General features: G+C 38.2%; 1 protein-coding gene across 1 annotated transcript; it reads left to right on the top strand.

Moving 5' to 3' along the window:
- The first annotated feature begins 81,350 nt into the window (after positions 1-81,350).
- Positions 81,351-215,813, top strand: cdh2 (cadherin 2). The gene is given in 16 exon segments (NM_001127418.1): positions 81,351-81,850; positions 94,331-94,442; positions 179,058-179,284; positions 189,055-189,195; positions 189,573-189,728; positions 190,108-190,252; positions 190,943-191,115; positions 194,385-194,522; positions 204,124-204,309; positions 204,439-204,692; positions 205,486-205,628; positions 206,906-207,139; positions 208,785-209,015; positions 209,670-209,809; positions 211,732-211,896; positions 215,414-215,813. Coding segments are annotated over 16 exon segments (2,721 nt in total). The 5' UTR covers positions 81,351-81,781; the 3' UTR covers positions 215,621-215,813.
- The last annotated feature ends 64,187 nt before the right edge of the window (positions 215,814-280,000 follow it).

Genomic DNA, 280,000 nt, shown 5'->3' with positions numbered 1-280,000 from the left:
CAGTATACTAAAATTTGTCACAGAAAAAACATAAAAATGGAAATTTCAAAACATCACTAAAGTTATTCTATATCCAAATAGATATTCTCATAACCAGTTGTTATAAAAAATGTATTTTCCAGACAAAAAATGTTGTGACTTTTTACTCTATATTGTAAGAGAATGCTTGAAAACTCACTCATATTTATTAAATATTGGAATCAGGACTATTGGAAAATTCCCATGATTTTGTTGTTTTTGCCATTTATTAAATATTTCCTGACAGCAGAATGTAAATGATAAGCTTTGAGCAGTCAGTGATTGCTACAGCAGAGCATTATCACTTGTCTGTGATATAGACGGAGCGCCGCTACCATGAGGCGAGTTGAGAAACTCACCAGTGCCGGATTTCTGATTGGGACGCCCTGAGGCCGCCCCCTATGGCCGCCCGCCCACCTCAACCCCCCCATGCACTTGCTGCCCCTAAATTTCTGCCACTCTAGTCCCAGGCTTTTGTGGCCTCACCACAAATCCAGGCCTAAAACTCGCCTGAGGCAGCAGTGCCCCCAAAGTTACCAGGGGCCGTAAAAAGCCGCTCCTGGTAGCGTTACGAGCCGAATTTCCAGTTTTTAAAACAGAAATTCAGCTCTGCTAGTGCCGCGTTGCGGCCCCCCCTGGACCCCCTCCGATGCTGTAACGGGGGACAGCATCAGAGGAGCCGCCTTGGGTGGCTCAGGGGCCAAAAACGCCCCTGGCGGATAGCGGTGCATATACTGTATGTTTCCATGCTGAAATTAATTGTTCCAGTGTGTATTTGTTATATCTAAAATACTATCTAAACTTTTACCTATTCATAATTACACTATTACCAAGCAATGGAAATCAGACCTTATGTGGGATAATGCTTTAGCAAATTTTATATCAATTTCAGGAAAAAAATAAAAAAATAAAAAAATTGGCCTTATAATGAAAGACACTCTACCCCCAAGGCCTTTTATTACATAACTCTTTAAATTCGTGGACTATTATGCTCTACAAAAAAACATTGTGACCGCTGTTGTTCGTTAAACTTTTTTTTTTAATATTATTCATTATCTTATTAATGATTCATAAATCCTATATGATGAAATTGTTCATTCATTTTTATTGTGGATTTGTGCTTTTGTTTGCTCAAAAAAATCCCATCATTGTGTTGTAAGATGCACAATGCAAATTGTGTAATATCATCAAACATATATAAATACTGAACATCTTTGTATGTATACATACAGTATATTTGCACTTGGATATGCTACTATTACCATTTTGCTACTGCTATATTAACACATGCTTCAATGCGACTACTACTTTACTATTAAAACCTAAAATAAGAAAGGCTTCTGATGTACTTTTCATTATAAGATTTGCAACTAAGCCCTTGCTTTGCAAAGAGACGAGCAATATGAAATAAAACTGGTTCGCTAATGGATTTTTTTTCTTGCTTTTTCATTGTGTTCCTTTTAGTTTTTTACATACAGTGGTCACGGTCATTACCACTGGTGTCAGAATGGAACATTACACATGCACACAAATTATAATTATAAATTATACAATAGCATAGGGAGCTGCACATGAGATCATCTTGTAAAGGAGGGGATACCAAAGAGCATTACTGTTACTGCAATCTCTTGAGCTACATCTGTAACATCCCTTCTGCATGTTCAAGTAATTCTGTAAAAGATGCCGAAAACCAATGTTAGTATAGAAGAACAACATTATATAACAAGTATCAAAATACAAATGAGATTACTCTGATTTTATTGCACAAAACAGGACTGGTCCAAAGTGCAACTGCATTTTTCAAGACTAAATTATGAGGTAGGTAATTGGCTTGTGGGATGCCTATTAATAGTTACAGTATTAACACCACCAGCTGGATTTATGGGTATTTTTAGTTCATCATCTGCTAAATTCAATCTTTTGGGCCATTCATAGGTAAATGGGAAATTGATCTTAGCTATATTCCCTTTTATTTAGTTGAAAAAGCCTGCATTACAATAATTATCTCCATCATTTGGTTTTAACGACAAGAATTAATATGCTAATTGTGAGATTGCATCACTCTCAGTAGCAGCATTGTTTGATGTTGTAATGCATCTGTCAACTTCTAAATGCCCATCTTCCAAGCATAAAATGAAAGCTTTATAATTGAGCATATTATGAAATCTTGTCTTTTGAAACGATCGCAATACTCGAGAGGACTTATTATTTTCTGTTTGGCTTAAACTAATTTTCTTTCACCAGTTATATCTTGCAGGGAGTAATTAACATGCAGTGATTACACGATACCTGTGAAACAAACGCCTTCTGTGAACGTGTTATCAGAAATAAATATATTACTAATTAGTAAAGTCAATTATGCTATTTTATATTTGATTATTACAATAATATCAGCTGTTCTGGATTTTTCTGTGCACCCCATTTAAAATCTTTGTCTTGTTAAGGAGAGAATATATATGTATACGTGCAATTATATAGCATGGGTTTAGAGAAATTGCAGCATCTTCATTTATTCAAGTAAATTAAGAAGCAAAGCAATTAGTGTGCTGAACAAGCAAAGCACAAAGTTATTTGTAACACTGCACCTGTTTGTCTTATATATATTACATAAAAGTCATGTTTAGCCTCTATATTTAATCTTATAAATGGTGTGTTGTGATGTCATCATTCATAAAATATGCAATGCTTTGTGCTTCCCATGAGTACTTAAAAGTAATATATCCCCTAAGGATATTTGCCATTACATTAGCATTACTTTTTATTTATAAAAGACGCAAGGGCTCATTTAGGACTGATAGATAGATAGATAGATAGATGATAGATAGATAGATAGATAGATGACAGATAGATAGATAGATAGATAGATAGATAGATGACAGATAGATAGATAGATGATAGATAGATGATACTTTCACATTGTTGCATTTACAGTAATTAAAAAATAAACTGACTGCATGAATCTGTCCGTATCGATTGGTTCGGTAATATTTGTTTAATCCATATATCTGCATCAATGTATAACAGAACTGTGATAACTAGAAAAAAAAGCAACAAGCATAAAAACATAAGAAAACATAGATAAACATTGTTTTGGGAGTAACCCACTGGTGCATTGGTGCACTACCACAACCAATTTACCTACGGAATAAAGAAAGACCATTGCTCATGAATGTGAATGGGAAAATTGTGCAAATACACAATAAATTCAAGTATTCAAGGTTTTATCAGCTGTCCTTTTAAATGCACAATAACTAATGGCAACTCACTTGACCTTAGCCCCCAACAAGGGAATTATTGCAAAGGATTTTTCAGATTCTTAATACAACTGGCAGGTTCTTACTCTTAACCAACATTAATGGATGTCCTTTCACTCAAGTATCCATTTAATTTACAGCTATTCCTTGAAGGTGAATGAGAAAACTGAAGTGTTGCAGTGACTTATTTTACTTATGATTTATAAAAGGACATATGTCCTATGTCACACCAAAATCTGCGTAAATGATGCGGTAAGGGTTAATGAAGTGGCGGTGATATATCTATTAAACGTGAATATGCAAAGCATGCGTTTTATACAATATTTCATTTAGAGGCCGTTTGATAAAAAAAAAAGGTAACATTTCTTGACATTTTTATATTTTCATTTCAGGGGAAATACTCATTTGTCTTTCCAACATCTTTTTTCTTTTTCCATGTTTTTTCACAAGGTGACTTTTATATACTTTTACTGGAAATTATTATAATTATATTAATTATTTCCCACTCGAAAATGCTCAAGCATGAATTTCCCACAAGCACGCTAGCATATATTGTGGGACTTTATCATGTGCAAGTCAAGATTTTTTTTGCTTTTTGTCCAGGGGTTATAGGTAAGAATGAATTCTACCTTCAATTAATTCATTGAAGTAAAAACAATACTATTGGGGGTTTATGTTTAAATGAACACTTACATTTAAAAGTACATTTAAAGTATGGTGATCCACATTTCAGAAAGATGCCTTATCCTCTATGGACTTAACCATTTCTGCTCCAAAAATGCTCACAGATTAATCCATTCTCTTTAGTTCTTAGGCCCATTGTAATATATTCTCTTCTCACATAAAACAAAATACTCATATTGCTTGTGTATTCCTTTTATAATGTGGAAAAGCTGTAATAAAACCCACTTATTAAGTTTTTATGAATTTGTATTAAAATGACAGGTATTTATAAGGTGTTGTCAGGTGATTAATTTAGTTGTCAGATGTGTTAATGCACACTCCTTGAAAATGTTGTTAAGTTCTGTCTTATCATGCAAGAAGAACTAAATTAAAATCTCAATGAAGAGATCTAAAAATCTTACCATTTATTAGCAGTGACTGTTGCTACCAATGAAATAAGGTCAGATTTAATTTATGTCATGGTTTTGTTTCTTTCATCTTAAAAGTTGTACACAAAAGAGTTCTAAATTCTTAAAGGAAATCTGTTGTGATTTTTATGATGTTCTTTTACATAGCAAATAATTAATTCTACCATTTTAAATGGTTCTTGAACCAATAAATGTTTTTTTTTTTTTGCATGTAATTTTGGTGTGTAGGCAGCCATCTTAGTACACTGTGCCTGAGTCTGAGTTTTCAGAAAGAGCCAGCGCTACACATTAGAACTGCTTTCAGATAAGTAGTGGTGAGTGAATCTGTGTCCAATTCTGTCCAAAAAAATTGCAAAATGTGGCTACTGCACAATTTTTTGACACACATGACTTTCTTGATGAAAATATCTTTTTGCCTCGTCCATGACTTTTTCTCATTCACCAAATTTTTCTGCATTGAATTTTTTTGGTAGTTTTGTGAAACAATTCGCCAATGGCAAAATGCGGAAATTTGCACTATGCCTGGCGAAAAAATTCAAATACCCCTACATAATAGCAAAACAGGGTTTCTCCTGCTTGGGTGTGATTTTCATGCCTACCACTAGGTGGGCCACATTTACCAATGCAAATGATTTCTGAATTCATTTGATGTCTACAATGCTGAAATCTTCTCCAGCCTTCAGGAAACCTGCTTTTTGGGATGAGTAAGGTTCTGGGGTGTCAGAAATCTTTGTATTTGGGGTTAATGTTCTCACTGCTTCTCGCTGTATTTATTGTATTTGTGGTGCCACTACCTAGGGCAGATTTACTAATCCACGAAGGCGTCCGAATGCGTTTTTTCATAATGATCCGTATTTTTGCAACTTTTTTTCGGATTCGTGGATTAGTAAATCTGCCCCCTAATGTCTCTTTCTTTAATGTATTTTGGGTGCCACTACTTCTGCCCCTCATTGTATAATGCAGGGAGTTATTGTTCATAAAAGTCAGTGTACCATTGTGCATACCATATGTATATATCTATATCTCTTTTACTGTACAAGCTAACAGGCTAATGGTACATGGGGCAGTTTTTCCACAGTGTATTTTAACTGGCATAGAAATGGCCAAAGTCACTCTAAATTATTGGGAGGCAGAATAGGAGATTTTGCCTGTTTACCCACTTGCTAAAATCCAGGACAGTACCAGCAGTGCTATCGGTTCAGGCAGCTAAATGCTTCAGCAGAGGTGTCAGGGAACTGTTATCATGTTGACTACACATGGGGCAAATTTATTAACATTGGAGACAAACATCACCGGTGATATTGCCAATAGCAACCAATCAGGTCTTTACTTTTGTTTCCTAACTTGTAGGTTATCATTTAAATCTAATTGCTGATTGGTTGCTATAGGCAAAAACATCATGGGTATTAATAAATACATGCACAGTAAAGGAGAAGAGAGAGAACAGCTTGGACTCTGTGTGATGATCGTTGGTCACTTTGATGAATTTATGATTTTTTATGAATAAGGTCCCTAGTTTACATTTAAAGATTCCCTGCTAAAATATTGCAATCCTGAGCAGCACAACTCACAGATATCTATACAGACACATTAAGCATTTCTCTAAAAAAAAGGTGTAGTGCTGCATTCAGTGCTCCACAATCATTCCTGTTCCAAATAACCAATTTAAATAAATAGTTATGATTAAAGTTCATCATCCACTCTATTTTCATGGCAATAGTAGAAGTTTAAATAGGTAGAGCCAACAACATACATTATTATATATGTATAATATGTATATATGTATAGTCTATATACACGTCCTAACTAAGCTATATGGTTATTAACTGATTATTTATTTTGTTGTTTTTAGCACTTTTTCTTTTTGTTTATGTTTGTGTATGGTTGCCTAGCAACAATATTGGCGCCTTTTTGGGTTTAAAAATGTGTGTGCTTCACTGTGGTGTTTGAGTCCCTGATGAAAGTTCCAGTGGGAATTGAAACGTCGGACCAATAAATCTTCCGTTTATTTTTCTAAAAACTTTGACTTCTGAGTGAAAATTCCTGATGAGTGCCGTCACCTCCTGTATATATTATTATATATGTATATATGGTAAAAAATGTGTAATCCAATGATTTCCTAACTTCCTGATGAGAATATACAAATTCATATTTTATAACATTAACAGCTTAAAGATTATTTCATAGGTTTAACATAATTATTTATTTTGCATTATTTTTATATAATAATGACTATATATATATATACAGTATATATCTTCTCATGTTTTTGTATATGAAAAATGCATCTGCTAAAATAACAATATGCTGTTACACAGCACAAACATTTCATCTACCTCTTGATCCTTCAAGGTTGTACAAATTTGTAGAAACTAACACTAATTATTTTGAAGGGTGAATACTATAAATATTCACACAAACCTTGGCCCCTGATTGTTATGTGTGCTTCATTACACCTATTATTAAGTACTTTCAATCTTCTCTTACGAAAAGATTGAAATGTTGGTTTTCCTCATGCTTCCTAATTTCCATGGATATCTGACTCGCAACATACCATAAGATTAATGTCTGCGTTTAAAAAGTCACTTTGTGAAATATAGACTTGTTTGTTGGGTAAATGGGTCTGAGTTCCATTATTGCAGAGTAAATGTCCTTCATTCACTCATTCTGTACCCGACACTTTGTCTGGAAAACAAATGCCTTTCATGTTTCTGTAAGAATTTATTTTGGTAGATGACATGGAATGATATTTGCTTGACAATAATTAAACAATTAGAGAAGCAATTATTTGTTTAATTGCTACAAAACCGAAATCTTGTAGAAGAAATGTTAAGTAGGCACATATACTGTAGTTTGTGAAACATTAGAAAAGAGTTATTCACACATAAAAAGCAAGTAATTACCAACAGAATTAGTAGCAAGGAAACAATAATTAGCCAAATGTCTTTATGCATTCTCATAATGGAATTCCAGGTTGTTTTCCCCGTTTAAGTGAAGTGAAAATGGGCTTCTATGGACTTTGTTAAAATTATTTAGATTTCTAAAGCAAATGTAGTGTTTACAATGCAATACGACCGTATTTGAGGAACAGGTTTGTACACACCGGGGTGTATATACAGTATATACTTACATTAAAGAGGGGACTGATTAATACACATTCCCTGGTCTCATGTTTTATTAGTAGTTTAGTCTGTGCAAGTGCATATATTCTACAGCAGCTATCAATAGCAACTGTTATGACTATCATATGGGGTTTACCTTGACATAATCCCTCTTTTTACTGAATGTTTGAAGCAAATCAGCTCAGTCACACTTTCCTTAGACCAGTGATCCCCAACCAGTGGCTCAGGGGCAACATGTCGCTCCCCAACCCTTGGATGTTGCTCTCAGTGCCCCCAAACCAGGGAGTTTTTTTTGAATTACTGACTTGGTGACTTTCCTACCAAATAAAGCCCCCTGTAAGCTGATAGTGTGCATAGAGGCTCCCTAATAGTCACTCTTATCTCTTATTTGGCACCTCCATGAACTTTTATGGTGCTTGTGTTGTTCCCCAAATCTTTTTACATTTGACTGAGCCTCACTAGTAAGAAAGGCTGGGGACCCCGCCTTGGAGTTTACTTGTACTTTAACGGCCTTTACTTGTACTTTAACCATTCCCAGAACCCAACTGTACTATGAGATCATGATAAGGTAGTTTCTCAGTAAGAGGGCTCATTTACGAAAGCAGCACTTGCAAAGTGCAATTTTTGGACTCAACTTGCCCTGTTTTACACTCATAATGCAGCATGAGTGCATTAATAGTATTGTAGGGCCTGCCACAACTTTTGCGCAATGCACCAATAAGGATGCAAATTGGCCCCATCAGTAACTGTACTAGTGTCCCATTCATTTACTATAAGTCAGTTATAAATATTTCCCAATCCGTCACAAAATGAACAATTGTTTGTTTGAATGGATAACTGGTTTGCGGATATTAGATGCCATACCTATAATTTGTCTATAGGTTGCTGTAAAAGTAAGCAAGTAGCATATTCCACATCTACATTTACTGAACCCAGTACAGAAGGAAAACAGTTTATAAACACTTAAAAGGCACCTGTTGCACTAAAATAGTTTCCTCCAAAGGAGGGGCGGGCTAATAGAAAAACCCCTGTGAGCGATGGGCAGCCCCTAGCGGAAGGAACTCTCAGTGCGGATAGCCATGTTAACAAGTACACATGCACGTAATGAATGGCGCTCTCATTAGGGTGGGGGGCGCTGGGACATGGGCAGGAGGGGATAATGAGCGGCACTGCTGGGACTAGGGGTAGGCAGACAAGAGGTACATGCCTTGTGCCTAGTTTTGGCTCTGGATAAAAGTAATTAAAATGGTGCAAGGTAATGGACTACATTGTTGATTAACAGTGACAAAATCCTCAGATGAAATTAAAGAACCATTTGTGGATTTACAGGGAGTTGCTTGCTAAATAAACAATGGCATTCTTGCCTTCTTCAAACCAAGGTCTTGTTTCATTACTGTAGACTTTACCAGCAGATGTCACTGTTACATTAGAGTTTTTGGAGAAAGTAACCTATATTGAGCAATGGCTGTATTGAAAGGAAAGTCTAAAGGCAATAGAAACACTCTGATCAGCTCTGGATAGCCAATACAACCACCATGTACAAGAAACAGAACAAATCTTTTTTTTACCAGCACCATTGGTTAGCAATGCTGCCCTGTAGAGCTGGGGTACTAGGTGCGATTCCAGACAGTGTTCACCCCATGAATGTCTGAGTTTTATATGGTACAGGAAGCCCTGAAGCTATAAACGCAGGGGCTGCAGGACAAGGGATCTGAATGACTATCAGCCAGATTGCACTGGTTTATGTTTAAAGATTGGCAGAATCAGATGCAGCTGTGATTGGGTGAGAAGCAATAATTCAAGGAGGGGGAAAGCTGGGCCGGGGGAGAAGGATAGGGATGTGATGTCACAAGAGAAGCAGTTCACTTCCTATCTTCTGAACAGGTAGAAACATGAGGTAGTGATGGGCGAAATGTGTCGCCAGGCATGGATTCGCAGCAAATTTCCGTGTTTCACCATTGGCGGATTGTTTTGCGAAACGGATGAAAAAATTCACCACTGAAAAATTTGCCACTGAAAAATTCGCTGTGCGTCCAAAAATTGTCGTGGGCGACGAAATAATAGCCGCGGGTGACGAAATAATAGCCGTGTGCCTAAATAATAGCCGCGTGCGACAATTTTTTTGATGCGCGACATTTTCGCCGTTTCGCGAATCTTTTGAAAGATTCGCGAATTTTTCAGCGAAATGGGACAGATTCGCTCATCACTACTCTCTGTAATATAATGTTATTAGCTGCATTATATACACACTAACTCCGCACTATACTGCTGGCTTTGGGGGTAGAACTATTTGGGCAGGCTGCTTTTTAGGCTCTTACTGTTTGTTTGCAGTTTTACAGCAGTTAATCTCACTGTAGTCACTCAGGCAGCATGGAAGTCAGCCTGGGCCCAAAAATGTACCTTCTCTATTATATAGGAATCCAGGCTGTGACACTGAACTGCAGCTACTGCAACTCATTACAGTATACAGAGAGCTGTAGTTGGAGTATACAGAGAGAGCTGCTGAACTTCTCTCATGGAGGGAGATGCAGCTCCTGCTGGTAGCAGAGTTTGGGGCCATCCTCTCTGTAGGTAGAGGCAGCCTAATACTCAGTGGTGGATATAATGACATAGTGCTGATCTCAAGTCTTCAGTAAGGAACAGCAGAGCATACTAGCGATCTCTTATGGAATTCTGGCTTTGAATATTTCCTTGAGGTGAGGCCATTTCTGGCTCCTGGTGTTTCATTAAGGTATGTAACAATGGGGTTCAGAGGGATGGTCGAAAGAAAGGGCAATTGAGGAGTCCCCTTGTCATGGAGTTTTCTCCAACACTTCATACAGACAGGTTAATTGTCTTCTGATAAAATTGTCCTTCAATTGTAAACTCCACTCAAGAACTACACTGTATTTGCAAAGGCCAATGTGCTCCTAAATTAAGTTATGATCATCCAAACGAGATTTAAGTCAATCTAAAAACTTGTTTTGATGTGTCTTAATTGAGAGACGATTAATATTAATATTAACAATGAAATAATATAAACTTACACAAAGCAAGAGATTGGCATGCTTGCAATTGATGTAATTCAAGTCATTAAGATTGACACTTGCCAGATTACTTACAAATAATGATATGAAAATTACACTGTAATTGTCACTATCATGTTTATTACTGATGGCTGATTTGAAGGGATAGCTTTGCATGCATAGCATTCTTCTTTCAGTAATGAACAGATATTGTAGTCTATTACCTTATCAACACCTTATTAAAAAATGGGACAGGACTGGTACATATTCCTTAACCAATATATGTCTGAAAAGACATATAATCTCTCCCTCCCCCCTTTTCCCCCACTCTCTTCCCCCCCACAGCCAATTGGGCCACATGTAAAACCTAGACCAACGCTGTTTTCGGTAACTAATCTTTATTCTATCTGTTAAGCAAATGAGCAAATGTAACATGCAATTATAAGACTTCTAAGAAAGTTGAAAGTAATTGAAAAAAAAATAAAGTAAAAAAAAATATATATGTGGTGCACATATATGTATGATGAGCCAGGTGGACTTCACAAGGCTTGACAGATAAGCAGCGGCAATAAATTCTCCTTGTACTGAACATACTTTTTGCCTTTTGTTTTAATTAGGCATATACTGTCCCTTTAAATAGGATATCTACAATCTTACAGTAGCTGTGCAACAGCGTTATACAACAAATTTTATTTGTTGTTGATCTATAAATAATTTTGAATTGTATAAAAATGTTATAGGTATAGGACCTGTTATTCAGAATGCTTGGGACCTGGGGTTTTCTGGATATACGGTCTTTCTGTAATTTGGATCACCTTACCTTACCATAACCCAATAGCATCATATCTGTATTTATCTTTACATTCTAAAAAAGACCACTGTTGAAAGAAGCTGCCAAATCTCAGTAAACTTAAAGGAAATTGAAACCCACCCTCCAAAAGCTCCAAACCTGCCCCTATCTCTGTACCTAGTACATTGCATAAAAACGCAGAGTTGCGCAATGTGACTGTCAGGCACAGCTGAAGTCAGCAAAGTCGAAGTTGAAGTCAACTGTGCATGCTCCTACTGGCGGCTTTGACAGGAAAGGATCCACATATAGCACTTTATTGCACTAAAAACATTATAATTTCACTTCTAAACAATATGGAAGGTTTCTAGGGTTGTCACCTACCTTGTTTTTAGATGGACACCCCGGTTTATAGAAGGGCTGTCTGGGTGAAAACTGCCCATTAGGAAGCTTGGACAGGACTATGAAATCAATGGTGTGGCAGTCAGCTTATTGCTGATCTCCTTGTCATAACCCCACCTTCTGACATCACAAACTTACCCTGAAACTTCACCAGCCCTATCCCACGTCATCCATTCACCCCTGATGTCATTCACCCCGCACTCTGCCCAGGCTTCCCCACCACACCACTTAAGTGCCTAGGATATACCTAGTATTAGTGATGAGCGAATCTGTCCCATTTTGCTTCTCTGAAAAAGATGCAAAACGGCACCTTTTTTAACGCAGCCTCGCCTTTTTGACTCGAGCTTGCCTTTTCTTACGCAAGTGTTCCTTTTTCTGCAAAATTTTGCTGCAGTTTTGAGAAAAAATTAACCATTGGTGAATTGCGGAATTTCACTGCGGATCGATGTCTGGTGAAAAAATTCACTCAACACTACTACATATCCCTGGAAGCCACACATCTTCCCAATGTAAACAATGCCACCTGCTACAATCACCCACCAAGAGCCTTGGCCAGAGTCTTTTTCATGTAAAACTTTGTCTGGTTGCTTAAATGACCATAACCTGAAGATTGTTCTGCATTTATAGTTTCTATCTGCTCATCCAGTACTTACAAATAACAAATGTTCTATTGTATGAGAAAGGTTTTCATTCTATAGGACTGTAGAGAGCCATGAATCACATATGACCCATGTTTTTCTTCCTGTGTATGAACTAAATCCTTTGTATTGTACACAGCTCATCTGATCTGTAAATGGATGGCCTTGTGTTCAACTTGAATGGCTGCCCCCATGGTTACACAGCAGCATAGTTATATATATTTCAGAAAGGAAACATTCAGTTTTACCAGGACATGGTAAACATGCTTACATGCGCAAAGGATCAGTAATACTGTACGTAAAGGTGCAGTTTATATTTTAGAATTTTTTCTTTACATCCTACCCAAATATGTTAGCGTGTTAATCGTTTTTGTTTTTGCTCTATTTTTATTATAAATGGCTTTGAAGAGCACATCTACTAGCCTGCCAGTCATCTCACCTGTGTTCCCACCTTTTGTGAGAATAAGACAACCAAGCTTAGAAAACATTACAAAATGGCATCTGTGCAATGGTAGAAGCTTTCTGGTTGTCACTGAGCACGTGGGTTAGAGAAACAGGTTTCTTGCTGAAGCCACTGGAAGGTTGAAGCAATACAAATGTATTGGGTTGGCTCTGGGCGTGCCACCAACTCATTACAACCCAGACTTAACCTGATAGGTTTATAGCACTTCAGTCTGCAAATGACAAATGCGCACTGACCATTGCACAGATGCTGATTTACAATCGATCGGTACGAAAATTTCGGATCGCCAATACGATATTATCATGACTAATACGATTTTTTCGTAAGTATTTTCGTGATGTTACAATTTGCCAAGGACAACCTCCAATGACTTTTACATTGCAGCTTTTATATGGCGTATTTTTGCTTTCGGGTTTTGATGGATAATAAATGGTGAAAAAAATTGTTGTTTTGCTTTTAAAAAAATGTAGAGTTTTAGCGCAACAAAAAATATGAATCCTGACAAAAAGGAAATTCAAACATTAGTAAACGCCCCCCCTTAACTTTCAAAGGTTGGAAAATGTCACAAAAGGGGCACACACAGGGGCAGATTTACAAAAACTAGAACTTTTCTGGCCTTGAAACTCCTATAAACTCGACTTTTTTTTTTTTCCCGAATAAAACACAATCATTCTTGCACTTATTAAGGGGCACATTCATGAAATCACGAGTTCGAATCCCGAATGGGAAAAATTCGGATTGGATACGATAATTTCTGAAGATCGCAAATATCACGGAAAAATCGTATTAGTCACGATTATATTGTATTAGTGATCCAAAATTTTTGTACCGAACGATTGTAAACAGCAGGAAAACCTTTCTGACTTTGATGTGCATGATTTTGGAAGCCTTCCATAGGAATCAATGGCACTCTGCAGCTCCAACCCGGCCCAAGGAAAGTCTCCCATAGGGCTCAATGGCACTCTGCAGCTCCAACCTAGCCCAAGGAAAGTCTCCCATAGGGCTCAATGGCACTCTGCAGCTCCAACCCGGCCCAAGGAAAGCCTCCCATAGGGCTCAATGACACTCTGCAGCTCCAACCCGGCCCAAGGAAAGTCTCCCATAGGGCTCAATGGCACTCTGCAGCTCCAACCTGGCCCAAGGAAAGTCTCCCATAGGGCTCAATGGCACTCTGCAGCTCCATCCCGGCCCAAGGAAAGTCTCCCATAGGGCTCAATGGCACTCTGCAGCTCCAACCTGGCCCAAGGAAAGTCTCCCATAGAGCTCAATGGCACTCTGCAGCTCCAACCTGGCCCAAGGAAAGTCTCCCATAGGGCTCAATGGCACTCTGCAGCTCCAACCTGGCCCAAGGAAAGTCTCCCATAGGGCTCAATGGCACTCTGCAGCTCCAACCCGGCCCAAGGAAAGTCTCCCATAGGGCTCAATGGCACTCTGCAGCTCCAACCCGGCCCAAGGAAAGTCTCCCATAGGGCTCAATGGCACTCTGCAGCTCCAACCTGGCCCAAGGAAAGTCTCCCATAGGGCTCAATGGCACTCTGCAGCTCCAACCCGGCCCAAGGAAAGTCTCCCATAGGGCTCAATGGCACTCTGCAGCTCCATCCCGGCCCAAGGAAAGTCTCCCATAGGGCTCAATGGCACTCTGCAGCTCCAACCTGGCCCAAGGAAAGTCTCCCATAGGGCTCAATGGCACTCTGCAGCTCCAACTTGGCCCAAGAAAAGTCATGATACGGAAGCTTGAATGAATCCGAGACTTTCGTACTCGGCGCGACAATCTGATTTTGTCGCACAAATTTTGTTGCAAAGTAAGAAAAAGTTGCGCAAGGTGCGAAAAAGTCGCCAAAAATATGCACGGAACATTCGTGGATTAATAAATGTCCCCCTAAAAGTTAGTAGGGCTGAACAAAAATATTGAATTTATTGTCTGCAAATCACAAAAAGTCTCGAATTCTTCAAGAAAATACTCTCGAATTATCTTGAATTTTTCAAGGTATGGGACCCGTTATGCAGAATGCTTGGGACCTGGGGTTTTCTGGATAAGGGGTCTTTCTGTAATTTGGATTGCCATAACTTAAGTCTACTAAAAATCATTTAAATATTGAATAAACCCAATAGGCCTGTTTTGCCTCCAATAAGGATTAATTACAGTATATCTTAGTTGGAATCAAGTACAAGGTACTGTTTTATTATTACTGAGAAAAAGGAAATCATTTTTAAAAATTAGAATTATTTGCTTATAATGGTGTCTATGGGAGATTGCCTTTCCGTAATTCTGAACTTTCTGGATGATGGGTTTCCGGATAAGGGAATCCCATACCTGTACAAGGTTCTGTTTAATTATTACAGAGGAAAAGGAAATCATTTTTAAAAATTATAATTATTTGCTTATAATGGAGCCTATGGAAGATGGTCTTTCTGTAATTCGGAACTTTCTGGATAGCGGGTTTTCGCATAAGGGATCCCATACTTGTACTGCCAAAAAACACATCTAAATCAGGAAAAAAAACGAAACATAAAAAAACTAACTTTCTCAGAAAACCTTAGTATATCGGCCCTATAATGTCACTGGAATTCTGGAAAAAAATGCTTACTAATGGGAAAACAACATGGCGATTGAGCTTGAAATTGCACTTGTAAATGACCCCATATAAAGGTGAAGCATTCATTTACATTTGGTGTTATTGATCATTTTAACATGTAAACTTTGTTGTGCTCCAACTGAAGATATCAAGGTGTTTTTTAATTAATAATACATTTATAGCAAAAAAAAAAAAAGCAAGAAAGAGCCAGTCCCACACATTAATCACATAGGGATTCAATAATGGGTGATGATGACTCCGACAATGTATTTCTATAGGATTATATGAGATTCCAACTCAAAATAAAAAAGACAGTAAATGCAATTTTTGTGCCTGGGATTTAACGCTGCATTTTAAAGTTCAGTTCCAAGATAGCAGACGGAGCCTACATTGTCTGCTTGTCTGATTACTCTTGCACCATATCTGTGACATTTGTTGGAATGCCACTTTTAAGTTAATCAGGTCATTAGTCCCTCATGAATAAAAAATATATCATATCAGGCACCCCATGATACTCTGGCGCTGTGTTTGAGTATCTCATTAGCAATTACACTATTACAAGTCATGGTATTACCCTTCAAGTTCCATTTTACATTTCCAACCCATTTATTCTCCAAAAATCTTCTGAAAAGGGAAAGTTTGTTGAGAAGTTATTATACTGCTCAGCTTGTGACTTTTCTGATGTTGCTATAATAAGATTCATTTTCCAACCTTGCCTGTCAGATACATTTAGTGGCTTGTAAGCCACTGCGCTTTTACAGAAGTATGAAAGCACTTTTTTTTAATAGAATAAGCAACCCAAAATACTGTATTTTCTTCTTCCAGATTTTCTGAACTTTAATGGTGCAGCAATGTTGAAAGGCAGATTTTAGGAAAAATAAAATAAACAGATACAGTATGTAGTGTGGTATGTGTTTTCTCCGGGTGTTTCCTTCCTTTGAATAGCTAATACTTTATACTTTATGCTATTCACTTATTTTAGATGCAATAGTATCATGCTGCGTGTAACTGTATGTTACTGTAACTGTATGTTTGCCTAACAACATGAAAAAAATAACGAGATGGCAAAAAATATGAGTAATGCAGCTACTGCATGGCTTTCCTGATGCGCACAACTTTTTTTTTTTACATGGGTGAAACTTTTGTGACTTATTTGACGAGACCACAGGTTATTTGATGCTTTCCTCACTCACTGAATTTTTGCTGTGTGAATTTTTGAGGCAGTTTCACGAAAACAATTGCCAATGGTGAAATGTGTAATTTTTGCTATAATGTAGACTTAGGCAATATTCAACCAGGCTTCATTTTGTATTTCTTGTGGCTTTTAGTATTTAGTAGCTCTCCAGTTAGTAACTGCAGCCATTATCTGGGTGCTATTTAATCTAGCAACTAGGCAATAGTTTAATTGACAGACTGGAATATAAAGAGGAGGGGCCTGAATCAAAAGATGAGTAACATTACCAATAACGCTATAGCCACATAGCACCACAGAATTTGGGATTCAGTATCTCCCTGCAAACAGACAGCTTTTAAAACTAAAAGCTGGAAAGAGACACAGTTGAGGGAACTTTTTAAAAAACTATAAAAAAAATATAAAATCAAACTAAAAGTTGAACTACTCCTTGTCACACAGGTAATGTCATATAACAAAGCAGTGTCCCACTAGATGACCGTGAGTCTCCATCTACACAAATGTAACGGGGCTATCCAGCTCAGGTAACCTGCAGTCCCAGGGAAGGGGGCTGTTACATACAAATAAAATAAGCACTTCTATCAGGATCCTAATATGTCATATGAAAATACACTAGCAGAGTGCCATTATCCATCAACTGTTTGCCTCTCCTTTCACACTGCTCCCCCTTTTCTCTATTGTGTCCACATACGGTGCACAAGCTTTTCCCAGCTGTCTCATTACAGCCCATAGGTTCCCTACTAACCTGCTCCTGAGCGCTCGAACCCTAACTGGAGCACAATCAACTAAGGTACTTACCCTAATCACTACTACTATGCAACCCCTACACCCAATTTAGCATCATCTGTAAAAAAGTTAAGGGCTGTTTGGTTTATAGGGAGTGGCAGGAGGGAAGAGTCCCAATACTTACTAATCTACACAATGGCATTAGTGCCTAATGGTGTTAATTAGTACAGGTATAGGAACCGTTATACAGAATCCTTGGGACCAAGGGTATTCCGGATAAGAAGTCTTTGCGTAATTTGGATCTACTAAAAAAACAATAAAATATTAATTAAAACCAATAGGATTGTTTTGCATCCAATAAGAATTAATTATATCTTAGTTGGGATCAAATACAAGGTACAGTTTTATTTTTACAAAGAAAAAGGAAATCAATTTTAAAAATCTGAATTACTTGATTAAAATGGAGTCTATGGGAGACATGCTTTCCGTAATTCGGAGCTTTCTGGATAATGGGTTTCCGGATAAGGGGTCCGACACTTGCAATACTAATATTTTCTTAAGGACAGTACAGACATATGGACAATGATTTCAATTAAATTTGATGGATTCAAGCAGTGTGTTAAAAATAATAGTTAATTAAATGGATCTCCACTCACTTATTGTATTACCCTAAAGTTACATTTCATTTTCAAGTCCATTTATTCTCCAAAATATACTGAATAGAAAGAGTTTTGAGAAGTTATTATACTGCTCAGCGTGTGACTTTTCTGATGTTACTATAATAAGATTCATTTTCCAACCTTGCCTGTCAGATACATTTAGTGGCTTGTAAGCCACTGCGGTTATACAGGAGCATGAAAACATTATATTTTATATGATAAGCAACCTAAAAAATGTAACTGTGTTTTAATTGTATCTGTTTTATCTAATGGGTATTCTGGGCTTTAAAGTAGCAATAATCTGTCAAACTCAAGTTCTAGAAAAAAATGTTCAAATGACTATATTGTTCAGAGCCAGGTCAAGCCTTGCCACCTCGTCCCCCTGCCCTGTGCGTGAATAAGTGTCACAAGCGGTGATGACATGGAGGGGGGGTTGTAAAGTGTCGCCCCACCATTGTGCCCTAGGCACATGCCTCATCTGCTTCTCCTAGTTCTGCCCATGATTTTGCTCATTTTCAGGTTTTTTTTTATATCAAAATAAAAAACATCTGTTACAGGTTTAATCACCTATAACAGCTAATGAGCAATTATCATTTACTGGTTACCTGTATAAGAGCAAACAGCCACAATGAAAACAAACCACCAGTCCACCTAGCTGCTCTCTATATAAACAAACCCCTGCCTTCTCTCAGCTGCAGCTGTTAGACTTTCAGAAAAGGGGCATCACGTTATACAAAGAGCCCACATTGACATAACATAATTGATACGCTGTGCAGAATACATTCGTTTTTATGTCTTACAGAGGAAGATATAAAAGGAGTAAAATGCCCTTCATGGGTAGTAACAGAATGCCATTTATTTTCTATAAATTATGACATAACATCAAGCTATAGGTTATAAATATGTATCTTTACCGTAAGCTGTAAGCCTAGCTAGTCCAAATATGCATGTGCACGTAATGTAAAAAGTCATTTGCATAGGGTATAGACATCTCTATAACATATATGATTTAAAACAGTTAAAATATATAAATATATATACATGCATGCATGAGTGTGCCTACAATGCTAACTACGGCAATACACAATATTATGTGCATTTAGAGACATTGCATAAGGTTCAAAAACTGAAAAACTGCTGTGTATAAAATGGCCTACAGTGAAAAGTACTGTGTGTTTCCAGGATGAAATAATTGGCTTAACTGGGAGAGAAATTGGGTGCAGTATTACTGTTGTCTGCCCTTATTTCTCTCTATACCATTCCCATCATTCTCAGGGTACTTAAAAGAACACCAATCTGGGATTCTGTACCGCCTACATGCCTCTACTAAACCAATTATTTCAACTTCAGAACACAAAGTAATTGCACAGCAGTGAGCTCCAATGCAGCAGTTTTCCAATTTTCAGATTTTCTTTTTTTTTCCAGAGTCCAAAATGAGAAAAAACACTGACAAGCATTTGCCATCAGTTTTTCCATTCATGCTTTCTCTCCTAATGATATATCTCAGGACTAGTCTTTTGCATTGCATATTTCTAACTTAAAGGGAGAAAACGTTTATTTCATGTGGCCCATTACAGATAAATCAAATAAACCACATGGGAAAAAACTGCATTCTAGGGCACTGTGAACAAACATAATATAGACTTTTGCTGAGAAACAAACCTTATCTGGAAGCTATTTTGAGATAAATGTTAATGTTCTGAAATCACTGCCAACATTTTTAGAAAAGATTTTTGGCGTAAGAAGATTTGAGAAAGATGCCCATTGACTTTAATGCAATTAATGCACTTTAATGTACTTTAATGTACTGTATTTAGAGTGAGATAAAACTCCCACTGACTTCAATACATTTAGCATGAGAAAAACTATAGGAACAAAATGCCCATAGAGATCAATGAGTTTTGCAAATGTTTTTCATGAATTTTTGAATTTTTTTAGAGAGGTAGAATAAGACTTGATTTGCTCATTGTTTTCTATAACTAAAGAACCACAGGCCCCATCTTAAGTCTGTTCTTAGGCTACCTCCTTGCTGCCCTAAATTATCTTTTCACCAATCATTACTATTTTCCTTCATATCCTTCAATATCTGAATGTTAGGCACCGCTAGGCAAAGGCAATTATGTGCCCCTATCCACCCTGAATCCTGCTTTCTGATGCTGCCCCCCCCCCCCAATTTCCCACCATTTAGAACATCGGCCCCAGTCGAGGGGGGTTGCCTTCTGAGGCGGATTTCTCAATTCAGCTCATGACAGCAGTACCCCGGCCGCCGGTTTGGCACTGGCAGGATATTTCCCATCAATGTTCCCTCTAAGCCATGCGCTCGTGCGCACCCACACATATTTTGAGACCAATAAATTGTGGCGCCTACAAAGAATTTTTTTTGAAAAAACATGTACATGTGATTTTGTACTGTGCACACCAGTTTTTTAAGTGCACACATGCACAGCTAAAAAGAAATTGGAGGGAACATTGTTTCCCATATATTTCTATGGTAATAAGTGGCAAGCAGTTAGTGATCACTAAAGAGCAGAACAAAAATAAAACCAGTCAAAAGGAAGCACAAGAGGAAGGTGCAGAATAAAACAGACAGAGGAAAACTGGTAATAAGGGCTGATATAACAGAGGCCAGGTCAGAATAAGTAGAAATAGGTCAGAAATAGTGATGAGCGAATCTGTCCTGTTTCCCTTCGCCGAAAAATTTGTGAATCATTTAAAAGATTGCGAAATGGCAAAAAAGTCATGCGGCAAAAAAGAAAAATTGTCATGTACGTCATTTTTTCATGCACTTGACAATTCGCCTGCTGAATTATTTCACCCATCACTAGTCAGAGAGTAGAATAGAGGAACAGTCAAAAGATGGAAGATGGAGAAGGAAAACAACAGGTATAGAAATAGAAAAGAACAGAAGTGAAAAACAGGGCACAAAGTGATAGTACAAGAGAAAAGAAAAGAGAAAAGGTAATTTGAAGACAAGATATCCAAAAACCTACAAAGTGAACAAGAGTTAATGGTTTTCCAGATATTAAAGGAACAGTTCAGTGTAAAAATGAAGCTAGGTACCTGTAAATAGATAGACCTTTCAAAATAAAAAATGTTTTCAATATAGTTACTTAGTTAAAAAATGTAATCTAATAAGGTTAGAGTATACAGATGTAATAGCCAGAACACTACTTCCTCCTTTGCAGCTTTCTAACCTGATACCAGTCAATAACTAATCAGTGACTTGAGGGGGGAGGTGCCATATGGGAAAAAAACTGTTTGCTTTTGAATCTGACCTGCATGCTCAGGATCAAAAGCTAACTAACTGAGCAGTTATGTCCCATGTGCCCCCCGCCCCCAACTTCGCTGACTAACTAAAAGGTTAGAGAGCTACAAAGGACTTCACTCCAGCCTTTATAGATTACATTTTTGGCTAAATAACTATATTAAAAGCCAGGTCTGGCTTGGGACTCCTCCAGTTACGTGGGAGTAGGAGAAACAATAGGTTACCTGAAAGCAGTTCTAATGTGTAGTGCTGGTTCCTTTTGAAAGCTCAGACTCGGGCACAATGCACTGAGATGGCGCCTACACACCAATATTACAACTAAAAAATACATTCATTGGTTCAAGAATAAAATTTTAAATGGTAGAGTGAATTATTTGCTATGTAAACAGTGTAATTTAGATATAAATGTATACCATAAAAATCATGACAGTCTCTCTTTAAACAGATCTTTAAAAATGTGGGCAATTTGTGAGTTAGCATTTTAGAATATTTATTTCAGATGTTTCTCATTTAAAGGAAAAAAAAAGTCAAAGTCACTTGGGGGTGCCAAAATGTTAGGCACCCCCAAGTGACTTTGACCACCTACCTTTTACCCCAGGCTGGTGCCCCTGTGAGGAGGGAACAGCACCAGCCCGGGGTAGCTGCCGGAGCTTCCTTCTCCCTGATTCGCTGCGCAACCATGTGCAGTAGAGTGAAAAGCCGAACTTAAACATTAAAGTCTGCTATTCACTCTACTGCGCATGCGCCCACCGCTGGCATTTCAGCAACGGAAGCCGGAAGAAGGAAGCGATCCGCTCCAGGTACCCCGGGCTGGTGCTGTTTTCTCCTAACAGGGGCACCAGCCTGGGGTACGAGGTAAGCGGTTAAAGTCACTTGGGGGTGCCTAACATTTTGGCACCCCCAAGTGATTTTGCCTTTCGTTTTCCTTTAAGTATTTCAGATCTTCTGGATATCAGCTGACCATTCTCCGCTGATCCTCTTCTGTTTGCATTTTGTTATTGCAAGAATTACCTCCCTAAGGTTAAATTATGCAGGAGACTAGATACAAGATAATTGCATAGTTAACTGGAAAGTAAATCAGTACTAATAACTCGCTCTATTTGAGTCCAGAGCACATGACCTTCACAGGAGGAGCTGATGCTTCAGTAACAGGTAAGTGGGAAATTTCCATGTCTCAAGCTGATAGGTAATAGTAATATTCACTCTTACATTGCAGGTATGGCCTCCTGGGAAATGGTAGCAGAGAGCAGAGAAGTTGCCTGCATATCAGAGTAGAGCTGCTTCATTGTATTCAGTTATGTCTGGAAGGTTGACACCTGCAGGCACAATTTTGCAAACAGGTATACTAGCAGATTCTGTAATACAATAATATGCTGCTATACTGTTATAAGTTAGTGGTTTACATTATCTGGTAAATAAATATTTTTGACTATTTATACCCAGCGAAAACAATTGTTAACAAACATCAGCATCTCATTATAAGCAATAATATGTGAATACTATTCATGAGCATTGAGATAAAGAAAGGCTGCTATAAATGGACAACCTGATCTCTGTATATGCATATACAGCTGAGAATTATAAATAAGCTTAGATAAAGGGCCTCTTAACTCTCAAAGTTTCCTACAAGCTATATGTCATATCATATCTTAGACTGTTAGGCCAAGGGCACACAGACACAGATTAAACTGCTCTTAGTCTGCTCCCTTCTGCATCTCCGTGTATCACCACTGATAAGTATACTCCGTGTATCACCACTGATAAGTATACTCTGTGTATCACCACTGTTAAGTATACTCCGTGTATCACCACTGATAAGTATACTCCGTGTATCACCACTGATAAGTATACTCCGTGTATCACCCCTGACAAGTACCACCGCTTCCTCTTGAGTGCAGGTTCATGGAGCGGAGTGGAAGTCGGCCTGAAAATGGCTGCTCATTGACTGAAAGGAGCAGAGCCACTTCTTTCACTGGCTACTGGCAGCAGAGCCCTTGGCCTTTGGATATGCTAGCTGCTTGAAATTTATACACAATATAAGGCAAACTGAGTCTAACAAAAGATTGTGAAAACAAAGAAAAAGGAAACTATATGTACACACTCTATCGTAATTTCCATTTTTCATATTAAGACTTTTTTGCAAGACAACATTTCAGTTCTGCTCAGTGAATCTTCCTCAAGACAAACCAAGAGTGACCCAACCTCAGTGGTAAATCTGGCTCTGTTGGGCCTAAACGTCCTGGCACTATAGGTGGCCCCATTTCCTTACATACTGCTACCTACAATAAGGTACACAGAGTAATTATAGTTGCCCTGGTGTGCAGTAACATAACCAAGGAGAAGACTTAAGCTGGGCATACACGCACCGATACTATCGTACGAAACCTTGTTTCGTACGATATTCGGTGCGTGTATGGCATGTCGGTGAGTCGACCGATATCGCAGGAAGCTGCCGTCAGGGCTGAATTGGCAGAAGGAGGTAGAAATCCTATTGTTTCTACCTCCTTATCTGCTGTTTCAGCCCTGACTGTGTGTGGCAGATCTGACGATGTTTCGTGCGACCGATGGTCACACAAAACATTGTTACATCGCCACGTGTATGGCCAGCTTAAGAGAGAAGGAATAGAAAAAAAGAGCAGTAAAACAGAAAGAAACATAGCCATTAGGTAGTGCATGTGTGGTAGATGGAAGCTAAAATGACAGTGTAATTGGACTGGCTACAAATCATTTCACAAAAATAAACAACAGCATATGCTCAGTGCTCTTACATGTGTTTCGCTCTATACACAGTGTTAGGGCACCAGGCAAGCAGTCCATTTGCACTCCATTTGCACTGGCCCAAGTGCTAGTTAATGCTGCTGGCTCCTATGCTACACCAATAGTCGCTCAAGAATGCACACAGACTGACACAATCACTACTAATTACTTTTATGTTTTACTATGCTGGCCCTCACACCAATATTGACACAGCTATATTCTCTCACACATTTCAGGTTGCACTTTTGAGCCCATTTTCTTTATTGTTTCTGTGCTTTTTATCTCTTCTTTTTACTGGCCTGGTATAGATCATTTTATTACAATGTTTTTTTATGCACAACGTGCAACTTTTTCTCTTTCAAAATACAATAATGTCAATGGCCATTTTTTTCTTCCACGTGCAACTTTTTTCTCACTCCAAATACAATGGGCATTTTTTTCTTGGCAAATATTTTGTTACAGCAAATTTTTGCTGCTGTTTAATGAAAAAATTTGCCAATGCCAAAATGCAGAATTCTGCCGCAAATCTATGCCTGCCAAAAAATTTGCTATTCCCTAATTATAAAATATATTCTCTTTCAATATTGTGTGGCCACTTAATTACTTTTTTCAAAATCTTCTACAAGCTTCTCTTCATTTATAACAGCCTTGCTGCCTATTGTGAGCAATTCTGTTATTCCTTTGTATCTTCCCCCGCTATAGCAGTCATGCAATTTTGTATAGACAACGTTTCATTGCTTCAGAACAGATAAAAAGAACAATCGACCAAAAATTATAAAAATATATCTGACTGCAAGTCCAAAAAAAAAGTTATCGGGTGAATTATTCCTTATCCAAATCACTGGAGTTTCACAGGCATAAGAATTTAAGATTACAAAAGAACAAGAGGCTAATTATATTTCTTCCCAGAATAAGTTTTCCAACTGTCGATTAGGAAAATATTACGTGCATGAACTAGGCATTTTAAGTGTCACAATACATCAGGTACCAGGCCTTATCTGGCTACATTCCTAGCAGTACAGTATACACTGATCATTTTAGTGCCTAACAGCTTCTTCCCATTTGCAAAGGAATTCTGAGAATTTTATCTCTCACTTAAAAGTGAACGTCAGTTTTCAAATCTACAGTAGACTATTGGCATTTAGTGGCAGCATAGGCCTTTAACAAAATCATTTATTTAAATGTAATTAAAAATCTGCATGCTAGAACGCTAAGGAGAAGATGAACTTTCTTTGCTTTGGACATAATATAACATAAAACGAGAGTGTCGGAATCTGATGCACACAAAAGTAGAGATCACTAAGCCAAGCTCTGGATAGCATCTCTGCTTGTGCAGTGTACCATATTCTGAGCCAAGTATGTATTGTAGATAAAATTGTCACCAAAAATCATAGATTTCCCAGAGAGTGAATGAGGAATATAAATAGGTAGGAAGCAGGGTTCTTGTTAAGTGCAGTTTGTGCCAAAAACATGTTCTGCCAAGTAATAAACACGTTACAGAAGAGTTTCTGCCTGCTGCCTACTTCCTACTTACTTATATATTTCTACAAGTTGTGTACACTGTAGATTCACAAGGATACAGCCAGGATATCCCATAGGGCAGAGATCCCCAACCAGTGGCTCAGGAGCAACATGTTACTCACCAACCCCTCTGATGTTGCTCCCAGTGGCCTCAAAGTAGGTGCCCATATTTAAATCTCTGGCTTGGAGGCAAGTTTTGGAAGCACAGAGACACAGTTTTACTCCAAGCAGACCCTCCTGCAGGCTAGCAGTCCACATGGGGATACCAAATAGCCAATCACAGCCGTTATTTGGCATGTGGCTCATGAGTAAAAAATGTTGGGGATCTCTGCCTTAGGGGGTTATTTTTTTTCTTCTGTTTTTTCAATAAATAAGGTAACATGCTTTTTTTTTGAAAAATGATTAAAAATGTATTATTTGAATTAGTTAAAAATAAGAAAATTACACAAATGTGAATTTTGATAAATCAGCCTCTATGGGGCCGATATACTAAAACTCTTTTTATTTTTAAAAATTTGAATATACTCACTTTCATGAATGTCTTACATTTACTAAAAAGTCTCAAAAAGTCCATGCGGGAAAAAGGCGCAGAATAGTAAAAAAAATTTGAGTTTTCTCACATTTTTGCATTGAAACCTCTACTTTCTAAAATATTTGCACAAAAAACTGTGTCAAAAAGCAAAGGAAGGATCTTCCAGGGAAGGGACATCTGCCATTGACTTCTACATGATCTCAGCAAGTTTTAGCAAGATTTAGGATTCAGATTTTTTTTTTTACGTCATAATCTATTGATCAAATAGCATATATTGCATGTGCATCTGTTATTACACATCATATTCGGATTTTTAGCTGTTCTGGTGCATAGTAAAGCTCAAAAAAAAAATTGGACTTTTTTTTATGATTTCTCCGAAAATAACAAAGACCCCTCACTAAGGAGGCCATTTACAAAAGGGCAGATTTTTTTTTAGTTTTAAAAAAAAGCCTAGAATTTTTTACTAAATTTACTATGCATCAAATAAGCTAAAAATCTGAATCTGTTAGATTAAGAAATATACTGAAATGTGTTGCTTTCTGATATATTACAGAAGCTATAATGTGTTGTCTGGTGGAAAAAGGCTTACAGTTGGACATGCATGACTTATTTGATTGGGTAGTTTGCCCATTTTTACTATACTGGCCAATCATCTGGTCATATATTCACAATTAATTATTATTTGGGGATTATTGGGCGTGACAAAAAAGTTCCGTTGGACAGCAAAAAGGAAGTAAAAAGGAGACATGTCTCGGCATCTCCGCTTCACTTTCTTCCATTCTAATTATTCAACTAGAAGAAATGGAACAATGCAAAGGTGTCCATGCACTTCTACAGCCACAGTAATTTAACCCACAAACCATGGAGTGCAGCCTGATTTCTGTCCTGTCTAGGTGGAAGAGAGAATCGTCTAGAGCACATGTGTCAAACACAAGGCCTGTGGGCCAAATATGACCCTTCTGGCTGTTTTATGTGGCCCCTGGTGATTGTGCCTGACCATGCAGCACCAATCGCCTGACTGCACAGTGACTGTGCCTGACCGTACAGCATCTTAATAAAAAATTTGGCCAGCGACTAAGCCTGTGTTTTAGATTTCAGCCCCCTTATGTGATTGAGTTTGTGATATGAACTGTAAGTTACACGGTAATAACCTTGTGGTGCTCCAGTGTCTGTGAGGAGGCCCCAGCTTATGATCTCAGAGGAGAGACACAACTAAAATGTTCAACCAAGTCTTATTAAAATTACTTTAATCTTGAATAAAATTTAATCAGTAAAACTGATGGTTTAGACCTGCTCAAAGTGATCTCAGGCTGGCCACAAACTGACCAGTGTCAGGCCTTTATATTGTAAAGTGTATCCCAAAGGTTGTTGTAGGTTATTAAACTCCTAGCATACTCATTTACCATTTAGTAGATTTATTAAACAGATGTACTCCAGGTACAATCCAACACCAAAGATACATGTAAGCAGTTTCATATTTAATTGAAAACATTGCCACCTAGTGCCCTCAACAGACAGAACACCTGCACACAAAATGTAACTTGGTGAGATGGGGACAAATATTGTGGCATGAAGTTGTTGCATCTCCCTGTAATTAAGCAAGTTTAAACATTTGTGGTAATGACAAAGGTATCTTCTGCTTGGTATAATATTGTACAACTGTCTGTGAGAAACTATGAGACTGCATCTTCCTTTTCTTTGCTTTAAAAAGTGCCCTCCTTAAGGCTGTGGCACCCGGGGAGATTAGTCGCCCGCGACTCGGGCGACTAATCTCCCCTGATTGCCATCCCACCGGCGAAAATGTAAATCGCCGGTGGGATGGCATACGCTGCGGCGTGGTTTCACTGAAATCAGGGGAGATTAGTCGTCCGCGAACAGGGAGTTTTGTCGCGGGTGACTAATCTCCCCGTGTGCCAGAGCCCTTTAAACACATGAAATCAGAAAATGTTTATATGCCGTCCTCTACTTAATACTGTAACAATTTATATCCTAGCTAGTCGTTAAATAATGAACTGCCAGTCATAAAATCTTATCTCTGCTATTGGGTCATATACCATTTATTTTGTGAAAACCGTATATACTGTTTATATATCACTGATGGCAGCTGCCTATCATAGTTTACCATAAAATGCAATGAATTTAATAAACTTTTCTATAAAAAGGCACTGTCTCATTTGCATCATTGCAAGCTCAGCATAGCCAAGTCTAAAACCCACACAGCTAATAATAAGATTATTATGCTTCTGTACAAGAATGTATATGGAGAAAATCCCATGCGCAAGCAGACTTCATTCATTATATATTTTTCCTTTCATGCCCCAATTCTGCCCTGTCAGAGGCCAAGCAAGACTACTACAATACTCTCATAAACAATAACCAATCTACCCTTGTTTTCTATATTCACCTTGAAATGTATATACCCAATCTATGTATGCAATAAACCACACTGACACCATTAATTAAGTGCAGAGAGGCCACAGCCGATCTTTAATGTTATATTGCATTTATATATTACTCCATTTAATTCAATGCTAATAACTTGTAACCAACAATATTACATATAAGAACCACTGTTGTGCTCTGTATAATTATAGAGCCCACCATTTCATTCAAGATTAAGTTCCTTCATAAACTTGGGCAGAACCCATATTAGTCTTTAACATCTGCCTTACCACTTTATATTCTTATTAGTAAAGGCATGGGCTATGACTTCTTTTTTTAATAACCTTTATTTATTTAATATAAACTTAAGGTGGGAGGGTGGGGGCCTTGCACTGAAGTAATCTCAAACTGCGCTGACAGGAGGCATAGGTACCCGTGGGCTATTTATAACTTATGGTCCAAGAGGTCTAGCTCGGGAAGGATTGGCCAATCAGTGCTAACCCTTACTAGTGAAATGTTAAGAAAATGTTAGGCACCCCAAAGTGACTTTAATCGCTTACCTTGTACCCCGGGCTGGTGCCCCTGTTAGGAGAAAACAGCACCAGCCCGGGGTACCTGTAGCGAGTGTTTCCTTCTTCCTTCTGTTGTCAAAATCCCTGGGCCGGCGCATGCGCAGTAGGGTGAATAGCAGACTTTTCCATTAAAATTCGGCTTTTCACTCTACTGCGCATGCGCAAGCGCGAAAAGAAGGAAGAGGAGACACTCGCAGGTACCCCGTGCTGGTGCTGTTTTCTCCTAACAGGGGCACCAGCCCGGGGTACAAGGTAAGTGATTAAAGTCACTTGGGGGTGCCTAACATTTTGGCACCTCCAAGTGACTAAGCCTTTCCTTCTCCTTTAAATAACCTCAACATTTTAAATGCAAATGTTACCTTATTTACTAATAAATCTTAGGGTCCAGAGGACCTCTAGTCTTTGCCTGTCTATACATACATACAGTACATACATACAGTACATACATACATACATACACTTATTAATTTTTATAAGTAACCTTTATAAAACTGTTGTGATTGTCGTATTTCCCTGTATATTTTAGCATTCATAATATCAAAGAAGAAGTCAAGGCAAATTAAATGGGGTTGGCAATGTGTGTCCTGTTTGTGCACCAAACCAGAGTACTATCCTTTTTAGAGCTACACTGCCATCTCTACAGCTCTAGCTCTCACCCCGACGATGTCAGGGGAGATACAGGAGACAAGTGCAGAATTGCTTAAAGAACTGGTTAAGGAATGGATTTCTTCCACACGTCCCTCCTACCCAGTCCGACCCAATAACTATAGACTCACTCACTTCTCTTTTTCATTTTCTCTTCAGCTCTCCCAGTTGCACCAGCTTTTCCTTATTTCCTGGACAGAGAGGTCCCTTCTATTCCCACTTCTTTATCCTAGTTAATGACTAGTTAGTTCCAACACCTGTACTGGCTTTTCAACCCAAGAAAAACACATCACTTGTTATTCCATTTCTGTCTCATTGGGAATAATGGTAGAAACATACCTCCCCTTTTTACAGTTACTTTGCCTCTACTTATGCTGAGAAACAGAGCTTGTCTAGTATCCCCGTACAAGCAAACTATTAAATTGTAGGTTATATGGTGGTGGTAATCTATATACTGTACAGTTCTGTTGCAGCGATGATATACATGTCGGTTGGACAGACTACAGTTCTAGAAACACACAGCCATGGAGCTGAATGCATTTATGCATCTGGTAAACATGATGTATATAATTCATTTCACTGAGAAATGAGGGGTGATTCGTGTGCCAGATACAGATTGATCAAGCCTGTTCTATCAATACTTTAACCATATTCAACCTACAGCAGGGGGCTCAAACTCAATTTACCTGGGGGCCGCAGGAGGCAAAGTCAGGATGAGGCTGGGCCGCATAAGGGATTTCACAAAAAATTGGCTTTCAAGGGATAATGCAAGGCACGGCGGGCGGGAGCTGCTGATTGCGGAAATGACGTTATGCCATCATAACAGTTATTATGGGAAGACGTTCTGTGTGCACAATTAGCTCCTTAGCAGCTAATTGTGCACACAGAACGTCTTCCCATAATAACTGTTATGATGGCATAACGTCATTTCCACAATCAGCAGCTCCCGCCCGTCGTGCCTTGCATTATCCCTTGAATCGCAATAAAAATCGCGATCCATTCATTGCTTTTGAGAAGGCGTTGGTGCGGGCCACAAAATATTGTACCGAGGGCCGCAAATGGCCCGCGGGCCGCGAGTTTGAGACCCCTGACCTACAGGTTTCCAGTTTAATCTCACATTTTGTTTAATTCTGTATTCCCCATTCCTACCTACCCGGCATCATAAAGTAATTGAAGTCTCTGTGGAGGGTTGTTTCAGAGCTATTCTATTCTACAGTAAACACTGTTCTTCTATCAGACTGTCATTGTTATCAAAATGTTGCCAATTCTCCAGGGCTAGATAAAACTGTGTGAGCAATGCAAATAAATTGAAAAAGAAAAAAACTTTGGAGCTCTGAAAGTGCATAAACATAATCTCGGGAAAACCAAGCTGTTTTCACAGTTGATGACACAAGGCATAAATTTAACTATATGTAAATGATACAGTAAATGCAATAAAATACCAATTGAGTTTAAAATAGGTCATGGGAAATGAAGAAGGAGACACGGGGTTTTGTTTAAACCACAACTGTTTTACTTCACTTTTGCAGAAGTGAATATAGCAGTTTTCGCTGGTTTAGGATTTATGACCACGCAGCGCCACAAAGGAGTATTATGCGCATATGGGTAACTCAACCAGATTTTATTATGTAATTTGTTTACAAAAGAGTGAAAATAATGACAGCTAGGGATGCATAAATTGATCTGCCTCTGTAAGAGAGTTCATTAGAATATACAGAACATCTTTCTGGTTATTAAAATGGTGCAATAGTTGAAAATTATGCATGATGGGTAAACTAATTAAGACAGTAAGAATTAAATTATTTTGAAATAATTTTCTCGAGCATTTGACAGTTTAGTATGTGAACAACTTCTTATGCACTGACGTACGTAGTCTCAAGTCAGTACTTCCAGTACAATTAAAAAGTAAAGGTTTTACCATGATTAAGCACAATATGTACTTTTATACTGTAGGAAAATGGTTTTCTGCATATTTCATTTTGGTAGTCTGCTGTTTCTTTACCATTTATAATGTGTATATATTTTTATTTTAAGACAGATGTGCTGCCGTCTAAACTAGTCAGTAAACTAGTCCGATAAACTAGTGGAATACGGGTAAGGTAAGCCTGAAATCAAATTAGGGTGAAATTTGATTTTAAAAATGGGTTTGCTTTCTTAGATATTGCTAGACCGGCCCGGACTGGCAATCTGTGGATTCTAGTAAATGCCAGAGGGGCTGCTGTAAGATGCCATAGATAGTGATCATTTAGTGGGCTGGTGGGGGGCTTTATCAAAGGTAAATTACAAGCTTTGGTTTGAGAATTGATTTGCTGCTCTGAATTCTCCTGAAACACTGCAATATGAATAATACATATAGGTAGATGAATATACTACATACCTGCAAACCTAGCATGAGGTATGGGGGCTCTGACTTTAAAACTGCATCTGACCCCCCCAAAAAAATTGAAAACAACTAGGGTATTTTTACTCTAAATATTCCTATATCATAGATCCCATTCATTTTTACATTTTAAAAGGTGAAATAAAAATGTAAAGAAAAAAAATCATGACCCAGCCATACAAAGCTGTTTTTAGATATAATTCACCTGATGATGAGGTAAGCCACATGTTTTCAGTACCTGAGTAAAGAGCCCTAGAAGCTCCCTTCATTTGTTAAGATAGCAGCTGCCATTTTAGCTTGGTATTCATAGCTTCCTGCTGCAGCTCTAGCCATTGGTAGCTCAGATCACACATTCCCATTGGAGGGTGGAGTAAGAGAGGGGAGAGATGTGTGCAGACTCCAGCCGCAGATAAGTCAGATACCGAAGAACTTGTTTGCAAAAAAGGAGACAAGAAATCCTGTGTTTCTTTTGATAGAAGAGCTTTTCTGTGAGTGCTTATGGCTGTATTTACATAGACCTTTCCCATAAAGCTTACTTAGTTTTTACCTTTCCTTCTCCTTTAAGTTGCTCATAAACAGGTAAATACAAAGTGTTAGTTTAGCCTTAATATGGAGGGTTAGTTTAGCCTTTCTTAACCAAACATGAAACCCTTGGGCCTGTCTACTGGTCCAACCATTACTTTTCCCCAGTTAATCTCTGCTTAGGCTTGTTGAGGTATTAATCAGACAAGGAATAAAACCAAATTGTACTCACCCTTTGTGATCCAATTGATGTTCCAAGAGCCAGCAACTGAGCACCCCAACATTAATGTTGGACAAACGAATTAACTAATTATGCCCTCATTAGCTGACCTGGGTGTACAGTTGGATTTTTCCCATATATATACATATATTTCACCTTTATGGGTTAATTCAATTAGTAAACTATTAACTTTGCTCAACATTCAGTTTGACAATTTGAAAGCTTCAACCAAAATAAAAATATGATAAGACATTATATAAATAATAATGTTACATGTGTAATTGATTTGCAGATAAATAATCAGAATCCCTCTTTGCAACGGAAACCACAGAAAGGCTTATTTGGCAGTTTTTGTTCCGGAAAGGTTATTTGCAATCTCTTTTGCATGCTATGAGTACTATAGGGAATAAACAGACCCAATAGCTAGAAAAATAACACAGCAGGAAACTGGGACACATAAGTGGAGGTATTTGAAGTAGAGAGAGGGTGTTTTTCACCTTGCACATCTATAATTAGATAACTTGGGTGTATTTCTTGAACAGAATTCACAATTCACCAAAAAAATGCTCCCCGAATTATTTTAAAAATGTCCATGGGAATCCATGTTTGCATATTTTTTTTAATATGTCAAAAGTGTCATCTTACACATTGATAAATATGTATGCCAGCATAATGTGCTAAGTCTAAAGGGCACATGTCAAGAAGGAAATCAGCACATTCCACTGAAAGATAGGCCATGAAAATGATTAAGAATAACATATATTAACATAGACTCACATCACATACAATAATATATTTTGCATGGCGGAATGGAGGCAGCATGGGAGTATGATTAAAACATTTAAACATATAAAGCATCACATCAAATGTAGGATGGGAAAATGTTTCAGAAAAAGCATAAAAAATGAATACAGCCTAATGCCCTAAAGCTCAGAAGTAATAGGAATCTCGGAAGTAATGTCAGGGAGAACAGAAGTACCATTTCAGTGAAGGGTGGGGGCTGCTAGAAACTATCATTAATAAAGGTGGTTGAGGCAAAAATGTGAGTCAGTTAAAGTATGTTTGATATGTTCTTGATTTATATTCACAAAGTTGTTTGAAGAACCAAAGGAAGGAAATGTGCTGCTTACAAAATAAATAACTGAATGGGTGTTGGTTTGTGCTGATATAACTACATTACCCGTCAATCATGCCAAATCTAACAACCAGGGATTGAATCAATTCCTATGAATCTAGATTAGTAAAAATGTTGATTTTCTAATCAGAGAAAATAATCCAATCAGTAAATAGATTTTTTTATTACAAAATAAAACTGTAAATCATTCAGAAAAGTGTTAAAAACCAAAACAGGTTGCCTTTAGGAAACATTAAACAGAATAATAACTGACTTTCTAACTTTAAATAAATATGTATATTCTAAAAATGGATCGCCGGCAGGAAGGTTTAATGAAATATCTGGGGGTTCCTTACCCTACCCCATGTCTGGTGGGATAGTGTCGAAGTGGACACTCATCCTCTAACTACAAAAACATTCTTTCACTTTTTCTACTGACCACTCCAGCATTTCCATAGTAGGTGTATTTATTTCTGATCAGTGGCACTCAGTTATTATCTCCCCTTGAAAAGACTGGGCTAAACTGAATTATCCATTTAGATTGTATTACTGTTAAACTTAAGATAGAAGAGAGGAAAAATGCAAGAGGCATCCCCCTGAGATGGGGACATGGGAAGAACACAGACTCTATCATGATCTACACATACAAAGACACACACATACACACACACACATAGAGATGTAGCAAACTGTTCACCGGCGAACTAATTCGCGCGAACATCGGGTGTTCGCAAGTTCACGAACTTTTAGTGATGTTCGCAATTTTGGGTTTGCCTTAGCTGGAGCCAAATTTTGACCTCTCACCCCAGAGCCAGCAGATACATGGCAGCCAATCAGGCAGCTCTCCCTCCTGGACCCCCCCCCCCCCCAGACCACTCCCTTCCATATATAAAAGCAGCCATTTTACATTCTGCCTGTGTGTGCTTGAAGAGTTAGCGTAGAGAGAGAGCTGTGCAGGGGTTTGAGGGACAGTTTAGGTAGCTTTGATGACTAGTAATCTACTTTCTACTGCTCTGTATTAGCATAGGGAGAGAGCTGTGCAGGGGTTTGAGGGACAGTTTAGGTAGCTTTGCTGACTAGTAATCTACTTTCTACTGCTCTGTATGTAGCTGCTGTGGGCAGCTGTCCTGCTGATCTCATCTGCTGTAACCCAATAGTCCTTTATTTTCTGATTACTGTTACTCTTCTTTTCATTGTGTACTGCAGCTCCGTCTGTGTGTGTTGGAGACAGGTGTGCTGCTCATAGTAGTGCACTAGCACCGACCACACATTCACATAATTTTTTTTTATTTGTGTTTTTTTACTTTGCTACTGTAATTTATAAAGCCCAGTGCTATTAGTCTAGCTGTGTTGGGGACTGGTGTGCTGCTCCTAGTAGTTCACCACCAGCACCAACCAGAGATTACTTTTTTTTTTATTATTATTATTATTTATTTTTTTTTATTTATTTATCTTACTGTTCTTTAACGTGCCCAGTGCTGTTTGCTGTTGTGCATAGTAGTGCACCAAACACGTTACACATAGTAGTGACATTGCATTGCAATAAAATCACAAAAATTACATTTTTCCACCAGCAATAATATATTCCGTATCCACTACTGTATACGTTGCCATGTCAGGCCTTGTTGCCCAGTGTCTTCAACCAAGTGCCACCTAGCTGTGTGTGCTTTTTCACATTCCATCTAAAAATAACAATAATAATTCCGTGTCCAGAAACATCACCCAAGTTGTTGTTGTTGTTGATTTGTAAAAATAAAAAAAATGTCAGACAGAGGCAGGCCGCCACTCAGAGGCACTAGGGGCCGTGCTGCTATGATATCCTGTGGCCCTAGGAAATCGCCCAGTGTTCCGAAGGCACGTACTCTGAACTCCAAAAATGCTGGAGAGGTAGTTGACTGGCTTACACAGCACACCCCGTCCTGGAGGTGACAAGCAACTAGTAAAAACTATTATTCGCTCACTTGACGGTATCATTAAAGCTCTTTGCGTTTTTTTGCGTTGCAGTAAACGCGGCGTTTTGTGTGTGAACCAGCTGTAACCTTTACACGACTTGATTGGCATTTAGTCGCTGGACGTTTTAAAGCAGTTTATTACACAAGTTTAGAAATGTAGTGTGATTTCTGCCCTTTACAGCACAAAACACAACGCTGTGTCAACAACGTATTTTTCAGAGAAATTTTTGCCCTTGATGCCCCTCCGGCATGCCACTGTCCAGGTCGTGGCACCCTTTAAACAACTTTAAAATCAGTTTTCTGGCCAGAAATGGCTTTTCTAGGTTTTAAAGTTCGCCTTCTCTTTGAAGTCTATGGGGTTCGCAAAAGTTCGCAATTTTTTTTTGGCAGAAGTTCGCGAACGGGTTCGAAAACTTTTTTTGTGAGGTTCGCTACATCAGGTGATACTCGTAGTGGCCCATAAAAAGAGCAAACATTTGGAGGTTTTAAGCTTGTAAAGCAAATTTAATGCGACCGCAGCTTTTTTTGACACATGACAAATTTTGCTGCAATGAATTTTCGCGAAATAATTCAGTCCTTGGTCCTTTGATTTTTAACTTGTTTATTAATGACCTGGAGGTGGGCATAGACAGTACTGTTTCTATTTTTGCTGATGACACAAAATTGTGCAAAACTATAAGTTCCATGCAGGATGCTGCCGCTTTGCAGAGCGATTTGACAAAATTAGATAACTGGGCAGCAAACTGGAAAATGAGGTTCAATGTTGATAAGTGCAAAGTTATGAACTTTGGTAGAAATAATATAAACGCGAACTATCTACTGAATGGTAGTGTGTTGGGGGTATCCTTAATGGAGAAGGATCTGGGGTTTTTGTTGATAACAAGTTGTCTAATTCCAGGCAGTGTCATTCTGTGGCAAATAAAGTGCTGTCTTGTATAAAAAAGGGCATTGACTCAAGGGATGAGAACATAATTTTGCCCCTTTATAGGTCCCTGGTAAGGCCTCACCTTGAGTATGCAGTGCAGTTTTGGGCTCCAGTCCTTAAGAAGGATATTAATGAGCTGGAGAGAGTGCAGAGACGTGCAACTAAACTGGTTAAGGGGATGGAAGATTTAAACTATGAGGTGAGACTGTCGAGGTTGGGGTTGTTTTCTCTGGAAAAGAGGCGCTTGCGAGGGGACATGATTACTCTGTACAAGTACATTAGAGGGGATTATAGGCAGATGGGGGATGTTCTTTTTTCCCATAAAAACAATCAGTGCACCAGAGGTCACCCCTTTAGATTAGAGGAACGGAGCTTCCATTTGAAGCAGCGTAGGTTGTGGAATGCCCTTCCTAGTGATGTGGTAATGGCAGATTCTGTTAATGCCTATAAGAGGGGCCTGGATGAGTTCTTGATCAATCAGAATATCCAAGGCTATTGTGATACTAATATCTACAGTTAGTACTAGTGATTGTATTTATAGTTTATGTATGTGAGTGTATAGATTGGTAGGTGTGGGTTAGGTGTGCTGGGTTTACTTGGATGGGTTGAACTTGATGGACACTGGTCTTTTATCAACCCTATGTAACTATGTAACAATGGCGAATCCATGCCTGACAAATCCGATCATCACTATTTGGTAGTCCAAAAAGAGGTGTCCACGTAGGTATTGCCGTCCAAAATTGTTGAATCTTAGAGTATTCCCAAAACACAAGAAAATAATAACATGTTAAACATACATCTTGATATCCTTAATATAACTGTGCCAACTTGTGTTAGGATCAGGTAAACTCTGTAAAAAATTGAGTGTGTATATAGCAGTGTTTGTTGAGATATTAATATCAGGTATTTGTTCAAGTATATCTTTCCAGGTTTCCTCATCGAGTTGTAGGAGATTCTGGGTGCATTTATTACAAATATGCCTAGTGGAATAAAAGTTATTTTCTAACATAATAGCATAAAACAATTATGAGGTTTGGAGAGCTCCTGTCTACACAAGTAGCATTTAAGAGTAATTTCAGTGATGCACGATGCACCCTCAGGAAATTGGGAATGAAATGTGTGCCTTAATTAAAGAAATAGCATGTATGTATGTATGTATATCTTTATTTATGATATACATACATACATGCTATTTCTTTAATTAAGGCACACATTTCATTCCCAATTTCCTGAGGGTGCATCGTGCATCACTGAAATTACTCTTAAATGCTACTTGTGTAGACAGGAGCTCTCCAAACCTCATAAGCATGTGATTATGAAGAATGAATTATGCCTAATTAAGCAAACTGCTTAAGTTCACCAGGTTTCACAATGTCATTAAGGTGTTTAATCTTAGCAGTGGCCCTGAAATTAAACTGTGGAAGAATACTGTTGCCCCAAAGTTAAGCCCATTTGGACTAACTATCTTTTTTTTATAGACAGATACCACTGTTCCAAAATGTGTAACTGCTTTCCTAGGGGCCGTTAAGGAGTATACTGACAGAAGACCCATATGTATTTAGTGTATTTGGTTTTGGTTCAAATGAAGAGATCACTGCCACCTCTAGAACCTGATTATTGGGCTCTGGGTTTAGCCACCCCCAGGAATACTCTAATTGGCTTGCATAGAAATACAGCAAAAAGTTAGGTAGAGCAAGAGCACCTTTCTTCATTGGTGCTTGAAGCATCAGCGTGCTGATATGCAGTTGAAGCAGATTTCAACAGCACATACGCAAGCAGGTACATGTCAGCAGAGAGACCCAAAGTGTCTTCAGTCGGTAAGAAGATGTCGGTCAGGTACGCAGCTGCGCTACTCTGCTGTTTTATCTTGGGGTTAGCGATAGGGACAGTTGTTAAGCTTAAAAACTATGCTATAAGGGAGAGGTGAAAAGGTACAGATTACATAGCAAATAACAGATAACCTTTGTAAATTACAATAGTGTTTTATCTGTCATCTGCTAAGTAACCTGTGCCTTTTCTTCTTTGAATGGCTGACCCATGGCTACACAGCAGCTTTGTTTATATAAACTTTCTGAGGCAAACACACCAGTTGTTCCAGTGCAGAGCAGCAGTACATTATATTGTAATTACATTTATACACTTTAATTTTTTGTGTTACTGTTCCTTTAAGATATAAATGCAACCTGGTATGGACAGTGGAAGGCTCAACTAATTTTGCCGAGGTGTGGGTTCCTGATGATCCCCAGTCGATGGATAATACCCCAGATTTCGCCCAGTTGAGCCTGAGACCCAAGAAACCCCCAGATTTCTTGACTTCTGCCAGGATCTCTGAGTGGGATTCTTTTGCATTGGCCAGCACCTTGACATCATTTTTTGGTAGCTTATTGGTTTCTTTCTTTCTTTCTCTCTCTCGCTCTTGCTTTCTCTCTCTAGATATATATATATATATACACACACACACACATATATATGTAGGTGCAGCTAGAGCAATGACATTGCCACACACTGCAGATGCTCTTCACCTTAGTCACAGCGTCTAGCCAATACATATTAAGCCAAATTTCTGTACAATGTGCCAGTGTCCTGAAAAACTTACACTTTCCAAATAGATTAAGAATTCAGGTTAAGTCCCCCTTTAACCAGAATAATATTCTTTATTTTTATACACTATTGCTAGAATAATGCAAAGCTAAACACATAATTTTGAATGTACAATCAGTCATTGCTCCGTAAACCACAGAATCGAATTCTTGTTGCCAGAGGCACCAGGCAATAAAATCACTTGCTCCGAGTCAAAATGAAATAAATATGAAAAATGGAAAAGACTCGAGGCAGATTCAAAGGTCATGACTAGATGTTAGCAATTTGACCTGAGGGTCAGTTCACTGAAGAAGCGAATAACCTGTGAATGGGCTGATTGAATCAGATGGTTTTAAATTTGAATTGATTCTTTTTGCAGCAGAATACTGTGTGTCTAGGAAAAGCTCTTTCCCTCTGATTCCCACTAATAGCTAACATCCAGCAGGCACTGGTATGCTGCCACTAAATCATAGAACTAGGTAGAGAGGCTATATCAAGTGATTTTCACATCTGAGTACTGGTAATGTGTCCTGTAGTTATATACACGGCTAGCACATCTATCTGCTACTGACTCTTTATTCTATATGAGGTTTGTTATATCCTTATTCATTACATGAACATTGCAGGAATAAGTTTGCATTGTGGTTAGGATGTTTGCATATGCGTTACACAAAATATTGAGTAATAGAGAATAGAGAAGGAGAACAGGGCTCTAGTCAATAAAGCTTACAATCTAAAAGTTGTACTGTATTTTGGGCCCAAGGTTCATTTCACTGAATAGTATCTGCTGCAGCATATTGGTGTCAATAGTAGAAAGTCACTAACTTTAGCATGCCAATCATATTGAGCATTTATAATCATGCCCTAAGACAGTGGTCCCCAAGCAGTGGCTTGTTGCTCACCAACTTATTGGATGTTGCACCCAGTGACCTCGGAGAAGGTGCTTATTTTTAAATTCCTTGCTTGGAGGCAAGTTTTTGTTGCATAAAAAGTGTGTGTACTGCCAATACAGAGCCTCCTGTAGGCTGCCAATCCATATAGGAGCTACCAAATAACCAATCACAGCCATTATTAGGTACCCCAGGTACATACTTCATGCGTGTGTGGCCCTCCAACTCTATTTACATTTGAATGTAGCTCATGGGTAAAAAAGGCTGGGAACACAAGTTAATGTGCAAATTGCAGTTTTATTAAGGAAATCATCCACACTTTTACTTAGAATGCAATTTTTCCCATAATTCCATAATTCTTGTATGCCTCTTGATAAAACCTGCTGTGGGAACCCTGGAACTGTCTCCAGGTTCATGGTGGTGTTTGTATTCTTTCAGCGTCAATAGGTGCAGTTGCACACCATTTATAAATAGAGGCAGGGTATAGACACTGGCAACCATATGAAAATGCAGGAGAGCATGTTGGGACCCAAGTACCTTGTTAGATTGTGTCACTGTGTCTATTTTAGAGTATCCTCACTTGTGCAAAGCACAGCATTGGTGTGTGCAAAGGAGCCCCACCCGTGCCTTCTGCTATAGGACAGATAGTAAATACAGGACTCACTCAGCCCATACCTCATGAATACGATCCTGTTAAATGCAGGCACCTTTGTATACATGCAGGAAGCACAGGTCTAGAATGGAGCACAAGGACCTGTGTCTGTAGGCTCAAACACTGGGAAAGGGTGCAAACATGGCAGCTTGCACTTCTTTTCTGCACTTTCCCCCTGAAATGGTACTTTAAGTATCTAGCTCCATTTTCCCATGCATTTTCAGGCAAACTGATAAATTGTAAATTACGCAAAATCTAAGGGAAAAACAAGAATTTAAAATTGCTTAAAGATGCAGTCATAATTTATTTTTATTTTTCTCTTTTTTCATTTGTGTTTTTTAAAACATCAGTTGTGGGAAATGTGTTATTTTTGCTGTTATTTTGTGCAAAATCATGACCACAAGTTATAATAAATCAGAATGTATAGTACTCTCAAAAAAAATTTAAATGTTTGTTTCTTAAAGGGGCGGGCATGCAACTGTTACATAAGTGCTAATTTTAAAGTAAAAACAATTGACTCCCTTTGTACTAGGGGCACCAATCTGAAGAAGCTTTAGAAGAACTATTCTCCTCCTGAAACTTGTTTGTTTTGTGCATTTTAAAGGGATTCTAAATGTGTTTAAAGTAATACAGACACCCATGTATGATGGAAAAAGAATTAGTACTTGTGATACTTAACCAATTCACTACACAACAGCTTTCCCATGTGCATATTCACTCCTATTGGTCATAATTTCATCAAACATGAATTACATATTAGTAACATAACTGGGCTATGATCAAGCATTGGTGTGGAGGTAAAGCATCATCATTAAGTGCATCCGCATTATAACAGAAACATAGCAAATACAGCGCATACAGATAAATTGAACTTTGTTCTGCATTCACATTGTGCAAATGAAGTGCCACACATAACAGTGCAAGATACAGCATTCATTGTGGTATGTTCTACTTAAATATAATGGCATGGTGGGTGTTATCTAAGACAAATTACTAGGTAACATTAGTTCCATTTCTGTAAGGAAGTTAAGTATAAAAATTACAGATATTACTCTTTTAAGCAAATAGCCCAATACATTATTGCAGAGAGAATGTGATGATAACCCTTGTCAAGTTTTAGAGCTCTTACATGGACATTTTTTGTGTGTTTATAAAATGCATGCTGAGAGCATAAAAACACATAAATTGTAAAGCACCAAAAAAAAAAGCAGTGATATGCAGATGCAATAAAACACAACTACAGTATGTGCATCTCACAATCACATCAAATACACAACAAGAAGCCTGTGTGTGAGAGCCCTTAGTATTATATGTTTTGGGGGGGCATCTCTAGTTTACAAAGACATAGATTTTCCATGCCCAATAAACTGCAAAGGCTCATTTACAAACGCATTGCAACTTGCAGCCTTTTCCAGAGTGGGGACTGCTTCACATCCGCCAACAGAGTGTGATTCTTTCAGAAGCACCCCAAACAGGGAACCCTGGAATTACCAGCATATTTAGGGTTGGAGGGTTTCCCACAATAGTCAAAAATGACTAAGAAGACATGAGTGCAAGAAGCACATTTGGATGTACCTATAATATAATATAAGCAACATTTGCAATGTCTATTTTAGTGCAACCACGCTTTAAGAATGTAACTTTCATAAACTAATAAATTAACCATCAGATGTTACAATGTTAGATTTTATTACTTAAGCACCAGCAAACCAATAAAAGGTAAATGCCAATTGGTCTGCTGCTGCCTGATGTAATGTGAGTGCATATTAAATCACTTCCATCTGCCAGGTACCCCTTCCACCCACCCCTGAAACTAAGGGGCTGATTTACTAATCCACGAATCCGAATGAGAAAAATTCGGATTGGAAAACGAACATTTTGCAACTTTTTCGTATTTTTTGCGATTTTTCGCGAATTGTCGCGACTTTTTCATTGCCATTATGACTTTCGAGAATTGTCGCGACTTTTTCATTGCCATTATAACTTTTGTGAATTGTCGCAACTTTTTCATAGCCATTACGACTTTAGCGAATTGTCGCAACTTTCGTATTGAGAGCTCGAAAAAGTCGCGACAATTTGCGAAAAAGTCGCAAAGTACCGATCATTACGAAAAAAACGCATTCGGACGCTTTTTGGACATTCGTGGATTAGTAAATGTGCCCCTAAATTTAGTCTGAAAGTATCCAGCAGTGTGGAAGTTGGGTTTTTTGGGGGGGGAGGGTAACCACCAGTCTCTTAACACCCCCCTTATTATTGGCCCTAGTGTCTGTGCGTTGGCTTGTGTTGTAAGCAATCTGTTTTTTTATGCCAGTGGGTCCACACAAATACCTTATGTAGTCGCAACCCCTGCACACTTTGTAGATATGGCCCTGCTCATCCACTTCTAATTACAATAGTCCTTCCTTTTCTAACAGTGTACAGGATTTCTTAGGCTTTGAGGTCAACAAGCATGCAATGTTACATCAGTCAAGCTGCTAGTTCCAAGAATGAGTTCATAGAGAATCAATCTTGAATTCAGGTCTTGACTTGACATCTTGACTTCCAGGAATATCTAGGGATGTAAAGAAGCATTCACCCCAAATCTCAACATTACTGTTTCTCTGGCTGGGCCATGTGATTTCCCCTCCTCTAAGTGGAGCCAGACTTACAGTTTGGGAGTCTATGGTGCAAAAGGTGTATTTTTAAGCACACTCACGTTTAGGGTCATGGTGCAAGGAACATGCTAAAGGAGAAAACCTTTCTTCAATACAGGATGCCAACATTGATAAGCAAGCTCTCCAGAGAATAACAGAGCATTACAAAGAAAATCAAATGAATGCAGAGGAAATGTGTTGCTGGGAGCAACAGCAGTCGAACACAGTTACTACATTGGCAGGTTTCTTTATTTCTAAGTGAGATTTTATCTGTTTCCAATTTAATTATAACTACTTTATATACCCTGATGTTTTTCTGTGTTCCTTCTAGATAAGAAGAACACTTCTTTCTATTAGGAAGGCAATAAACATTATCCCTAAGTATTACACATTGAATGTCTCTTTGTTGGGATGTGAGAGAAAGATGAATAATGCTAAATACATGTTCAAGACATCCTATCCCTATCCTATTGCAAAATGAAAATTAAATATGAGCTTTATTCAGATTTCTGTGCCATTTCTAAAATGATCAAGTTATTCTTTAATCCCCTCTTACAATCTGTCTTTCTTAGTGCGGGAGGTGTTATTTTGCATGTCACGTTGGTCAAACACAACATTGGCTTGTGCACCATTTGCTAGACAATGTATTTGAGCTGCCTTTCAGAATAACGGACATAAAGCGTTGTGTAGAAAGGCACGTTGCTGTCAGAGAAATAGTGAAGAGCAACTGATTACAGGTATTTCAGAGACAAGAATTGTAAATTGATTATTGTTAGAATTTTTCTTGTTCCCATGAGATGCAGCGTATATTAAATTTTCATTTTTGCAATCATTCTCTTTTAACAGATTTTGTGTAGCTCACAGAATAAAGAAACACCTGTGTTGTGTCAACATATAATCTCTTCAAATGACCTCCCATACATAAATATATTCACATAACTTTACAGACCTATTAATACACTTCCATATATAAAATATAGATACACATACCTGTACTAAACTCAATAACAATAGCCTTGGATATTGTGCTTGTTCTAGAAGTCATCCAAGCCACTTTTAAAAGCTTTAATAGAATCTGCCATCACAACATCACTTGGAAGGGCATTCCACAACCTCATCGCTTTCATCATGAAGAACCAATTTTTGGTGCTTCAAATGAAAGTTCTGTTTCTTAAGTCTAAAGCAGTGGCCTCTTGTAATTTGACCTTTTTATAGGAAAAAAGGTCCCCTGCTATCTGTCTATAATGTCCTTTAATGCACTTGTAAATAGCAATTTTTCATTTTCTCTAGAGAAATACAGTGTAGTATAGTCTTCCCTCATAATTTAATTCTTCCATTCTATTTACCAGTTTTTATGCACTCTTCATGCTCAGTAATAGCCTTTCTATGAAAAGTAAAATTTGTGTTTTCATCCTTTATGCCCATGTATGCCCTTTTTTATTCAAGACAGTCCCTTTACATTTGCTGGTCACCTGCTTAAAGGCAAACATCTTATTGGTTGCTTTCAGTTAACTATTCCTGGACAAACTTTTTGATATATATGAGGGATAAAATCTACAAGACTGGTAGACAGGTTCTTTACGGCCGGTGCCAAAGATATAAAGAGATACAGCGCGTAAGCAGTTAATAGCCTCTACTCAAGTCTCTTATTGCAGTGCTCTATCTGTCTGTACACTATTGAAGTTTTGAAGGTTAAGTAGGGCTGTTGAGCGCATTGTTTTGCCTGAACAAACAGTTGATAAATAGGCAGTCCAACTGATAAAAAAGGGTGCTGGTGAGATCATGTTAAGTATAAATTAATATAAATAACCACAATTATTCAAGAACTAAAAATTATATTCCTAACTGATAGTCTTTACTGCATTATTAACAGATGCATTAGAGTCACTTATACGTGCTAATAACACTTTACTCTGGTTTTAATGTATATTAATGACAATGTGCAAATCAATTGCATTATATATGTTTGGCCACGTAATGCTGTAATTTATAAAATGATGGAAACTGAGAAAATGAGTGCTAAACCATTTACAAAAGGATCACAAGTGATGATGTAACTGGCTTTTCCTCCAGCTTACTTGCTTCAGAACCTCGCTATAGAGTGTTGTGTTCTTGGTTGCCCTTGTCATTTGTTTACAGCAAAAGGCTGTACCTAGTTCCGTTATCAATTATCTGTTTTATGTCCAGCTTAAGGTCAGCAATAGGCTTACACACTGTTCCCAGAGGAACTAGTGACTGCCACCTCTGGTGTTCCCAGTCATGTTTCACATCTACCTGAAGCCTTGTTCCAACCATGGGAGGGGGGCTACAGGAAACATTTCTTGTAGCAGGTAATACATGGTAACACATTGAGATTTAAAGTGCAAAGAAAATGGCAAATAGCCATGTTAAAGATCCCTAATTATATGTTTTTTCAATTTGCACAGCATGCCATTTACCATTATCTAGTATATTTGCTATGTATCTTTGTTATAATCCATTCTGGCCCCAGTTTTAGCTTGTTTGTTGTATTTGCAGTATTCTATTGAGGCCTTCGCCTGCTTCCTCAGTGTCTCCCCAGTGATCTACGTCAGTCCTGGCTCTATCTTGTTTTGGGAAACCTATTTGTTGCAGAGCTAAAATGTAGCCTAGGCTCAGTGGCTGATTATTGGTCTTTGTTGTAATGCAGAGCTCCCTCCTGCTCCAAGCATGCCAATCAATGTATTGATCTTACATTTTCATTTTTTTCTCTAATTAACTCTAAAGTTCTTCACAGCTGACCTAGTGTGTCCTTTGACATTGATTGACCATGTGGCTAAAGCAAACTTACCTGACCTATGCTATGACACTGCCTGATGCTGTCTGCCCCTCAATCTGCCCCATATCTTGTGTCCTATTTAACATTGTGGCAAGAAGGATATTGTGTGAGTGACTTCAGAAAGTGATATGTTATAATAACAAACAAAGGAGAATAAATCTGTTTTACCTTTCTCTTCTACTCTGGCCTTTTTCAATATACACTTAATGAGAGCAAGTATACAGTATTACCCCCTATAAATGTGAATAATAAAAGCTTATCAGAATTCTATAACTCACTAATAGCCAAGTAAATGTGAAGATTCACTCCAAGGCATGCTGCATTTAGTGTTGAATAAGATATAAAAAGTAAAAGCTTTTACTTGTCTACACCAGAAAAGGTGGCCATACATGGCCAGATTTAAGCAGCTAATTCGGGTCCTTCAGACCAAATCAGCAGCTGATCTGCTTGTGTATGGGACCTTCCAAAGGGCCTACCTGTCTGTTATCTGGGTGAAAATTGTCCAAACAACTTGGCAGAAAATATGACTTAGGTGGTTATATCAGGGAGAAATCAGCTCATTTGTAGACTCCACAAAATGAGTAGGTCCTACAGTATAAGCCAATAACCATATTAAAAGGGAAGTTTGTCTTTATATTAGCTTTTTAGCATATTATAGACAGACCTGTTCTAAGCAACTTTTTAATTGCTATGTCTTTTATGTTGTTAGACTTCCCCGTGTTTCTCTTTCCACCCTCATACTGAAATTGCTATCTGGTTGTCAATTGACTGTTAGATTTCAGTTTTATTGCTTTCTATTCAGAACCTCTGCTATGTAATCTGGCCTCAAACTGCTGCCTGATTGCTAGGGCAATTAAGCTCTAGTAACAAGATAGCAATTTAAACTGCAAGTCTAAAACCAAGTCATGAGTTGTTTTTGTATGACTCTGTTTAAAAATTATCTTATAAATTGCTACCTTTAATTAGTGATGCTCTTAAAGAGTGTATGAATGGCTGCTATGAAAAATATTTATTTTATGGCTCCCAATACTGTTAGTTATATCATAGACTTTTCATTTAATTTTGTGTGATGTCATGCAATAAATCACAAGTTTGTCTCCAAATGTTTAAAGTAATAACATTACACCACAGTAGGAGCATTGTTGGATTTTATGGACTGATTTTGTTTATTTGTTCAGTCAGGTTTTCTTTACCCACAGATTGCATTTAGCCATTTTCTTTGCACTTTGCTCACTGCATGGGGCATTGTGTGAATTAGGCTGTGCTAGATTCAAAATGGGTGGGCAGGAGGAGATACATAGGCTATGGCCAAGGAAGTCAGCGGGCAGGTGGGTAGGTAGCAGGGTCCAGGTAGAGTTTTCTGTGCAACCAGGTCCGTTTTGACAGGGGGGCACAGAGCATTGTCATTATGCCACTGACAGCACACCCCTGGGTACAAGTGTTCTTAGAATGAGCACTAAGGGGTGCACTCTTGCACTTGCACCCAGGGGCTTTAAAAATGAGTCTCCAACTGTGATTTTTACAAAAGGTTTGTGCAACCGGCACTGCATGTTACTTACTTTCTTCTATGCAGTTGCTTTCAGCTCACATTGGTCTATAACTACCCCAGGATCGACCAAATATGCCATAATATATATATATATATATATATATATATATAAAAACATAATTTCCTGCTACAGGTTGTGTTTACCCGATTCCTCCAGAACTCCAGTACATAGTGAATCAGAGAGACAAATAAAGGCCACTCTAGCATTTGGGCCAGTTGAATATACAGCTACCATGCCTTTCCACATGTGAATAAAGGTATTTCAACTATGCATCCCAAGGCACTGCTACATTATGCCTAGTGTCTTGGGTATTCTGAAAATCTTTACTAATTCTAAGTGATGGTCATATATTATATACTACCGTGCTTAGTGCATGCCTGAAGAATAGAACAATAATCAATTTCAAAGAAGCTTATAGGGCTCATTTACGTCTGCAAGCTCAGTGGGAAACTTGCGCTTTTCACAGCAATGAGGCACCTAAAACCACTTTAATTAAAGTTACTTGCATCAAAATACGCTCTTTGTACTTCCATATAGTTGCACTATCGTTCCACGTGTCAAACAGCTGTTCACCCTTAAAGTAGCCCTTTACATTAAGCCAGGTATTGTTATCCAAGTTCTTCACACATTTAGAAGACTCTTTTTGCACCTGACAAAATATTTATTGCATCTTCCTGGCAAGAAAAGGATAACTTAAAATTTTCTTCATAGTCCTTCACTTCTCCACATCTTACTACATATTCTCACTCTTTCTTCACCACACACTTTCACTCTCATCTGCTTTATTAAACCTTTTTTTCTTGCTACTCCCTACCTCTGAAATTCCATCTGTATATTCCCCTCCCTCAGATTCTTCAAAAGAAACCTCACATCCTACCTTTAGGAGACCCATAAAAGTATCTGGTACTATAGCCACTATCACAATACCTGTACCTAGGGCTTCCAAAGGGGTAACTTCTCTTGTGAGAACCAACATATTTACAGTATGTTAAGTGATAACTGCATATAAGGCTAAATATTTTATTTTATTAACAAAGCAGCATTGAAGAGTAGCATAATAGCCTAGACCTTTGGCAAAAAACTTAGAATCAATTATTGATTTTGCATCTTGAGAAGTTAATGAGAAATTGACAGCTTAGAAGGTTATTTTCTTTGTCAGGTTAATAACCCTTCAAAGTACACTTTCGGTATCTTTTGAATGCTATTAATGCATTCACATAGTTGGCATTGTATAAATGTTAGTGCTCTCTGCTTGCAATATTTTAGCAGACCAAGCAATGGCCAGATGAAAACAGGTAGCAGACAATTGTTTTAGCTGATTGAATAATTATGACATTAAAAGTAAAACAGTAATGTGATATTATTTAAAGGCAAAGACTAAAATACTCAGACAAATGAAGCCATGAGAGTTATAAAATGACTATGAAAACCTAGGATATACTTGCATTTGTATACTTGCTTTATATACTGTGGGGTGATTTATGAATATTCATATTCTTTTTAAATAGCACATTAACCCACTCACATTGGGCTCGTATATCTCCTCACACCAATTCCTAGCTGGTCACCATGAAACTTGAAGATATACGTATGAACAGAACTGGGATATAGGTGTAAACCAACCTAAGAAAACACATTTTGATGATTTAGGCTTCATGTCAAGGCATTTTTGAGGCAGTGATGAAGACTGATAGACACTTTACATGCAAGACAAGCAATGAATCACTATAATTATTCTAATTATTATTATTGTTATTATTATTATCCTTTTTTTATATAACGTTGACATATTCTGCACAGTTCCTGCCCAATGGAGCTTACAGTCGAAGGACCCTATCACTTACAAACAAGATCATCACCTTTTTCAGAAATGTGTCATCACCTTTTATCCAGAAAGCTCAGAATTATAGGAAGGCCTTATCCCATAGACTCCATTTTAATCAAGTAATTCAAATTATATCCTTTATTTTTTTATAATAATAAACAGTAACTTGTACTTTATCCCAACTAAGACATAATTTATCCTTAATGGGTGGCAAAGCAATTGGGTTTTTCAAATTTGAGATTTACTCAATGGCAGGTTGGCTAATGCAGGTATGGGAATACTAGATTTACTTTTTTTTTTTTACTAAGTTTTGTTAACTTGTAAAACAGATCAACACCATAAAGTACTTTAGAGATTTGTTATATGGCTCCCTACGTGAACAATAAATGGCCACCAAAGAAAGTTTATTTTTGGTGGTTACATCTTCATAGATTTCTTTTTGAATCATATCACTCTTTTGGAGGTAAATTTGAAATAAATATTATATCTCTGCATATTCCCCCATTTTGAATCACCATATTTCTTATTATTTTCTCATATTTCATTTGTATTTATCTTTTAAAGGGATTCTCTGATGATTATTATGGTTTACTTTTTATTTCTAAATTACACTGCAAATAGTTCACTCTACCATTTAAAATTTTATTCTTGAACCAACAAATGTATTTTTTTTAGTTGTAATATAGGTGTGTAGGCGCCATCTCAGTGCATTATGTCTGAGCTTTCAGAAGGAGCCAGCACTACACATTAGAACTGCTTTCAGGTAACCTATTGTTTCTCCTACTCCCAAGTAACTGGAGGAGTCCCAAGTTGGACTTGGATTTCTTGCTATTGAGTACTGTTATCATATCTACCACTTTAAGCAATACAAGTGTCAGGGAACTGCTATCTTGCTCCCTTCCCATTGCTCTGCTGACCGGCTGCTGGTTAGGGGGGTAATGTCACTCCAACTTGCAGCGAAGCAGTAAAGTGTGACTAAAGTTTATCACGGCACAAGTTACATAACTGTGGCACCCTGGGAAATAATAAATATGGCTAGCCCCATAAGAAATTTCAAAAGTAAATATAAAAAAAATCTGTTTTTGCTTTTAAAAAATGGATTTCAATTCAGAATTCTGCCGGAAAAGCTCTATTAAATGATGTGTTTTGAAAAAAAACATGTTTTCCCATGACAGTCCCAATACAAATATGAATGTCTATACAGTTGTATGTATTTTGGAGGCACAGTAACAGAAAGTCAGAAGGGCAGACTGAACAGAATAAAAATGGAATAGCCCTTGGCCTTCTTCCAGATATTTTCTGGTGTTCTGGACAGAGAGCATGGCCACAGTGACCCTGTTTGTTCGTGTGCATTAGGGATCACATTTGATTCATGGCACCATGCTGAAGTCAGCATGCCCACAGGCAGAGCTCATAGGGAAAAAAAATGAGTGGCATTGTTGGTATGAATATAGCATTCATCAGATCTTCCCATCATTCTTCTTTCACATATAACAATACTAGGAGAGCATGAGAGGGGTGATGTGTCATGGCCAACATAATGGAATATTATATACACTATTTTCATTCTGTTCTCTTTTCCAATCGATACTGAACATGAAGGTAAGAACAATACATGCACTGCTCATGACATGTAGTGAAACATGGTTAAGATAATCAGCTCCAAAAATAAATTTTTACTGGCTGCAGGGTCTAGTTATTTCATATAAAACAAATACGCGGAATCTGACCCAGTTTGCTTGCAACAGTAAGACTTATTGATTACTGCCTAGAAATTATGCTGATAGGAGATGAAAGGCCACATTTGTATGTGCGCTCTAGGTTGCACTCCATGGATGAATAATCTGCAGCGACATTGCATTGATAACAGATCTTTCTATTGATTTTAAACCCCACTGTCATTTTTTTTCTTGCAGCTCATTAACATGAAGCCATTGGAGACATGAATAAAAATAGCCAAAAGGGCAATACATAACTGTAAGCAAGCATTTAGGAAACATGATTTCTGTTAATAAACGAAAGGTCATTTCAATGATAGACACAAGATTTGTGATTGTTCATGTATTGTTAATAATAGATATAATTTCATATAATTAGAATTATACTACAAACATTTGCCATTTAAGAGGTTCTACATTTTCCTTTAATAAGTGTAGCTTAGGATTCATCCCCCAGGGGGCATTAATAACTGCACTGGCGGCTTGTAACATAATGTGGCAGGGGTGTATTATATGCACTACTAAAGCAGTGATAGCATAGAAGGAACAAGGTGATTGGGTCAGGCCCAGAGAAGCCATGCATTCAGCATCAATATAAAGATATACAGGTATGGAACCTTTTATCAAGGATGCTCATGGCCTAAGGTTTTCCAGATAAGGGGTCTTTCCATAATTTGTGTCTTAATGCTTTGTCTACTAAAAAATAATTTAAACATAAACATTGTTCTGCCTCCAATAAGGATTAATTATATCTTAGTTGGGATCAAGAACAAGCTACTGTTTTATTACTACAGGAAAAAGGAGATATGTTTTAAAATGTTTAATTATTTTATTAAAATGTTGTCTATGGTGTCTATATATTCCCTTACAGTCAGTGACCAAACGCAGGGGTGTTTTTGGCCCCTGAGCCACCCAAGGTGACTCCTCTGGGTTTATTTAATGTTTAAGTGAATTAAATTACGGAAATATCCCTTATCCGGAAAACCTCCGGTCCCAAGCATTCTGGGTAACAGATCCCATATCTATATCTATCTATGTATATAATTATATCAATTTAACATTTTATATTGTATTAATATTTTGTTAGCCATCCAATAATAGATGCCCTTCTACATAGGTGGCACATTACCATATTCTGCCAAATATCATAAGTGGACAAAGAAGTGTCCCTCTGGCATAGCCTTTAAGGCTCTATTAATACAGATAAGGACTCTTCTTATAAAAAATAAATGAGTACTAAAAGGAAGAAATATAATGTAAATCCAGAAGCAGGTATAGAATGCCTTATCTATAAAGCTGGTATCCAGAAAGCTCCAAATTACAGGAATCTCCCATTTGGAGCAATACATTTTTTTCTTTTTCTCTGTAATAATTAAAACAGTACCTTGGGTTTATTTAATGTGTAATTTATTTAATAGGCTTAAGGTATGGTGATCCAAAGATCCCTTAACTAGAAAACCGGGGTCTAAACCATTCCAGATAACAGATCCCATACCTCTACTCCTTCTAGGTTTCTGTGGTCAGACAATGAGTACCTAAGGCTTTTCACACCTATTACTTAATATAAAGTGCTTTTGTATAAATATCAGAAACAGTTTGACTGAAACATTTAGGAGAAGCAAATCCCTTTTTTACTTGGATTAAATATTATTCATAAACTTCAGAGTAAACAAATACAAATTTTTGCAAGAACTGAATCATTGAACACCTGAATACCTTTGGTGCACAGGATGGGAAACACAAGTTATGTAAGAATAAGCAAAATTCACACTTCAGTGAAGTGTCTTGATATAGAATAAAAATGCTTCTGTTAGCACTGTTTTTCATGTCGGGTCAATCAGATAGAAAAAGCCGCCCACATCATTGAATTCATATAGAGATCTGACACAATGGTCTCTTTATGCAGAAAATGCTGTGTTTTTCCTTTTAGAACACTACAGGCAGTGTTACAAAAATATAATGATAGGGAAAGGACAAGGTCACTTGTCATCACAAAATAATAATAAACTATATGACTTGGGCATTTATAATTAACAGTGAAAAGATAAGAGGCATTAAGTGATGCAGATTTAGATTTACTTCTTTAATGGCAATAAAAGCAACAAGATGCCAAATCAACTTTTTCATTTTAATTGAAACTATTGATCTTTATACAATATGCAGTATACATATTTATAGTCATCTCTCTTATAATTTAATTAAAGTTATCATGGGATTTGCTGTTTGTATCACATGTGATTTGTTGCTCATTGGTTTTCAGCTCAGCCTGCAATCATGGCTATAGTTTGTACATTCTGTAGTCTTCACATCCAAATCCTATGTAATCCTATTACTGAGTTTACTGAAATAATAAAACTTTAAATAATGAAATACATTTTTAAGGGTTGTGGTGACTTTTAAGGGCTCCTTTACCGATGCTGTGGAGGCAAGTGTCAGAGTGCTAAGGGGTAAAAGATTTGAGAAGTTTTGAAAAAAAAAAGCATAGTCCACCTGACTAGCAAACATTCTGTCAAAACAAAAGAGAAACTGTATAGAATATACCAAGAACAAGTTATCTAGTGGGAAAAGGGCAGTTACACTTAGGGCTACATTCATCAAATCAAGAGTTCGAATCCCGAATGGGAAAAATTCGTATTGGATACAATAATTTCAGAAGATCGCAAATATCACAAAAATGCTTACGAAAAAATCGTATTAGTCATGATAATATTGTATTGGCGACCTGATATTTTCGGACCGAACGATTGTAAACAGCGGGAAAACCTTTCCAACTTTGATCCTTCTGTGCATGATTTTGGAAGCCTCCCATAGGAATCAATGGCACTCTGCAGGTCCAACCCGGCCCAAGGAAAGTCTCCCATAGGGCTCAATGGCACTCTGCAGCTCCAACCTGGCCCAAGGAAAGTCTCCCATAGGGCTCAATGGCACTCTGCAGCTCCAACCCGGCCCAAGGAAAGTCTCCCATAGGGCTCAATGGCACGCTGCAGCTCCAACCTGCCCCAAGGAAAGTCACGATACCGAAGCTTGAATGAATTCGAAACTTTCGTACTCAGCGCAACAAATTTTGTCGCAAGGTACGAAATTGTTGCACAAAATACGCTTGGAGCGTTCATGCATTAATAAATGTTCTGCATCCATTTTTGCTTCTAGCACCACACCTAATGATTGTAAATAACCACTCATATGAGTAAGGCCCCATGGGCTACAGTAAAAGTTCAGAGGGAATGGTCAGGGCTTATGTGCATTAAATATTTTGATCACATCTACATTTCCTGGGGAACATGGCTGCTTCTAACCCACAGTCAGCTCTGGAGGCTGCTTGCTATTGTCAGAGGTGGAAGCATTGTAACATAACCAGCAAGTTATACATTCAAATGGGTATGGGCTACTTAGTGACTACGATGAAAAACAACCAAGTATTATTTATTGTGCTGGTTCTATATGTCAGAGCACTTACGTTTTGTACAGACTGTATTGGCAAGAGAAACAATCCTTATATATACAGTATATATATATATATAACAAAAAATGCTCAGGGGCCGGCACACCCTTTAAAAAAAAGTCATACATTTATTTAGACATATTGTTTTAAAAGAATCCGACGTTTCGGTCCTCACTAGGACCTTTAAGGTCCTAGTGAGGACCGAAACGTCAGATTCTTTTAAAACAATATGTCTAAATAAACATATGACCCAAATGTCGCATTCTTTTTTTTAAGGGTGTGCCGACCACTGAGCATTTTTTGTTGAATATTTAAAATTTGGCTGTGCACCTCGCATGGTTATAAGCCTTGGAGTGCAGACACTAGAAAGACTGATATACAGTATATATATATATGATATATACATAGGATTTTCTGTGCAATGTGCCTATAATAAAGTTTTAATAAGTGTGCTGGACTAGTAATATTTTTTATACATTAGATTTGACTGTACACTCCACCTGGTGAATGTTTTGCATTGGAGTACAGACATATGTGTGTATATACAGTATATATATATACTTTTTTTTATTAAAATAATGATTTCTGAATCTTTAGTGATCCCCCTGGCTTGTCTTGGTGGCATACCCTCACATTTCGTTATTGGAGAAAGACTAATCTAGATTAAATTTCAATTGAAGCTGATTTGCACAACCTAAAAGCTGATGCCACATGGCTGCTAAAGGCTTTAAGAACCAGCTGTTCAGTATGCATTAACAAATGAAGCAATATGGCACAAGGGACCTCACTGACACCCCCGCATTGGCAAGAGGTACAGCACTAAACACATTATAAGCTAAATCTTTGACTTTGTTTTATAAGTGACTTGGACCACCAGGGGGGGCTTAAACTCAAAAAATCACAAAATCACAGAAGTAAAGGTTTCAGAACATTTTAAATAAAATAGTTTTCAGTTCGTTCAGATTTTTAAAGCAAAGTAATTTGTTTCATAAAGTCAAATATATCTCATTGACACAAATTTGGGTCTGTGGACCATTTTGTCATAATGTTCCTATGGTAGAAGTGACTGTAGCATAATTTTTATCAGGAGCCGACCAGCCTACTTGTGACAGAGATTCTCTATTTGTACAAAGAACAATAAACATAAAATTGTTCCTTTAGACAGTACCTATGTGTCACAGCACTGCACTAGGCACCCTCAGGCCTCTACATCTTTCTTGTTAATGGGAAATGACATCTCGTGCGAATGGCCTAAATGTGTTTAAAAAACTGTCATCTTATTGATTGGAGAAATGCACCTTACAACGAATCATTTGATCAAAAAACACTCCAGTAAATATAAGAGCACTTATACTTAATGCTTTAATGCACTCCATAAGCTTTATTCTCCTGTATTTGACTCTTGGATAGATTAACAGTACACATCTCTCTGTACATCTTTTGGGGCTTTACATGTAATAGGGTCTGGCAATAGTCGAATGTTCTGCTTCTGTTCCTGATTTCAATAAATTATCAGGAATATGCATCAGGTTATAGAAAATCTGTACAGGGAAATGTAGCTTTGCTGGCATTGTAAATGCTCCTCAGTACATTTTCAGCCTTAAGGAAGGTCAAACTGTGTGGCTGTGGAATTGGCTGTAAATTTTATGATCTTTCTGCTTTGACCACTAAATGTCCCCTGTGAGCAATCAGCAAGTACCATTTGCATGTACACCAAACCCTGCACCTGGGTACCTTCACGCATTCGCTTAATTACATATTGCTTCTACTCTCACAATTGACGGGAAGTAACACACTCAGCAGGCTACGGAGGCTTCTAAAAGAATTAAAGCGTAATGCAGTTTTTAATTTTACCTGTAATGTGTTTTAGTCCCATGAGTGTGTTTTAGCTGTAGAATCTGAAGGCACATTGCAGCTCTTAAAGGAGATACAGCAAAATATGGGTTTGGTGTCTTATGTATATCTTATGTATAAGCTTTGTGGTGTGTGGTGTGCGGGGAGGGTCAAGTGAACAATAATTGACTATGATCATTTGTCCTGCTCACATCCATAGAGGGAGTCACACTGATCATAATTAGTTGTTGATTGGCTGCTATGGGTTACTACTCCAGAGTAAAGAAATGTGTTAATCCCCCTTCCAACACTCTTTGCTGTATATTTACCAGAACCAACAAGCTCCTGACAGAGGCCCCTGTCTTTCAGAAGCCTGACCTTGAGAAAAGCTACAGACAGAGGCTAAAACATTTTTGCACATTTCCAGCACCGCAGGAGCCCTTAGCAACCAATCAAATATTCACTTTATTTATTCTGCCTGCATTAGGATGAGCAAAGGTAACTGATTGCCAGGTAGCTAACAACAGGGAAAGCTGATACTACAATTGCTGGTGCTCCAGAAGTATTTAGGGTCCAATGAGTCCCTGATATATTGTTAAACTGGCCATATTTCTGATATATTTGGGGACCTAAAGATTTTGCCAAAGGCCTCTGTTCATGTTGTAGAAGCTTCTGGGGTAGGTTGTGTTCATCACAGGATTGCACAAGAGGAAGGATGGTCCGAAACTTGTAGTGCTATGCATCTCAAATTAAACCAGCCCTAATCTGTACTATCCCCTGGAGTTTGTTATCTTTTCATAGTAAATTGTTTTGGAGGTGGCATTTCCAAAATACTGTCAGATGGAGCACTAAGACACTTTGGGGCAGAATTATAAGTATTAAATTAGAGCTGATCACATAAAAAAATCACCCACTTTTTATTGATTTCTATGGGATTTTTAGAAGCCTATTTATCAAATGGTAACTTTCACCTATTGATAAATAGGCTTATAAAATCCCATAGGAATGAATAGAAAGTGGGTGAATTTATCTGTGGTTAGCTACAATTTAATACTTTGATAAATCTGCCTGTGCAGTAGTTCCGCAGGAATTCTACCCCTGCAGTAGTTACAGAGGGATTTTCTGGGTAACTATCCATCCATCTAGGGAGTCATGTTGATATGTGAAACAGACTGATCTGATTAAGCAACAGCCCAGTACAGTTAAAGGTAGGGGAGATGAGCATCTCAGTGTGATTTCCCTTTAAGTCATCTCCTTTCGGTATTTATGTTTAAATCGCTACACCTCTGAAAAATGAACCATATATGGTTTTCTGAATGATCTGAAGACCCAATATTTTGTTTTTATTATTTCTCCTGCTTGGGTTGCAGAACTCTCTCACAGAAAGTCCATAGTGCAGGGGAATTCCTACAGTACAGCACACATTGCTTTATGTTTATCCGTCTGTACAGGCTATGCGCAAAATTAAAGGATTGTTCCTATTGGTTCTTTTATTTGTTGTATAAAATTCATTTTGTAAGCATAAATTCCATGTAATGTATTTTGAGCTTGGTACATTTCATGATCCCAATATCTCTCTAAAATAAATTCTATCAACACAAGTTAAAGTTTTGGAACCACAAAATAATTTCTGTTAGCTCGAAAAAGGGAAGTTCACCTAACTTATACACTCAGGGGGGCATTTACTAACTTTTGATTTGTATTTTTTGTGCCAAAATATGATTCTGTCTTCAAAAAAAGATACGTTTGTGATTTTTTTATACAACAAAACTGCAACATATCCAAAAGTATAAAAAAAATATATATACGCCATCAAAAATCTGTTGAGATTATGTAGTTATTAACAGGTGTGCTTTTTACAAATGAAAGGTTTTTTTTGCTTCACGGTTTTAGAGGTTTTCAGGTTTTTTTGACACTGTCATTTGTGCGACAATATGCAAAAAAGTTGTGGTTTTCACGTTATTCCGTGTCTTTTTTTTATCCTTGCTTTTTCAATTCGGATCTTTTAATAAATGCATGGTTTTTGTGGAAATAAGTTTAGTCATAGTTTCAAAAAAATCCTTCTCTTCCGGAAACACCAGGTATATACTAGGGAGGCAGGACTGGTCAACCAAATTATCAGTACCATCCATCTTAATCTTCTTAGCAGTTTAACGGCTGTAGCCACATACAGGTGTAGGATCCATTGCCGTTAAGGCGTTTTTATCTCTGTAATAATATGTACATTGCCCTACATTAGAGAAAAGCTCCTTTTCATTATGCTACAATTGTTCTTCCTTGCTTCCTTGAAAAAAAGACTTCCATATTGACAATTTTTTCCAAACATGGAACCCAGATAGTTTCTGACTAAGGAGCACCATTAGATTTACTAAAAGGACTATGTCTAGATGCCACAATTTATGGAGAAACAATAACTATATGGCAAAATCATAACTAGAAAGAAATTATATAATGAGCATCAATTTCAGCATACTAAGGGGCTGATTTACTAATCCACGAATCCGAATGGGAAAAAATCGGATTGGAAATGAACATTTTGCAACTTTTTCGTATTTTTTGCGATTTTTTTCGTCACCGTTGCGACTTTTTCGTAGCCGTTACGACTTGCGCGAATTGTCGTAACTTTTTCATAGCCATTACGACTTTCGTGCATTGTCGCGACTTTTTCATAGCCATTACTACTTTCGTGAATTGTCGCAACTTTTTCATAGCCATTACGACTTTCGCGAAAAAGTCGTGACGGTGACGAAAAAGTCGCAAAATACCGATCATTACGAAAAAAACGCATTCGGACACTTTTCGGACGTTCGTGGATTAGTAAATGTGCCCCTAAAGGTGGCTTATACTACAGTGTATAAATTAAAGCACCAATATAAAAATGGTACCACCCACAGGTATGATCCCAAATGGTCCAGTCAGAAAAACCAGCAAAAGCACTGACAGGAGCATTACTACTTTGGGTTCTAGGGTTATTGCCACTATTGATCCTGAGACTGAAAAGGGCACTGTATGCATAATCCTATAGGTTAAGGTTATAAAAGGTTACAAGAATAAATAAAATGATTTGATGTAAAAAAAAACAGTAGGCAACCAGCACATGGGTGTTTGGACTTGTGCTTTAGTACTGCCAGTAAAGCACACACTTTTCACTAGCTCCATCAGAGATGGGGTTCTACAGAAGTTCATTATTTTTGGATACAAAAATACTTTAATCATGATTTGCAAACCATTTTATTTACTTTAATAAATTTATATTTGCTAAGCCTTCAGGTTTTCGTGTCTTGGCGGTACAATAAATTATTTCAATAATCTATTATAGGAGCTGCCAAAAGCTAAAACGTTTTTATTTCCCAGTAATATACTGTTATAGAAGTCCCTAAGAAAAGCCAGGAAATAGTGAGCTGACATAATGTGGCTTTAAAAATTGCCACTTTTCAAGTCTATCCTAATCTGTGATATAAAGATCAACAAAAAACTCAAAATCACATCTGTTTAACCACCAAATATTGAAGCATAAAGGAAATATTTAAATGAACTTGAAATGAAAAGTATAAATCCATTGTAAATAATGTGTATATAAATAAAAGGTAGTAATGGTCAACTTGCCACCAGGGTATTATATAAAAGAACTGATTTTGATCAATGCATATTTAGATATGGGGGAAAGCAACACCAGAGGGAAAACATAGCTATGAACCACGTGGCTCAACCTCTAATACTCTTTGTTTTCAACAGGTGGAACAGAAGCACATGAAAAATGTAAAGGGTGCATTTTAATAGGCCATAAATATGGATGAAAAAAGAGAAACAGGATAAACAACTTATGCAAAAATGTATCCAAGCTCATTTCAATGCACACACTGTAAATTACTGCTTCTCTCAGTCATGGGATTCGCTCTATTGTATTCAGCCACATAACTGATCGCTATAATGTTGCTTTTATTCTTCAATAAACGTTATATTTTACATAATTCACTTTCACAATCATATATCCAAGTTATCCTATAACCTCTTTATGGAATGCACTCTTTATTTATAGAGGTTGGGTGCTCTCTTTTCACTTACTGTTTACTGCCAGTGGATGGTGTAGCTATAATTTATGCTTTGTTGAGTTTTCACAACACAATTAGTAATATTACATGTATTATGTCATGCTTCTATATGCACGCCCTGATATGGCAAAAGAAAATGTTTAAATGTTTCTAACAGACGAGTATTTAGCATTCTACTCTGTTCCCAGAAGCTGGAAGGTCTTGGCCTGGAGAGATATTATGTTATGTGAAAAATGTTTAGGCAATGCTAAGGGGCACATTTACTAACCCACGAACAGCCGAATGCGTCCGATTGCGTTTTTTTCGTAATGATCGGTAATTTTGCGATTTTTTCGTATTTTTTGCGATTTTTTTCGGCATCTTTACGATTTTTGCGAAAAAACGCGAGTTTTTCGTAGCCATTACGAAAGTTGCGCAAAGTCGCGATTTTTTCGTAGCGTTAAAACTTGTGCGAAACGTCGCGCCTTTTAAGTTTTAACGCTACGAAAAAGGCGCAACTTTGCGCGCAAGTGTTAACGCTACGAAAAAATCGCGACTTTGTGCAACTTTCGTAATGGCTACGAAAAAATCCCAAAAAATACGAAAAAATCGCAAAATTACCGAAAAAGTCGCAAAATGTTTGTTTCCAATCGGAATTTTTCCAATTTGGATTCGAAATCGTGTCTTAGTAAATCAGCCCCTAAGAGTTTCTTGAGAGGACCAGAGAACAATAGGATATGATACGTATGACTGAGACTTCCAAGTCAGTCAGTCTTTAGATTATAAGCCCCACTGGTTTGAATGCAGAGCTCCATGTAAATGTATATATATAAAAAAGAGGTAATTAAAAAAACTTAAAGCTGACCTATCACACAGACATACGAAGCATTATATTATAGTATAATATAATTCCTTTTTTTTAATTCCTTTTTTTTATTAAAACATCCATAACAGTTAACAATGTATTTTAAATCTGAGCTGTTATATATTGCCTGAGGCATAGAGGTGGGGAAAGCAATTACTTTTACTTTACATTCAGCACTTTCTAGGCATCACTGCAGTCTTCACATTTTCCCTCCTCCTTTACCATCTATTATATTGTATCCTGTGCATGGGCATCATGTTCTTCCTTTTAAAATCTAAATAATTTATATAGTATAATTAAAGTTTTGATTTCTCAACTAATTTGATATACCAGATAGTGTATGCAACAGCTGGGAGATTAAGGGATGAAGTATGGTCTTATTGGCCCCCATATGCAATAAAACGTACAAAGTTCGTGAAGTCACCAGCTCTACCTATGTTTGCACCTTTCCACACTCCTTAATACCAGTAGGGAGCTCTGTGTTTCACCCTGCACAGAGGTGTAATACTGTACATGGAGACGTGTTTTCTACTTATTATTTATTACTCATTACTACATATTTAAATAGGTTGCTGCTTTTATATACTCAGGTAAGGATCATAGAAATTTGAAAAAGTAATATTATAATGGAATCTATAAACATTAAGTAATGTTACAGTAGCTAGGATGATTGTAGGAGCTTATCAGACTACTTGCATTTCTTGTAGGCCAAGCTGAATATAAGCATTTAAAAAATCTTTTGTCTTTAGACATTCAGTAAAACATTGATCTTTTTTCTAGGTCTTGCTGAAATGACTATGCTATAGGATAAAACGTTCGAGAAATCGCTCACTGTGCTGGGTTTCAATTTTGGAAAAGAAAGGAGTTCTCAAAAGTTGCAGTCTTCCTATTGGGATTGGAAATGTGTAGCTGTCACTAAAAAGGTGTGTTGACAGTTTTAAAATGAATTTCCAACCCTTAACCTGCTGAGAGACGAGAGTGTATCACAACACTGCAATTTTAAGTTACAAAGTATCCACCTGGTGTGACACAATATAACTGAACATGGAGAATAAAGGGTAGAGTATAGAAAGGGTTATAGAATGGCACATATTGGCTGCAGTGGTTAAAAGTATGGACATGCATAAGAGTGGCACATAAAGAAAATATTGTGGTCAGGGTGATCTGACAGATTACCAGAGGATTTTGGGCACATACCTTAGTCAGCTTTAATCAAAGTAAATTCCTATTCTCCCTTTGTAATTCACCCTAGACTTATATCAGATGTTTGCCATTAGCACTAGGTATGAGCGAATCTTTCCCATTTTACTTTGACAAAATTTTGCAAAACCGTGGGAAAATTCATGAAGCCCTTTAAAGTCAATGGGCATTTTTTTTGCAGTGACTTTTCCATTACTACTTTTTCTGTGCACAATACATTCGAGTCTATGGGTCTTTTTTCATGGTGACTTTTTTGTGATGAAAAATTGCCATTAAAGTGCGCACTGAATATTAAGTTCTCTGGGGATCCCTATAAGGTCAAGTTTGCATCTCAAGTGCTTCTGCAGCTGAAGCAGGACCTGAACCAAGTGTAAACAAAGCCTGGGAGTCTATATGCCATAGAAAAGACATCACATTTTCAATTAATGCTGCACAAATGTATACATAGGACATGTTTGTAGCAGTGGGGTAGTCAAATATTTGCATTGTCAATATATTTTCTCGCTATCTACTTTGTCCTCTTTATCTGCCAACCCTGGTTGTAACCTTATAACTTGCCCATTTCCTCTGTTGTACTCACAGCTACTTTATATATATAATTGATAAATATGTAGACTTATATTCTTTTAGTTATTCTGTGTGTAACCTGCAGGTCATATGGCAAGCCTTTTATTTTTGTCAGACATTATCAATTCAGTCTTAATTGATTTTAGGCAATGTAGTGTGGGCATAAATGACCTTTGAGGGCATAATGTGGGAACATTTTGCAACGGTGGTGCATGTATTTACCCTTATTAAAATCATTACACATTAAATTCCAAAATTTTCTTCCCATAGACTTGCTTAATTTTACAATGAAGATTTTCCAAAATATACATTTTGCCTTCAAAGGGAAAAAAAAGAAAAAAATGTTAAAGGAAAGAAACCGGGTAGGAAGAATTACTGTTAAAATGCATTTTATATTTGCAAATATCACGTTTCCTCTTAGCTGTAATTAAAAATAGTACAATAATTATAATTTGGAAAGGTTGATCTCTGCATTTTGAAGAAAGCAAGCTTTATAAACGGTATTGAACATAGGACAACAATGAAGATTAAGTAGAAAAAAACATTGCTCAAATTAAGCAAGGTTTGAAGGATTTATTAAAATGTATCTCTTTATTTTATGTGTGAGCCGCCTGATATTAATAGTATAAGAAAATGGGCACTGAAGTGTTTTTAGCCCAAAAACTCTTTCTAATAGTGGTGTATTCAGTGAGGTTAATGGGAGGCCTGCTGCTCAGCTAGATGAAATACGCCAGTGCTGGAAACAGACGAAATGCCATCTCTCTAAATGTATTATCCTTAGGGACAGATTTATCAAAATGTGAGTTTAGAACTTAATATATCAAAACTCACCCAGATTCTATTCGTTCCTATGGAATTTGTATGTATGAAATGGTGAGTTCTAATTTTCACACATTGATAAATACGCTTCTAAAAATCCCATAGGAATGAATAGACCGGGGGTGAGATTTGATATATTAAGCTCTAAACCAGGGGTCCCCAACCTTTTTTACCCGTGAGCAACATTTAAATGTAAAAAAATGTCGGGGAGCAACACAAGCATGAAACAATTTCCTAGGGGATGACCAGTAAGGGCTGTAATTGGTTATTTTATAGCCCATTGATGACTGGCAGACTACAGGAGGCTCTGCTTGACAGGACACATGGTCTATTAAAGATATACATACATACATACATACAAATAAGGCTTGTGCTGATCATACTTTTTATATTTTTTTTCAATTATCTACCTTGCAAGGACCAAACATGGAGTAGCTTCAATCTGTCTGTTTGTCCTGTTTAACTTAAGTAAAAACAAAAACCATTATTTAAAGTGAAAAATTTGTTTTAATCCCCAAACAAATCCTAGATTCCATGAGTCAATTATTGTTGTTTGTAGACATTGATGAGGCTTTTAAATATTATTTAAAAAATGTCATACCTTGGGGCAGATTTATCAAAATGTGAGTTTAGAGCTTAATACATAAAAACTCACTCAGGTTCTGTTCCTTACTGAGGGATTTTTATAAGTGTATTTATTAAATGGTGAGTTCTAACTTTTATCCATTGATAAATACACTTCTAGAGATATGAGTAAAATTCAAATTAGTTGATTTAACGCTGAGTCAAATTCATTAATAAATAATAACTTTTCAGGTATGTAATTCATAGCAATACATAGCATTACAATTTAAGACAAAGTAGCTTTTGTATATGTATAATTAAGACATAAAGGGCCCGATTCACTAAAGTTATCGCACGCTTTTTATCGTTAAATAAGTCGCGATAATTAGCGCACGATTCACCATAGTATTATCGCGTGCGTTAAGTCGCCATTTTCGCATGCGGTATTTTTCGCTCTAGTTTTAACCCATGCGTTAATTTCCGCGCTGAAAAGTATACGATCGCATGATTCACTATAACTTAGGCGCGCTAAATATCGCATTCGGCTATGCGAAAATTAACACCTACTACAGGCAGGCGAAAAATTACAGAAAAGTACAGTAAATGATTTTTTGCCAATAAAATATGGACTTACAGTGTTATTTATTCAAGTATGTGTCTTTTTACTCAATTTTACTAAAGTCTTGGCATGTATGGAATTTCGCTACTATTATACAGTACAATAGTGGTAAATATTTAGTCGCCAAAATATACAGTACTATAGCGGTGAATATGTTGTTGCCAAAATATACAGTATAATAGTGGTAAAAATTTTGTCGCGATATTATACAGTACAATAGCGGTAAATCTTTAGTCGCACAAAATACACAACTAGGTATAATAACTATAGAAAAGTACAGTAAATGAGCTTTTGGCAATAAAATATGGACTTTGCAGTGGTACTTATTCAAGTATGTGTTTCCCCTAGAGTGACGCAGCCGCCAGTTTGCAGGGAAATGGTAATTTTTAATACAGTAATTTTACGAAAGTATTGACGTGTATGGCTAACATGGCGTGCGTTCATTTGTGCGACTATTTATATGCGCTACAAGTGATGAAAAGTTTCGCCAGGCATGGATTCGCAGCGAATTTTTGGACGTGTGGCGAATTTTTCCGCAGCAAATTTTTTCATGCGTTTCGCAAAACAATCCGCCAATGGCAAAACGCATAAAAAATTTCCACTCGAAAATTCCCCGAAAATTGACAAAGGCTTCAAAAAATAATAGTCGCGGGCAACAACTTGCGTTAATTAGTACGTAGCGCTTACTTATATTTTTATTGGTTTTTGGGGGGGTTTTTTTGCAAATAAACATTTATACAGCACCTCTCTAGCACTCTGGGCTCTCCCAGGGCAAAATGTCGCCAATTTTATGCTGCCGATTGTCGCGTGCGCAATGTCGCGACAATTAGCGCATGCGATAAATAGCGTGCATGCGAAAAATACTGCGCACTCTATTTGTCACGACAAAAATATTGCATGAAATACCGCGCGTAAAAAATAGCGCAAGTATGCTTATAGTGAATCGTGCGAAAAGTCGCGAAAATTAAGACGCGATAAAAATTTTAACGCACGCTATAAATAGCGCACGTTTTATCGCACTTTAGTGAATTGGGCCCAAAGTTTCCTCCATCCCAAGTTAAGGTAGCAAAGGAGGGAGCAAATAATTCCCCCATCTTAGAGGGACATAAAAACTGATATTGTTTCCAGAGCCAATAATATAGTCACTAATTCCACTATAGTATAGTTCATAGCAAGAGCTATATGACCCACACTTTCTAGTCTTTTTTGTTTTTTTTGGGGCACTATCCTCCTCTGGATCATGATATAACATATATTATTATATAACATAATATAAATGTTAAGCATTGACCTGGCAGCCATCTTCCTTTCTTTGTTCTGATTTGCCATGTAATAGAGCATAAGGCACTTACAGGGGTCTATGTTCATTTTAAGATTATTAAAAGAAGATGTGACACTGGGCATCTGTTTGATTTATTAACTAAATCCCCTCTCTGCCCATACATCCACAGAAACTAAAAGAAAGTTACAGTGGTTAATCTTTGGTAGGGAAATATTGCTTGTTGTTAATGTCTAATAAAAACATGATGCTTGATGGTGGTTAAATAAAGCAATTATAGACAGGTTAACTTGACAGCAACACTAAAAACAACAGGCTCGATAGGTACTTTCAATAATTAAAAGACTGTATTATTTGTACAGATATATGTTAGGTATTAACAGTTACTAGGGCTTCTAAATTATTTGTATTGCTGTGATAATTCTTTAATTTATATGTACTTTTCCAGATTAACAGTCAACAAAAAAGACTAAGACCTCTGTCTTCTTCTCCAAAAGGGCTTTATAGTACTCTCAATCCCCATGCTTTATACCTTTGCCATTGTATTAATCTTTTCTTTTCTTAAGGGAGAACACTCCTACAAATTTAAGCCTGCCATTTGTTTATAATTTGTTTATCCCTATAACCATGTTTTTATCTCACATGGGCTGTGTAATTCTTGCTACAATTTTTATCTAAACACACTAGAGGAGGAGCTAACATAATAGTCTCTCTAATAGGGAGTTTATTTTTGCTTAAGTACAGAACATTTCCTAGTTACACTGACACAAAAAATGTCACATTTCACCATAGAAGGAAAGACCCTGAATTATAAGTAGTCAATGTACAAAAATGCATGGTTTGAGGGTTATTGGTGGATAGAGCAGGACGGCCATAAAAAATGCAGTGATATAAAGAATGGGTGTTCAGGCAAAGAATAAGGGGAAGGAAATTTGAATATTATTTGAGCACATATTGACTGAAATATCTTGTGCTCAATACTAAGGGGCTGACTTAAAACATTCAAATTCACATTTTTACTACCCATTACATTTTTTTGTGCTACCTCAGTTTGAATTATGGTTTCCAAAAGCCAAATGTTGAATATTTATAAAGTGCAAAGCACGTGAAAACCTAAATGTAATGTTTATCATCTGAAAGATTGTGAGTTCATGTAGCAGTTGTCCTAGGCAAAATGTAAGCAATTTTTTCAATTTGTTTTTTGTTTAAAAAAAAAAAACAAAAACAAAACATTTTTACATTTTTTGAGAGTTTGCAGCCCCATTAACAATGATGCATAGTATAAAAAAAAATGCCAATTTTTCTGGTTTTATTCAATCAAGTTTTTTTATCACATTTTTTTATAAGCAAATATTCCAGTTTGGTAAAATTTGAATTTCAATAAATAGGCCTAAAAAAATAGTTCTTGCAAATATTTTCTTTGGCATTTTACATTTTTGGTTTTTATTCTTTTTAATTTGCTTGACTATTTTGTTAATTTCATAGATACTTAAAGTGGACCTGTCACCCAGGCATAAAAAGCTGTAAATTAAAAGTCCTTTTCAAATTAAACATGAAAACCAAACTAATTTTTTTATTAACACATCCATACCCATTATAAAAGCATTTAAATATCCCAGCTGTCAATCATATATTGCCTAAGGCATAGAGGTGGGGCAGACAGTTACTTTCACTTTCAATTCAGAACTTCTTAGTTGTTGCTGCACTTCTCGCATTCAATCTCCCTCCCCACCATCTTATTTTGTAACCAGTGCATAGGAGCATCAGGTCCCCCCATACAGGTACAGAAACAAAATTTTGGCAAGATACAAAGCTTGCCTTAATAACAGTGTCCACAAAATTGCGACTGTCTTCAATGGCTGCAATTGTGAATTCTAAGGCTAAAGAAAATAAGATTAAAACCATTTTTATAGTGTAAGTGAAGTTTATTTTGCTTGACAAACACAATAGAAAACCATTTGGAATTATTTCTTAGGGTGACAGGTCCTCCTTAAAATAATAAATATGGATTTAGCACTTCGTATTCCATTTATTTGTTGCTAATGATATCTGTCTAAAGTAAAGAGATCCAGGTCAACATGCCAAGAGACATTTAAAAACAACATAAGATATGGACAGAGACATGGACACCAAAAGAGGGAGTAAGGCACATAGTAAAAGAACAACTGATGCACATAATGCAAAATATGGCTATTAACACAGGCAGTAAGAAGAAAGGTATGGAAAGGCAGAATCTGGAACGCAGAGTGAAAGATGCATAAGTAGGAAGACATATAAATTACAGTGACACACAGAGACACTTCTACCATCTTCCACACAGTCATAATCTAATCCTGATTTCTTTTATTTTCCTACACTCTATACAAAAAATACGTAAATATTGGAGATACTCAAAATAAATTAGCTACCCATAATTTTCCAGCCTGCATGCTGATACAGAGATATGTATTTGTCAGTGATTCCCTTTGCAGCTATCATGTGGCTGTCTCGCCATCACTCACAACATATGACAAAGAGAGTAGGTTTAAACATATTCATTTGTTTCCATTCTAAATTCCTGTTCTTTCTCTCTGACATTCCTTTGTCTAGCTTTGCCAATAGAATAAATTGCTTATAATTATAATTACTTACTTATAGCAACTAAAGCTTTAGAATAACTTACCTGTAGGTTTATCTGTACCAATACATAATGCTACTGTGCCACCTCCATGGATAACATCCCTACCATAATTCAACAATTCCCCAAACACCTTTCAGGTTCTTCTGGGCTAGCCAATCTCACATTCTTTGCCTAGGTTGAAGAGGTTGCATCGTGCATTGCCTTGAGCTATAGGAAGAGGTAACAGATTGAATGTCTTTTTCTCAGAACACAGTAACACCTCTCTCTTTAATAAGTCCAAAACCAGCAGTCATCAAAATCATTATTCTGTTTGCTATTATAGGATTATATTTTTTTACAATTCAAATGCCTGCCAAATGTAATTGGCACTTCAAGAAAAATGTATGATAGTTCCTCTATTTAAATACTATAGGTGTAAACAGGCATGATTGCTATTTATCACCTTTAACTGCTCTAAAATGTTCTTGTTTATGCATTTTATATAACTTTTATATATGTCCTAGCAAGTTTGTCAGTCATCCAACAGCAGAATAAACTGAAATGTAAATATGCTGTGTTTTTGCCATTGTGTCATAACTCTTTGAAATGCAATTTGCAGTAATAGTGTATTTATTCAAATGGTATTAAATATGCAAATTCCCTGTGCATATTGGCCGGGAAAGCAAAGCAATGTGAATTCTGATGTAGTGTAGTTTATCCAACTTCCCGCTCCTCCATAACTATGTCCCTGAATGCTTATAGCCTTTGGAAATTACAAAGAATTTGGAGACAATGGGATATTGAAGACAAATGTCATATTCCTTATCCACACTCCAAGCCTTAAATAAAAGGAAAATAATGATTGTCTTTTGCAGTTTTCCAATTCCCTAATGTAGTAATTTCTCCACTCCCAACTTTTTGGGGGGAGGGGGAGCTGTCAGAGGTTGTACATTTTATCTTGTTAAATTCAGCACGTACACATTAATGCTCTGCATGACATTTTTGTGATTACACATAACACTGTACTAGGTAATGACACTGGAATACTGTGCATGACATTTGGCAAGAACTTTCCTTCTGCCACTCGGTAACAGTGTGCTGTCACACTAAGGCCTCACTAGAGAGAAAGTAAATTATTTTTTGACTTGTGACTAAATCTGTTATTTAAATGTCTTTCTAGTTTACCATTGAACAAACACTGGAAATCTAATTAGAATGGTAATTAACTGGTGTTTTTTAGTCTAGGCAATTATAATTACAAGTTTACAATAGAGAGGATGAATTGGGTAATGCAAAGAGGCACTAAATAAAAAGGAAGGAGTCTAATATTACAGTACTATCTAGCAAAGCTTTAATGCTTACACTAACATTGGTTATTTTAACCTATGGCTTACGTTTGACACTAATTAAGGTTATTGTTGAAAATGATTTTCCAAAACAATTTTGTCATTTTTTAAATAAACATAGCATTGCAGAAACTTACTAAATAACAAAAAATAACAACAAAAAGCATCAATAAGGCAAACAAGAAAAAAGATTCTTCTTTCACACATCAACACTATATCTTCTAAGGCTGCTAATTAATTTGGAGTAACGACATACAGCGTGAGGACGTATCAGATGCTGTAAAATGTTGTTTGTTGCAAATTAACAGGTTCTTGTAACAGAATAATGTCTGTAAAATGCGTTGCTCTTGGTTCAAGTAAGGTATTCTTGCACAGCCATGTGAAAATCAGGATGGGGGCTAAAAGCCACCACCTCTCAATGCGTGCACAGAAGCTGCCAATTTCTCTTCCCCAGCAGGTGGCTGGGTGCAAAATAGCAAATTCTGAAAGTGTTTCTTTATTTCTTTTCAGCTGAATGCTTGGCTCTGCTTAACATTTTACTTCTCATCCTCTGATCCTCAAAGGGACTAAATGAGAAAAATAAACGGCATACAAAATACGTTACAGAGGTTGGTACTGACATACCAATTAACTCCTTTTCCACAAGAAAAACCTACACATCACATTGCACATCATTGCTGTTAATTATCTGAGTGCATCATTCCCTTAATTTTATGGGTAAGCCAGTTAGGGATAAAGAAGTCACATATGTGCCTTATTGGTAAAAAGATATGCATTGTGTTTTATCTGTTTCTTTTTCATGGCTTTGCTCCTTTAATCACATACACAGACTTTAAATGGGAGGAACTTTAAAACTGTGCAACTGTAGTATTCATTAAAAAGTGATAGGATATCATGTCATAAAGTCACAAATAACACATGCTGTACTTATTAATGTATCTTAATTGTTGCACCAGCAGCATTAAATTTCCATAGAATGTCTACCAGTGCGTACTTGTTTATGTGCAGTTAACAACACTGTAGATCAAAGGAATTAAATACATAAACATATGGCAAATTTAACTGAAATAAAATTGTAAATTATTTATAAAAATCATTTAATACTGGAGCATTCTTAATAAGCAATTTAGCATAAAATATTATGCATTAACCTGGCAGCCATCTTTCTTTCTATAGTATTTTTTCTGGTTTGCCATGCAGTACAGCATAATGCACTTACAGGGGTCTGTGTTCTTTTTAGGATTATTAAAAGAAGATGTGACAGTGGACATCTGCATTAATTTATTAACTAAATCCACTCTCCGCCTGTTCATCCCCAGAAACCAAAGATGTAATTATAGAAAATAGTGGCTACTCTTTAGTAGGGAAATATTTTTATTTGTTGATGTCTAATAGTAACATAGTGGTTGAAGGTGGTTAAATATAAGCAATTATACACATGTTAAATTGACAGCAACACTAACTACAATGTACTCAATGGGTAATTTTAATATTTAAAAGTGTGTATTATATATATATATATATATATATATATATATATATATATATATATATAATATATTTGCAGTATATCTGATTCCATTAATTTATATGTACTTTGTAGGATTAACAGTCAACAAAAAAGAGTGAGGCCCCTGTCTTCTTCTCCAGAAGGGGTTTATAGTAATCTCAATCAATCCCCATGCTTTATACTGCTGCCGTTGTATTAATCTTCTCCTCTCTTAAAGGAGAACACTCCTAGAAAATTAAGCCTGCCATTTGTTTATATCTATAGCCATGGTTTTATCCCACAGGGACTACCCTCCTCCCAAAGACAACATGTTGTTTCTAGATGCCTGTTTTCATCCTCAGACAATAGAATAGCTTGGGTAGTAATCTTGTGGAGAGACATGTGCTCTGATGTCATTGTAGGCAGGGTCAGTAGTAAATAAACCATTTAGAGCATAGAGCAAGCACTATACAGAGACAAACAGGGTAAAATGGCAAAAGCCCTTGGAATTCATAGTCTAAAAAGGTGCAATAGCAAAGCAAAAAAAGCTCTGTTGAGGAGAGCATATGATAAAAAGAACAAAAAAACAATAGCAATATCATGTTTGTCCATAGCTAGGGTCAAAACCAATAGTTTATTGTTGTCCCTAAAACATATAAAAAAGAGCATCAATATTAAGGCTAATGTATAAATGCTGAATATTATTTTTTGTAAAATTAAATAATTTAATATCTTGATGTAAAAGGATAACAAGGCCAGTGTAAATAATCCAGTTAAAGCAAAAAATGAGCTGCATTCACTTACTGGAGAAAATGCACGGATGCACACCACAAAAAATATAATATTAGAATGGTATATAAAGCGGGAAGCTCACAGGGCTTTAAAGTATGGTTAAAAAAAAAATTGTATTTGTTATTCCAACATTTTGGTCTTTTTTGAGACCTTTGTCAAGGTCAAAGGATAAAGGTCTCAAAGAAGATCGAACTGCTGGAATAACAAAAACTTTTTTCCTTTTCCCTATACTTTAAAGCCCTATCATGTACATATATATATAGGTATATTTATATACCTTTCTCTCTCTGTCTATATAGATAGAGAGAGATAAGGGATCTTTGTGTGTGTGTGTGTGTATTTTATTATATGCATATAAATACAGAACTAAATATGAAAAAACAAGATTCTAACTATTATTATACTAAAATGTATATACAGAGCATGTATCTCCGAGGACAATCCAATGACGTAGGAGCCAGGTGACTAGTATTAGTACGGCAGTGGGTGCAGGCCTTAAGGTATACATTACAGCAAACAGCAGTCACAGGGTAGATTAATAAATGAATTCTTGGGAGAGTAATCCGTGGGGAAGAGTAATTTTTTTCCACCTGATACTTGATGCTTAAATTTGATGATGCATTTTGTTGACTCCAATACATTTGCGAAATTTCTGTAAAATGTCACCATTTTGTGAATTCTTTCACAGTTTTGCAAATCTTTCAGCAAACGGAAATGGGTCAGTTTCACTCATCACCAGCCATGGCATGAAACCAGGATTCTGACCACTGCTACAAGCAACAGTTCAATCTAGTTTGCAGATGCCCATGGTTTCCTAGATAAAAATAATTTTTCAAGATTTTCTATAATTTTAGGAATCTGAGCAATCTACGTAGGTTAATATGATTGAATGAAATGCCTTTGTCCTATACCAGTTTAAACAGTTGTTCCTCAAAAGCTTATTGTGTGATTAATTAGTTTCTACACAATACTTTCCAGGATGTCGAATTTACAGTTTCTCATAAATGCCAAGTACAGAAAAAGCCTGCAAGTTGTATTACACCTAATTAAAATACAAGCTGGCAAATCATGTTAATTAACACATTATTGAATGTTAGGAAAATATCTGAAGAACATCAAAATTTCCTGGTTCGATAAATGCTTCGGTCACTTTTAGGGGCTGATTTACTAATCCACGAACGGTCCGAAGGCGTCCGAATGCGTTTTTTTCGTAATGATCGGTATTTTGCAATTTTTTCGTAAATTGTTGCAACTTTTTCGTAGCCATTACTACTGTTTCGCAAAATGTTGCGACTTTTTCGTAGCGCTACGACTTGCGCGAATTGTTGCGACTTTTTCGTAGCCTTCGCGTCGAGTACGAATGTTTCGGATTCATTCAAGCTTCAGTATCGTGACTTTTCTTGGGCTAGGTTGGAGCTGCAGAGTGCCATTGAGCCCTATGGGAGACTTTCCTTGGGCCGGGTTGGAGCTGCAGAGTGCCATTGAGCCCTATGGGAGGCTTTCCTTGGGCCAGGTTGGAGCTGCAGAGTGCCATTGAGTCCTAAATCATGCAAAGTCTGAAAGTTTTGCCCGCCGGTTACGAGGGCTCAATACGAAAAAGTCGCGACAATGTACGAGCAAATCGTAACGGCTACGAAAAAGTCACGACAATTTACGATAAAGTCGTAACGGCGACAAAAAAAAATCGCAAAAAATACAAAAAAGTCGCAAAATGTTTGTTTCCATGTTTTCCCATTCGGATTCGAATTTGTGGATTAGTAAATCAGCCCCTTAGTGTCAAAATATGTTTGACTGTTATGAACGGTGGGGAGGGGGTTGCCAGAAACCTTTGGCTCAGCCCTGCACTTTCCTATAAAAATCATAACAAATGTGTCACTATTACTAGGCAAGAATGATCACAAACTTTGTTTTGTAGAGAAGTGTCCCCAAGTCACCTCCTTCCCAGATTAACTGAAGAAGTGAGCAGGAGAAAGAGAGGGCCAGAAGTACTTAAACAGCACTCCAGCTATTGAAGGGTAGTACCACCTACAGTCAAGCCTGAGTGATTGATTCTGTGCTTGCCATGTCAGGATGTTGGCATTTTTACTGCAGGGTTAAACTGGGCACAAGTAATGAGCGAAATTTTTCAGCAACATGGATTCGTAGCGTTTCACCATTGGCGGATTGTTTCATGAAACGGACGCAAAAATTAGAAGCAGAAAAATTCACCGACAAAAAAAAGTCATGCGTGTCAAAAAATTTGCTGGGGGTGTCACTTTCCTTGTTTAGCTAATTTTTCACCATTTCGCTAATCTTTTAAAAGTCTCGCAAATTTTACGGCAAAGCAAAACGGGACAGATTCACTGGGATCCCTACTGGGCACAGCCTGTTAAAAAATATGATGACTAGTTTGATTTTAGGAACGTCAGTATCATGGACTTCAGAATAGCTGTATGGCACAGAGAAAAGGTTTGCGAATGTAAAGGTAGTTTGATATTTGGTAAAGGAATGCATAGATTAAGTTCTCTGGAAAGGACACCAAAGCAAACATGTCAACTATTTGGGAATCACCCAGATTTAACGATCCCTCACCCAGTCACCAGCAGTAACAGCCGATTCACCAGTAGTTTGCACCTAAAACATTTGCTAGCTCCAGGTAGGGGGGTGGGACATGCATCACTGGGCGGGACAGTGACATCATGTGGGCGAGGCAGTAACATAGCAGGGGCGGGGCTAATCAGAAAATGGCCAATCGCCACATCGATCTCAGAGAGTCCTGTCCAGTTTTACAAATTAGGAAAATCCGGCCAGGCCGTTTTGAGCCCAACAGTCAGGAGACGTCACACACATGCACTGACATTGCAGAAGTGACATCACACGTAGCATTTGTGTGATGTCATTTTCCCCAAAGCCCGCAACCTTCTTCCCCCCTCAGGTTGTCCGAGTCAAAAATGGACAGGTGGCAAACCAAGCTAAAAAACATAGAAGTTGCACCTAAAAACCTCAGAAACAACCAGAGCAGGAAGCACACTCTGGACGTTAAACCCTTAGATCAGGGTTTGCATCTTTACCATAGATGAAAAATTATGAGGTGGGGGAAAAAGAAAATTTACACTTTAAAAGAAGAACAATACAAACTCTTAAGCCAGTAGAAAAAATACCATTATCCCTGGTCAAGTAGTAGTGGATATCTTTATAGAGCCAACAATGCAGAGCTATACTGGGAATAGTTCTTAGAGGCATAAAGGTTTGTATTTTATTTTACCAAAAGATTGAAAAAGTGAAGATTAAAAAAAACTTGCAAAATGTTACAAGAAAAACTGGCTCTGTTAACTGTCCCAATCACAAAAATTGTAACCAACAAAATAGATTTACATACAACAGGTTTTCAGCCATGACAAACCATCGATCCACTATCTCACTAATGCAGAGAAAAGCAATCAATTTACACCATTTGGTCCTCTTGGATTCTCTTCTTGGAATTCACTAATGAATAGAAAACATGAACACCCTCTGATTAGAAGATTATTATATTTCTACTTCCCAATCAGGTAAGAAACATAGATAAATAAAGAAAATTTAAATTTTATACCTAAATATCAAGTGACATCCTATTATAGTCAGACGTAGTCAGCACACTTACATAAATGTTATCACTGCAGTTATGCACAAACATGATGAGCGTCCTACCCGTTTTCACTTCTACATCTAAAATTAGTTGCTACAGAATAAATGTTATTTGAACAGCTCATATAAACATAGTTTAATTTAGTATACAGTATTAACATGGGTACATAGAAAAATAGCACAATATGAAAAATGAATAGAAAGAAAGAATAGTTAAACAAATATGATAGAATAAAGCAGATTAAGTAACTAGTTCAAAGCCCTCAAAAAATAATTTACTTTTTGATTTTAGCAATAATTATAATTCTTTGATAGTAAGCTTTATGGGCACAGACCTTTCTCTTATGTGTCTCTTAAAGAATGTTACTCTGTAAATATATTTTGCACGGCCCTTTAATCATATTGCCTTCATTTGAAGCTCTTGTTTATTCATGTATTGTCCCCTGTTTGTTATAAGAGCTTGGCACCCAAGACAAAGTGGTGTGCCCGCCATTGTACTACCAGATGCAAAGTAACATATAGGAACAGTGAGGAGCAACAAGGAGCTGTTATCTATAGTTATTGGATTTAGACTATAAAATTGCAGTTAATCACAATAATATTTTTTTGCAATTGCCTTCACATCTGTATCCATAGCAGAGGCATCAAACCACTATGTAAATTACTGGTGCTGTGTAATAAATTGTGCTGCTCATTTTTTTATTGCAATAATTACCACTGTCTGTATTAATAATGTACTATAAAATGCACAGCATTGTATATGCATGTAGAGCTATATAAGTTTACTATATATACTATATACTTAGTTCATTTGGCTCGAAAAAAAAGAAAAAATGCCAAATAACTGTAAATCTTAATGTCCCAAAAGCATTGGATAATTTGCTTGTTTAAGAAATCGTCCAACAACAAAAGAAAAAGGTGCCACAAGCAACTTGTGTAGATATACTCACCAAATCAATTAGTGGTTCAGGTGCACTAGCCACAGACCCTCAGCTTGGGGAGCAGAAAACAAGGAGGGAGGGCTCCTTTAAGTGCCTTGTGGACACAAAATGCTTAGGGCCATTGGAGATGCTTACTTTTTAATTCAGCTTCAAAAAAGAGAATTTTTAATCTTGTTTTTGTGGCCCTGTGGATTTCCTAGTATGCCTGGGTGGCCTCCCTTGTTTCTGTTTCCAAGAAATTGTCCAAGCCATTAATAGAATCTGCCATCACAATATCACCCTGAAAGTCATTTCACAACCTTACCCTGAAGAACCACTTTTGTGAAAATTCAGTTCCTCAAGTCAAAAGGGTTGACATAGGGTTCTTTGAAGATCCCCCATCTATATGGACTTGGGACCTGGGGTTTCCAGATAAGGGGTCTGAAGTACTTCTTAGGTGGGATGAAGTACAATGTACTATTTTATTAATACATAGAAAAATAAAATCTAAGTTTGAATTATTTGAATAAAATGGAGTCTAAGGGAGATGGCCTTATCGTGAGCTTTTTGGATAATGGATTTCCAGATAACTGATGCTATACTCTTAGTTGCATTCTTCAATTGCTCTTACCAGTTTGGTTGCATGTCGCTGCACTCTCTAGTGACATTTCAATGGCACTCTCTAGTGGCTTTCAATGGCACAATGTCTCAATATACACATTCAAGTAGGAAAAGACATTTGCACATGCATGACGGTGGGAGAATGATTTATCAAAATCTGAATCTGTAAATTTTGGAAAAATGGAAAAAAATTAAAATAAGTGAAATTAAAAAAATTGCATTAATGTCTACAAGCTTTTAGATGCCAGTATTTTATATTAGAGTTTATTGTGCTAAATTAATATCGAACTTTTGGTTTAAGTAGTCATGACTTGAATTTGTGAGTTTTAGCAAAAATAAAATAATTGAATCTTTGCAAGAATTTTAATGTTGATTAATTAGCCCCTTAATGTCCAGTGGTAAAGCTGCACACATAGACGCCATAAATACTGTGAGTGAAATTAACAAGCTATATTATTTGCAGCTGAACAGAAGCAATCAGAAATTCTCATGAGCCATAGCTCTGTGGGCTAGAGATTGGTAGAATATACCTCTCACGAAGGCATCATAGTGACTTTTTCACTTATCATTCTGGTTACACTATTTTGTACATCTATTTTTGTAAACAGGTTTACCACTTCTTCAAGAAATCAGTATAGATTACATCATGGCCACATGAGTCCTGCTTACCAGGTCAAGGCCTGAACTAGCAATCTGTGGATTCTGGCAAATGCAAGAGGGGCTGCTGTAAGATGCCATAGACAGCCACTATTTATTGGGCTGGTAGGGACTGTTTGAGCCTCTGTGTAGTTGAAATGCCAGGCCCTGTATTGAATCCCAGGCCTGCACAGGTCTTTGCACCTCTGGGCACTCACCCACAGGACAGGGTGCAAAGTGCAAATAAAATGAAGGCTCATGCCTGCTTTTTGCACTTTGTGCATGATAAATACCCCTTAGGTCTTTGAAGGTGACAGGGGGACATCCTTGCAGATTACAGGAAAAAAAAGGTTTTAGGAATGTCCTCTTCGCTATCAGAGATGATAATCATGTCATAATAAAGAATTTTGTATTTTAAATTTGAGTGCAGTATTATTTACATTTGCAGCTCTGTACTGTATTGATACTAGGGAGGGTCTGCACTTCTGGGCTTCTTTTACAATAGCATTAAATATTACTCAGTAACTTATAGCATTCTGTGCTTTAAGGGCTCTGGCACACGGGGAAGATTAGTCGCCCGCGATTAACTCCCTGTTCGCGGGCGACTAATCTCCCCGAGTTGCCTAGCCCTGCCATCCCACCGGCGAACATGTAAGTCGCCGGCGGGATGGCAGATGCGGCGGCGCGATTTCGCGCAAATCGCCGAAAAAGACTCGCGAGTCTTTTTCAGCGACTTCCGGAAATCGCCCCGCCGCGTCTGCCATCCCGCCGGCGACTTACATGTTCGCCGGTGGGATGGCAGGGCTAGGCAACTCGGGGAGATTAGTCGCCCGCGAACAGGGAGTTAATCGCGGGCGACTAATCTTCCCCGTGTGCCAGAGCCCTAAGACAAAACATAGTAAGTAGCCTTTGCTCATAGGAACCAATCCAATATTTGCTTTTAATCAGTAAATGCTATTACTGATTGGCTGCTATAGGCTTCAAAAACTTTGCACCTCTTTGTTATATAATCTCCATAAAGTATATGATAGCAAACACAGTCTTAAGCAGGCAATGCACAGACCCAGATACAGAAGTTGAAAGAAATATGTGAATAAAGAGAGAGTTAGTTAAAGAGATATGGACATGCTTTGCATATTGGTGTTGCTGTAGTTCCCAGTTGCCCATGTTATTCTGTGCAAAATGTGGGTGTTTGTAGAACCAATAAAAAGAAATTATAGAAAAAAGTGCACCACTGCATTTCCCCATAGCAACCAATCAGATCAGCTATTTATTTTCTAACTTGTCAAATTAATTTCTGATTGGTTGCTATAGGGAACTGTGCTGGTACAATTTAGCACCTATAATAGTAAATGAGTAAGGATCTTCTGAAATTTAAAATCATGTCTGGAGACCTTCTCCTTATTTGTATGCAAAGCAGAAGGATTCCTGGGTTACCAACCCAATTTAGTTCCAAAAATTTCCATTTCCATGCATACCCTATAAGCTAAAGTTCATGCACTTAGGTTCAACGCACAGCTGGGGCCCTGAATAAGTTTGGTGAACTTTAGCCTTTAGGGTATGCCAGAAAATGCAATATTTTAATAAACATGGTTAGGAAAGGATTAGGAAAAGCAGGTAGTCAGTATATTATTATTATTGTGTAGCACTGTAGGTGTATTGCTGCACAGACAAATGAAGGAAAGTCCATAAGAAAGCGAGCAAGCGTCGGTGTAAGTGCAGCCATGCATGTGTGTGAGGCAGGGAGGCTGACAGGCACCTCACCAATCTGTGTGTGAGGCAGGGAGGCTGACGGGCACCTCACCAATCTGTGTGTGAGGCAGGGAGGCTGACGGGCACCTCACCAATCTGTGTGTGAGGCAGTGAGGCTGACGGGCACCTCACCAATCTGTATATGAGGCAGGGAGGCTGACGGGCACCTCACCAATCTGTATATGAGGCAGGGAGGCTGACGGGCACCTCACCAATCTGTATATGAGGCAGGGAGGCTGACGGGCACCTCACCAATCTGTATATGAGGCAGGGAGGCTGACAGGCACCTCACCAATCTGTGTGTGAGGCAGGGAGGCTGACGGGCACCTCACCAATCTGTGTGTGAGGCAGGGAGGCTGACGGGCACCTCACCAATCTGTGTGTGAGGCAGGGAGGCTGACGGGCACCTCACCAATCTGTGTGTGAGGCAGGGAGGCTGACGGGCACCTCACCAATCTGTGTGTGAGGCAGTGAGGCTGAGGGGCACCTCACCAATCTGTATATGAGGCAGGGAGGCTGACGGGCACCTCACCAATCTGTATATGAGGCAGGGAGGCTGAGGGCACCTCACCAATCTGTATATGAGGCAGGGAGGCTGACGGGCACCTCAACAATCTGTATATGAGGCAGGGAGGCTGAGGGCACCTCACCAATCTGTATATGAGGCAGGGAGGCTGAGGGCACCTCACCAATCTGTATATGAGGCAGGGAGGCTGAGGGCACCTCACCAATCTGTATATGAGGCAGGGAGGCTGAGGGCACCTCACCAATCTGTATATGAGGCAGGGAGGCTGAGGGCACCTCACCAAACTGTGTGTGAGGAGTGACAGGAGCGGGCGGGGCGCTGCAAGTGAGAGCCGCCCGGGATTCATCCAGCCAGCGCCTTGCATTGTTATCAGTGAGTGAGGCACCCGGGGAAGGAGGAGGAGGAGGAGGAGGGAGCAGGGGAGACACTGGGAACCAGTGAGTGTGATGTTAGTGGGAAAGTGCTGTGTGTGAGACGGAGCTGGACCAGCGGCTAATAAGGACTAAAGGCTCTCCCTTCCATCTCCCCGTCTACCTGCAGCATCTGCCGCAGCGACTCTCGCTCCCCTGGATTGTCTCCTACTCTGGGTGTTTGCCATTCCGCCTCCCGTTATCCCCCGCTTTGGAATATAAGTTGGGAAACAAAAGGAAGAGGATAGCCTATGGTTGGCAGCCTTGATACCCATCAGCGGCGGCAGCTTTGAGGGACTCCTCCCGTGGGGTGGGTGCAGACTGCAAGAGGATCCCCTGGAAATCACCCGGAGCTTTGTGTTTTGTTATTCGAGTCCCGCTGCCCATGCCCGGCTCCCCGGGCACCCTGCTGCCTCTGTAAGCCTGGACTATACCGGCGGCTCCTCGTTGTTCATCTACAGTCAAAGCCATCTCCCTCCCCGACCCTTAACAGCAGCACCATGTGCCGGAAAGAGCCCTTCCTGCTACCGACTGCCCTCAGCATCCTAGCGGCCCTGATGCTGCACCAGGTAAAGCCCGTACGGCCCCGGGGCTTGGCTACACGGTGCGCTCTGTGCGTCTGGGTAACATGGGCACCGCCAGCCTCACTCCCAATGCAGCGGCTGCACTGCTTCCCGGCGACAGTGGAGGGTTGGTGGGAGATGCAGTCCGACAATATAGGAATGTAGCCCTGTGCTGGGGGAGATTATGGTGCCTCTATGTTCATACCCACCTCCCTAAAACCGCCCCGTAGGCCCAACAGCGGCCGGTAACTTGTACACTTGCTCCTAGGAGCCTGAGTGGCGCCTCCCAGACACCTGCCGCTAGCCCGGCATGGCACACTCCCCCCTGCCGCTAGCCCGGCCTGGCACACTCCCCCCTGCCGCTAGCCCGGCCTGGCACACTCCCCCCTGCCGCTAGCCCGGCCTGGCACACTCCCCCCTGCCGCTAGCCCGGCCTGGCACACTCCCCCCTGCCGCTAGCCCGGCCTGGCACACTCCCCCCCCCTAGACACGGCCGCTTGGTACCGGCGATGCCAGGGAGCGGGTTCGCCTGAGGTCTCTCGCTGCCCCTGTCCCTCTTGGCTCTCCCGCTCATGGCAGGTGGCGCTGGGATGCGCTTGTTCCCCGGTCCCCTCTGCCTGCGGATAAGGCACTAGGGCTAAGGGCAACCGTTAGTATTAGTATTAGTAGGGGGTACGGGGCATTCAGTGTACAGGGAGAGACAACAATGAACAAGGGGCTACTGTCCTTCTTCCCCACAGAGACATGAAACAATTTATGTCAACTTGTCCCTTTTGTAATGTCTGTCTGGATTGAGATGCTAATATTGCCTTTTATGTGGCCTTTACATTTATATATTGGGTACTCCATGCTGTGGGGGTAAAACCCCTCCCCCCAGAAGTGCCTGAAATTACCCTTCCAGCCCCACACTGATACCCAGCCTGCTCAGCTCTTCCATGTGCTTGGGGTGCCCGCAGTGCTTCCATGAATACTGCCCACTGGTACCAGGGGCTACAGGGCAGTGTATAAAAGTGCCTGTGACTTTGTGTGTGTGTGCTGGGGGTGGTGTGGTGGGGGGTTGGTTGTGATTGCATACAATAACCCAAATGCTGCTGCTGTGTGAGACAGTGTGTAAAAGCTAAAATGAAGACTCCTGGCAACAGTAGCACAGATGGTGCAGATCTTTGTTGCATAATACTATTTACTAGTAGCTGGAGGGAGATCCTCAATCTCTTTAGCTGCCTGACCCTCTCTCCTCTCCATTCCTTCTCTGCTCTACTCTATCAGCAAATGCAAGTGTGTAAGCTTTATATTTATTTATCTACATTCTCTTTGCCTCCTATTACTTTCCTAGCCTTTATATCAGGCACATTGTACCTCTAATAAGCTCCTGGGCATTCCATGAAATAGACACTGTCTCTGATTTTAAGGGGCGGTGGTCTTCAAGGCTAACTGCCTACTTTGTGTGGGTGGGCATATTTGGCATTAAAGGATCTCTTTGTATCTCATAGTAACAATAAGGTGAGGGGAGTGGTGCTCCTTGGAACATTCATTCCCTGCATCATCTGCTTTATTGTTTTGCTAACTCTGGATATTTGTTACAACTATTTTTCCTTTATGGCTGTTTATTTGCAATTGCCTTTCCACCCACCCCTATGTCTCTGTACACCCCTTCCATTTCCATGTTTCACTCTCCGTTTTCTCTTTTGTTTTTTTTTTTCAAGTCTGTAGCTCTTGCCCTGTGCCCTGTTCAGTGGAGTTTCTGCATCTCTGCAGTTACTGTCCATGGTGTTTAAATTGGAGCCAGCATAGCCGTAGGGATTACTTAGAGTCTGACTCCAGGTTTTACCGTCTGTAAGCCCTAATGTGCTGACTGTCTTCCTGCTTTTATATGCCTTTTGTATGGCGTATCTCCTCTGCAAAATGCTTTTTAAGAAGTCACCAATCTCATCCATGTTTCTCAAAAAAACCCACAACCCCAATCAGACAAATCTTTGCCACCTGAATTTTTCAATAATTAATAACCGAAAAAAAAGCAAATTTTACACACATTTCTCAATGGAAAGGCACATAACTAACCCACTAACCCCAGATTTTTCCCAAACAAGGAATGAATGAACTCCTTTACTCCTGACTGCAGCACAGTACATGGGAAAACGCATTGAGTCTAAGGCTCAGCCCTTGCCACAAGATGCAGTAGGTGCCTTTCGGAACCAATTACTATTCCAATGACTTTTAGAATTGCTTTATTTCTTAATTAAAATAAATAAATCACCCTCTAAAAGTCTTATTATTAGTTTAAGTGCATTTTCTGGTAAGGTTGTATAGAGAGTGATCAGACAGATGGTGTGATTTTGGCTGGGCACAGGTTTAAGGCCTTGTAAACCTTACAGAGTACAGATTGTGCTTCAGTATTCTGGAAAATGGGTTTATATCTCGACACATTGTAATACATATTTGCAGTGTGATTCCCTTATTCCTTGGAGAAATATTTTAAGTTACAATAATTACATTGTTCAGCATTTATGTACACTTATATCTGGCTGTAGTGACATTCGGGATTTATAGTTATTTTTGCTGTTAAAGTTACTCCAGGCAGTGAATAAGGTTCCATAGCATGATGTATTGCATAGGTCTGTGACATTTCATTCCTATGGATTTCATGTGAGAAGGTGACATTTGGTTGGGAGATTTTAGATAAGCTTTATTCAGGGTAAGTTGAACATTTGAGCAGGAAATGGGCTTTGTTTTATCAATATCAGAGGCATCAGTAATGTTCCAGCTGTGGAATTTAATTTCCCTTTTCTGTTTTAATATTCTCACTGGTATGTGTCATGCAGCACAATGGAATGTCACAATTCAAAGTATAGGGCACTTGCTAATTCTAAGACCAAAGATGTTGGGAAAGAGTATAGATCCACATTGAAATAAGGAAATTAAGCTGACGGCTCAGAACAAGCAAGTGTTATTGGCAAGATGAACTATTTTGCACTGCAGAAACAATCCCATTTCAACTCGGAGGCTCTGCCCATGTCCACAATCCTCATTTATGTATAAAGAAATGATTTAGAGTCATAGGTTTTAAATACATAAATCATTCAGTTAGTTTTTATTGAAAATATGTGCCAAAACCCATATAACAATAATAACAGGGATTCACTAGATTCAGGATTGTAGTTGGGATTTTTATTTACTTTTTTTTTTTGCAAGGTTTGGAGGAAGTGGATTTTTGGGAAACAAATCTGTATCCTTAATGTCATGTGACTTAAAGTGCTTAATAACTGAGGTGTCCAATGCAATTCTGTTCTCAGATCTGAATATGCAGATTATTTTAATGTTATCCAGGAACACTTGCACATTACTGGGCTGCATTTATTGAAGCCAGCATGTTCTTCAGCACTCTTTGTAAGCTCTTTTGGGCAGGAATCTCTTTATCTCTTATATCAGTTATTGGTAGATTTGAATGTAATTATGTATGCTCAGTGTATATAGACATTTATTGAACCTGGCTGCAGAATATGTCGGTGCCTAATAAATACATGTTAATTATAATACTAATAATAATAACCCTTCTTGCTGGAATTACTAGAAATATCAATGTGTTTTCACATTATCTGGTAAATTTAAATTATTGGTCAGTTTAGTTTGTCATGTGGACAGATATTTATTTGGTGTTATTCTTAAAGGAACAGTTGAGTGCAAGAATAAAACCGGGAAAATAGATAGGCTGTGCGAAATAAAAACTATTTCTAATATAGCTGGTTAGGCAACAATGTAATCTATAAAGGCTGGAGAGAGCAGATGTCTAATGTAACAGCCAGAACACTACTTCCTGCTTTCAGCTCTCTAACCTCTTAGTTAGTCAGCGACTTGAGGGGGAGGGGCATATGGGACATAATTGCTCAGTTAGTTTATGAGCATGCAGGTCAGATTCAAAAGCAAACTGACTGAACAGTTATATCCCATATGCCCCTCCCCCTCAAGTCACTGATTGGTTACTGCCTTTATAGATTACATTTTTGGCTTACTAACTATATTGAAAACATTTTTTATTTTGCACAGCATTTTTACACTAAACTATTTCTTTAAATCCTATGATTAGAAAATTAATTTAAGACGGAAGATTTACTTCATCATCAATTATTATTGTAGTGCAAACAAAGTACGCATCACTGTACAATAATATTACATCAAACAATGGTTACAGAATGCAAAATAGTATTAGAGTGCCTTTTCTATAAAAGTTTACTGCTAAAGCTATGATGTAACTGTGTGTAAGCAGACCCTGTGGCAGTAGGGCCCAGGAGCCTAGCAAGGAAAACATGTTGTGTAGGGGAGCTCCAAAATATATTTACAGGGGGGATGGGAACTTTTAGGTGCACCACTGATCCAAAGATCAGTCTAGATTAGAGGTTACTTATTTGGTGTCCTTATGAAACAAAATAACATATAACTATATGTTCATTATAGTCACCCAGCTGTAGCTCTAAGGACAAAACAGTAAAAAAAAGTATTCACCTACTGATCTCACTGGGCCCATCCAGCGATTTTGCCTCTTTGGGGGTTGAGCCACAGCCTTGCAGTCTGAACAGTGTTCTTGAGCAACAGTGGTTGAAGAAAGTATGACAGTTTAAATGTATATTATATTCTTAGTGATTGTGACAGCTTCCTATGCTTATAGCAGTTATAATATAGTTAATTGTATTTCTACTTAGATATGCCTATGTCAATCTTTAGAAGGCTTTGCCAGCAAAGCGTATACATTTGTTACGATTGATTAGCTCTACCAACAAGCAAAATAAAAACAGTAGTGAAATTGTGTTGTGCTGTTGGGGGGGGGGGGGAATCACTAGTTGACCATATGGTGCAGATATTTGTCTGGTGCACATGTTTACTACCAAATGCATCTGTTTGCATATATACAAGTTAATGATCATGTTTTTCCAGCTGTTTGACGCTAACAAATTTCTTGAAATCTGACGTTTTCTTTAGGGAAAGGATACAGATTAAAGAAGGATGCACTTTTTTACAATTCACTGCTAGAACAGAGGCAGTGAAATAAAAACGTGTAATTTCAAGGCAACTTGAAATTCAGGCACACATACACAGGCTATGCGTGCAGTCTTATTTTGAAGAGTATGCCTTATATGCCTTAGCTGTAAGGCCATATGGAGACCAGTTCCAGAGGTCCAGGTGTATCTTGGCCATGCCCACTCTACCACTGGCCACTCCCCCATTTTTCCATGCTCTTCCTGTTTCTAAAGATTTAGAGTGTTTTTTATATGCTTTGCAACAATTCAACAGTGGGTAGCAAGTAAAATTCAGGTGCAAATTACTGACAGTGGGTGGGGGATGGAGATCAGAATGAGTTGCCATCTGTGGGATACACTAATAAAGATATATAGTGACGTGCAGAGGAATAAAAGACTGAAAGGATTTTGTCAGTTATCTTTACCTAACAGGCACCATGATAAAGATTATAACAACGAAGGAGTGGGTTTTCAGTTAGGTAGGAGCAGGAGGATTCCAGCAGCAGTGGTTTCTATTGCAAACATGCACAAGATGCTTGTCTAGGGAACAGGATCACATTTAATCAGACTACAAAGCATTTGAAAACGTTTTAGGCATAGCCTCTTTCTTCTTTGAATTCTTGGCAAATCCTTTAAACAACAAGGAACATGGAACATAAGATGTCATTGCTCCTTTCTCTATTCGAGATAGCTTATGTTGGCATGGGAGGAGGGCAAAGCTTTATCATTTTGCTTTACTCTGACCATTATGGGACTAATTTGCTCCAAGTTCATGTGGCTATAATAAAATATATATTTTTTTCATGGTTTTTTTAAACGTAATGAAATGTATTACTAGATAGCAAGATCAGTATTTCATGATGTTTATTAGTTTTCTAGAATCTATTTAGATACACACACACAACCAGATCCATTTCTAGAGTGACCCCCATATCTTCCATTTTAAAAAAACTTTTTTAAAGTTTGTTTTTTTTATTTAACAATTTTATAATATTTTGAGTTTAACATGATGAGTTTAAGGCACATTTGTCCTTTGTGCATAAAAAGTTTGCCTGCTGTAACAAACTCTTTACCTTAAACTGAATTTTTATGATAATGATTCTAACAACTTTTTAGCAAGTATACCCTGATAATAAGAATCTTAAAAAGGTAACCCTTTAGGCTATGTTATCATTGTTTTTTAACAGATGGAGAAACACTACTGGCACTACAGCCTCTTCCATATGTGGGGGTTTCTGTATATAAATAAAAGAACCAGAAAGTAAGCTTTAAGACAAATATAACATTGTATAAACATGCAGGTAGACTTTAATTTAAATATTAGGGAACAGAAAATAGATTGAAATTTAATGAGATTTTAAAAAATTATGCCAATTACTATCTACTTTTAGAAGGAGCTTTGCTTTAGGGCAACCTCCCAAATAAAAGCTAGAGCAGTGAGAGTAATTTCAGGTATTTTTCCAGTGTGTATGATAGAATGACACTGTTCATCTTTTAGCATTTTGTAGATATGTAGTAGGGCACCATATATCAGCAGATCTCAATCTGGTGATGAACAGACTGCAACAACGTGACATGAAGAATGGCTGCTGTTCATTTAATTTTAACAACATTTGCTGTATTTTTTCTCACTGTAATCAAATTTGAGATGCAGGAGAATTCACCAATGAGAATGTGCTTTCAAGGACTCTGTCAGTCATCTTGCTGGTATCTTGCTTATGGGAATCATTGTTTAATTTTGGTTTCAAGATATTACACTGAAATCAAACAACATAACTGAGGACTCACTGCTCTTTGCTTGGTTTGTGATAGAAAACTGTGCTTGAAGCTTCCAGCTCCAGTTGCAGAAGCAAAATACATGGAGACAGGTTTGCACAGATCAGACTGGATTCTCATTGAAGTAATCCCTTGCATATTAATGGACCACTGGCCTTACAGACATGGAGAAAAGTTTTATCAAGCAACATTGCTCCCAGCATGCTTTAACCCTTCTTAGTGTTGAAGCAATCAAGTAAAGCAACAATATGTAGATTTGTACTGCTAGTACTATATTTTATCCTTATTTTATATTCAGGTCCTTCCCTACCCAATTTTCATAATGCCATGCAGAGCAATACTTGGCTGTCAGTGGTCTAGCAGCCAGATAAGAGTTTAAATGCCAAGTTTGGAGAACTGCAGGGAAAAAAGTTAAATAATTTAAAAACTAAAATCCACTAATTACAAAATAAAGGCCATTTGTAAATTGCATTACATCCCATTGTGTTATATCCTAAAAGTTAATTTTAAAGGGCTACTATAATAATAATAAATAATAATACAGGAATGGGACCTCATATCCAGACCTGGGGTTTTCTGGATAAAGGGTCTTTAGGTAATTTAGATCTCGATACCTTAAGTCTACTAAAAATCATTTAAACATTATATAAAGCCAATTTGGGATCAAGTACAAGGTACTGTTTTATTATATTACAGAGAAAAAGGAAATCATTTTTAAAAATTAGAATTATTTGCTTAGAATGGAGCCTATGGAAGCTGGCCTTTCCATAATTCGGAACCTTTTGGATAATGGGTTTCCAGATAATGGATCACATACCTGTAATAATATAATACCTTCAGTTTGTGTGGATATTAAATTGCCTTTCCCTGTAGAATTATGCTACAGGGAAATAATTTGTATTCATTTATTTTGAATAAACATGCAAGATGACTTGTAGTGATATTGGGGTTCATATGTATGTGTTTTATAAGTTGTAAACTGCCAAATATTACAGTGCCTAGCCAGTTCTATTTGTATTCTGTAACATCTAGTTTTTATAAATGATTGTAAAGTGTTCTGTATCTTGATAATGATAATGATGGTGGAACATGCACAGTAGCTTCCTTCAGTAAGGGCAATAGCACACATAGCAATTCAAGGTGTTTTGTTGCCCAGCAATTAATAGCTCTGTGGGTGGTGACAAAACGCCAGTAAATGCTCCCCATTGATTTAAAGAGCAATCACCCTGTATCGATTGTTGCCCAGAACTGCTGACTGCTGCATTTTTGAAGTACCAATTAGCAGATGTGGATTCCAGGTCATCTGTGTTTAGATCAGTGGGGAGTGATTCTGGGTGTTTTGTCATTAGTTGGGCAACAAAATGCCTAGTAATGCTTATAGGTGGACTCCTTTATTGTGCTTTGTTACATGATAGTTATTCTGCCGTACTTCGGTTACGCTCCTGCCATTCTTCATTCTTAACACTCACCTACTGGTAATTGAGAACTAATGGGGTTATGATAATAGTAATCATGTTGTCCTCATTTGCTAATTTTTGAGTCATATATCAGGTAGCCATATTCTGAACGGGAAAAGTTTGTAAATAAAACATGTTCTCCTAATTGTTGTTGTGTTAAATTCTCAAAAAAAATAAATAAAATGCTTAATGAAATCTTTGCGTTTCATTAGAGATATTAAATGGAAGACTCATTACACAGATTTTCGGGGAGGAAGAGTTTAAAACTGTTCTAAAACAATTTACAATGTTGATCATTATTAATGAGTCTAATTCATGGTACTTAACAGTGTAATTATAGTGTCTGGGATGATGAAGGCCCTGTTTGTTAACTGCTTGATTGTCCAGGCAAATAAAAGTCATACAGAAAAACAGGGCATGCATATCTAACAGTCAATACATCATTTAGTATAACTTTAGCAAGTACTCATTCTTAGACCTCTACTGAACCACAGTTTGGTCACTTCTAGCAATTTGTATAATTTATTGATTGCCAATGGCTTCTTATACAATTCAAGGGTTTCATACAAGTTTACAATGTTTTATTCTTTATCATTCTGAATGTCCTTGAAGGAAAGCAGAACCAAAGCACTTCATCTTCATTATCTGCCGAAAAAAAAATCAGACAGCATATTTTAAAATCCTTATTCACTTGCTTTGTTAAAAAAAAAAATGAATAGGTGCATTTTATGGTGTCGAGTCGGCTTTCCCTGTCCGAGTTGTCAGTTTGCTTCAAGTTGCTGACAGTGTGAGTAATTGTCACTTGTATTTCCCTTTGTGTCTGAGGTTTTTATACATTAGTGCTGCTGTTTTGCTGCGTTTAAATTAAGCCAACTTTTGAAAGTTTGTTTAATTTAACATCCTCTGATATGTAAAAAAAAACATCTTTCAGCCAGGAAATAGGAAATACTTTAAGGACTTTGTTAAAAACTTTTCTTATTAAAAAAGTCTTAACAAGGGATTATTTAGAGATGTAGTGCTGTCCTTTGTTTGCTGAGAAGTTGACACAATGCCAGTAACAGGAATGAGTGAAACTTTTATTCATGCCCGTGAGCTTTTGTTTTTTTTTTGTGACCATTGTCTGCACTCACAATAGCAGTTGTTGCCAATGTAGTGAGTTGCAAATTGTATTGGAGAAAAGGGAGAGGAACAAGGCTTTAATTGCCAACTAAAATGTGTGACCACCTATTTCTAAGCAGAAGAGAAATAGCTTGTGTTCTGTGAGACATTAACATGATGAACACAACATGTTAAGATGCAATTCCTGAAAAAAATAATATGTTTAGGGATTTTTAAAGCTCTAAAAGCCACCAGAGCACAATTTTAGGATCTATTGCCTGAAATGGTAATAAGTGAGCAGATGGCTTCTTACAGGGATTATTAGATCTGTGCAAGTCATCTCTGCAGTGTTTAGGCTTGTTTAGGTTTTTCCTCCCAAAATTCACAATACATTTATTTTATGTAAATTGCCTTCATATTCATGTAGTGTAGTGTTAGTCTGTCAGATGCTCTGTGATGTTCAAAATATATCTTTTCTTTTGTTCTTAGCATTTTGCTTTCAGTTTGCTTTCAGTAGGGCCACAAATTCCCGACAGGTGGAATTTAATCAGCATGATCCTGCTCTTTTGATGCATTCCCAGTGGGGAAGTGAACCACTAGAGCTTCTCAAATCCACTTTGGCAGTAAGAAGGCAAACCAGACTGTAACAAGCCAGGCGTGTTCCTTCTAATTTAGATTTTCTTTAATTAGTTATGGTGTGGTACAGGTTGAGGGCATATGTAAGGGTTTTTTTTGGCTAGCATAAAGGAATCTTTGTATTAAATGACACACACACAGCAAGGCACACACATGTTTTGAAAGTCAGCATCATGGTGCAATCTAATCCAAATCACAGTTCTGGGTTTAGAGCCATTGAGTGAGTAAAGGGAGCTTGATGATGGTCTTGTATAATGTTCTCTGTTTTGGGTGGATGATCTGGAACCATTCATTATATACTGACACATTTATACATCAGGCTGCTGGCAATTCTTTAAATGTCCCTCTTCATAAACATAGAGAAATATTATACAACTGGCCACAATGATATTTGTGGTCACACAGAAGTTCCTATGTAGCCTTACCTGGAGAAGCTTTTCATTATTTGTCCATGACAAATATTATCCATACAGTTAGTGAGGCATTCCACTCTATTGATCTAATCTAGTGGGATGTTACGGTAAGATAATAATTGTTTTCTTTCCCACTGACTTGACTTCTTGACCTTTTTAAACTTTGGATAAGAAATCTTATCTTTATACTGAATTTTCTGTCCTAAATTTTATTTGTTCTGAATTTAAATAAAATCATGCATTTTATTCATTTTGCTTTTACATTGTGTTATTCACATAGAAAGCTGTGTTGCAGGACCCTGGCGAGATTAGTCGCCCACAGTTAAATCTTGGCTACCACGGGGGAATGGAACTTCACATGACTAAATATTGTTGTGCTGGGGTCTTGGGGTTTATAAGTTACAGAGGTTAATTTACCTTGGAACTTATAAATAAGACCCCAGCACAGGGGCGTGTTTATAAATACTGGGCAAATTTGCACCTGCCATAGATTGCAGCAGGCATTCACAGATCCATAGACAGACCTATATGTATTGATGGGGGGGGCTTGATCCACCAAATTCAGAAAATCTAAACTGAAAGCTTTTCAGGGCAGAGTTTTCACTTCAAGTACTCAGGGTTAGAAATGACATTTATTTAAAGAAATGAAAGCATTTCACAGAGGTTACTGTGGTTTTTCTTTCATGTCTGGGATGGAAGTAGAGAAATGAACATGGCTTGTGGGCTGTGGTGTATATAATATAGCCGCAATGAAGGATTCCATGCTGTGGAGAAAGTTAATAATAAGCATTGACTCTTCATCACAGGAAGTTGAAAGGAAGTTTTGTTTTGTGTGTCGTGCTAGTTATCTAATCTTTGTTTGTAATGTTAAAATAAACGAAATAGGTAGTGATTAGAAGCAGCGTGAAAACAGCATTCTCAGTATGAGCTTCCTGTCTGATTGCACTGTGACTGGGATATCTCACTACCTGCATTCCTCTGATGAGAATGAGCAGAGCGGACCATTTGGTCCCTTGCAAACTTGAGCACAATCACACTGCTATTTCCCAGCCTCGGTTTCCTGAGAAATTGCTTGGGATCCCTTAATAAGTATTTTCCCCCCAAGAAGCCAGAGCACACCGGCGCTTTTATTTTCCTGTAAAATTACCTTCTGCAAACTGCCATTTTCTTTAGAGAAGAGTGTCATGTACTGAATTACATTTATATTGACAATGTCTGCAAGTAAATTTCTATAGATTTTAAGCTCTTTTTAAGGCACACATAACCTTTTTTTGTGTCACATTGTTTATCTGATGACAAAACAACCATTAAAATGCTCTTACCCTTTATTGCTGTTTTCGCAACCCTTTTTCCAAGGCCAGTGTTCATTGAGAATTTTTTTTCCTTGTATTCTTCTTTTGAAAGATATGAGTGGCAAAAGCAGAGATTTCTGATTATTACAAACACAAAGGCCTCTAAATTACTCTTTCCACAATGTGTGGTAGACTTTACAAGAAAAGCCTTTAAAACAGTTAAAATGCAATTTCACCTTGAGAATTAAATGGAAATGAGCTGAGGCAGGGGCTATGTTGATGTTTTTGTTCTTAATGCCTTCAAAATTATGTAGACCTTATCGGCACAGTAATGCACTTTATACAGTTATCAAGTTTCCTTTTGTCCTCTGGTTCATTACCTTTTTTGAGAACGTTTTCTGTTAATTCTGTGTACAGATTCCTTGGCTAAGGCATGACATTTAAAGTGTCTGTGCCTGAAAATAAGTTAGCATGGTGAAATGCTCTCTGCAAGCTTTATCTTCTCTAAAAGGAATGTTTTTGTTCTCCCCTATGATTCCACTTAAGGCTCAACCACTGTTAAGTTCAGTTGTTAAAAGAAGCAAGATTGTTTAGCGTTTAGATCTTACCAGACAAATGGGATTTGTTTCTTCCATACCAGTTATCAAAAAATTTAACCCTTGGCCCCCACACTTCTAATTGTAAACCTCTGAGAAACAAAGGAGTTTGTTATACTTGACTATAGTGAAAAAAGGCTTATGCCAAGTCAAATGTCTTCTCTTAATGGGGGCTGCAAGTGTAACGGTCATATTCGGTTACATTTCAGGGACCAGTTGAAGCACTCGGGGGATCCAGATTATGCAAGACAGGATTTCTTGAGGATGTTTATCACGCCAGTGTCTACAGAAGTGTACATGAAGGGCAGCCGCTTCTAAATGGTAAGGTCATTAGATAATTGTAAACAGTAAAAACTGTCTATAATACAGGTGCTATGTTATATTGGATGTTTGTCTATGTGTCTGTCTTTCTGTTATTCTTCTATGTGGAGAATGAGCATTCTCAGGATAAACATATTTATATTTTGTTTGTTTAGTTTACATCACCGGACTAGACAGATCTTTGTTAATTTCATACAACAGACAATTCCAATATCATGTCAGCAAGTTACTAACACAAGAATATATGTGTAAAGCACACATGACTTTTTGGCCGCTGTAGCTATCAAGAGCAATACAGTGGTGCTCAAAATGAAATCGATTGATCCAAAAGAATTTATAATAATTTGGTCCCTTATATTTAGAAAAAATCAGATTAAGTGAGGCACAGTGACATTTGTTGCCCAGGGTAAATCTGTGCTGCTTCAGGCAACATATCCCTGAAAAATGCGTTCCCATCGCATTTAGATTGCTGCAGATTGCTACTTTTTTTGGCAATTCTCCTTGTCTGACAGGGCTCTTATTGGCTAATTTAGTAGTTTATAAAATGTGAGTTTAGGCCCTTTACTCAGGCATGGTGTAAATGAATACAAATTATGTATAAATAAATATACTATGCCTGAGGAAGAGAAGTTGTCCTGAAAGCTTACATTTTATAATTTAAAAAAAAAGGTATCTTTTACTCTTTATTTTCTTGTTTTGATCTATGGCTAACACAATACAAAGCTCTGGTACTACCTTATATGTAGACATTTTTTCAGTAGTCAGGATCTAAGCATTTGAACAAGAATGGAATTTAAATACCTATTTAAACATCTTACACGTAATATTATCTCTGGATGCAATAGGTTGCTACTTATGAAACAGTGCATATATGCTTCTTTTGTTTATGTTAAGACACTATTTAATATCCCAGTTTTGTATCTGCCATTCTCTAAGGCATGAACTGCAGGTCTTTTTTATCTCTCGTTGCTTTCTATTGCTGGCGACAATAACTAATGCTATTTAGTCTCACTGTGTAGGCTTGACATTAATTTTCCAACATCAAAACTACATATTGCAGCTTCTCAGCTGAGGTACTGGAATGCTGGAAAATTGTTCATATGTCTTATAATATTTTATAGGCAGTTGCCCTGTATTTCACTGTTTGATATGGTGTTTCATAAATTGATTATGAATTATATTGCTATATGGGGTTATAGCTTTTTGTTGCAAACTCATATTAAGCTTAGTTTGCCTATATAGAGATAGAGATATAGTTGCTGTTTTGTTAATTTCAATGTGGTTGCGCTGATAAAGTGTTTCGTTTGCAGTACTTTGAAGGAGATTATAAGGGCCGATCTCTCTTTCTTTAGTTTGCTGTCTTGTATATAAATCTTTCTGGATGGATTGAGAAGGTGCCAGAGGAATGGAATCTTGAAACAAAAAGCAATAGACTTGATTTACCATGACTCTGTGTGGCTATAGCTCATAGTAATGATATTTTCACGTAGCATTTTGCATTTTTCAACTGTAATTGAAACTTAAATGCAGGAAGGAGTGATGAACAGAGATGGTTCAGAATTAAGGTACTCAGTTTCCCCACTGCTTCAGTCACTTAATGAATACATTTATAAAAGGGGATGTGTTTTGTGAGCAAGATTTAAAAATAAGCCCAGTTCTGTCAGGTTTTTAACAAATTAAAATTCTTAATTCAGACTTATTGCCACAGTCTTCAATAATTTCATTTTCATTCTGTCCACATAAATAGGTGCAAGCTTTGTGTTATTTTTCCTCTCTGTTATATTAAGCAATGTGTATTGATATTATTTGTTTTAATCATGCTTTATTTATTTAGCCTGCACATACAACCAGCTGCTTTACATAGAGCAGAGAATACATTATTGCAACTTCTGAATCTCTGGATTTTGTGGTAGTTTTTATCTCCATATCCAGACTTAAAATATAACACTTTCTACAGATAATTGTTTGATACATACCTGGGGGTCCAAATTTGCCAGTACTGGCCCAGGCCTGCTCATTTAGGTGATGTTATAAATGGCAACATAATTACTGTTATTAACAAGCTTATAAAAGCACAAACATCTTCCACTGCACCATATAATCATTAATCAAATGCATTTACTTGCATGTCTGAACAGTATCTGTAAAGTTAGAAGTATATTTATACTGGAAGTTGCATCCTTTGGACCTGAAAATACATGGAGATGTTGACTGGCATTCATAGGTACTCCTGATGGTAAGCTCTCCACATATAAAACAAATCCGAATAACCAATAAATTGTCACAAAAGATGTTCAGGAGAATTTTTAACATGCCAGTGTAACATTACCATCCCTTTTAGGATGTCAGGGTAGCAATAAATAATAAAACAAAAATGAGCCTTCAAGAGAATGTATGTATATATATATATATATGTATGTATTAAAAAAAATGTAAGAAATCTTAAGTCACACGGATGGATGCTGCATGATCAATGTTAATGTAATGTAATGATCAAATTTAAATACTCTATTTTACATTATTGTGTGGTCACCAAAAAGACTCCAAAATATAATATATACTCCCAATAACAAAATAATCACAAGCCTTTTATAAGTTGCTACTCATGATTCTATTTCAAATGCCTCAGCTGCCCAAGTTACTAAACCTGTACCCAACACAATGTTTGTTACTAGCATGCAAAGTGCCACTGATATTTTACTTACATAGAACACTGTATCTTCCTCTAATCCTATAGCTGGATGTAATCACATGATTCCTGAGCTAGGGACAAGGGCAGACTACAGTTCTAGAATAAAGCTAAAGCCAGTTCTGAAAGAATTTCTGTCTGTCAGTGTTTGGTGTTGCACTTACTAGAAAAAATTTGCTGCAATCTGGCATGTGGGATAAGGCAAATTAGAAAAGACAAAATCTATGCTGGGAAAAAAATACATACAATGTTATTGTTCTAAGTGATTTTATAGCATTTTGTGACCAAAGTGTGCACTAAGTGAGAGGGGAATTGCCAAAAAGTTCTGCATATTTGAGCTTTTTGTTTTGTTCAATTCCCAGAGAAAGAAAACTATTGGGTGCCAATGCAGGTAATCACCCAGTGTTCCATTACCTTTTGGGGCATATTTATTCATTTTTGGAAATGTAATAGTAATAAAAGGCACTAACTTTGTCCAGGAGCAGTAACCCATAGCAGCCAATCAGCAGGTAGCATTTACTGGTCACCTGTTTAAAAGCAAGCATCTTATTGGTTGCTGTGGGTTACTGCTACTGGATAAACTTAGTGCCTTTTATTACATATGGTAGAATGATTCATACTGAGCAGCCTGGAAAGTCATGTCCATTTCCCATTAAAGGAGAAGGAAAGGCTAAGTCACTTGGGGGTGCCAAAATGTTAGGCACCCCCAAGCGACTTAAATCGCTTACCTTTGACCCCGGGCTGGTGCCCCTGTTAGGAGAAAACAGCACCAGCCCGGGGTAGCTGCGAGTGTCTCCTCTTCCTTCTTCCCGCACTTGAGCATGCGCAGTAGAGTGAAAAGCCAAACTTTAATAGAAAAGTCTGCTATTCACTCTACTGTGCATGCGCCGGCCCAGGGATTTTAACGACAGAAGGAACAAGGAAGAAGGAAACGCTCACTGCAGGGACCCCCGGCACCGGCCTGGGGTAAAAGGTAAGCGATTAAAGTCACTTGGGGGTGCCTAACATTTTGGCATCCCCAAGTGACTTAGCCTTTCCTTCTTCTTTAATGGGAAATTTACAACAGCACTGGAACTGGTGGTTTTTAGGCCCGAATCTCTCACTTTATTCTTATTTATGCAACTATATTTTTTCATTTATGACTTTTAATTTAATTTTTCCATTTAGAATACAGTAACCTCTGGCATTTGGCTTGTTGAGCAGGCCCTTACAGTTGTGATGATGTACCTGTAATGAAATGATGATTGATCTGATATCAGCAATTGCCTCATATGTGTGGACTTAGCTGCCATCTCCCCCAAATGTCCCTAAATGAATTAACATGACACAGTTTATGTCTGTATCAGGGAAAAAATGTTCTTTCTCTGTGCGAGGGCGAGTTCAATAGGAGGGCAGATCTGTATACATTAGCATTTCCCCATGAGCCTTTTAGCCTGAGCACATAAAGGCAGCCCTGAGTATGTGGCTTTTCAAAGGGAATCAGAAATTACTCATGAGGAACCTGTGGTGAGGGCTCAGGTTTTTGGGTAAAAGGCACACAGCTTATCTTTATATGCTCATGCATGACAATAAATGTTCCTCTCTAGAAATTGGTTGATCATCAGAAAAAAATGCCTAAAGCACAATTAATCATTTCCTGGGCCTTATTCCTGTGACCGATATTCCTAAAAATAGTTGGGCATCCTTAACTAGTGCCAAGTGAGTCAGATTCAGTAACATAATATGATATGTTTTATAATTTATAAACTTTTTTTCCTGATGGTGGATTATAAATGTTTCAGGAAAATTTATAATAAATGCAACTAAATTTCTGTGATAATTATTGCTTTATCCATTTATTCTGAAATCAACAAAAAATGATTTGATACTCTTCCCTGCAAATTCAGGCAAAAATCTCATGGGCTGTAAAAAAAGGTACTTTGACAACAAGAAAGGTAACCACAGAGCAATGCAAATCATCTTATTGTAGATATGTTAATTCAACCCACAGTACTTGCAGTCCCTAGAAATAACATATGTAATTCTAACTTTCATATATTCCACAACTTACCAATGTTAAGATTTGCATACAGAAAGCTAATGAATATCACTTTGCATATATCATTAGCAGGAAATAAAGCAGGAACATATGACTTTGTTAAAGAAATATCAGATTTTTATATGGGATGCATTATTTTTTTCAATTCAGATGCCACAAATAACTGAAATTTCTTTTTTTTTTATATTCTTTCATTCCCCCCACCTCAGGTTTATCAGTAGCTGCTTTCCAAGGGCAACGGCATGTGTTACTCTTTGTGCCTGTGCTTAATTGCCTACAAAATATCAGAAAGTACCTTTGTGCCACAAAAATATGGTAAAACAATCAATTGTGCAGTTGTGCAGAGTTGCCTTATGATACAACTGATTTGTTATACTACCAGTGTTTCACATTCGTTGCGGTACAAAGGTATTTTGTGATGTTTTGTCACAGGAACATACATAACAAAGCGTACCACGTGCCATTGTGGTAAACTGTTATCATTTTATAGGTCTGTTTAGAGCTGCAGTTACAGTTTGATCTTGGATCAGGATAGGCCGGCAATTTTTTCACCTTTGGTGAATGTTAGGCCTAAATCTCTTTCTCTTGTGTTTTCCTGGCTCCAACACTTCTATTGCTACCTTTTATTGACTTGCAGCCTCCTGCCATGTCCCAACCTATGATGTGAGAGATAGGTACGTCAGATGCGGGTATATAAAGTGTAGCTGTATGGTGGGTTGGGTTGGTTTTAGTTGGTGCAGGTCAAGGAATTCCTTGACCCACACATCACTAGCTGCTTAGTAGAGCAAGCAACGAATGTATCAAATTTTAGCAGTGTAGAGAATTGCCAACCAACTTTTCCAAGCTGCGGTATGTCACGGGAGGTACTATGATCTACTGTAATTAACAAGCAACCACGATTGCAAAAAAATAAATTCTTATTTCATCTAAGAAAACTCCAAATAGCAAGTCCCCAGTCACCAGTTTCTTCTCATGAACTCCTCTGATTGGCCAGTGAATACTATAAGGTGGCCTATTGGCTGTTGGAATTCACAGACCCCTTCACTGTGAGGATAGGCACTGTGATACAATGCCAGATCTATTTGTAAATACCTTGTGCCGACTGCCACCAAAGTATAACTATATACATAAACTATCAGTCCCTGGCTACTGGCACAGGGGCACCCGTCACAAGCTTTACTAGGAATTAACTTTAAAAATGTAAACAATTTTAGAAAACAGTAAAGGAAGATGTATTTGTGTTGCGCTATACCGTTACAGTATCTTTGTTAAGAACAGTGCAGGAAGCTTTCTGAAACTTTATAATGTATCTACACATCCCAGGATGAACAGGAAAATTGAGCTTTATTTTTAGTGTTCATTGCCCTCTTAAGACACACTTAGATATCTGTTTATGCATGGTGTGTGTGCAGTATAAGGATAAAAGCAGTCTCAGTTTAGGTTGTTATTATCCTCAGAACTGCTGTAGCATGCTCACAAACAAAACAAACTTTGCTAATAGAACCCTGATGAAGTTTGCATTTTATAGCAGCTGAAAGTGTTATTTCAACATTTTTGTTGTGTTCCTAGCGCTGACTCTGCTTTAATAGCCATTTACTTGGTAAACAGGTCAGGAGGGGACAAGAAGCACACTAGTTAACTCACAGTGCACAGCATCCTTCAAATTCAAGTAAACTGTTTCATTTATTATTTTATGATAAGTCCTGCAGATTATTAGTAAAACCATTCACACTGGTTGTCGCCAAACAAATTAATTCCAAGGACCGCATCAATGAGTCTGTGCCCATGTATGACCACTTTAAACATGACAGCTGTGGTCTCCTGATCAATAGCCTAGAGACAAGTCGTAGTGTTATTCTCACTTTGGGGGTAAACCTATGTGCATTCACTTGTACCTTTGTATATACACAGATCTACACAAACATACCTAATTCCACAAACTGAAAGACAACCATGATAATCTGCATGTGCTGCAGGGATCAGTTCCTTACCCCTCTTAAGGTGGCCATACACCTTCAGATCGCCAAGCGAGCGGATCTTCTCCCGTTATCCCCCACCTATGGGTGGGTGATATCCGGAGAATACAGGCTAACTAGGTTGTTTGGCCCTGGGGTCAAACGATCGAATTATAACGACAGCTATAGGCAAAGTCGGTTCGGAGACTGCATCAACGAGCCGATGCAGTCCCCGATCCGACTAAATTTTTTAACCTGCCCGAACGATATCTGGCCATTTTCAGGCCAGATATCGGTCGGGCAGGCCCGTCGGTAGGGCCCTTACACGGGCCGATTAGCTGCCAAATCTAAGGGACCGATATTGGCAGCTAGAATCGGCCTGTGTATGGGCACCTTTAGTCTAAGGGGTATATTTATCATGCTGTGTAAAAAGTGGAGTGAAACATTACAGGTGATGTTGCCCAGGGCAACCAATCAGCAATTAGATTTCAACAGTTAGAAAACCAAAGCAAGCATCTGATTGGCTGCTATGAGCAACATCACCAGTTATGTTTTACTCCACTTTTTACACAGCATGATAAATATACCCCTAACTGTGTAATCCAACCCCTCTGTAATATTTCCATTATGAAGTTAAGAATTCTGGGACTTGAAGTCCCTCTGCTTTCCAGAGAATCTGCACACCATCCACTATGGAAAGCACAGGGACTTAAAATCCCAGAATCTATCACTTCACTATGGAACAAGGTGAGGGAGGGATTGCCTGACTCTAAGGGGCTGATTTACTTACCCACGAACGGGTCGAATGGAGTCCGATTGCGTTTTTTTCGTAATGATCGGTACTTTGCGATTTTTTCGTATGTTTTGCGATTTTTTCGGATTCTTTACGAATTTTTCGGATCCAATACGATTTTTGCGTAAAAACGCGAGTTTTCCTATCCATTACGAAAGTTGCGTAAAAAGTTGCGCATTTTGCGTAGCGTTAAAACTTACGCGAAAAATGCGCAACTTTTCGCGTAAGTTTTAACGCTACGAAAAATGCGCAACTTTTTACGCAACTTTCGTAATGGATACGAAAAACTCGCGTTTTTACGCAAAAATCGTATTGGATCCGAAAAATTCGTACAGAATCCGAAAAAATCGCAAAACATACGAAAAAGTCGCAAAATGTTCGTTTTCAAGTCGGAACTTTTCCAATTCGGGTCGGATTCGTGGGTTAGTAAATCAGCCCCTAAGCCTAAGGGGGTTGGAAAATGGCTCTTAAAATTTCTTTCAGTCTTTGAAATCAGGTATGTGAGTGTAAAAAACGAAATCATTCAGATAGCGTATATGCACCTTTTCTACATAAGACTCGTCAAAAAATATCTAGATATATTTAATCTGCACTCTCTAATATAAATAGAAAAAAATATATTGTTTAGGATTAGGTTAGCTATTTTTTAGAGGTAAAAGGGATAATTACTAACTTACAAGGCAGTGGTGCAAAAAACAAATGAAAAGAGAACACATCAGCGGAAATGATTTATCTGTATTGTATCCAAAGACCACTAGAATAACCAAAAGGCAAACAAATAACCCGAACTGACATATAAAAACACAAAAAGCCACATAAATACTGAATGTGACCACAAGTATCCAGCATTACAAAGCACAGTTTGTTCTTCAGATGTCTGTACAACCTCCCACACTGGCCAAGAACCATGTTTGTGAGTACAACTCAGCGTTCTTTATTTTACATGGCAAACTGAGTATAGAGGTTAATCATCACATGGTTCCTAAATGCTGTGTAAGATATGAACAAAAAAAAATACTGCAGGAATATACATTTCAATCCCTTCAAACAGTAACCTGCTTATTTGGAAACCACCAACTTTAATGCCATTTGGTTGAATGTAAGTGGCCATACATGTTCAGATTTTGATATTGATGGTACGTTTAAATGCAATATTCTAAAACTAACATTTGTACGATAAATGCGCAGATTTTATCGTTATCCGACCAAAATTTTCTAACCTGGGCGATCATGTTACAAAAATTATTGAGACAATAATTCGGAGCCCACACACGGTCCATAAATCATATGAAACAATGTTTCTGCAATTTAAAAAAAAAAGGATTTACATCACAATATTAGATAAACATACTTCTCAAATAAACAATAATAACTTTCTTAAATAACTCCATTATATGGAATTATAATGTTCCTGAATAATTTTCCCTTTTATATATCATTTGTTTACTGATATACACATTCTTTTAAGAACAGTACTTGCCAAATCAGGGAGGATGGGAGACTAATTTGTCTCTTTGTTTCCCAGTATTGGGACATGTGTTCTAACAGTATTCCTTTCCAGTGTCATTAGTTTTACAGTATGACAGGCTTGTTACTGCTCCTTCAGTGGGAGGCAACGTGGTTGATTTAGGAATACATGAATACTTTACATAATGCTCTACTGAAACAGTGTAGGGCAAGGGGAGAAATAATTAAAATACTCTTACCTACTGAGTGCTTGCTGACTGTAGAATTTCATAAACTATCATAATACAAATTTTGTATTATTAACCAATTGATCACAGTAGTGATCATACGTGAATCCAACAGTATTGGAATTTAAAGAAAATACCATAAATTCTGTATATTCTAAAAACTTTATTACAATTGGGCATCTTGTAGTTAACTAGAGGACATATACAGGACATGCAGAAGGAGTAGGAATTAATCATACTGCAGCATGAATCCTCATTTTTCATTGGGGCAGTTGTCATTCCAGAGAAAAATATACTCCGTGCCACCATATAACCTGTTGCCTATGCTGTGAGGCTATGACTCTCCAAAGTCGACCAAAACTAGAGGCTGCAGATAGACTATTGAATGGGAAATCTAGGGCCCCAGCACACTTAGAGGGTAGCAGATATTTAACCACTCCCATTTAAGGAATTGACACACTTAGAGGGTAACCCATATCTGCTTCCCTCTCAGGCACACAGAGGGTAGCAGATATGTAACCACACCCATTTAGGGAATAGGTAACACTTGCAGTTGGAAAGCGATTGTCACTTGGAAATGCAGATTATATGTATGTATGTTTTTATTTATGCAGATTGCATCATGTTTTCTTACCTTTAAAGCAATTTTCCATCTATTTGTTAGACATTTCCTAGTAAAAAGAATCATACAGAAAGAATCAAGCTGAAATCATACAGAGGCTAACAAGTTTAACAATAAAATACCTTATCCATCTGTCTGCTCATTAATTTTCTTTATCTGAATTGGGCAGTGAGTTTCAGGTTTCTTTCAGTTGAAGGGCTGCTTTGTGAACCAATATTTATCTAGAGGCCCTCTTAAATGAGAACATGGGGGTGATTTATCAGCGTTCAAGTTTTTTATGCGATAAAAAAAACCTTGAATTCGAATAATGGTTCCAAAACTCAAATGTTTGATATCTAAATATGTACTTCAAGGTATTCTAGTTTTTTTTATTGGGATAAGTCTTCCTTATTAAATTCGATATGCGAGTTTATTCATTTTAGAAAAGCAAACTCAAAATCACAAACTTAAAAATTGATATAAGCCCATAAGTGTACATATATAAAACACTGATATATTGGTCATTTACCTATAGTTTCAAGAATATCTAGAACAGAAGATAAGCGTTCATCCATTAGTCTCACTGTAACTGATCTGTTGGCTAAGCTTCTAGGAATATCTAAACAATCTACCTATATCTTACCATATCAAGCCTTCATGCTTAGGGCCAAGGCTGCAAGCCCCATAGTTTGTGTACTACTGGTTAAGAGGTAAAAAGCAAAATTCATATTATGGGAAAATAACTCCCACATTTTTGGCATGTGCTGCTCCCTATTGCTACATATCCTTTATCAACTGTATGTTCCCACTTGACAGTCATTTGTACCTCAAAATGGAATGGAATGTTTCTTCTTACATGGACGCAAACCATATGTTGTTAACCTTTCCTGATAATACTGGCCTATTTAGTATGCTACTTAAATATGTTAAAGGGCAGAAATACCATAGAAGAACAGATACTCTTAAGAAAACAAACTTGGATATTCTTACAGGAGATTATTCTCTTATAGCAGACTTTTTTTTTTTACAGATAACCTGTATATGATAGAAAAAAAAGTAAAACTTCAGTTGAATAACAGTAATAAATCTTTAATGTTTATTAGTGGGATAAAATGCCTAGTGAAGTAAAACAAAACGACAATTACAGTACAGTGCAAGATACATGAGCAATATCAATATGCATATATATACAGCTGGACATCCACTGTTACTACTTGCTAGTTGAAAACAACCAGCTCAATATGTTAGCCAAATTTTCAGTAACACAAGCCTTGAGATTACAAGCAACAAGTAACGTCATTTAGGACTAAATTTTTATAGATCAATGGAGCTGACCAGTATACCAATATGTACAAATTTAAATGAAATAATACAGAGAGCCCTTATGTCTAATGACAAAAGAAAAGTTGCTTACAATAAGAGCGGGTTGTCCAAATCAGGCCTGATGGTCTATGGCAAACCCCAGATTTGAAATGTTCAAAAACTGCCACAGTCAAAATGGGAAAAAAAGGTCAGAGAGGGGAGGAGGGGAGACTATTGGACAACATGAAACATGGAGAAAGATCCTTTGTAGCAATTTGGTCTGCCATGTGTATAATTAGATGCCTGAATGTTTCCATTTGCTTTATATGTTAACAGTGGGGTTAAGCAAAAGAAAAACCAACAGTGTATTGAGTTTAATTAGAAATGTGGAGAATAAGGTTTACAGTATTATAGATCTTTATTCATTATAGATCTTTATTCATTATAGAGCTTTATTCATTATAGAGAAATGGGCTAGTAAAATGGTACATTGTCTTAAAACGTAAAACATGCTAAGACATCTATGTGACACTTAATAAATTAGTACAGGTATGGGATCTGTTATCCAGAAACCTGTTATCCAGAAAATTCCAAATTACTGGAAGGTCATCTCCCATAGACCCATTTTGAATCAAATAATTACAAATTTTAATAAATAATTAAATTTTTTCTCTCGTAAAGTACCGTGTACTTGGTGGCACAGCAATCTTACTGGGTTCATTTGATTTTTAGTAGGTTAAATGTATAGAGATCCAAATTACAGAAAACCCCAGGTCCTGAGCATTCTGGATAACAGGTCCCATAACTGTATAATTATTTTATGGCTGCACTAATTGTTAATAACTTCTATTACTACTGCATCTTTAAAGAGAAGAACTGTGATATACACATTTATATCAGTAGAAAGGGCCTTGGAGCAAAAGAATTGCACAGGAATTGAAACATGATTTATGAGTCTGAGAGATGCCTAAGCTGAGTGCTATAAGCTCAGCATTATAAGGATTTTAGCATAGTTGTCACGATTATTGCTTAGCAGCATCTGTATTGTACTCATTTGTGCTCCTTCACATTCCGTTTGGAGCTCCCTTACCAGCTGTTCCATTCAGCCCCCCCAGCCAAGGTCTTCTCTCCAGTGGCAGGATGTGGAAATGTGGTTTGGTCACACACTGTACACGCTGGAATTTGTCTTTTCATCTACTAGAACTGCTTCCAAACTCTTTAACAACAGATATTGTAGCAGCATTTGAGCATATTCTCAGTGCTCTGCTGTCTAGAACATTTTTATTATCAAGAAAATGGTATATATATATATATATATATATATATATATATATATATATATATATACGAATTGGGAAAAGAAGCCGCACTCACAGGACTTAAGTACAAAAATAAAAAACTTTTAATGGTAAATCAGTGAACTGACGTTTCGGCTGAACACCTCAGCCTTTCTCAAAACTTTGAGAAAGGCTGAGGTGTTCAGCCGAAACGTCAGTTCACTGATTTACCATTAAAAGTTTTTTATTTTTGTACTTAAGTCCTGTGAGTGCGGCTTCTTTTCCCAATTCGTGTTCATTCTTATTTTGAGGATTGCACCCAGGCCAAGCTGTGGATTATACGTGTTTTTATATATATATATATACATATCAAAGGACTTCAGCACTCCCACGAAGAATCAACCAATGGACCCGGGTGCTACCCACACGGCATATTCACACACAGTCCAGGATAGACAGGTGCACACCGTGATCATTTACAAAAAAATCTATATTGTTACATAAAAACTAGGTCAACGTTTCGGTCTCCTTCTAAGACTTTTATCAAGACCATAACGACAGTGATATAAACACATCTATATATAAATCCCAAACTCAGTTCATACCCAATGAGGTGTTGCAGTGAAATCACATGAAAACCGATGTGATTTGACCTGGGTTTTCCAGGTGTGGGTTTTCCAGGTATGGGATATGGGATGCGTTATCCAGAAACCTGTATAACAGGTCCTTACAAAAGGGGTGTACAGGGATTTTATTATACTGACACACACGCCCATGCATATCTATATATATCTGTAGATATATATATATAACAAAAATGGAAAAAATACATCATTACAGGAGGTGATAATTGACCTTTTGGCACACCTGAGATGTGTGATTTATGTGAAACTTGCTAAGCAGAAGCAGAATGCTATTTTACAGAAAAAAATATTTGAAATGTAAAATGAACAGTAACCCAGCATAGATAGCAGGAAATAGTCTGTAGGCAGAGGGAGAGCTATCATATGGTGAAATAAAAAAGAGGAATTTATGTGGTTTTACTTATATTGTGAGCTAGCTCATCACAAAGCACAGCACGTATTACATGACCTGGCAAATGGGGCTTTTGTAAGAAGTAATCAATAAAATGGATGCCCTTTGTTTGTGAGATCAATACATTGTAATGAAGTATGTGTTCCCCTTCCCTAGCAACGATGGCTCCAAGGGACAGTATTGCACTTTTGTCTCTCTGATCATACAATGAATGAATAGATAAATGAATGTACAGTACATTGACCATCCCTAAAACAAAGTAATGTTCAGCTTTATAAAGTTACATTACATTTTTTTAATATCTCCGTATTATATACAATAATCATTGGTATATATTACATCTGTAAAAAAAAAAGAAATATAGTATGCATAGTAATGAATCAGCAATTTGCGTTTACTGGTCACCTGTTTAAAAACAAAAACCTGATTGGTTACTAAACCTGGGCAAAGGTTGCGCTTTTTACTGCATTGCCCTGTATTTATGGGTATAAGTATTGCAAAAGTAACAGTATTAATATAGCTATAATTATATGTATTGTGCATTGATCCACTTAATATATAATGTTAATTGTAATACCTGTGCATAATGTAGATATGTCTATATCTAAAAAGTTAGTGAAGAATTTTGGAACTTGGATCTGGCAAATGCAAAGTATTATTGACTCTGTTCTGTTTTCCAAGATTGCAGAGATACATTAGCAGTGGCTTTTCAGTAGATAAATCCCCCCATTTCAGTAATGTTTTGTAAGAGAAAATGCAGTAAATGACGGAACTCTGTAATTTCTACACAGAAGACCATTACGCGTTATAAAATTTTACATTTTTGCGTGATCAGAACAAAGTCTTGTGTTGTCTTTTTTCTATAAAAATGCCCATTTATCCTTTTTAAACAATGTCAACTGCCGTATAATTTGAATATTAAAAAAATGTAGTTCCAGAAGTTTGCCTTCAAATGCAATGGCAATTTTAATAAGACTTGACAGGCATGGATTATGGTTTTGTTCTCTGTGTATGCGTGATTGCAAATAAGGCATTAGCTTCCCAAAGTGTACAACAGGGGTTAGGGTAGAGTCTTGCTCCCTAGGTCACATTGCATTGTAAAAAAATGTACTTTGCCATGCTGGCAATATTACCTATTTTGAATTGAAAAAAATATATATAATCAATGTTGAGGTATAGAGAATGTATGCATCTCTTCAGATAATCTCTTCATGTTTTCCACTGTAATTTTTGTGTGAAATAAAAGGCACTAGAGCTTTCCTGCCTTGTCTGCTTTGCTCTGAGATGATCCGTTACGAGCCGGCTATTGTTCCTAAAGCTCCTGATGAATTGTCTTTGCCTGCTTTTTAGCATTAGGCCTGGAATGTTCTGATTCGCCTCAACTCTTTGTAAAAAGCAGGTCATGTGAAAACCATGCCATTCTGTCAGGGATTTTCTTTATTTAGTTCAACAGAATTTTTGCTGAGTGTTCAAAAATACCCTATAAGGTGAAATATTTAATAGCAACTGGCCATAGCAGGTTCCTGTTCCTGTTTGTCCTTTTTATTGTGTCCTGAGTTTCAGCAAAAATAGTAATAAAGTTAAATAGTAAGTTACTAAAAATAGAAATCTTTTCTCAGAAGTTTTAAGATGCCCGAATTTTATTGTATTGGGAATCTTTGGATCAATGGAAATACAGATAATTATGAATAAAAATAATAATGTAATGGGGGTTTCCAAGTGATCTTTAAAGTAAAATGAAGTCAAATCTTTAAAATTAAAGTCAAGTAATTCTGTGGATTAAAGCTCAGAGTACAAGAAGGGACCTTCTAATGGCTGAATGGGACAAAAGGGCTGATTCACTAAAGTGTGTTAAAACAAGCGCTATTTATAGCATGCATTAAAATTTTTATCACATCTAATTTTTCGCGTCTTAATGCACAATTCACTAAAAGGATATTTGCGTTAATTTGGACGCGAGCGATGCTGTTTGCGTTATTTAAGTCGCGAAGACTATTTCTGTGCGGTATTTGATGCAACGCGCGCTAATTAACGCAGCACGCTACTTGCCGCACGCGCTAATTACTGCACATGTGCTACTTTTTGCGCGCACGCCATATTAGCCATACACAGCATTACGTTCGTAAAACTACTTTTTTTGAAAATGACCATTTCCCTGCAAACTGGAGGCTGCATCACTCTAAGTCCAACACATACTTGAATAAATCCCACTGCAAAGTCCATATTGTGTTGCCAAAAGCTCATGAACTGTACCTTTCTATAATTACCGCCTGCCCCAAGTAGGTGTTCATTTTTGCATAGAGTAATGCGATATTTAGCGCGTCTAAGTGTTTGTGAATCATGCGTTAGTGTTATTTCTGCGCGCTAATTAACACAATGCGGTAAAATTAAGGCATTCGGTTGTGCACTAATTAACGCACGCGATATGCAACTTAACGCATGCGATAATACTTTAGCGAATCACGCGGGTTTTTTTTTGCGTCAATTTTAACGCAACAAAGCATGTGATAACGCTTATTGCACTTTAGTGAATCAACCCTAAAGAGACTTTCTAGTGCCAGAAAAACTCCTATCCCAGAACATGTATTTAAATGTATGTGTTTGTGAAAGGTATACAACCTTGATGCCCTTTTTCATAAGGGCTCTTCACTCTCCACCCTTTGCCTTTTGGGCATGATTTTTCATACACAAGTAATGGTGGTAATTAACACTGCTGGTCAGAAAAGTTCTTTGTAAACACAATATCATGATGGCAATGCATACATTTATATAAGATGCTTATTATTTTGTACTATTAAAACACTGATGTTACAGTATTAATAGGATGCTGTTGGTGGCTCAGTGGTTAGTGCTACTGTAATGGAGCAGTGAGTTTGATTTTAACCTGGGTACTGTTGGCAAGGAATTCTCTCAAGGTGTCTGTGGCTTTTATCTCCAAGTTCATGCAGGCAGGTTAATTAGTTCCCAATTAAATATAATGTTATATTGATGTAATGGGGACCTTAGATTGTAACTCCACTGAGACAAGGAGTAATATGAATGATGGAGAATTTCTGTTTAAACATTTAAGCAATGTAAACAAGGAGAAATAAAAAATAAAAATGCTTACATTTAGGATATATAATAAAATGATATCAGAATAGACCTTCTTTCATAAGAATTTTTGTGGAACATGAGAGTGGGGGATGAGAGACAGGCAAGCTATATTGGACCATGGACTAACTGAATGTGTTGGGAGCAGCAGTTTAGTGTAGTGAAGAGCAAGACTGTTATTCCCATGGGAGCTAGCTTTTACAGCTGCAGGGTTACCTAACCTACACAATAATCCTTGGAGAATTTAAGGGCTTTAAAGGGCTATGGAAATATGCTTGCTGTTTGAAACTCATCTATTATCTATCTGTCTATCTATCTATCTATCTATCTATCTATCTATCTATCTATCTATCTATCATCTATCTATCTATCTTTCTAGCTAGCTATCTATCTAGCTATCAATCCTTACAGTGCCAACTTTTTTATGCAATACTCTACAAAAACTGTTTATAATTCACATCATACCCTACCTTGTGGAGCTTATGGGTAATATAATAAATGGCCTAAATTTGCTACTTGTCTAGTAACCCAGAGCAACCAGCAGTTAAGCAATAAGTGGTCAGCTGTTTGAAGATACACCACTAATTGATTGCTATTGGTTACTAGATGTGTACAGGCACAGTTTGTACCCAGTCAGGACCCTAGTGCTGCAAAATAACTGAGCCACCATGCTACCATAAAAGTGCACCTTAATTTCACTATAGTATAGCTCTCCTAGATATACTAAAAAAGAGAAAACGTGTGTTTTTTTGTTCAGTCTACCATTTTACCAGACAGATTTCACAATATAGGATTTGGAAAGGTGAAATTAAAAGTGAATGTTTGCTTTTCACATATTAACTTAATATTTCACAATGTATCTGGTCAGTCAGTTAAATAAAGCATTTAAACAAAAATGTTAAGAGTTGCGTTGGTGAGCTCTGACCTAAGTGATCGTTGTCTTGGAAACAGAGTAAGTTCTTGGAACGCCATAATAACTGGTTTTCAGGTTATTGTAGCGTATTAAATAACTGTATTAACCAAGTGTTAAAAGTAATTATGAGTTGTTAAAGAGACATTTGCTTCATTGCTGGTAACCTTTAAAGCAGAAACCATTGTATAAATAGTTTTAATGACTTAAATAATAGAAAATTCCTATTTTAGATTGGCTTTGAACGTCACATTTTGAAGCCATGGGTATATATTTCTCCTGATTATTCTTACTGGTGAAACACAGAATATATTTTCTTGCTTTCCACATAAAACTAGGCAATTAGATAGGTAATTTCATGAAAGAACTTCCTTCTGAAACACATTTCTCATCTATTTTCTATGAGACTTAAATGTCAAACTTCATTTGCTATGGGTAAAAGTAGTGCAGGCTAGTGTAAAACTAGCTTTAGAAACCACTAAGTCTTCTGCACCTGCATATATGGTAAATTTTAATACCCGTTATTACTATAGAACATATAGTAGTATGAATGTGAGGAGCCAAACGCTGAACATTGTATTAGTGATAATTTCTTATTACAAATTTCCTACAATATTTCTAAAATCATTTTAGCTTTAGATCCCTTTACAATTACAATTAATTTGTGAACTAATTTTGAATGAAAAGTGTCATATAGGTGTAAAACACAGAGGTGCTATTTTCTAGGGTATTTTCCATTATGGAAATAATTAAGATTAAGAACTTGATTTATCCTCTGCTCAAATTTCATCAAGATTACTGTTTTGGTTTCCAATCTTCAGGCTCTACCGAAAGCAGAAACTGGCACGAGATCATTACCCTACCCAATCTACAGTCAGCACAGAATAATAGTATAAAAATGTAAGAAAATACTACTACAGAAGATGCACTCAGTAGTGAAAAACACTTTCAAGTGAAATCAGATAAAGTAATTGTATAATAAATAGAATGCATTTGTAGGCAACAGTAATAATAATAATGCCCCAATTTCTGGCCACTTATCCTGTATAGCTGCACTTAACCATGTAAAAACCTAAAAACAGGAAGGAGGGGTGTAGTGTTGGTTTAAGGGAAGCTACCAATAAAAGGCTAATAGTTTCTCTAATATTTCTCTAAATTCATTATGATTTATGTATGACATGCATATGGTGTCAGGTAGGTGTTTTTTCTCAGTTTGTACCAGGTTTTGCAAGTATTGTGGGTTATTAATGGCAAGGCTGATATTTAGTCTAGCTGTGTTTTTGTGATTCTCATGGCAACACCCAGTTGCTAGATGGAATTGCCAGGAAACCATCAACAACTTTTATTAGGTCCTGCCCTCATTCGTATGGCACTTATGTGTCAATTAGAAGTGCTTTACTTCGAAACAAAAGAGCACAAAACAAAGCACATGGCAGCCATCTAACATCAGCCTTTAACATTTAAACTTGAATTTACATCTGTGCTGCTTTCTGTCTCCTTGGGTGAAGCTGCACCTGTGCAGTGATTGTTAATTGCTACTGCGAGGAAACATTAGAGCATGTAAAAGAAAATCATAAAAACTATCAGTTACAACAAATGAAGGAGAAAACCTGAAATTAAACCACCTCGTGCTAGGATTGTAATTATTTAACATAACAGCATTTCAATACATTTAATAAAGTACAACAACAAAATGTAATATAATATCAAATAATAGGGTTGGCAGTAACCAGAGTCAGAGTTGTATAGTCCTAGAAGTTATTACACTATCTTTCGGATGACTTTTTATCCTTACAAGTGTCAAAAACCCATATCATTAAAACCACCAGCATATGGTTCAACCATAAATCTTTTGTCCATATCCATGATTTAAAAATAATAAAAACAATAGGGAATAAAAATTCTTTAGAAGCTTCAGTAACTGATCAAAGGAATCATTTACAACCATGAATCTTGACAAGCTATATGCTATGGCAAAATGATGCCATTCATTAAAGGTACTTTACTGTATGCTCCTTGGCACTTTTAAGTTTTGGGGCCAAGCACCACTATGCCCATTCAGTGAGATCAGATGCACATGCACAAGTGCAACAAATGTTGTGGAGGAACCCTGCAGCTACCACCGCCTTGAATGTGGCAGTAGCTCCAGGTTTTACACAGCAGGCAGTATCAATACATACAGTGTAATGGTAAACGATATGCAATACATTCTAGGAAAACATTTTAATGCTGCATTTTGGCTAACAAAATGGGGATTTGCATCTCAAAGTGCCCTTTGCACGGTACACTTGCAGTCATAACCGACCCTTTGTATATATAAATACTAGTATATAGTCCTGTCTAATGTGCAATATCATTGGTGTATTTAGAAGTCTTCTATGGCGTTTTATCCTCTTACTGTGACAGGGATAAACACAGTAACCAAAATAACATTATTGGAAAATAATGATTTGAAGACAGTCTCCTAAAATTTTATTATAATGTTATTGTAATGATTGTAATTTATGAATAAAGAGGTGTCCATTAAGGCTATCGACCAAAAAGGACTGTGATCAGAGCTTGCTTCAAGCATTGTATTAGCCTGTGGGCTAGCAACATGTTTCAAACATTATTCAAACCTGTGGAACTAGAGGGGAGTCATCATGCTCCATTTTTAGTAAGAAGACATATAATTGCTGATTGTCCCAATTCTAGTATATGTGTTTTTCTTCTATACTCTGCTAACAACATGCCAGCTGTTCACCCATTACATCAGTTATCTGTGCAGAGGTGCCTGATCACATAGTGAACCTGCTTTATAATAGGTCAGATGTGGATATTTTAAGAGTTGGATAAAACATTAATTAATCAGTTAAAGTATGTAACATTCAGCAGTAGGTATAGGATTTACTTGTTTAGAAACCCTTTATCCAGAAAACACTTTAATACAGCAATGCAGTTTCAATGCAGTCTTGTTTGGACTGATTTATTTATGTAATTATTAAGCAGATACATATATTGGTAACTAAGTCAACTAAAAATCAAAAACAGGTTTTTTTATGTTTAGGTAACAATAAGGTATGGTGCTCCACATTATGAAAAAACACATTATTTGTAATCAATGCATGCAGACATTCTGGATAACAGATCATACCCCTGTACTGGTAACTATTACCTATTAAAATAGTTTAACAGTTCATCACTTCTCAAACAGCGCAAATATACCCTTAAAGGCAAATGTTCTCATCTAATTATTTATGTGAAACACTAGATTGCACTTCTAGATATATCTTGCAAGCTGGTAACACCTTAAATATAGGGCATAATTGAACCCTTAAAGAGTGATTTTGAGACCCAAATTGGACAGCAATGTTAATGATGATGGGTCTCTACAGTACCTTTTAGTGAAGTTAGAATTCCTTCTGCAATAGAAAATAGTGAGTAAAATAACATTTACAGTTAATTCTAAACCAATTATCGGATTTCTCCCTAAAGAGAAAGGTTACGAAACTGTGACCCAAAGTCTCTTTGCATGTGAGCTGTTATTACTAATGCATGTAGCTCAGCATCACTGGCATGCAGGTGACAGAATATGTGAACAATTCTTAATATTTCTATTATTTTTGTATGATGAATGTACACCAGCTATTTGCTATGATTTAAACTTGAACAAAATGCACCCCCATAAAAAAACAAAAAAATACAAAAGATTTTATTGCTCATATATCCATTAATTTGTGTGTGTATGTATATACATATACACAATAATCATAATTCTTATATATATATATTTAGCTTTATACACCAGTGTGGGCACCAGTTTAGAACCAGCATCATTGTTTAATGTCTCACTAATTATCCAGCATTAATTCAGTCATTTCAGCACCATTTTAATGGCAGGAAATTGGTTTATGCTTTGAATACATATTATTAAAACTTTGAAGGTAATGCCCTTATAAACACAAAGGCGAAGGAATATATGTGCCCTAATATAACTCACGAAAACATCAAACACATTTCTGTCATTTAACTGTAAATTAAAATTACATTTGTTTCTTTTTTTACACTCTCAACATTTTTATTATTCTAATTCATAAAGTGACATATATATATATATTGCAATTTTGTTTGTAGAGATGTTCTTAAATAACATTTATCTAAAGTTTAATATTTAATAACAATAATTAAACACCATGATAATAAATAATGGCTTAAATACTGTCATTTTTGTTACTAAAAACAAAGCCTTTGCTTCCAGGCTTCGATGGAAACACTCGAGAGTAGAGAACAACGAGGTCGAGCAGGGCTGGGTTGGCAGAGGGGGTGGGTAGGCGATAGCTTCAGTAAACAATGCCCGTTTCCATGGAGACATGTATTTCTGGTTTTGCAAATCTGATACAATTCAGCTGTATAATCCATATCTGATAAATTGTTACTCCATCATTAGAAGCAGCAGCAATATTAGGCAAATAATCGTGGAGGGGAAATACAGTAAACAGCATAGGCACAAAAAACCTGAAAGAGCCTTCTTCCTCAATATTGTGCCTATTTCTAACTTTATATGGGCAACAAATGAGCTGTGCTGCAGTTATCTGCACATTGTCTTGTTAATTGTTATGTTAATGCTTATTAGTATAGTCCCCACTTAATGTCGTTTCATAGGATGTGGTCTATTCATGTTAGTGAAAGCCTGATTTACCCATCCCCCTTTGAAATTTGAATTCCTCTTGCATGCAGGGCCAGCCTTTGGGTAAACTGCACCTTGTAGAAATAACACAAATAACACCACCCTTTGAAAACATAAAATATACAGGTATGGGATCAGTTATCCTAAACCCATTATCCATATTATGGAAAGTCCATCTCTTATAGACTCCATTTTAAGAAAATAATTTTAATTTTTAAAGATGATTTCCTTTTTCTCTGTAATAATAAAACAGTACCTTGTACTTGACACCAGCTAAGAGATAATCAATCCTTACTTAAGGCTTAACAAACCTACTAGGTTTAATTAGTGTTTAGATTATTTTTTTAGTACACTGAATTATGGAGATACAAATTACAGAAAGACCCCTTATTCAGAAAAGCCCGGGTCCCAAGCATTCTGGAAAACAGGCCCTATACCTGTATCTTTACATTGTAGTAGTAGGCAGTAGTGTTCAGAGTGGCCATTCCTCCATCAGTTCATATAAAAATAAAGCCATCAATAGGTACACTCTTCTGCCCTTCATGTTTTCTTATACCTAGGAGAAGTAATAAATATATTTTACTCATCAAATATAATGTGCCCCAATATCCCTCAGTATATAAATATTGAAAGGAGAGAAGCAGCGTGTTAAATAGTGATCTCTAATTCATCAATGCTTTAGCTCTATACTTGTGGGTAAATAATTTAAGTATGTTTCACACTTTAGAGCATGCAAAGCTCTATAATAGCTACTGGAATAAGGGAAATAATTAGGTCAGTTGCATTTGTTCTTTTCAGCAAGCATAAATTCACACGTATACTGAAATCATTAGTTTGCTTGTACTTGTGATGGCAATTGCTTGGAACATGTAGAAGCTACATATTAAGGTTACTTGATTATTTGAAAAGACAGTGATGCTTCTAATAAATGCATGTTGCTGGGCTGAGCTAAATGAAAACTACACTCACAAGTCTTTCCATTTCTTATTAGAGGGCAACACACACTCCTGCCATTTGTATCATTAGAGAGCACTAATGAGCAATATCAGTAGTGCTTAGCTAAAGATTCTATGTACAGCAGCTGGTGGGTTCTTCTGGGAGTTGTAGTTCTTCCACTGCTGAGAGTCAGAGGACTAGACTTCCAATGTTGCAAAACTCTTTTGGCATATGTAAGAAAAATCCTACCTTTAGCATAATCAAATGAATGATTTTCATCTGGACTTCTAGACCACTTTATGTTTAGTTTTTGTATTAGGCCACATATCACATATTGTATTTTTATCTAACCTTGCTATTTTTCAGATGCCATTTTTGTATACTGATTAAAAAACCAAATAGCATACATTTAGCTGCAGGCTTTTTATATGACTATAGTAGTATTTTACATTTTATACTCTAGTTTTGCGTTTATGAGAACTTGCCTTTTCGTTCATAAATATGTATTACAGAGAATGTTTGAATGGAACACAATTTTCAGGAACATAGTGTTTGCTGGAGCTGGATCTCCTTGCCTGTGACTTTAATCTTTTGCTACATTTGCTGCTGAAATGTCACACATTGGGTTGTAGAACTGCATATTAGGTGCGTTTCAGCTAATCTCTTACTTTCAGCTCTTGCTTGTTCCTTTATGAAAGTTTTAAGATGCCATTAATACTTTGCATTGGGATTACAGCAGAATCTTAACCCCTTCATATTACCCAGGTCTGGTTTACTAGCTGAGGTATTAATTTGTGCCAGTGTTACATAGTTACATAGTTACATAGGGTTGAAAAAAGACCATTGTCAAGTTCAACCCATCCGAGTAAACCCAGCACACAACCTATACTTACCAATCTATACACTCACATACATAAACTATATATACAACCAGTAATACTAACTGTAGATATTAGTATCACAATAGCCTTGGATATTCTGCTTGTTCAAAAACTCATCCAGGCCCCTCTTAAAGGCATTAACAGAGTCTGCCATTACCACATCACTAGGAAGGGCATTCCACAACCTCACTGCCCTCACCGTGAAAAACCACCTACGCTGCTTCAAATGGAAGCTCCGTTCCTCTAATCTATAGGGGTGATCTCTGGTGCGTTGATTGTTTTTATTGGAAAAAAGAACATCCCCCATCTGCCTATAATCCCCTCTAATGTACTTGTACAGAGTAATCATGTCCCCTCGCAAGCGCCTCTTTTCCAGAGAAAACAACCCCAACCTCGACAGTCTCACCTCATAGCTTAAATTTTCCATCCCCTTTACCAGTTTAGTTGCACGTCTCTGCACACTCTCCAGCTCATTAATATCCTTCTTAAGGACTGGAGCCCAAAACTGCACTGCATACTCAAGGTGAGGCCTTACCAGGGACCTATAAAGAGGCAAAAATATGTTTTCATCCCTTGAGTCAATGCCCTTTTTTATACAAGACAGCACTTTATTTGCTGTAGTAGCCACAGAATGACACTGCCTGGAATTAGACAACTTGTGATCTACAAAAACCCCTAGATTCTTCTCCATTAAGGATACCCCCAACACACTACCATTCAGTAGATAGTTCGCGTTTATATTATTTCTACCAAAGTGCATAACTTTGCACTTGTCAACAAGTGTAGTTGCCTTTCCCAACCCATACGATCTTTGCTTGCATTTTCTAAATTATAGTAAGAGGATCAAAACTATTTGCTTATTGGTAGCCATTGGCAACTGCCCTGTTGCAATTTAGCATCTGTGTTAGTTAATCAGCTACAGTGTCTCATATTTTGCCTTACACATATGTTTTTTGTTAATATATCAACTGTTATGAAAGCAGCCATACACAGGGCAACTTTTGGTGTTCTTTGATTGACTGGTTTGTGGTCCATACAGTAAGTGTGTATAACTATATTTATAATGTGCTACAAGCTACTGAAGAACATCAGTTTAAACATTAACATGATACCTGTGGAGAAGAGAGAGAAAGAGTTGCTGAGAAGAGGTACCAGACAACCAAACTAAAGGCAATATGATAGGACTGTTGATATTGCTCCCCCCCCCCCAAAGGACAGACCATAAATATACAGATGTTTGAGTGGTAAGATCACAAGTTACTGACAAAATTTGAGCACGTGTGACCAATTTGAATGTTATAATAAACATATTTAATAAACGTATATATGTAAAACAATGTTGCTAGCCCTCCATCTTAGTTTTCTGTGCCATGCATTTCCAAAGAGCCCGTTGCAGACTTGATTCTCATGAGATGCAAAAACAAACCCAGAGCTGTGTTTAGCATATGTCACTATGGGTCTGTTGGTAATGGATTTTATTTTTATGTGCAATTACAATTCTTCATTCTGCAACTGAAAAGGCTGTAGTGAAAAGGAAATCTGCCTGTATACACAGCTTAATAAAATAGAAATTATAGAAGAAAAAAGTAGTAGAAAAAATGGTGAGACGAGGAGCTGCAAAACTCTTGGTATTCAGTAGACAGATTCATCATTAAGGTGTTAAAGAATCCTTCCTTGTTACAGAGGTCATTACTGCTCTCAGGTCTCCTGATTTGTGGTGTCTCCATGTGGAATTCTTCATGCATGTATCACTCCCGGCCCCTCTGTGGGCAGCCAGACGCTGGCAGTACCTAATCCTGGTCTTAAGAGTTCTCCCAAGACTTCATAGGCGCGTGTTGAAATCAGTGCAGTTGTGTTACTGGTGTGATTTGACATTGTTATCTACATGGCAGGATTTTACAAATTCTTTAGGTATAGATAATACATCACTCCTACTGCTTACTAACTGACCGTGAGATGCTTATGTGCATTGTTATTATCAATATACAGGTGCTGAGAAACAGACCACTTTGTTGGCTGAGTTTACTCATTTCTCTGTTTTATTCATAATTAAGCCTTGGTGGCTGATTTAATAACAACTAAATTTCATTGGTGCATTTACACATAGTATGATCAGAACCAATTGCTTATTGGTCGGTACTGATAACTGCACTGGTTCAGTTCAACACCTGCGTTTGTAAATCAACTTCCCCAATGTTGGGTATTCAATAAAAACATTTTCAAGAACCTGGTGAGTGCTATATACTTACTTTTAAACTTGTTTTTTACTAGCACTCTGCTGATCTTTAATGTAGAGATCTTCTCTACACTGTGATTCATCTGAAACTCTGTGGCATAAAGATACACAGCTTAACCTCAAGTTTTGTATGTACTTATTTTTTTTTTAAATAATAAAACACAACACAGAAACCCCTAATATACCTCTTACTGTAATCTGTTCCTTCAAAAAGTATAAATAAATTTTATATGCTGAAATTTAACTGCAAAACAGTTCATCTCTTTCTGCATCATTTGAAATCCTAGCAGGGGGGGAGGGACTAAAACACTGATGTTACTAATTATAACAATTTCTCCAAAACTTACAGACATCATGCAGGAGCTACATAAACCACAATGCGTTGCACTGTGATGTTCCTTTCCTTATTGACATCATGTGGGCAGGGAATTGTAGGATTTTGAGGATGCAAACTGAAGGCAGGCTTAGTCGACTACTGTGACATTTTTTGTAAATCTCAAAGCAGTCAGCCAGATCAGCAGGAGAACAGGGTGCGGGGCTTAGTTAATTGTTCCAAACCATATTATAACATTAAAAATCATGAAAAGACTGCATATTTTTTTAAATCCTGGCAGGGGAGATGGGACTAAATACAGATGTTACACATTGTATCAACTTCTCCACAACTTACAGATAGCATGCAGGAACTACATAACCCACAATGCATTGTACTGTGATGTTCCTTTCCTTATTGACATCATGTGTGCTGGGAATTGTGGGATTTAGAGGATGTGACACAAAAAAGTAGTCAGCCAGATTAGCAGGAGAACAGGGGGCTAGGCTTAGTTAACTGTTCCAAACCATATTATTACATTACAAATCATGAAAAGGCTGCAAATTTTTAAACTTATGTATATTGCAAAGTAGAGACATAGAGAAAATAGATTAAAACAGACACAATCATCTAACAGGGTGGGGAATTGTAATAAGCTTAAGAACAAAATTAAAAAAAGGAAAAAAATACCCGTGTTTGCTGATCCGTACTTGCCCTAGCGTTCCAAACATTTTCATAGGGCTTAATAAACAAGCTCTCGCTAAGCTATATAAGGATCCCTCCGCCCTGTGGATTCTTGCATGTTCAGCAGAGCAGCTTCATGGCAACTTGTAACTGCTGTTAGCTGGCTGCCTGTTAAAATGATACTGATGTTCCTGACTGACAAATCCATCCCTTGGGCTGTATAATGAAGCAAGGCAGAGACAAAAGATATAAAGTAGAGCCCATTAATGTGTGGAACACCACTGCCAGATTTAAAGGCGTTAGGGTTCATTTACTAACCTGCAAATTTGCACCAACCCATAGCAGCCATCTGCAATTAGATTTCATTAGTGTAATTGCACTAGACTGATAGAAGCAAATTGGTTGCAGTGGGTTACAGCACCAGTTCAAATCAGCATGTAAGTTAGTGAAGGCCTTGGCACAGCAGGCATTTTGATAGAGGATATCAAAACATCATACATTACCAGGGGTCACTTCATAATGAGAGCAATTAAAATTGCTGCAGGTAGCTCATAGATTTCCATTGCTGTTAAGTTAAGGTGGATACCTAAAAGAGGCCCTTCTAGCTTTGCTTAAAAGCAAAAGTTGCTTAAAAGAATAGTTATAGCTATGCACTACGATTAAATCATTTTTGTTGTACTACTGTAACCTATTTATTTTCAATTAACCTAAAAATCACAGTGGGTGTTTTAAGATGCTTTTTATGCTAGGAAATATTAGGCGCCACTGATGGGATCAGAAATTGAGTCAAAGGGGGGGGGGAACAAAGGACAAAAGGAAGCGCGAAGTAGAGAATACAGTGTTGCTTGCGTGGAAACTCGTTAGATACAGATCCTCATCACAGCTCTGGTAATTTGCATTCCTGCAGCTACCCTGCAGAGAAGCCATTGATTGATAGCTACGTAGGCATGGGGAGTAGAGGGGGCTGTTGGGGGGAGGGGGGCTTATAGGATGATCTCTACCATGGTAATTCCAATTGTAATATTATAGCTTGAGAGGCAGGTGCAAGGAAATGCAAAATACACCAATAATGCCCCAAATAAACCATCTTATAACTGTCACAGTTTTAATTCTGAGGGCAAGATGCCACACTAAAGGGGCAATTCATTTAAACATTCACCCATGGCAAGTTAGTCTATCTGCATCTCAGTTGCCTGAAATGAACATGTTGCCTTGGTGCCAGGGCAAGAAAATAGATTATTCCTGCTTCAGATTTGAGTTTGGAGGGGGGTGGAATTAGGGAAGTGATGCAAAGGACCATTACAGTAAATGCTTACTCAAGTGACTAGCAGCATTTGCTATTCCTTTATTTGCTGGGGGTGGGCTTGTTTTCTCATTAGATCAACAGAAAAAGGAGGAATCTGAGAGATTTTGAGTCACAGAGAGACAAAGGGTGAGAGAGTGGTGGAGACATAGGGAGTTACCACCTAAAGCCGAGCAAGTAAGATTTAGGGAGTCACAGGAGAATGGAGAAGATGAAGGAGATATGAGTCACACACAGAGAAAGGGAGAGTCAGAAAAAAGGGAGTTAAAATACAGTTGCTCAGTGAAACAGAAAGACAGTAAATCACAGAGAGAGAAATAGAGAGATAGTGTAAGAGACAGTGAGTCACAAACAGAAAGAGAGAGATTTGTAGATATGGGGGAAAGAGAAGGAATGGGCAGGCGAATAAGAGGAATGGATAATTTAAGCAAGAGCTAAAGTTTGATGTGCCGTTAGCACATCAGGGCTGTGTTGGAGCTGCCTTTGCAATTATAAGTGTAGAGACCTGTTTATACAATGAGAACCAGACGAGAAAGTGCCAAGAAATGTGTCTGAGCAATTCTTAAATATGTATCATACTGTGAAAGTTGAAAAAATAAACTATGTGTATACAAAATACATTTGCTCCAGTGTTGATGTCTTGGTAGTCTCCTTGGCAACCCATTTCAAAAGTCTGATCTTTTGTAATGTAAAGATTATTCTTTTTGTGATCTTAATCCCTCCAAATAGGGTGCAGCGAGAAAACTTAGAAGCATACTTATAAAGGTGTGCAACCTTTATAAGTTATATAAATGTTATATGTTATACACCCAAAAGTTAGCATAAAATACAATGTAAGTGGCATATATATATATATATATATATAATGACAAATTTTGTTATTATGCAAGAACTAATGCCATGTGTCAGAATCATGGAAATACATTAGATCGAGGTATTTAGACTGTTGGGGTTCATGCTCCCCTTTGCTGCATATTTAGTTGGGTTAGTGCCATGCAAACTTAAACATACCATTTCATAACACACAGTGTGCTACAAGAATACCAAATTTTACCCTGATGTTTGCCATACACAGACCAATCCATATAGAATGCCGCTTGATTGGCCTGCAGGCCAAATGGACAAATACTATACGAGGTGCTATATACAAAGCTGTTGCTCCTTTTTACTTTCTTTTGGCAGGCTGATGAAAACTTTTCAGTCAGGACTGATAATAAACAAACCACCAGGATCACAGGATTAGTGGTCTGAACTGCCCCCTTGCTGGTCTTACATGTCCAGATGGTCATGCAGCATGGTCAAAATAGGCCAAACTGCCAAAATCTAGGCATTTATGACCAGTCAGCCAAATGACTATGCTGCTTTAGTCAAGGATAAAATTGCAAAGCCGAGCCAGTAATATCTTCATAGAAACTTTGGAAATATAAATTACATTTAAGCTCTTTAGACAAATTCTCCATTTATACAAGAGAAATGTAATGTTTCTTGACACTAAAGAGGGTATCTCCTTGTACCATAGGTTTTATTCTAATTTGGTTGAGCTCATAGGTTGGCGGGATCAGGAAATATTGTTTCCGAGAATGTTAATCATTTTTATCATGTAGTTATTCTTGGAAATTCATTATCCTTAACTTAATCTTGGCTTTATGTGGTATTTGGAGAAGCTTTTGTTGTTCTTATAGGTCAGTCTACAAGTTGTCATCTGCCTTACTACTGGCTTTATTATAATGTTCTGGGCAAGTTTAATTTTGATAACTCATGTTGGGCTATGCTGCTGCAATTAATGAGCTTTGGGCATGTCCTGAAGCAGCTGCAGTCTTCACATAAATAAATAAAGCTCCAGTCTATCAGGATGTGTTTGTATTGGCAATGCACCAAATGTGTTTAATTGCATTTCATCTGTTAGATATCTCGACAGCTGGACCTGTTAAGTTGGACACTTGCATAGTTTGCCCTTCAGCAGTAACTGAAAATTCCAGTGGCTTACATTGCAATTAGTGGGTACAGTTAATGAGGACATATGCTAGGAACTAGTAAACACCCAGAAATAAGTTAATATTTACAGATCTGGTAAGTCTTTGTTTGTCCTGTCTGACATTGTCTATGGCAATTCGGGAAGGTTGGCAAATTAGTGGGAATCCACTGAAGAGTAAAAAGCTACCTTTAGATCAGGTCTATATGTCATTTACCTTTTGCTTTTAACACACAAGTGCCAAAAGATTATTCTCTCAAAAGGCCAAGACCTCTAGGTGGCAAAAAATAACTACAATGCTGGGCACACCAAGCTGTGCTAGATCAAGCTGTTTTGTACTAATCAGAGCAGAAATGGTAGGAAAGGAAGGTTCTTTGAAGATGCATCTTGTATTCAATACACTGGGAAGCAGGCGTATAGTGCTATTTTTATAACCCAAAAGGAATCATCTTAATGAAAGAGTCATTCTCCTGAGAAGGTGCTAATTGGAAACTATCTCCTGCTTCCTTTTCTAAAGCCACCTTAAAAGAGAGAATCACTGCTATTAAAGGTTTTCTAGCAGCAGTACTGACTCAGAAGGGAATTTAGATTCTGTTGTAAAACTTTTTGAGAGTGAAAAAAATAAAAAATTATTTTTCCATTATTTAACCATGTTAACGTTTTTTTTATTAATATACAGAAATTATTAAAAACAGTTTTTTAAATTGTGAAGAACTGTGGGATTTTTGTTCCATTTCTGATACAAATATGGCACCTGTTATCTAGAATTCTAATTTATAAGAAGTATTTCCTTTTGCACTGTAATAATAAAACAGTAGCTTGTACATGATGGTAACTAAGCTGTATGAATTGGTGTAAAAACAATATAATTGGATTCATTAAATGTTAAAATTATTTTTAACAGACTACGGTACAGAAATTACAGAAAGATCCCTTATTTGGAAACGCCAGGTCCCAAGCATTTTGGATAATAGATCCTACACCTTTAATAACAGTATTCATAGTCCTTCTGTTGCATAGTTCAAAATGGCCATATATGGGCTAATGCCTTAAAACAAATTTTGAACATTTGTAATGTAATAATTTTTTGGTCTGCAGATAAAATTAGCAGTTTTGCAAGGGGGTTGAAAAGGAGAAGCATTCCATGCCACTTAAGATTTGGGCAATGACCTCCCACATGTGTAAGTGGCAGAAATTATATTTGTCCCTGACAGTTCAATTGTAATCAGATGGAAATAGCTGGGCAGTTTAGTGTAAATGCCTCCTTTAGAACACACATGAAGTCTGATGGTCCTGTCCTTAAATTCTGACTAGGGCTGCTGATGTTGGTAGACATATATTTACTGATTCCCGCACAATGTAATTGTTCAACTCAGAGAGCCCAATACCATCTGATCATCACACATAAGGGATGGGATAGTTGAATACATTGCAGTTCACAATACTATTAGTTTGTGCCAGCATGGTTTTATGCGTAACAGATCTTGCCAGACTAATTTAGTTGCCTTTTATGAGGAGGTGAGCAGGAACCTTGATGCTGGAATGGCAGTTGATGTCATCTACTTAGATTTTGCTAAAGCGTTTGATACAGTACCGCACAGAAGGTTAATGATCAAATTGAGGAATATTGGCCTAGAACATAATATTTGTAATTGGATAGAAAACTGGCTGAAGGATAGAGTACAAAGAGTGGTGGTAAATGGAACATTTTCTAATTGGGCCAGTGTGGTTAGTGGAGTACCGCAGGGGTCAGTCCTTGGTCCTTTGCTTTTTAACTTGTTTATTAATGACCTGGAGGTGGGCATAGAGAGTACTGTTTCTATTTTTGGTGATGACACTAAATTGTTCAAAACTATAAGTTCCATGCAGGATGCTGCCGCTTTGCAGAGCGATTTGACAAAATTGGAAAACTGGGCAGCAAACTGGAAAATGAGGTTCAATGTTGACAAGTGCAAAGTTATGCACTTTGGTAGGAATAATGTAAACGCAAACTATCTACTGAATGGTAGTGTGTTGGGGGCATCCTTAATGGAGAAGGATCTAGGGGTTTTTGTAGATCACAAGTTGTCTAATTCCAGGCAGTGTCATTCTGTGGCTACTACAGCAAATAAAGTGCTGTCTTGTATAAAAAAGGGCATTGACTCAAGGGATGAGAACATATTTTTGCCGCTTTATAGGTCCCTGGTAAGGCCTCACCTTGAGTATGCAGTGCAGTTTTGGGCTCCAGTCCTTAAGAAGGATATTAATGAGCTGGAGAGAGTGCAGAGACGTGCAACTAAACTGGTAAAGGGGATGGAAGATTTAAGCTATGAGGTTAGACTGTCGAGGCTGGGGTTGTTTTCTCTGGAAAAGAGGCGCTTGCGAGGGGACATGATTACTCTGTACAAGTACATTAGAGGGGATTATAGGCAGTTGGGGGATGTTCTTTTTTCCCATAAAAACAATCAGCGCACCAGAGGTCACCCCTATAGATTAGAGGAACAGAGCTTCCATTTGAAGCAGCGTAGGTGGTTTTTCACGGTGAGGGCAGTGAGGCTGTGGAATGCCCTTCCTAGTGATGTGGTAATGGCAGACTCTGTTAATGCCTTTAAGAGGGGCCTGGATGAGTTTTTGAACAAGCAGAATATCCAAGGCTATTGTGATACTAATATCTACAGTTAGTATTACTGGTTGTATATATATAGTTTATGTATGTGAGTGTATAGATTGGTTAGTATAGGTTGTGTGCTGGGTTTACTCGGATGGGTTGAACTTGATGGACAATGGTCTTTTTTCAACCCTATGTAACTATGTAACTATGTAACATGCATTTTCTTTGAAATCTTGGAAATTATTTGGATTCCAATACTTATCGAGTACAGAAGTGAATTCTGGGCAGACAGCTGACCATTCAATAAAGGCTTTTTCAGTTTATTTTGTCCTATTGTTGAACATAGTCTGCAGGCTTTACCAAAAAATGGAAGACTTCATTAATTGTGTTACAGTTCTGGCATTCCTTGTACTAGATATCATGGATGCCTGCTCACTGACCAAAGTCCTTTACACTGAAGGCTAAGGTTATATGCATAAAGTAACAGTGGTCAAAAGTGTTGTTTGGCATCACTTTGGGCATAGCCATTTGCACATGACTGTAAATGGAAATCTCAGTATCAGGGACACCTCTATAGTTTGTATCCTGTAAACTGTACTTTGTAGTCTCACATAAATTGCAGAAATGCACCAAATCTGAGAAGGCTTTAGGGATGATTAATTTAGCACATTAGAATATGTAAATAATATGGATAATCCTTACATGACCAGTATTGGGAACTGATTTGTTCATTTTGGAAAGATATGAATTAATTGACAAATTAAGAAACTGATTAAAGAGACATTACTGACAACATCTGGTCTCTATACACTATAATAACAATAATAAGGACTCTGATAAAATATTGTTTGTACGTGGTGTATAAAAAGTGAGGAGATTGAGACATCGACGGCTTTTATCAACTGTAGTGACCTGGATATCAGAATGGTAAAGCAGAACAGGTGCGGCTGCTGTTTCTTAGAGCAGGCTACTAAAGTATTTCCAACCCGAGTTCAAATTACACTTTGCTAGTTCTATAGGTATCTGTTTCCAGCACATTATGCTAGGTTTAAAATATGCACAATGGTTTCATGTTTTTAGTCTCACCAGAGATATTTGTAGTATATATATTTTTTATATATACAACATAAATAAGAAAATACATATACAATATTTATTTATATTAAATAAAATATATATACAAGAATGGGCAGGCAGTTAATTTCTTCAGTCCTAAAATAATACACCAATAAAATTGTAGCTGTAAAGAGCTGTTTATAAGGACTTCTGGAATTGCATTATGTAAATGTGTTTAGTCTGGACAGCTGTCTACTGCTCATATGCGACACTACATTTTTGTTTAAATCTATAAATAGTGGAGAGAAAGGGAATGATGGAAAATAGGCAATTTTGATAAAACATATAAAAACACATACCTTTAATTTAGACTGAATTTAAGTTAGTATTTTCAGGACATCTGTAGGGGACAGATGCCTAAAATCTTCTTTAAATCCTGCTGTATGGGAATTGCATGGTTTTTGGCACCCAACTGTGTTTTGTCACCACCCACTTCTGCCTTCTATATTTGTGTAATGAAAGGGATTGTTGTCTCTAATCTAGCCCAGATTCTTGTCATTCTTTTCTTGGGTATTACAGTTGAGTATCTCAGACTTGACAGTAAAGAAAAAGTTTAAGAGAAACCTAATACCTTAAGATACTATTAGAGTTGCCACCTGCCCAATATTTTGCTGGCCAGTAAAATAGATTATATCATGCCAATGTTATAATAGGAATAAAGGAAAAAATATTGAAAAGGCCAGTATATTTTAGTAGAAATCCCTAGTTACTACTGCAGGTGCAACCTATAGGCTATCTGTCGGGTTCAAAACTGCATTTCAAAACTCTGCCACTATGATCCAGGAATTGGGCCAATCCCTGGCCACATGTCATTACGTTGCCATGTCAAAACCTGTTCCCTGACATCGAACACTCTGAGGACACTGTCTGGAGTCAAAGCAGAGAGGAAAGTTGGAAACCCTGCTCTAGGCCCAGAAACCTGTGTGTGTTTATCCACATTAGTACATGGTACACAAACTAGTTCTGTCTAAATTCCCCTGTGCCTAGGAAGGGCATGGTGCATGGTGCAAAAGAACACCCACTAGTACTGAGTCCCCTTTGCACATTGAGCCCAAGTGCACTGCTTCAATTAGCTTTTAAATTCACCTGCAGTTTATGGTAAATCATTATAAGCCCTTGGCCTATCTGTGGGATGCTTTGTAACCTGTGTTCTACTTACAAACATTTCCCCACTTTTGCTGCATTGCTTGCACTTAGCAATATGTTACTTTTTGCCTAGTGTGTGTGTGTTGGGGGGGGGGGGGAATAACAATGGAGCTCTGGGAAAAATTCTGCCACATGTTTTTGTTTGTTGTCCAAAATAGAAAATAAGGTCAAGAGAGTTTTAATTGCAGTGGCTCACTCTCAGGCAGAACCATGGCAGTCACTTGCCAGTCATTTGAATGGGAAATACAGTGCCCAATGGAACATCTTAATGTATGTATGTATGTATGTATATCTTTATTTATAAAGCGCTACTTATGTGTGCAGTGCTGTACAGTAGAATACATTAATACAAACGGGGGGTTATTAAGATAACAGATAAATACAAAGTATTACAATAAAGACAAATAAATAAAAGATACAGTTGCAATAAGAGTCAAAAACACAAGAGAATGGAGGTCCCTGCCAAATAGAGCTTACAATCTATATGGGATGGTAACTTACAGACACATATAGGCAAATATAAGTGCTATAGGTCACAGTGGGTGACACTACAATGTAAGTGTTAGTTTCCAGATCAGGTGCTGGGTGAGTGCTCCAAAAGGTAGTCTTTAAGTTTATTTTTAAAAAGACTGAGGGAGGATTCTCTCCGGAGGAAATCAGGGAGGGCATTCCAAATGTAAGGGGCAGCAAGGCAGAAAGGTTTAAGGCGGGAAACAGCAGTAGTAGTGGGGGCGCAAGCAAACGGTTGCTCTGCGAGGAACGAAGGAGTCGGCCAGGAATGTACGGAGACACAAAGGAAGAGATGTAGTGAGGAGCAGAGGAATTGAGGGCTTTGAAGGTTAAGAGAAGGAGTTTGTAAGATATTCTTTGTTTAATAGGAAGCCATGATAAGGACTTTAGCAGGGAAAGGGCCTGAACTCTTCTGGATGAGAGGAGGAGAATTCTGGCAGCAGTGTTTAATATAGACTGTAGGGGGGAAAGATGGGAGTTAGGGAGGCCGGTTAGTAGCAGGTTACAGTAGTCAAGTCGGGATTGGATGAGAGCATGCATGAGCAGCCTAGCTGTTGCAGTAGAAAGAAAGGGACGGATTTTGGCAATATTGCGTAAGAAAAAGTGACAGGTTTTGACAGTGGTGTTAATATGGTCAGAGAAGGAGAGACAGGAGTCAAAGATCACCCCCAAACAACGCACCGAATCATCAGGGTTGATGAGGGTGCCTTCAAAGGGGGAGGTATAGAACACATAGGTGTTCCGAGGCTGGAAAAAAATTACTGTTGATGGGAGTTGGGCATTTTGATCACTATGGTTCTATATGTAAAGTGTCAGCAAGCAAAAGATTAAATTCCAAGTATAACAGAAAAAATACTGAAATAACAGTGTGTGTATTTATTCTGGGGCATGTATGACATTTGCCTGTGTGTGTTTGTCCTGTGTGTTATTAATCTCTGAGTTTATTATGTGCTGTGTGCAAAGCTTGTGGTCCTTTAGTAAGATAAATATGTAAACATGATGTGGTGGGAAAGGAAATAGAGGGTAAAGTGTCATAACCATCATTGTTGGGTCAAGCAGTAAGAATGTCATCCTTTCCCATCAACATCACAGCATTTGTCTATAATAAACAGACAACTGTAAAATAACATTAGGAGGATTATATTAACATTGTTGGTTTTAAATAGATTTTAGAACTCAGGCTATGTACATAATGTACAGGTATGAAACTTCTCTGGATAAGAGGTTATTTCTTCATTTGGATCTCCATACTTGGTGTACTAAAAAATCATTTAAATATGAAATAAACCAAATCAAATTGTTTTGTCTCCAATAAGGATTAATGAAAGCTTAGTTTTCATTAAATGTCAGTTTTCATTTGTTTTTCAGCTTATCAAGTACATGGTATTGTTTTATTATTATAGAGAAGTGGAAAATATATTTTAAAATTTTGAATTATATGACTAAAATGGAGTCTCTGGGAGATGACAAATCCATAATTCAGAGCTTTCTCGATAATGGGTTTCTGAATAAGGGAATAACTTTAAATGCCTGCAAATGGGTATGTAGCTCCTAAGCTAGGTGGATTGGTGGATACTAAATGCATTTATTACTGCTTGGAACTCTATAGATTCTCCATACATATTACCAGTCTGTTCATTTACACCAGGGCACACACAGAATTATCAGTCCACCGAGTATAAGGGCTCTGGCACACGGGGAGATTAGTCGCCCGTGACAAATCTCCCTGTTCACGGGCAACTAATCTCCCCGGATTGCCATCCCACTGGCGAAAATGTAAGTCTCCAGTGGGATGGCACACACTGCGCAGGCGATTTCGGCGAATCAACGAAAAAGCCTTGCGAGGCAACTTTGGCGATTTGCCGAAATCACCTGTGCAGCGTGTGCCATCCCACCGGCCACTTACATTTTCGCCAGTGGGATGGTAGATCGGGGAGATTAGTCACCCGTGACAAGGGAGATTTGTCACAGGCAACTAATCTCCCCGTGTGCCAGAGCCCTAAGGGCAAGTGCATGGGTAGTTAGGCCTTAGGGCATATTACAGAAAATAAACTTGTAGAAATTCATGTAGTCTCATTTGTGTAATAATTGTTAGATCTATTTACTGTTCATGCCAGAGATATCCAGCCTTTGTTGTTGAATTGCTTCTTACAGCTCCCAAGTTAGTTGGGAGTTGCCAGAAAACCAGTGTGTGTGGCTCAGATCGATCACTCCTTTCAGAAAATTGATGAATGTGAGTGAGATGTATTGCTTTTGTCAAGGCCACTCTTATACATGTGACTCATGACATTTTGTAGTATGTTGTTGATATGGATTTTTAGATGTTACCTTGTGTGTGTTTTCATACTGTATATTGCATATATGAATCATATTTATAAATAATATTTAGTTAAGATACCTACAGTATATAACCTTAGCCTTGGTCAATACTAAGTTAGAAGTGATCACATGCAGGTATGTATTCACTCCTTTTGCATGTTTCAACAATAAAGCTAAATCTTAATGCAACATCAACTCATCTGTATCTGAGATTTCTGCTGAAAAATCGTTGCTTTGTATTCAGGGGTGCAGAATTATTTATTTATTTATTTATATACAGTGTAACAGTGCTTTGCATTAAAAGGTGGGACCTTTCCGTACTTTGGATCTCCATACTTTAAGGCTAGACATACACAGTTAAAACATTAAATTTACCCAATAGGATTGTTTATGTCCAATAAGGATTAATTGTATCTTAGTTGGGATCAAGTCCAAGGTAATATTTTATTATTACAGAAAAAAACAAAATCATTTTTAAAAATTGGACTTATTTGATTAAAATGGAGTCTATGGGAGATGGCTTTCCCATTATACGGAGCTGTGAGACCAGTATTGGGATTGGTTTACATTTGCGTAAATACAGTAAAACCGAATATGAAGTTTGCCTTTACCCCAAGGCCACAAGATTCATGGGATGCCTCTGTTGTTTTTAAAGTTCATATTCTGAAGTTCTGATGACTGTACTTTTGCAAATTTCACAAGGCTTTTAAATTGGGCTGCCCTATAAAATCCCTGACATTTAAAAATGTCTACGGTGTATTTTTAATTTTGTTTTAGCAAGCAGGCAGCAATGTGTATTTTAATATAAATTTAGCATGAAAGCACAGTTATGCTCAGCCATATGCCTGCCTTCTCCTCAGCAAACTTTTATCTTGATAGCATCTCTCTGTGACCTTAACTGTTGGTAATCCCCAGTGGCTTTTGTGGCACTGTATGTTTTGTGGCCACAAAATCCTATAAATTATCTGGCTGCCAGAAAATAAAATATCTATTGGTTGTCACTGGGCAGCAAATGTATGCAGAATACAGTTACAGCTTACTTTTCCAAATCAATGGGTACTGCATGCAGGTAGAGCAGAAACACTCCTTAGGTGACAATGGCACCATTAATATGTACAATATGTACCGTGTACTAGCACACTCAGTACAATCTTCATTTGAGGAGCAAAGGAATATGTTGTGTGTGCTTTGTATATGTCTGCTTTTTCTGTAGTGTTGCAAATTGTTGTTCACACGGTGACAGAGGAAGTGTGAGTATTATTCTAATAGGGCTGTGTGTGCATTATGTGGTTAGTATTTAGAGAAAGGGAAATTTCACATTATGTATGTATTCCTCAGTGTTGGCAGAATAGGAATTGCCGGAGGTTTTCATATACGCAAACCAGTGACAACATCATCAAATAAATATTGTAAAGTGAACAGAACATGCTTGTCAGTGTTCATAAATATAAATGTATTATTGCAGACTATGCACAATAGATAGGCAGTGTCCAGAAATTCAAGTCACTTTAGTCTTTAACATCATTCGTGAGCAGCTTATTTGTGTGTATAAACACCAATAGAAACAAGGATACCCTTTGCTTGTTTTTATACTGTCGTTGAGGTTGCCGAACGAGCGGATCTTCTCCCGACAAGCCCAACTAAGGTGGATAACATTAGGCTAGGGCCACACGATCAAATGAAAACAGCAGGTATATGGCCTGTCAGACTGCATCAACAAGCCAATGCGATGCCTGATCTGACAGGAGAATCAAACCTGTCGATCGAGATCTGGCCAATTTTAGGCCAGGTCTGAGTGGGGAGGGCCCCATACAGGGTAAGATAGGCAGTCTGAAATGTGCCCGTGTATGGCCACCTTTACAGTTCATGACAGTTTTCTTTTGTACTGAGTCTGTCAAATTCTAAGGCAGTGATTATCAAAGCTTTTTAGCTGATTACTCCCTTGAAGATCCAGCCTTTGTCCAGCCTTTTGCTCCTGAAGTGGATATAGATATAGGAAGATACCACTGTATTGGTCATTAAGCTATAGCTCTAAGAACATCTAGGACAGCAAGGTCTGTTAATCGACTGACCTCTTCTACATTCTTTCAGTAGTCTGCTACTACAGAGAATAACATTTACAAATAGCTTTTGTTTTTAAACATTTAAACATTTTTAAGGGCTCTGGCACATGGAGAGATTAGTCGCCCGTGACAAATCTCCCTGTTCGCGGACGACTAATCTCCCTGAAATGCCATCCCACCAGCAAAAATGTAAATCGCCGGTGGGATGGCATACGCGACGGCACGATTTCCCTGAAATCGCGGAAGTTTCCTCTCAAGGTAATCTCCCCGTGTGCCAGAGTCCTAAATAATGTTTACTGGAAAGTTGCTTGAAATTCCAATTTTTTTAATGTTGTTTTTGTGTGATATTGCCCTTTAAGTTTATGCATTGAGCAGATTTTGTAAATTGCATTTTCATACAGATGCATTGCAAGGACTTGCTGTACGCACCAGGCCCCTCCGAAGATTTTTGCAGGGGGGTCTGGTGCATTGTAGTTATGCCACTGATTGCATCCTGCTATACCAGGAACTATGGGAAAATCACCCAGAGGCTGCCTCTGTCCCCTCCCTTTGCTGAGGATCATGTCCATGAGCATCCATTTATTTCACATACAGAGCACTGGGGACAGGATGCACTGAAGTTTTCTGCACATCCTGTTCACAGTGCTCCGTATGCTCCGCTGGGTGGCATGCTGCCCCTGAATTTGTGCCACCCTAGGCCCGGGCCTTTGTGACCTCGCCACAAAGCCTTAGTGCTTGCATTCTAGTATTGTGGTCCCTTAGTAAATGAGCAGGGTGTTGAGTTCATACCAGGTCCCTCAGCTGAAAAGCTTTGAATGTGTAATATTTATTCCTTGTGAAGCCCAGCTACATTAAGGCCAATATAGAATTACTACAACTGGAAATGGGGCAGATCAGGTGTCCTGTATCTATCCTAGTTTTTCAGTTTAACTATTTAAGCATTTGCAGTGAGTAATGTTTAGCAGTAGAGCAATTTAAAGCACAGAACAAAAGCCTAAATCAATTAAGACAGTTGTGCTCAGTCGATTACTCAGCTGGCTAATAGTTGGTTGTTGCAGTAGTCATTTTCATAACTACATTATATATGGCTAATTTGATTTGAAACAAAAATGTAAAAGCAGAATCTCTGTCTCGCCATAACATTGCAGAGAAATCTTGGCTCTTGTGCTCAAATTTGAATACTGCATATAATCACATCCCCGTATGTAATAAAAGGCACAGAGATTGTCTAGGGGCAGCAACTCATAGTAACCAATGAGATGCTTGCTTAGTGACTAGTCCATTTTAAGCTTATAATGCACTTGTTTTTATAATAATGATTTTTTTTTTTCATTTATAAATAAAAAGTGCCTTATAGTTGATGGTAACTAAGTGTGGCCATACACGGGTCAATAAAAGCTGCCATCAGACCCAGTCTGCCGCTTATTGGCCTTTGTATGGGGCCCTCCAACAGGCCTATGTGACCTATATCTGGCAGAAAATTGGCCAGGGGTTGACCGGTCAGGCTTGAAAATCCTACTGTTGCGAGAACTGCTTTGGCTCATTGATGCTGTCCTTGTCTCAACAGCCTGGTATGTCCATTGTGTTCAGATTGTCTGGCCCGAGGGCCAATGATCAGATCAACCAAATATTGCCTACCTCAAGGTAGGCATATCAGGGTGACAAACAAGTGTAAAGCTACTGAAAGCTGCATAAATCCATACTGATTGAAAAACAATCCTATTGACTTTTTATTGTAAAGACTAAAGGTATGGTGATCCAGGAACGCCAGGTCCCAAGCATTCTGGATAATAGATCCTTGAACTGTATTTTTCTTGTAGACTAAAGATATCCTAGCTTTGCTGTATAATATGAATAATTTGTAAGTCTTAAACCTGAAAGTTAACATGCTGTCTGGTTGTTAGGGTCATTGACCCTGGTAACCCCCAAGCAAAGTAATAGTTAGGTAGGAGTTTTAATGTTATAGTTTTTATTTTTTTCAATTACTTTGCTTTCTTTCAATGCCCTCTCATATCCATCTTACAGATTGACGTTCAAAGCAGATAACGGTGTAAAGGGTCTGCAGTTAAGTACCCAGGCAATTGTGTGCTGAATATCTTATGCTTTATCTGCTATGGAAAGTGGGCCCTACAGCCCTGCATAGCTGCTGCTGCTAGTACTAAGGAGCTTCTTTATATAAATAGTATTAACTGTTCTGAAACAAACACATTTTTTCCAAGTGTGGTATAATAACAGCACATTGCATTTTAATGTAGTCAGAGCCCTTTCATTTTTCTTTTGTTGGTACTGGTCCCTTAAATGTGAAACTGGATAGCTGCAGAACAAAAGGATAAATAATTCAAAATCTACAGAAAATCTGCAAGGATGGCCGGTGGTTATTCAGTTACGGTGCACCCTTTCAACTACTTCCCCTAGCTCTTGTGTTCAGATATTAGTGGGGCTGTCTTACAATGTTTCATTCTACATGATCATTATTATTTCACTCTGCTGCTATTAGTTGCCTATTAATAGAGTGTATATTGTAGAATAATTTGTTTCTGATCTGGAGATAACAGAGTGGTTTTTAAGGTATCTGCATCCTCATTTTCTTGGAAAAGAGCCACCATTTTGCTGGCTTAGTATTTTTAAATCCATGGCACAATTCCAATGACTGCATGCTTTCCCAGTTCTGTCTCTGTATGTATGCTATATGTCTTCTGGTGCCATATCACAGAGCTGGGGAACATAAAACGCTTTGACAGGGGCTTGCTGTGGCAATCTGTGGGTACCTCCATAGCTCACCCCACTTTCTGCTGAAATTGTAGAGGTCAGGCCAGTTACTGGGAGAGGCAAGGAGCAAACAAAGATTATGATAGAATTTCTCTTTAATATCTGAAGTTCTTCAAGCAGTATAGCCCATCTAATTAGGGAATTGCTTGAAAAATGAAAAGAGACAGTGCTGATTTTGCTGTGAATGCATCTGGAATGTTTCAAAATAGGTCTGGGAAATAAAATGTGGGCTATTTATATGTTATGTAAAATTCCTCTGGGGCTGTCATAGAAGCCTACTGTGTATAACCTGTGCTGTACAGAGCTTGCAGCACATAGCGGGAAAATAAAATATAGCCAGTTTGCAGGAATAGCCAGTGTCACGTGCAAAGTTTTTCCATTAGACACCTGGAGACCAATTGTGCAGATCTTACTGCCTAAAATCTGTGGACATATAAATGACAAGTATCCTATGACCTTGGATGTTGTGGTTGTATGCATGCATGAAACATTGCTGTTATTATAAAGAGGTTAAATGACAATACAGAATTTAAAACTGTGGCTAGCCTTGTTGTGCTGGGGTTTTAGGGCTGTGACACACGGGGAGATTAGTCGCCGCGCAAACTTCCTTTTCGCGGGTGACTGATCTCCCCAAAATGCCATCCCACTGCCTAGAATGTAAATTGGCGGTGGGATGGCATACTCAGCGGCACGAATTGTCTAAGTCGCCGAAGTTGCCTTAAGAGGAAGCCGCGTATGTCATCCCACCGGCGATTTACATTCTAGCCGGAGGGATGGCATTTCAGGGAGATTAGTCACCCGCGACAAGCAAGATTTGTCGCACAGTGACTAATTTCCCTATGTGCCACAGCCCTTAAGTTCCAATGTATTTGTTTGTTCTCCATGTGCTTGGGTGGGTTTCCTTCATTTTTCTCGCACACACAAGAAACATAATGTGGCCATGTACAGGCTGATAAAAGCTGCAGACTGTTTTATTGGGCCCTCTGATTGGCCTACCTGTCTGATATCTGGCAAAAATATTGGACAGATGTCAATTAGGCAGATTTGAAAAGACCATCAGGGCAAAGACTGCATCAGCTTGTTGATGCAGTCCACATCCCAACTACCTGTATCCCTGCCATTGTGATCCGATTGTTTGGCCTGAGGGCATATCAGGGAAAGATCTGTTCATTTGGCAACCTCGCCAAACAAGCATATTTTTCAATGTATGGCTTCCTATATAGGCAAATTAATGGGTTCTTGATAAAACTGACCAATATGTTATAAAGACATAAGGTCATGGTGGCACATGAGACATGCTTCCCCAAACCATCAGGACATTGCAGTGGTTATTAAGGTGGCCATACATGGGCCGATAAAAGCTGCTGGCGCGGTCACCAAACAAGCGAATCTTTATATATATGGCCACCTTTAGTGTAATCATGCTGATAAGTTTACAGCCAATGTTTATCTTTTATGCATTTAAAATAAATAGGGCTGTGGAGTCAATACATAAATCCTCAGACTCCACAGGTTATGGTACCTTTGACTCTGACTCCTCTGTTTTTAATAAATTAAAATATTTTCCATGTTGATTAAATGAACACATTATACAAGACATATTATTACTGTCAAATCTCAGCAAGTTTAAGGCTTTATGAAGATGGTGCCTACTTTTGGGAACAAATCAAAGAACTACTGGCTAGCAAGCTGATGCACTACCCTATGGGCCATAAGATGAGGATACTCTTCAAATTTGGGTCTAAATCTATAACTAAGCCTATGTCATTGTGGCTTTTTATTCTGTTTATTAAAGAAACTACAAACCTTCCTTAAACCTAAAGTTTAAACAAAAGACAAAAAATTAAAACAGTGAGGTGATAACAGTTTAGCTGGACTTCACACTAGCGAAACAACTACACACTGGGCTTTATTGTTACATGCTGTATTTTGTTTTTTTCATTACAATAAAAATTTATTAGAAGTCGGTATATTTTTGCCAACTCTGACTCCAGGTACCCAAAATTGCTTCCTGACTTTAACGCCACAGCTCTGGATATAGCATGTAATAATGTTATACAGGTATGGGACCCCGTTATCCAGAAAGCTCTGAATTACGGAAAGCCCGTCTCCCATAGACTCCATTTTAATCAAATAATTCAGAATTTTAAAACTGATTTCCTTTTTCTCTGTAGTAATAAAACAGGGCCTTGTAATTGATCCCAGCTAGGATATAATTAATCCTTATTGAATGCAAAACAATCCTATTGGGTTTAATTCATGTTTTATTGATTTTTAGTAGACTTAAGGTATGGAGATCCAAATTACAGAAAGACCCCTTATCCAGAACACCCTTGGTCCCAAGCATTCTGGATAATGGGCCATATACCTGTACAATGTATCTTTATTGTACACCAACATTTGCTTTTTTATAGAGTAGGCCTTTTAAATAATTCACAAATTATATATTGAATTCTGTATTAAATAAAATAATACACATTTTCTGTATTGCTAATATGAATGCCAGATGAAATAAGGAAACCATGAGGTCACATGTTAACTAAGTAACTAGAGAAATCATATTTTTTCACTTATTTTTTCCATTGGGAAAACCTAGTTAAAAAACGGGTAGGCATGTCACTCAGCTTTTATTGCAGGGCTTTAATGTTATGTGACATTATACAGAAATAGGATTGTATGCATAAACTAAAAGCATTCAGATCATTGTTGGAAAAAAATACACATTCAGATGTAGTTTTATGGGAATCAAATGCTTTGAAAATAAACTGGGTATCTCACTGACTCTGCAAAATGACTGTGCAGAAAACAGCAATAACAAAATTAATAGTAACATTGTGGAACTGTATTTCCTTCCTCTTCCATTTAGTGGAACTCAAAGCAGCAAGATCTCAGCGCCAGCCTACTAATTTGGATAATACGCAGTTTCACCTTACTGACGACTGACTTTTAAGTACCGTGCAAAAATTTGTAAGAAAGAAAGGAAAATAAAAAAGCCGTGCATCTAGGCTACATAAATTGTGATTCCTATGTAGAAAATGCCTTGATCAGCAGATTGCAAATCTGGAGCTTTTGTTGTCTGCTAATTTAGATTTTCTTTTTTTCCTCTTTTTTGCTAGAGGATTCAGGAAATGCTATAAATTTGGAATGTGCATTTCATCCTCTGCAGAGAAAAGGTTCCTTTTCTGCCCGCTGGTGCAACTAAGCTCAAATTATGCAAGCTGGCTAGCACTGATCGATTTGACACAGTTTAAGGGCTTGATGATTAAAGAACGGGGGAAGGGCGGTGCTTTGTTAAAACTCATGGGATGTCGTGCTGCAAAATCTCACCTTAAGTGCTTTTATTAGGCAAGATTGTCTTACAGCAGCTCCTTTTTTTTAGGAATGAGAAAATGCACCTTGACACAATGTTTTTGTTTAATAACAGATCGGAATTGTTTTAGGAAGTTTAGCTTTGATGTGAATACTGGCACAAAGCTACATTGTTACAGCATTTGTTGCAAATACAGAATAGTTCTGCAGAAGGTTTGTCCTGTCCAGCAAACAGACCTTCCTATCTTGCACAACAATAGTTTGCTATTATTATTTTTACTTATAAAGCGCCAACATATTCACATTGCTTTACAGAGATTATATATCATTCCTAGCTCCAGAGATGCTTACAATCTAAAGGTGGCCATACATGGGCTGATAAAAGCTGTCAAAGGTCGGTGGTTTATCTGCAGGGTCGGACGGGGCCGGTCTAGACCCAATCCCTGCCGGTGCTCCCTCCCCTGACACGCTAAAAGCAAGTTTAACTGACGCACACTCAGGTCCAACCCTGGGCCCCTGAGACTGGCCTACCTGACCAATAGCTGGCTAAAAATCGTCTAGATGTCAATCAGCCAAGTTTAAAAATCCCACCTAAACTTGCAATCTTTTCTCTCCTGTCAATGCTGTTAATGCTTTATTCAAATGTTTGTTATGGATCTTTTAGTAGGGTTATACTTTTAATAGTTTGCTCTGTTCACCTTAGAATTTTCAAGTGAGCAAATTATTGGGCTTGGCTTGACCTCATAATGCAGCTAAAAGAATGAAAAGAGGAATGCATTGCTCATTGCTTAGCCTTATATAGAATGGCAAACTGAGCCTTTCTGGGATATTTTAGCTTTTCTGTTTTGTGTCATGTCAAAGCATCAATCCCCAGCGAGTTAGATGGTTTAATTATTGGATTAAGAACCAAGGAAACATTATATTGCTCTTTCATGTAACATAATCATGTCATAAACTAGTGACACGTTTCTAGTTTGAAGGAATTAATGTTTCCGACCATACTAAAGATTTTTAGGTTAGTTTTAGGGATATGAGCTTTGCAGATGGAAATCATCTGTACTGTTTTGTATATTGTGTACTCTTTTTAACAATATATACATTCTCTTTATTTGCTGTGCTAGTACACAACTCTTCACACTGAAATCTTATGTGCTATCTGGTTGGTTATGCTGTCTACTATGAAGTTTATAAATCCAAAAACTAGATTTTTATTTTATTTTGTTTATTTGTTTTTTACTGGCATTCCCATTCTTTCTTTTCAGAAAAAGTAGAACTTAGAAATTAAAACATAAATAAATAATTAAGGCCACTTTTAAATTGTTTTTGGATGTCACGGGCTACATCCTACTATCAGGTAATTGTAAGGTATACTTTCCCCTGGAACAACAAAAACGTTTTTTTTTAGTAAGCATCTGCCGCTCATAAGTATATTAGACAGAGAACTGAATTTATGGGAGTGATGATGTTTTATTTGTGCAGTCCCTGCCCCAGTGGAGATTGCAGAACGCTATCACATTTACACACAATGGTCAGTTTTCTCAGAGACCAATTAACCGGCCTGTAGGTTTTTGCAGTGTGAGGAAAGTGGAGTACCAAGAGGGAACCCACACAAGCAAATGCCTTACAAATAATGCCCTATCTAAAGCCAAAGGCCTTTATTTGTAAAGTCCTACTCGGATATGTAGCTCTGTTCAGTACAGTATAGAAAAGTACACACAGGGAGGACAAACGTTATAATAAATTAAAAAAAAAAAAGTATAAATATACAGAGATGAAGTGCCATGTGGTTAGTTACATTGTAGGGAGAAGTCCTGTAGAGCTTACAATCTAAGTGGGTGGGTAACATAAAGACAAAAACAGGTAGGCAAAAGTACACAAAAGTTTTGGACATTAGCCCTTAAGTTGCATGACAGTACCAGATAATGTTTTAGTTGTCCAAAAGGTACTATCTGATTTTCTTTTAAAGATGTTGATAGAGGGTTCCCTACAAAGGAACCCAGAATAGAATTCCAGAGCTAAGGAGCAGCAAGATTGAAAGCTTTTGGACAAGAGCTGGCTGTGAGTGTGGATGGTGTAAAATTATGGTTTTTCTGAGAGAAGATGGCAATGCTGTGCTGCCCATTTAGCGCATAATACCTGTAGCTTAGAACCCATAGTTATTATGTACATAGGATGGAAAGCTCACTTCCCAAGGGTATGGGGAAAATTATAAGCATGAGGAATCATTATCTATGCATAATGAAGAACAAAAATATATTTCAGATAAGAGCAGGCACTGAGATACGTGAGTTGGACAGATTGTCTAGTCAGAATTTATAGATATTTTAGTTCCAGAAAGATGCATAAAGAATTTATAAATATACATCTATATAAGTGGACCTGAAGGCACATGCAAAATACTGCTGAACGTAAATAGGACAACCATATGGGGTTTACCTTGTCATGGTATGGTGGCTTGCCAATGTTATAATCATAACTTTGTAAATAAAACCACCTGTTTTTTAAATATATGTACAGATACTGAATTAGTAATGAACCAGGGAATGAGTATTGATAAATTCCCTCTATCCGCTGTATGTTTGAACTCATGTTGTGCAATGTTGAACTGCCCCTTTATTAAATACCACTCTAAGAAATGATTTTGTTTACATCTTTGTAAGCAGATAAATATAAAAACAAGCCTTTTTAGTATCCCATGACTATGGCAAGTATTTAAGTGAAAAATAAAGGTTTGTTATGTACAGATTTTCCTTTATTTTAAATGTCAATTAATATGTAAATGTCAATCAGTAAGTCAGGGGAGGTAAAATTATGTAACTGTGCATACCCCATTATAGACAAGCATAATGCAAATTAAGAATTGATTTAGGATAGCGGTAAGCAAGTAGTGAAGATTTTTTATTTACTTGGGAAGTGTATATATAAAGCTATTGCTTAAAGCACCATTTTTGAGCCAAACTAAAAATAACTTACAAGCAGTTTGTCTTAAAATATCTTATGTATATGAAAAATTGATTTTTCTTGGCCGTGACATAATATTCTGACTAGTTAGTGAAATGTCGATTGATTTTTCAATTTTGCTTTATTGCTTTTGTATTTGGAATGTAGTAGCCCAAGGACATGTGGGCAGTTTAGCAATATAAAAAAAAAGGAGACAGCCATTGTTTCACTGTTCCGATGCTTTGTACATACACAGTGGGTCCTGTAGTCAGGAATGGGCATTGTCCATATGTATGCAGTTTTACTGATTAACAAAACTGTTTTGAAATTTGGCAATTGTGACTGCTGGTAGTACAGTGTACTCATTATTCCAAGGACATTATGTGAAAGCACTGGCCAACATGTGCCCAATGCAGTGTGGTTGCTGTCATCATTCAAACTACACTACACTGGTTAATGTTACATGTTCAGTTGCGGATTGGCTGCCGTGAGCTGAAAAACTAGGGCGAACAGCGTCTATATTCTGAAATAAGCCTCCGACAGTAAGACTTTGGAGGAGAGTAAAGGACTATAAGAAAAAGGAATGGAATGGAATCTACAGGGAATATATTTCCATTAGACATGTATAAAAGAAAATACAACATTAACTGTATTAAAATATTGTTCTTTTTATTGTGTCTTGTGCCATAAAATGCTCTTTTTTGATGTATCAGCATGTAAACCTATGACTGGAGTAAGATAAGAGGGGAAGACAACTTGGGAAATAGTCACGTGACCTGTCAGTTCCACATGTGTTATGTTCAGGCACCTAAATCAGCAAATATAGCTACTTTCAACCTATTAAAAGGAATTCTGAAAGATGCCTAAGCCAAAAAAATCTACGTAAGTAACAATCACATGATTATCATTAATATACATAGCCTAGAAAATATGATCACATGATGCTAAACACTACTGCCCAGCACATATTTAATATAATGTGTGCATGGAATAGAAGGATGGTTAACTATTGTGTGTACAGGTTTTGGACTTGTCTGGGACCTGGGGGTTTTCAGATAAGGGATCTTTACATAATTTGAATCTCCATACTTTGTCTGCCAAAAATTCATTTAAACATTAATTAAATCCAATTGGATTGTTTTGCCTCCAATAAGGATTCATTATAGCTTAGTTGGGATTACGTACAAACTACTGTCTTATTATTACAGAGAAAAAAGGAAATAATTTTAAAAATTGTGAATTATTTGCTTATAATGGAGTGTAATGGAGATGGCCTTCCCATAATTTAGAACTTTCTGGATAACAGGTTTCCGGATACCAGATGCCATACCTGTACTAGAAACATGTGTGCACATTACCAAGGGTATTTTTATATAAAAATATGAATTTCTGCATATAAATGCAACACAGATGTATTTCTCATTTGTACATGCACAGAAGAACATCAACATAAAATATGCAGCTCCGGGGTTGTCATTGGCGCTAAGATTGCTGTCTCTAAAGCTGCTTGGGGCATCAGATGCATTCATAAGTGCCCCCACCCCTTTCATTTTTATGGGTAATTACAAATCAGTGGTGTTTATAAATCCAGCCGAGTGTAAAATGTAATGCTATCTGACTTACTACTGTCAACCTTCATGTTTTGTCCAACAACCCAATTGACTTAATGATATGTCAAATTTAGTTTGCTGTCTGACAGATCCCATGCATCCTGCTTCCTAGTTCCCTTTGTGCACAATCTACCCGATCAGTTCTCTCTGAGGGGATGGAAATCTCCCCAGCTCTGTTTGCCTTTGTCTCACGCCCTCACAGCTGTCACTCTGTCCTCTGCTGCCTCTTCACGCAGCGCTCACTATGGGCTTTTTTTAAGTGGCTGATGTTAACAATTGAATGTGCCAGTAAAAGCACCCAGTGGGAGCACAATCTCTTCACTTTTGGAATTCCACTTACAGAAGGTTATACAATGTGTTGCAGACCTTTCCTGTCACACAAGAACTTTACTGAGAAATTAAATTTAGTAGGTGAGTGCTAGATGCCCTTCACATACAATCATTTGCTCTGGCATTCTCTTATAATGGTGCCATTAGCTCATAGTTGTTAGACATTAAACAAGAGCTTTATGCATTACATTAGACTCACACTGATATAAAGGGGTTAGTGATTAAATTTTTTTGCTGCTAAGCAATTGAAAAATACTGAAAATAGATTGTGATTGGAATGCGAATGCAATTTGTGATTGCATTTGTGTGATCGCATTGAGCTGAGTGTAGGAACACTGTATGGCCATGTCTACCCAATTTTAGTTTAGTAGTATGTGTGTCAGGGGACTATGACTTTCAGTCCCCACATCCTATTTTAGTTCTTTGCTTAGACATAAAGACATACTTGCTGTATCACCTTAACTGAATTTAAAGTATTACATGAAAAACCTAGCTATAAACCTCACAATAACCCCGCCACTGCAAACCTGGAAAGGTCCCTGTGGGGCAGTATCACTCGGCTGAGATATTAAGACTTGTATAGCACATTAAAGCGGCTTTCATCATTTGACTAGTAAATTGATGTATGCATATTTAATCATCTTACTATCGAGAGTATTTGCAAGAGTCTGAAATGCCTTAGAGCAATCATGCCACTTTGTAATTTTATGTCAGGTTATCTATAAATGAGTATCAAGTGCATTTCAGTAAGGTTTCAAGTTGGTTAACAAGTTGCTAAAACTTTGGTTTTATTTTTACAATAGTGACTTGGATGCTGGTTTAGATTAAAGTTTGAAACTAAAAGAACAGCAGGCCTGCATTTTGTGTGCCTCTGATGAAAGACCCCCACTTTTTTAAAGTCGAAACGCATTGGGTATTATGTAAATACATTTTTGTTACTGATTTTCTATTTGAGTACCATGCTGTTATAAAAGTTTGGAACTTACAGATGTTTTTGTAAGTTCCAAACTTTGTTTTCTTATGTGTACCTCCACTGGAATGTGAACCCCTGCCTGTCACATCTCACCTCCAAACAAAGGGTATTAATATGAAGTTGGCCCCATAACTTGACTTATAGTTGGCTGCTGTACCAGCCTTTACTCTACTCTACTTGAAAGGCTTTTCCACTAGATGTTGGAACATTGTTGGTGGGGTTTGCTTCCATTTATTAGCTAACTTGATTGTTAATGTGCCATGGTCTATCTGGCATTCTTGACTATTCTATGCTTTCTACTTCATGGCAACAGTTTGGCATGAATAGGAAGGCCCTTTCCTATTTAAACAAGATAATAACCACAAAGAAATGTCCATATAGAATTGTTGTGCTTAGATTAGAATGGACTAACTTGACTGGCCTTAACAGAACCCTGAGCTCAACCCAAATGAAGACGTGGGATGAACTGGATGTGCGCAAGACCTGATTTCCTAACATCAGTGCCCATCCTATTAAGTATGAATGGAAGCCAATACTACTGAACAATAATACAAGACAGGACCAAACTTTCACATTAATACCCTTGGTTTTGGAATGAGATGTTGGACAGATAGATGTTCACATACCTTAACGGCATTTAAATGTACACAAAATATTGAGCAGCTTTTGCATTTGGAAATAAACCCTTGTGTTTGTAATGTAATATTATTTGCTCCAAGCCTAGTAACAAATAACAACCAGATATTTGATTTCAGGCAGCTGGCCAGTGTATGCTACCAGCTGATTATTTTTTTTGCTAGAACTGGAGTAGACATTGCACCTTATGTTATATTACCCTTTTTGCACAAAAAAGCAAGTTTAGAAGTCCCCTTATGGTTGTACCGTATTTACTGTCACTGTCAGTTTGAAGTCAAATGACTGAAACTATTTCTTGTTATATTCCCATATATTCAGGCGCCACTGCATAGTGTAGACTAAAAGAGTGTTTGTTTTTTCCCATGTCGTATCAAGTTCTCTAATGTTGATAAATTTGCAAAATCGCGTGATTTCCTCTCCTCGCTCAGTGGAATATAAATGATTGCACAATACTTTAAGTCGCTGTCAGTTTTTTTCTTTCAGACGCTTGCAGTTTATCGTGTTCCTTCTTCTCGGCACTCCAACAGCAGCAGAACTGCTTTATCATGCTTTTCTGTGCCTGGATGCCTAGCCCTTTGTGCGCTCTGCCACTAACTTGTCTTTCATCCTGGCTTTTGTCTCTGCTGCATGGAAATTGATCTCTCATAAAGCGCGCTATCAAATTCAGCAACTGGCAAAAGGATAGCATTTCAAAGGTACAGTGAAGGCTGCTGAGAGAAGACTGAAGGATGAGAACGTCGTCTTGCTGACTTACACATGGCTGTTTAGCTGAAATATTAAAGCTGATGGCATGCTGTTCCAGCCTATTGTTCATCCCTTCTAAAGAATTTCACATTGTGGATAACCTCCAGACCTCTGTGTGTATGTAAAGCAGGAGGCCTCAATAACAACATTGTGCTGCCGAAGCCTAAAGATGAACAGGAGTAAAGACCCAATCCTATTGGCCGTTTCGACCATTAAAATGGAGACTGAGAGAAAAAGCTCTTTGTGTCTCAGTTCCGTTAATTAGGCCTAAATTACCATCCTTAGTGGATAAACACAAAGGCTAGTAACTGGACCTCGGGAAGGCCGCAGAAATCAAGAATTCTGATGTGATGAGAACATGTGCTGAGGAACTGAAACTAAATACAGGGTTGCACTTGTAAATGTCAGGGCTTTAGCCTTTTCCCTAAGTAGTTTACTATTTCTCTTTCTGTTAAACAAGGGGAAAATATAAAGTGTTTGCTTCTTTTTTTAGACAAGTACTATACAGCAGATTTTAGTAGACCAATTTTTCATTGCTGTTTAGTCATAACGGCCCTCTTTTTTTTTTTTTGTTGCAGCCACAAGGGTATTTTATAACTGTACATATGCTCACTGTATGAGGTAATGAATTATTCTCACTTGTATTATTTCTGTGTTTAGCATGTCTGGAGTTTATTGAATTGGTGCATTATTTAGTGCTATTGTCACACTGAGCTGTGGGAAGTGACAATGTGCCCTGCACCCACGTGTGTTAAGGTATGAGCTGCCTGACATGCCCGGCACCAGGTGGCCCAATTGCTCTAAATATACATTGCCTCCGGTGTTAAAAACTCATATATATTTCATGCAATATGAGAATCATTGGCACCTTTGCTGTATCTTTCCCAGACTGTATATTGTTACAGAGAATTTACTGATATAAGTCTTGCAATCTAAGGGATTCTCTATGCTGGCATCAGCCTTTCCCTGCACCCAGCCAGGTGCAGGCACACGGAGCAGATTTCATCACCAAAGTGCATACTCATGCATTTCGGTTCCTACACAACAGCTCTGGGTGCAGGCACATGGAAAGTCTGTTGCCAGCATAGGGTCTGATTCTTGGCCTGTGGATAAATGGGCCAAGAATCAGCCCTATGTAGCATTAGCCTAATGCAGACAGAAACACACAGTAGTTGTTATGTGATGATAGTAAGTTGTATGTTACTCCCATACGTAATTAGTGATGTCCAGTTAACCCAGTGATTCCCAGCTTAGTGGCTTGTGAGTAACATGTTGCTCACCAACCAGTGATCATAAAGCAGGTGCTTATTTTTAAATTTTTCTGCCTTGAAGGCAAGCTTTAGTAACATAAAAACATGAGTACTGGCAAAAAAAAACCTCCCCACATTGGGGCTAATAATAGCTAATCACAGCCCATATTTGTCACCCCAAGTTCTTTTTGAATGCTTGTGTTGCTCTCTAACTTTTTACAGTTTGTAATAAAGTTTACTTTTTTTGCGCATGGGATCTGATCCACTATACTGTATATTTCATGTCTTATTTGTATATCAGCCATTATGAAGACCAGCCTGGGGCGCAGTGTTCACGTCATAAAGGCTTTGTAAGAAAATGTTGGCTGCAACAAAGGCAGATACAGTATTACAGGACATTTTTATGAATGCAGTGCTACATGCAAAGTGCAGTATCCAGATGTAAAGTGCCATGTTTTTACCCACAATACAATATTTGTTGGCAGAATTCCAACTTGATTGTGGAATTCTGCTCTTCAGCTTGCCAAGGCTGATACCAATTAGCACCTGCATGCAAGTTGTAGTGAATGGGGTCAATTCAAGTATATAACACCAGTAACGGCATTAGTGTCCCATTTACGTGACACAAGTCAGTTGTGTGTGAAGATGCTACCCACTAAGGAAAGCCTACAGTTACTGGCAGGTCAAGGCTGCTGCTAATTACAAAGTTCCCTTCTGTCCTTGCATGGAATCCATCAGAATAGGCTTAACAGATGCCCATATATAGAGTGTGTAACTGCCTGTTTCCCTTATTTTGGCATAGTTCCATTTTGAATTGTGTCTCAGTCAACTTCCTTGTCTGAATTAAGAGGAAACAAAAACAAGTAAGATGTAAGATGCCATAGGCAGTCAATGTTTATTGGTCATGTAGGGGGCTGTTCAGGCCTCGGTGTACTTAAAATGCCTATTCTGAATCTCAATCTGGGCCTGGGGCATCATGTTCTCATACAAGATTTTCTTGTAGTAATGTGAATGTTCTCTTAAGGCCTAGGCCTTATTATATACACAATAAGCTCTTACTTACAATCATTTTGACAAAAATGCTTTTCTGTATACTGTCCCTTAGTGATTCGTAGGTTTTAATACTATTGATGTCAAGATTCAGTTCTGTAATTCCCAGATTCCCTTTTAAATTAATGGAACCACATCAACTTTCTGACAGTCCCGTGGCACTCTTATAGGTGTAAATGAGTCCTTGAAGAGCACATATAGCCGTCTTGCAATTATGGTACTAAGCTCAAGAAATCCCTGTGGGTGCCTGTCTGCACTCTCTTTTTTATTAAGCTACATTCATTTTCATGTGCTCCCTTTTTCTTTTAACTCACTCTTACATAGTATAGCACCAATTTTATCCTTTTTATAGCTGCACGTGATTAATATATGATTATATGTATTTAATTAATATATGATTATATATAATATTTATGATTATATATATTATATATTTGAATGTGTTTTGCGTAGCATTTTAAGTGTTCAAATGTTCCAAATAGCTCAATCTGTTGTAAAGTGTAAAGTACAAAGTGGAAACAGAGAATCACCTGGCACCTCCATTTCCAAATATCGATTTCGCTGGAAGGAACCCAGAGGGAGATCAGCTGGCACAAATGGGACTCTTGCATAAAGCAGAAAGACCCCAGCTAACTGTGGTCTTCACCAACGCTTTCTGCTACGGTACCAGTAGAGAATCTACTAATGTCACAGCTCGGACCATGGCAATTGCCATGTTAGTCAAGTGTAGTCCTGTCCTGATTTTCTAATTTGGGAAAGCAGTTTTGGCCCGGAGAGACTGGTTTTTGGAACGGCTGTCCGGGTCAAAACTGCCTGCCAGACAGGTGCCAACCCTAAGCAGGAGTCGTAGTCAATTTAACAGGCAAAAGGGTCAGAATACCAGAAAATAACACTTAAAGGCCTTAGCAGGAACTGTATAGCCAGTAAACAGCGTGGGAAATATATGAATGACAGCAAGAGGATTTAAAGGAATTTGGCAGAAAAACAGATGGGAAATAATGCCTAAATAGAAATAACAAAGCCCAGGGAACAAATAGAATACCTGGCTTCAGAGGTACTGCCAGAGCACACCCACCAGCCAATGGAAATTTCTGTAAATTCAACCATAAGCTCCACTACAGTTTGAAGATATCAGAAACTAGGAAATTAAGCTAGATCACTAGCTAATCACAGAGAAAGCAGATCTGCCTTAAGACTTGCAGTGCAAGTCTTCTGTATGCTGGTTCCTTCATTAATCAGTGAGTAGTCCCATCATGTTGTCTTCCTGTGCAGCGGCTAATGTTTCAATACATAAACATTACAGAAGCATCATTTTCACAATGCCTGCTTCACTTTACTAGATAATATCCCTGCAACTCTAGTTGGAGAGGTCAAAGTAGGACAAAGGATTCTTCTTTCTGGGTCTGGGTAATGTGGCCACGTATTTTGCGTGTGCTTATTATTTTTATTTGGCTTCCTAATCAGAGGGCAAAGGTTATCTAAACATCATTCCCCTGAAGACAGTGAAAGCACATTCATACGTGATCCAAATGGGGTTAAAGCCATTTATCCAGAAAAGCCTAGCTCTGAAGCATATGATTAATAGATCTTATACTTGTATATAAATGGAATATTTACATTTTGGTTCTTGGGGGTGTTGTAGTTCATTGTAAATAAGCAGCTTGGAGAGTTATTGTTTCTCCTAACATCTTCTATTAGCCTTCTGTTGCCTTCACTGTGGCACAGTAACAATTAGAGGGTACAGTTTTTCTGAACTTGGCATAGATAAGTAATTTTTCTGCAACTCCATGAAAATGCTGAAACACACAAACCAATGCACTTGGCTCGAAGTTTGTGCATCCGTCAGAGAATAGCCAATAGCCTGTAGAGATAACCGCTGGTACTATAAAGGCCCTGCAATGATCAATGTTTCTGGCATACAATGCTAAATATTTAATGCGTGTTAGATTCTTCAGGCACCCCTTAGGTGTCTTAGCAAGTCAATAAGAATTTCTTTAACATTTCTCAATGTGAATGGAGGAGAACTTTCTGTAATCCATTGAGTCTTGCAATGATATCCTCAGTTTTCTTGCTTATATTTAGTCAAGCTTTCCAAACTTTCATGGTGGGCTTCTATGATTTATGACTATTATAAGGGAAAAACATAATTTAAAACACGGCTACTATTTTTTTAAGCCATGGGAACTAAATGTAATTCTAAATCACCGCTTAACCTAATGTCAGGTTAAGCAGATAATGTACTAACTTTTTTTTTGCACATTTCCTTCAATGAACCTGTAGCGATTTATTAGAAACTGAGTTAAATATATAATCCCACTATCAGATCTAATTACTAATTACAAAAAATGGGAGTGCTTTCTATTTAAGTGCCATATTAAGAGGAATATGGAGCTACTAGTTGCAGTTAGTTTTTGACAGCTACTCCAGAAAATACCCTGCTATAGACAATACTGAGAATTGCCTATGCTAAAACACATGTAGAGACAGTTATCAGTAAAGGATCAGCATTGTCTATTTTAGTAGCTCTCTGTGTCTTCACCCTTAAGGTTTGTTAGGGTGAAAATGCATTTTAAAAGGCGGGGTTTCTTTTTTTTAAAGTCTGCAAGAGTATAAAGCTGACAGTTACTGTGCACAAGTAAGTGATGTGTCTGACTGAACTGTCACCGACACTCCTATTTATAAAGGTGTGTGAATAATTTTTATAAAATTGGTGTAAAACAGCTGATATAGTTCTAAAGCACCTTTGCTTTCCCATCCACTGCAATCACAGAAGAAGCTTGGAAAAAGAGAGAATAGAAGCTCTGTGGGCAGTGATTCTGCCTTGCAGCAGTGGGGTCCTGGGTTTGATTCCAGCAAAGATACTATCTGCAAAATGTTCTCCACTTGTCTTAGTTGGTTTCCTGTAAAAAGCACTTCATGCTGGTTGTAAAGTAGCTTTGGTTTTTTTTTTTTACACACCACTACACATTTGCATTATAATAACACGTTATTTTAAAAGATGTGCCTGGCGTTAGAGTGCTGATGTTTGAGGTAGAGAGAATACTTCAAGGATCCCCATAGCCAAAACTGAATGGTGTAATACTAAATTACTTATATGTATTAACAATAAAACATAACATCTTGCAAACACAGACACAAATGTATGTCATTTCTAGAACTAAACCATGGATTAGCGATGCTATCTTGCCTTTGCTGCAGTGAGTGAGTGATGTCTTAGGCCCCACTCGTTGTAATTGCTGTGACATAGATAAGATACCTCCATCCTGCATGACCAGATGACTCTGGGGCCCTATACTGCTTTGCTTTTTTTTTATATGGCAGAAATGTATTAGGGGATTGCATTGAGGTGGCCAGTGCTCACAATACAACCAAATAACTGGGCGATGTCTGTGCTGTTATCTCTACTTTTGTTTCATCTCCTTCTAAACTGCATACTCAGCAAGACAGTTGTGCATTGGTTTAACAGTCTGACAGCTGTCTCTACAGTTACTACAGAAAAAGGCAATGACTGCATTAAAATCACAATGCGAGTGAAAGTAATTTAAAATGCAATAACATAGGAAACTGTGCCTATTAGTCTAATGGCACATGCTGCATTTTGTTTTCCAGGAGAAAACTGGTACCTCCCTAAAATACCCCTTGATTGAGTGTGCATTTCTAGATGGAATCCGCCCTGTGTGCTTTCGAGAAAGTGCCTAGTTTCTCCCTGCATCCAAGTTTATTTTGATTCTCTATTAGAGCTAGTTCAAGCTAGATAACTTACTTATCTAACTTGAAGCTCCTCCTCCTTTTGCTTTCTGCACACTTCTTCTCTTTCTCTGACTATGAGGACCTTAAAGAGGTGCCTACTGTGTATGCCTACTTGATTTTAATTGGAGCAGAGGCAGTGAACATGCCCATAGGCACCTCTTTGAGGTTTTCGTAGTCAGATAGAAAAGGAGTATTCAGAAAGCAAAAGGGGCAGAGCTTTACGCTAGACAAGGAAGTCAGTAAAAGAGCTGCAGTTCAGCTGCTAGTAACAGAAAAATATGCACTGAGAAATATGTTATTCTGGGGGCTGTTTAGAGTAATTTTAGGGGTTTTTAAAATAAAAGGTGTGCTTATCCTTTAAATATAATGGTTCTTTTTAGTCCAAAAAACTATATTATTAATCTGCTGCAGAACAAGCACTGAGAGTAATGAATTTAATCATTAATTTATAAAGCTTCAGCTGCAAACTTCTGTTGGATCTCACAGTGATGGGAGTTGCTTATTATTTTTAATTTTATTTCCCTGCTTATTAAGTGCAGTGCTTTCATATTACTATTTTATTGCCATAAATTTATATATTTTGTTTGTGCTCTGTATTGCTACTGCGTTGGGAGACTTTCAGATATATCCATGTTATTGATTTACTAAAATCTGGATAAGTGGTTTCTGTGCGGCAGAGAATATCCATAGCAACAAGGTGTACTAACCTCGCACTTGCTGCAAAGCCTGCCTTGATTTTTTTGGCAAGCTATTTGTTATAGGACTAGGAGATGGAGGTTTTGGGAGGCCCATATATCTTTAAAGAATGAGTGATGGCTTCAACCTCAGATTCAGCTAATGGAACAAACAAAGCTAAGGACAAATGGGGAACTTATTTAGGTGGGAAAAAGGCAAGTTGGTTGTAAAATAAATACAATAATGCCAGTGAATGCTGATTTTGATGACAAAACAGCAAACATTTCCACTTCATGGCGAAGGCAGACGTGCAGATTAGTTGCAACAATTTTTAAAATCCAGTCGCACAGTAAAATTTGAATGCTGCAACTTGTATACTTGTGCATGGAGATTAGTAGCTGCTCTTAAAGGCTAGCTGCCTGGCTGCTCAGATACTCAGAATGTATGTATATTGCCTGCCAACGAAGGCAGGATGTGAATTCGATTTTTGTCTGGCTTTGAAGGGTAAAAAAGCTAACCTACCTTAATCATTCACACAGTGAAGCATCTGCAAATGAATAAACCCTATGTCAGTGTTATTAGTGCATGCACCGTGGGGTTTTTTGTCCACCAAAAAGTGTGTTTTATTAAGTGCTGTTTGAGAGCCAGCAGGATTCTCTGTGTTTTCTTATGGCTGAAATGATGACCTTTGCAAGATTAGGTTTCTCCATGCTCCAGCAAGTTAGGTCTGTGTGCTTGTTGTGTAATGTCAGCAGTTGTAGCTGTACCAGCGCTGTCTTATCTGTGGGCCATACAGGTATAGGATCTCTTATCTGCAATGCTTGGGGCCTAGGGTTTTCCAAATGAGGGGTGCACTTTCATGTGAAGCATCATGCTCCCATATACTCCATTTTAATCAAGTAATTCACATTTTTGAAATTAATTTCCTCTGTAATAATAAAATAATAGATTGATCATAGCTTAAATATAATTAATCCTTACTGGAGGCCAAAACAAGACCCCTTATCCAAAAAACCCCAGGTCCTGAGCATTTTGGATAGCAGGGCCCATGACTGTACTGTCTTACTACAGGTATGGGATCCATTATCCAGAAACCTGTTATCCAGAAAGTTCCGAATTACTAAAAGGCCATCTCCCATACATTCCATTATAAGCAAATAATTTAAATTTTTTTAAATGATTTCCTTTTTCTCTGTAATTATAAAACAGTACCTTGTACTTGATGCCAACTAAGATATAATTAATCCTTATTGGAGGCAAAACAAGCCTTTTGGGTTTATTCAATATTTAAATGATTTTCAGCAGACTTAAGTTATGGAGATCCAAATTACAGAAATATCCCTTATCTGGAGCATTCTGGATAACGGGTCCCATACCTGTACTTTGAATAGGAAGCAAATCCGCCAAAAATAAATTGTTTAAATAGGACAGTGTGAGAAATACCATTCATGTAGGTCAAAGTTTTTTGAATAACAGGTTTCATAATATTAGATCCCCTACCTGTATTATTATTTTTTGCAATAAGAGTCAGAAACACAAGATGAAGGAGGTCCCTGCCCCGTAGAGCTTACAATCTATATGGGAGGGGTAACTAACAGACACAAATGGGCAAATATAAGTGCTGTAGGTCACAGTGGGTGACATTACAGTATAAGTGCCAGTTTCCAGATCAGGTGCTGGGCGAGTGCTCCAAAAGGTAGTCTTTAAGTTTAGTTTTAAAAAGACTGAGGGAGGATTCTCTCCGGAGGAAATCGGGGAGGGCATTCCAAATGTAAGGGGCAGCAAGGCGGAAAGGTTTAAGGCGGGAAACAGCAGTAGTAGTGGGAGGCGCAACCAAACGGTTGCTCTGCGAGGAACGAAGGAGTCGGCTAGGACACAAGGGAAGAGATGTAGTGAGGAGCAGAGGAATGGAGGGCTTTGAAGGTTAAGAGAATGTAAATAATAAAATGTCTAATTATAATCAGTTAAACATTTTGTACAATTTCTGAAATGTATAAAATCCAGTGCTATGTGCAAAGAGCAGCATCTGGAGTCACAGCCAATCCCTGTCCTCACCAACTGTATGCGGTAAGGACAGGGCCTCCTTATGAGGTAAATGATGTACAAAGTAGGAAAGCATGAGAGGAGATGCCTACGTGCCACCCCCCTCCATTCTTGGATAGATCACTTCCTAACCTAGGCAGCAATCAAATCAAGGGGCCAGCCTTTGTGCAAAAAAATGCCCAATAGCAGCCTTTTTATGTGCTTTACATTCTGCGTTGCACATGACCCATATAGTGTATTAGCTTTGAATGTCTTTGAAAAATAACCAACTTTGAGAGATATAATAAATAAAATATATTTAAATTAAATAATAATTTTGTTCCTATTTCCAAGAGCTTATATTAAATGTTTTATATTTGCAACAGTTGTCCTTTAATTATAAAAAGAAGCCTGGTTTGCCTTTAACTATATATTTTTTTTCTTCTTAAATATAAATGCTGCCATTGTTGTATTTTAATAAGCTCTGTCTGCCTTTCCATATATATTAAAATCAATGTGATCCTCATATGTTATCTGCTATATAAAGTGTGATCAAGCTACATGTAATTCTGTTAGTGGGGAGGAAGCAAATTCTTTTCCTGTCTGTGAATTATATAGTGCGTTATCTGTACAGCAAATAATGAGCCTCTATCCAGTCTAAGGAAAAAGTATATAAATCACAACAAAGGGAAAAACCTGGGCAGTGATTTGCAACCAGGAGGATTGGGGCAAAAGATGAAACAAGTAATTTCTCCTGCATTTAGCCTTCCAGGCATCACATTGTCTCCTGAAGCAAACTCCAGGCTAAAAGAATTATTCATTAAACGGTGATAGTTTGCTGACTGTCTCTGTCTCTGTTTAATGAATGATAAATTAACCGTGTGGGAACTCCAGCTGTTTTTCCTGTAGTAAAGGCTAGGTAGGCCATTTGTGAGTGTCCTTTTATTTAGCATGTGTCACATGGGCCATGGCAGAAGGTGGGACATTCAGTGCGGCTCTAGGGCCTGTTTTAAGCTGTGTGAAGAAAAAAACAAAAACAAAAAAATCCAACTGTGTACTGCTTTTAGTTGATTGTGCAGCATTGTGTAAAAGGTAGTGGGCGCTTGCAAATGTTGTGTTCACTTGCTGCTTGATTTTTACCGATTGAGTTAAATGGCTTACGCCAGGTCAGAAGGGGATGAAATTAGTGTGTAAAATACATTGTAGTCTTTACAAATACCTTTTATAAATACTGCCACCAGTTCTTTTTAATGGATAATTTCCACGGTTGTGGATCAAAAGGGTGTCAAATTATGAATAAAAGGAAATGTACAGCTATATTATTTTTGCTTCTTACACTGTTTTTCACACAGAGATAATTTCACGTAGCTAAATAAACAAACCCCTGTAGTTGAAATAGTGCTGCTTACATAGTTTACAAGCCAAACCTTGCCAAGAAACCCCCAGAGGGCTTATCATTTTACATGTGCCCAACCACGTCCTCACGCAATGCTTAGTCCTCAGTGAAGGTAAGACCTATTCTAAGCACCTTTTGCTTTATTGCTATAGTTTTAGATGATCATTCATCTTCATCACAATAAAAGCAATTTTTTTCATGAACAACCCCTTTACCCTCTCATTTCAAAGATGCATAATTATGTAAATATATGCAAATAGATCTTTGACCCAGTCACATTATAGATCAACCAAAACAGCAGTTCAGTGTAAAAACTGGGTAAAATAGACTGCAAAATAAAAAATGTTTTCAATATAGTTAGATAGCCAAAAATGTAATCTATAAAGGCTGGAGTGAGCGGATATCTAACATTATTATGTTAATTATTTAATTTATGTTGCAGTAGCTAAAGAATCCTGAACTCATATATGCAATATATTCACATATTAACTCTTATTTATTAAATGCTATGCAGAACTTCAGTGTATAGATAAATAAACCACTGCATCAGCTATGTGGCTCCATATGGTAGCAAGCCCTGTCAGTAAACATTCCCAACTTTGACTCACCCTTGATATCCAAACACCAGTGTGTTAAGTTCCAGGTTCCAAAAACAAATGTCAGCGTGAAAAGGTATTATTCCGAGTCAGATTTTGTTTTTCTCCTGTCTGATTAGCTTTGGCTCTTTCCAAACATAATATTTTTTACTTTAAATCCGTGCTTTTACCTTTGCTGCATAGCTTCTTTGTTTGAATTAGACTCAACTTGATTGGTAACTTGAGGTTTAACTAGAATTGTATTCCATTCCTTACTTTTCTTTCAATGCCCTGATTAGAGCAATGGCTTTGTTTTTTCCTCCACTGAAACAAAATTATCTGCATAGAAATTCTGGTATCAAATTTATCAAGTATTGGACTGTGGAATCCAAAAGTATTAATACCCAAAATAAATAGCAGGCACTCACAGATCATAGGTAAAAGAATAGTGTCCTGTATTGCAAAAACATTGTATGAAGAAGCCTTGCACATTTCATGCTATACTTTATATAGTTGTAGGCTTTTGGGTTCGCCCCCCAGCTTAGTGGACCTATCACCCCAACATAAAAAGCTGTATAATAAAAGTCCTTTTCAAATTAAACCCCAATTTATTTTTATATTAACACATCTAAACCCATTAAAGGCATTATAAAAATCCCAGCTACCAGTCATATATTACATGCCCCGCCTCTACACTTAGGCTTAGAGGCAGGGCAGACAATTACTTTAACTTTCCATTCAGCTCTCACTTTCTCCCTCCCTCCTCACCATCTCATTGTGTAGCCAGTGCATGGGCATCAGGTTCCCCATTATGGCGCATTTACAAGATTTTGGCAGGATGCAAAGCTTGCATTAATAACAGTGTCCACAAAATGGCGCCTGCCTGCTTGCTGTAATTGTGTAATTCCAAAACTGATGGAAACACCTGGGCGCCTTCATTACAAATCCGGTGCTGAAAATATGTGCTTTGTGCTAACAAACCATGTTCCTAGTTATTTGCCAAATACCATACTGCTACTGTTGATAAGTAAAACAGAGCTGAGAATGTAATTATTACCAGTAAGATTTTATTACAAATGTTACTTATAGTAAATAAATAATAATGTGAATAAAGCATACAGTACATACTAATAAAAATACAATGAAACTACAGTAGAAAAAGATGTAATTGAACTACTTCTCAGCACTTTGCACATTTTCCATCTGTGTTGCTAATAAAGCTTCAAAACAATTTCCCGTGAAATCAGAGGGGAAGTGAAGTAGTTGCTGAAGTGGCATTAGAAATGTCAGGTAATTAGTAGAAGGTCATTGACTTCCCATTCCCATTCCATTTTTACCCTACCATAGCAAATAATGGGATTTTCCAGGTAGGAGCTGCTAAAGTAATTTTGAAGTGGATGTTGAAGTTCTTTAGTAAGTAAAAATGGGAGAAGTAGTAGTAGTTGAAGTACAATCTTAAAGATCCATTTCTGACAGATTTACTTCTAAAAATAAATAAAGGAAAAATCAGAATCTGCAAAATATACCCATGTTTTAATAGTTTTGATTGTGTAGCATTTGGTACCCCAACACTGGAATATCTATAGAAAAAGCAGACCTCATGAGTTTGGAGAGGGGCCGGTGGGGGGGGGTCCTGGACTTTGAGGTCAGCATCCTCTATTGTTTTAAATAAATAACCCCTTCTCAGCTGCTCTCCTACCCAGGCAGGAAGTGAGGAATTTGGGCGTGCGAGGGGCACAGGTGGGGGGGGCGTGGGTGATGGGGGGGCTGGGTAGGGGTTCCTTTTTCTGCAGGGGGGCCAGCACAGACTAATGCCACTGTATGAGCCAACAGTGACTTAAAAAGATATCCCTTTTGGGTTCGCAGAAAGATTAGGATGCTGTAAGGTCTCTTTTTGATTGTTTTCAAAGTTGGGGAGTGGAGCGCATCTCACAAATGGTTGTCAGACTTCCACAGACTAAAGTGGACCTAAGAACAGTACCGGCTCAGACTGTGCACACTAAATTGTCTAAGGGAAGATTTATTATGTTTGAATAGGGATTCCTGGCAATTTCCTGGCATTTTCCCAGCAGTTCCAGTTTTATCACATTTATTAACCATTTCCTGTCATTCTGGAATTTTAACGATATTGCTCATCCATCAGTGCATTTTCCCCTTTCCTCCCACTGGTTTTTCACTAGAAAGTGCTCTTCAGACTTAAACATTCACATTACAATGCTTCCTAAGGGCTCTGGCACACAGGGAGATTAGTCGCCCGCGAAAATCTGCCTGTTCGCGGGCGACTAATCTCCCCAAAATGCCTTGCATATGCAGTGCCTTGAGAGGAAACTTCTGCGATTTTGTTGAAATTGCGGCGCCGCAAATGCCATCCCACCGGCGATTTACATCTCCCCGTGTGCCAGAGCCCTTAGGGTTAAAATCTTATGTCTCCTCAAAGAGGCCTTGGAGCTCTGAAGGTTTGCAACATATTGTTATTGTTAGCCAATATAGGTATCACTTCTACAATACTTTGTTTGGTTTTTAATTTATTATTTTTGCCACTGGCTAAACAGGGTTCCACAGTTTTTGTTTTGTCAGTCAAAACAAATGCAAGTCTATGAGGGGTTCCTTGTAATCTTATCCACATTATTTTAATTGATATATATTACATTCAAACTTTTTTTTTTTTAATGATTACGATTGTAACCATTAAAAACAACCCTTTTTTAAAATTAACCCAATTGTGACTGTTAAAATGTGCCAAGTTATAGCAGGAATTGGTATTTATATAAATAAATAATTATATTACAAGCCAGTATTTGCCGTTATTGGTGAAATACTGGACATACAGTTATAGAACAGGAACCGTAGCTGTTAGAAATAGTTTCTGTGCGTATGCATATGTACACATTAATATTGGGTGTGCTGCAGAATTTCACTTCCCTTGCACAATAAGTCATTTGTTCCATGTACATGTTCTGTCTCGGTTTATCAGCTGGCGTTGTGAGCATACCATTCCTTAATTATCAAGACCTTGAGACTGTTATTGGTTCACTAATGTTGTGCATAATCATAATCACGCTACAGAAAGGCAACAAAATATCTGAATGAATTCGATGAAGGGCTTAAACCATTTTCAAATTTAAGTATAAATGAGTGGTCATATTATTCAGTGGCTCACTTTATTGCACCTACCATTAAAACTTCTGTACTATATCATGTTCAGTCTCTTAATTACGCAGTCATCAAATTACAGCGAGGTTGAGCGGTTTTAGCTATTTCTGCATATCATACTGACCTCTGGCAAGTTAGTTTCTGTCTATTACTCTGCTGTATTCTGAACCTCTGGGAAAGTGTCACCCCTGTATATTCCATTTAACAGTAAAGTATAGCATTTTATGGGCTACTATGATGGCAATGGCCCACTGAACTGAGTGCTTTGTCACCTCGGCATTTTGTAGCTCCTGGGCTGGGTAACATTCCAACAATCACACACCAGCAAGTCTGCATTTTTGAGAAATAATCACTGTCAAAAAAGTGCCAGCTCTTCTTGCCAATGCTCAGGTCCAGGTAGCCCATTAAATTTTGGAGTAACTTGTATTGTGCCAGCCAGACCAAGGGCACTATTGTATAATATAGAACCATTGTAGCAAATGGTTTTATTTCACCTGAAAGTATGTCATCCTTTGTAAATAAGTATTGCATTCTGTTTAATTGTGTAATCATGTGCAATGCATGTGTCACTAGTCTGCAATGTAAACATGGCCATACAAAAAAAAAAATCAAACAAGCTGATCTGTTCCCTATGCTCACCTTGAGGGGTGCCATCAGATTGATTTAATTTGTTCGATCTCGTGCCAAACGATCAGATCACATTGACAGAAGAGAGGCTGTCAGGATGAGGACCTCATCAACACGCCAATGTATTCCTTGCTACAATGGGATTTTTTAGCCTGTCTGTTTGACAGTCGGGAAGGCCCATCTAAGAGCCCCATACACAGGCCAATAAACTACTGACTCAGGCCATCAGCAGCTTTTATTGGCCTGTCTATTGCCACCTTAAGTCTGAATAACTATTACTTATCTACACAGTGTCAGACTTAGATGCCCACTCTCTAAACTATTATTCCTCCTTTGCTTATTTAATCTCTTTATTATCCTAGTCTCTTTGTTCCTCTTTGTTCTCAAATACTCCGCCTTCCCTACCCTGCCTGTGTGTGCCATACTCTGCCTGTGTGTGCCATACTCTGCCTGTGTGTGCCATACTCTGCCTGTGTGTGCCATACTCTGCCTTACCTACCCTGCCTGTGTGTGCCATACTCTGCTTACCCTATGATGCCTGTTTGTATGGAACACACAGGCAGCATACAGTGACACTGGCACTGCTCCTACAGTCTGCACAATAACTATATATTAAAAAACTTTTTAATTGCACTACCACCTCAGTATATGTTCTTTTTGTAGTGTGCAGGGATTATTTGTGGGTTTCTACTGCTCCTGAGGTGTGAACAGGGGAACAATATGGGTGATTACAGCCTGAGCCTGAGGTGTGAACACTGCAGGGGGGTGAACAATGCAGAGATTAAAAGGTGTGAACAACACAGGGAATTACATATTTAAACAATACAGCCTGAATCTGAGGTGAGAACCATGCAGGGGGGGCAGTTAATCACAGTACTGATAGCATTTAAAGCTTACACAAGAGTAAGCCATCAAAGCAGCCAGACAGGTGGGGGGCCACACAGAGGGGGGTCGCGGGCCGCATGCGGCCCGCGGGCCGCCAGTTGGACAGCACTGTCATACAGGAATAGGGGATGATCATGAAGCAGGCCATCAGGAGTTTTCCTGGTATCCCGATGAACCAGTCCAGCAAATAGTTAGAAGCAAGAGGGCCCACTGGCACCTCTGCCTTCTGGGAGTTTTCTTGGTATCCTGGTGGGCCAGTCCGACACTGTATCTACAACTCCCAGAATAAGCAAAAAGCTGTTGGAGAATGCTGGGAGTTTTAGTTCAGTAGTGGACAGAGACAGATCCCTTTTCCAGCAGTTGGTTGACAGCAATAACAGAAAGCTGCTTTAGTAATTAATCACTCCCTTTAAATTGAATCGGAGCAGATGACTTACAGCCTGGTGCAGTGCTCACAGTGATGCATGGCCGTTCATGCAAAATATGTTAACATATTTGTTTCAGGCTTCTCATAAATCTGATGGAAAAATACAAATCCCTGCTACACTGAAAGCCGTTTGGTAGAGCTGCTCAGAAAACATTAATATTTATATTTTTAAAGGAAAGCTTCCAAAAATCCTTAAGTGCTTTAAAAGAGAGGGGGAGTTTGTTTTTAGATGGTAATGTTCACAATTGTCTTAAATATTTGCAGCTTTTCCCAAAGTAACAGTGAGAAAATGTGTGTAATTGTTGCGTGTTATGCCCTGAATTATGATAGCCTTATTAGAGCTTAGTTATGGGGGCTGTGTCATTCTCTTCCTGCACTCCCTGTTTCTCCAGCTCCCGCCTGGAATATATTAAATGAATTTAAGCGGCATTTGTCTTGCAATAGACGTGCTCTGTTTGTTTAGAGTATTACTTCCGTTGTCAAAACACATTTTTTCATTGCACTTCAGATTGAATTATATACATGGGGCAAATGAAAATGTCATCGCAATTTTCCTTTTTCACCACTTTATGTCTCGTTTTTCCTCCACTTTTCTCTCTTCAACAGAATCCATCTCTATAAGGCATTTGTATCCAACGGCTGTGGCCTCGCCAAATAAACAATAAACGCTACTTTTTTTTCACAGCAGCTTTTTCCCGGAGGGTAAAATTCAGTCAATCCACAGAGGAATATTCTCCCCACATAGAATTCACTGAAATAAGGTATTTTTAGCCATTTAAAATGATTCAGACCGAAATAACTGTGCTAGAGGGGTAACTGCCATTCAGACATAGTTACTCTGCCTGTGGAAGTGCAGGCAACATATATTTAAGCAGTAAGTGACTTCCCTGTAGTTGGGCTGGAATTAATTGGCAGTTGTAAACTTGCATAAACCTCATAAATATATAATTTAAACCTTAAATGGAAAACATGCATTATTTCCAAGTAGGGTTTTTTTATGCACTCTATTTTTCCATAAATATTCAGGAATACATACTGGCGTAGGTTATTTCTGCACAGGGAACCTTATTTAACTTCATGTTATATTGAGTGGAAGCAGCTATCAGTGCTGTGACGAACTAACCTCTACAAAGCACCCTTAATGAAAGTGCCCCCCAGTGGCCCACATTGTCACGAGCAATGGTGCAAGGTGCCCTTGGGTTTACAGGCTCTTCTCAGTGATGCAAGCTGCTGGCGTTGCTTAGGAAGGGACATTATAGGGGTAGTTCACATTTAAGTGAACCTTTATGGGGGAATGTAATAATGAAAATGAAAAAAACAATGTGCACAAATAAGGATAAAAATTTGCATTTCACAATGTAATATTGTATATTGGACTTTTATTGCATTGTAAATTTTAATTGCGCATTGTGAACTTTAAGACATGCTTGAAGGTGGCGTAATCTTTTGAAACTAACGTAACTTTTTCATTAAGAAGTTTTATTTCATACACTGCACACTTTTCCAAACAATAACATTTGCAAACCTTCTTCCGATGTCGGAAGTGGTCACTAAACAGATTCCGCGTTTACAAAGCCTGTATCAAATTTGTGCGAAAGTAAGTTTGTTCGAACAGAGGCATACATTTTTGCATTGGGAATAATTTTCCCGTTACCCGTTATATAGTGTCCTGTTGCTAGATTTTATTTAAATGGGGGTAAATGACCTCAGCAGCCATAAAAATTGTGCTACTTTGTATTACTTATCTTACTATTTAGTCCCTCTTGTATTCATATCCAGTCTCCCATTCAAACCAGTGCCAATGAGTAAATAAGATCCTGACATCTAGGTAGCTGCTGAAATACCAAACTGGAGACCTGCTAAACAAAAAAATTCTCAGTATATTAATGATAAAATTAATTTAAAGATGAGCTACCCCTTTACTTCTTTGTTTGAATTATTTATTTTGTGTTTTACTTTCCATCATGGACTTAAACTGTGACCTAGTTCCTGGTGCAGTATTGCAAATAGGCAGTGACTTGCCCTGCATCTGAATAGCCATTATCTATAATGGAAAGCATTAGGAGGCATTTCTTACTGCATTTGTTTTCCTGACACTAAAAAAGGCAGCTTGTTTGTTGTTGCCCTGAAGCAGTGATAGACAACCAGGGACCCTCCAGCTGTTGTTGATCTTCCTTTCCCAGCATCCCATCTCAGCCTGCCCTGGGGCTTATTTTACACTTCCTGCCTCTCAGGGTCTCCATGTTTGGGTACATGGTCACCAGTGACTTAAAAAATGCTCCTCTTTTACTTTGCCCGGAGAAAGTCTAAGGCATTTTGCCTTGTATCCTGTCTCAGCAGTAAATTTCCTTGTTTTAACATAAGCATAAAACCAAGTTTGCCTGTTTACAAATAAAAATAAATTTATATATATATATATATATATATATATAAAATAATCATCTGTGGCCAGCACACCCTTCAATGTTTTATCAAAAATTTATTGAAGATATATTGTTAAAACAATTTGGTTTTAACAATATATCTTCAATGAATTTTTGCTAAAACATTGAAGGGTGTGCTGGCCACAGATGATTATTTTCCATATATACATAATTTTGGCTATGCACCCCGCAGAATATTGAGCCTTGGAGTGCAGACACCATTTGGATTGATATATATATATATATATATAGTCTTGCAAAGAATCGGCACTCACCAGTATCGGGCACAGGCTGGGTGCTGACAAAAATAATACATCAAACTCAACAGTAGAAAGCACTCACAGCTACAGCATCAATCAGGTCAGTGATTTATTTCAGCATACCATCAAATATATATATATATATTGGTACCTGTACATGATGCTGGCATGTAATACAGATCTTCTAAGTCCCAGGCTGTGAAAATTACACCGTGTCTTCATCTCGTTAGTACTATATCTGGTGTTTATGTAAATACGGATTTATGGTTAGCTTAAGGCAGGTCACTTAAGGCTATAGGTTGTACTGAAACGCTTTGCAGTGATAACATTTACATCTGTAGAACAGAAAGCTAAACATGATGCTGAGCCCCTATGCATGCCTTTCCACAAGTTTTTATTGTTTGTATGTAGGTGTTAATAGTCATCCCACTGTTACTGGCTGGCGAGATACCCATGTACTCACTGGGACACAGACGGATTGGGTGTGCTTCTGCCTCAGGGACTTGGCACTTGCAGCCAGTCAGTTGACACAATTACTGCCGCAAACCATTTGATTCTTGGCAGCAAGATAACTGGCAGAGTAATCACAGCATTTAAATACAAGCACAACTATAGGTGTCTGATTTAAGGTAAAATCATGCAGTCTCTTGTAATAAGTCCACTAATATTAGTGGGCAACATTGAATCCCCCCTCGCCCCCACTGTGCCTGGGACTTATTTGCTGCAATGGCTGGATGGCACATTGGGAAATATTTAAGTGATAGATGTGGGAGACTTTTATGGTAATAACAAACTTGGACGTTTTCCTGGTGTGTGTCAGTATAGGTCAGTTTGGTGGCTCAGTTATTTGCTTAATGTTTTAGTCCCCCTACTGGTAATTTTGTCAGGAAAAGGTACTTATATATATATATATATATATATATATATATATATATACACACACAATCCCAGGGCAGCAATCAAGTTTGCTAAATGAAAGGTTTTATTGACATACCAAGATCAATAATGTTTTAGTTTAATAATCTTGAAGCATATAAGTGTACGGTTTAATTGGCCAGCAACATGCTTTAATACAGGCGTTTTTAATGTTTCATTGAATTTTAAAATGCATGCCCAAAAGTTAAAGGAGCTATGGTTGTGGGAGAATCTTACATCTAATGACTGATTAGTAAGTATTGGTCTAATTATACATTATATAAACTTGGCACATTTGTAAGTGGGAATTACCAAATAAGGCTCTGTTCTTTGCCAGTTTTATCATGTGCCTACTACAGAAATGTCTGCCTATCTTTAGAATACTGCTTTAGGGTGTAGCACATGGATCATACCCCCCATGCATTAAAATTGCATTGCAAGGGAGTTGCAATATGGTAATTTGATTATGGCACAATAAAGGCATTTCAGGCTTTTTGTATAAAGCTGGACTGTATTACATACAAAAAAAAAATATCAACCAAAAAAATTAAATTAGCCCACTGGCCAATCACTTCTTACGGCTGACTGGCCATTTTTTCTCTTTTGGTCCTGTGACCCAAGGAGCCCAGGCCACTAGCCATTACAATACATTGTCTGGCTTCTTCTCACAGTCAGCAAAGTTAGCAGAGGTGAAAAAATTCAAAGTGCAGAGATGTCCTCTGTTTGAATTATAGCTGAATCTTGAAGACACATGTGACAGGACATCACTGGCCAAAAGAGCTTACAATCAAAGTTAAAATCTCTACCAAGAAACACAACATTGCTCTTAGGTTTTAAATTAAAAATCATGACTAAGCCTAATGGCTTTTTAAATCTTGTTAAATCCTGGTCCATTTTGTTTATCGGTTTTGGAATTATAATTCAATATTCCCATCATAGAACTGGGTGCTTTTTGTTCTCCTTTCTAAAAGGCTTCTTTCATCATATTTAATGGGCTTAATGCCCAAAGAATTAATAGGATTATAGGCTGGGATACAGGGAATTTGTGACAAAAGTATGTACAAAAGTATGGCCCCGAGACATTTTGTGAGGATCGTGCGTTTAGCCCAAGGTCACATGAATGGCTCCTGGCATGTGGCTGCAGCAAGGCTTGCACTTTATCTTCACAAGCACAATCCCTATAATGTGTTCTACTGCTTTTTTGCAAGTAGAACTCATTTGCCAACAGTTCAGTAATGCATAGTAACCAGTCAAATTATAGAATTTCATTTATTTTCTTTGAGCAAGGAATACATATAGCAGTTTCAAAAATATTTAATGAACTGTTCACATGCTGCAGATGAGGCAACCCTTTCTCCTTTTGCCAGTGAATGCGCATGAATCCTTCTTACCAAATCATCTATCATCCTGCCTCAGTGCGATGGCACCTTAGATTGTAAGCTCTACTGGGAAAGGGATTGATGTGAATGATGAACAGTCTCAATAAAGTGCTGGGTAAACATGTCAGCACCATATAATGGATAATAAAAAATAAGTATTCATCTCTCTCTGAGAAGTGTGCTCCATTGCATAACTCAGTTATAGATAGTAACTTCATTCACTCAAGGTTTCTCCCAAGTGGACTCTTTTTAATATTTTTCTTCGTTTCTTGGTAATGCAATAAAATATTGGCAAGCAGGACACAAAATGCATAGTTTAATTACATGTAAGAAGCAAAAATATCAAGCAACTGTTTGCTTAGGTTGGAAAAACTGCAACTCTCCAGCTGAAATTCTCAAATTATGTGAAGCTGGATATAACTGTGTAGCTGAACTGTTCCAAGGTGCCAGCATTTATATACATCTCATTACTTAAAGGAACAGTTCATTGTAAAAATGAAACTGGGTAAAATGGATAGACTGTGCAAAGTAATCTATAAAAGCTGTGAGTGAGCAGATGGCCAGAACTTTACATAACATAATGGCCAGAACTTTACTTCCTGTTTCAGTTCTCTAACCTCTTAGTTAGTTAGTGACTGGGGGGGTACATGGGACATTACTGTTCAGTTAGTTTGTGAGCACACAGGTCAGATTCAAATACAAACTTAACAGTTTCAATAGTTGATTGGTTACTGACTGCTAACAGTTTAGAGAGCTGTAAAGGAGGATGTAGTGTTCTGGATATTATGTTATGTTTGGGCTATGCTATATGTCCACTTTAAAAGGAACATATTCACTATATAGAAGTAGTGTTAGTATTCAATTCATATTAATAAAAGTAAATTTACTAAAATATATAAGCATTTGCCTATCTACACAGTGAGTTTATTTGTCATTATTCATATGAATGGGAAAACAGACGGTATCTCTGACAGTTAAAGGCCATTTAGTGACTAAACAAAGCACTCCTTTGCTGGCAAAAACCTTGCTTTAGTTGTTTTTGTTGCTCTTTATGAGTTCATCTAATTAACTTTTTTGTCAGCAGGATACCTGTTATGTAAAGTGTAAATGTTTTTGCTTTTTTAAAAGAAATTTAAAAAAGAAACACTTATATAATTGAGAAGAGAACCCTTTACTTGGGGACCTACAACAGAAAAGTGAACCTGTCTGCCATTCTTAAGTACAAGGGAACCCACGCAGTGAAGTTAATAAAGCGGGAAACCAAACTCTCTTCACCCTCCAACTATGGAGATGGGGTCTATAATGATTAAATTTTCACCTAGTAAGATTTAAAATACAGGAAAGCCATCACCATTTTTTCATGGTTTCCTTTTTCTCTATAATATTAAAACAATATCTTCTAATCAATTGTAACTAAGCTGCATGAATCTATATTGGTGGCAAAACAATCCTATTGAGTTTATGTTGTGTTTTTCTCCAGACCACGAAAAGTATCACTAGTGGTTTTAAGTATATAGTGCAGTGAGGCTGCTGTATAGTTTTTAGCCTATACAACTTATAGGTATAAAATTGGAAATCCAGTGTTTAAAGTTGATCTTTATCAAAGTGAATGTGGATAAGGTTTACCAAGGGCAGAGACTGTACCTCCTCATTCCCCGTAATGTTTTCCTTCAAACTCTACAGTACTGAGCTGCATTCAAATCTAAATGAAGCATCCTCTGACATTCTGAGCATATTTTGTCAACACTGAAAAAGTTTTGGTTCTTTTTTTAGTTATTTTTCAATATTACATTCCTGACACATAATGTGCCTCAACTAATGTGCGTAAAAACACACCCTGCTTGGCGGCTCGCTAACAGAAAGTTATTAATGAGGACTTGTTCTCTCTTTGTAGAAGAATAATGTGTTGCCTCTTGGCAATTTGCTTTATTGTTTTTCTTTTATATATATAGTTTAAAAAAATATATATTTGTTGCTCTATTTAGACAGAACTTTCCTCATGGGGGATCATTGTGCTGTATCATGCAGAGCTTGTTTTCTTATACGCACTTGGGTGAGCAGGTGAATATTCTAAATTATATCCGTTTCTATGCCATTAAATAAGAACAAATCTGCTCATTGCATGCACTGAGGATCGCTTTATTAGTTTATCTAGTCATGTTCACTGTCTCAAAGCAATTTCTTTATAAAGCATTTGTGTATGTGTGTGCTTTATTCTCTCTGAAAGTGCATCCCAAGCAGCAAATTGGCTAAAAATGCTGAACCAGTGCTATTAGTGGGTCATTTAGGCAAAGAGAAAATGTATATATGTGATAGAGAGAGATGTCTTTTGGTAAAACCGAGTATTTGAGTCCCCACCTGATTGTATTGATACTGTTATATTTCTTTTAGCAGTTAGAATGCACTCAGCAACATTTTACCTAATGGCACAGGGGGGGTTAACGTGCTGGAATATAATACATTTATTATGTATCTTCAAGTTTTCTGCTGATTGCAAGAATATACTGTACGCTAGTATGGGTTTTGGGAATCGCCATCACCTTTACCCAGTAATAGACTTGAGTAATAGTGCTGGATGATGTGTAAGGTGCATAAATAGTATTATGTTTGCATGTTTGCATATAAGAGATAAAAAAGAGGTTTTTCCAGCTGTTGCCAAACATCAGTTACATAATAATAGAGACGCCTGGCTTCCTTCCTCTGGCCCCTTTAATTTCTACCTATTGGAACAGGATGCCATGGAATGTCTCATGAGGTGACTTCAGAAATTGTTACCCACCCCTCCAATCCTATTCAACCTAGCAGAGAAAAAGTATGGACAGGACAATTTTGTAAGGCAGTAGATATTTCACTTTTAATTCCCCTTTGCATGGAGGACTAAGCAGCATTTACATTTTAGACAAATGAAACATACATTCTATGTGCATAGACAACATTTTGAATGTAGATTTGCTAAAATGCTAAATGCCTAGGCCTGCATTTAACTACCAAAACAGTTTTTACAATGATCTTGACAAGCAAGGTTCTGATTGAAAAAGACACTAAGGGGCACATTTACTAAAACTCTAACATTTCTCATTTTTTCATTTTTAAAACTTCAAATAAATTTGTTTCCATGTCTTACATTTACTAAAAAGTCTGAACTGAAAAAGTTTGCACAAGAAAAATCGCGACGATCCTGACTTTTTCGAATTGTCACATGAAAACCATGACTTTTTCAAATCGTAGTACAAAAAAAAGCTTAAAAAAAATGTTTTGAGTAAAAAAGGATCTTCAAGAAAAGGGAAGGGACCTCTACCATTGACATCTTCATGATCTTGGCAAGTTTTAGCTGGCAAATTGTTGGATTTAGAATTTTAGCTGTTTGGACGCATAGTAAAAAAATCACCTCTTTTTTTTTTGCAACTTTTAGCACTAAAAATCTGAATCGGAGTAAAACAAAATCCGGTCGATAGTAAATAGCCCACTATAAGCACATTATATAATCCTAATTATATCAGTGATTTTAAATAATGTGGCAAATTAAAAATAGAGTTTGGTTTAAGTGCACCAATAAACTTGCAACTCCCCATAGCAACGCTGATGTTTGCGCTTACATTTGCTTGCTATCGCAAGAGAAATTAGCAATAGGGCACTTTTTACATTTGGACAGCCAGGGTAAATGGGCAATAAGCATATTTTTTAACAAATGCATTAAGTTATAAAACATAAATTGCTAAACTCAATTTATTGGACATAGAGGATTTCATAGCATCATAGGCAAAGTAGTAACAAGGCTTAGTTAAGATAATGTTATAAATTATCTGATGTGTCACTGTGGGTTACAGCACTGCGGCATATTTTGCATTGCATTCAAACCAGTTAATTAGAATTGTGTTTTGCATTCTTGCCCTGGGATATATCACAGGGATTTATGTGGGAATTATGGTTGACAAACCTGAAGATGATGTCCTTCTAATTGGTGCTTAGTGATTCCAGACCATGTGAGACTTATGTATTATATAAAATAATGTACAGCCTACTTTATTGTGTTAGTATATTAGAAGTCACTATTCAGAATGTTAACTGAACTACAGTTAACTGCCTGCGTGGATAAGGCTGATAGGAGTTGTTAGCCCCTGGCAGCTATGTCTTGTATTCTGTCAAAGTACAGTCAAGCTAAATAGAAGTGATAAGGAGCAATACATCTGGAGCATAACTAATACACAATACAATTCAATGACCCCCACATGTGAAGCCCTTATCAGTTAAAAGCAACCCCTTTCTCTGCTATATATCCCCCCCAGGGAGAAAGAGCAGCATTTAGAGCTAGGCAGCACTATATACTATTCCATATATGTTAACAATTTCTGGTTGCTTTCAAAAACATGGTTTATGCACAGTATGTTTTTTAAAGTACTTTTCAAAGAAATCAAGAGAGGTCTTGAACTTGGTCTTGTATTGATTTTTTTGTATTCTAGTCCTTATGCTATCATTTTAAAGCAGTTATTCCATATAATATTTATTATCCACTTGGCATACAAAACACATGAATGCCTTTAGGCAGAAGAAAGGAATACTAGGCATTTGAGACAAATATATTTTACCTAGGAAATCTTCAAGTGTGTGTGTGTGTGTGTTTGTGTGTTTGCATTTCTGAGTGCTTGCTAAAATTATATTACTCAAAATATTAAAAAACGTTGAATACTTGGTTTTGTGTTATATTATATGTTCTGGACAGGCAGATTGTCCCATGTCAACTGTGGAAAAAGCATATAATATGATAGACTGGTAATAAATATGTATATAGCATAAGCTACCATAGCACCTAGGCAACAGAAAACTGGTTATAGCTAGTAACACAAAATTGGGTGGCAATGTAACATGATTACTAAAATGATGAACAGTCAAAGACTAATCCCAACAGAGTTATCACTCTAAACAGAAGTGATTGCTAAGGGATATAACTACCTTTCTGGAGTCATTTGGCACAACTGAATTTAACCATGGTTATACATGCTAATATTAGGAAGTATAATTAATTTTCACTTTTTTCACAATTTTTAGCAAGTCACACATTTATGTAGAGTGTCCATGTTTTAAGGATTGTTTTGCACAGTTTAGGGATAGCCCTTTCCTGTTAAAGGCTCCAAACCTAAAAGTTGACATTATACTAAAATACAGTGTAATTTAAAAAGCTGATTTAATCATATTCCTTTTTTAAGTGTTTGCAAATAATAGATCCTATACATCTACTACTTTTCAAAAGCTGTTTCACCTGAGCCATCCGTATCAGAGCAGATTATAGCATTGTTCAGAAAACCTATCGCATTGGGTTGATACATGTTGCCAGGAAGAAACATATGTTTTTAGATTTGTGGTTTGCCCTTTTTATTATTTAGTTTTTCTGGCTGACTTCCTTCAGTATAACAAGGAAATAGGTTACCTATAACTGATGCTTTATGTACTTGTAGTGTGGTGAAAAAATATACCGTTTACAGGTATCCAGGGCAGAACTTGAAAGACTCTACTGAATAAAAGGAATTTTAAGATTTTTATTTTGCTCTTGACCTGAATTTTTTATAAAGTAAATGTTAATATGAAAGAACTAGATAACTCTGTAAGTAAAGAACAGGTACTCATGGGTCTCTTTAGTGCCCCAGGCAAGGCCTAATACTTTCTGCTTTGTAGGTTAGATATCAGAAGCTTCAGGTTAAGAGAAATACAGCTATTTGACAACTCTGTTAATTTCATGATTTTCTTTCCTCATGCTTCTATTCCTTCACTTATTTAAATTTGTACTAGTCATCTGACTTTATTCTTGTATTTATCTTTTATGGATGTAACAAGTCCATCATATACAGACTTGTTCATTGTCCTGTCCAGTTGTCCCAGATCTTTGAAGTCAATTGAATTGGCTCTGTTTAATTTAACACATAGGATGTGGCTATATCTGGTACATCTATTTATCTATCTATCTATCATCTATCATCTCATCTGTCTTTTTATTATATACAGCTATCTATTTTAGATTGCTTTCTACCAGTATATGACCAGCCTTCTGTCTACATGGCAATCTGTCTTCATATCACTGTCCATTTAGCATTGAATGTTATTGAAAGTCAGTGTTAAGAGAGAGAACAGCACTAACAGGAATTTTAACTTGATGGCCAGAGCTTACTTGTTGGCCCAAGATATTTCTCTATAAATAGAGAAATATCTTGGGCATCTGTGCAAGAGTTCTATTAGTGCCATTCTTCCAAACTCACTATGCAGTATGATATAAGTGATATAAGTATGATATAAGTCTTGGTCTTTTATCAAAGGGTATGTAACCCAGGGGCAGGCTAAGCTGATCGGGCACTCTAGCAACCCGGTTGGCTACCTTGTCCCTCCCCCCTCCCCATGCTCATGCCATTGCGGGGCCGGTAATAACAAGGGTGCATGGTCTAGCAGTAGGCAGGAGAGGCATCCCTCCCATCATTGCGCCCTAGGCTACTTCTGCCTACCCCTAATTCTGGTCCTGCTGTAACTTTACATAGGAGATTAATGTACCTGTAGTATATTTTTTTGTGTCGTAAGAAACATCAATGAGGTCTTATTATTGAGTGGCTAAACTTTCTTCTAGGCATTTATATATGTAGGATTTTTTCATGTTTTCCCCCACCCTTTAAAATGCAGAGTGAACCTGACATTACTAAAATGTAAAATTTGTCTCAGTAATAAAATTAGATTTTTTTTCTCTTCATTTTTTGCTCTACATAAGAATTGCCATGCCAATGTGGCCTTTACTTGAAGTTATTGTCAGCTGCAAAACATTCCAACACTGGCTGTTAGACATGGCTATAAAATATAGACAAACTGGATCACTTAAAGCTTACAAATTGCCAATAAACATGCTTGAATCCTTCTGATCACTCACATAGTCCTTAGGCATTTTGGAGAGTAATTAGCTTGAAGAATAAAATACTGCTTTTCGTTTGTGTGTGTGTGTGACTAAGTGCGCCCAGTGTGCTACACGCCTAGCCAGTGCTAGAGAGCTCGCCAGTGCTCAACACTGTATGTTAAATAAAATCCCAAACAGCAGTTAGAGAGCAGGAGCACAATGCTTGCTGCACAACCTGTGCTCTGCCAGAGTAATTTAATTATGGGTAGTTAGACTTCTGTGTAATTTGTTAATGGCCATTGCTTGCACAAAGAGCATAATTTTGCTAGGGCACCAGCAATTTGATGCATTTTTCGCAGGGTGCTGTCAAATGAAAGAGCGTTTTCATTGAATTTCATATTGTGCTTTAGCCTGGAGGGAGAATACCAATGAGGCAGTAAGCAGTTCTGGGTTTTGGACTTATTAGAATGCATGCAAGAGCAAAAGGCAATAATCCCTCTGTTTTTAAAAGAGCCGGCTATGAAATTGGACATCTTGGATCATGACATACATATTTTGTGTCTCTGATAAAAACATTTTGACGGCTTTTTTCCTCTTTTTAACCAGAGCATCTCTATTCTTGTGTTTTACACTTTTTTTCTTCCAAACAGTCTCATTGTCGCATTTCTCTACTTCATTAGCTGCTGGCATTTCTGGTCTAAGCTGCTTTTTCTGTTCTACATTATGCCTAACGGGCTTTATGTATTCCATGCTTAATGAACTGTTGTCTGAGGATTCTGAAGGGAAACATTTCAGGAAGCAAATAAAACTAAAACCCTTTGTAGCATCTTTTTGCTTCCTAGATGCGCAAATAGTGCTATTTTCTGTTTCTCTAACTTTAGCATATTTTTAGCTCTCCCAATCATTTAGCCCCATTTTCCCTGCATTTGCACACGCATTTCTGAGCTTTGTGCAAGTGTGACTGCTGAACTGTGAATAATGAGGCTTTCTTTTTATAAGTAAGAAATCAAATACATGCCTTCCTGACAGGCTGCTTTGTACGGAAAATAACCAGAGGTAGAACTGTGCACGGATATACAGTTTAATGAAACATACATGCACAGATATTCTCTAAGCTCTGGCAATGCAGCGCAGTGCAAACTTCTGGGTATTACTGTAAGATTTATTCAAAGCTGGTCAGTTTAGAGTCATGTCTAGGAAAATTAGGCTGTGAAATTGGCACATCTAATGCACCGAAGAGTATTTGCAAGTTTTGCTTAACTCAGTAACTATGCCGTGATTGTCTAGTGCCCCTGAAAGAATTACTGATGCCCTGTCACTCTGGTTTCACAATAGTTTCTAACATAAAATGCAGGACGAGACATTTCAAAGCAGAGACAGAACTCTACAGAAAGTGTGATGCCACCTACCATTAGCTTTGGACAAAACGCTCTTTTGTAAGACATTTTCCTTACCCCAGGGTGTTCTGCTCTTAATTCTCTTTTTTCTTTTTTATGTGTGCATTTATATACTAATACAGCAACCATATCTGTTCCATTTTATCCTTTATAAAGTGCCGTGAAGCCCTGCGGTTGTGACTATTGCTGTACATCTCCAGAGAGAACAGTGGATCTGTGAGGTGCATTTATATAGAGGTCATACATCATAGATTGATAACTGGCATATATATATATATATATATATATATATATATACATATATATGCCAGAGAAATCCTATTTGACAGATATTATTGTGTTGTAAAAACTTGCCCTTTGCCTAGTTTGTTTTGAAACCAGTTTTAGTTTAGACTGGATCCCCCATTTGCCTTGGAACTTCCCCGATGGGTTGCCTTATTGTAAAACAGAAGTTCTTAAAAGCACAATTCATTAATTATACAGTTGCATATTTGAGTATTCCTGTGATATTTTGATCATTTACATCATTTGCAGTTTTTTTCCAATCTGTGGAAGCTAGGAGTTGTAACTGAACATTTGCTGGGGAGCTTTAGACTGGACTTGCCTGATGAATATCGATTGTGCTTATGTTGGAGCCCAGCCATTATTTCTTCTATCCCTACCCTAAATTAGTCCACGTATTATAATAATTTACATACTCCCAAAACCTTTCATGTGGGAAACTATGATACATAGAAGCAGGTCTTAGTATATGTCATGTAGTAAGGAGTATAACTTGTCTGTTCAAAGCCCAAAGCAGATACTTCATCATTTTAATAGTTCTTATTCGGTATCACTTAATATATATTAGACTTGCAGTAAAAATAAATTACTCTTTAGGCAGAGGCAGCAAAGGTTAATATGTGATATTCTATATGTTGCTTTAGCCATCTGCTATATTTCAAAACATGTCCTTGACGAATAGGACAATCATGTAAGGTCACATAGTTTAGGGAAGCAAGAATCTGTCTGCAGCATGACACAATGACTGTCTATTTCATTATAATATTTCCTTATAAGAACCCTTTGTCAAATGTGAAACAGAGACCTTATTCCAGATGCAAACCAACAGAGAAAGTTATTTCGATTTCCTTTATGAGGAAAATTCATTTACCCTAGAAACAGTTTTTTCTGATTTATTATGTATAAGAGGTTGCCTAAAAATGCACAGTCGTGTTTACTTCCTATATTAGGAATGATAAGTTGTAGTAATATGTTGGAGTAGGCCATTTGGGTAAGTATCCCTTTGCTCATAAAGATTCCAATGCTGTTTATATTGAAGTCATTTAGCTTGAAGGTTCTAGCACCGCTGTCCCCACAATTGTTCCTAATTCCATTAAAGTCTTAGTTTCAAGATATAGATCAGCTAAAATACTAGAAATGTGCATTGTTCAGCATTTCTATATAAAAGCCATAAATTTGAGTTCTATAAACTCTTAAATGCCCATTTGGGTGTAGTTTCCTAAGAATAAAGCATGGAACAATACAAATTTAAAATGTTAATATTTTATTAGTGGGTGTTTTAGATTATTCTGCTTTATAAACCTGTATATGTAAAGTACAGTTGATGCTTCTTCATGCTTACTGACCACTCCAGCATAATTGTGGTAGAACAAATAAGAGAGTAGGAGTGCATATTGGTGCAATCTGGGCCCATCCGAACATTTTTGTGCGGGGGCCAAGCATGTTGTTGCTACACCACACACACATATATATTGTATGCAGTACATTTTCTGTAGTTGAATAGTGTGGTATGATGTCTGTCAAAATTTGTCAATCTGAGCATTTCTTGATACTTTTAGCAATGCATATATCGTCTTGACATCAGCATACAGCACTTTAGTTTGCCTTGTACAGTGTTGTTGTATTACTTTTTTTTGTAAATATGTACAAGCAGTGCAATATGCATGATGTCGTAAAGAATATTATTATGTGAAAGTATATGAGACTGGCTCAAAGCCATGACAAGTGGCCAGGCATACTTTCAAATGGTTCTTATTATCTGATCTGGTTTCTTTTCTACATTGGGAAGTATTTGCCCTACTTTCTCTTAATGCTCACATTACTGATATTATTTTCTTTTTCTCTTTCCAGTAATGTTTACTGACTGTGGTGCTGATAGACGGATACAGTATGAAACCAGTAACCCTACAGATTTTCGGATTGATGGTGATGGAGTTGTATTTGCCTCAAGAACTTTTGACATTTCTCCAGAGCAGGCAGAATTTATAGTGTATGCACAAGATGAAGATACCAGAGAACTGTGGCACGTGACGGTCAAAATCACTTTAAGACCACCTCATGTACAGGATTTGCACCAGGTACAGTATATTACAATATTAAAAAAAACAAACATTTTAACATTGATGTAGGTAGCAACATTCTAAGAAAACATTCTTTTTTTAATGTAAATCTAGATATATATCTAGTTTACAGATGAAACTGATTGTTAGGTGGATGCACCTAAGCAACAAGGCATAACACAATTATGAGCAGTGGAGGGCCTGCATTATTTTAACCATTTAACTTTGTTCATAAATGTATGGAATGAAGACCACTTTTGAATACTAAAACACTGACAAATTTTAGGCCTTGCCCCAGGCCACTCCCCAATAACTTCACCATGTCCACAGTCTGCCTAAAACTTGCCTTCTCCTTTTGGTTAAGCGAATCAGGACTTTCTTGCCTAAAAGGATACAGTTGGAAAGCATACTTCCATCAACAGCGAATGTTAATATGAGTGTTAATATTAAGGTTCCTTTACTCGTCAATATATTGTCACCTAACATCCCTTTATTTCACATTAAGGTTTTATTATCTATTCTATTTTCTTCATTTCATAACAGGCTGTTGGTTGCCTTCAAGCTTATTGTGCCTGGTAATTCCAAGTTCCTCTTGATAATCAATGGTTTTAATTTGTGTTCTATAAAAATATTTGTTGCTTAAAGGAAAATTAATAACAACAAAATTATTTAAGACACGATTAACTTCAGCAATCATACAACAACTACCTAGCATTATGCAATGATGCTATTTCCCAGTGCAGACCAAATAATGTATGCCTAGATGCAAAATATTTTTTATTCCTTTATGAGAGGGATTTTTTGAAAATCAAAGCTTCAATACAAGAGTGCTTCAGGCCTAAAGAGGGGATGAATTGCACAGCCACTGGATGTCCCTACACAACCACCATCACAGTCAGCAGTTGACCCCACCAGATACCGGCATAAGTCTACCCTATCATGGGATTTGGCAACCACAGCCTTCACTAAGCCTTCACACAGCAGAGATCAATAAAAGTAGTTGGTTCAGAATATATTACAGGGAAATCATAAAACCCTCTTATGGATTCTAAACACATTGTAATGTGTTTTCTTCTGAACAAGTATTCACAGAAAACTGTATAAAAAAGCTTTGGTTGGTGAATCAAGCAAGGCTGTAGCAATGTTCATCATAAATAAGCAACAGTAGGGTGCAAATATATTGCAGTTTTATAATATAGGTATAAGATCTATTATCTGGGATGCTGGGGGCCTAGGGTTTTCCATATACAGAGGTGTGCTATAACATGGAGCACCATACCTTAATGAAGTAGTTCCCAAACTGTGAGGCCTAGAGCAGTGGCAGTGAAGCAGTAAGTATCTGGGTAGAATACCTAGATGTTCTAGATATACCTAAAAGTACAGCTTGTAGGTAAATAACTGTGAGATTTGGGATGATATTCCTAGATAGTCTTTGAACTATAACTGAATGTGTTCCTATAACTGTAAGCTAAGTGGCAACCCGACCAGTTCCTTTAACCACTGCTTTTATAAAAACCATTGTTTTGCCATGAATATGGATTTATTCTAGCTCTATTGAAAAGTCCTACATAAGTATTTCCTTTTATTACAGAAAATAAACAGATCTCTACAAGATTAAGAACTGCTTTAAAGGAAAAAGAAAGGTAAAGTCACTTGGGGGTGCCAAAACGTTAGGCACCCCCAAGTGACTTTAACCGCCTACCTTTTACCCCGGGCTGGTGCCGCTGTCAGGAGAAAACAGCACCAGCCCGGGGTAGCTGCCGGCGCTTCCTCCTTCCGGCTTCGCTGCGCGCGCATGCGCAGTAGAGTGAAAAGCCGAACTTAAACATTTAAGTCGGCTTTTTCGCTCTACTGTGCATGCCCGGCCACCGGCAGTTTAGGAAGCGGAAGGCGGAAGGAGGAAGCGCTGCGCTCCAGGTGCCCCGGGCTGGTGCTATTTTCTCCTAACAGGGGCACCAGCCCGGGGTACAAGGTAGGCGGTTAAAGTCACTTGGGGGTGCTTAACATTTTGGCACCCCCAAGTGACTTTGCCTTTCCTTCCCCTTTAAATATGGCTCTGTGGGAAATAACAGCGCATATTTTGGAGCTTTCTGGAAAATAATATAATAGCATAATGCTATCTCTGCCAGTTTCTTATCACTTTCATATATCAGAGAAATAAAGAGCATATGCATGTGATCGATACTGGATGTGTTTATTGATGTCATTATAACAAAGCTTTAGTTTGTGCGCAAGGGCTCCATTTAAATTTATTGTTATCTGGATTTATATATACAGTTAATGAATTAAAATGGTAACAGACTGGCGTTTAAGTGGTGTTGATTGGAAATAACAAAACAAATAAGAATAGCTCAGCTAATTAATGCTTTCGGGCTTGTTATATGCTGAGATTACCAGTTGCTAATTAGCTCTGCTAGCTAGACATTGGTCATCATTGATTTTCAATAAGTTATCTCATGCAATGTGGGTAATGTAATGTTTAGCTGCAATATATTTATCACGAAGCAGGCATACTGGTAAACGCCACATGTAACGGCTAATGTTAGAGCTCCCCCATGACTGGGGTTTGACTTTACCACTATTTGTCACGCACTTAAAGGGGAACTATCTGCTCAGGAATTTTCCATTACAGTCTTGAAAATACATTATCATTTAAATTGTTTTTATATATGCTGTTTCATTGTGCATAAAGTGATGAGACATTTCTGAAATAAGTAATTTACTTACATATTTTAAATGTTATAATCACTATCAGGCGGCTGTGCTGAGAAGCTTATTCCCTCAGACACAGATTGCAGAGGAAGAGTCATAATAGCAACACAAGAACTCATTTACAGTCATTTACAACATTAGCAGCATAGAAAAACCGGAGCAAACGCTCACTTTAATGGGGTATAAACCCTCACCTCTTTTTCAATTGTAGCCACTTTGCACAGTTCACCCTTTACCTTTACCCTTGACAAAGGAATAAATAGGGTGCTATTAATATGAGACAGCTTTGCAAGGTAAAGGAAAATAAACAGTTTTATAATATGTGAACACTGAATATATGCATCAGAAAACTTAAAAAATAAGCAATTTTCTCTGTATTCATTTAACAGTAGGTATGGGATCTGTTATCCAGAAACCAGTTATCCAAAAAGACAAGAATTCCTGATTGCTTGCTCCTGGTGCAATTGTGCACCTAGTTAATAAATTCATTAATAAAGATATGGTAATGCTTTCTGCAGAATAAATATAGCGTTCTAGGTGGCACTAATGTGGCAAATCTATTGGCAGTAAAATACCAAAATGACTTTCCTTCTCCTTTAATTAAGGACAAGCCTAGCTTATTTAAGGACAATGAGTTTGATAACCAGTGCCATTATGTTTGCAAGAGACAAGATGGTGGCTTAGAGCAGTGGTTCCCAAACTTTTTTGCACCACGGACCGGTTTCAAGCAAGACAATTTTTCCAAGGACCGGGGATGGGGGGGTGCGGCGCAACTAGTGCTAGTTAAATTTTATATTATGCACTTTACTATTAATATTATTATTACATACAGCTTAATAGAGTACTTTGGTCCTTTTCGTAATCAGTAGAAATCTTCCTGGGCTTCGCATAGCTATTGTCATGGCTGTGTAACGCATTAGGGAGTTGGGATCACAGGTAATTGGGACCAGAGGTGGCCCGGTTCAGCACAGCCCACGGCCCGGGACCCCTGGCTTAGAGAATACAATAGCACTATGAGTTGGTGCATTTTTTAACAAAATACCCACCCAGTGTCTCAGGTTAACAATTATAATTTATACAAATTTCCCTCTATCCATTGATTAACCCCTCTTTTTCCTAATATAGGTTATAAAACTCTTCTCTATGCAGTGATGTGAATATTTTCTTTCGTCAGAAAGAAAAGTATTGAACCCCCTCCCCAATACTTGCACATGTAGAGGCTCTGTTGTAAACTATAATTGGGGCCATTTCTTGTGATACAGGATATAAATCTTGGCATTTTTTATAAGACAGAAATAAAATCATGTGTACCATGATTAGGGATGCACCGAACCCACCCCGATGGATTCGGCCAAATACCAAACCGAATCCTAATAAGCATATGCTAATTAGGATTGGGAAGGGTAAAAATGCGGCGCACGTGCCCCTAACATTTAACCCTTCCAAATACTAATTAGCATATGCTAATTTATGCTTATTTGGATTGGGTTCTGCCAGGACAGTAGATTCGTCCGAAACCGAATCCTTCTTAAAAAAGCCAGAACCCTGGACGAATACAGAACCGAATCCTGGATTCGGTGCATCCCTAACCATGATAAACCAATTGTACTCTTATTTTAGAACTCTTTTCATGCTAGAACGAAGCATTCCAGCATGGAAAAGTTTCTTTAATAAGAAATAATTATAAAACTCCTTTATTCCTACATATGGGAGGGGCAAACAATCAGACAGCTGTTAGTGCCCAATGCTAATTCTGAGCTGTGTATGTGTTAACTAAAGTAAGTAGTAGGGAATACAGTCCTCTACTGAAGAACAACTAATGATACTTTTTAAGCTAATTGTTCACAATAATATGTTGATGTTTATGTATGGAATGTTTTCATGGAAAAGTAAAACTTTTTTGATGACAGTATTCCCCCTAATAGAGAGGTCAGAGGCCAGAAAGGCCTCAGCAGAATTTTTACAGAACAGTAAAGGGCCAGAGATCAGCAGCAGGACACACTCAGCAGAAATCAGAACAGCAAGGTCAGCAACAGAATGCCATTGTTCTGCCTTTTTACATTTTTTGTGCCCTGCCAAAGACCGTTATGGTGTGCTATTTGTTCAATACGACTTTACTATTTTTTCATCAATAAACTAAATTGATCATGCTAAAGATATTTTGGCACCCGTAATAATTGACAACACACCATTTAATGTGTCTACATTACTTACTTTTGTTCTTTGTCTGAGTGTTAATACTCTTATTCCTGCTCATGTAAACACCCTTGAAGCACTATTCCAAGTGCATTATGGGAAAAAGCTAACAAAATAACTTGTTATGAGCTGATTACAATTGAAAGTGTCTTTTTATTCTCAGATTTTTTAATCATATTTATAGAGCACCAACATATTCTGCAGTGCTGTGCAATACAAGCAAACAAATCTAGGTAGTGTGTCAGATTCATCTCTTTTTTTGCAGGTAAATGTCTTAGTAGCACTCCAGTAGTGAGCAGGTCAGAAAAGTTTTCAACCTAACCCAAACTTGCTACTTCCCAACCTCCACCCAAACCAACCCAAACCAGTCTTGGGATCAGTCACTGTAAGGAGGGGTCAGAACTGTTACATTACCAAGGGGAGGGCCTTGCTTGTAGTTTAACCCGCCACCCACCTTCACCTGGAACTCATGTTCTTGACCCAAATACACTCAACCCATGGGTTTCTGGTGAATCTGCTCATCACAACATGCTACATTGTCACCCAAATTCAGTGATCCTCTCTTTGCTTCAGTTAACTGAAGAAAAAAAAGCATGACAGGATGCCCCTCTTCATTAGTAAACCTAAGGACAGCTGTAAGGGTGCCAGTACATACCTGCTTAAATAATCAGAGTGCTGAAACTTCTAAAGCATTCAAGTAACATCCTGAAGTTCAGCCAATGATAGAGGAAAACAACTGCAGCATTATGGTCTGTTGAGATCTCATATTTGAGATCTATCAGTCATCCTGCTTATATATAAGCATGCATAAAACATATATTATACAGCTGTCATTTCCAATTTAAACCAGAAATAATTATTTTTTAATTGATTGAGGGGACTGATTTACAAACATAGGTGCTAAATTACTCTGCTGTTGCTAATAGAAATCAATCATCAATTATTTTGACAGTCCACCTCGAGATAGAAAATGAATGTAACACCTAGTAACCAAGCCCTACTGAAGACCCTAATACATGTTTGTGTTGGCTTAAGGCCTGGTGCTGCACATTATAGATTAATTCCTTATCTAGAAAAAAAACAGATCCCAAGCATTCTGGATAATTGGTCCCATACCTATAATAACAAAACATCTTGTCAATGGAAATGGGAGTTCTAGATTGACTAATATGTCTCCATACTGTACATGCACACATTACTGGCACTAATAGATTTTACTGTCCAGATAGACCAGGTGCAATCCATTACTTGGCCATATCACACACATTAGCTTTATCCCCTATCTTTAGCTATGATATTTACTTCCACAACACTACTGGATAGAGAAGCCTCAACCGAATATATATATATATATTGTCATATAAAGCAGGGCAAGACCAAAACGTTGGAATAACAAATAAACTTTATTTCTTTTTCACCATACTTTTAAGTCCTGTAAGTACCCTGCTTTATATTACAGTCTATATTTACTCTTTTGCGGTGTGCACCCAGGCACTCTCTTACAATAAGAGAGGAACAAAGCAGACCTACTATAATTAAAACAAGCCATTACATTATCTATCCCTTTCAATACTTATATAAGGTATATTCAACCTGGGGTCCCAATGCACAGACTTCTGGCTAGCCATATGCCTATTGCCAGGCTTTAACTACACTGCTTTCTGTATAGCCTGCAGCTTTCAGATAGAATGCTTAGCATCTTGTCCTGCAAATAAAAAAATCACTATTTAACCATGTCTAGAAACAGAAAGGTGGTAGCTGTGAGATAGAAGTGTGACATAAATCTAATTAATTCTGTTAAAGTTAAATGGAGGTGTACAATTCTTTTTCATGGATGGCCTGCTTATTATGGAGCTAACATACCATGTGGAATGTTCCAGCTTCTTTAACTGAATAAAATAAAGTACATTACTGTTTATTATGAATGGGTTTGCCCAATGGTGCCAGGGTTAAATGATTGCAGGTTTTCATGACAGGGAAATGACATTCTCTTATGTGTTATAATAAAAGTAAAAATATTACCCCTTGTTATTTAATATTGTAAGCATGTTTGTGTTTTTCTAAGCACATTAACACGGTAAGGACTGGCTGATATATATATATATAAGTGCATTTCTGAAAAAGTCCTCATAAAATAAAGTGGATATTTATAAAACTTTCCTTGGAACTTCACTTGCATGTAAACCCTATTAATTTAATTAATTTCACACCACTCTAAACTTAGTGAAGTCCATTCAAATCAATAAAAATCCACAAATTAAAAATATGACCATAATAATGCAGGTTTTCTTATGCATGTCTTACAAAAAAAATATCCGTTTTCAAACAAGGTATCATTATGCAGCCAGTTTGTACTCTTGTGGCTGAAAAATAATTCCAGAGCTTTATAAATACCCAATTGTTAACACCACTTACTGCTGTTTGAATGTGGCGGCATAAATTGTATTCCACAGCTGTTTATTTTAAGCACTTATAAATAGGTCCCAGTATAGAGATGTTTATATGTGTATCCCAAGATACTTTAAAGGAAGAATTTCATGCTGTGAGAAATGTTCTCTTTAATACTCTTTAAAATCAATATAGGATTTTGTGCATTTATCTGGCATCGTTCATGCCGTGAAAGCAAATTTGTCTTAAAGATTCATACAGTCTATATCAGTGAGCTGTAGGAAATCCCTTCTGCCATTTAGTTAATTACTTAAGTATAACATATGCAGTTCCCGTAGCCATATATCCCATTTAAGAATTGATTTTTTTTTTTAAAGCAGACAAAAGTTTTCTTATAAAAAAATGTGTGACGCAGCAGTGAAGGCAAACAGAACGGAACGTTGACATCCAAAAAAGATTAATAGGCAGTGAGCAAAGTGGGTCATCCAGAGCATCCATCAAGCATGACATAGGTTTAGAATAATTACAGAATTAATTCTGTAGGATTTAATAGGGTCATAAATATTGGAGACGTTCTTTACCAGTATATATTAAATGTGTCTTGGAACTCGTATGACATTTTTTTGCATGGAATGTGGAATCTAATATTGAGAAACTGTCTTTCTGTTCAGCTATTCACCAGCAAGCATGAAGCCTTACAAGTAATAAATGCACTGGAGTATTAATTGTGGTCGGTACATCTATCAGAGGGTTTTTCTAATGCTGTTATAATCTTAAAGTTTACAAATTGAAATGGGCCAAGGCATTATTGCTACTGGGGTGAAAATCTATTTCACGATGTTTGAGATACAGAAAAGAAGCAAACGCATTCAAAGAGACTGTATGACTTGACTAAAATTCCTATCCTTTTCATATCGTATCCTTTGCATATAAAGGCAAAGGCAAAATATTTCTATGCTCTATAAAAGAGGAAACATTCATTAAAAAGGATTTTTGTTCAAAGTGTAGTTTTAGAGTTGTGCTTTCGCGTTTCAGCTTTGACTGATAAAGTCCATGTTACAGTAATTTCAAAAAGATTGCGCAATAGCCAAGAATGGACCAAGGCGCCTTTTGATAGTGCCTTATTTTTTTATGTACCTATTTCCAAAAACAATTCCATGGGATGGTAATAACGTGGATCACTTCAAAGTGCCTACACAATTGCCTGCATAATCTAAGCTTATGAGTGCTTTGGACCAGGGGAGCTTATGTGCTCTGGAACATTTCTACTGCTCATGTAAGATCTCATAAAGCCTTCTAGGTCACTGACTTGTAGTAGAACGAATTATAGTATAATAAACACAGATCCATCAGTGTCTACTGATTCAGCACCGTCTTTATACATTTTCTCATGATTTTGTTGGTTGGTGAGCAGTTTCTGAGCACAGAAGTATTTCATTCAGCAAGAGTTTGGCTCAAACTTTGAGATCCATCCAGAACCATTTATAGCAAAAAATAAAACCGTGACATTCCTTCTAGGCAAGAGAATGTTTAAAAGATATTAAAACAAAGAATGTCCTACCTCTTTAATATTGTAAACAACTAAAAGGTAGAAAGCGAACAGTGCTAGATGTATCAAAGAAAATAAATCCCATAGTAATCATTAGCTATTCTAATAAGAAAATTCTAAAAAATGTTGGTTTGTCGCCAGTTGTGAGTAGAGATCATATCTAGAAATCCCTATTTTAAACCTGTACAAAGGATTGTAAAGGACCAATGGTGGCCAAATAGTGCTAATGACCAATGAACCTATGAGCCAATGTGCAGCCTGTGATTTTGTGCAATGACACTATAAACATGAACCTGGCTTATACATTTTGGATAATCAGCTTTGATTGTTTAAATAAGTTGAAAAACTGGTTAACCAGTGGCATGATTAGAGCATTTATGATGTCATAAAATATGGGCACGTAGGACTAGCATTAACCCCCTAATTAGGGGTTCTTCAGCAAGATGCCTTTTCGCCTATTCCTAAAATTCACCTTAAATTTTACATTTATTATAAACAGGTTATTATGCTTTTAACCTATATAGCAGGAGTGTGGTAGAACAGGTTTATCATTCACATCAACTTACCAATAAAACAATTTTATTCTCCTTGTGATCCTCTCCCATTGCAGTCTGTCATTCTACCACTGGCTTGTTGCTGGGTCCACTGAGCTTAGAATTCAAGTTGTATTTTAAATGCCAAAGGGAAAATAAAGATAACACAGAGATACATTGAATATCACTCTTTACTTTATATTGTGGCACATCAGCAGTTTCTCCATTTATAAAGTGTACCCACATGGTTCAGAGACTGGCATATTGCTGGTGACTGATGTCAGAACACATTGCAATAGGCCTTTGTCTATATATAAGTGGTGTTTAATTATTAAGAAAGCAATGTTTCTTCTCATATGTAGACGAAGAAACCAACTCTAACAAATTGTTGTTCACTTTGTATTTTAAAGGGCTTTCACAAAGTCAGAGAAATTAAGTTTTCAACACAGCGTAAGCACAATGGATTGCAGAGGCAGAAGAGGGATTGGGTTATTCCACCAATTAATGTACCAGAAAACGCAAGGGGAACATTTCCTCAGGAATTAGTACGAGTAAGTATGAAAAATGAATGCAGAAGAACTAAATGTTATTTCTGCTTTGCGCCAGAGTTGATTTATATTACAGTTCCAAGCATACAGATTTCCGCTGTTATTTTTATATCAAATAGTGGCTTTGCAAATAATTTTTACCAAAAGGATGAATCAAATGTCCTGCTATTGCTGCCCTATGTATTATCCAGTTACAGTGTCCGGTCAGCTGGAACCTGAATTGCTGCTGGGTTTACTACCCAAAGCATTTAAGTTTTCCTATTATGACTGCATATCACACAATTCTTTCTGTGGATGTTATAAATTGCATTCATTGTTTCTCATCCTGTCTTGCTGTAAGATTTCCAGTTGGTTTAAACTGTTTTCTACTTGTCATATAGATTAGGTCTGACCGCGATAAAAGCCTTTCCCTACGGTACAGTGTTACTGGTCCGGGAGCTGATCAACCTCCAATCGGTGTCTACATTATTAATCCAATCTCAGGGCAGCTGTCTGTGACAAAGCCTTTGGATCGGGAGCAGATTGCTACTTTTCATGTAAGTTTTAGCATTGTTATCTGTAAGGTGTCATAGTAGGTTTTGGATTGTTCCGTAGTGTTATTACATTATTCTATAATAGTACTGACAAAGGACGTTTATGCTTGGTAGCAAATATATTGATTGTTCACATAGACCATAAAATGACATTGTGGTAGTACACCAGCATCAGAATGAAGGCAATGCCCAGAAGATCTGTTATACATTGCTGTAACTACTGTGGTTGAATTGACAGCCAGCTCATTGGTATTTCTATATAACTCATCAGGGACTGGATACAGCAGTGTGTATCACTTATGACTGAGCAGTACACATAGTACAAACTGATCTGCTACCTCATATTTCTTTGAAAACTGCCATCTGAAAATTGCTTTTACAGCTGAGGGCACATGCAGTAGACGTAAATGGAAATCAGGTGGAAAATCCAATAGACATTGTGATCAATGTAATAGATATGAATGACAACAGGCCCGAATTCCTACACCAGATCTGGAATGGCACAATTCCTGAAGGATCAAAGCCAGGTACCATTTTTCTACTTTTTTCCCTAAATATCTTCTTTTTTTTATCCTCCAAATGATTGTGTTTGTAGCTTGTATTCTAACAGCAATAATGTAATAAAATGTATATGCGCTGAAGGCTTGAATAATTAACTTAGCAAGCCTCGGCTGATGCCGAAAACAATGTTTCATATTGCAGAACAAGTGAGCTAAATATTTGAAGAGCGAAGGCACAGTGAGCATTAAATTAGTTGAAAAATGCAAATTCTACAAGAATGCCAGAATTTTACTAATACTTAAGTGATTCCCTGAAGTGTAATTGATGAATAAGCTGAAGTCTTTACAATAAATGCATATTCTAGGAAATACATTTTCCAACCTTTTGAGCCATATCCACATACATAATGTTGGGGCCACAGAAGAAGGAGATATGTTCTTATGGTTGCAGAATTAAGGACTGTGATTAGCTGTTGACTTATCCTGTGCAGACTGCGAATACCCTACCCAAGCCTCATGGTATTCATGTTTCCATGTGTAAAGCAGTTCCATCCCTGCAAAAATCTGTTCCCTTTGGATCAGTTCTCTGTTTATGGGAACATTTGACCAAACAGAAGCAAATATCTTGATAGGCTGCATGACATGTTACTGGTACACTTGTGATTGCAATACAACTGAATTTTTGGCTTCACTCATATTTATTTGTAATTTTTCCAGGAACCTATGTGATGACTGTCACAGCTATTGATGGTGATGATCCCAAACAACCAAATGGCATGTTGCGATATAAAATCCTGTCCCAGACCCCAGCCAGCTCTTCCCCCAACATGTTTACAATTAACAATGAAACCGGTGATATTATCACCTTGGCCGCAGGACTTGACAGAGAGGTAATTGTTTTTCTTTTCTCAAATACAAAATGATCAAACACAGTAAAAACTGGTATTAGGGTGAAGACAGAGCTATTAGTAGCAGCTACTTGTTACGGCTATGAAAACAGACAGTGCTTATAATTTACTGATAATTGTCTCTCTGTGTGTTTTAGCAGGGGCAATTCTCAGTATTGTCTATGGCAGGATATTATCTGGCATTTAGTAGCCATGACAAATAGCTACTACTAAGGAGCTCCGTGTTTCTTCACTCCAAGTTCAAAAACATTGTTAAAAAAAGAACAATTTTGACTGTCTGGGAAGCTATATTACCCAATCATAATAGCCTAAACAGTAGCTGTTGCTTGAAACCACAGATGTAGTTTGGACTGGGTTGGAACTATTAGGACATTTGGGTTGGTTGCTGTAGGATGCAAAACTTATTTAATTATGCAAAATATCACACACAGTCCAGCAAACTAATATTGCTGCAGTGTCACCACAGATAGATCCCACAGTGCATGCCGATGCTAAGGGTTATTTAAAAAACAAATGTATTTTCTTTAATTGCATTCCACTGCATGCTTGTGAAACATTTCTGGTGTCTAGGTGCAAGAGCTACCCAAATACACTCTGTGTACTTCTGCCAACTGACTCTTAATATACAATGCCTGGCTGATTCTTGAAGAGACAGTACAAAGTGCCTTGCAATAATAACCTCATCAAGTTGAAACATCACTTTCCCCTTGTTCTGTGTCTAGATCTGCATCTATTTTAGGCATCACATTTTCCCAAGATGACTACTTTTAAATTAGTATTTCTCATATAGATTTTTTTCCCTTATTGCTTTTAATGAACAAGTCATTCTCAAGACCCTACCTCCAGCATCCAAGGATTGTATTTTTTTTTCATTTTTCATTGTAGTCTTCTATTTATTTGATGTGCATTTAATGAAAGGGTACAGATAGGATATTAAAATACTCAGTGCACGTACATGTATGGGCATATTTATTATAGTATGTAAGCCAACATTGTTGGTGATGTCCATAGCAACCAGTCAGACATTTGCTTTTGTTTTCTAACTTGTACGTGACCTTTGAAAATTGCTTATTGGTTGCTATGGGCAACTCACTGGTGATATTGGCTTGCACACTATTATAAATATGTCCAATAATGTTATTACAATACACCTTACATTTTCAGCACCATGACTAAAAATGTATAATGCATGTTTACTATAAGTATGCATAATTACTTTACACTCTACAAACAATGGTTATATAGAGAATACTGCACCCTCTATTGCAAAATAAAAGGATATTTAAAGTGTTAAAGCAGTTAAAAACCATGTAAGGGTAAGAACCCATGGAATAGTTCAGTCCCCTGCGATATATCTCTACTATCACGTTGACGAACCGCTCCAAAAGGCTTTCCACCCACAACAATTGGAGTCATGGGTGGCAAGATTGCAGGAGGTAACTTTGCGCTACTTCGTATTACTGAAGCGATGTGAAGGGCTTTCCACCAGTGACTTCTATTGTTGCCGGTGGAAAGTCTTTTCAGAGCAGTTAGTTGCCCACGATAATAGAGATCTATCACAGGCGATTAACTCGCTCCGTGGGTTTTTACCTTAAAGCACAAGGCCAAAGGTAGACTGGTGGCTATAATGAATGGCATAACTATTTTCCCTCTGTTCTATCTAGCTAAAGTGTCATGGGATGCCATATTTCTGGCACAGGAATGTTTCTCTTGTTCATTAGCTCTAATTTAATCAGTCATCTAAATATCTTGACTAACAAATGGCTGATTTACCATACTGTGAGAATCAGCCAAAACCAACATAAAATAATTTCTTTCTGTGATCTAAAAACCTAGAAATACTCCCTTGTAAATGGGGAGCTATAAGTCACACAGTTGGCTTTTTTCAGCCAGCTGTAGGTAGAACAATGAGAGAAAAAATTGATTTGGTTGATTGGGTCTTCTTGCAACCTAGCCTGGGTTTAAAGCCATATTCTGATTTATCACATCCCATCACTTTCCTGTGCTGGTGATGATTCCTCCCTTTTCCACTGTCAACTGAGCCCAGCTAGTTCTCCAAAGACATATCTTTGGTGGTTTGTTAAAACTTTTTTCCTCTTCCTATTAGTTTTTTTTGTTAGATAGGTGCCAAAGATTACACTCTATATTTAATATGTGATTTATCCATGGGCATTTATGTCTGTTTCCCCTATTTGTGCAGCCCATTATTTTCACTGGCCTTTGTAGCAGTGCCATGGTACTGATTATTGTTACCAAGATGGTAACTGATTGTTATTCCTAAATACTTGTTCCCCTTCTCCAAATGCAGGTAAATTGCGTTTGTTTGTTTTTTTAAACCCTTTGACTGTACTTTATTTGTTGATTTGATTAGCTCAGTTTTAGTTAAAACTCTCATTATGTAGTAATCTAATTCATTGCAATAATTTAATATGCAAACTGCTGCTTTCCTTCAGTAATCATAATTAGCATTATATATCATGTTGCAGTGATTATGTCAGCCTAAATGATGATGTTTAATATATATTCCCAGTGGCCAAGCTAAGAAATATGGGCCCAAGTCCTGGAATATTTTAGGATGATGAGTTCTGTTTACATCACTTGCCTATTTATCAGGCTGCTCCATGTGAAATTGTCACAGTGAATGCAGTCAATGTCCTGCCATGAGATACAGCATTTAACCGTGGCCGCTTGACTTTGGGCCTCATTGCATTGTTACAGACTGTTGCATTACAGGGACTCCTTCCATTAAAAGATTTTCCATTGCCCACTGACATTCATTTTGCTTTTGTTGTGTTTTGGTATGACTGAAAACATAATTCCTCAAATATCTGGAATATAAACTTCTCTTACATTTATAAAGCAAGTAATTTTGAAGTAATACACTTTACTAGATATGGACTGCTTTATGTCACAATTATATTGAGTAAGCACATCAATAACTTGCAGGCCTTTGCTTGTTAATATCCAATAATGGAAGTAATGTTATATACCTGGATCACAACAGTAAGGCAGCCGATGGTTTGGTTTTATTTATATGTATTGCTTTTTTCTTAATTGTTTCAAGAACAAACCTACACTCGTAATGATCAAATGAGTGATGGAATATTAAAGTTGATTGTATCCATTGCAGCAAAGTTCCCTTTACCCCATAAATGAACTTTGCATTGGTACAGAGCTTTGCGAAAACAAAATACTTCACTGAAATACTGTCAAAGTGCTTAAACTGATATTCATGCGATTTTGTCTTCTAGAAAGTGCAGCGATACACATTAATAATTCAAGCCACAGACATGGAAGGAAACCCAACATATGGTCTCTCAAACACTGCAACTGCTGTCATTGCCGTGACAGATGTCAATGACAATCCTCCGGAGTTCACAGCAATGACTGTAAGTATAGCTAACAGGTATAACTGAATTTCACATGTGAGTCAGGTGCTTCTGTGTTTAGATATGTCTAGTACTGGGTCAGCCAGCTGGAGGCCTTGGGGTCAGATTTGGTTTTGCCAAGACCGAATCATGCCCATTAAATGAATACATTTTTTGTGAGATCATAACTTTGATATTACCCAGCCCAAAAATATGTGGATATAAAAGGTAATAAGCTTACAATGGCTCTGAATAAAAGATAATTAAAGCAGTTATAAAACGTAATTTGGGTTATTTATAAAATTTGTGCAACACAGAATATTTTGCACAGTGAACATATTTGCCCTTGTCCGTGTTTATATTTATAAAGCTGGAGAAGACATAATTGTGAAATTGTATTTGCGGTACGAATGTCCTTAAAATATGGCATATCTGCAAACTGTGAATAATTATGCACACACTCTGCGAGTTATGCCACAACTTTGATGGTGGAAAAAAAATTTACTAAACTGATCTTGGAAATTGCAAATATATATTTGAAAAGAAAAATCGGCACTATATTCGTGCACAATAAACACGCACAAACGCTTGCTCACCAAAATCTCACTACATTTTTTGTGCAGTTCTCAATCTACTGCGATTCACAAAAAAAGGCAGACACAGCAGTGCAAAAATATACTGTGCGAACTTTATAAATGACCCCCATTACCTGTTTATTATCTCAATATTAATATCAAAGGGACTTTTGGGGGATACAAATTAGTTTGTGTATAACAGGAAGATAATGTTTACTTCCAAACCAAAGCTAATACCTGGGGCAGTTAGGGCATGGTTTGTACCAAAAGGAGTTTTTTTAAATAGCTACTAGGTGGGGTTCACACTATTAACCAAGCTACAGCAATCTCTGCCTTTGCATACCAATAAGAGCAAGAAATGGTTAAATGCATGAGGAAATAACATAAAAGTTGTACAGTTTATAGTCTAGTCTAGAGAAGAAATTGTTGTTGTTGCTTTCAATAGAATAGATACAGGCAAAAGGAATGTTCTGCCTCATTAAAAAGTATGTGTCTAAAATAAACACAGATCCTGCTATCTAGCTGTCTAATGTTTCCAGCTATCTGCAGCGTGTTGTCAAATGTATCTGCCTGTATTTCTGTATTGGATACGGCATTCTTTGGATATACATTTGGACTTCGAAGGCACTGAAAGCAATTGTTCAGAAACAAATAGCAAAAGTAAAGGAGAAGGTGGTATAGACAGAAGTGGACAGGGGAATGCGTGGAAAGAAAGTAGGCAGGAGGAAGGCTGGTGTAGCCAAAGACAAAATAGTCCCAAGTAAAGGCAGTCAGGTTGGTGTATACAGATATTTCTGCCACCAGGCCTACTGTGTAGGGCCAAGTAAATCTCTTTTATTTTCAAAACAATGGGGTTTATGCTCATGTATCCATTGTAGGGAGAATGCACTTGCCACCTGTACATTGTGTGTAAGTGTATTTTTTTATATTGAAAAGGGTTTTGCAATATTCATTGCCGAGGATTTGAAAAACTGCAGAATTATTTATTGGATCTTAGTCAGCATGTTCCACTCCACTTGAGCCTTCATTCAGCAGCATTAAAAAAATATGAAATATGAGTGCCATTGCCGTGCTATTATTCACCCAGGGGTTTGCATATTTTGTATTCTTTCTCTAAATACACAGTTGGAAAGACCTGTGCAGAAAGGTGCATGCCAAAAGAGTGGGATACTGTCTAGTCTACTGAGTGGGGGCTGTTTTCTGGCTATAAATAATCCAAGAAGTATACATGGTCAGAAGTCCTCTATGGCACCAGATCCACTTCATCCACACCCTTCCTTAATAGTCAGTTAATAGTTTTACCAGCCTATATAACAAAATATATTCAGGAAGTAGTATATTAGTGTAATATGGAAGCAGTAGGATCACCCAAGACCAACATGCTATATCTGCAGATTGAGGGCTATATTTTTATGTTTAAAGTTTGTGCTTGACTATATAACATCAGAACAAGAGTGTTGTATTGCAAGGGCTTCACGTGTGTCTGACCAAGAAGTACAGATCTGCAACTTCTTGATGTTACTTTTATGTACATCATTTTATTGTGTATTCGTTACAGTCCTAGAATATAATATTTAATATGATAGAGCTGTATGAGGATTTACGAGTTCTTCAAGAAAGTGTGACATTATCAGTTCAAATGCATACAATAGCAAATCCATTATTTGGGTTCCTGTGAACTGACAGAACTGAATTAGAATACAACCTATGCTTTTCTTTCCTATTGTTTGCAAAATACCTGTCATATTGGCCTCATTCGCCCATATTAAGTATAGCTCTGAGTAATGTGTTTGAGGCTGAAATAGACTTTGAGCAGCCATGTGAGGCTCGCTTTTATGTCTTTAATAAAAGAAAAAACCCTCAATCAATAAACCACATCTAATCTGTCTGATCTTTGAGGCAGGTAAAGAGAAGGAGACAAACAGGAGTCTGCCTCCTCCGTCCTTCATTCTCTGGACATGTTTGCCGCTCTATCACATTTTCATTCACCCGAAAGTGGCCTTTAAGGTTCACCTTATTTTAACCACCAAACTGCCAAAAAGTCTACTGACAAACCTGCTTAGGGTCCTTATGGTTCTAAACAATAATAGCCAAAACATATGCCACAACCCAGAGCATTTCTGAAGAGCACCTGTACCATGGAGAGTGCAAACTTATTCCCACTGACATTAAAGCACTTGAACACCTTGTTTCTTAGAAATTTCCGTCTAGACAGAAATCTCCTTTTGTATTTCTAATTCTTTTACATGGCCTAAGAGCTCTCCCGTGCTGGCAAGGTTTGGCTTAATTGCCTGTTTCCAGGGTAACAAGTAAGAGTGCAGAATATAAATATATAAGTTATTCAAATAATATTAATATTTCAGCACAGCACTGTATATTATGTGGCATAAAGGCTTAAATCTATAATGAACGACATCTGTTTTATCTAGGTCTGACAGACTCAACATGTGCCGCTCTTATTTGTGTGTGTGTTTTCAAACAATAATTTCTTCTCAATTATGTCTTCTTTCTCCTTGAAGGCACCACCCCATTCCTCTGCCCTCTTCTACTTACCTTCATTTGTGTGTGTCTAGAATTTTAAGCGAGGGCATTTATCTAAATACAGTCATAGTGCAATAAAAACAGTGGTTTTCATTTACTAGTCCATTAAATAGACATTAAAATACATAGCAGTGGTGGGTTTTCATTTTTCTTCAGGTCACATGGCAGTAAATCATTATGCCCCCTAGGTAAATTGCCAACTACAGAAAAGCAAAAAATACTGTTTGTTGAATACTTGCCAGGTGTGGGTGCTTTTTTCAGCTTTTTTTTATGAAAAAGGGGTAGATGTTCGTTCTTTATAAATCCAGCAAGCTTGGGTTTCACACCATACCACAGCAGCTCTCATTTTACTGGTTTCAGAATTGTGTCACAGCCCTTATGTTATGCCATAGGCATACTGGGTTTCTAAATACATGAATGAAAAAAGCATATCTACTTCATATGTTGTGTCAAACACAAGTGCCAAGTTTATTTGGTTAGTGTCAGACCTCTTATGTTATGAGACTTTAAGCCTAGCATAGATATTAAATATTGGGGTTTTTAACTTCATGTTTATGTTTTTAAAACCACTTAAAGGGTCAGTTATGAACTTAACCACCAGTGGGAATTCTCTATGTGGACACAATGGAGAGTGAGTGCATGTTGACAGAATGCATTAAAGGACAAGTCAACCCAAAAATAATATTTTTTTTGGCTAATTAAAGAAAACATAATTCTACGCAACTTTGCACTATAAATTCATTACAAATGTGTTAAGGTTTTTGACTTATTTGTATATATAATTGCTATAAGAAGTAGTGTTTGCCTGTCCTATTCTCTGCCCTGGTGGCTCTGGCATGAAAACAATGTAACACAAATGAGCAGACTGACAGACCTGTCTTCCTGGAGGAGCTTGGCATTTGCATCATTGTTTATAAAGTAACAACCAGTTCAGCAAATGCTGCTTTCAATAACAATTACATTTACAAAGATTTTTGCACTAAAATGTTCATTAAATTAACATTGCCTGGAATTATATTTTTTATTACACCTTGGGGCACATTTACTAACCCACGAATCCGAATCCGAATTGGAAAAATTCCGATTGGAAAACGAACATTTTGCGACTTTTTCGTATTTTTTGCGATTTTTTCGTCGCCTTTACGACTTTTCGGAAATTGTCGCGACTTTTTCGTTACCAATACGATTTGCGCGAAAAACGCGAGTTTTCCGTAGCCATTACGATTCGCTCGTATCTTGTCGCGACTTTTTCGTATTGAGCGCTCGTAAGCGGCGGGCGAAACTTTCAGACTTAGCATGATTTTGGAAGCCTCCCATAGGACTCAATGGCACCCTGCAGCTCCAACCTGGCCCAAGGAAAGTCTCCCATAGGACTCAATGGCACCCTGCAGCTCCAACCTGGCTCCAACTTCCAAGGTCTCCCATAGGGCTCAATGGCACTCTGCAGCTCCAACCCGGCCCAAGGAAAGTCTCCCATAGGGCTCAATGGCACTCTGCAGCTCCAACCCGACCCAAGGAAAGTCTCCCATAGGGCTCAATGGCACTCTGCAGCTCCAACCTGGCCCAAGGAAAGCCTCCCATAGGGCTCAATGGCACTCTGCAGCTCCAACCTGGCCCAAGGAAAGTCTCCCATAGGGCTCAATGGCACTCTGCAGCTCCAACCCGCCCCAAGGAAAGTCTCCCATAGGGCTCAATGCCACTCTGCAGCTCCAACCTGGCCCAAGGAAAGTCTCCCATAGGGCTCAATGGCACTCTGCAGCTCCAACCTGGCCCAAGGAAAGTCTCCCATAGGGCTCAATGGCACTCTGCAGCTCCAACCTGGCCCAAGGAAAGTCTCTCATAGGGCTCAATGGCACTCTGCAGCTCCAACCTGGCCCAAGGAAAGCCTCCCATAGGGCTCAATGGCACTCTGCAGCTCCAACCTGGCCCAAGGAAAGTCTCCCATAGGGCTCAATGGCACTCTGCAGCTCCAACCTGGCCCAAGGAAAGTCTCCCATAGGGCTCAATGGCACCCTGCAGCTCCAACCTGGCCCAAGAAAGTCTCCCATAGGGCTCAATGGCACTCTGCAGCTCCAACCTGGCCCAAGGAAAGCCTCCCATAGGGCTCAATGGCACTCTGCAGCTCCAACCTGGCCCAAGGAAAGTCTCCCATAGGGCTCAATGGCACTCTGCAGCTCCAACCTGGCCCAAGGAAAGCCTCCCATAGGGCTCAATGGCACTCTGCAGCTCCAACCTGGCCCAAGGAAAGTCTCCCATAGGGCTCAATGGCACTCTGCAGCTCCAACCCGGCCCAAGGAAAGTCTCCCATAGGGCTCAATGCCACTCTGCAGCTCCAACCTGGCCCAAGGAAAGTCTCCCATAGGGCTCAATGGCACTCTGCAGCTCCAACCTGGCCCAAGGAAAGTCTCCCATAGGGCTCAATGGCACTCTGCAGCTCCAACCTGGCCCAAGGAAAGTCTCTCATAGGGCTCAATGGCACTCTGCAGCTCCAACCTGGCCCAAGGAAAGCCTCCCATAGGGCTCAATGGCACTCTGCAGCTCCAACCTGGCCCAAGGAAAGTCTCCCATAGGGCTCAATGGCACTCTGCAGCTCCAACCTGGCCCAAGGAAAGCCTCCCATAGGGCTCAATGGCACTCTGCAGCTCCAACCTGGCCCAAGGAAAGTCTCCCATAGGGCTCAATGGCACTCTGCAGCTCCAACCTGGCCCAAGGAAAGCCTCCCATAGGGCTCAATGGCACTCTGCAGCTCCAACCTGGCCCAAGGAAAGTCACCATACTGAAGCTTGAATGAATCCGAATCTTTCGTACTCGGCACGAAAGCTGCGAAAAAGTCGCGCAAGTAGTAACGCTACGAAAAAATCGCAACATTTTGCGCAACATTCGGAATGGCTACGAAAAAGTTGCGACAATTTTCCTAAAAATCGCCAAATACCGATCATTACGAAAAAAACGCAATCGGACGCATTCGGCCCGTTCGTGAGTAAGTAAATGTGCCCCCTTGTGTCTCAACCCTTTCTCCTTGTAGATTGTAAGCTCTTTTGGGCAGGGCTCTCTTCACCTCTTGTATCGGTTATTGGTTGCTTTATATGTTACTCTGTATGTCCAATGTATGAAACCCACCTATTGTACAGCGCTGCGGAATATGTTGGTGCTTTATAAATAAATGTTAATAAGAATAATAGGCAAAAAATTATTTTTGGTGTTGACATGTCCTTTAAGGTACTACATCAGCAGATACACAGATGAATCCATACTTGTGTGTTTTTCACTCTGTGCCTGCAGAGGGAGAAGGCTGATGCTAGCATAGGGGCTGATTCTCAGTCTACAGATGAATGCCTGTAAAGGCCAAGTAAAAAATGTAAAAACACTTTAAATACATTTATTTATTGGTATATGATCAAATAAATGGTTTCTTGGCACCAGTGGCAGTATTTTGTTTTGTAAAAAAGGTTTTTATCATGTATGTCTGTGTAGAGAACCATAAATGTACTTGATTGCCTGGTTATCAAAAATGAAATACTGAAACAGTTATATTCTTTATAGTTTATCTATAATGCAAAGTGGGCCCTACAGAACTGTATTCTTGTCCACACCCCTAGTTGTGTCCATGCCTAAGGCATAAAAACAAGTTGAGTCCTCCCAAACAGAATCATTCTAATGGTTTCCCCCACCTAGTGAGCAGAAAACCTGCTGCCTTGGCACACACAACAGCCCAAGTGATTCAGGAGCAAACTCTGTGTACATTATTAAGTGCAAGGGAATGGTACATTTTATTTAATTGCATTCATTTTTGTATCGTATCTTACCAGCCCTTTAATCCTAGCCATATTGGCAACAGTCTCATGTGCATAGTAGTCTGTTTTCATGGACCATTGCAACAATAATCTTGTCCAAACTGCTCTGTCAGCCTGGGTGCAGGTCAGCTTTGATGAATTAATGGAAAGGTTGAGGCACCTAAGGGTGCTGCTTCAGCTATAAAGGCTATTACATGCAAAAAAATGTATTTATCATTTAAATTTGTGTAAGATATTTTATTTTAAACTCTTAACATTTAATTAAAGGCCATTCGGTTTTGTAATAATGTCATATCTTGCAGTGTGGTAATGTAGTAGGCTTAGGCACAGACATTTATACTTGTCAGATCAAAAGCTCTTACAGTAAAACACTTAACTATTGCAAGCAGTATGGTATTGGCTGGCAACGTGAGATTTAAACATGTTTTGAAATAAATATCCAGGGCTTAGGCAGCAGACAACGGTGGTTCATACCCTCTAGGAGTGTGTAGGAAACACTCTGCCTAAGCACTCACAACATTTTTGGTACCCCATGACTGATGCTGTTTCCCTGCTTGATATAGCTGTGCTTAATACACACCCAGAGCCTGGTTAACTGGTAGTTGCTAAATTGCCCAGAGCAATCAATCAGCAATTAGTTTTAATCCATTTATTACAAGTTAGGAAATTAAAGCAAATGTCTGATAGGTTGCTATGGGCAACTGCACTGAGCAATTTATCAACTATAGTAGTAAATCTATAACCCCCCCCCCCCCCATCATGAGCTTTAAAGCAGACTTCTGGTGGTCTAGGAAACATTATGATTCCAGTCGGGAACTGCATGGCCCATATATTTGGTTGTTTCTTTTTATGTTGCTATATGTTTATTATGTAGGTATTACCATCTGTTCATTATTTCATGCTTGAACGTGATTAGAATGTTTTTTTGTGGGCGACTGCACATTACTAATATGTAAGGTATGCCAAAATATCAGTTTAAGAAGAAACCATTCTATTTCAGGTAGGGCCCAGGTAACCCTTTGTAAACCAGGGCCTTGTGTGCCCTTTCATGCTTACTTGCTAATATGCAGTATTTTCTTCCCAAAGCAAATTACTGTTATCCTTTATTTATAGAAGATTGGGTGCTAAGATTGGACATCATTCATATCAGTGCCTGGCCCACTAGAGCTTTCAATTTATTTTCCCTCAATCTCATTGACAAACATAGATGCACAGAATCCTATTAACCTATCTATATATTGTGTACTATACCCATATACTTTACTGTCAATTATAAAATGTTTCCATTGTAACAGTTCTACAAGTCTCTTATTGTTTCCACTTGCCTTCTCAATCTTTCTTGTGCAAGAGTGTGCTGAATTGGTGACTTTTTCCAATAGCTATTTGAAAGGTTTTGTCACCTCATGTTTTATTGTGTTTTATGGCACATAATCACTGCCTAGCAGTGCATCCCCTGCATGTTAATATCCTACTGAATGTGCAACCGACACTTGAGCATTAGAAAATCCACTGTTATGAGGAATTAAAACTGTAAAGTAGTGTCATTTAATAGGAAACAACAAATCTATATTTTTTTTTATTTCATAAGTCATATGGTTTTGTATGTGAAGCACAATACAGTATAAATCCCTTTTATTATGCTATGATGTTATTATCCTGAGGCGATTCATATGCAGGAAATACAGGATAGTCTAGATTGAAATGGAAGAACACCTTAAAGTTTTCAGAAGGGATCCATTTACTTACCTGGCACTGAGACTAAGTCTGGCACCATGTATGTACCCCCTGTTGTAAAATATAAGGATATTATTTGTCACTGAGGAGTTTTGTTACCTTATAAAAGCACTAAGCCAAAAGCTGAATGCTTTTATACAGGTCATGAAACTCCAAGGTGACTTCAAATATCCTCATATTTTACAACAGGGAGTACTTTATTATTATACACAAGTTTCAGTGAGTCATGTGACAGAAGTTACATCACTAACCCCCAATTGATGACATCACGAAGCACCATTTATAAGCATATAATTTACAGGATATTCATGGCTCTTGTGTATTATATGATATATACTGTACATCAGGAATGTTAGCAAAAGGTAGAAGAATTACCCTGTGCTTTCAACTTATCTTCCATTTCCGAAAAACTTTTCATATACTTTCATATATTTGCTTTTTTTTGTTTTATTTTAAAGGTCATATACAGCACATTTTAAATAAAGAAACTATGAAAAAAATCACAGTGGTTTAAAGGGGAAATACTGATTAAGAAATATGACATGGCCCTGTATATCCCAAATGGCTGATAGCAATGTGTTATATATGTTCATTTATAATCTTTAAATCCAAATCCAGTTTTACTGTGTTCAGCATGTAGCTGCTATAACCTGTAACCATGGTTATTCTGCTTATTGTTTTACACCAGATATATAATGATATGTTCAATAATAGTAATCATTTACCTGACTAGCTGTTGGTTCCTGGTGAGTTCACGGTGCATAACATATTGCAAAAATCTAATATGCAATAATGTAATCATGTGGTGCACAGCTGGGATTTACCCGCACAGCACTCACCATTCCCACATGTATACAAATGTAATTGCATCTACAGGACTCCGGATAATCCACTCATTTGTGTCCAGTAAAAACTTTTGCATGGAAGCTTCTCTGTCTGTTCACCTTCACAAACAATTCTTCCCGTCTTCTTTCCTAGTTTTATGGAGAAGTGCCTGAAAACAGGGTCGATGTAGTTGTAGCCAATTTAACGGTAACAGATAAGGACCAGCCTCACACTCCTGCCTGGAATGCCGTATACAGAATTATTAGCGGTGATGGCACAGGGCGATTCGCCATTAGGACCGATGCAAACAGCAACGATGGTTTAGTGACTGTTGTAAAAGTAAGTTCCCTTGCTTTTCAGTTTTATGTATATCTTTGTACTGAAAGCAAAAAAATTATGTAAGATTATAGAAACATCCAAAAAAGTTCATTTTGTTTTGTGTTAAACTATTTTATTTTCACTTTTTAGCCAATAGACTATGAAACCAAAAGCACATATATCCTAACAGTGATTGCTGAAAATCAAGTGGATTTGATAAAGGGCATCCAATACAAACCAGAGTCAACAGCAACAGTCTCGGTTACAATCATAGATGTAAATGAGAATCCTTATTTTGCTCCGAATCCCAAACTTATACGGCAGGAAGAAGGGTACTTTGCTGGAAAATTGCTGACAACCTTCTCAGCTCAGGATCCAGATCGCTATATGCAACAAACTATAAGGTCAGTAGTCTTTGTTACTCCACTACAAGTATGCTTGTGTATATATACAGTAATATAATGAATAGTGTACCCCCCTGTGTCAAAAAAACAACAATATGATTAAATAATGAGGAGTTCAATGACAATGTAAAATCACACATGCTTTTATACAGGTCATGGAAATCTGAGGTGACTTCTAATATCCTCATATTTTACAACTGGGGGTATGTTTTTTTATTGCAATACACAAGGTTTAGAGACAGAAGTGACATCACTAAGCAGCTATTATAACCGATGACATAAATAAGGATTGTTTATAAGGATATAATTTAAAGTTTACTCATTGCTCTTGTGTATTATATATAATGTATATATAATATAAGGAGATGTGTATCCATGCAAGCCATAATGTATATACCATTCAGTTATTTTAGGAGTAGTTTTTGGAGAATATTCTGCTCTTTCTTGGATGCTGCAGACCCTTGAAGTGGTGGTACTAGCTCACCTTGCCAATTCTAGTCTGTACGAAGGCAGGTTGCTATTAATTTGTTTTACTAAGTGTTCTAATAGTGCTATTCCTTACTGATTGGGATTTAAACACCTACACCCATTAAAACAAAGAAATATGGCATGATGTAATAGGTAGCTTGTATGCTCGCAGTTTCCTCCCCTCCCCTCTGTTTCCTTATACCAGATCACACATACCAAACGTATTAGCAAAATGTAAGTAAATTTCCCCACCATTGTGTCTAAACATGATTATATTGTATAATCTGGTGCATGATAACTGATTTCTTTGTTTCGCTTAAACTAGGTACTCAAAACTCTCCGATCCAGCAAACTGGCTTAAGATTGACCCCGTAAATGGATTTATTACCACCACAGCGGTTCTGGATAGGGAATCCATGTATGTTAAAAACAACATGTACAACGCTACATTCCTGGCAACAGACAGCGGTATGTATTGGTTTATATAAGGTACAATCTTCAGTATGTCAGTGCAGGATAAACAATCTAAACACCCTGAAATGCTTTATCTGTGGAGCATGAAAAAAAATCTGCAGCTTGCCATCCTCCTTTGACAGGCAAAGAGAAGCTGCTCATTAAAAGCAAACTGATTATAGAAATATATCAAGTTATCATGCGGCTATCAAACCCCAAGCAGAAGCAAGGCATGGCTTGCCCTCTGTGATTAGCACTAAGCTGCTCCTCTTAGAGCCCCCAGAACGATGAAGCCAGCGGTGGTGCCCCCTGCAAGGCCCCGATGGCTTCCTTGTAAGAAATGATATGAGGCCGGCATGTTATTAAACTACAAAAATGAGAGTAAACATTTTTCAATCACTTAGCTGTTTCCATGACAACTAAATTCCTACTAAGGCCATTGCTATCTCTTGATAAAAAATGTAATAATGAGAAGAATGTTTATCCATGCTTAAATTCTTTAGCAAATGTATTATCGCCTTTGTCCTTTTCTACTTCTAATGCGCCATTAGTGAAACAAACCCACTGTAAGTTGGTCATCCATATACTGACATACAAGCTCATGATACAGTAGATAGCATGCTCGCTTTAAAGGGATACTTGGAGGGAAAAAAAAAACTCTGAGATGTCCTATGCTAACACACTAAATAGTTACTAGGGGCATTTCTAGAAAAGGGCTATAAATGCAGCCTAGCGCTGAATCGTCTCATTGAATTGTGTTAAATAATTGGATGGTTCTACCCACTTTTAGTATATTTACTATCTGTATCATGTTTGCTAATGTTTTTTGGGTGGTCACATACTTACTGTGTTGTCCAAGTTGTATTATTATATTTATACAGTGACCTTCAGTACTGCATCTGCAATGTTTCACCTTCAGGGCGGAAACATCTTTACTATAATACTATTTAGTGGGCCCTGCTGGAGTATTAAACATCAGTTCTGTATGATGTTAACTTATTAAACAAATACCTAATAATGAAGATGATCCCCATAAGCAATCTCTCAGTATTCTCAAAGAATAGCAGGAACTACAGCACAGAGACAGGATGATCTCCCCAAAATGCAACCTACACCCTGCTATTCTCATAGAAAATAATGGGTGCCATAGTCTATCAAAAATGCTAATATGATGTATTTTATCATATGTATTGTTACTTAATTACAGCATCTTAATTAAACACAATGGTATAACTGTTTCTGTTCATTGTTTGATATGTCGATTACTGATTTTTTTGTTTTCCGTCCCTTAGGCATTCCTCCAATGAGTGGCACTGGAACATTGCAGATTTACCTGCTAGACATTAATGACAATGCTCCATATGTGTATCCACATGAAGTAGAGATCTGCGAAAGGCCTGATCCCAATGCAATTAATATTACAGCCTTAGATGCGGATATTAACCCAAATGCTGGGCCCTTTATCTTTGAACTTCCTTACAGCCCCATGGATATTAAGAAAAACTGGACAGTGACACGACTAAGCGGTAAATATAAAGAATTGTCTCTTTTTTAACACATTTACTCTATGAATATCTGTTTCAGTTCGTGATGGGATTTCTAAGCTTAAGCTTCCACTATTTGTTCTTTCTCTTTACAATGATTCATCCTTACATGTTGGCCTTTTTTATAGGAAGTTATGACCTTACCCAGCAATCGTATTTTTATTCCTTATTTTCTGAGTGAATTATGCAAGCAGTTAAACCACAGTGCATGCATTAGGTATAAGTAAAAGTTCACATAACTTCAACAAAATTAATGTTGGCTTTGTGCAGTTCTTAATTTATGGATAGAAAAAAAGTCAGTTTGGGATTTAGTGGGATCATTTATATAGGCTGTAGTGATGTGCGGGTCAACAAATTGTCGACCCCACCTAACCCAAATTCAAGGTATTTAAGATTTCTTTATACAGTTTTATTCACTCAAGTTTTTTTAATCCTGATTTTTTCATAAATAAGGTGAGATTCGCATTTTTCAAAAAAGTTCATGGCCATTTGAATTGAATTTTGTGAAATAGGCCTCCCTGAGTTCATTAACTGTTATAGGGGGCCACAGTGATCTAATCATTCACCCAGCTTGTACTCCTGCAGTCAGGTCAATAGGAATTGCTACCAATCAGCAATTAGAATTGAATGGTCACCTACAAGTTAGAAAACAAAAGCAAATGATTGGCTACTGTGGGCAACATCACTGGTGATGTTTATCTCCAGTTTTGATAAATACACCACTAAATGTACTGTACCCTGTTAGGGCAACTGAAATCCGTTGTCAACAACCATTTTAGCGTCCTTATGATTTCTACCTATCAATATTTAAACTCTAGGATATCTAGGTCTGATGTGCCCCAAAAACCTTCGCAAATATAAACTGGGCCAGTGCATTCTGGTTCTTTTATTTGTATTTGAGGTTGAGTTTATTAAGCATTATCCTTCTACCTTTCTCATGATGTATGGGATGCTGAATAACTATACTGGGGCAGCCATTAGCGGCAGAGTATTTCTTTCACTGCAGAAGTAGAGAACATTTTATCAGTGGAAATGGATAAAAGACTAATTCCTTGTTTATTGTAACACATTGTCCCAGCTGCTGCAAGTGTACTTATTCCCACTCATGTTCTCCATATAGTTGATCATTTCACTAAAATGTATTTGCGATAACAATAGGATCCATAACGGCGAAAACAATCTTCTGCTATTATTGCTTCTGCACTTGATGCATTCAGGGATTCTAAATGTTTATACATTACTTTGCTACATATCACAATAACTTCTAAGCTACTGTATGCCAAATGACAAATGGCTTTCACTTTTAAGCCACATGTAATGGAGAATGCAAGTTATTTCTCAATATAATTCATATAATGGAGATTACAAGTTATTTCTCAATTTACTTCATATTAGTCTAGTTTTCTTCTGAACATAATGTAACTGCTGTTTATAAAGAGACTGCATTTAGTACACAGTAAATAGTCACTGCAATGAACACATTTCCTCTTCATAAAGTACAGACCTTAGAGAATCATTTTTGGAAAATGGGGTCTCTTAGACATGCAGGTTTTACCATACCTTAGCCTAAAAAATTTCTGTTTTTCTAAATACATTCACATAATAACAAAATGATTTTGTTTCTCAGGTGACCATGCACAACTCAGTTTAAAGATTGGATCCCTCGATTATGGAATCTATAACATTCCAATTCAGATCACAGATTCCGGAAATCCTGCAATGTCGAACACCTCCTACCTGCGTGTGAAGGTCTGCTCTTGTGAGCATGGATACTGCAGCACTACAGCGCCCATCATTGGCACTGGCTTGGGGACGGGAGCTATTATTGCAATTCTTCTCTGCATTATCATTTTACTCAGTAAGTGCCTATTATTGGATATACAAGTAAGAAAATATCATAGTTATATTTAAAAAAATGGCACAACCAAAGTCTAAAATATGGTGTTGGCATTCCCATGTTCTGAATATATATATGTATACTGTACAATATGAAAATAGCCTCTGGTGCTTTGATATCAACACTAGACAAATTTGCAAGCTGTGCATTGGCCAATAGCAACAAGTTATTAGCTTGTTTCAGCCAGCTACAGTTGGAGCAATGAAAAAGAGGGTTCTGCCCAGGTGCAAAATCCCCCACAAAAAGGCACAAGGCCCCAGGTCTTGGAATATAGTCATATTTTAGTATGTTTGCTGAGATATATATTTCTGTCAAGTTACAAAAGTGACATCACTATACCTGACAACATCACAAAATGACTGTTTAAAAGTATATTTTTGCATCATCATCATCATCATCATCTTTGTGGCTATCATATAATAAATATATGTACAAAACTGACCTTTTACAAGAGTCTATCCCATTTCATGTCCTTAAATAATGTATTGTTGATATTAAAAAAAATAATAATTGACCAATCACCATGCAGGTTTTACTGTATAGTATAATTGTGATACTCTAACAAAAGACATGTTTCCATATTTATTTGTACTTTGCCGTTTCTTTTGCCCATAGCTTTAGTTTTGATGTTTGTTGTATGGATGAAGCGGCGTGACAAGGAGCGTCAAGCAAAGCAGCTGCTTATTGACCCAGAAGATGATGTCAGGGATAATATTCTGAAGTATGATGAAGAGGGTGGAGGAGAAGAAGATCAGGTATAAGCATCAGCTTTATATTTAATTTCTTTTATCAGCTATTTAATGTACAGTTGCTGTACCAGATTAAATGCAGATTCAGCTGGGAGGGACATGGCAGTAGTGCAGTTATAAAAAGTATTTTTACATCGCTATTACAGTGACAGAGTCAGAACTTCTCATTCTCCATAATCCTCAGAGCTCTAGTGGCCAGCACAAATAATGGGTTACATGTATTGCTGTAACTCTCTCATGTGAGTGCAAAGTGTATCAGGAAGAAAAACAAGACTTCTTTTTACTTAACCTTGGTAATAACTTTTATATATTGGGAAGATTGCTGGCTGTGCTTTTCCTTAGTAGCCCTAGCTGCTGCCTCCAGTACAGTGTAATCAAAGTGAAACAAAGCCTACTCGTGGGTAGGGGGTTATATAAAATGCATTTCCCCTTAAGCAGATAATGAATTATGAGTCCAGGCAGCCAAAAACTCAATGCTGCTTATTGGCATCTCTCTCTGGAAAGGTGAGCTTCCATAAAGAAACTTATTTCACTTACTCCAATATAACTTCTCCTACTGTTCCTAACTCGGGGATGCTATTCAGCTAAACCCAGGAGGGATAGTTCTGCTGAGGCTGGCAATATAATGGATCCATTCATGTATAAACATATACAGATAATATACAGGAGACTCCTGTGCATGCTTTGTTCTATATGCCCACACTTTACCGCCCAAGGAAGAAATGCTGTCTAATAATAATGAAACACACCTATGGGGAAATGATGACAACTACAGCTTAGAAACTGAGCTTATTTTTTCTTTTAGTTAGAATCAAGGAGAGCTCCATGGAATTAAATTACCAAACTAGAAATTTAATATTTACTTTACTAGAATTACTTTAAATATAGTACAGGTGTCATATTAAAAAGGTTATTTGCTAACAATGAATTTCCCATTGTTATTATAACTGCAGCAGACAGAAAAGACTACTTGGGGATTGGTTGCTGTATGGTAATGCAGGGTTTCATATTTAGTCATATGGATGCTAATAATGGCATCACTTAAAATGAAGGACTATTAGGGTCATTTACATATGCCCCAAGCACACAAAAGCACACCCCTTAGTGCTCCTTCAGGTATCATTTTGCCCAGGAGAATTGCTGTGCTATGCACCTCGCCCTGCATAGACTATCCAGCAGGAAGTGAACAGTGCGGTTTCAAACCAGCTCTGTTTTTACCACCTGCCATAGGGCAGTCCATATCGGCAGGGCCCTATTGTGTCCTGCTTCCTAACTTGCTTGCCTCTCCCTTCTGCCCCTAATTAATGTAGAAGTGACAAACACAGCCAGTACTATTGCCTTCCAAAGCATTTAGCATCTGATTTTTTACTTTGCGTGCAGCCTCTAAGGTTGCATTATACGAACCTGAATAAGGTGATGTGCTGATTTCTGTTAGTTTGCACCGAAAACTGTGCCTCAGACAAAAGCCGACCTACTGACCGCATAAAACAGAAATGCTATAACTCAGTCAGGTTGCTGAGTTTGTCCCAATCACATGCCCCTTTTTCTGTCTGATATATGAAGTTCTGCTCTGATTTTTTTTATTTTCTTTCAAAATAACTTCCTGCCTTTTTCCTACTTGCTAAATTTGTTAATGTGTTTAATAAAAGGCGTTGAATGCGTCACAGACTTCTGAAGTGTCTTGGCACCTAAGTACACACCTTGCATCTGCGCTGCATTTTAATATGACAATTATTTCACATTTTAAATTAGCTTTTAACAAATGATATAATAAATACCAACATTTAAAAAATCTATTGCAAATTGGTTTTATGGACTCATATTTTTGTTTACTTTAACCAAAGTAGATCAGTTCTAGTAAATGGGCACTTGTTTAGCTTCTAGGGTTCGGAGGCATGTTGTTCTGAAATACATATTTTATTTCATAGGACTATGATTTGAGCCAGTTGCAGCAGCCTGACACTATGGAACCAGACACCATTAAGCCTGTTGGAATACGCCGTATGGATGAAAGGCCAATCCATGCTGAGCCTCAGTATCCTATTCGCTCTGCTGCTCCCCATCCTGGTGATATAGGAGACTTCATAAATGAGGTAAATAATAAATAGTATTTGTGTTGACAAATGAAATAAACTTCATGCAACGGCCCAAACTAGGAGCAGGTGACAGACGATTTAAATGACTAGCACCTCCCCCTTAGGGCATGTGCTTCTTCTGCCTACCCATAAACCCAGCCCTGAAGAGCTGAACTGATCAATTTTACATTATTGTTACATTATTTTATCTAAAAAGGAAGTACAAACCAGGCCATTGGGAAGTCTTTCATTTTATACTTGCTGCAAAAAGCAAGTAGATGATGTATTAACATGCGCCGCACATAATATATATATATATATTGATGCAAAGAATTATAAACTACAAGTAGATTATTTTTGTAGATGAACACTAATAACTAAGATACCAAGAGTAATATTAATATACTCAGCTTAAAATTAAATAGTAACAATTTTACAAGAAGGCTTCTATGACTGTGTCCAGTGCAATTTATAATGAGTTGCTCATGAGAGTTTTATGTTCACAAAAACTGGACCCGCCATGGCTCTATCAGAACCTCATTTCATTTATAAAACAAATTTAATAACAGCTCATTTTCATTTCCCTCACGTATCAACCTCTCCAGCTGGTAAAAATGGTTGAAATGCAATATCTTTATAATTACCGTGAGTTGTTTCAAATAGGATTAGTGAATAGAGCAGCCAAGTGAAATCAATTATGGAAGTGCTTTGTACACTTCTCTTGTGAAGCCTTTCAGCAGCGGCATGTGAGTTAGTACTTGTTTCCCCAAGAAAACAGCTATAATAGGCCAAGGTTCTCTAATGGAAAGGCCGGACCCTTCAGTATTTGAAACACTTTGATCTTGTTGCGCCGCATATTGTCAGTAGACATAGAGCAAGGTGGAAATTGGAACCATAAACAGATTTTACAAAAACTTCATTTTATATCTTTTTTGCTTTGTTTAACCAGAAATCTTAAATGTAAAATGTACAAATATCCATATGAAAAGTATAAACATATAAGAACTCACCAGGGTTTCTGTACAAGACATGATATTCTCAGAGCAATTCTGATGTCCTTATATTTTTAAAATAGTCAATAGATAGAAAAGCTTAGGTAAGTCCTGACACAAGTTACATCACTAGGCACCAAATATAAATAAAGGATTAATCCTGTGTATGTAACATTATGGTGGGGGGGGAGTTATTTACTTAGAATCTAGCTATTTACTTATAATCTAGTTTTATAATCTAATTTTATAATTTGTTTTAGGACCACAGTTGTTAACACAAAAACAATGTCAAATCTGAACGTTGATAAATCAGCCTACAGCATAAATAAATAAATAAATAAAAGTGTCATTGAGTATCACAATACTCAGCTTTAAGCAGACTAATAGAGCTTCAAATGTTCTTCCTACTCCTAGGCCAAATTATTGGTTATCAGCTTTTGTATTATTGCATTTCTTATACTGAAAACTATTTTTTAGCTGAAAGCTTCGAGCAGATTACAGTTTGCATGCCAAAGCAGGATTGAGCAAACCAGGAATAATAATTGCAGGGCTGTAACTAAAGAATTCAGTGCAACTCAATAGTCAGATGCAGAGCAGACTTCTATAAAGTGGGTTCCTGCAAGCGCAGGCTTATATTTCATCTACAATTAGAGGCTTTATTAAATAAGACCTGGTTATCAGGGTAATGTTTTGTGACTATGTGCAGAATCTCTTGGTTTTTATGACAAGCTGATACTAATTGGGGGTTACAAGCACGCACATATATCTGTGTAACACACCATATAATAGGAAATATCAAGTACAAAGTGGTTTCAAACACAGGGCTTGGGAAATAAATCATAGTTTTATTTAAAGTGGGATCCATCTTATTGGTCACAGAATGTGATATTTCTCAGGGACACAAGCATCTGGAGATCCAAGTGCACCTTTATATATATATTTAATGTCATGTGGCATAAACCATGCTAGAACATCATATCATTGAAACTACAGGTCCAACTGAGGCTGCACAAAACACACAGATGTTGTTGCTTTGTAGGGACTCAAGTGGGCCGAGAGGAGAACTAACTGTGGCACAAAGTCTTATTGTGTCAGCCAAGTTCAGTCCCACATAGAAAATTCCATGTTGCACTTTGGCACAAAAGGCATTAATTCAGCAGAGCTTTGACTAAAAGGGTGGGGAGGCAATTTCTTAAATGTACTCTGCTAGACCAAAGTTAGTCACATATTTAAATAGAGCCACATGGGCTGTTAGGAGATCTCACTCTACAGTATTAAGCCCATATCAGTGTTAACTTGATGTCTTATAACTTTAGCCTCAATAATTATTGTTGGAATTGCCCATATTTCCTCATAATGGTGGAAACCAGGGTCACCAATGTGTACATATATTGCTGCCATGTCAATTTGAGACTAATCAACGAGGGAGATGGCATTAGGATCCCCAGAATAAAGTCAGTGCAAGCTAAAGTCCATTGTCTAGACTGATATAGAATATAAATGTAGCGATAAATATTGCCACTTGAATAAAGTTATGGAGGCCTAAGCTGTGTGTAAGTGATGTTGGAATGTGCCAATTAAGACCATGAAGCAGATGCTAGAGGCTATAAAACATCCTACCGCCAATCTGAATAAATTGTCTGAAGCCCAAGGGAAACAACCTTATAGGCATGGTACCAGATTCAGTATCTAGTAAAATCCTGCAACATCTAAATTATATGCTGAAAGAAATACATACATGGCATGAACATCCGCAGACAATGACACATAGATGATACACAACTGAAACGGCTGCAAAAGAGACAAATCAGTAGAGATACATAAATGAATGTGAATTTGTGTTACAGGCTTGGGATCCATTATCCAGAAACTTGTTTCCGAATTATGTAAAGGATGTCTCCCATGGACTCTTTAATCAAATAATTCACATTTTTAAAAATGATTTCCTTTTTTTCTGTAATAATAAAACTGCACTTTGTACTTGGTCTCAACTAAGATATAATGAATCCTTATCGGTGGCCAAAAAATCCTATTGCATTTAAACAATATTTATATGATTTTTTAGTAGATTTAAAGTATAGAGATCCAAAGACCCCTTATCCGACAAAAACTCCAGGTCCCAAGCATTCTGGATAACAGGTCTCATATCTGTACTGTGTTCTACCAAACCATGCAAAGTGACTCCTGTGGCTGCCATTACTAACCCATGCAGTGAGACCTTGGGGGTGGCTATTATTCTATGCTTTAGGGACCAGCAAAGTACAGTCAATGTTGTACCCCGACTTTAGCACGGTAAAGTAGCAATGCATTTACCCAATGGTAGGATTTACCCAATACCAAGGATTAAGACTTTTTCAGAATGAGTGCTAAAAGCGGCAGTGCCAAAACAGGTTGCTGGGGCCACAAAGGAGTTGCACAGCTCTGACCAATCATTCTTCACTGCTATCAGTGTACATTTGTGAATACTCCCTTAATGAATAATTTGCTATCATCTCTCTGTACCTGTACAACCATCATGCTAAACCTTCCGTCTCTTATTTTAGGGGTTGAAAGCTGCAGACAATGATCCAACAGCTCCACCCTATGATTCCTTGTTAGTGTTTGATTATGAAGGCAGCGGCTCCACTGCAGGGTCGCTAAGTTCGCTGAACTCATCAAGTAGCGGCGGGGAGCAGGATTACGATTACTTAAACGACTGGGGCCCTCGATTCAAGAAACTCGCCGACATGTACGGCGGAAGCGACGACTGAACTGCAACACAAACTTTTGTTTTTGGGACAAGAACAAACATTCAAACTGATATTCCCAAAAAGCGTAAAGAAGCTTGGCTTTAACTTTGTAGTCTACTAGCACAAGTGCTTGTTTGAAGGCTTTGGCATAGGCTGCAAACCAATTTGGGCTCAGTGGGAATATCAGTGATCCAATACGGTTTGGAAAAAAAAATAATGATTGAGCTCAGATACACTTGAATTTTACAGTACAGAAGCACTGGGATTTTATGTGCCTTTTTGTACCTTTTTCAGATCGGATTTAGTTTTATGTTCAACGCTTTAATGGTACTGATTTCTGAAAGGGTGAAATGACAAGGTATGTTGCGGGTGGGGCGCCGCAAGTAAATCAAGATATCCTTCATCATGCCTTTTTTTTTTTTACATTGCATTGCTTTTGTTAATATCCGAAATAGACAAAATATTTCATTAGAGTAACAATTACCGTAGCTGCAATGAAACCACGTAGGCTGACACGTTCAGCGCATTATTCCTAGTTCTAGATGTTAAGGTTTTCTCATTTGAACCCTCGGATTTTTGAAGTTGATTGCAGATAAAGGGAGTTGTCATATCACTGGTTTCATCATAACCTTTTTATTTTTTATTTCTCACAAGCTAGGAAAATGATAGGCACATTTTGGTCTTAATGTACACTCTTTTTTCATTTGGGTACTTTTTTCACTTCACTGTAAAAATGATCTGTGTACATAATGTTTTATCAGCATAGTCTATAAAGAAGTCGAACTGCTTCAAACATGTGTATGTATTATTTGGACTATGGATTCAGGTTTTGCATGTTTATATCTTTTCTTTTATTGATAAAGTATTTACAAAACAGGTTGAAACACAATTATGTTCAATCAAACTGTAGATTCAGTACACAAATTGCTTTTTTTTATTGGTTTGGGGGGGGAGTAAACAAAAATGTTCTTAGCACAAATGTTTTACATAATTTGTACCAAAAAAATACAGATAGGGGTAGCCTGACACTGGTGGCACTACTAATAAGCGTTCAAGATGGGTGGGAAGTATTGAGCCTGTTGGCCGGAGGGCATCTCACTAAATGCACCCAAGTAATTCAACTGGAGAACCGATAACAGCTTTGCCTCTGTATTGTGTACCAGAATATAAATTATGCACCTCTGACCCCAACATTCTGAATAAAAATGCTAATTTTTGATCTGGTGACTGGTATGATTTTTTTTTTCTTTTTCACTTGAGCAAGTTTGAATGTTGTTCAGAAATCCCAAGGTGCCGAAAACAGGAAAAAAAGCGGCGTACAGCTCAGGCTATCAATAGCTGCAAGTTACTCTCACTCGCTGCCAAAACAAAACCTGATTTCCCTTTTGAATATCATGCTACACAAACATGCGGTAGATTTGAGGTTTCTGGATGTTCCTTGGGAATCCAATTCTCAGACGTATGGCAGTATATAGGCACGGCGTGCATACCCTTTGTGTAGGAAGAAATGCATCACTTCGGGAGAACAATCAGCATTTCAGAGGGTACAATATATATATACTAATTACTGTGGCTCATATTTCACTAAAATGAACTATAATTAAGACCTGACTTTTATATTGAGTAAACTTATTCAAGATGCATAAAGGATCATGAGGAATTCTGTGTCCCTGCTGTTCTTCTCTCAGTTAATGACTGCATTTTAGTGGCAGAGTATCCCTATGGGATTTCAGTAATGGAGCTATACATTTGCCCTTTCAGCGCCCCCGAGTTCAGGCAAGGAAATAAATGCCTCTGATAGTGAAAGGCATCCACAACTTGGCTAGCTTGTTTATAAAGGATTATTTCCACTGAAAACGGCCATGGAAAGTGAGCTGATTCCATCTGTGTTCATTTTTATCAATTCCTTATATTGTCATTGTGATCCGAGATGTCCTTTGCCTAATTCTGCAGCAGCTTAAAATTTCATAGCATTTAAGGTACAGCTCTCATTTATTTGACAGCGAATGCTATCTTGATTAGTCGATTTGTTCTAAGTGATAAGTGAAGGATTGTACAAGATGGTCACTGGGGTATTCTCATCTCCCCCACCCGTCTATGCCGTGCATTGTTGAAAAGGAATGCTAACTGTCTCGGAAAAACAATTTCCTTTCTTTAGCGCGGCTTTCTAAATGCATTTGTTCTCTGAATGCGGCTGACATGTTCATAAATACAAAATTTAGCATATGTTGTCCTTCATGAATATACATTATCTTCCTGTAGGCAAGCTTGCGCAATGAACTTGCCATAATTGGATAGCATTTACAAGGCAACAAATTAATGAATTATTTTAATTACAGGAAGACTATATAACATGCTCACAAGGGCCATCAAACACAAGTCAGTTCTTAGTTAGTTTTACAGGGGAAAAAACATTTGTTTGCGCAGATTATGAAGTAATCAGAAACACTCAGTGCTTTTACGGTGAAAGAATATAAAATTATATGGAGCAATGCCGAAAGCTTCCAATAAATATTGATGTATCTTTGGATTGATAGCCTTTTCTATTTTAGGATTTCTATTACATAACTTGCGCACACTGCCAAAATAGTCATTTTCGAGATATTTAATAGCCGTGTTTGTTTTTTAGGAAAAGCTTGAATACGCAGTAAGATATATATCCCGCTATCCATTGTCAGTGCGAAGATGTACTACCATAGATTATAATTGCTTAGAATCAGAATTTTACTGCAATATCCTGTTATGCGCATTTATAGGAACAGAGAAAAACTTGATATATATTTGTTTATTACATTTTGTGCATTTTACAGCTCCATTAATGACCATTACCATTCAGTGTAGAAAAATGCCATTACTGCATGGGCCATTACTAATGTGGAATAATGTATTTAGCATACATATAAAGAGCAATCAGTAATCCTTCCAGCGAGGGCTTAAATGCAAGACTGCAAGATTCCACATGGTCTGTGCCATGTGCCAAGATCATATAATGGTAATTGTGTTTGTCCTCCATGGAGACATGAAAGAGACTCTGTCAACAAACTGCACCATAATCACCCTACAGTGGCTTCTTAAATACATTAGCGACTCAGGATCAAGTGCGTATGGCACATGAAAAATGGGACTGTTCCAGTTTCCACCCCGAGGGCTATGGGGCACATGGTGCGCATTTTTTCTAGCACCACAAACAACCATTCCTCTGGCTTCTATTGATTTGAATGATGAGAAACACCCAAAACCCCCAAATACAGTTTATAGCCCCAAAATTGCTGTCAAGGTGTTTCCTATTTAAATAAATGGGAATCCAAAATGCTTGGGACTTGGAGTTTTCTGGATAAACAGTGCCAAGCAATATATAATATGGAGAACATTATGGGGGTATTTTGACCACTGCTGTAATATGGGGGAAACACTCGCTGGAAGCAATATTCACTTTTACAAACATAGTAACTGAAATTGTCAGGAAAAAAACAGAAGCAACCAAACCAAGATGGCACCTGTAACTACTGACCAGGAGGAGATCATCAGCCAGATACATCCAAGCAAGGCAGCAAGAGAGAAGAGCTAGATCTTCCTACTCACTGAGTAGCTTGTGTTCCAAAACTGAAGTTCAGTTGAAATTACAGGATATAAACAAGATGTGATAATATGAACAGCTAGAACAGACGCAGTGGACGTCTTTAAATAACCAAAAAAACTTCTGCTTCCTAAAATAACTGCACAAAAACATGATAGTGAAATATACAGCTTCAGATAGAAGACTGAGAACACAGAGAAGCCTGCAATGAATGAAGACATCCATACGGTATGAATGGGGATATCCATCTCAACATGTCTTCAAGGAATTACAACTTGAACTGTTTTAAAGAATAGATAAATATCCCCCAAATGCACCCTCTCACACCAAAAAAAGAAGGTCCCAGGCGTACAGCAATATGTCCAAGAAACTGAATTGCCAGTTCTGAGCCTGGTAACATAGGAAATACATCCTTGGTGGTTGGGAAATGGACTAACAAATTCAGGTCACATATTCCACTTTAAATTAAACTGACTTTTTGCTAAATCAAGACAAGATCATTTGGCCAGTCATGTCCTTACTCTTATTCTTAGTCTAACTATAACCAGACAAGTAACTACCATCCTTCCTGAATAGGTGACCACTTGCCTCCCCCCAACTACCTCAATGTAAGTAAAACTCACAGAATAGTGATTATGTTCCACGTGTGATCCAGAGCAGCAGTTTTTGCACTAAATGGGCCTGTCATGGTTACTTTTCCTATTTACTCTTGTTCTTACTCTTTTTTAATTTCCTCACACGGGAGGATTAAAGTCCTACACATAAATTACATTGGTGCTTTTAGTAATGGCTGTGGTTTTGCTTCAATGTGCCATAATTGTACTGTAATGAAAATGGGCTGAATGCGACTAATAAAAAGCTTCAGGTTCTTGGTGAGTGCTGAAGGTTTTAAACTGGAATTTTAATGTTACAGGAAATATATTTCCAAGAAAACAAAATCCCATCAATATAATCAGATACAGAGACAAAAATTGCTGGAGAAGTTAAAGGAGACATATAGCATAAGTAAAAATCCCCCTAATCTTGTAGGCAATAATGAATAATATATGGTGCTGGTTTCACTATAGGCAAAAAATTATAATTAACTTTAAAAATGGCTCAATAAAAGATCTGCTGCTGTCCCTGTCCATGTTTAAAATGAGAGGGGAGCTTGACTTAACGCTCACAGTAGGAGGGGGAGAGCCAATCACAGCCCTACAGTCACACAAGCAAAGGCAGGCTGTAGTTCCCTATCAGGTAGGCCTAGCTGCTGATTGGTTCCTATCCTACAGGGCAGTGTGCTGAGTGCCACTGGCTCCCCTACACAGCCTGGGAAAGGAGGCAGCAGGAAGTGGAACGGATTGGTGGGAATAGTAGGGTTTGGAGGAATTTCTCAATTAATTAAACTGAAACATCTTTTTAAACAAAAATCTTCTATAATTAGAGGACTATAGTGCACTGGCACATTCTTGTTTTTATACAATATGTCTCCTTTAATTCATTAAAGACTTTCCTGTACCTATTTTGACTAAGTAGAAATGATAAAGGCAGATATTACTGATAGGAAACGTGAAAATATCAAAACATAGAGAATAGAGAGGAATAGAGAAGGCCCAAATATACTTCCAGTCCTGGTAAAATTCCCGTTACCAAATACAATTAAGTCAGAATATAATTGGAAACCAACCAGTTGGACAAAAAAACAAAAATACGTCAACAAATTCGGCTATGTATTCAATTGCTAGGCTATGTATTCAAGTAATTAAAGAAAATAAATGATCTAGTACCAGGATATCCACTCTTTGGCAACTACTTCTACGTTCCAAGGTAATAAAAACATAAGTTCATTTAGAGATACAAAAAACTAGACACACAAAGATACACACATAACTATAACTGAAGGTACATTCTTCAAATTAGAAAGGAACAGACCAGAATTTAAGGCCTTACTGGGCGAGGATCAGGCTCAATTTCAACAAGAATTTATGAACTACATGAAAGGTGTAACAAATATTTTGGCAATTAAAAAAAAATGCAATCTAGGACCCCTTCCATCTCTATACAAAAGCAAGGTAAATCTTTAATTAAGACTTTACTCCTGACCAAATAAAATGACTGGACTCCCCTTTTTTTCTACCTAAGAACTCTCACTTACAATACATATAAGTCATTAGCAACAAATAAAAGCCCCAGTCTGGATGGATTTGGGGCCTTATAATATAAAATATTCAAGGGAACAGGGTACTGTGTTGAGGAGGGAAACTGGGGCAGGGAATACAATCTCCCTTCTCAATCCCAGGAAGCCCACATTACAGCCATTCCTAATTCTAAGAAAGAAAGTCAGATATGTTCCAATTACAGACCATTATCTCACATTAATGTGGAAAAGAAAATATATGCTGAGATAATTGCTAACGCAGGGATCATGTTGATACCTAACCTGACCAAACAGGATTTATGGCCGGTAGAGAAGGCTAATACCGCTGAGGTTATCTCACTGATACACCCTGCAAAACTAATCTCATCAATGTTATTGACAACTGATGCAAAAAGGGTATTTGACAGGGTGTCTGGGATTATCTCTTGCTGACCATGTTGCATTTTTTGCCCAGGAGATAAATTAATAAAAAAGATAATGGTCCTGTACCAGTAGAGTAAGAGTAAATTGTATCCTTTATCCACAAATTTCTATACCAATTTCCCAAATCCAGTGCTTTATATAGATAATAACTCTAAAACACAAATGTTTCATTATTTATCAAGTGAACTACAAAAAAATGTATAATTCAAAACTTCACAGGTCTTCTGGTCCCTTAATCATGATACAATTACCATCCAACTCAAAGAGCAACCATAAGGGACAAATGATTGCTTCTTTTCATTTGGCTGCTAATGCCCTAATAGCTAAAAAGGGGAAATCTGTAGACCTTCCCTCTGCTAAGGAATTGCTTGGGATGGTTGAAGAGATCCAATAAATGGAAAAACTAACAGCTATTATACAGAACAAAAATAAAACATGCTGGTGGGTATGGGACTGAACTGAACCTCCCACCTGGAACTTATAGACACAAGTGATGCTGGCTGGGTGTTGATGGTTTGGTACAAGGGCCCTGCAGTGATTGTTGGAACTTGCCCCAGTAGGGGGAATTATTTGGTGTATTAAAGCCCCCACTTGTCAGCTATGTCAATGTCAGTGTCTGCTGTATTTTCTGGCCAATTTCTGCTTGTGCCCCAAGTGACAGGCAAATCACATTCAATGTACTGTACACATGGGGCAGAAGCTGGCAAAATCGACATGTTCTCCACCAGGGATACACAATATGGGGGCATATTTAATTATAGTGCGTAAGTCAACATTACCGGTCATGTTGTCCATAGCAACCAATCAGATCTTTGCTTTTGTTTTCTAACTTGTAGGTGATCATTAAATTCTAATTTCTAATTGGTTGCTATGGGCAACATCACTGGTGATGTCGGCTTACACACTGTAAGTAAATATGCCCCTTGTGTGACAGGAGCCTAAGGGGCAGATTTATTATGCTGTGTAAAAAACGACGTAAAAAATGGCGTAAAACTGGCTTAATTTTTTTACGTGTTTGTTCTTCCACCAGAACTTACGTAAAAAAATGGTGTAAAATCTGGTGTTTGGACGGCAAACTTATCCATTTATTTTACACATTTTTTTTTTTGCCGAATTTCATTTTACACGGCATAATAGATAGGCCCCTTAGTATCTATTCTGTAGTCTGGCAAGCAGGGGATATTTCTGGTACCCACACAGCCTCATTGGTGGAGGTTGACAAATGGTATAGACTGGAGATCCTCTGGTATTCTGCCAGGCCAGTTGGACCCTATTTGCTTATTTTTAAAAAAATTATCAATACAAATGCTACTTTTTTGAAAGAATATTTCTAAAACAAACAGATTGCTAAAGTTTCCCTGTGCCTGGCAGAATATCATGTTTCATGCAGATCTGTATTGCTCTCAGAATGTTGCGCCATGGCGTGCTGTACGTGACCCTACCAAGCACATACAGATAAGTCTGTGTTAGATAAGCCACACATATGCACCGAATACACTGTTTCATATCAACAAATGTATATAAATCTACAGTAATACATTAGAGTTTTATATTTATAGAGAACCGGTGGTCTTTTTATGACAAGGAAACTTTTTTGCAATATATTCATACAACTCCCCAGCAGGAATAATTGCGTGTATAGAAGCTCTGTGTTTTTTTAGCAGAATCCCCCAAGGCAAACAAATGTGTCAGGGTCAGACATTGCAGGTGAGGAAGTGACTGTGTGAGAGATGGAAGATATTTAATGTCTGACAGTGTGACATGCAGTTTGGCTTTCTTTCATATTCTCCCTATCCCACTTAAATGTCTCTGCTTGAGAGAGAGCTGTAGGCCCCATGGGTATGCCCTTCAGTTCAAGACAAGAGAGAAGTAGATTGCTGGTACTAATAAACACATTATTGACCATCCAGATACATCTGAGAAGGAAGGGAACAGAGAGCCATTCAGGGGCAGGCAGCTTTTCATAACTACAGATTCAGCTCAGGCAAAGCATTGGGGAAACCATACAGGAAAGCCAAAGGCTTGATCAAGGTGCGTTCCCTGGTCATTCCCTTTGCATTGATTGGTAACAGTTTGCAGGCTAATCCAGAGCTCATTTCTCAGATGCAACTACAATGACCTAATTTTATTACAGTATCTTAAGCCAATGTCGGCACTCATGTCTATATATACACAGAAGGCCTGGGTGCAGTCCATAATAGATATTATCTATTTTTTTATAAGTTTTGTAGAGGAAAGTCCAAATTTACATTAATACATTTTATCCAGATTGGTTTTTTGTCTGGAATAATAATAGAAGTCCAGCTTATCAAACAGAGCTTGTATAATTGCATACTTCTATAAGTAATCACATTAATGTTCCATGAAATCATATACCAGTAAGTCTATGGAGCAGATTTACTGCACATACTGTTGGTGTGCCTCATCACTAATTAGTATTGATCAGTTAACTACAAGTTAGAAAGTGCAAGTAAAAATCTGATTAGTTGCTGCAACTTGACTTGTGCAATTATAGCACCTATTTTAGTACATAGACCCCAGAGTTAGGGGCAAAGGCCTGGGTCTAAGGCGGCAAAAACTTAGGGGCAAAGTTTTGAAGTTTTGCTCCCATAAGGAGCAATGGGGACCTCTCCCTACCGCTCTGTATGAGTTTAAATGGGCACCCATGCAAATTCGCATACGCGCGCTCGCCGGGGACTCGTGAATGGGGTTGGCCTAAGGGCGCCCTGATAAGAAATCCAGAGCTGGTAGAAGCTATTTTTTTAAGGCTACTAAAGCCAGAAAATACCCTGCCATAGACTATATTTATAATTGCCTCTGCTAAAACACATGTAGAGACAGTTATCAGTAAATGATCAGCATTGTCTATTTTAGTAGCCATGACAAGTAGCTGCTACTAGTAGCGCTGTGCGTCTTCACCTTTACAGATGAACGGCAAGGATATGTAAGGTCACATTATTTCAAATATATGTTGCAAATGTAGAAGAATAAGGCCTATTTGATAAGATTCTACTGTTTTATTATTACAGAGATAAAGGAAATTATTTAAAAAAAATTGGAATCATTTGCTAAAAATGGAGTCTATTAGAGATGGTCCTCCTGTAAACTTCCTGGATAAGGGTTTGGAACAACCAGTCCTATACCTGTACTAATAAAGAAATAGATGATATCAACGGTTAGTGAAACGCTATGGTAACCAAAAAAATATTGTGATCGTTAGTAAATGATATGTTTTGGTGCTTCCAAGTAAATGTGGAACACGAACACCAATTCACACATACATTCTTTATCATTTTATTGTATATTGGTTTAATAATTGCATTATTTTATTCATCACGTAGCTAATGGCGCAGCGGGATTAAAGAAAAGGACTACATTTTGCCCTTGCCTTACATTTCTACCATTTAGGTTTATTCAGCAGACCCTGACCTTACATTGGCACAGGTTGCCCAATCACCACCCCCAGTTTTTATTCACATTACCCTTTGTATCTGACGTTATAAAAGAAACAAGAAACTTTTTTCACTTCTCAAAGAATAGAGGAGACGTACAAAAAAATCAGCATTACAATGGAACACAAAAGAAACGTGGATTTTCTGCTCCTTGAAAGAATTCTACTTTTAAGCAGTTGCAGGAATGATTTTTCCTTTTCACTCCTCTTTTTCTTAAGATTTCTAGAGCATTTATATATAAGCCTGCTTCTGAGAAGGTGCCCATAAAGTAACAGCTGCAAGAGAAAACTGTAAGCCATAGAAACTGAAAAAGAACAAATATCTGAAGCTTTGTCAAGGTGAAATACTTACAATATGTCTGTGTGTGTAAAGAAAGCTTATTTACAGCACTGGCTAGATTTTTATCTATCTATCTATCATCTATCTATCTATCTATCTATCTATCTATCTATCATCTATCTATCTATCTATCTATCTATCATCTATCTATCTATCTATCTATCTATCTATCTATCATCTATCTATCTATCTATCTATCATCTATCTATCTATCATATATCTATCTATCTATCATCTATCTATCCATCCATCTTTCTATCTATCCATCTATATCTATCTATCTATATGTCTATCTATCTATCTATCTGTCATCTATCTATCTATCATCTTTCTATCTATCATGTATCTATATATCTGTCTATCTATCTCTCATCTATCTTATGTATCTATCTATCATCTATCTATCATATATCTATCCATCTATCTATACAGGTATCTTTCTGAAATTTTGGATCTCCATACCATATGAATTAATCCAGTAGGATGATTTTCACCCATAAGCACTAATTATATCTTAGTTGGGATAAAGTACAAGGTTTTATTTTGTTATTAAGGTTAATGGGTTTCTGTATAACGATCCTATACCTGTAGTTCTGGGCTGACTATGACAGATTTGGTTGTGTTGCAGTTTCTTGATTTATTCTATTTACTTTACTTATTTCTTTTTGCTTTTCTTAAACCTAAACGTTTCCCTAAATAAAAGCAAATTCTTTTCGTGGCTTAATCAATTAAAGATGGGCTAAAGCCTTGAATGAAATGTATTTGTGTGCTGCTTCCAGGACAGCAATGTTGAATTCTTGCTTCCCTTTCCCTTTGCCAGTCTCCTGATGCATCTTGAGCAGCAACCCATCCATTCCTCAGGTGCTTCATCACAGCAAGTGGCAGATGTGCTCTCCTGGCAGTGCCATTTTGGTGGGTCTATATATATATTTTCAGAAGACTAAATAATAATCAGGATTTTCAGAGGATACCATGCATTTATAGTTTTATCTGTTATCTTGAATTTAGTGGAGGTTATTGAAGGGGCGGTTCGCCTTTAAATTATAGGGATACTGTCATAATGTGAGCACATATAGTAATGCAAACAAATTCTGAATTCATTTGATGTCTTCAATGCTAACATCCTTCAGGAAACCTGCTTTTTGGTAGGGTAATGGAGTCTTTTATTGTATTTAATGTGTTTGGGGCTAAAGTTCTCACTTCTTCTCACTGTATTTAATGTGTTTTTTTGGAGCAAATACCATCTGTCTCTCTTACTGTGTTTAAAGTATTTTGGGTACCATTACTTCTGCCCCTCAATGTATAATGTATTTATGATCTGGACTTATTGTTTATAGAATGTAGTGTACCATTATTTACAAGTGCATACTGTGTCTATATATATATATATATATATCCTTTACTGTACAAGCTAATTGAGGCTAATGCTATATGGGGCAATTTTAATGCCCCATAATGCTATATGGGGCAGTTTTTCCATACAGGGTCGGACTGGGGGGTGAAGGGCCCACTGGGACTCCCGCCCCAGGGGCCCCCCTATCCCCCCTCTCAGGGTCCCCCACCCGACGTCCGAGCCCAAGCACGTAAATTTAACACGTTAAGGGAGGAGCAGTCAGGCAGGGGGAGCACTGCAAGAGTTGGGTCTGGGGTACTGGGGCCCACTGGGATTTTTCCCGGTCCCGGTGGCCCAGTATTTTAGCTGGCAGAGAAATGCCTGAAGTTAGCCTAAATTATTGGGAGGCTGTATTAGACAGTTTTGGCTGTTTACCCACTTGTTAAAATTCAGGACCAGCAGTGCTATTAAAAAAAAAATTTAAGAAATGCCGAAAAATTTTTTTTTGGAAGTGCAGGACATTTTTTCACGCTGAATTTTTCACATGTTTCGGAAAAAAATCAGCCTATTGCAAAATGCAGAAATTCACTGTATTCACTACAGTTGGACATTAACATGAAGGTAACTGAATGTCTTTAATATCTACGTGTATTAAATATGCTTCAATCAGTGCCTAGTGGATACCAAAGGAGTCAGCTCTCTGAAACATTTAAGGAGGCCCAGGAACAAACACACAGGGAGATCCCAAGATACTGCACAAAACAAGAATCGAGTGAAAATACATCTGAAGCACTGAATCTCGTTAACAGGAACTTCCTGTATGATGGAAATGTTTATGTATTTATCAACATCCATGTTTGTTCCTTGTTATGTAGATCATTTGATTACCCATGGTCTGGGGGGAAATTTCTGTTCAGAAATAAATTCAGTTGTTAAATAATTAAATAGAAAAGGCTCTCTGACTGCTTAATTTGATACCTACTCATTTCCATCTCATCAAGTAAATCTCAAACCATGAATTAGTAAATAAAACAGATGATATATGGGATTGAACGATCCTACAAATCACACAGTGATATATTCAATACCACAGAGAATATTTTTTCCTAGCCAATTCCTTGAGGTCACTGTACTTATAAAACCCAACAACATTCCAATAACCCTATCATATTACAATATGAGCAAGAGGAATCAAAAACCTCATCCAACATTCAGTAATTTAGAACAAGTAGGCATTGTACTCTCCAGGGAAGGAAAATACAAAACATATCATTTCTCTATATTCTGCTCAAAACACAGAATTCTGGGATTATACTCTTACTAATATAGGCAGAAAGAATAAACTGGCAATTATTGTTGAGATGACTCCACTTTTATGATATGGGCTCAGTACTGAACTTCTATTTGTCTGTATCAAAATATCACAGATAAAATAACATTTAATGGAACACAGATCAAGGCAAGGTTGTCCTCTCTCCTCAGTGTAATTTGTTCTTTCTTTAAAAAAAACTTTTAATCAAATTCCAAACTTAAAGGGGACCTGTCACCCACACATAAAAACCTGTTTAATAAAAGCCCTTTGCAAATTACTCATAAACCCCCAACTTTTTCTTTACTAAAACAGCCATACCTGTTATAAATGTACTTAAAAAAAATCCCAGCTGTCGATCAGATATTTGCCTGCCCCGCCTCTATGCCTAAGACACAGATATAATATTTTGGGTACAAAACTTGCCCAAACAGTGCCTGTCTGCTTGCTGTTATTGTGAATTCCAAGACTGAAGTAAATTAGATTTACATCATTTATATAGTGTAAGTCAAGTTTATTTTTCTCAAATAACATGACAGAAAAGGATTTTGAATTATTTATTAAGGTGCAGGTCCCCTTAATTAATTTAGTTTGAAAGCAAATGTGGCATCCTTCTATTTGATATCACAAACATCACTATTCCCTTACCTAAACTTAATAGGAAGTTGGACCAATATGTTAAGTTTATGATCTTAGAAGTGAAAAAACAAGTCTTCCGCAAGTTTCCATTCTAGGTTCAAACTGTCATTACAAATTCCCATACAAGTGTGCATTAGATTCTATGACTGGACATCACAGAAAACCCTGCCAATCTAAATATCTGACTCCAGATATCTCTTAATGTATTTGGGCCATTCATTTGCTTTCTCTCTATGCAAACTATAGCCAGAGCCCAAGTAGCAATGTATTCATTGCATAAAAACAACTGCCATGCCTTTTATATGAACCATCCATTGATATCTAACTCCCTGAGGATTTGGGACAAAACTTACTGCTCCAAGCCAGATTTTCAGCCAGGTCTGGAGAAAAGATACAAAAGCTACAGAACTGATAATCCTACAATGAATCGAAATCATGAAAAACAGGACACCGATTCCATCATTGCCTGAAATCATTGCTTACTGAAGCACTTCTCCTTCGCAGTACAAAAACCACTAGACACCACTACAGAGCACTAGCACTTCAACTTACTATGTAATAGAAACACCTAATTCCTCTGTAATGGAGACAAACTATTCCTCCCCCAATCAATTGGTAAATAAAGTCTGAGAAATCACAATTTTCAAGAGCTTTCCTTTTTGACACCTAAACAATATAAAGACCATGCAGCCTTCTGGTTACTATGGCTACTTTTTAACATACATCTGACCAATGAGCATCGCTTAATAACCATTGCCTCTCTGTGTTTTCTCATCCTTTTTCTCTTTCTATCTCTAATATTTTCAGTTCTATAAATAACATCATATACAATAAATTCAAGCTATTCTATATATTAAACCAATTTTTTATACAGCAAAGCCTGCTAAAGCAGATTTTGTTGCTGTTTTTTACACAGCATAATAAATAGGCCCCCAACTGTATCCCCTATGTAAATTTGCCTTAAGAACCCCTATAGGACCCTGCATTGCATTACCAGTTTTCCTTCTTACTGTATTTACCCACTTTTATTTACATGTTTTAGAACTGCATTTCTGCTGGCATTTACATTCTCTTATTTGCTATGTTGTAAAATATGTATAAACATACAGAAATGATGAATGAACGCTATATAGCAGCAGCCTTGGCTGTTGACCTTGAGGTCTTATGTCAAGGATACATTACACATGTATATGTATATATGTATAGCTTTATTTATGAGGTGCTACTCAGATACACAGTGCTGTATCATTTTACAATGTAGAAAGTACACACAGTGAGAACAAGCATTATAATAAATAAAATAAAACGTACAGGTACAGGATCCGATATCTGGAAAACCATTATCTAGAAAGCTCCGAATTACGGGAAGGTAGTCTCCTCTAGACTGCATTATAAGCAAATGATTTAAATTTTTAAAAATGACTTCTCTTTTCTCTGTAATAATAACACAGTAACAAGAACTTGATCCCAACTAGGATACAATTAATTCTTATTGTAGGCATAACAATCCTATTGGGTTTATTTAATGGTTAAGGGATCTTTTAGTAGAGTTAAGGTATGGAAATCCAAATTATGGAAAGATTCTTATCCAGAAAACTACAGGTCCCAAGTATTCTGGATAACAGATTCATTACCTGTATAAATATACAGAGATTAAGTCCCATTTGGCCAGAGACACAGTAGGAAGGAGGCCCCTGCCCCATAGAACTTACAGTGAAATTCCCATTGTGGAGTCATCTATCTAAACTAAACAGAATTGTATGGAATAATGTTAAATAGGTATATATATTAATAAATGACAACAGTGCTAGAAAGTTTATATATTTATATCGCTTTCCTTGAATGCAAGGGTCTATCTGTATATTGTTGGTCACACCCCACGTGAATCAGACTTCTCTTTAAACCTCCATAAAGCACTATCAATATAAGCAATCATCACGAAGCAACTGTATCCAAATATTTCTTTTAAAAAGTTCTAATGGCAAAGGCTTCCTCTGTCCTTATCGGTTCCTATTGCTGTGCAAAAGTTTAATCACTGCTACAAGTTTTGGTGTCATAAAACCCAGATGTTCTGCTAAACAGAGCCTTCTGTAGGATGCCAGTCCACATAGGGGCTACCAAATAGCCAATAACAGCCTTTATTAGTCATCCCTAGCAACTTGTTCATGCTTGCATTGCTCCCCAACTTTATTTAAATGTAATAAAAAAAGGCTGGGGACCCCTGGCCTAGGGTATTTAAGATAACGGCCTTTTTGTAATGTGGAACCCTAAGCTTTAAAGCTGCTAAAGAAATGATACAAAAGTTTAATAAGATAGTTTTGTCATTAACAATGATTTATTCTCACTCTTTCATTGAAATAAATGCTTTTAGTGAGATCATGCAACATGGCAGATATGAATAAAGAGCATTGAAACACTTGCATCTTATTGACAATATGGCAAACTTAAATGCTATTCAGTTCCTTTCAATAAGACCCTATTTCATTAAATACTGAGAATTAACAAGGAAAATTTGCTTCACACAGGGGCCTACAATAGACTTCTCATACAGACTATAAGCAAATACAAGCTATACCTGTACAACTCCATTTCCAGCTGCTTCTGAATGGCCAGATCTGCAGTTACACTGTGGCTACAACTGGTTTCTTATAGATCTTTGGAAGATACTAAGGTAGGCAGTGGCCAGGTAGTAAGTGAGTGAAAATTAGAAGCTTACACAAAGCTAAAAGGGATTCTCTCTTCTTACAACAATATTGACATTTTCATTTTTACACAGATTTTAATATTGCTGTTATTGTATCTGTGCTGGAATACTGATATATGCATTTTAAATGCAAAATGTCAGTGTTTATTGTTCCAGGCCAGAAATGTTGTCATTTTTACCCTTATAGCTTAATTAGACAAAGGCATGTGTAAGCGATAGTGAGACAAATGTAAGTGAATCTTTAGGTTAAAGCTGGCCATACACGTGGCGATCTGTGATGGTCGCACGAAACATCGTCAGATCCGCCACAGACAGTCAGGGCTGAAACAGCAGATAAGGAGGTTCAGCCCTGACGGCAGATTTTGGTCAGGCGCCTTCTATGGCACCCGATCAAAATTTTCTAACCTGGCCGATCGGCAAGTTGTCCGATATCAGCAGCTTCCTGCGATATTGGTCGACTCGCCGACATGCCATACACACACCGAATATCGTACGAAACGAGGTTTCGTACGATAGTATCGGTGCGTGTATGGCCAGCTTAAGGGTAAATTGATTCTACTCTTGAGTGTGTAAAGCTGCCCATACAAAAGCAGATTTGATCTGCTGATCCAGCCCAATTTAGAAAAGTTGGCAGCTTATCTGCTCATATATATGGTGTCCCCCTGACTTACACCCAGACAGCAATCAGGCAGATATCTATTGGACAGGTTTTGATATCCTGTTAAGGACCACCTGCATTGGTGTCCGATCCGATCATTGGCCCAAGGGCTAATATCAGCTCAATAGGGCTCAGTACATAGATAGCCATACCCAGCAGGTGACCTTACCAAGTAAGCAGATGTTGATGTGTATTGCCATCTTTAGGCAACTGCTCTGATCCTGAGTGTCTATCTAAAAGTCCTGTCTTAAAGCAAAGCTACTGCATTAATCAGAAGGCACAGAAATACTGAAAAACTGTAGGGGTCATTTATAATAGGTTTATTTATGAATTAAGTGGCCCAATTCATTAAGGTGCTTGTGACCTCTTCTAATGAACTGTGCACAGCTGCACCTATTGCCAGTAGGGACCTTGGGCCTGCCAGTAGCTCCATGGTTCCCACAGTAGGTGTACCAGTATAGGTGCAGCAAATGCAGCCCGGGACTCGTGCTCCTGAAGTGACACTCCAATTCAAAATTTGTAGATTTTACCAGCTGCCATTAAAGGATTAAACATCCACTAGTTTAGCGGATTTTCTTTTAATAGTGACAGTTCCCCTTGACAATTTAAAGTTCATTGCTCATGCTATTTTGACCAGTCCAAATTACTTAAAAACAGAATTAAACAGTATAAATAGCATTTTTGCCTATCAGCTTCTGGGTATAATGTGAAATTAATGACTTCCAGAAAGAAGAATGTTACTTATTTTCACTCAAGGGAATGACATGTTATGTGCAAGACAAGCTGTTTAAAGTTATCCTTCTTTGCTGAATTCAGTCAATACGGATTTTATGTATAATTACTTTGGTTAGTTTACTTTCATTTGTAATTCCTCTGGCTGACAGTTGTGTTTAGGGCTCCTTCCTTCTGTTTCCTTCCACCTTCTGATTTATTTGTGGAACTGGAATGGAAGTTCAAGTGTGTAGTGGCTGCTTTCCTAACTGAATGTGGTAGTTATACAGCTAAAGGCCATGTACAGACTTGCTTGAGAGGATGTATGAAAGGAGCATATTGGAATATAGTCAGACAAAATATGATATCATCCTTGTCAAACTCTAAATCATATGTTCTGGAAACGATTCATCTTCAGACATAAAGTAACAAGCAGCCAAACATACTCTATAATGTTTTATAGGAAAAATAACTTTTTTTTCCTAAAGCTTTTGTAACTTCTGATAAGAACTTAAAATAGAGGCCAGCCTATTATATAATATTTTATATACTATGTGCTGTATCTTTTTCCAGAATATATTCCTTCTGCCCTTTGGATTTTTAGCAGGACAGAAATAATAGAGCTCAGACGGTGCAGTTAGGACAGACACACACACACACGGTAAAACTTGTGATCACCTATATGGAGCCCTAATGAAGTTATGTACTTGCATATATTTTTAAAAAATATATGTATATGTAAGTGAATATAATTGACATTACTAGAGACAAGAATTGTGTATGCAAGCCTAAAGGTGGCCATACACGTTACCATCTAGATCTTTCCTGCGACTATTACATGCACAATAAACGCACCGAATATCGTATGAAACCTCATTTCGTATGATAATATAGGTGCATGTAAGGCCACCTTTACTCTTTCCATCTTCTAAAGATATATTATTAACATTTCTTAACATTTATTTATAAAGCGCCAACATATTCCGCAGCGCTGTACAATAAGTGGGTTTCATACATTGGACATACAGAGTAACATATAAAGGAATCAATAACCGATACAAGAGGTGAAGAGGGCCCTGCCCAAAAGAGCTTACAATCTACAATCTACTACATTATTGTATAATAATGAAGTGGCAATGGAAAAAAAATTAAAAGAGGGTAAAAAAGAAAACAAGGGATGGCAACATCCTGTAATGGGTAAAAGGGCACTATAAGAGTAAAAATATGTGTAGAAAGGATGGAGGAGAAGAAAAAGACATAAGAGCAGGGTAAGTTAAAAAATCTAAGGGAGATATGAGAAAATGTAAGAAGCTAGACTAAAACAAGGGGAGTTACAGACTGCAACTAACAATTAATAAAGAAGAGAGGATGAGGGGAGGTCATGGGTCAGGTAAACTATTGCCATTAAGGATTTTAACAAGTCACAGTAATTTCAGACATGCTTTTTGGATAATAAATATTTGTGCATTAGTAAAATAAAAACATAGTCAAAGCTAAAGCAAAACACAGAGCAACTGTACAGCTACTTGGCAAGCATTTGATTAGCCTGTTTTAGTTACCTAGGAACAGATTTTTTACATTGGACGACCTTGGAAACCTTTTCATTGGTCTCAATTTAACAATATGTACTGAAAAGGCTTTTTATCTCAGACAGAATAAAATGCATATGCCTTGTTATATGAAAATCTAGCAGATAATTTAGAATGCACAGCATATAATCACTATGTTGGTATGTAGTAGCACCACCCCTGCCTAGTCTGTGCCAGTGTGCAAGATATGGAACTTATAGACAGGGGGCATTTCCTGGGGGAGCCAGATGGTCTCACTATGTCACTTATGTATTGTAAAGTGTCATGAAGTTTTTTTATCATAGGGGCAAGGTGCAAAGTGTTTTTGCCCATAAATAAACCATAATAATAATAATACCACCATAAGCTGAACTTGCAGCTGAAAATCGCCCTGCTCTGCATACAGGAGGGGATGGCACATGGCTGGAATGTAACAGGCTTATTTATCAAAATTCTAATTCCAGTTTGTTTTTCGAAATCACTTAAACTCACATATCGAATGCTTGCTTGCTTATTAAAGTGCAAATAAAACAAAACTCGAATACTCAAATATTTGACTTTCAAACTCAAAACAAACAAATAAAACTTGTAAACTCGAATTGAACACATGGCTAGGACAACTCCCACTGACATCTATAGAAGCTCACAAGCTTTTAGATGGAAGTTTTACGTTCAAGTTTTTGGTTAATAAATACCAGACATTTGAGTTTTCGAAACACAACTTGAATTTGAGTTTTTTAAGTGCCCAAAAACTTGAATCAAGAAACAAAATCAAATTTGACCATTGATAAATCACCCCCTAAGAGTTCACACCTCATTCTTGCACACTATTCATAAAATACAAGGGAAAGTGCCCAGGTCGATGCATGGTCTCCTTTGTGTCTGGAATCACTGTGCTTTGTACCCACTGCACCAGAGAACCATGAAAATACAAATAATTAAGCTGCTTGCCTCTAGCATGTATAAATGGGACCTATAATATTTTATTGGACATAAATGTATGTCGAGAGGCTAAGGCACAAAAGGGTTGATTCACTAAAGTGCGTTAATTTTTATCGCACGCTTTTTTACGTTAAAATAGATGCGAAAATTAACACGAGATTCACTACAGTAGTACCGCGTGCGTTAAGTTGCACATCGCATGCATTAATTTGCACACAAACACATGCGTTAATTTGTGCGCCGAAATAACACTAACGCATGATTCACAAACACTTGGACGCGCTAAATATCGCATTTGTCTGTGCGAAAATTAACACCTACTTGGGGCAGGCGGTAATTATAGAAAAGTACAGTTCATGAGCTTTTGGCAACTCAATATGGACTTTGCAGTGGGATTTATTCAAGTCTGTGTTGGGCCTAAAGTCATGCAGCCTCCAGTTTGCAGGGAAATGGTCATTTTCAGTACAGTAATTTTCCGCAAGTATTGGCGTGAATGGCTAACATGGCGTGCGTTTATTCGCACGACTATTTATACACGGCAACTATTTATATGCAGGCGTTGATTAGCGCATGTACTGTCAAATACCACATGAAAATAGTCTTCACGACTAAAATAACGCATGCAGTATCGCGCGTAAATTAACGCAAGTATGCTTTTAGTGAATCGTGCGTTAAGTCGCGAAAAATTAGACGTGCTAAAAATTTTACCGCATGCTATAAATAGCGCACGTTTTAACGCACTTTAATGAATCAGCCCTAAAGTCTTAGTGGAACCTACATTAAAGGGGACCTGTCACCCTAAATTGTCATCCAAATTGTTTTCTATTGTGTTTGTCAAGCAAAATAACTTTCACCTACACTGTAGAAATTATTTTAATCTTATTTTCTTCAGCCTTGGAATTAACAATTGCAGCAAGCAGGCAGGCACCATATTGTGGACACTGTTATTAAGGTACGTTTGCATCCTGTCAAAATCTTGTTTCTGTGCCAGTATGGGGAGACCTGATACCCAGGCCAGTGTCCATGCACTGGTTACACAATTAGATGGTGAGGGGGAATGTGAGGGGCACAGCAACATCTAATAAGTTCTGAATTGAAAGTGAAAGTAACTGTCTGCGGCGGGGTAAGCAAAATATGATTGACAGCTGGGATTTTTAAATGCTTTTATAATGGGGTTGGATGTGTTAATAAAAAAATGGCTTTTGGTTTTATATTTAATTTGAAAAGGGCTTTTATTATACAGCTTTTTATGCCTGGGTGACAGGTCCACTTTAAGGCAAGGGTCCAAGTGAATAATCACTTGTGAGTGTAAGGCAATCTAAAGCATAGGTGTTGTAGGTACACACAATAGGCATATATAGCTGAGTTTCATGCGTCTCAGTGACTAGAAGTGACCCTTGGTAGCCTATTTGAGGGTGTTGCACTTATTAATGAAATGAATTAAATACCCGTAAAGTTGCAGGAGCTTAAAGTTGACTCTCTTGCCACTTAAAATATCTGGGCTGCAGGTATGGAAGCCTGGAGCTAAACCTTGACAGTTCTATAGAAGAGATTGGTTTGACCATGTAGAACTAGAGCAGTAGTCCCATGGGAAAAGGATACACAAATTTAGCATTGCTGTCCAGGATAAAAGTGATCATTGCTAACGTACATTTTAATAGCAATAATAATATTGTATCAATTTATAGATTATTCATTCATACTAAAACTGCCTACTTAGCTGTTATGTCAAGTCTTCCTGGTTGGAAAGTTTAGTGAGCCAATGACTTGAGAAAATCCTCTTTAGAAGAATATTTGCTAGATCCTATCCTTTATTAAACAAACTGCAATTGGTATGGTATTCCTCCTGTAGCCCTGCCATCAGCTACAAACCCAGGGTTATATCCACTCGTTCTAAGTCTTTAAAGAGCAAGCCATAGGAGTGTAAGGTTTGAATCAAACACTCTTTTCTTTGTCAGAGGTTATGTATCCGTTGTACAATTTTCTATTGACACTGTATGAATGTTTAATTCTGCCCATAAATATTGTTGCTCCCAGCTTGGGTTCCTTTGCTCTTTATCTGTGCCACTGAGATTTCATCTGTGGGTGTCCAGCAGATTCTGTACTACACCTGCCAGCGTGTCTTGACAGCCAAAGGCTGTTATGGCATGTGGGGAATTGTAGTTCAGTAACAGCTAGCGTGCTGTTTGAAGATCATTGCTGACCAGAAAAATAACAATGTTGAATCTTTTGGTTAAACAAAAAAATCTGCTGGTTGTTCTGTTGTAATGGGATAATTATAAAAACATATTATTGTTTGCTTTCAACAGCTAACCAATAGCTGCTACCTGCTGATATAAGTGTGAGACATATTAACCTGTCTATAACTATTATAAACATTTAAGCCCCAGCAGGATTGTTTGCCATTAAGATGGATTTACAGTAATGATGAGCAGGCAGGCATGGATAAGCAGTGAAATTCTGCATTTCGCCGTCAGTAAATTTTTTCGCAAAACAAAATTTGGCCAAGGAAAATTCATGGTCGTATCAAAAATTTTTGCCCACATCCAAAAAATAATTTTGTGGTCTTGTGCGTCAAAAAAAGTTGTGTGCATTAAAAAAACTGCGTTTCAGGAATTTTTTACAAGTTTTACAATTTTTTTGGCAAAGCAAAATGGGACAGATTCACTCATCACTAATTTACAGTTTTAAAACTTAGTTAGTATAAGGTTCCATTTTCCTATTACAGAGAAAAGGCAAATCAGCAAAAAATGTTGATGATTCCTTTGCTTTGATGGGACTTTAAGTGAAATGGCATTCCTGCATATCACAGCTGTCTGGATAGAAGACTTCCAGATAATAGATTCCATACCTGGATGCACCCAAGTAATGGAGACCTGGTAACCAGAAATGTTGTGTTTTTGCCATTTTGTGGGGACATTTCTACTGATGCCTAAGCTATTGCTTCAGTACTATCCCTGCAGTCTGCTGTCTCCTTTAGTTTAGAATTCCAATCTTATCTTTCCCAGCACCCAACAAGCTATGTTCTGAGCAATAGGAAGTCATAGGGGTGATAGGTAGTGATAAGCAAACATTTTCTCAGGCATGGATTCGCAAAAAAAAATTGCAGTGAAAAAAAGTGAGGAAAAAGTCATGGTCACATCAAAAAAAGTTGTGATCAAAGAAGTTGCAGTAAAAAAAATGTTGTGCGCCTAAAAAAATTTGAGCAGTAGTCACGTTTCATGAATTTTTTGCCATTTTGCTATTTTTCTGCAGTTTCGCGAATTTCTTGGTGGAACAAAACAGGACAGATTTGCTCATCACTAGTGATAGGGTCTGTGAGACACTTGTGAGGACCACAGACATAAACTGGAAGATGAGACCTGGTACCCAGCAAGACATTGTGTTAATGGTACATAAAAGCCCTAGAATGCTATTTACTAGGGTGCACCACAATTAGTATGTATGTATGTATGTATAACTTTATTTATAAAGTGCAGCAGCGCTGTACAATCTTACAGAATACAAAATTACACACAGAGAGGACAAGTGTTATAATAAATAAATAAATACAATATAAATATGTATATATATATATATAAGTACCATATGGTATGAGACACAGTAGGAAGGAGGTCCCTGCTTTGTAGAGCTTACAATCTAGTAGTAGCTGTGAAAAGCAAAGAAGGACCACTAGTGCAAAGCCTTTCACAGTCTAGAAGGTGAAGCACTTTTAGAGGCCATTAAAGAGAAATAACATAAAGTGCTGGGATATAGCATAGGAGTGGCACATTTACATTAGAAAAACTCTGTTGGCCAGCAAATGTATCTGTTACGTACAGTACATCCCACTTCTCTGAAGCACTGCGAAAGCATGCAGCGAGTGTAAATCTCATGGCACATTGGTGTTTGCGATTGAAGTGGCCTTCTCAGGAAGAACCACAGTCATCAGAAAGCATATTTCTGTAGAGAGACCCTTCTCCTTCACTTGAATGGCAAATGCTCTGTCTCTGGCACTTCTGCCTGTAGGCAGGTATCACTTGGGAAATAGGTAGCGCTGCGTTCCCACAGAGTACTGCGGCAATCACAAACAACCACAAGCCCTGAGCCTAAGGGTCTGAAGATATAACTCAGGTGCTTGTGAAAGCAGTTACTAAAAATATCATATTTTATATCCATCCATATTCAAAGCAAAATATATTTCTACATACAGAGCTTCCATTTGAAGCAGCGTAGGTGGTTTTTCACGGTGAGGGCAGTGAGGTTGGGGAATGCCCTTCCTAGTGATGTGGTAATGGCAGATTCTGTTAATGCCTTTAAGAGGGGCCTGGGTGAGTTTTTGAACAAGCAGAATATCCAAGGCTATTGTGATACTAATATCTACAGTTAGTATTAGTGGTTGTATATATATAGTTTATGTATGTGAGTGTATAGATTGGTTAGTATAGGTTGTGTGCTGGGTTTACTCGGATGGGTTGAACTTGATGGACAATGGTCTTTTTTCAATCCTATGTAACTATATAACTATATAACTATATACATGCTACAAAGCCTCCCATTTTCTATTCCAAAGTCATACTCTTTTATCAGTATTTTAAAAGAACACTGTTGATTACAGATCTCATGATACAGAACAGTGCTTTCATCAGCATTCGATTTTATACATCTTTTATAAGACAAAGCAGTGCATAAATAAAAGGCTGACGTGCTTTATATCAGCTGTTTATACATCACCACCATAATGTAGAATGACCCTTACAAAACAATTGAGGCAGAATTCATAAAGCTTTCATTGCTGATAAATCCTGTTCCATACTCATCTTTAAACATGACAAAAGCCCCATTTTAAAAAGAGGGAATATGAAAGGTCGTATAGAATCAGATGTGTCGATAACAGAATAAACCATATGTAATATTCCGCTTCCATTTTAGTACTATTGTCATATGGCAATGTTCGAATCACAAAAGCTTCCCTACATGTTATTTTTCCCATAAAAAGCTAATTGTATACGTGTTGTCTGGTATCACATGTAGTTGAAGGTTAAGGCAGAGAATGATAATAATCTGAGTGACTATAACAGCAGAATGAAAGGCATATTCTAAAGAGCTAATTTGCAGCAAGATAAAATCTCTGACTCAAACATGAACTGCGAGGAATCCATGTAATACAGAACACACTATTTATATTGTTAGAAGCACAATGGGAAGAATTGGAAGGATAACACTGCCATTTGCTGGCTTTGAGGAGCACCATCAAATCTGTGCTTTAGAAAATCCTGACGTGGCTTTGCAGTTTTTCCGTTCAGGATGGCTGAACATATGAAGTGAACATATGGAAGACTGTAGCATGAAGGGAGGAGGGTTTCCAGTGGAGCCAGTGTTCTTGGGATGACATCTTGCTGTAGTGTTGGCAGCCCTTAGTTCTACAATAAACTTCTGCACTAGGGATTGGCTAATTTCCTAATCATAGTGCTAAGAATTAGCAGCTTTTAGAACTCATTTTTTTAGTTTCCTTTGAATATTAAAAACACAATTATAACAGAAAAGAAGACATATGCAAAAGAGACCCATGTCATTTACAGTGAATGTATATGAAACATTATTTCCAAAACTGATTCTGGTTTGCAGGATATTCAAATTCACACTTTGCAGGAAGATTCCGATTAGAGAAGTATCCACACAGCGGGTAACAACTACACCATAAATAGTAGCTTGAGTTAGAAGGTACAGGTATGGGATCCCTTATCTGGAAACCCGTTATTCAGAAAGTTCAGAATTACATAAAGGCCATCTCCCATAGACTCCATTATAAGCTAATAATTCTAATTTCTAAAAATGATCTCCTTCACTCTAACAATAAAACAGTACCTTGTACTTGATCCCATCTAAGATATAATTAATCCTTACTGAAGGCATCCCGAGCATTCTGAATAATAGGTCCCATACCTGTACTGAGCTCTACATCAAAATCCATTTAGCCCCCCCCATCCCCACAACCTTTAGGAAGATCATCTATACTCCATGGATATTTTAAAATTGTACACCCCACCAAGCCCCCTATAATTTTAGGGGCAACAGCTGCCACTGTGGTCAACTCTAATTATAGTTATGCTCCTGATATAGAGTGTGTCAGGGAAAATGATTTCAGGCTTTATAAGGGTGTCTCTGCTAGAGTCAACATCAGATATTAATTTAATCTTCCTTTGGGACCAATATTATTGCTTTCCTTGTCAATATCTAGCCTTGCCCAGATATTAATTAGACTGCCCAACTAACTTCCAGCAGAACTGCATGAGGCTATGGTGTTCATGGCTTACAGCTTGGGTCCCATCCCCCTTGAGATCTGATAAGTCTAAGGGCCAAACATTGGATAGGCACATTGTGGCTCATCAGTTGGGTAGCTATATTTGGCAAAGCTAAACTTGTTTGTTAATCTGGCCAAATGGGTTGATCTTTATGTGTATGGCCAGTTTTGCCCACTCACAGAGGTCATGTCATATAAGGAACAATGTTTGCTACAGTTTTTATAGCAACCTCCAAGGCTATTGTGATACCTAAATCTACAATTAAGGTCCCCATACACAGGCTGATTCTAGCTGCCGATATAGGTCCCTTAGGCGGATTCGGCAGCTAATTGGCCTGAGTATGGGGACTAACGATGGGTCTGCCCAACCGATATCTGGCCTGAAACTGGCCAGATCTCGATCGGGCAGGTTAGAAAATCTAGTTGGATCGGGGACCGCATTGGCTCATTGATGCGGTCCCCGAATCAACTGCCCCATTGCTGCCAATATAATTTGATCGTTTGGCCCCAGGGCCAAACTATTGAATTAGCCTACATGCTCCCCGTTATCGCCCACCTGTAGGTAGGGATATCGGGTGAAGATCTTAACGTGTATGTATGTGAGTTTATAGATACCGTAGGTCAGTATAGGTTTATGTGTGTGCTGGGTTTACTTGAAAGGGTTGAACTTGATGGAATTTGGTCTTGTTTTAACCCAACTTAACCATGTAACTATATGTATATAACCTATAGCAACCAGAAGCTAGCATTTACTGGTCACCTTCTCAAAGAAAACATCTTATTGATTGTTTTGGGTAACTGCACCTAGGAAAATGTTGTGTCTTTTATTACATATGGGAGTACTTCAAAGACTTTTACTTAAGTTGGTAATGCAAAGCGAGTTTTACTCACTCTTTTTTCCTAACATCTTGGACACCAGAACCTGTAGATGAGATCCAAGTGGTTGCTCTGACCAGGAACAGCATGACCGCTCTGACACAATAAACACAAATATGCAGATAAATAAGGAACGGTAACCCACAGTGAATATTTGTAAAAGTGTTAACCCAGTCCATGCAAATGGCGTACCTTCTAATATAACATATTGGTAATTTAAAAAGAAAATTAGATCAGTAAGCTGAACTAAAAATGTCCCAAATCTCTGAATAATATTGCAGTTCTTCTAGTTATTGTGCTGCAGGGAGCGGAAGAAAGACACTGGAGATCATTATCCTGTGACCTTAGCAATTAAATAATGTCAGCAAAACAAGGGGACAGCATTCACACAGGATTAGTGAAGCAATGAGGAAACTGGAGTGTCTTTTGTGGTGAAGAGGGTAAAGGTCAGGCAGACATTAGACAGAAAATAGTAAGAGGAACAGTGGTGCTGTTGAGTCCCCTAGGCAGTGTCCCATACAGCCAGCAAGTGCTTTAGGGCATATAGCACTGAGATCAGGATAAAGCTAAGTGACACTACTTACCTATGCAGAAAATGGACATATATGAATTAGTTTTAGGTGATAAGTGTCTGAACACCCTGGAAAAGTGTCTGACAAAGACACATCACTAGGGAAGCTGTGAGAGAGAGAAGCACATCAAGAAAACTTTGTCTAATTCCCTATAATTAGAAATTTAAGTAGAAGGCTGTCAAAACTCTTCCACATCCTGCAATGGGGAAACACAATCAAAAGGATTTTGTTTTAGGCACAACAAACATAAGTTTTTGCCCTCTAATGATCCGTTTCAAATTTCTTGAGCCTTTGCAAGTTGAGGTCCTGCAGCGGATGTTAAATCACAACTGTAATCATTCCATCTGCTCCTGCGTTTTTGTGGACAGAAGTAGTAGTTTACTAACAGCTGCTCCAGCTGCTTCTATTTCCACTAGTGTTATTATTATTAAATCATTTCTGAAACTTAATACAAATACTGCAGGGTCATATGAAACCATAATGGATAAATAGCCAAAAGGGAAGAATCAATATTCTTTTCACCCAAAGCAATACTAAAATAATAATAAAAATATATAATAAATATAATAAAGAATCATTACAATTATGGGTAAATAAATGTCATCCATAATAATAATTTCTGTATGTAACTTTTCTTGATGTACAGTATGCCCTGCCTTTCTCTATACCTCTAATTGTGTATTATTTACAGCAAATACAACAATATAACAACAAGCTACAACACAGAGTCATGTACATCCACAAGTGCAGTGAGATAAGTATAACTTTGAGCGCAGTTGCCATGTTTTTTTCCCAATAATGCCGTGTTTTTTCCCATAATCTTGGCATCAATGCGGTGACAGTTAAGTTTAATTTGGCGAAACAACTGCAACTGCCCATTTGCTTTGTCACAAATCAGATGCAATTGTATGGGAAGCTCATCTGGCGTCATTTTTGGTGTTCAGAGGAAACCCTGGAGCTACAGTATGATCAGGGGGTGGCGGTGCACAGTAGAACTGGATTCAGAACAGACTAAGCGGTGAATAGCAACTAAAGGAAAGTGCAAGAAGCTCTTTTTGTTGCAAGTGCATTTCATGAAAATACAGTAGTTTTATGTGCAACTGACTGTTGGGAAATTGGGGGGACTGGAACTGCGCTTGCGGACGTAACTGAGCTATAATGCTGTGTAATAAAAATACAGGATATTAGCACTAATCTTTACTTACAAACGTTCAATGAAAAAATCAAGTCATAGAAGATTTTCAGCCACATTAATCAGTGTACCACATTGTTGCAATTTGCACCATCCCCTAACTTAACATTCTTACTGCCCCCAAAGCTGAGGAATTCATTTATTCACTCAAAACTAGAGAACACACGAATAAGAGGAAAAATAGAAAAAATGCCTTTGAATAAATGTGCCCTAGAGAGAGTAACAATAAGGAACCTGTGGACCTGGGGCAGTGGCAGGGGGCCCAGTTTTATTAGCTGAGAAATAAAAAATTGCAGGTTTAGCATTCATTCTGTAAGGCAGAACATAGGCCTGTGTGAATGTTTATCATGGGACTTTAAAAGACTGACCTTCTGATCACACAGAATCATGTGCATACTAAGTATGTGCGATACTCCTGGCAAGCACTGAATTGAGCAACGTGTCTTAATTATAGGCAAATCACTCAATGAAAATTAACATTTGCAAAGACAAGTTAAAAAAACATATAATCCTTTCCTTACACAAACATGCTGCTTATCTCTGATTCACCTTAACCCAATCAATTATTGATCCAGTAGATCACCATCAAAACCTCAAATTGAAGATAAACATTTGAAAAAGTGAATCACTTGTAAGGATTGGGAATTCTTGGGGCAAACACTGAAGTAGTGTAAGTAATTGTGCTTGTAAGCATTTTGCTACATGGCTTATTAAATCCAGACATGTACATTTGCCCAGATCTCTTTTATTGCCAGGAGTATTGTTATCACTCTGTGCTTTAGAAAGGGAATCAATGAACATTTTCAAGTCAATCCATGAGTCAGGTTCAGGCCTCTAGGAAAAGCCCCCCCTCCCCTCCCCTTGACATGACCCAGAAATTTCCCCGACTCATAACAAGCAGCAAAGTAATTATATTATAGATGAGCCAGGCCATTCTCTAAATCAGTGCTTTCTAAGGCTTCCTTTGATGTGGGCCAATAGTACACAATTTCACATATTTTCCAGATTATTATAAAACAATAATGTCATACAAAGATGTTTGTGAAGATCATGGGCACATTGCAGGGGCCTATATCCTCCTGCAGGACAGCCCTGCTGTAAACGAATAATTCAATTGACTGTTAAATCATATACACATTCTGGGGATGAGAGTGTTTGATATATTGCTTCACTACTCTAGCTGAGCACGTACATGCGGGTATAATTCATCTCCTGATGTCACCTTTGGAGATATCAGTAAATTCTCCTATTTGAAATTGTGCAGAGCTGAGTCCCAGGTGCACCTGTCCAGTTCAATGATTTTTAGGGAGAAGGTAAGGGTGGGAGCAGGCTTAATCCATTGGAGGGTTACACTGTCTGAACTGCTGGGAATCCTTTAGCCATGTTCCATTCAGACGTTGGTAGATACGCCCCTGTCTTTATTCAAGTTGGCTATTACATAGGATGAGTTGTAATTGCTCTCTGGTAGAGTCATTTGTTAAAAGGTAATTACACTGCCATGTAGTTGGGGAACATGTAGACTTCTTTCCTTAAAGCATTAGCAAATTATCAGTTGCACCTTTAGCAAAATGATCTACAATTCTAAATTGCCCGGCTAATCTATATGTGTCAACATTAGTCTGATATAGTGGGGTTAATTTCATTAAATGGGGAAAAAGGGAAAAGTGGATGTTGCTTCAGGCGCACATTATTAAAAATGATGCCATTCAATTTTGCAACTCACATGCAATGAAATGGATTTTTTTTTTTAAATGGTGTTTCAGAAATGAAGCAGAGTATTTTGAATCTGATATATCTTCCGACCATTCAATATGTTGGTATATTTCAGGTTTAAAATAGGAATGGTAATATGTAGAGCGCTCTTATAATAACAAGCTACCAGTTATATTTATACAGGTATGGAATCTGTTATACGGAAACCCATTATCCCAAAAGTTCAGAATTATGGGAAGATCGCCTCCCATAGACTCCATTTTAAGGAAACAATTTACTTTTTAAATGTGATTTCCCCTTTTCTCTGTAATAATAAAACAGTACCTGTACTTGATCCCAACTAAGATATAATTACCCCTTATTGGGGGCAGAACAGCCCTATTGGGTTTATTTAATGGTTAAATGATTCCCTTTTCTCTGTAATAATAAAACAGTACCTGTACTTGATCCCAACTAAGATATAATTACCCCTTATTGGGGGCAGAACAGCCCTATTGGGTTTATTTAATGGTTAAAAGATTCCCTTTTCTCTGTAATAATAAAACAGTACCTGTACTTGATCCCAACTAAGATATAATTACCCCTTATTGGGGGCAGAACAGCCCTATTGGGTTTATTTAATGGTTAAAAGATTCCCTTTTCTCTGTAATAATAAAACAGTACCTTGTACTTGATCCCAACTGAGATATAATTGATCCTTATTGGAGGAATAAGATGGTGCTAAAACATTAGTTTTCAGACTTTTTCAGTCTCAGCTCTACTTTGAGGTCCAAAATTTGGTTAAAACCCACATTAATTCACAATAAGGTTACATAGATATTAAAACATAATTGTTTCAGCCGTCCATCCATCATTCTAAAAATATTTATGACTGCAAATAACTGCAAATAGGGGGCCAAATTACCAAAAATAATGGTCATAATTTTATGACTATTAGTGCAAAATCACAGGCAAATAATTCATTTTTCACAGTTTTCCACAGTTCTTCATTCTTTGCCATGTGCACTATTAGTCATGTTTATATTGTGACTTTTCCCATGATGCCCTTGTTGTTGAACCCCAAATCCACAGCTCCTGCTCTGGGCCCATCAGGGAGCCAACCCTAATGTTTAGAAACAATTGAGCCAAGGTGTTATTTATACATATTGTGAGAGAGGCAGAATGTATCATGAGGGGAGTGAAACAGATATTGTACAATCTGGATAGAATAAAAACAACTCAATAAAAAAATAGGGCCAATTTGGCTCTATGTTATGTAGCTAAGTATCGTAACAGGATTTAGCACCTACACATGCAACTGACTTGCACATAATGAAAGACACATTAATGCACTTCTGCACTACATGCATTTCAAATTACACAATAGGCAAACCTATAACCATAAAACCATAACAGTAAAACGCAAGCACAACCGGCACATAACTGAGCAACACCAATTTGAAAGGCACCTGCATTTACATTGAAACTCTGAGGGGAAAATTGTTTATAAAAAGAATGTTCCAATGCTCCTTCTCCTGATATCCCTACCTATCGATATCCCCATCTATCAGGAGAAGATCCGCTTGCTTGGCAAGTTCACATGACATTGGCCCTAGGGCCAAACAATCGAATTAGAATGGCAGATGTAGGCTCCCATCAGTCCAGGGACCACATCAACAATCAAATGCGGTCCCCTATCTGATGGGGAGGCCTATCGTTTGTGCCCATACACAGGATGGTAAGCTGCCGAATCGGTCTAAAGGACTGGTATCGACAGCTTGAATCGGCCTGTGTATGGTCTTCTTGCCTTTTTTGTATGCCATGGTATGAAAGTATATATATATAAAGAAAATATTGTATATGTAAATGAATTTAAGTAAAAATAAAACTGACTTAATGGGGGGGTATATTTATCATTATGCCAACAATGAACAATGGTTCACAGAGTTTTTTAAGGATTTGGGTGTTTTGATATGACGTGCAAATGAAGGTCTGTGGCAGTTAAGGTCCCTATACACGGGCCGACTATAGCTGCCGATATCGGTCCCTTGGACCGATTCGGCAGCTAATCGGCCCTTGTATGGGTAGAACAGAGCGGCCTGGCCGACCGATATCTGGCCTGAAATTGGCCAGATCTCGATCGGCCAGGTTAGAAAATCCAGTCGGATCGGGGACCGCATCGGCTCGTTGATGTGGTCCCCGAACCGACTGCCCCATAACCTCAAATGTAATCCGATCGTTTGGCCCCCGTAGGTGGGGATATCGGGTGAAGATCCGCTCGCTTGGCGACATCGCCAAGCGAGCGGATCTTATAGTGTATGGGCACCTTTACTCGCCATGGTAGGGGGGTATTGCCTAGGAATGATAACTTATTTATGCATGACATTGTAGCCAGGTAACAGATACACAATGGCTAGCTGGCTACAATAGGCTTCCATTCAAGTAAATGGAAAAGGTGCAACCCTCAAAAAAAAAATGTTTATTGTGTTTATTATGTGTATTAATGAACCACCTCTGTTTGTTTACATTTGAAAGTATAGGTATGGAATCCCTTATCAGGAAACCCATTATCCAGAAAGTTCCAAATTACGGAAAGGCCATCTCCCATAGACTCAATTATAAGCAAATAATTCTAATTTTAGAAAATGATTTCCTTTTTCTCTGTAATAATAAAACAGTACCTTGTACTTGATCCCAACTAAGATATAATTAATCCTTATTGAAGGCAGAACAGTCCTATTGGGTTTATTTAATATTAAAATTATTTTTAACAGATTTAGGTTATGGAGATCCAAATTACGGAAAGATCCCTTTTCCGAAAAACCCCAGGTCCCGAGCATTCTGGATAACAGGTCCCATACCTGTAGTTGTGCTTCATATCTTTAAGTCCTTTAATATACAGATAGGGGTGAGTTTGTGTTTGCTTGAATTATATGATCAGATTTAGATTGCACCCAACTTTACAATTACAAAGAATTGTAGAGGAGAGCACACACCTTTTGTTTTTAATCATCGTAAATTAGCTGTGAATCATTTATAGAGATGATCATTTGAGAACAAAACAGATCTGTTTGCAGTGCACACAAATCACTTAAAATGCAATGATTTGCAAATCACATTTGAGAGTAATAGACATAACAAATCAGCCAATTTAAAATTCATTTGCGATGGTGGTTCTTTATGAATGAATCATGAATCAGAAGCGTCATTCATGTATATGCAGATTGACTAATGCATGTTAGTGGACAAATTCATTTGGAAAATTTGTCTACATTTTCTTCAAATTTGTGCAAGTCTTTCTTTCTTTTTGTTTAATGGATTTCCTTATTACTAGATACCTGCTTGATCGGTGTCACTGTACTAACGCTAGTCATTCTCTTTTTTTTAAAAGGTTTTTATTTAGCATTTTACAAACAAACACAGATAAACAAAAGAAAAAACAGATCAAATAAATTGGCACTTACATCATCATTGAGTATGATCAATTACATTACTAACCCACGAACGGGCCGAATGCGTCCGATTGCGTTTTTTTCGTAATGATCGGTAATTTTGCGATTTTTTCGGCGTCTTTACGATTTTTGCGTAAAAACGCGAGTTTTTCGGCGTCTTTACGAAAGTTGCGCAAAGTCGCGATTTTTTCGTAGCGTTAACACTTGCGCGAAACGTCGCGCCTTTTAAGTTTTAACGCTACGAAAAAGGCGCGACTTTGCGCGCAAGTGTTAACGCTACGAAAAAATCGCGACTTTGCGCAACTTTCGTAAAGACGCCGAAAACTCGCGTTTTTACGCAAAAATCGTAAAGACGCCGAAAAACTCGCGTTTTTATGCAAAAATCGTAAAGATGCCGAAAAAATTGCAAAAAATACGAAAAAGTCGCAAAATGTTCGTTTCCAATCGGAATTTTTCCAATTCGGATTCGAAATCGTGTCTTAGTAAATCAGCCCCCAAGTGACAGTTTTACGGTTAAACTCCATGTAATATCTGCTCGTCAAAGTTCACCAAGGGTTATGCGTGGGTTAATCATCCTGTAAAGATATACTGGGGTTGGCATCTAGCCAGGGTTCCCATATTTTCTCAAATTTCCCAGGTGCACCCCGGGCGTAATATGTCAATTTGATCAGCGGTAGTGTCCCATTTACCATTGGTTCTTAAAAAGAAAACATACATTAATTGATGTACATAATCTATAAATAAATGGGACACTTTACTTAGTATGCAGAAATGGAATTCAGTAAATCATGAGCTCATCACATTCTGACAGTTTCCTTTAAGGCTTATGGTGCAGTTTTTATTACTAAATTACACTGCGTACATTACAAATGATTCATTCTACCAGTTAAAATTTTATTATTTAACCAGAAATGTATTTTTAAGCTGTAATATTGGTGTGTAGGCAGCCATCCCAGTGCATTGTGTCTGAGTCTGAGCTTTCAGAAGGAGCCAGCACTACACTGCTTTCAGATAAGCTATTGCTTCTCCTAATTAATGTAACTGGAGGAGTCATGAATTGGATTTTTACCAATGAGTGCTGTTATCTTATGTACCATTAGGTGGGGTGTGGGAGCAATTTTAGCAATACAGGTATCAGGGAGCTGTTATCTTGTTACTTTGTTCTGCTTATTGGCTTATCCTGGTGGGGAGGGAGGTTGTGATATCACTTCAACTTGGAGCTCAGCAGTAAAGTGTGACTAAAGTTTATCAGAGCACAGGGGCTGTTCCTAAAGTTTAACTACCCTGGGCCTAACCACTTGAGTCCTCACAGGTGTTATTTTGGGTAACTAAGCCAACACTGTCTCTCTGATGTGGACAAGGAGCATAAGACTGCTGTTATTATCCACCTTCGCTATCTAAATCTCCTTGAACTTTTCAACTAAATCCCAGTTATCTGGTCTTTCTCTCTAAGGGCTCTGGCACACGGGGAGATTAGTTGCCCGCGACAAAACTCCCTGTTCGCGGGCGACTAATCTCCCCGGATTGCCATCCCATCGACAAAAATGTAAATCACCGGTGGGATGGCAGACGCGGCAGCGCGATTTCAGTGAAATCGCGTATGCCATCCCACCGGCAATTTACATTTTTGCCGGTGGGATGGCAATCAGGGGAGATTAGTCACCCGAGACACGGGAGATTTGTCGCGGGCGACTAATCTCCCCGTGTGCCAGAGCCCTAAAGTTTGTTAACTACCCTGGGCCTAAACACTTGAGTCCTCACAGGCTGGCAGGTGTTATCTTGGGTAACTAAGCCAACACTGTCTCTCTGAGGTGGACAAGGAGCACAAGACTGCTGTTATCATCCACCATCGCTATCTAAGTCTCCTTGAACTTTTCAACTAAATCCCAGTTATCTGGTCTTTCTCTCTAACTTTCACTGATCTGTTCTCCTTATCTCAAAAACTTGGAACGTTGTCCCAGTTATACATTATGGAATACCCAGCACTACCCTGGAGGGTTTCCTCCACCTCACAAGATAAGTCCTATATTGTGTATAAAAAATATTTAGAAATTCCCTTATGTCCATGTTTAATATTTTCTATGTGAATAACTGAAAATGAGAGGACCAGCTAAGCTACAACATACATAGACAACCTTTTGTTGGAAGTTTCTATATTTTAACATGTTTATACAGCATATCTTCTTTTTTAAGATATCCGGGCCATTTATGATATGTGGACAAAGACCTGGTCTCAGTCCAATGAAATATCTGTAGCACTTTTTGAAAGATGAGTGTCATCCAACTACCTTGAACAACATGGAGCAAATCTGCTTGGAGGTATGGGTCAAAGTCACTCACAGTGTGCAAAGCTGGTATATACTTACCCCAAATGACTTCAAGTAGTATTTACTGAATAGGGCACCTTAACAAAATATATTATAGTGTGGGGATTGAATGCATAGGAAATTTTAGTTCTCTATTCTTACATGTTTTTACTAACATAAAATGATGTCACATTAAAAAAAGACCAATGATCAGGTTTTGCGCAGAGAATAACATAATGCAATACAATAATACAATAAAATAACAATACAATTTGTAAATGCAAGAGTCTGAACACTCTTGTAAAGCCTTGTGGTGTGCTTTGAGTTCACTTGGGCACTGCGAGGGGTCTATATAGCAAAATGTTTCAATACTGTGGCATGATTATACAGTGGTGCAGCCTGGTGTACGGTAGAAATGCTGTCATGGCACAATAGGAACCCTTTGTGAAGTCAGGATGTATGAATTCATAAGGGCTATGTACCTTTAGCCAAGACTTACTAAAGAAATCAAGTCAGATCAAAATGTTCCTTTTTTGTATGTATTTTTTTTATTCTGACCACTGCAGTGATCACTTATACACCATAACCATTCATCCTTGCTTTTGTGGCCCAGAATTTTGCTTCATGTTAACAGAAAATCCTGAGAGGCCTTGGCTTTGCAGGTTAATTGTTAGGCAAACAAAGCTACTCCCTCAGTGATGAAATATCACAAAGATTTCAGTGAAGAGAAATTGCAGGATAGGCCAATGTTACAGCAGACATAAATGACAATATCTGTTTGTTTCTCTAATACATCTCCCAGTGATAATTAAAGTTTGCGTTGAGTTACAGAGTAGTTTAGATTTTAACTCATTTTAATGTAAACAAGAAAACATTATAGGATAATAATGATAATAATAAGATGAAAGACGAAATAATTGAGCAATCACTCTTCCATATACTGGATCTGAAATAAGAGAAGAGAACTAACATCACACGATTACACTCAATAAAAGTTTCTAAAAGAGCTGCCATTTCTGATCAGTTCCCCCCATCCCCCCAACCACCAATGAAATGCTTGCATGTTTGATGAAATGTATTGACTGAGAAATTAAACTAGTCCCTAAACCTATTGCTGAACAACTTGATGGCCAGGAATGATCTGTATTAAGGAGGGCTCCCAGTACATTTTTCAGCTCGGGAAAGTTTAAGCTTTTCTTTGTAGGGACCCCTTGGATTTGTATGTGTGAAAAAGATTTCTTTGTGGGTCTCTATAGAACAGTGGGTCTGTTTTATAATGGATGGCATTATCGCCATGGTTTCCTTATGACCCTTCTCCTTTCCCTATTGACTCTGAGTGAAAGAAATAAAAATAATTAGAAACAGTAGAGACCTTTAAAGCAATCCTTTCATCCAGAGAGGTGAGGTGGGTAAAGTTCAAAAGCAAGGGTTATACACGGTAACAGACTCTAGGGCCTTTGCTATTTTTCTCATCCTAACATTAAGTTTGTTGTATAGTATGAATTAAAGGGTAGGAAAACAATGTCAGATAGCTAGATAGATAGATAATAGATAGATAGTAGATAGATAAATACATAGATTTTTAGTAGTATTTTATACATAACAAAACCTTGGTAGTGTAGGAAAATACCTTTTTAGTTTCCCACTAAAATGGGAGTAGTGGGGGTTTGGGTGAAGAACATAAACAATAGTAAGGATTCTGACCAACTCTCATACTAATGGTGGGGTGAACTGACTCTCAAAGCCCTATTAAATGAAATCAGAGTGCAATACAATTGGGCTGGTTTTGTTCAGCAACAAGAACTTCAGGCCAACTGCTGTGCATCAGATGCGCCTTGTCCAAATCTAAAAAATACATGAACTGTGCATGAACTGTGCAGTATTGAAAATGTCCTCTTTTGATTATTTGAAGATTTTTTTCTTATTTAAATATTGGAATATAATACATACGATCATAAACTTAAAAAAAGACAAGACAGGAAATTGTATATATACACATTCCCTGGGCATCTTAGTAAAAACTTGCTGCAAATACTAGTGCGATCATTACAGTTGCTTAAACACTGGTTTGAAAACTATTTGGACAACTAAGCTATGATGTTGCTCTACAATAAGTACATGCTGTCAGTTGTAAATAAGGGCCGTGTTACCATCTTACAGGTTTTACCTGTGAATTGATGGAAAACTAAAGTATACTATACAACAGGGGTTCCCAACCATTCTTACTCGTGAGCCACAGTCAAATGTAAAAAGACTTGGAGAGCAACACAAGCATCATAAAAGTTCATGTCAAATAAGGGCTAAGATTGGCTATTGGGCAGCCCCTATGCACACTATCAGCTTACAGGGGCTTTATTTGGTAGGAAATCTTGTTTTTATTCAACCAAACCTTGCCTCCAAGTCAGGAATTCAAAAATAACTACCTGGTTTGGGGGCACTGAGAGCAACATCCAAGGGGTTGGTGAGCAACATGTTGCCCCCGAGACACTGGTTTGGGATCCGTGCTATACAACTGCCAGTGCTGTGCTACACTGAAGAAACAATCTTATTGCCTTAATGAAAAATTGTCTATAGCTTTAGATATTGTTACCTGTGCATCTTCCTTTTTTAAGACAATTTTTGTTGTGCATGTTGCTCATATTACTTCTAAGTGCTGATGTGCAAAACTGCCCTGTTTTGCTTCTTCAAAAAATTCATAACCATGGAAAAAGTGAATATAGCTCCTTCTTTAGGAAGTATTCTGGCACAAAACCACAGTCTTTAACCACATTGTTACTGCAAGCTATAAATAGCTATATTTGGATATATTAGTTAAATACTAGGCAGCCACAAGGACTGAATGTTAAATGGGATGTGAGTTGCTTTGGTTATATGCTTACACAATGTAGACAGTAATAATGACATTAAGCCTGATAGAACTAGCTTTACATTGAATGAAATAATAAGGTTCCATCCATTTGTATTGGTAATCTGGTTCAAATATTATTATAAGCAAGTAATATAGTAATTTGTTAGTGAACTACATTTATATGAATTCATTATTATGAATGGATTGTGATTTAAAGCATATACAGGTTTTAACTAATTATTCTGAATTTTCTAAGTATGTACAGAAATTATATAATTGATGTTGTGTATCTATTAGAATGAATCTGTAGAGATTAAGAAGTCTATTTTACAGTACTTGTTTTTCATGGGAAGGCGTTGGTGTGGATCATGATGTGAGAGCCGTTACCTTATTAAACTGTTTGGTAGTCTATGGAAAATGTATGTATGATTACATGTTGTTAAAACATGAAACTGGAAGCTGCTGTGCGCATCTCTTTGCCATTGTTGTGTCAAATCTCCCTCTGCTACAGTTCTGGTGTGCTGCAACCGGACCAATGGAGTGGCTTGTTTTATGCACAGAATAGTTTGCTGTTCTATTGCCTAGGCAGGGGCTTCCGTATGAGAAGGGTGACTTACTATTGCATTCTCTATTAAATTGTTACCCTAATTTGAAATTTGCTGAAATCTTGCCAGTCCACTATTTATTATGTTGCTTCTTTCATACATTTCTGTTATACAGTAGAACAAGTCTAGGTTTAACCTTTCCTGTGCTGTTAACTTACTTAACAACGTCTTTATTAAAGAATCATTTCTCAAAGCTGCCTAAGCCCCAAATACATTTGGGTATCCACAGTACGTAAATTAGAAGGCAGCACACGTAGCACATTGCCTATACTGTACTTGAATATCAACAAGACACTACTGGTGAGTCTTACCCAGCGATTTGCAAACCAGTGGTCTATGGAATAATACGACTGTAATGTCACTCTTACATAATTCAAAGGGAAAATAGGTTGGGTGGAGCTTTTCATAGCAGATTTGATTAGAACAGTATGTGAAATCAGGGAAAAGCACCCACTGAAATTCAGTTGGTGGGACCACAAAAAACATAAAATGTCAGAAAACATAAAATCAGGGTACTTGGAATTGAGGTTTCACTGTATTATGATAAATGCCAAACAAACATAGGATAGTAAGTTTATATATAGACTAACTATCCTATTCATGGCTATCTTGATATAATGCAAATTCTCCTCTGCTATGCATATAAAAACCTCCTGCGCCAGGCAGCATTTGCAAAATATCACAAATGAGCACATGAACCGACAGTTTTTGTGCATTTAATCCTACGTACCTAAATCATGGAAGGCTTTGAGAGCTCAAGTCAATCTTGCCAAGCAGGATTAAAATATAGTGATTGATAAATAAGCCCCTTATTCTTTAGCTTTATTGCATTTGCATGGAAGAGGTTCATTTTCATATACCGGTAGCAGAGTATTCTTTTGAAATGGCAAAATGCGTATAATTGTGACTCACTGGATAGATTACTATGTAAATATAAAGTAACATACAAACTAAACATAAACTAACACCTGAACATAAATAATTTTAGATTGTTGTAGGTAGCCTCAAGAAAATAAACATTCCATGAATATAATATCTCATACTTGTACATTTATCTACAGTCTACAGTGGAACCCCCATTTTACATTTTTAGGGGACCAGAAAAAATGGCGTAGAACCGTGAAAAAGTAAAATCAGAGGAATGCATTTTGGATTATAAATTGGTGGGATCACAAATTTCAGGTAAATATTAAATCAGGGAGTGTAAAACTGCCAGCAGAATTCTAACAAAATGTTTACATTCACATTTGGGTTTTTAATGCTCACGGACATTTCCTTGGAATTTTGCAGTAGATGACAACCATCTACTGTAGTAAGTGCCAGAGAGAAATTATTATTATCCTTATTTACTTAACACTGACATTGCACAGCACTTTCAAGATATTTGTTGATCATTTGCAGTATAACAGATGGGCCTGTCTGACTACATTTGAAACCTTGCACCAACATGTCCACTTATTTGGCAACTATTAAGACTATTGCTAAACAAACATCAATGGAAATAACCTAAATGCTAGTTATACAAGTGTTGGGGCTTCCTTAATTGAGATGGATTTGAGGATTTTTGTGGACAACAAACCACGTAACTCTAGACAATATCAGTCATTAGCTACTAAAGTAAATAAAATACTGTCTTGATAGGGAAAAGCAAAAACTCATGGGATATAATATTATAAAACATAATTTTGCCCCTTTATAGGTCTCTGGTAAGGCCTCACCTTGAGTATGCAGTGCAGTTTTGGGCTCCAGTCCTTAAGAAGGATATTAATGAGCTGGAGAGAGTGCAGAGACTGCAACTAAACTGGTAAAGGGGATGGAAGATTTAAACTATGGGGAAAAACTGTAAGGTTGGGCTTGTTCTCTGGAGAAAAGTCACCTTCCAGAGGACATAATAACAAGGACACTGTAGACAGATAGCAGGGGATTTTTTCCCATAGAAAAGATGGCATCAATTTAGACTACAGGAACTGAACTTTCAATTACAGCAGCATAGGGGGTTCTTCACAGTGAGGGTGTTGAGACTGTGGAATGTCTTGTTTGGTGATTGTTGTGACTGCAGATTATATTAATGCTTTTAAGAGGGGCTTGAATGAGTTTTTGTACAAGCATAATATCTACGGCTACAGTGTTAGTTTATTATAGGTATGTGTTTATATATGCACTGGGGGTCACTGGAGTGGTTGGACTTGATGTACTTTAGTGTTTTTATTTTTTTTCAACCTATATTAAAGGGATTCTGACATGATTTTTATGGTGTACTCTTTATTTCTAAATTAGGAGCTACATATTGAAACTGCTTACAGGTAACTTATTGTTTCTCCTACTTCCATGTAACTGGAGGAGTCCCAAGCCGGACTTGGATTCCTTTCTATTGAGTGCTATTCTGATATATACTGGGAGCTGCTATCTTTCTAGCTTCCCATTGTTTGGCTGCTGGGTGGGGGGGGGTAAGGGAAGGGGATGATATCACTTTAACTTGCAGCTCAGCAGTAAAGTGTGACTGAAGTTTATAAGAGCACAGGTCACATGGCTATGGGAAATAAAGAATATGGCTAGCCCCATGTAAAATGTTAAAATTGAAAATATTTTTTAACTGTATGTAACTATAGAGGTTGTTTACAATGTCCCAGGTTACAGGTGCTAGAGCACTAAGGGGTGAAAATATGTGCCTCCCCCCTGCACATCGGTCATAGCTAATTTAATTTATTTATTTTTGGCAGCCATGGCTAGTTAGGGGTTTGGACAAAGTTTTTCATATAAAACTGTGTCCCTCCAAATGTAGTATCACATTTCATATATAATTGTAGCAATTCAGTGTAGCCTGTCAATCATGCAGAGGAAGCTTGCTGTTTGCCCAGAACCATTGTGCACATTTTTGCTTAGCTCTGCTATGGCATCTCCTGTAAGTTTTCTTGGCACCTGTAGCTATGAAAAATAGATTTTAATGTTCTATTGACCTCAATGGAGAATGCCTTTCTCTAGGGAAACAATATGCCATCTCCCATTCATACACTGAGATGCTAATATGCACAGAAGGACATGGTACATATAATAAGCTTTGCTGTCATCCTTGTGTATTGAAGGGAAAATCAATACTAGGAAACCAGATGTATAAATAGTATTTATGTATTTCTTGCAATACATGTTTAACTCTTGTATTGTATATGCATGTTTTTTTCGGCACAAATGCCACTTTGGCATGCAGATTCACAGTAAGGTGCAAAATGGATTTTGTATGAAGAAATATGGACAGCATGGGGAGATGCAAATGAAATCAAAGCACAGCGTGCAGATGCAGGACAGTGGCACTTTGTGCTGTAATTCATATGTAAATGTACTTGTATTAGCACCTCACCATCCATCCTTAAGTGCACATATGGAGGAGAGGCATGCTATGCATGACAAGATGGTATTGCTTGCCTCTTTCCCTTTCTGTATAATAAACCAGGCCTCTGGCTTATAAGTAGAGCACTATTATTCTATACATATATAGCAGAAGCACAAGTCCACTGTAATGCAATTATTCTCTGTTTCACAGATCATACATGCCCTGTAGAATCTGTCACAACCGTTTTAGCGAGTGGTATTTTTTTATCACCCGTGGGAATCAGTTAGAGATGTGTGGCCTCAAGTTTCTCACGAAAGCAGGATATATATCTACAATAAATACCTTTTGTGTCAAGTCTGATTTATCCTTGCAGAATTAACGTTAATAGAGACTGGGGATTGCCATCAATGTCAAAGCATTTGTACATTACTTCATATGAAAATGATTGATTTATAACATGCTCTTGTTACTCTTTGTTTAAGAAACAGAAGTTTTATTAACATAGAAGGGAAATTTATGTTTTTGGAAAATATAATGTATGATGAAGGATACAAATAACAGCTTGCCCTGTCTATCTTTTTATAGCAGACGTTGCAGTGTAGCATTTTATTAAGAACTTTGAAAATACACAGAAATTATATATCATATATCTCAGAACTCATATTGATAAAAAGGGTTATGTAGAAAGTGTGTTTTAGAAACTGGGGTGGATGGAGGGATACCTATGTGCCTCCTCGTTCATTGCTGACTAAGCCAGTTAGTGCTAGATCCAAGGGGCATGCTGCAGTTACAAAATCCAGCATCAAAAATCTGAAAACCTCTAAAGGAAAGAGGATCCTCCGGGGAAGGAAAAGGGATATCTGCTATTGACTTCTACATGATCTCAGCAAGTTTTAACTGGAGAATTGTTGGATTCAGATTTTTAGCCGTTTGGATGCATTGTAAATGTCAGAAAAGTCATTTTTTTTCCTCGACTTTGAGTGTTAAAAATACTAATCAGAAGAAAAAAATCCAATGTTTGCTAAATGTCCCCCTTACAAAAAGTACAATAAAATAAGTTAAGAGCATGAAGCTTCCTAGCCTCCTACATTCAGAAAGCAGGATAACAAATTACTGCGGTGGGAGGGGCTAATGCAGGGAAGAGGGGGAGCCTTAAGGTGGCCATACACTGTAAGATCTGCTTGTTTGGTGAGGTTGCAAAGCGAGCAGATCTTCTCCCAATATGTACAGGTGGGCAATATTGGGCTAATTCAATAGTTTGGCCCTTGAACAGGCATAGGCGCTATCAGTTTGGGGACTGCATCAATGAGCCGATTCGGTCCCCATTCTGATTCTAAAAATCAAACATGCCAGATCAGGCCAATTTTAGGCCAGATGTCAGTTGGGGAGACATGTTGTTGGTGCCCATACATGGGCAGATAAGCTGCCAAATCGGTCTAAAGGACCGATATAGGCAGCTAAAATTGGCCCGCGTATGGCCGCCTATATAGAGAGCAACTTCTTTTTTTATTGCCATTTATCCTCCTTAATAGAAGAGAATGAGTATAAAAAAAACATTTTTGAATAATTTTGCAACATAAACAGAATGAAATGCAATGCTCAGGATTATTCTACATCTACACCAACAAATTGTACTTGGTCAACTTGGTCACCTACATTTATATATATACATTTACTACTGCAAAATACCTACATTGTTCTTTACAATGTTAACAAAGCACTCAGATTAAATAATCATACATTGGGTTGTGATTTGCAGGGATAAACATTCTCATGGATGAACATAATAAAATTCTTTGGGTCTTGCTATGGTCATATCATTTATGCAAGTCAATATAAGCCAAAGGATTTTTACATCCCCCAGCTTGTTCTTGGGCTTTACATACGTCAATGTATGACATCATAACTTTAATATAATCTGGCTCTGTAACACCATAGGGTTGATTCACTAAAGGTCGATAAAACGAGCGCTATTTATAGCATGCGTTAAAAATGTTATCTGTTCTTATTTTTCACGTCTTAACGCACGATTCACTAAAAGGATACTTGCGTTAATTTAGACGCGATGCTGTTTGTGTTATATAAGTCTTAAAGACTATTTTCGTGCAGTATTTGACACAACGTGCGCTAATAAACGCAGAGCGCACAAATTGTCGCCGCGTACGAAAATACAAACGCCATATTAGCCATACACGCCATTACTCTCGGAAAAATACTGTTCTGAAAATGACCATTTCCCTGCAAACTGGCGGCTGCATCACTCTAGGGCCAACACAGACTTGAATAAATCCCACTGCAAAGTCAATATTTTATTGCCAAAAGCTCATGAACTGTACTTTTCTATAATTACCGCCTGCCCCAAGTAGGTGTTAATTTTCGCATAGCCTAATGAGATATTTAGCGCGTCTAAGGGGCTGATTTACTTACCCACGAACGGGTCGAAATGAGTCCGATTGCGGTTTTTTCGTAATGATCGGTATTTTGCGATTTTTTCGTATGTTTTGCGATTTTTTCGGATTCTTTACGAATTTTTCGTTACCAATACGATTTTTGCGTAAAAACGCGAGTTTTTCGTAGCCATTACGAAAGTTGCGTAAAATCTGGCGATTTTTCATAGCGTTAAAACTTGCGCAAAAAGTTGCGCTTTTTTCGTAGCGTTAAAACTTACGCGAAACTTTGCAACTTTTAAGTTTTAACGCTACGAAAAATGCGCAACTTTTCGCGTAAGTTTTAACGCTACGAAAAATGCGCAACTTTTTACGCAACTTTCGTAATGGATACGAAAAACTTGCGTTTTTACGCAAAAATCATATTGGTAACGAAAAATTCGTAAAGAATCCGAAAAAAACGCAAAATATACGAAAAAGTCGCAAAATGTTCGTTTTCAAGTCGGAACTTTTCCAATTCGGGTCGGATTCGTGGGTTAGTAAATCAGCCCCAATGTGTTTGCGAATCATGCGTTAGTATTATTTCTGCACGCTAATTAAGGCAATGCGGCAAAATGAACACATTTGGTTGCGCAATATTTAACGCATGCGATATGCGACTTAACGCATATACTTTTAACGAATTGCCTATTTTTTTGCGTAAATTTTAATGCAAAAAAAGCATGCGATAACGCTTATCGACCTTAAGTGAATCAACCCTCATGTATGAGTGATAATTGGCCCACTACATGTAATAAGTTGGACAGCCCTGGCTTAGGCAATCATAAAATTACATCTTTATTCAATCCATGGGTCAATGTAAAATCATAAATATGTAATATCAATACTGCAATGTAATTAAGGGATAATGTTCCATGAACAATATATTCAATAAAATACTACATAAATAAAAAGTACCTTTTTGTAAAAAAAAACAAAAATTCACACATTGTTGGTTTTAAACCATTCCAAGAACAAAAGCATTTATAGCAACAAGAAATATATACAGCAAATATACAGGGATCTGATACACGCAGGAGTCATGTTAACCGAATTGTACAATGTTCATACAATGATTAGTAATACATGCACAGATTCTCTCTTTTATTGCTCCGGTAAAATATTTTACAGCCTGAAAACAATAAAAATGAAGCATGGTGTGTGCTGAAGAGAATCCTTCCTTTGAGATGATCAAGATAAGAGCAATAGGAAGCTGTTGATCAGAGTGTAAAAATCTGACCTTTTTATTAGATCAAAAGGTCTTTCCTAAGTCAAGCTCCTAAATAAAATGAAATTAGTGGTATGATTCTATTCCCTTGTGGACAGAAACTCCAGTCAACATGCTGGTCGAAATAAATTCAGCAGTTGACATTCTGCTGAAACTTAGAACTGATATATTATGGAGACTAAATTGCCTCTCACTTTCAGAAAAAGATGGTCCCTCCAGGCTAAGATTGATGTCCATGATGGAACAGCAGTGAGGAAACTGGCTGCGCAGCCTGTCTTTATTGCATCTGAATTGAACTGAAAAAATTTATTAGTCAACGTTTACAGAAATGGAAAAAAAGAGCTTTGATTTCACCCCAGTCTTTGGCAAATATAAAAGTGCACACATTTTTTTGCCACCGCCAATGATTTCTTACATATTTCTGTAATAATTTAAAAGAATGTTCATACCAATGTGTATTTATATGAATGCTAATGTCGAGATTTAAATTACAGGTTTAGCGCAAAGTGTAGCAGAGATTATTACCTGAGCAAGGAGCGACAGCAGAGACACATTTATATATATTAAGCTGTTTGTTTTAAGCCCATTGTTCCCAGCTGTCTGCTTCTATCTCTATAAAAATGAACACGGGGAGATCTTTGTGAGCATTATACACTCTAAATCTTTTGTCCCTTATCAACAAAATGATAAAAAATTTAGCTGTGACATACCCTGTGCAACCTCTGCATGTAATATTAAATATGGTATTGTTTAACCCCAATAGCGCATGTGGGATTTCTTTCATAGGCAAAAAAAAAAATATGAAGGATTGTCTTGTATTGCATCTCATAGCATATAATGAGGATTGCTGGGTTCATGGCACACATGATTGCCAACAGAACGAGAGGTCCATATATTTAGGCAATATTTGCTCATGAATGTCATAAACACATAATTCATTTTATTTATAAAGGAGGGATTTTTTTTTTGTAGTGGTAAAATGATTCCTGCCCCATTGGTCTGATATTTAGTATAGGTTTCTCATTTCTAGGTCATTGTGATTGCACAATCTTTTATGAATGTTCTTACTTAGGCTCCTGCCCTATGGGGTGGATTCTTGGCCTGAGAAAAAACACTGGCCTAGAATCACCCCTATACTTCAAAAAGCTTATTGATGTGACTGCACCTGGAGCCATTGGTTTGCAGTGCAATCACACTGATCTGCAGGCCGAGAATCCACCCCATGTGGCAGAAGCCTTACACGTGTAGCAATGTCAAATAGTTACCCTTCTTCTAACTGATAGGATGTAAGATAGGAGTGACCCCTGCCCTGAGGGAGGTTCTGTGATATTATAGGATGTCCCTCAACCTGGATGATATAAGGGGTGGGGTTATCATGTGCTTGGCTTTTCCTGCTCTGCCCGAGAAGCAGGTAGGAGTGCTAAGAGACCAGAGGCTGACTTAGGCCTTACTTTATGAATTAAATGGGGATACCAGGATCCCATCTATAAGGAATACATTCTACAGAATTGCAAGGAAACGATTCTAGATGTTTACAAAATTTAAATATATCCTCCTCCTCTTAGTATTTATCCAGAGGGGGCTGTGGTTTTCTTTAAATTGTTTGTGAAAACAAAGCATTCTGCATAACAGATCCCATTTATTACTCGGTATAAAAATGTATGTGTTTCTGAAAGCGTGTTGTTTTGTATGTGATTATGTTTAGGTATGGAATGGTGGAACATGAAAGAAACCACAAAACCACAAAACTCCTTACACATCTTTATAACTATACATGATTTTATGCATTTCACTGAACCATGGCTTCAATATGGTGATATTGGGTGCATTTCAATGCTGTTTTTTTATCTTTACATATTTGCCCTTAAATATGGTAAGCTTTTAACCCTTTAACAGGCCCCTGCTTTAGACAAATATATGAAATACTATTTCCTGCACATAAAGCTAACTCCATTTCACTATCTTTCTCATAAAGAAACAGGCAATGAGTTTTTTTTTTATAGTTCCTTAGTGAATGGTTAAGTTGCTGCCAGATCTTACAGTGCAATGATTCAATTTCCTTTACTTCAATGACAAAGCTATCAAGGGTGCAGTAGAGAGAAAAACTCCTCACACAGAAATGTACTAGCAACAACTTTCAGGTTTTAGTAAACCCTTCAAGTGTTATCTAAAAAGAACACATTTAATAAACTGGGATACATTTCATAGTTCATGCCACTGGTTTAAAATGAGATATGAATAAAAGACACTTTTTGTACATGTTCTGGAACAGTTTTTACCGCCAGTACATGTTGAAATACAAGTTGCCCTATAAAACAGCATTTTGCAGCATTCGTAGATAAGGGAGAAATAATATATTTAATACTAATTGTGCCATTTTGTTGTTGTCAGTCCGTGCTGTTGCTTTATAATACAATCCAGTCTTTATCCCCTTTTATATAGAAAGGGATGTTAAACATCTCCATTACTCACATGGCAAGAGAAGTAAAACTCAGAAAGGAATCAGAAAGGAAAAATAACAAATTAGCACTTTCCACTGCCAGGGTAGTACTACAGATTGCACCCACAATGTATGTTTCACCACAGCAAATACATCTAGGCTTATTAACACCATTTTAAAGGACACCCTATACAATTCTATATGCCTGGGTGCTTTTACATCTATAAAGCATCTGTAGGTGCAGGATCCCCTAGGGGACCATTTACTAACACTCTACCCCCAAACAATGTAGGTCTCTATAAAAATATATTACATAAACCAGTTCATATGTAAAACCCTGCTTCATCTAAATAAACCATTTTCATCAATATATACTTGTTTAGTAGTATGTGCTACTGAGTAATCCTAAATAGAAAATTGCCATTTTAAGAATTAAGGGTCGCCTCCTGGGATCATAGGATTCACAGTGCACGCAAACAAGCCAAGGCACACATACATGCTAGGCCCCATCAGCCAATTAATGGACAGAGTTCTGTCTTTTGTTCCCACACTACTTCCTGTTACAGTTAGAGCTGTAAATCACTAAATGGTGGCTCAAGGGAAAGGATGCAAAAGGACAATATTTACTGATATATATATATTCCAGTTTGGCGAGATTCTTTAATAGGCCACTTAATATAATATAAACTGTCTGTTGGTTAAGTAATCATTCTGGGGGTATAGTTTTCCTTTAAAGCTAAAAGTCTCAAAATAAAAATTCATACATTTTTCGAGATAAACTATGCGACAAAATGGCTAAAAATCTGAATCAATTTGCCAACTGAAAATTGCTGAGATAACGTAGAAGTCAATGGCAGATGTCACTTCCCTTGCTTCGAAGCTTTAGAGGTTTCAGATTTTTGATGCTGTTTTTGTTCATCTGTTTAAAAAAGCAGAGGTTTCAGTGCGACAATTCGGAAAATTTGGAGTTTTGCAACTTTTTCTGCACGGACCTTTTCAGTTCAGACTTTTACGTAAAAATATATGTCAGACATACATTTTTAAAAATAAAAAAGAGTTTTAGGGGCACATTAACTAAAATGTGTTTTTTTTCTGGCCATGAAATGCGTAATGGTATAAATTCGAAGTAACCACGATAATTTCTGTAGTTCTAAAGTGTCTCAACAATGATTTTATCATTCGTATGAAAATATCGCAATTGTGTTCCTAAAGTCACAAAATTTTCAGGCCGAAAAGTTCGTAAACGGCATGAAAACAGTTCTGGCTTTGAAGCCTTCCATAGGACTCAATGGTACTCGACAAATCAAACCTGGCGAAAATATAGTTCTGATGAAAGTGTAACCAAAGTGTTAACGAATTCCGAAATTTTCGTATTCTTTGTGCAAAATACGATTTTGATGTTTGATGTGTTGGAGTTGGAGGCATTGCTAAGCTCTACCACTCCAATGAATCGTTAAAGGAGAAGTAAAGGCATTTTGGCATTTTACTGCCAATAGATTAGCCTCATTAGTGCAAGCTAGAACTCTATATTTATTCTGCAAAAAGCATTACCATACCTTAGTAAACAGCCCTAGAAGCTCCCTCTGTTTGCTTAAGATAAAATGGCAGCTGCCATTTTAGCTCTGTCTCAGTAGCTTCCATGCTGCAGCTCTAGCTGCTGGGAGCTCAGATCATACATTTTCATGAGAGGGGGAGTGAATTCTTCTGAATTCTTGTGGGAGAGAAGCAGGAGAAGGGAAAGAGGAGAGAGCTGCACAGACTCCGGGAACTGAAGGATTTTTCTGAGAGAAAGTCTGATACCAAAGAGCATGTTTACACAAAGGAAGACAAGAAATCCTGTGTTTATTTTGACTCAGTGCAGATTTTCTGTGAGTGCTTATGGCTGTATTTACATAGACCAGTGATCCTCAACCAGTGGTTCGTGAGCAACATGTTGCTCACCAACCCCTTGGATGTTGCACTCAGTGCCCCCAAACCACACCTATACTCGGGTCTGTATTTATGTCTGATGCTGGCCTAGGCAAGAGACCTCAACTCCTCCCCTTGTCTCTGTGATCGGCACATATGTGGGTTTCCAGCAGTCCTGTGCATAAGCCGATCACAACAAAGGTGGGTACTCTCCTATCCATTTATTTTTTTAGTATCCCACTTGTGTGGGCTTTTTTCTTTTTGCTGGGGCTCTGCAGTTAGTTGTAAGTTTGAATGTAAATGAGTTTACAAAATGGCTGTTTCATTTCCATTAAAACAAAACCCAACATAAAATGTTGAAATACACATCTGGCTGACTGCTATAGAAATCTCCCATAATAATAATCTACCATTGCAGCCTAGGGACAGTTACATAGCTCAGACTGGGCAATGGCTGGAAGATACCATTTTAGCCTAGGGACAGTTACATAGCTCAGACTGGGCAATGGCTGGAAGATACCATTTTAGCCTAGGGACAGTTACATAGTTCAGCCTGGACAAACGCTGGTAGATACCATTGTAGCCTAGAGACAGTTACATAGTTCAGCCTGGGTAAAGGCTGGAGGATACCATTGCAGCCTAGGGACAGTTACATAGCTCAGCCTGGAGAAAGGCTGGAAGATACCATTGCAGCCTAGGGACAGTTACATAGCTCAGAATGGGCAAAGGCTGGAATATACCATTGCAACCTAGGGACAGTTACATAGCTCAGCTTGGGATAAGGAAGGAAGATACCACTGCAGCCTAGGGACAGTTACATAGCTCAGCCTGGGAAAAGGCTGGAAGATACCATTGCAGCCTAGGGACAGTTACATAGCTCAGAATGGGCAAAGGCTGGAAGATACCATTGCAACCTAGGGACAGTTACATAGCTCAGCCTGGGATAAGGCAGGAAGATACCACTGCAGCCTAGGGACAGTTACATAGCTCAGCCTGGGAAAAGGCTGGAAGATACCATTGCAGCCTAGGGACAGTTACATAGCTCAGAATGGGCAAAGGCTGGAAGATACCATTGCAACCTAGGGACAGTTACATAGTTCAGCCTGGACAAAGGCTGGTAGATACCATTGCAGCCTAGGGACAGTTACATAGCTAAGCCTGGGTAAAGGCTGGAAGATACCATTACAGCCTAGGGACAGTTACATAGCTAAGACTGGGCAATGGCTGAAAGATACATTTGCAGCCAAGGGACAGTTACATAGCTCAGACTGGGCAATGGCTGGAAGATACCATTGCAGCCTAGGGACAGTTACATAGCTAAGCCTGGAGAAAGGCTGGAAGATACCATAGCAGCCTAGGGACAGTAACTTAGCTCAACCTGGACATAGGCTGGTAGATACCATTGCAGCCTAGGGACAGTTACATAGCTAAGCCTGGGTAAAGGCTGGAGGATACCATTGCAGCCTATGGATAGTTACATAGCACAGAATAGGCAAAGCCTGGTAGAAACTATTGCAGCCTAGGGACAGTTACATAGCCCAGCCTGGGTAAAGGTTGGAACATACCATTGCAGCCTAGGGACAGTTACATAGCTCAGCCTGGGATAAGGCTGGAAGATACCACTGCAGCCTAGGGACAGTTACATAGTTCAGCCTGGACAAAGGCTGGTAGATACCATTGCAGCCTAGGGACAGTTACATAGCTAAGCCTGGGTAAAGGCTGGAAGATACCATTACAGCCTAGGGACAGTTACATAGCTAAGACTGGGCAATGGCTGAAAGATACATTTGCAGCCATGGGACAGTTACATAGCTCAGACTGGGCAATGGCTGGAAGATACCATTGCAGCCTAGGGACAGTTACATAGCTAAGCCTGGAGAAAGGCTGGAAGATACCATAGCAGCCTAGGGACAGTAACTTAGCTCAACCTGGACATAGGCTGGTAGATACCATTGCAGCCTAGGGACAGTTACATAGCTAAGCCTGGGTAAAGGCTGGAGGATACCATTGCAGCCTATGGATAGTTACATAGCACAGAATAGGCAAAGCCTGGTAGAAACTATTGCAGCCTAGGGACAGTTACATAGCCCAGCCTGGGTAAAGGTTGGAACATACCATTGCAGCCTAGGGACAGTTACATAGCTCAGCCTGGGATAAGGCTGGAAGATACCACTGCAGCCTAGGGACAGTTACATAGCTCAGCCTGGGCAAAGGCTGGTAGATACCATTGCAGCCTAGGGACAGTTACATAGCTCAGAATGGGCAAAGGCTGGAAGATACCATTGCAAACTAGGGACAGTTACATAGTTCAGCCTGGACAAAGGCTGGTAGATACCATTGCAGCCTAGGGACAGTTACATAGCTCAGCCTGGGAAAAGGCTGGAAGATACCATTGCAGCCTAGGGACAGTTACATAGCTCAGAATGGGCAAAGGCTGGTAGATACCATTGCAACCTAGGGACAGTTACATAGCTCAGCCTGGGATAAGGCAGGAAGATACCACTGCAGCCTAGGGACAGTTACATAGCTCAGCCTGGGAAAAAGCTGGAAGATACCATTGCAGCCTAGGGACAGTTACATAGCTCAGAATGGGCAAAGGCTGGAAGATACCATTGCAACCTAGGGACAGTTACATAGTTCAGCCTGGACAAAGGCTGGTAGATACCATTGCAGCCTAGGGACAGTTACATAGCTCAGCCTGGGTAAAGGCTGGAAGATACCATTGCAGCCTAGGGACAGTTATATAGCTAAGACTGGGCAATGGCTGGAAGATACCATTGCAGCCTAGGGACAGTTACATAGCGCAGACTGGGCAATGGCTGGAAGATACCATTGCAGCCTAGGGACAGTTACATAGCTTAGCCTGGAGAAAGGCTAGAAGATATCATAGCAGCCTAGGGACAGTGACATAGCTCAACCTGGACAAAGGCTGGTAGATACCATTGCAGCCTAGGGACAGTTACATAGCTAAGCCTGGGTAAAGGCTGGAGGATACCATTGCAGCCTAGGGACAGTTACATAGCACAGAATAGGCAAAGCCTGGTAGAAACCATTGCAGCCTAGGGACAGTTACATAGCCCAGCCTGGATAAAGGCCAGAAGATACCATTGCAGCCTAGGGACAGTTACATAGCTCAGCTAGGAGAAAGGCTGGAAGATACCATTGCAGCCTAGGCACAGTTACATAGCTCAGAATGGGCAAAGGCTGGAGGATACCATTGCAACCTAGGGACAGTTACATAGTTCAGCCTGGACAAAGGCTGGTAGATACCATTGCAGCCTAGGGACAGTTACATAGCTCAGACTGGGCAATGGCTGGAAGATACCATTGCAGCCTAGGGACAGTTACATAGCCCAGCCTGGGTAAAGGCTGGAAGATACCATTGCAGCCTAGGGACAGTTACATAGCTCAGCCTGGGTAAAGGCTGGAAGATACCATTGCAACCTAGGGACAGTTACATAGTTCAGCCTGGACAAAGGCTGGTAGATACCATTGCAGCCTAGGGACAGTTACATAGCTCAGCCTGGGTAAAGGCTGGAAGATACCATTGCAGCCTAGGGACAGTTACATAGCTAAGACTGGGCAATGGCTGGAAGATACCATTGCAGCCTAGGGACAGTTACATAGCTCAGATTGGGCAATGGCTGGAAGATACCATTGCAGCCTAGGGACAAGCTAAGCCTGAAGAAAGGCTGGAAGATACCATTGCAGCCTAGGGACCGTTACATAGTTCAGCCTAGACAAAGGCTGGTAGATACCATTGCAACCTAGGGACAGTTACATAGCTAAGCCTGGATGAAGGCTGGAGGATACCATTTTAGCCTAGGGACAGTTACATAGCACAGAATAGGCAAAGGCTGGTAGAAACCATTGCAGCCTAGGGACAGTTACATAGCCCAGCCTGGATAAAGGCCAGAAGATACCATTGCAGCCTAGGGACAGTTACATAGCTCAGCCAGGAGAAAGGCTGGAAGATACCATTGCAGCCTAGGCACAGTTACATAGCTCAGAATGGGCAAAGGCTGGAAGATACCATTGCAACCTAGGGACAGTTACATAGTTCAGCCTGGACAAAGGCTGGTAGATACCATTGCAGCCTAGGGACAGTTACATAGCTCAGCCTGGGTAAAGGCTGGAAGATACCATTGCAGCCTAGGGACAGTTACATAGCTCAGCCTGGGATAAGGCTGGAAGATACCACTGCAGCCTAGGGACAGTTACATAGCTCAGCATGGGAAAAGGCTGGTTGATACCATTGCAGCCTAGGGACAGTTACATAGCTCAGCCTGGGCAAAGGCTGGTAGATACCATTGCAGCCTAGGGACAGTTACATAGTTCAGCCTGGACAAAGGCTGGTAGATACCATTGCAGCCTAGGGACAGTTACATAGCTCAGCCTGGGTAAAGGCTGGTAGATACCATTGCAGCCTAGGGACAGTTACATAGCACAGAATAGGAAGAGGCTGGTAGAAACCATTACAGCCTAGGGACCGTAACATAGCTCAGCCTGGGATAAGGCAGGAAGATACCACTGCAGCCTAGGGACAGTTACATAGCTCAGCCTGGGAAAAAGCTGGAAGATACCATTGCAGCCTAGGGACAGTTACATAGCTCAGAATGGGCAAAGGCTGGAAGATACCATTGCAACCTAGGGACAGTTACATAGTTCAGCCTGGACAAAGGCTGGTAGATACCATTGCAGCCTAGGGACAGTTACATAGCTCAGCCTGGACAAAGGCTGGTAGATACCATTGCAGCCTAGGGACAGTTACATAGCTAAGCCTGGGTAATGGCTGGAGGATACCATTGCAGCCTAGGGACAGTTACATAGCACAGAATAGGCAAAGGCTGTAGAAACCATTGCAGCCTAGGGACAGTTACATAGCCCAGCCTGGATAAAGGCCAGAAGATACCATTGCAGCCTAGGGACAGTTACATAGCTCAGCCAGGAGAAAGCTGGAAGATACCATTGCAGCCTAGGGACAGTTACATAGCTCAGAATGGGCAAAGGCTGGAAGATACCATTGCAGCCTAGGGACAGTTACATAGCTCAGCCTGGAGAAAGAATGGAAGATACCATTGCAGCCTAGGGACAGTTACATAGCTCAGACTGGGCAACGGCTGGAAGATACCATTTTAGCCTAGGGACAGTTACATAGTTCAGCCTGGGTAAAGGCTGGAGGATACCATTGCAGCCTAGGGACAGTTACACAGCACAGAATAGGCAAAGGCTGGTAGAAACCATTGCAGCCTAGGGACAGTTACATAGCTCAGCCTGGGTAAAGGCCGGAAGATACCATTGCAGCCTAGGGACAGTTACATAGCTCAGCCTGGAGAAAGGCTGGAAGATACCATTGCAGCCTAGGGACAGTTACATAGCTCAGAATGGGCAATGGCTGGAAGATACCATTGCAACCTAGGGACAGTTACATAGCTCAGCCTGGGATAAGGCAGGAAGATACCACTGCAGCCTAGGGACAGTAACATAGCTCAGCCTGGGAAAAGGCTGGAAGATACCATTGCAGCCTAGGGACAGTTACATAGCTCAGAATGGGCAAAGGCTGGAAGATACCATTGCAACCTAGGGACAGTTACATAGCTCAGCCTGGGATAAGGCAGGAAGATACCACTGCAGCCTAGGGACAGTTACATAGCTCAGCCTGGGAAAAGGCTGGAAGATACCATTGCAGCCTAGGGACAGTTACATAGCTAAGCCTGGGTAATGGCTGGAGGATACCATTGCAGCCTAGGGACAGTTACATAGCACAGAATAGGCAAAGGCTGGTAGAAACCATTGCAGCCTAGGGACAGTTACATAGCCCAGCCTGGATAAAGGCCAGAAGATACCATTGCAGCCTAGGGACAGTTACATAGCTCAGCCAGGAAAAAGCTGGAAGATACCATTGCAGCCTAGGGACAGTTACATAGCTCAGCCTGGAGAAAGAATGGAAGATACCATTGCAGCCTAGGGACAGTTACATAGCTCAGACTGGGCAATGGCTGGAAGATACCATTTTAGCCTAGGGACAGTTACATAGTTCAGCCTGCACAAAGGCTGGTAGATACCATTGCAGCCTAGAGACAGTTACATAGTTCAGCCTGGGTAAAGGCTGGAGGATACCATTGCAGCCTAGGGACAGTTACACAGCACAGAATAGGCAAAGGCTGGTAGAAACCATTGCAGCCTAGGGACAGTTACATAGCTCAGCCTGGGTAAAGGTCGGAAGATACCATTGCAGCCTAGGGACAGTTACATAGCTCAGCCTGGAGAAAGGCTGGAAGATACCATTGCAGCCTAGGGACAGTTACATAGCTCAGAATGGGCAATGGCTGGAAGATACCATTGCAACCTAGGGACAGTTACATAGCTCAGCCTGGGATAAGGCAGGAAGATACCACTGCAGCCTAGGGACAGTAACATAGCTCAGCCTGGGAAAAGGCTGGAAGATACCATTGCAGCCTAGGGACAGTTACATAGCTCAGCCTGGGATAAGGCAGGAAGATACCACTGCAGCCTAGAGACAGTTACATAGCTCAGCCTGGGAAAAGGCTGGAAGATACCATTGCAGCCTAGGGACAGTTACATAGCTCAGAATGGGCAAAGGCTGGAAGGCCAGAAGATACCATTGCAGCCTATGGACAGTTACATAGCTCAGCTAGGAGAAAGACTGAAGATACCATTGCAGCCTAGGCACAGTTACATAGCTCAGAATGGGAAGGCTGAAGATACGCATTGCAACTAGGGCAGTTACATAGTTCAGACAGGACAAAGGTTGGTAGATATACCCATTGCACAGCTAGGGACATGTTATAGCTCAGCCTGGGTAAAGGCTGGTAGATACCATTGCAACCTAGGGACAGTTATATGGTATAGCACCAACCCTTTCTCCAGGCTAGCTATGTAACTGTCCCTAGGCTGCAATGGTATCTTCCAGCCATTCCCCAGTCAGCTATGTAACTGTCCCTAGGCTGCAATGGTATCACCAGCCTTTTCCCATGCTGAGCTATGTAACTGTCGATATGCTGCAGTGGTATCTTCCAGCACTTATCCCAGGCTGAGCTATGTAACTGTCCCTAGGCTGCAATGGTATCTTCAGCCTTTCCCAGGCTGGGCTATGTAACTGTCCCTAGGCTGCAATGGTATCTACCAGCCTTTGTCCAGGCTGAACTATGTAACTGTCCCTAGGCTGCATGGTATCTTCCAGCCATTGCCCAGTCTAGCTATGTAACTGTCCTAGGCTGCAATGGTATCTTCCAGCCTTTACTCCAGGCTGAGCTATGTAACTGTCCCTAGGCTGCAATGGTATCTTCCAGCCTTGTCCAGGCTGAACTATGTAACTGTCCCTAGGTTGCAATGGTATCTTCCAGCTTTCCCAGGCTGAGCTATGTAACTGTCCCTAGGCTGCAATGGTATCTTCCAGCCTTTCCCAGGCTGAGCTATGTAACTGTCCCTAGGTTGCAATGTATCTACCAGCCTTTGCCCAGGCTGAGCTATGTAACTGTCCCTAGGCTGCAATGGTATCCCAGCCTTTCCCATGCTGAGCTATGTAACTGTCGATGCTGCAGTGGTATCTTCCAGCTTTTCCCAGGCTGGCTATGTAACTGTCCCTAGGCTGCAATGGTATCTTCCAGCCTTTACCCAGGCTTGGCTATGTAACTGTCCTAGGCTGCAATGGTATCTACCAGCCTTTTTCCAGGCTGAACTATGTAACTGTCCTAGGTTGCAATGGTATCTTCCAGCCTTTCCCATTCTGAGCTATGTAACTGTCCTAGGCTGCAATGGTTTCTTCCAGCCTTTTCCCAGGCTGAGCTATGTAACTGTCCCTAGGCTGCATGGTATCTTCCTGCCTTATCCCAGGCTGAGCTATGTAACTGTCCTAGGTTGCAATGGTATCTTCCAGCCTTTGCCATTCTGAGCTATGTAACTGTCCCTAGGCTGCAATGGTATCTTCCAGCCTTTTCCCAGGCTGAGCTATGTAACTGTCCCTAGGCTGCATGGTATCTTCCTGCCTTTCCCAGGCTGAGCTATGTACTGTCCCTAGGCTGCAATGGTATCTTCCAGCCATTCCCAGTCTGAGCTATTAACTGTCCCTAGGCTGCAATGGTATCTTCCAGCCTTTTCCAGGCTGATCTATGTAACTGTCCCTAGGCTGCAATGGTATCTCCAGCCTTTCCCAGGCTGAACTTGTTAACTGTCCCTAGTTGCAATGGTATCTCCAGCTTTGCCATTCTGAGCTATGTAACTGTCCCTAGGCGGCAATGGTATCTTCCAGCCTTTCCCAGGCTGAGCTATGTAACTGTCCCTAGGTTGCAATGGTATCTTCCAGCCTTTGCCCATTCTGAGCTATGTAACTGTCCTAGGCTGCAATGGTATCTTCCAGCCTTTCTCCTAGCTGAGCTATGTAACTGTCCCTAGGCTGCATTGGTATCTTCTGGCCTTTATCCAGGCTGGGCTATGTAACTGTCCCTAGGCTGCAATGGTATTTCTACCAGCCTTTGCCATTCTGGCTATGTAACTGTCCTAGGGCTGCAATGGTATCTCCAGCCTTTACCAGGCTTAGCTATGTAACTGTCCCTAGGCTGCAATGGTATCTCCAGCCTTTGTCCAGGTGAGCTATGTACTGTCCCTAGGCTGCATGGTATCTTCCAGCCTTTACCCAGGCTGAGCTATGTAACTGTCCTAGGCTGCAATGGTATCTCCAGCCATTTTTCCAGGCTGACTATGTAACTGTCCCTAGGTTGCAATGGTATCTTCCAGCCTTTACCCAGGCTGAGCTATGTAACTGTCCCTAGGCTGCAATGGTATCTTCCAGCCTTTCCCAGGCTGAGCTATGTAACTGTCCCTAGGCTGCAGTGGTATCTTCCTGCCTTATCCCAGGCTGAGCTATGTAACTGTCCCTAGGTTGCAATGGTATCTTCCCAGCCTTTGCCCATTCTGAGCTATGTAACTGTCCCTAGGCTGCAATGGTATCTTCCAGCTTTTCCCAGGCTGAGCTATGTAACTGTCCCTAGGCTGTAGTGTATCTTCCTGCCTTTCCCAGGCTGAGCTATGTAACTGTCCCTAGGTGCAATGGTATCTTCCAGCCTTTCCCATTCTGAGCTATGTAACTGTCCTAGGCTGCAATGGTATCTCCAGCCTTTTCCAGGCTGACTAGTAACTGTCCTAGGTGCAATGGTATCTTCCACCATGCCATCTGAGCTATGTAACTGTCCCTAGGCTGCAATGGTATCTTCCGGCCTTTACTCCAGGCTGAGCTATGTAACTGTCCCTAGGCTGAATGGTTTCTACCAGCCTTTGCCTATTCTGTGCTATGTAACTGTCCCTAGGCTGCAATGGTATCTCCAGCTTTCCCAGGCTGAGCTATGTAACTGTCCCTAGGCTGCATGGTATCTTCCAGCCTTATCCCAGGCTGAGCTATGTAACTGTCCTAGGCTGCAATGGTATCTTCCAGCCTTTTCCAGCTGGCTATGTAACTGTTTAGGCTGCAATGGTATCTTCCAGCCTTTCCCGGCTGAGCTATGTAACTGTCCCTAGGCTGCAATGGTATCTTCGCCTTTACCAGGCAGGGCTATGTAACTGTCCCTAGGCTGCAATGGTTTTACCAGCCTTTGCCTATTCTGTGCTATGTACTGTCCCTAGGCTGCAATGGTATCTCCAGCCTTTACCAGGCTTAGCTATGTAACTGTCCCTAGGCTGCAATGGTATCTCCAGCCTTTGTCCAGGCTGAGCTATGTAACTGTCCCTAGGCTGCATGGTATCTTCCAGCCTTCTTCCCAGGCTAGCTATGTAACTTCCCTAGGCTGCAATGGTATCTCCAGCCTTGCCCTAGTCTGAGCTATGTAACTGTCCCTAGGCTGCAATGGTATCTTCCAGCTTTTCCCAGGCTGAGCTATGTAACTGTCCCTAGGCTGCATGGTATCTTCCTGCCTTATCCAGGCTGAGCTATGTAACTGTCCCTAGGTTGCAATGGTATCTTCCAGCCTTTTGCCCATTCTGAGCTATTATACTGTCCCTAGCTGCAATGGTATCTTCCAGCCTTTTCCCAGGCTGAGCTTGTAACTGTCCCTAGGCTGCAGATGGTATCTTCCGGCCTTATCCCAGGCTGAGCTATGTAACTGTCCCTAGGTGCAATGGTATCTTCCAGCCTTTGCCCCATCTGAGCTATGTAACTGTCCCTAGGCTGCAATGGTATCTACCAGCCTTTGTCCAGGCGAACTATGTAACTGTCCCTAGGTTGCAATGGTATCTTCCAGCCTTTGCCCATTCTGAGCTATGTAACTGTCCCAGGTGCAATGGTATCTTCCAGCCTTTTCCAGGCTGAGCTATGTAACTGTCCCTAGGCTGCATGGTATCTTCCGCCTTTCCGCAGGCTGAGTATGTAACTGTCCCTAGGCTGCAATGGTATCTACCAGCCTTTGTCCAGGCTGAACTATGTAACTGTCCCTAGGTTGCAATGGTATCTTCCAGCCTTTGCCCATTCTGAGCTATGTAACTGTCCCTAGGCTGCAATGGTATCTTCCAGCCTTTCCCAGGCTGAGCTATGTAACTGTCCCTAGGCTGCATGGTATCTTCCGCCTTATCCCAGGCTGAGCTATGTAACTGTCCCTAGGTGCAATGGTATCTTCCAGCCTTTGCCCATCTGAGCTATGTAACTGTCCCTAGGCTGCAATGGTATCTTCCAGCCTTTTCCCAGGCTGAGCTATGTAACTGTCCTAGGCTGCATGGTATCTTCCGCCTTTACCCAGGCTGAGCTATGTACTGTCCCTAGGCTGCAATGGTATCTTCCAGCCTTGCCCAGTCTGAGCTATGTAACTGTCCCTAGGCTGCAATGGATCTTCCAGCCTTTACCCAGGCTGAGCTATGTAACTGTCCCTAGGCTGCAATGGTATCTACCAGCCTTTGTCCAGGCTGAAGCTATGTAACTGTCCCTAGTTTGCAATGGTATCTTCCAGCTTTGCCCATTCTGAGCTATGTAACGGTCCCTAGGCTGCAATGGTATCTTCCAGCCTTTCTCCAGGCTGAGCTATGTAACTGTCCCTAGGCTGCAATGGTATCTTCCGGCCTTTCTCAGGCTGAGCTATGTAACTGTCCCTAGGCTGAATGGTTTCTCCAGCCTTTGCTTATTCTGTGCTATGTAACTGTCCCTAGGCTGCAATGGTATCTACCAGCCTTTACCCAGGCTGAGCTATGTAACTGTCCCTAGGCTGCAATGGTATCTACCACCTTTGTCCAGGCTGACTATGTAACTGTCCCTAGGCTGCAATGGTATCTCCAGCCTTTCCCAGGCTGAGCTATGTAACTGTCCCTAGGCTGCAATGGTACACCAGCCTTTCCCATGCTGAGCTATGTAACTGTCCCTAGGCTGCATGGTATCTTCCAGCCTTTACCCAGGCTGGGCTATGTAACTGTCCCTAGGCTGCAATGGTATCTTCCAACCTTTGTCCAGGCTGACTATGTAACTGTCCCTAGGTTGCAATGGTATCTTCCAGCTTTTCCATTCTGAGCTATGTAACTGTCTAGGCTGCAATGGTATCTTCCAGCCTTTCTCCTAGCTGAGCTATGTAACTGTCCCTAGGCTGCAATGGTATCTTCTGGCCTTTTATCCAGGCTGGGCATATGTAACTGTCCCTAGGCTCAATGGTTTCTACCCAGGCTTCTATTCTGTGCTATGTAACTGTCCCTAGGCTGCAATGGTATCTCCAGCCTTTACCCAGGCTTAGCTATGTAACTGTCCCTAGGCTGCAATGGTATCTACCAGCCTTGTCCAGGTTGAGCTATGTAACTGTCCCTAGGCTGCTATGGTATCTTCCAGCCTTTCTCCAGGCTAGCTATGTAACTGTCCCTAGGCTGCAATGGTATCTTCCAGCCTTCCCAGTCCAGCTATGTAACTGTCCCTAGGCTGCAATGGTATCCCAGCCTTTTCCCAGCTGAGCTATGTAACTGTCCTAGCTGCAGTGGTATCTTCACACTTATCCCAGGCTGAGCTATGTAACTGTCCCTAGGCTGCAATGGTATCTTCCAGCCTTTACCCAGGCTGGCTATGTAACTGTCCCTAGGCTGCAATGGTATCTACCAGCCTTTGTCCAGGCTGAACTATGTAACTGTCCCTAGGCTGCTATGGTATCTTCCAGCCTTGCCCAGTCTAGCTATGTAACTGTCCTAGGCTGCAATGGTATCTTCCAGCCTTTCCCAGGCTGAGCTATGTAACTGTCCTAGGCTGCAATGGTATCTACCAGCCTTTGTCCAGGCTGACTATGTAACTGTCCCTAGGTTGCAATGGTATCTTCCAGCCTTTCCCAGCTGAGCTATGTAACTGTCCCTAGGCTGCAATGGTATCTTCCAGCCTTTTCCCAGGCTGAGCTATGTAACTGTCCCTAGGCTGCAGTGGTATCTTCCGCCTTATCCAGGCTGAGCTATGTAACTGTCCCTAGGTTGCAATGGTATCTTCCAGCCTTGCTCCCATTCTGAGCTATGTAACTGTCCCTAGGCTGCAATGGTATCTTCCAGCCTTTTCCCAGGCTGAGCTATGTAACTGTCCCTAGGCTGCATGGTATCTTCCGCCTTTACCAGGCTGAGCTATGTACTGTCCCTAGGCTGCAATGGTATTTCCAGCCTTGCCCAGTCTGAGCTATGTAACTGTCCCTAGGCTGCAATGGAATCTTCCAGCCTTTACCCAGGCTGAGCTATGTAACTGTCCCTAGGCTGCAATGGTATCTACCAGCCTTTGTCCAGGCTGAACTATGTAACTGTCCCTAGGCTGCAATGGTATCTTCCAGCTTTCCCATTCTGAGCTATTAACTGTCCCTAGGCTGCAATGGTATCTTCCAGCCTTTCTCCAGGCTGAGCTATGTAACTGTCCCTAGGCTGCAATGGTATCTTCCGGCCTTACCAGGCTGAGCTATGTAACTGTCCCTAGGCTGAATGGTTTTCTACCAGCCTTTGCTATTCTGTGCTATGTAACTGTCCCTAGGCTGCAATGGTATCTACCAGCCTTTACCCAGGCTGAGCTATGTAACTGTCCCTAGGCTGCAATGGTTATCCACCTTTGTCCAGGCTGACTATGTAACTGTCCCTAGGCTGCAATGGTATCTCCAGCCTTTGCCCAGGCTGAGCTATGTAACTGTCCCTAGGCTGCAATGGTATCCCAGCCTTTTCCCATGCTGAGCTATGTAACTGTCCCTAGGCTGCATGGTATCTTCCAGCCTTTACCCAGGCTGCTATGTAACTGTCCCTAGGCTGCAATGGTATCTACCACCTTTGTCCAGGCTGAACTATGTAACTGTCCCTAGGTTGCAATGGTATCTTCCAGCTTTTCCCATTCTGGAAGCTATGTAACTGTCTAGGCTGCAATGGTATCTTCCCAGCCTTTCTCCTAGCTGAGCTATGTAACTGTCCCTAGGCTGCAATGGTATCTTCGGCCTTTATCCAGGCTGGCTATGTAAACTCCCTAGGC

This window comes from Xenopus tropicalis, chromosome 6 (assembly GCF_000004195.4).
Source record: "Xenopus tropicalis strain Nigerian chromosome 6, UCB_Xtro_10.0, whole genome shotgun sequence".
Classification (NCBI taxonomy): domain Eukaryota; kingdom Metazoa; phylum Chordata; class Amphibia; order Anura; family Pipidae; genus Xenopus; species Xenopus tropicalis.
This window is presented reverse-complemented; position numbering and strand designations above follow the sequence as displayed.